General features: G+C 42.8%; 2 protein-coding genes across 2 annotated transcripts; one reads left to right on the top strand and one right to left on the bottom strand.

Moving 5' to 3' along the window:
• The first annotated feature begins 72,276 nt into the window (after positions 1-72,276).
• On the top strand, positions 72,277-272,300 carry LHCGR (luteinizing hormone/choriogonadotropin receptor). The gene is made up of 11 exons (XM_069767895.1): positions 72,277-72,584; positions 126,067-126,141; positions 186,169-186,243; positions 187,206-187,280; positions 208,658-208,732; positions 212,702-212,779; positions 214,717-214,785; positions 217,143-217,217; positions 220,096-220,281; positions 264,960-265,040; positions 270,980-272,300. The coding sequence occupies exons 1-11, from the start codon at positions 72,427-72,429 to the stop codon at positions 272,109-272,111; spliced, it is 2,079 nt and encodes a 692-aa protein (XP_069623996.1). The 5' UTR covers positions 72,277-72,426; the 3' UTR covers positions 272,112-272,300.
• LOC138681284 (uncharacterized) lies at positions 142,007-143,373 on the bottom strand. Its single transcript, XM_069768656.1, has 2 exons — positions 143,338-143,373; positions 142,007-143,222 (listed from the first exon to the last, which is right to left on the bottom strand). Exons 1-2 carry the CDS (start codon positions 143,349-143,351, stop codon positions 142,034-142,036), a joined length of 1,203 nt encoding a protein of 400 aa, XP_069624757.1. The 5' UTR covers positions 143,352-143,373; the 3' UTR covers positions 142,007-142,033.
• Positions 272,301-288,358: the final 16,058 nt, after the last annotated feature.

Raw genomic sequence — 288,358 nt, 5'->3', positions numbered from 1 at the left:
GACTCGAACACCGCTCATCTCTAATTGTGAGCCTCAATGGGGACATTGCTTATAATGCATGTATAGCACTGCGTATTTAATGGCATTATATAAGTGGGTGAAATAAAAATAGATAGATAGATAGATAGATAGATAGATAGATAGATAGATAGATAGATAGATAGATAGATAGATAGATAGATAGATGATAGGTAATAGACAGGTCTGAATTCTTTTCTACCATCGTTATTGCTACTTTTTCATATACTATGTTCTTTGGTGCACAGTGGCCCCTGTGTGATATTTTTAACTTTTTTTATTTGATTTTTATATGTCATTAACAGTAGAGTTGATCTATAGACAGCTTGACTGTCACTGTATTTAGTTTAGCCATGGACCCCAAGAGTCCACCATCAAGATATGATAACGTAGTTCAATCAAGAGGAAAGAGAAATAAGGCAATAATGGCTAAAGCTCCAATGCGGTATTATATCTGCTGCCTGTCCGCTAGAAGCTTCTTCCGTTGACAGCTAGAAGCGCTAACAATCAGATCACTGACATACAGTAGCTGTAACAGGGTTCAGACTCTGTACAGAGTGTAACGCCATAAAACTCTAAAACAAATAGGAAAAATGTTTGTAGATCTTGTTATTTTTCTTGGGATATAAGGGTAAAAACAAAATTGTATAGTGTGCGCCTTCTTTACGATGTAAAGTCTCTGTGACAGGAGGAACAATAACTTTGATCCCTCTTGCAGGTGCATTCCTCTGATGCCCAAAATGGGAAAAATAGATACTGAATAAAAATAAAAGAATGTCACAACATAACCTATGAAATATCCAAAGCTGCACCAGAATCTTCCACCTGGATTCACGCAGAACATGTCTAAGGGAAGGTCACCGTCGGCCCTTGATAAATCACACAGATGTCTCCACTTGAGGGGTTATAAAATACCTGTCATCCTTAAGGTTTAAAATGAAGTGCTAAACTTTCTCGAAGAACGTTGGGCTGTTTATTTTCATGTAATTGCTTATCAAGAAATCACAGAAGGCCTGGCATTTTATTCGCAATGTATGCCTTTCATCATTATGTACAGTATGCACTGATGGAATTTGGCACTTCATGAAATATAGGCAGAAAGATTTGCCGAGCGCAATAGGAAATATTAAAGGAAAGAACACTTATAACAGCTGCAGTTCGTTTTGCTTGGGAACACGTTGTCATATGTTTTGTTCAAAACCCTTCTACAATGTGTCTGACAAATTGTTTGAAGGGGTTACTGGTACATGGTCTATTACTGTCTTCCAGAAATTCTCTCTGCACTTCAGATGTCAATCATACAGAATTTCCATATGTATATTCTAAATTATGATTAACTAAACTAATGATCTCATAATGATAAACATGTCTATAAACCATGTGGTTTTCATAGAGGGGGACCTCTGATCAGCAGCCCTTCTATTAAACATGAGCCGATCAAACAAAATTCGAATTGGACTGTTTGAGTGGATTTTCCATGCACACTTGATTTGAGAAGTTATTCTCCATGAATTGAATGTCTCATATAGTTCTCTGGAGACCTAGAGCATAATAATTGTAAGTTGTAAAAAAAAAATGTATTAAAAAAATTATACTCACATCATCGTTCACCTCTACGTCCCCTCAGTTCCTCAAATTCACCTGTCCGGTCCTCGTCGTTCACCACTGCTCGTAGAGAAACCCTGGATCTCCTCACAATAGGCCAGGCCTTCTGGACCTGACAAGGCCGAGGATGGTTCTGTGCAAGTGCATGTAAGGCAACAAAATCTTGATGTCGCAAAGTTCTCTGAGACCTTGCGCACACATGCCTGGAAACATCCTGGGACTTTTCAGATATTTGGGCGCGAACAGCACCTATAAGAAGACAATAAAGAGCAAATATGGTGGGGAAGTGAGCAGTAAGATGAGTATAAGGATTTTTTTTATTTCTTAAACTTTTGATGGCCCTTTACAGTTAATCAATTGGTGGCTAGCGGCCTTGATTTTGCTAAATTTGTCCAAAAGTAACCTGAAAAAAAACTTCAAATGCAGATTTTTGTAATATTCAATTAGAATTAAATTCCACTTTAACATATTCGCTCATCTTTATAACTGGATAATAGGTTTGTAAGAGCGCCTTCTCTCTTTGGTCAACCCGGCTCCGTTAATTATATGTCGGACATTAATTTCACTATTCACAATTTAACGTTGTATTTCCCCTGTACTGGATGCATTTCATGAAATGTCAAATCAGAATCTGTATCCGTGGCATAAACACTTGACCCAGTCAATTTATATAATTTAAGAGACTCAGTATTGCAGCACGTACTTGAGGGCTGCCGCACTTCCCTCTGACTCCTGCATCATGAACACTACTTGTAAAGCACAAAAAGCATCACGATGACCCAATTACTTGCAAAAAAAATTGTCTTCATGCAATACAAAATCACTTGTTATTCCAAACTATTGCCCGAGTAGCATGATGTACAGAAATCCGTAGGAGGTAGCTCTAGTGTCCACACATTCCAAGTTACATTTTGGGTATGAATTATAAAACAACCCAAATATTTCATTTATGTGAAAGTACAATAGCAGAAGTTAACATGTGTAAATATATATTATTATTATTTATTATTATAGCGCATTTATTCCATGGCGCTTTACATGTGAGGAGGGGTATACATAATAAAAACAAGTACAATAATCTTAAACAATACATGTCACAACTGGTACAGGAGGAGCGAGGACCCTGCCCGCGAGGGTTCACAATCTACAAGGGATGGGTGAGGATACAGTAGGCGAGGGTAGAGCTGGTCGTGCAGCGGTTTGTTTAATCGGTGGTTACTGCAGGTTGTAGGCTTGCCGGAAGAGGTAGGTCTTCAGGTTCTTTTTGAAGGTTTCGATGGTAGGCGAGAGTCTGATATGTTGCGGTAGAGAGTTCCAGAGTAGGGGGGATGCGCGAGAGAAATCTTGTATACGATTGTGGGAAGAGGAGATAAGAGGGGAGTAGAGAAGGAGATCTTGTGAGGATCAGAGGTTGCGTGTAGGTAAGTACCAGGAGATGAGGTCACAGATGTATGGAGGAGACAGGTTGTGGATGGCTTTGTACGTCATGGTTAGGGTTTTGTACTGGAGTCTCTGGGTAATGGGGAGCCAGTGAAGGGATTGACAGAGGGGAGAGGCCGGGGAATAGCGGGGGGACAGGTGGATTAGTCAGGCAGCAGAGTTTAGAATAGATTGGAGGGGTGTGAGTGTGTTCGAAGGGAGACCACAGATTAGGAGGTTACACGTAAAATACTGCCAGTATAACTGGTAATGGTCCCAGTAGGCAATATATTAGATAACAGACATACTGAGGTAACCTGTATGTAGAAAATAACCACATAAAGGAAATAACTCATAGCCCAATGGCAGTTAAAAATATGTATCAGACAAGCCCACAATAAAGCTAAAGTCTGTCCTATCTGCAAACCTAATGAACAGGACATCAATGGTAAACACAGCAAACTTAATATACAGTATGTGCTTCAACAGTAATAAAAAGTTGGATCTAGGTAGATGTGCATGTAAGGAGATGGATAAGAGAGACTGAGTAACTGATATCACACCGACCTTTTTAGAAAACACCAGTGATTGTCTTACCGCTGTCTCTAACATCATGTCCTCCCTCTATCTGAAACTAAACCTGTCAAAAACTGAACTCCTCGTGTTCTCTCCCTCTACTAACCCACCTTTGCCTGACATTGCCATCTCCGTGTGCGGTTCCACCATTACTCCAAAGCAACATGCCCGCTGCCTTGGGGTCATCCTTGATTCTGACCTTTCATTCACCCCCTACATCCGATCACTGGCTCGCTCTTCTTACCTGCATCTCAAAAACATTTCTAGAATTCGCCCTTTTCTTACTTTCGACTCTGCAAAAACTCTTACTGTTTCACTTATTCATTCTCGTTTGGACTATTGTAACTCTCTACTAATCGGCCTCCGTCTTGCAAAACTCTCCCCGCTCCAATCTGTCCTGAATGCTGCAGCCAGGATCATATTCCTCACCAACCGTTACACCGATGCCTCTACCCTGTGCCAGTCATTACACTGGCTACCCATCCACTCCAGAATCCAGTACAAAACTACTACCCTCATCCACAAAGCACTCCATGGCTCAGCACCACCCTACATCTCCTCCCTGGTCTCAGTCTACCACCCTACCTGTGCCCTCCGCTCCGCTAATGACCTCAGGCTAGCATCCTCAATAATCAGAACCTCCCACTCCCGTCTCCAAGACTTTACACGTGCTGCGCCGATTTTTTGGAATGCACTACCTAGGTTAATACGATTAATCCCCAATCCCCACAGTTTTAAGCGTACCCTAAAAACTCATTTGTTCAGACTGGCCTACCGCCTCAATGCATTAACCTAACGATCCCTGTGTGGCCTATTTATAATAAATAAAAAAAAAAAAAAAAAAAGGTTCCTCGCATCATGTTCTCATACACTTTATGCAGTATTAGCCCTCTGTGTCTGTACTGCTACATACTGGTTCATGCAGCTTTACATGAACACCTGAGCCTTACACTATAGCTGGTCCGAATAACTAAAGCAATTGTTACCATCCACCTCTCGTGTCTCCCCTTTTCCCCATAGTTTGTAAGCTTGCGAGCAGGGCCCTCACTCCTCCTGGTATCTGTTTTGAACTGTATTTCTGTTATGCTGTAATGTCTATTGTCTGTACAAGTCCCCTCTATAACTTGTAAAGCGCTGCGGAATATGTTGGCGCTATATAAATAAAAATTATTATTATTATTATTATTATAACTGTAAGTTACCACCGCCATCTGCTGACCCAAACTGAAAATGAAAGTAAAAAATAAATAATTGTGTCAGCAGAAACTAAATTGTGCTGGGAGATTTGCAGGGAGAGTGAATTCACCTGCTGAACCTGATCAGGTGACACACAAGAAGGACTTTCTGAATATAAAAGGCCTGGCCAGGCGGAGAAGGGCAGTTGGTGCCAGAACCTGCACCAGGGCAGGTTGTATGTCTGGAAGGTGAGCTTGCAGCCAGCATCGCCACAGAGTCCGACAGAGGTCAGATGCTGGAGAAGGCCAGAGTTGTTAGAAAGATCCTTGGCCACTCAATTGAAGACTGTGACCAGAGCCAAGCCAGGCCCAAGGAATGCCACAGCCGAATTACTGGGACATGCTTGGAGAGTCAGGTAGGACGTTGTGAGCCAATGAGTGAGATTCGGATGACTCCACTTGAGACCTGGGATCCAGACTATGCTGGTCAAGTACCAAAGACAATAGCAATGCCGCTCAAGACCCGGAACCCAGACAACGCCCATCAAGAGTCGAGGACCAGCTCCCCACTTTACCAGATCGAGAAGACTCCCGTTGGCGGTCAAGCACTGATGATACCTGAAGAATACATGACAAGAGACGCAAATCTCAGCTCGTGATCAGAGGATGCGAATGACCAGGACCAATACTGTCAGCATAGACTCACGGTACTGCGTGTGGGCAGGGGGAGGCTTCAGATTAAACAGAGCCTGGCTGATGCTAAAGCGTCACCAAAAAAGTGTTATTAGTCTTTGTTAGGGCCTGGAAAGCTTCAAGGGTGCCCTAGAGACTGTTCCTGTTAAATACAGTGTTTGCCCCTTCCCAGTTTGACCAAGGTTGGATGTTGCAGCTGATCCCAAGGATATATTGCTCATGTTGTACTAATCAATATATCTATATGCATATAATTGCCTGTTGCTAGGAAATGGTACTGTGAATATTGTTCTTGTGTGATTTATACGTGAAAATAATCTTTCCTGCATTTAACTCTGCTAAGTGAGTAAAGTAGATTGTTGCTCCTGCCTGCTGTCTCCGCTGTTGCATTCAGATTACCTGCATACACACAAGAAGAGAAACAAAATCGCTATTATAGAGATCACATTAACTGAACATGTGATCATTGCACATAAAATACTGCTGGTACAGCCAATTAATAGTAAAATTTGCCAATAGGTTAGATAAAAGACATGCTAAAGTTACAAATTTGTTAGAAAACAATCAGATAGAACCCCTCGTGTATCGCCACAAGGGATTTGGCTATCTCAGAGGCAAATATTTAATTTGACTTGCCTATCCCTGCCCCAGTGGCCGCTGTCTTTGTAGTTGGGTGCCTCTTCTCCAGTTCAGTGGACAGCGACACCTGTAACAACCAAAATAGAGGTGGAATGTACCCCCTCACTATACCCTTGTTCAGCGTGAATACCATTCAGCCATCAATATTATTGTTTAAACACAAGTAAACGTCCTTCTACTGGCCGATCAAGTCCAGTCAGAAGTTCAATGACAGGGTGAGTTAATTGGACAAAAAGGCCCGTATTTAAATTTGCTTTTGATATCCAATTATGTAATTGCTAACAACCATTTCTTCCCTCAATGAACTCCACCAGCCAGTCACTATTCCACAGATATAATTCTGGGACCCCCAAGGCCAGAGTGAGAGAGTAAATACCAAGGGGGCCCTTGAGACTTGCTAAGTTTCTGCATGACAGCCTATTTGAGTTGATGGATTCCCTAGCCTATTTTTCCACGAGACAGATTGGACAATGCAATGATTTTGAATTCCAATTTTTCTAACTATTTTTATTTACTCAATATAAAGTAAGACCGCATAATCTCTGACCATTGTACTACAGAACATGCTATCAGGACAAGTATTAACTTACATGGTATTATTTTGTACCACCTGCCATTTTAGATTTCATAGTTTTAGAAATTACTAATTTATAGCAGATGTGCTGGTTGTACAAATACAATTTTTCAATTTTCAAACTTTTAATTTTTGTGCTCTTAAATCAGAGCATCACGTCACACAAAATAGTTAATAAGTAACATTTCCCACATGTCATCTTTACATCAGCACAATTTTGGAAATATAATTTTTTGTTAGGACATTAGAAGGGTTAAAAGTTGACCAGCGATTTCTCGTATTTACAATAAAATTTACAAAACCATTTTTTAGGGACCACTTCACATTTGAAGTGAGTTTGGGGAGTCAATATGACACAAAATACCCAAAAGTGACAACATTCTAAAAACTGCACCTCTCAAGGTGCTCAAAACCGCATTCAAGAAGTTTATTAACCCTTTAGGTGTTTCATGAGAACTAAAGCAATGCGGAAGGAAAAAATTAACATTTTACTTTTTTCACAAAAAATTTACTTTAGACAGAAACTTTTTTATTTTCACAAGGGTATCAGGAGAAAATGGACCGCAAAATTTGTTGTGCAATTTCTCCTGAGTATGTGGGAGAAAGCCACTGTTTGGGTGCATGCTAGGGCTCAGAAGGGAGGGAGCACCGTTTGACATTTTGAACGCAAATTTGGCTGGAATCAATGGCTAGCACCTTGTCGATTTTGGAGACCCCCTGATGTACCTAAACAGTAGAAACCCCCCAATTCTAACTTCAACCCTAACACAGCCCTAACCCCAACCCTAACTCCAACACACCCCTAACCCTCATGCCAACCCTAACAACAACCGTAACCTCAACACAAGAAACAGAAAAAAGTATTTCAGCTCACCAAAGATTCATACAATTGTAGTCACTCCGGAGTTAATAGAATGCGGTGCACAGACATGGAGATCCTGAGCCGACTCCCAGGTGAATGAAACACATGCACAAAAAGGAGGCTGTCCAGTCACCAGCAAAATGTTGTATTAGGTAGAGGAAAAAAGGCTATGATTTACAAAAAAGAAAAAAAACTTTGTCCTTTATTGTAATTTCATAAAAATATCTTGAATAAGGACCCTGTGTGGTCTGAAATGGCGTAAGCAAGATGTTTTTATGAAATTACAATAAAGGACAAAGGTTTTTTTTTTTAAATCAGAGCTTATTTTCCCTCTAAATAATATGTCATTTTGCTGGTGACTGGACTTCCTCCTTTTTGTGTATATACAGTTCAGACCAAAAGTTTGGACACACCATCTCATATAAAGATTTTTCTGTATTTTCATGACTATGAAAATTGTACATTCCCACTAAAGGCATCAAAACTATGAATTAACACATGTGGAATTGTATACTTAACAAAAAAGTGTGAAAAAACTGAAATTATGTCTTATATTCTAGGTTCTTCAAAGTAGCCACCTTTTGCTTTGATGACTGCTTTGCACACTCTTGGCATTCTCTTGATGAGCTTCAAGATGTAGTCAAGAATGGTTTTCCAACCATCCTGAAGGAGTTCCCAGAGATGCTTTAAACAAGAAGGTGTGTCCAAACTTTAGGTCTGTACGGTATAACCCCAACACAACCCTAACCCTAACCACCACCCTAAGTCCAACACCACCTTAACCCCAACACCACAACTGTATCTCCAACACAACCATAACCCCAACACAACCGTAACCTCAACACAACCCTAACCCTAGCCCCAACCGAAACCCTAGCCCCAGCCCCAACTCTAACCCTAGCTCTAACCCCAACTCTAACTGCAAAAAAAGTTTAAAAAAATCATTTTTTTATTATTTTCATTTAACTAAGAATGTAACAAAGTGGGGTTTGATTTACTATTTTTTTATTTTGATCACTGTGATAAGGTCTATTACAGTCATCAAAATGAACTAATAGGAAAAATTGGTACCAGCCGGAAGATATCGGCGGGGGCACTGCACATGCACCCGCCATTTTCTTCTTGAAACAAAATGCGGAGGGCCTGGGGATGGAACCAGAGGGTCCAGGAATTGAAGAGGTACTGGGAGGGGCTCATTGGACATCATTTCTCTCACCTCTGGTATGCTAGATCATATCAGATTAGAGAGATGAATGGAAAGCAGACTCTTTTTTTTTGCAATCGCAGTTATTCAGTGAATAAAGGCGATCATGAGACTGGGGACAGTAAAAACCGACCCGAATCATGTTCTCCGGAGTCTCAGCTACCCCCATAGCAAAGACCCTGTAGATTTTATGATGCTGGGGGGTGCTATACAGTTATTTTGCAACGCTGTTAAAAAGTGGCGCTGAGGAAAAGGTATTCTTTACTGTCGCCATTAAAAGACATATCGGCAGTGTTTTAGGGGTTAATCAATTTATACAATGAGGATCCAATAAGATCACACATTACCTGAATAGTAAGCAAGTGGTCCTCAAGGTGAAAAACTGGAATCAATTTGGTCATTGTGGTACAGAGTAAGTCGCATTACCATAGCAAAACGACACAGTAAAAGGAGGTGACCCAAAAAACTCCGGTGATGCGGTGCAAAGTGATGTGCATTGTCATAACAATTTATGTAGGTGTCACAAGGGGGAGAGTAGGTCATGTGGCGTAGTCAGGTCACATGGACCTGTTTAAAAAATCAGGCCACATGGACAGTAACACGCCCGTACAAATATGTACATTGCGATAGCAACTCGATAAGCGTCCCATAAGGGGAGGTTAACTCAGTAGTTTAGTACAGTTAAATGGCATAGTAGGGTCACATGGCCAAAGGCACACATATTGAAAACCACATGATCGCAAGGACAGTAAAAGAAAAAGTACAATCATCTCATAGAGCCGCACTGTAATCAAATATATAAAAGTCAAACAAACAAAGAGTGAGAAGACACATATATATATATTTATATATATATATATTTTTTTTTTTTTAATGCATTTTTATGACTTACTGCAAAGTCAAAAGTTTTTCATATATTTCATTAGTATTTGACACCTTTGCCCTTAAACTGAATGACTTGGGTCAAATCTTTGGGATATCCTTCCACAAACTTCTCAAAATAGTTGGTCGGAATTTGGGCCCATTCCTCCTGACAAAACTGGTGTAACTGATCCAAGTTTGGAGGTCACCTTGCCCGCTCCTGCCTTTTCAGCTTTGGCTATAAATTTTCAATAGGATTGAGGTCAGGGCTTTGTGATGGCCACTCCAAAACATTGACTTTGTTATGTTTAAGCTACTTTGTTACCATTTTGGCAGTATGCTTTGGGTCAATGATCATTGTCCATTTGGAAGACACTTTTCCACCCAAGCTTTAACTTCCTGGCTGATGTCTTAAGATGTTGCTTCAGTATTGCCACATAATCTTCTTTTCTCATGATGACATCTATTTTCTGAAGTGCACCAGTCCTTCTTGCAGCAAAACAAACCCACAACATGATGCTGCCATCCCCGTGTTTCACAGTTGGGATGGTGTTCTTAGGCTTACAAGCTTCACCCTTTATAGTACGTCAGCTGGCAGAACCCCCGCTTTGAGGTGGGCTCCGGTGGTGAGCCCACCTCAAAGCCGCGACATGTCAGCTGTTTTGTACAGCTGACATGTGCGCGCAATGAGCGCGAGCGGAATCGCGATCTGCCTGCGCCCATTAACTAGTTAAATGCTGCTGTCAAATGCTGACAGCAGCATTTAACTAGCGCTCCCAGCCGCGCGGCCGGATGTACTCGCGCCGCTGACTCCCATCACATGATCGGGGGTCATCGGTGCATTGCCATAACAACGAGAGGTCTCCTTGAGACCTCTATGGTTGTTGATGGCCTATTGCTTTGAGCGCCACCCTGTGGTCGGCGTTCAAAGCAACCCTGCATTTCTGCTACATAGAGGTGATCTGTGCTTCACCTCTAGGTAGCAGAGCCGATCGAGTTGTGCATGCTTCTAGGCTATTGAAGCATGCCAAAATTAAAAAAAAAAGTGTTTAAAAATATAAAAAAATAAAAAATATATAAAAGTTCAAATCACCCCCCTTTCGCCGCGTTCAGAATCACCCTTTCTATCAATAAAAACAAAGGATTAACCTGATCGCTAAATGGCGTAGCGAAAAAAAATCGAAACGCCAAAATTATGTTTTTTTGGTCGCCGCAAAATTGCATTAAAATGCAATAACGGGCAATCAAAAGAACGTATCTGCACCAAAATGGTATCATTAAAAACATAAGCTCGGCACGCAAAAAATAAGCCCTCACCCGACCTCAGATCACAAAAAATGGAGACGCTACTGTAATCGGAAAATTGCACAATATTTTTTTTAGCAAACTTTGGAATTTTGTTTCACCACTTAGATAAAAGGGAACCTAGACATGTTTGATGTCTATGAACTCATAATGACCTGGAGAATCATAATAGCAGTTTAGTTTTAGCATTTAGTGAACCTAGCAAAAAAGCCAAACAAAAAACAAGTGTGAGATTGCACTTTTTTTGCAATTTCATCGCACTTGGAATTTTTTTCCCGTTTTCTGTTACATAACATGGTAAAACCAATGGTATCGTTCAAAAGTACAACTCTTCCCGCAAAAATTAAGCTCTCACATGGCCATATTGATGGAAAAATAAAAAAGTTATGGCTCTGGTAATAAGGGAAGCGAAAAACGAAAACAAAAAAACAAAAAAAATCAGGGGGTGAAGGGGTTAAGCACGAAGTTACTTTTCTCCTCCTCCAGTTACCGCTAGATAGTGTTTTTATTTCTTGGAGGGCAGAGGTTTGAATACATTTTTAAGGTCTGAAGACTGAGATTTCAATTCATTTTTGGCATTTTAAGTTTGAGGTCTTCATTATTTTTTGGATCTTATGATGGTGTCTAGAAGACATATAGAGTTGTCACTTGCAGTATTTATGATTCAGGTTAAATGGATCCTCCAAGATTCAAGAATATAATAAAATGTCTCCATCATGTAATTCAAATGGCAACATGACTTAGTTATGTATAAGATGGGGCTGCAATCTGAAGAACCAGTGCTTTCCAAGACTTGTGTCTCAACTGACAGAGGAGCTAAATTGTAGTGAACTTAATGGAACTGCTGGACAGGTGCTGTGATAAGAAAGGAAATAAATTTTCTTCTATGCCGACTGACCATGGAGTCATTAGACAGGTAGTCTTCCGTATCCGTGGCTCGCTCCACTGTAGTTTATGGGAGTTCTGAATCATTAGGCAATAAACAAAAAACGCATGATGTATTGAACAAAGCCATCTGCATGCATGACCTCTTTCTCTTCAGTGCCAATTTACATAGTTTTTATGAGGATTAAGAAGCACATTTTACTGTAAATCCACACAAAAATGCTTCAAATACTCTTTGAATAAACTTCCTATTTGTTTTACTGTGAAATGGTCAAAAATAACATGAAAAAAAAACAATACTGTGGTCAGCAAAGGAGCTTTTACCATTAAAATTAGGCATAAAATTAGTCAAAGTAGTTGACAGATTTAGAAGGATCCATTTTTAAATCCTCGTAAAAAAAAAAACTGAGTGTGAAAGTACTATTAGAGCACTGATTTTTGGAGGCAGAGTCCTATAAATACAATTTGTGCCTATCAGACATTTATGGTATATACTTTCGATATGCCACAAATGTCTCAAAAGATAATACCCCTTCAATTTTTAGTGCAACCCCAGTATGGTGCAGTATGAAAATGTGGACCTTGCACCAAAAAAAGATAGACTATAGAAATTATATACAACTCTTGTGGTTTAGTTATGAACGATACTTTCCATATAGAAAAGGGGTCAGAGATTTGAAGTTTTTCTTTTCCTAGTTAGGGGAGCCCTGGTCCGAGGAAGCTCTAACCTCCTATAGAACACTGTAGAACAGGGGTGTCAAACTGCATTCTCCGAGGGCTGCAAACAGGTCATGTTTTCAAGATTTCCTTGTACTGCACAGGTGATAATTTAATCACCTACACAAATGAGTTGGTGATTAAATTATCACCTGTGCAGTACAAGGAAATCCTGAAAACATGACCTGTTCGCAGCCCTTGAGGAATGCAGTTTGACACCCCTGCTGTAGAATGTATCTATTACACTATATAAATAACTGACTATAAACCAAGACAGCGGCAAAAAAAAAAGAAAAAGAAAGAAATGAAGATTTAGAAATACAATTATTGGTGATAAAAGTATAATCACAGAATTGAATTTTTGCTTAAGGTGAAACAGTGAAGATTCTAATGCCATTAATCTTACACGAAAGAGACAGTACGAAACTCAGCCTGTAATGCTGAACCGCACAACGAAGTCATGAAATGTCTAAAATGTGGTTGAGACATACAAGGACAGAGACATTCCAGGGAGATAAATGCTGGGGTGTTTACAATATCATCCTTTTTCCCTAGACTTGATGTTATTTCACTAGATTCAATGTCATTTTGATTTTATGCCGTCTTCAAGGCTACTTATTTCAAAAGTGAGAGATTGTCGACAGCGTCCAGGATTTGTTCTGACAAATTTCAGCCTCTCGGAGGAGGGTCACTTAGTGAATCTATATTATCTGGGAAATAACATTGCATCAATCATATTGTCGTGACCCCTTCTCACCTTTACTGTTGATTACATTATATTCTTTCCTGACAAACTGCTCTTGGAGTTGTATTTATGGCTCCTTTGTTTTCCATAACCGAGATATATTAGAACAAAAAAGTGATTAAACAATGGGAAAAGTAAATGTGCTGCATAAGTATTATACAAGTGATAGTTGGCTTCTTGCTTATGGCTTGATTAGATTTTGATAAATACACCCCGGTGCTCCTTGGTGACAGCTGAGATGATAGTATTAAGGATGATGCATATTTTGTTCCCTGTATACTGTATTCCAATTTGCAGCATTAACATAGTTTATGACAATCGCTAAGACGAGATCCCACTAATGAATGAAAAGCTCTGTTAGTTGATGGGAATCTAACTAAGGTTCTCAAACTCTATGGGTCAGATTTATTACTCCATGAAAACAGATTGCAGATATCCTTAAAGGGAAGCTGTCACCAGGTTTTTGCTACCTCATCTGAGAGCATCAGAGACCATGATTCCAGCAATGTGTCACTTATTTTGCTTGTTTCTGCAGTTTTGATTAAATCCCTGTTTTATCTCCGGCAGATCTACTAGTGTATCATGGTCCGGGGTGGTAGCTGTGGTAGAGGCACTTGTCTTTTCCTGTGATGTCCCAACACGCTACATGAAACAGTGGGTCCTGGCTGGGCTTTCGCGGTGGTGCTGTGAGGGCAATGGTATTGGCTGGCCGTGACTATAGGTTTTAAAGTTCAATAAAGGAGACCCCGTTCTAAGGCCGGGTTCATATTAGCAATCGGGGGCTCTGCGGAGGGCTGTGTACGTCCTCCGTTAAGCCCCGCTTACTTCCGCATACTTCTGCATGCATCCTACGCAGGAGATGCAGATGTATGCAGATGCATCATTTTGACGTGCCCGCCATCCGCACAAAACGCAACTTGTTGCGTTCCAGTGCGGTCGGTGGGGCGTGTCAAAACAACGCATTCACATACATCTGCTTACATCCACATGTCCTGCGTACCCAATGTTAAAGATAGGTACGCAGGACGCATGCAGAAGTATGCGGAAGTAGACGGAGCCTAACGGAGGACGCACGCAGCCTCTGGAAAGCCCCCGAACGCTAACGTGAACTTAGCCTAAAACACAGCCATTACTGAAAAGTAAATTGGAAAGGGTTGTGTACAATGGGTAGTGGGTACAAAGTCTTCTAGACAATTTCTTCGCAATGTAAAGCATTTTCACAAACATAGCTTCCTTCCACTGTTGTCTACTCCATGGCCAGTGAAGCATACTGCTTTGCCCTACTCCTTCACAGCTTTGCCCTACAGCCAAGCTCATCACCTCACTAAACAGTAAGTCTCTCTACTTGCTCAGCAGTTTCGCATCTTTTCTCTTCCTCTACTGGCATCCTGGATCTACCGCTCGGGATTCCCGTTAGTCCCATGAACTCAGTTTTGGTATCTTCAGAAGTAACCAAGTTCAGGGATTCTCGTGACACATCATCCTACTCAAGGACCTTTTGAGGTGGAAGGTCACTCTGCCTCTTCGGTCACTTGAAGGTTGCTCAACCCTCTTGTCCTCCAGTCTCCTTTGCTATTGTTCATCCACAATGACAGCTCTGCTCACAGAGACTTCCTACTACTACTGGAATCTGTCCCTATCTGCCTTACTACAGGAAGTGGTCTCTTTCCCTAACACTAAGCCCCTCCCACTATGGGCTAATCCCAAGCATTAACACTATCTTACCCTAACATCACTAGCTATCTACAGTCACTAACTTATCCTACCTATCTTACGTCCTAAGCTATGTCTTACCTCTACGTTACTACGTCACACAGGAACATATCACGTGACACAATATATCAAAGACAGAAGACATAATACACATTATACAATGCACATGATGCGATTGGTGTCTTCAGGGGTAGGGACTCGACAGTCCAGAAAAAAACCCCTTACCTCTGAATTCTGAGCTCGTTTTCTATGTACAGTGTGTATTGGCAAAAAACTGCCAATTAGTGGTGGAGGCGTCGGTTATAAAGAGCTCATGAATATGGAGTCCTCCAGTGATAATCACGTGCTATTAAAAAAGTTATTTTATTAAAATTACAGCAAGCAGTCCTGTTAGTGACACATACCTGAAATCACGGTCACTATCTCTACACCATTCTGCTCTCCATCAGATGGCAAAAACCTGGTAATAAATTCCATTTAACCCCTTCATGACATACACATATATAAATTTACGTCATATGTCATGTCTCTGTTTTTGATGCAGCTTCACAAATCAAGCTCGCATCTTTCCCAGCAGATGATGGCTGATTTAATCAGCCATCATGTGCCTTTAACAGTCGCAAGTGAACCCGAGTGCCACCCGCTGCTATTAACCTGTCAATCTATGACACCAGCATTGAACATGCGCAGGCAGGGGGCGCGTCGTCCATGGCCCCATCAGGATGCCCATTACGTGATCGTGGGATGCTAATGTGTTATCTTGTCAGCTGGAGGTCTGCTGGAAACCTTTGTGCTTGTCACGATTCTCCTGGGAAAGCCAGCTGATGTTTATAGGAGACGTTTATTGGAGCTATCGTACATAGCAGTGCAAAAAAATACACGTTTGATATCGCTGCATTCATGAAAGTCAGATCTCTCAAAATATAAAGTAAATTAATCCAATTGTTAAACGGCATCATGAGAAATAAAATCAAAACACTACACTTACATTTTTCTGGCCACCACATCATTGCAATAAAATGCAATAAGGCTATGTTCACACGTTAAATTTTTTATGCGTTTTTGTTCCGCAGGCAAAGCCTGCTCTCTTGGCAGTAAGAAACTTGACTAAAAAAAGCAGATTTTGCTTAGTTTTTGTTGCATATTTTGCTGCATTTTTGTCAGGGTACATTTGTCTATTGTGCATGCTGATACAATTTAGTGAATAGAAAAAATTTGATTCTACTTCATCAGGTTTTATACACCAAGAACACTGCAAAAACTGATACTTACATGTTTGCTGCGTCTTTTCAGCTTTTTTCACCACCCATTGAAAACAATGGGTGAAAAACATTGAAAAAAACATAGGAAAAATGGTAAAAGAAGTGATATGCTCCATTCTGCAAAACCCAAGGATTTGCACAAAATACTGAAGACAAAAAACCAAGCTGTGTGCATGAGATTTCTGAAAATCTCATAGACTTTGCTGGTGCTTTAAAATGCAGCTAAAAATGTTCATTGAAAAAAGCATAAAAGAAGGCTGAAAAAAAACACAAAGTGGGAGCATAGCCTAAGAGGCTATTAAACATCATATCTACTCCAACATAGCATTATTAAAAACGTCAGCTCAGGGTACAAAAAACAAGCCATTACACAGCACTTTATCCCTAAAATTGAAAACGTTGCAAGACCTGGAAAATAGCAACACAAAGTTATTTATTTTTTACAAATTTGCTATTTTTTCCCACCACTTAAATAAAAAAAATAAAGCTATATTGTCACGGATCCCCTTCTCCGTGGTGTTACTTATTCGTCACGTGCCTGCTCTCACACGTGACTTGGGGTTGTGCCTGCAAGGGTTAATCTATCTCCCCACTCTCAGTCCCAGCATTCAACCTCTATCCTATGCTGTAATGGGAGCATAAATCACACACCGACCCAGGCCACACACCCGCTCATACACGATGCCACCACTCATCGAATACACGGGCGATGAATCCCGGAACTAACAATACTAATAAATATATGTCTATCACTCATAAGGCTCACACACCTTAGGCTATGGATTCTTTTAGAACATTCAAGGTTCAACTTGTTAAAGTTTTATACTTTAATAGCAAAAGGTTCAGTGCTTACAATAAGAAAAAGGTATAAAAATATGATAATAAAAAGACATACAACTTATGCAAAACAGTGTAAAATAAAGAGGAGAACTTACAGAAATTATCTAACTGGTAGTTGCTTCTGCTCCCTGAGGGTAGGACAAATGTAGATTGGATCACACCAGCTTCTCAGGCTGCCCCTATCATGTGAATACAATTCTCTGTCTGCAGCCTAAATTTATAACTTTGGTCTGAGGTCAGGTTTCTATACCGGCCCCCCAGGTTAATATCATAATTGCGGTCTGTTTGATTGGGCACGGCCGCTTTACTAATGAATATATATTATTTTCCTCTGGAGACACTTGTGAGATGGTTCCCAGTAATAGCTAGCCTCAGGCCGCAATTAGCATCTCCCCTCCAAGCACTAGGGGGTGTCAAGTGTTAATTCCTTCTTGGCCTTAACTAGACCTCCTGGTGAGATATGGAGACACAATTTCTACTAGTCCAAAGGAAGTACCTATTAACACCTAGGTGCGACTTGCCTTCAGGACAGATGTTACATTATAACTAGTCACACATATAACCCTAGACATATGTCACTACACACATATAGATATATATACACATATTTCACCACATATATATGTTGGGAATCTGTGTAACTGTACTGACCTGGAGAATCATATTGCCAGGTCAGCTTTACCGTATAGTGAACATGATAAATAAAAAAATAGAGAATTAAAGTAAAGTTGTGAAATTGTACTTTTTTTGCAATTCCAACACACTTCGAATTTTTTTTCCCGCTTTCCAGTGTATTGCATGGTGAGGAATGATGTCATTGAAAAGTGCAACTCGTGCCACAAATATGGCTATGTGGCCAGAAAAATAAAAAAGTTATGGCTCTTGGAAGAAAGGGAGGAAAAAACAAAAATGGAAAAGGGGAAAATCGCCCGTGAAGGGGTCAAATACTTAGGCATCTTCAGCAGCTACTGTATAACTATACCTATTTTTTTTTCATTGCAAATTTGCAGTCCGTGATGTGTCACTAATTGATGCAGAATCCACAAAGATTTTGTTTGAAATATATAGCAAGTAATCACACCAGATTAGCCCCCACAGCATTCATAGCATGCCAAAATGTTAATCCACGGCAGATAAGGCAGGATAAGCCTTGGGATTTTGATGCTGATTCTCTTCCAAATTGGTGGCAGATTTTTCCTTGATCATCAGCCAAGACACTTTTCTTCTTTATACTAAATAATAACAATTTACAATGCAAAGAATCAAATTTTTTGAATCAATGTCTCATTATCTAAAAATATCATGCTACAATATATACTAAAAAATAACAATTTACAATGCAAAGAATCAAATTGTTTAAATAAAATTTAATGTTTCATTATCTAAACATATCATGCACAATATATCATGATTAAGACATTTCAGCCGTCACCACATTTAGCTTTATGCCACAGTGAGACACATACATTGACTTTGACCTGGTTGTCTTTTTGGAGTTTTATTACAGGAAGATGCCAGTATTGGGAATATTATTACAAAAAGTGTCCAGGATGGGAATGTTATTACAAGATTGAGCTAGGATGGTAGAAATTATTACAGGAAGGGGCCTGGACAGAAAACATTATTACAAGAAGGAGGCATGACAGACAACGTTATAACAAGAAATGGGTAGGTAGTGATCATTATTACAGGATGGGGGTAGGTGGTGAGTAGATAGTGATCATTATTACAGGCAGGATTCCAGGATGAGGACATTATTACAGGCAAGAGCCAGGACGGGGAACATGATTACAGGAAAGGGCCAGGATAAGTGTATTATTGCATTTAGTGGCAAAAACGTATGTCTTTATAGGATCTAGAACACTACAAGGATCCATACAAATGACCAACATGCAGGTTGTAACGCCACTGGTTACCAGTTACTACTTTGCCACCAAAGAGGCCCATCTTCAAGAAGGACCTATAGGATGATATATTGGTAGTGAATTCACTGAATAGCAGTTTTGCATCCTAAGGCTGTCCCCATTTATATGTGATCTTGGTGACGTCCTATATTTGAATATTTAAGATTTTCAGTGTGTTTTCCCAGCTGTTAATGAGCGCAGTATCCTTTAGGGTTGCCTTTTCTGAAACTGCCAATCTTGCATCATAAATGAAGTTGGCAATTTTTCTGGAAGGAACAAAAACAGAAGCAACTTTCCTTTTCTTAGACCCTTTTCCACTCCCTTCACTACATTAATCCAGCTATATACCTGCTCCTCTCTACACACTTTTCCATGATCCGTGTTTATTCCACTAATTGCTTGTTCGATGAGAAGCAAGCTTCTCATCGAACAAGCAATTAGTGGAATAACAGTGGCAAGATTTGAATTTTGGAAAGCGATAGAAAACTTATGAATAGTAGTCACTAATCGGCCACAGTTTATTCAAATCTAGACTATAATACAATCATATTACGTTTCCTTTTGTTTGATGTAAATTTCTACTGTTGGTTAATTGATGTCTCTTTTCTTGGTGTCTGTCCCTAAGTTTAGCTGTTTTTGATGCTTTTCTTCACCCCTTAAAGTGAAGCACATCCTGGACCTTCTGGAGATGACTTCTCCAATCCGGGTTGAATATCACAATGTCGTTGAGGTAAGCTACAACTTATTTTTTGTGAAGCTTGTTCAGCCCACATGGAGTTTCAACGCTGTCCCTCTGTTGCCCTGCCTTGATGGGTATCGGCATGAGAGGATTTTGGAAGTGAGAGGTGGTAGCGGTTGATTGACAGTTGGGACAGGACTTGCAATACCTTAGGATTTCCCCGTGACATCTGGGCCATTAGAACCTCCACGTGACCTGTTCTTGAGGTTTGTCCACTACGAGATGATCAAACTAAGACATGTGAATGGGCACTGTCTAACACCCTTTATCTGTAGGGTCCTGGTACCAACAATTGCTTCAATATCTCCTCCCTCACCTTAGTAACCCGGTACAATAACAATAAACAGACCCCAACTTCTGTGCTATGCCGTTTATGATGGTTACCTTATTGGGTGCCTCTTTTACAGATAGGTCCCTACGTTGGGTGAATTCAAAATTTTCTCTGGTCACCTCTATATCAGGAGTGTCTGCCTCAGGGGATACTACTTTCTCCTCTTCTCCCATTACACAAAAGGGAAACCCATCAGAGGTTGGTGAAACATTTTTAGGGCCAACACGTTTCGTACCCTAGCAATCGACGTCTCCATCCCTCCCCGACATATCCTAAAGCATCACAAAGTCCGGGCCTATGAAACTTGGGTGCAATAAACCCTTGACCACGCCGACCTCATGGGACTCAGTACCATAGGCCATCTCACTGACCACTCTTGCCACTGTATAGTCTGTAGTATCCCCGTGAATTCAGCGGACACCCACCTTCTTCCCAGGCATCAATTGATGAGGGAGTGTAGCCCTCACAAGGGACATCAAACTCTCTGAACCTATTAGTCCCTTCACTTTTACAGGACAATCCTGGAGCTCTTTACCGGGTGGACAGTCCACAATGCAAGCTGGATATGCGTAGAATGAACACTGGTGTCCCATGCTACAGTCCATTTGCTTAGTGGTCAGGGGACAATGGGCAGCTATATGATCTGGGCCGTGACATCTCAAGCAAATTATATCCCCAGATGAGGCCCTTGGCATGACCTCCGCCACCCCCTTGGACTTTGGAGGCCCCTACCCCCTTTTAACCTCTACTCCCCAGTATGGAGTGGGTTGCCTCTCCAAGGAACTGTCGACACCCTGATACCTTTCAGCCAGAAAGAGCAAGTCATTGACGTTCCGGGAATCACCCTGGGCAACCTAAGTCTGCATCGGGCTCGGAAGGAGGTCCATTACAACTTGCTCTACCATCTGTGCTGGGGTAGAGTACTCAGGCTGCAACCACTTTGGACAATATGCAGATTACACATTTGGTTTGTCAGGGTGATATGCCCAGCAGTGGACCTTTTGTGCCCTGACAGACATTGTCACCCTCAAACGCGCCCAATTTCCTGTTTTAAATTTTTCATAATCTTTGGCTTCCTGTAAAGCCAAGTCACAGTAGGCCTTTTGTGGCTCCCCTGTTAATACTTTCACCCACTACTCTGGCGGGGGTTTCTCCATATCAGCGACCTTTTCAAAAATTGTTAAAAAGACCTTTATGTCGTCACCTGGGGTCATTTTCTGCAAAGCTCTCCTCAAGACTTTCTGAACAGAGAAATGATCAGATAACCTTGGAGACGGACTTGCTGCCACGAACTGCCTATATGAGTAAATCAATCTGCTGCTGCTGGAGCTTTTGCTGATGTAGCTGCTGCTCCTGATGCTGCTGCACCTGTTGCTGGTGCTGTTGGTGCTGGCTTTGGACCAGATGCTCGATCAGCTCCTCCATATTGTCTGACCACTGTTCCATTCTTACAGCGGCCTTCACCCATTACATACAGTTTGTCCACAGCCATCACCCTTGCTTCATTGGGATCTTGCCCACACTTCTAACACCAACTCTGTTAGGTTGACTTAATCAGCTTCTTAAAGACAGACACAGAAACCGTTTCTATTTAAAGTTCGCCTGGTTTATTGCAATCCTCATAAACTGCGTCACCATAAAATGTAAACACAGCCTTGTCTGGCAGAAGGTAAAACATAAAGTAACAAGTCCATATAACCATATAATAGTACTGGTTAACCCACCTGACTTAGATTCCAGCTTCCATGTCCTTTAGCAAAGGACAGTCAATCCAGGAGACCTGCAATCTCCATTTGTCCGGATTTCCTTAAAACAAAAACACATCTCCAGAGCTTGCACCTCCAGACCCACCCACTCACAAATGCTATAGAAAGCTTGGTATTTATCCTCTGGACTCCTCCCACTATACAGCTGTTTAATCATCCTAGCACTAAACATGGCTGATTAACCCCTCTCATCACTTAGTGTGCTGATATTTCCTAGGTTTGTATTACTGAAGCTAACAACCTCAGTGCTACATATCTCATCTCTAGCACTGTGCCAGTGATTTTGTCACACTGGATTAAAAGGCAAAATGAGCACTTGTAAGTGCAAAGTGCTAAATAATATGATGAATACAATATATTAAGAGGATAAAAACTTTGATATGAGTCCTTCTTTAAATATCGTACTGATGATATTTCAGTTGAATATCCTTTTAATTTTGATCTTCCTCACTTTCACAAAAGAATAAGAGATAATACAAAGCATTTGAGATCACATAATCATTCACTGAAACAGAATAAATAGAGGAAGAGGGGGAAAAAAAATCAAGAAATTGACAATCGTTCAGGAGTAATTCATTGTAAGCCTTTATATATCTCCCACAGGGCACCACTGGGGTTCTTTGAATCTTTGCACAATAATAAAGAAGAGGCATAATTGGATAGTTAGTACACAAAGAGTCATATGTTTATTCTGTCAATAGCATTAGTCTTCAGGGACTTATTAAAACAGAGTTAATATCCTTTGAAAAGAGGCTGTTGGACGAAGTCCAGTAGATTACAACAGGTAATATCACTCAATTGTCAGACCGGCTCCATTGAACAATCCATCTTCTTCTTTACTATCAATCTGCCAGAAAAGTATCTCTAGATTCCTCTGAAGATTCAATCTTGTTGGAAATATGACACATTGTAGCTCTTAAAAGCTTTATCGTGGGGACTTCAAATATATCATTTTGGAACACTTTATATCCTTAGGGGGCAATCGGTGTGACAGTTCGAACATGTGTAAGTAGTGATTTCTATATTAAGGCAACATTAAAACTATTGATGATGTATGTTATGTAATACATGGTCACAATATTGTTTGAAAGTAATTTTTTCTTAGAAATATAGGACAATAATTAGGTACATTTGCCAAAATACTGTAATTTTGTTGATATCTGGCTGAATAAAAATCTTCACCTATAATGGGGCTACTACAGGGAATTTCTTCTTTGTCCAGTTGCCTATTTTGTTGGTAACAAACTGTAAGTCAATATCTATTTCTGACTATAATCTTAGTGGGATACAGGCTTTCCTAAAAATGCCTATTTCGGCTGAATTTTCACATAACACAGTTCCCTTATATTTAGTCTTACAAACAATATTGTATGTTCCATAGAACACAGTATTAAAGTGTTGTCTCCTGTTGATAAATAACTCATTTTATCGAAACAGCAAAATGCAGCTTAGTAAAAGAGATGAGTGAGCATTAAAATGATCGGATGCTCGTTACTCGAACTGAGCAATTCCTAGTGCTCGAATGCTAATTTCAAATAACGAGTATAATGGGAGTCAATGGGAAATCTGAGCATTTTTCCAGCATTCCCTACAAAGAGGACTGGGGGCAGTGAAAATGTTGAAATGGATGGGAAAAGTGCTGAATGGAAGGAGAACAGCATGGCGAAGATCCCTAGAAGCACCTCTGACACCCAGATCGTTGCTGAGAACAATGGTGTCACACTTTAATTCCTCTTCTTTAAGGAGTGACAATAAAACATTCAAAATCGACGAGAAATTGCATTTTACAGAAAAAAAATGTCAAGAAACATGTTTTCCTGTTTAATGACTTATTTATAAGGCAACATTTTAAAAAGATATTTAAATAATATATAATTTAAGTAAACCAAAATTTCAATTCTGATAAAAAAAAGTAGGAAATTTTGGTGTAATTTGTGAAGGAAGCAAGAACTGCCAAAAACTAGGGATTCAGAGGGACTCAGATAAACTCTGTATAAGACATAAAGGAGGGTCTCATACACATTCTGTTCAAATTGTCATGTATTGGTACTCCTAGACTCATAAAGGCTATGCACTAAAGGCAAATCCTGCCCAAAATTACAAGTTCACTACTCCAGCCCTTCCATGGAAGTGATCCAATGGACCCCATTATGAGATCAGATCCCTGTTCAGGGGTAAAAGGTTGAAGGCCAGGATTCCTTTGGAATCTTAAGACAGAGTGCATTGCTCCAAGTCTGTCCAATGTATCCTTGTTGAGCCTATGGCCTCTGACAGGTGTTTATTCTGGTAGTTCTAGTGCTTTGTCCTGTTTCAGACTGTGGCCTTTTTACTGACTGTTTTTCTGACTTATGAATGTGTCACTTTTCTGTAGAACCTGGCTCTCAGTTGGGTATCTATATTTCCTGCCAGCCTTCTAAATTGGCCTGCAGCCACTATGAGGATGCAAACCAGTTTCCTTGTGTAAGTCCACATTCCCGTACATGAGTTAAAGGGTGCAGAAAGCACTATCTAGAGCTGCCAGGTGATCATGGACAGAATAATTTTATATCTAGTTTCCAACAGCACTGTCTCTTAGATGTTGTCTCCCAGTTCTATTCTCCAGTCGATCTTCCCCCCATGTTATTCAGACCACATTCCAGGTCGTCAACACACAAACACACAAACTGACATACTGACATGTATGTGTTTCTTTCTGGTTGGTTAAGAAAATACAGACTTTTGTTCGCATAAGCCTGTAATATTGACTTGTAAGTTGACATTTGATGTAACATATTGTGATGTTATCCTGGATGACTAAATGCACAGGTAATAGAACAATGATGTTTGCTGATATATTGATTACACATTGTCCAGGACAGCTAGCTTGTTGACTTGCAAAACAGAGGGGGAAAACTGTTCAAATAGATTAAATAATTAAATAATGAGAGATAATCTTGTCATCATTCTTCCCCTTTACCTCTGGATGCTGACTTGAAGGACAGTTGCAAACTATTAAAAGAGATAACAGATGCCTCCTTATACAGAAATACATCCAGACATCCAAAGAGCGAGAGACTTTCTACAGGACAGCAGCCGAGACATCATGGCTCCATAATGAGGGATACAGATTTGAGAGTCTACAGGATATCAGCTGGGTATTTTTGCTGTGACTGTTCAAAGTGCTATTTACCTGTTTTGTGGTTCAATAAAGTACTTCCACACTATTTTACCCTCCCCCTGAGTTGTCTGAGTAGTATTATGCCCACGGTAAAAGGAAAGTGGGCATTCAGTGGGATGATCCCTGGTCCATGTGGTTTCAGCTAACGGACCAGGGGATCCACCGTCCCCTGCGTCTTCATGGGCCATGATTCTGAAGGGCTCTCACCATCCCTCCCATAGTCTACTACACTAAGTTCAATATAGTTCAAGACTGAAGAGACTCCAGCTCCACGATCTGTGATCATTTATTCACATAAAAAATTCGGAGGAGATACACAGTCAGCGATACAAATTCAAATGCAAATTGTTTCTTCAGAGGAAGACTAGAACTCTAGTGCCACCTATTGGAAGTAGCAATCCTAAAAGTCAATGTCGACCCTTTAATGAGCCTTGTCACAAGACTTAGGATAATAGCCAAACCAGAATCTCAATTTGCAGACACTGTGTTTCGGGGTACTGCCCCTCGTTAGTGCAAAAGTGGAGATCTGGTTTGGCTGAGTGAGAGGCGTCTGACCGATATCCAAGAAGTATTGTTTCTCCTTGCGAAGATTGACATGCTAAGCATGCCGAGATGCATGTCAAATGACATGCATCAACATGTTTCAGGTGTCTGCGCACCCTTAAACATCCCACTAAGAACACAACTATGAGTTAGTTTCTAGCTCATTGTCTGCTGTTTGACTTACTCATGTCTACTGACTACAGTCTAGTGTTTCAGTATTACCCTCCCTAAATGATGACCTCACATGTTAGACCACACACTCCCAGAATAGCACTAATATAGGGTTTACTCGTTCTCATGTGGTAGCATTACAAATGCAAAGCATCAGCTCAATTGTTCTCGTGCCCACAGATCGCGTCAGGCCTATTATGTACCATACCTACCTGGTGACCATCACTATTGTTTTATTTGCAAAAACGGTACATGTGAGTTTTTGCTTTGTAATAGAATATTTAGTAAAACCTTTGTATCAACTTTTTTGGAAACTTTTCAATTGTTTAAAAATAGTATTATCCTCTATTTTTATGCTCATAGTGAATAAATTCATGTTTTTAGAACTGGATAATTTTGACTGTGCTACAAAACATCTTTTGTAAGTTATAAAGTAAAAAGCAGTCACTGCCATTACAAAGTCTTTATGAAGTAACAAGGAGAGGAAAACAGGACACATTAAAAAGTTATAAGTAGAATTCAGTAGTCAAAGAAATAAATGAGAACTTGTATACATCTTTAAGGTCACGATGCCCTGTAAAAACCTTCAGTGTTTTTACTCTTTTAATTAGGTCATAGTATAGAGAACAAAGCAAATCTGTCTATAAAAAGGTACAGTACAGACCAAAAGTTTGGACACACCTTCTCATTTAAAGATTTTTCTGTATTTTCATGACTATGAAAATTGTACATTCACACTGAAGGCATCAAAACTATGAATTAACACATGTGGAATTGTATGCTCAACAAAAAAGTGTGAAGCAACTGAAAATATGTCTTATATTCTAGGTTTTTCAAAGTAGCCACCTTTTGCTTTGATGACTGTATATGTTCTGGCATTTGATCAAAATCTAAAAAAAATAGCTAGATTTAAAGTAAAAATTAATTATATAGCTGAATATCACTCTTCACATTTTATTTGTGTTAATGTACGGTATATGGTTGATGTTTTGCTAAAATGCCAATACAATAAATCTTACACTGCATACTTTATTAAAGAACTGCTAATATTAATAAAAATGAAATGGATTTATCAGAATATGGAGGCACCTAGTGACCCTACAGTTCTGCATCCATGTGCCTCTCTATATGATGCCTCTTTATTGCACAATCTCTCTTAAAAACAATGCTTGGAAAGACAGTACCTTTATAACATGGTATGCAAAATTGGAGGCATATAGAGGCACAGTAAGGGGCCTAGATTAAAACATCTACTTTTTATTATTCTGCATATCATGTGTCCATAACACAGACAAGTAGGGAGACAGATGGATATAGTACACACACATGCACGCTCGGCTGTGCTTAGCATGCATGTGTTTTCAATATGGAGAGTAATTTGCTGTCGGACTCTTCTGGTGGCTTATTTCTTAAAAGAAATTCAACTTTCCTAGTCCTTCTGTCCCCTGACATCATCAATTGGGAGCCCTCATATTCTTTAGATGGCCAGCCGGTCAAACCAAAATCAGTGACTGCAGTCAAGTGATATCTAATGTGTATCAAAACCATTATACTACTAGTAGCAAATTACAGAGATAATGTCTAGAGGATTGCTTGAAATATTTCCAGTAATAAACAAATTAATCTTCAAGGTTTTAAGGAATTTCTTAAGGTGCCCAGAGACTGTGCATTAGGTTAATGTCGGACAATTCCACTAAATTCGGTGAGATTGTCAACTGTTTTGATCCATCCCCAGCAGTGTTTGTTAAGGAAAAGAAGAATCAGGCTTAGATTTCAAAATGTCTAATCCTTTCTGAATTTTCTCCATACTAGTCTTTATAATCCAGCCTAGATTTACTATTTTAGTTAAGTTTTATAGCTTGCATACAGCTAGAAGCATGAAGAGCAAGAGTCATTGTTCTAGACCAGAATTCAACCTGGCCACACGTGATTGACTGAACGAGCTGCATGAGATTCGAACCATTGAACAGAATCTTTGCTGGTCCGTAATTCCTTCTAAAATCTTTGATATTGAGGTTGCAGTCACTTTAGAATGATGACGCTCCTATTCATTTTATAATTCTGCTCCCACAACGCAAATCAACGCTCATTGTTCTTAATAATCAAGTTACAAAAATTAAATTATTCTCAAAAAGAAAAAGAAACTATTGTAATTGGATTTATTGCACATTGTCTCATTTCTGAAACTGCTCTTACCTTTGTCAGGACCACATGGATTTTAGTATTATTTGTTATTGTTCAGTACGTCCATATACAATACCTTTTTGTTCCCTGAGATACAGCAGCTCAAGACAAGGCCTTTTATCCCTGTTCCTGACCAGGCACTTTTTTTTCATACAGAGCTTTAATATTTTTACTTATGATTTCCCCTGTAACTGGAGCTGGTATATTAGCCCCAGTCACAGGAGAAATTCAGCTTCCCGGCTGCATAGCAGAGCTGAAGAGGTCTCCTAGCTCCTGCTTCCTCCATATATCCAGCGATCACAAAACCACTGGTTCCATCAGAGTTTTCTATTACTGTTGTGATGGAAATATATATATATATATATATATATATATACATATATATATATATCATGTAGATCTCACTTGCATGTATACTCCTCTATAACCATATATACTCATATATCCACAGCTAATATATACTCAGCTAGTTTATAATCCATTGCTCGATTTGACCACATGAACTAGGCCAGATGGTTCCTCGGTACTTTCCAGGCAAAAGCAGAACAACTCCAGATGTATTAAGTGCTGATGAGATGTCTCAACTTTGTCCTAGATGCAGAGAACTACATTTTAGTTGCTTGATCAGCACTCATATGTGCATTAATCACAATATTCCATATATATTTAGATAACCAATAACAGAGGAGCTGGACAATATGGTAATTAACTAACCACCCCTAACCACCCCTTTCTATATGCGATTATAAGACTATGTATGTACAATAAATCATCAGTATTGATGGAATGTTATTGTCACAATGTTGTGCAGTCTCATTCTTGAGCGCTCAAAATACTCAGTCTTATTGGGAACGGCCGCAGCACACACAGGGATAGATTTATCCAAACCAAATTTCTATAACACTGTGTACACATTGCTTGTTCAGCACATCTATACAGGGATCAGAGAGGTAGAGACAGTAACAAACCACCTCTGCCTTCTCTATAGGGCTCCTGTTTCCTGCAGAACAATATCATGCAGTTATTCTACTATGCAGCGACATATTACAACATTGCTGCAGAGTAAAATATGGACTGCCCCAGTCATTTATTGTTTTGGATAGTCCAGAAGTAGATTAAGATTTATTCCCTATATTGAAATCTATCACCTCTCCGCAGTATAGGGATTAACTATGGGCACAGTGGTTAGCACTGTATGGTGGCTCAGTGGTTAGAACTGCAGTCCTGCATGATTGAGCTGCTGAGTTCAAATCCTACCAAGGACAAGATCTGCAATTAGCTTCTATGTTCTCCCCATGATTGCGCGGTTGTCATCTGGGTATCTCCTTTCCTCGCACACACGAAAGACATACTGATAGGAAAGTTTAATTTTCGATTTCATCGGACTTTGATGATGATGTCTGTAAAGCGCTGTGGAAATTAATGGTGCAATATAAGCAATTAAGACAAATAAATAAACTTTCTGATTGATGGGGCTCTGACTCCTGGAACTGCACTCATTTTATAGAGAATGAATGGGATGGGTCCATTCTAACTTAGCATTCTGATTTCGAGAGCTTTTTCAGGATCAAAAATGTATCATCTATCCTGTGAGTAAGTGACACTTTTTTAATGTCGGGCATAAACTTTTAAAGAAGCTCTGTCGCCATGTTTTAGAGTATAAAGTGCATATATTATTGAACAGATCTCTTGGACCTATTGAGGTTGGGGTACTTACTTTTAAAAGACCATGTTAGACCGACTTTATAATACTCTTTTGTGAAAGTTTCCCTGTCTAAAATTAAAATGACAAGCCAGAGATGGTATGTCACTCTCCATAAGGAGAAATATTACCCCTTAGACCCCAGTCCAGAGCCTCTCACCTAGCCAAACTAGTTCTCATGCTTCGCACTGATGAGGGCCAACAGCCCGAAACACCGTATCTGCGAATTGAGATACTAATTTGGCTTTTATCCTAAGTCATATTACACGACTCGTTTAAAGGGTAGATTGTGACTTGTAGGATCGCTACTTCCAACAGGTGGCGCTATAGAGTTTAAGTCCTCTTTTTCTCAGAAGAGGCAATTTGCATAAAATTAAAATGAGCATTTTATGAGGTCAGCTCACAGTTGTAAAATACTCATTTTTGTTTCAAAACGATACAGCCATTTTGTCATTGCTTTTCAAAGTAAGTACAACAGCATCTTTGGGTCCAAGATATCTCTTTAATAATGTATGCTGTTGGATCAGCATCAAATCGGGATGCATATCTAGGTCGGTAAATCTCTTTTAGATTGAAAACATAAAGTACACCAGACTAAAACTCCTCTGCTCTTATTTGAGTCATAATAACCCAAACAGTTTTCAACCATTTGGCTAAACTTTGAAATCCAGGTAATAAAGATAGTGAGTAATTATTTTCCGGAAACTTGCTGCATCATTTGGAAACTACATAGGACTGTCTGGATGAGGAGCAACCACTACATACTGTAAGAATGCACGATTAGCAAAGTTCTTTGCAAAAATACATCCTGGAATCACATTATCAGGAGTAAAAAAATAAATTGGTGCCATGAGACACTTTGGAAATCTAACTGCATTCAAGAAATGTTTGGAATTCTTCCTAGCCAAGCTGCAAAATCATGAATATAAATTATGCAATTACATATTAATCACCAATCATGTGTATGTTCATGAAAGGAGATTTAAAGTGGTTATCACTTTTCATAAGACTTTATGCCGTATGCTGTGTTAGTTTGAATAATAAATTGCTTACTACTGACGCTCCCTGGGTCTACACTGTAGCCCAAGCTCTCTGCTGCTGCCCTGGTCTGTGTTGTTTGGCTGCAGCAGTGAGATCATGTCCATAGCGCTGCAGCCAATATCTGAGCTAAGTGGCTCATGCATTCACATGTGAACTCAAACAATACTTTCCAGAGTGGTGTAGTCCTGCGGCTTGTCCAAGGACGGTAAATAAAACTCAGTCTGCTTTCTGTATAACTAAGCATATGGCATAATGTTCACTGAAAGTTGACAACCTCTTTAAAGATATATCAACCTTTCTAATATATATATATATTAGATTATATATATACTGTATATATATATATTCAAAGTTCTTGTAGTCATCTTAGGAAACAGTCAGCAAAACTGTCAGCAGACAGGAAGTTGAGCTCTTAAAGAGAAGCTGTCACCAGAAAAATGCTATAATTCGGATTCACCCCATATCTGCAGATTAATAGCATTATGAACCTCTCTGGTGCCAGCACTTAGCTGAACGCTGTTGGGAGAAAACTTTATTCCCCCCCAGCAGTGTTTCGGTATCAGTCACGGGGCTGGTGTCGGCACAGGTTCAATCACCGTTCACAGTATACAGAGCGGTGGCTGTAAAAGCGCCCCTGGTCTGTATACTCAAAGTGGTGACTGTACCCGCTCCGGTACAGATTAATAGTGTTTTTTTCTGGTGACAGGTTCCCTTTAATGCTCGGATTAGTACATACAATAATACTATCTTTCGAGTTTGACCAAGTCATTCTAGGGCAACCACTGTGTCACCCCTTTCTGTGTACTCCACATAGTCCACAAACCCCACTCTAGTCCGGGACTGTACTTTGAGTCCACACAGTCCACATTTCAGGACTGGAGAGCAAACAAAATGCACTGTAGCTAATTTTCTTGCTCACAAGCCCAGAAATCTACCTTAGGCTGGGTTCACACTTGTGTGTGGCTGGTCTGCGGATGGCTGCGTACGTCCTCCCTTAAGCTCCGCCTATGCTCTGCCTACTTCCGCATGCGTCCTGCGTCATCCTGTGTATCTATCTTTAACATTGGGTAATCAGTGACATGCGTTGTATGCGGGGGGACGTACGCAGCCATCTGTAGACCAGCCACATGCAAGTGTGAACCCTGCCCTAGATCATAACAGGACTCAACCACAGCTTCTCTCAGATTTGGGCGCACCACTACTCACCCTACCACTATTTAATGGGGCTGACTAATCCAATAGTGACACATCACATGTTCTGAGGCTAACAATGCACTTGGCCATTAACAGTTCAGTGGTGGGAAACAGAGAACACTGGTAGTCATAGACCGTCTCCTCAATAGACAGACTGTATCAGCCTCCAGACAACTAGCCCAAGGCACCAAATGATAAAGCAGTTGTACTAGCTTCCTTCCATGGACTTCTTCTTCCTTGGCGGACAACCCTTCTCTTCAGCACAGCACAGGACTGTATCACAACTTCCAACCTCATCTTTACCATCTATTCTTTACAACTGCAGCTTCCTTTCTTCCCTGACTCATGGCAGAAGGAGAAGATCACTCATGTCCAGCACCCTGACAAGGGTTATTCTCACTTTCTGGATTGGTTCATTTAAGAAACAGATAATGTAATAGATACTGAGGCAGTTTATAGGCTGCAAATGTGAGTTAAATAGTTCATCCTCCTTGCAAGCTGCACTCCCACCAGTGTCTTTTTTTAACAAGGTCCAACTTTCACTCCTAAGATGCCATAACTCCCACTAATTTATTTAGAGAAATAGACAGAGGTAGTGGAGGAATTGTACTGCATTCAGCTCCGATAGGTGGTCCCAGAGCACTGCTGCACCTTCCACCTGCCCAAGATGCCAAGCCCAGGAGCTGTGACATGGAAAGAGATGAGGAAAGTAAAAGTGCAGATGCTGTAAGGGCGCTGTACTGCAATTTATTTGGAAAAAAGACCACTGATGAGTGTATGAATGGATTAAAGGTGTATATGAAAAAAGCAGGTGCCCTTGGGACCTTATCACTTATGATTACAACCAATTTAATCAATTGAGTTCAAGAGGTTGACAATGCTATAGATGCTCGATATGTTGATTGTAGGTGTTGTGTAAAAGATGCCAAATATATCCAACCAGCATTTCTGTATAGCAATGCACAGTAGAGTAAGGAGGTCGCAGAAAATGGTTTAATGCCCTTTACATTACCCGTTTAGTAGCTTACTTTGATATGTATTGTATACTATATGCTGCTAAATGTGTATATATTTATTGTGTTCTATTACATGTTATAGAAAAGTGTAGCACCTTAGTTAGACCAATAGAGGGGGGCATTTTAGCATGTTTAGATTAGAATAGTAAATAGTTAATCTAGGAGGGGCCTGCTGTGGGTAAGAAAAGGAATTTCCTGCTTCCTAGGGAGTCGTTCCAGTGAGCCCAGGGAAGTCAGATGGGCCAGGGAGCCCTGGCAGGTCAGATGGGTCTTGGAGCCACCAGCTATGCAGTGGGCCACGCAATGTTTTAAGTGTAAGCCCAGTCGTCCAGGAACAGGAGTGACAGCAGAAGTGAGAGCAGAGGTGATAACAGAAGTCACCGCAGAACAGAAACGCAGGTCGCTCCAAGATGTGGCAGCTTACTAAGTGGACAGATGCCCTTAGGTCTGTTGCAAAATGGACAGGGGAACACCTAGAGGTAGTGAAGCTGGGAGGACGCTACAGTACCAGAGAAGATGGTGCATCCCGGGAGCATACCGGAAGATGACAGGAAAAGCACAGGGAATGCGAAGGATGTATACTGTGTGGAATCTCATGTTAATGCTGTAACTAATCTGGACGTGCTGCGATTGAATTCAAGTAAATATGTTTGTTTGAAGTTTGAACTGAACTCTGACTCTCTTTGCGTGCAATCTGCCAGAGAGGATCTCCAGCAAACCAGAGGGGACCCTAAGAGTGCTGAAAGCGGAGAGACAGGTACACAGACTAAGGGACATTGTATGCAGGTGGCGGGAGGCCAGGGTGCGGATAAGCAGATATTCTCAGCCACAACTAATGCCCTGGCACTCCTGCAAAGTTGAACAAAAGAGCACCATGTGAACTATCTATGGTGTAGAGTCAGGAAAGGATATATAGGAGTCAGCAGACTGTAGTACAAATATACTATTCTGTGCTCAGCTGGCAATGTTTTGAGTAATGCACTTGTGCAGAGGGTTGGTTATGATGGGAAATAAGTAATATGTGACTACATAATGCTAGCAAGTAATAGACAGGATCAAGGGTAGCGGGCAATCAACTATTAAAGGGGTTGTCCAAAACTTTTATATTGATAGCCTATCCTTAGGAAAGGTTATCTCATTTGTGGGGGTGCGACATCTGCCACTCTCACCGATCAGCTGTTAATGGTGCTCGAGGCGGCTGTATGTCCTGAGCTGCTGAGCAGCACAGCGCTTCTCTGTCAACTGCACAGTGGTTGTGGCCAGGTACTGCCCACCCACCCAATGTATTTATTGTTATGTAAATTATTTCAATGGTCTCATCGAAGGCTATGATAGAGCAATGGAGGCTGGAATATAGGATGACTGAGTGCCTGGATATAAAAGCTCAAGAGTGGGATAAGCAGAAGCAGACCAGGGATGGAGCTAAGGCAAGTGTGACAGGTCCCAAGGGAAAGTCTGCACCACCAGGATTCCGGTCACCATCTGACAAGGTTCAGACTACATCAGGGAAGACCCGGAGTTCCGACTGCGCCGGTCAAGACCAGATCTTGCGTCCTATGCCAGTCAAGACATAAAAAACAGACGTCGCCTGTCAAGAGCCGAACTCCAGTCCTCTCCGCTCCAGGCCCAGCAGACGTTCACCCATGGTCAAGCACCAAAGATCTGTGAGGAGACAATGACTAGAGAGTCAGGCCTGCCACTGCAGAGGGACAGTGAGAGTGACCAGGGCCTTCACTACCAATTTTGACATATGGTACCGCCTGTGCTGAAATCCTCCCAAGCCTCTTCAAAGCTGGAAGACCTGGCCCAATATGAGAGACCTCAGGATTTCAGTGAGAGGAGCAGGAGGGCTACACAGGCGAGCCTTAAGGTGAGTATATGAATTTTTTGCATCTCTTTGATCATCCTCTTGTTATATTATGGGGTCTAGAGGGACCCCAGAGCAAAGAAAGATACATTCAATTACTTCAATTGCAAGTTATTCTCTGTGAATTGAATTTACCTGGAAAATCAATGTGAAAAGTTAAATTTTAATTTAGCTCATCAGCTCATCTCTAGTGACCACCCCTGGCCTTCAAAACAGCATCAAAGGATCAATTCTTCCAGATACTTGCAAACAGTTTTTGGAGGCACTAGCAGTGTGGTTGGTCCAATCATCTCGGAGAATTAACTAACCACCTATTGTGGATTATAACATATATACTTGTGTGATCCTTCTTTTACTTGATGTAATACCAGACTTGTTGAGATTAAGGCTCTGTGGGGGCCGTATAATCCCTTCCAGAACTCAATGTTCTTCTTTACTCTGAAGACAGTTCTCTTGCAGAATGGATTTGGAGACAATCGGATGATATTTCATGATTAATAAATATCTGCCAGGATTTTTTTTCATTGAGTACACCACCAATCTTGCCCAAATCCCCAACTCTAGTAGCTTAAATGCATCTCCCACCTTTCCCGATATAACCACCATGCTTCACTGCTTCTTGCAGACACTCATTATTGTGTCACTCTCCAGCCCTTCAGTGAACGAACTTCCTTATGTTACAGCCAAATATTTCACATTTTACCTTATCAGTCCAGAGTGCCTGCTGCCATTTTTCTGCACTCCAGTTGTTATATTTTCATGCAAAGTTAAGTCACGTGGGTTTGTTTCCGAAAGTCTGGTTTCTGGCCCCAATTCTTCCATGAAGATCATTTATAGCCAGACTTCTCATAAGAGTAGATGGATGTAGCTATATCCCACTGGTTGCTGTCAGTTCTGAGCTGCTGACACTGCTGTATATCTTACAATTTCAATGGGAGGTAAGCATGATGTGTCATTCATTTGCTGCACTAAGTTTAGTGGGCTGATCACTGCATCTACAGTCTTCAACATTCCCCATTTCTTGATGTCCTCAATGCTTAGAAGTACAGGCAGATATTTATCAGGGGCAGATTATAATAGGGTCAATCTGGGTGGTAGCCCACAGTGATGTGGGGGGGCCCTGGGCTACCACTCAGATTACCCGCCACCATCAGGGCATTACTGCCCTGACTGGCGTATTGGCCCGGTGGGCAGAGGGGGCCCGCATCGGGCCCTGTCTCATCTGCTCACCAGGCCCCTACCGGCGCTGCGGCGCCCGCACGTCAATAGTTAACAACAGCCGCCAGCCAATTGGAGGCTGGCAGCTGAAGTCAGCCGCAGGCGCAGCGCACACGTCGCCAGCGAATCATTGGCTGTCGCCGGTGAGTCCACACTGCTGGAGGGAGCTCGCCACTGGAGCGCCGGTCAGGTGAGGAGAACTCTTTTCTTTGTTTTTTTGCGAACGGCAATCCGGGGGGCCCGGGGCAATATGCTAGACACACTGCAGCAGATTGCTGGACACACTGGGGCAGATTGCTGGACACACTGGGGCAGATTGCTGGACACACTGGGGGCAATGCTGGAGACACTGGGGCAGATTGCTGGACACACTGGGGCAATATTGGAGACTAGGGTTGAGCGACTTTTCATTTTTTGAGATCGAGTCGGGTTTCACGAAACCCGACTTTCTCAAAAGTCGGGTCGAGTGAAATCGGCCGATCTTATTGAAAAGCAGGGGGCGCATCACCGCGAATGAAGGTAACTATAGGTCATTGACCTACATTACGTTCATTCGCTGGGGTTTACAGCCACGAGCACAGCTGCATTAGCAGAGCTCCTGGCTGTAAAATATTTTAACCCCTTCAGATGGATTTACAACGTGGGACGTGACAGATCATCGGAAGGTATGTATATTGTTGGTTTATTATTTTTAATTTCTTACAGAACGAGAGTCTTCAGGTAGATTGAGAGAGCAATAAAATATTAAAACAACCTCTGTGTTTATTTCATTAAAATACTTTTTAATAATGTGTGTGTGTTTTTTTAACCATTTAATGCAATTGGATTAATAATGGATAGGTGTCAGAATTGATGCCTCTCCATTATTAATCTCGCTTAATGTCACCTTACAATAGCAAGGTGACATTAACCCTTCATTACCCCATATCCCACCGCTACACGGGAATGGGAAGAGAGTGGCCAAGTGCCAGGATAGGCGCATCTTCCAGATGTGCCTTTTCTGGGGTGGCTGGGGGCAAATGTTTATAGCCAGGGGGGCCAAAAACCGTGGACCCTCTCTAGGCTATTAATATCTGCCCTCAGTCGATGGCTTTACTAATCTGGCGGAGAAAATTGCACGGGAGCCCACGCCAATTTTTTCAGCGATTTAACCCTTAAATTGCCTTTAACCCTTAAATTGAATAGCTCTCAGCAATTTAAGGGTTAAATCGGTGAAAAAATTGGCGTGGGCTCCCGCGCAATTTTCTCCCCAAGAGTGGTAAAGCTAAAGCTGGTAAATACTACTCTGGCTGAGAAAATTGCGCGGGAGCCCACGCCAATTTTTTCCGCAATTTAACCCTTAAATTTAATAGCTAGAGCGCCGAAATTTTGCACATACACACTACTAACATTAGTAGTGTGTAATATGCAAAAAAGGGGGATATGAGATGGTTTACTGTATGTAAACCATGTCTCATATCATGTCGGGTTTAGGCAGGAGAAATGAAAAGCCGGCAATTGAATTACCGGCTTTTCAACATTATCGCGCTGAAGTAAATATAAATATAAATATATATATATGTGTCTCTATGACATATATATATATATATATATATATATATATATATATAAACGAAACCCGACTTTGGAGAACAGATCGCCGACTGCAGACCCAATCCCAGAGTGGGATCGGGTCGGGTTTCACGAAGCCCGACTTTGCTAAAAGTCGGCGACTTTTGAAAAGTGCCGATCTGTTTCGCTCAACCCTATTGGAGACACTTGGGCAGATTGCTAGACACACTGGGGGCAATATGCTGGAGTCAGACACTGGGGCAGATTGCTGGACACACTGGGGCAATATGCTGGACACACTGGGGCAGATTGCTGGACACACTGGGCCAGATTGCTGGACACACTGGGGGCAATATGCTGGACACACTGGGACAGAATGCTGGACACACTGGGGGAAATAAGCTGGAGACACTGGGGCAATATGCTGGAGACACTGGGGGCAACATGCTGGACATTTTGGGGGAAAAATGCTGGACACACTGGGTGCAGGATGCTGGACACACTGGGGGCAGGATGCTGGACACATTGGGGGCAGGATGCTGGACACATTGGGGGCAGGATGCTGGACACATTGGGGGCAGAATGCTGGACACATTGGGGGCAGAATGCTGGACACATTGGGGGCAGAGATGCTGGACACTGGGGCAGAGATGTTGGACACTGGGGGCAGAGATGCTGGAGACATGGGTAGAAGGTAGATACGGGGCATGATTGGAGACATGGGGCAGAATGAAAGACATGGGGCAGGATTGGAGACAGATCGTGCAGGATCATGGGGCAGGATGGATACGATGGAGACTGATGGGGCAGGATGGGGAGATCATATGGGGCAGGATGGATACTCATGAGGGCAGGATGGGAGAGCATATGGCTGGAGCCAGGAATGAGATACATGGGGCAAGGATAGGGGATATTATTATTACCGTAGGGGCTAATTAAGGGATATTATTACTGCAGTGATGTATTTATTTTATTTTTTGAGGACACTGTTTTAAATGGGGGGGCGGTCCTGTTACTGTGTAGAGTGACACTATGTCGCCTCTTTTTCTTCATGTGGTGTAATGTAGAAGTTGGGAAAAATTAAGTAATGTGTTCTACAAATGGAGCTCGAGATAACTGTGTTATTTCCTGCAGAGACGAGTCCTGGCTGGATGAAGTGATGGCGGTCTGTGCTGGATGAAAGATGAAGGACTTCACCTAGAGACGTCACTGGTGAGTCAGTGTTACCTATACACTGACACTATACACTGTATACTATACACTGAACTGAAGGGTAAATTGACTAGATCAATGGATGTTTGACAGGTTATAGTGTCACACAGCAACTATTTTTCTGGAACAATCTGGTTCTGGTATATGATGACTCCGTTGCATGACCCCATCACGACCCCATCACATGACCCTGTCACATGACCCCATCACATGACCCCGTCACATGACTGGGGGGGCCCACAGTGTCTGAACAGCCCGGGGCCCTGGCTACCCTTAATCCACCCCTGATACTTATCCCTCATACAATACCATCAGGGAGGTTTCTGATTGGATCCAAATTTATTCTGCAGCAGCACAATAACCTCAAACATACAGTCAATGTCATTAAGAAATATATTCAGTATAAGAACAAGAAGTTCTGGATGTGATGATATAGCTCCTACAGAGCCCTGATCTCAACATCATCAAGTCTGTCTGGGATTACATGAAGAGGCTGAAGGATTTGTCCAATTCCACATCCACAGGAGATCTTTGGTTCTCTAAGATGATTGGAACAATCTCTCTGCTTTCTTTCAAAAACTGTGCGCGATTGTAATATAATCACAGCTTTCTAATTATGTTCTATTTACTGTTATGTAATAATATTCAAATGTATGAAGCTATTTTAATAGGAAGCCAATTAACCTGTCAGTAATTTTGGGAGTGTGGGGGGTAACCTGAGTACCATTTCGTTGTAACATACTTCTTTTTCAAGTTTTCAGCACATACAAAGGAATAACAACTGCGTTTCTTTCAAAATTCAAGAGTTGAATCTGTCATTACTTCAGCCTTAGGAACAGAAAGAAAAGGCAGAAGTCAAGAAAGCACAATGATAAATGAAATCTTTTTTTTTCTTCAGAATCTCACTTCTATGACAAAAACGAGTGTACAATTTATGCCTTTTTCTTTGCATTTTGTCATTTTAAGGATCAAGTACTATACATAGCATGTCATCTTCTATCTGCTGAGCACTTGACAGCCAGGTCAAAAAGATCTAATGTTTTGTGCTTTTCTAAAATTACATAAGATTACAATTATATTGTAGATTTTTCCAGCATTAGGAATTACAGTCTCTTAGACTTTTTGCTATAAAGTATATTGCATTGCTGGTACATAGACAGAAACGTAATATATTTTTTTCTATGCTTTGTGGAGTTATTTTTGCACATTGCATATACTCATGAATGGAAAGATTAAGCAAGAAAAATGTAGATTTAAGTACTGAAACTTTTGAAGATTGATATAATTTGTCAACTACACACAACTCACTTCTCTCTATAGGCGGCCCTTTTACAGTAGTTTAAGGGACTGCCTGACTTAAAGTGAATCTGTCATCACCAGATTTGACAATACAAACTGTGTATATTATCGTAGATAAAGCTGGTGCACTTATGGGTTCCCACCATACTTGATCCAGCAAGTCTGTCACGAAATTTGGGAGCTTTCCCATTGTCCTAGGAAGACAGGGATACTGTATGTCCCAAATAGGGTTGAGCGAAACAGATCGGCACTTTTCGTGAAACCCGACCCGATCCCACTCTGGGATCGGATCGGCGGTCGGCGGTCTCTACTTAAAAGTCGGGTTTCGTTTTATATATACAGTATATATATATATATATATATATGTCATTCAGACACATATATATATATATTTATATTAACTTCAGGGCGATATAGCAGAAAAGCCGGTAATTCAATTACCAACTTTTCATTTCTCCTGCCAAAACCCGACATGATTTGAGACATGGTTTACATACAGTAAACCATGTCATATCCCCCTTTTTTTGCATATTCCACACTATTAATGTTAGTAGTGTGTATGTGCAAAATTTCAGTGCTCTAGCACTTAAATTTAAGGGTTAAATCGCGGAAAAAATTGGCGTGGGCTCCCGTGCAATTTTCTCCGCCAGAGTAGTAAAGCCAGTGACTGAGGGCAGATATTAATAGCCTGGAGAGGGTCCACGGTTATTGCCCCCCCCTGGCTAAAAACACCTGCCCCCAGCCACCCCAGAAAAGGCACATCTGTAAGATGCGCCTATTCTGGCACTTGGCCACTCTCTTCCCATTCCTGTGTAGCAGTGGGATATGGGGTAATGAAGGGTTAATGCCACATTGCTATTGTAAGGTGACATTAAGCCAGATTAATAATGGAGAGGCGTCAATTATGACACCTATCCATTATTAATCCAATTGTATGAAAGAGTTAAAAAAACACACACACAATATTAAAAAGTATTTTAATGAAATAAACACACCGTTTGTTGTAATATTTTATTGTACGCTCAATCCACTGGCTGAAGACCCTCGCTCTGTAACAAATAATAAATAATAAACCAACAATATACATACCTTCCGAGGATCTGTAACGTCCCACGTTGTAAATCCATCTGAAGGGGTTAAAATATTTTACAGCCAGGAGCTCTGCTAATGCAGCGCTGCTCGTGGCTGTAAACACCAGCGAATGAAGGTAATGTAGGTCAATGACCTGTAGTTACCTTCATTCGCGGTGATGCGTATGGATATTATTGTTTTTTTTTGTTTTTTTTGTTACAGAGCGAGGGTCTTCAGCGAGTGGATTGAGCGTACAATACAGGTACAAGAAGCAGAGCGCCAGGGACAGACAGCGGTAGGTAAGTATGTAGTGGTTGTTTTTTTTTACTTTAACGATGGTAACCAGGGTAAACATCGGGTTACTAAGCGCGGCCCTGCGCTTAGTAACCCGATGTTTACCCTGGTTACCAGCGAAGACATCGCTGAATCGGCGTCACACACGCCGATTCAGCGATGTCAGCGGGAGAGCCAGCGACCAAATAAAGTTCTGGACTTTCTTCCCCGACCAGCGATATCACAGCAGGATCCTGATCGCTGCTGCCTGTCACACTGGACGATATCGCTAGCCAGGACGCTGCAACGTCACAGACCGCTAGCGATATCGTCTAGTGTGACGGTACCTTTACACTAGGGAAGACAGAGAAAGAATTCAAAAGGATCTAGATGAGCTTGAACAATTTGCAGCAACTAATAGAATGGAATTTACCAGGAAGAAATGCAAGATTCTATATCTGGGCAAGAATAAACGAAAACTACATCTACAGAACAGGAGGAATAGAACTAAGCAACAGCACATGTAAAAACAGACTTGGGAATACTAATAGATCATAGACTGAATCTACAGTGTGATCCACAGAAAAAAAGGCAAACACAGTTCTAGGATGTATTAAGAGAAGCACAAAATCTAGATAATGCAAAAGAATTATTCCCCTCTACTCCTCCTTGGTCCAGCCGCATCTAAAATACTGTGTCAAGTTCTGGGCACCACATTTTAAAAAAGACATTGAAAAACTGGAGTAATTTCAGAGAAGATCTACCAGGATGGTGAGCGGACTGCAAAGTATGTCCTACGGGAAACGATGAAAGGATCTGGGAATGTTTATCTTGCAAAAAAGAGGAGACTTAATAGCTGTCTACAAATATCTGAAGGGATGCCACTGTGTAGAGGGATCATCATTATTCTCATTTGCACACGGAAACAAGAGAAGCAATGGAATGAAACTGAAAGGGAGAAGATACAGATGAGATATTAGAAAAGGACTTTTTGACAGTGAGGGCGATCAATGAGTGGAACAGGCTGCCACAAGAGGTTGTGAGTTCTCCTTCATTGGAATCTTCAGAGGCTGGACAGACATCTGTCTGATATGGTTTAGTGAATCCCGCGCTGCAGTGAGCAGGTCCCTTTCAACTCTAGCATTCTATGATTCCTGACCCAGACATCACCATGGGGTGACGAAGGAACTTGATTCCGAAACGCACGTCAGAGTGTGCGGTATCAAGACCGGGTGACTCTTAAAGGTACATCCCCACTCTTTATTATTTTATTTTTATATGTTTTTGCACCTGAGCACCGTGCACTTTTTTGAGGTATTTACTATTTGACATTTATGCAATCTCTTCTAGTAGTTTTCTTGTGTTTACACTTGTGGAATAATTATCCCTTTTTTAGGATTATTTATTATGCCACTTATATTATGACACTTTGTGCACTTTAGGTTGCCTCTCTTAAGCTCCCCCTCTCACACACTTGCAAGGATAATTAGATTCTCCTCTCCCCCCCTTTTTTGGTGTCTTCACACAATTGTTATACAATATTTTTGGGGATGTTATACCTTTTATCCGACAATTGTAATATTGGGTTTTTTTATATATGAATTTTTTACATGTATTATTTTTATGGTATATATTTTTTGAGTATGTTTATGCATCTTGATACGCGCACAATCTTATAGTGCCACTTTCTGTCATATTATTATTTTTTATTATATTATCTGAATAAAAAATATAATTTTATCATGCAATTCTTGTCTTGATATTTCTCGGCTGTCCATGCTTCGGCTCTTCTGCTTGGTTACTCATGACACCTAGAATTGTCCAAAAAATTGATAAACGTAAAGATCCGTAATGCTAAAAAGCAACCTCTTGCCTGTACATGAACATATATTAGTGTCCAATTAATGTGTGTAAAATATGCTGCCCATGTGATTATAACGAGACTGAACAGATTATGATAGAGATGATTATTGAACTCTATAGAAAACATGTCAAGAACACTTGATGACCAGGTCAATACTCCTTGGACACTTGCATATTTCTATCCACCGTTCAGCTGTTCATGATTTTCATGATCTAATTTTCACACAATTTTCTTATATTAGATGATAATTGGATCTGAGAAAGAAAGAGGAACTTGTGAATGTTTGAGAAGTAATTGACTGCTACATAATGAGCTAGGGACACTGTTTCCAATGCTTCTCCAAGAGAGCGGCTTGTCCTCTGACCTTAGAAGTGAAAAAGGCACATGAATACCAGATTATGAAACGTTTCTCAGAGACAGTTAAAATGATGTTGATACAGCAGAAAAACTCTGAATGTTTTCTTTATTTCATGATCCCAATCATTAGCCGCTCTTGACTAGTTGAACTGTCTTTGGCTACTAATGAGTGAGTGTTTATCTCACATTTTTTACTTCACTGCCCATTTCAATTAGGCTGGAACGAAAGTAATTATGTGCATTTTATTTTCCAAGCTGAGGTAAGATTATAGCCGCAGTAAACTAGAAGTTTTTGTTTTTTTTCTGCACTCAGTGCATTCTACATGGCTCACAGTATAGTCTTTAAGGTAATAGCATGAAATAAAAAAGACTGCGGGAACGTGTAATTGCTGCTATTCGATTCTAGTGGAAAACCATATTGTGCAATGTTACTGTCATCTTCAAATTGTAAGCGAGAGGAGCGCATTTATAAAACTAGTAGAAAACGTGTCTATAGATGGTGTCTCTACTGATTGGGTGGATTTGTCGGCAAGATTTCAGCCCCAAAAACTATTTATAAGGGGATGTAGCTCTTTCCAAGACAAGTCCAGCAATATTTTTACATGGCCAGTCCGTTCCTTTGTTACTAAGAAATCAGAGTTTGACTTGATATCCAAATGTTGGGAAGGGTTGTGGTGGATCTGAAGCCTCTGTCACTCCAGCTCATCCCCCTCTCACACCACCACCACAGCGCTGCCACTTCCTGCTTGGCTGACAGCCTCGATGTTGCGTGACTTCAGGCAAAGTAGCCCTCAGTCATGCAGGAGAAGCCAGCACCAAATCTGAAGCCTCTGTCACTCCAGCTCATCCCCCTCTCAAACTACCACCACAGTACTTCCGCCTCCTGCTTGGCTGACAGCCTCGATGTTGCGTGACTTCAGGCAAAGAAGCCGTCAGTCAAGCAGGAATAGAGCTGGAATGACAGAGGCTTCAGCTCAGATCTACTATAGTTTTATCGCTATATTTGCATATGAATTCACATGGTGATTTCTCAATAATGTAGGAATAGACTTGCCATGAAAAGCACGAAAGCGCTACATGTGCATATAAATAGTTTAGAGGGTGAAATCTTGATGACAGATTTCATTTAAAGCTTCTAGACCCCCGATGTAAATTCTGTAACTGGACAGCGCACCTATCATGTGCGATATATATATAGTGGTATCTTGTTAAGCTGTACAAAACCTTTTGAGCCCCTTCAGATTACAAGATGCACAAGGCTGCCTCTGTACCCCCAATAACCTAACACTAGAGAACACCTCTATTACACTTAAAGGCTTCCCCAGACTGGTGTTCACAGGTTGGAACCTGGTCCGTTTCTCTGCCCTTATTTACACACTGAGGTTAACTTTGACACATGGTAAGGTTTTTAATATTAGACAGCATAGGACCATCCTGATCAGGGTCACCTTATCGAGGTGGTATGACTTTTACGCTATTTTTGATCAAAAACAATATTACTAAGTACTGTGTTTTTTAAATGCACTTTTGCATTTTACTTATTTAGTCACAGCAGGGTTTTTGCTCATTTTGTTTCTTGTAGGTCTTGTACATTTTATGGCCAATGTGAGCTCAACTTTTGCGTTTTTTCATTGTATTTTTGCACTATGTGCAAACCGAGGTGTGACCTCCCTTTTCTGGAAATTACACTTAGGGTACCGTCACACATAACGATATCGTTAACGAAATCGTTATGTGTGACAGCGACCAACGATCAGGCCCCTGCTGGGAGATCGTTGGTCGCTGGGGAAAGTCCAGAACTTAATTTTGTCGCTGGATCTCCTGCTGACATCGCTGAATCGGCGTGTGTGACGCCGATTCAGCGATGTCGTCACTGGTCACCAGGGTAAACATCGGGTTACTAAGCGCAGGGCCGCGCTTAGTAACCCGATGTTTACCCTGGTTACCGTTGTAAATGTAAAAAAACAAACACTACATACTTACATTCCCGGTGTCTGGTCATGTCCCTCGCCTTCAACTTCCCGCACTGACTGGTGAGCGCCGGTCAGCCGTAAAGCACAGCACAGCGGTGACGTTGTGATAGAAATATGTATATCATGTAGATCTCACTTGCATGTATACGCCTTTAAATCATATATATATATATTCCTTTAAATCACATATACTTACACAAAAGCAAATATATCTATCTACTCAGCTACTTTATAATCAATTGCTTAAAATGGCTGACATAAACTAATATAAGCCAGACAGACTGTTCGGTGTTTTCCACCCAAAAAGCAGAAGAACTCCAGATGTATTAAGTGCTGATGAGTTGTCTCAACTTTGTCCCAGATGCAGAGAACTTCATTTTAGTTGCATAATCAGCAGTTATATGCGCATTAATCACAGTATTCCATATATATCAGATAACCAATAACTGAATTGTATGTTAATGAACTAACCGCCCCAACCACACCTTTCTATATGCTATTATAAAAACTATGTATCAGGAAATAAATGGCCAGTCTTTGATTGAATGTCAAGCTGTCATCACGTGTCAGACTCATTCTTTCTTGAGGACTCAAAATAATAATTGGGAGCGGCCGCAGCACACACGGGTAGATTTATCCAACCCAAATTTTCATATCAAGTGGCGCCCAACGGCTCGGACGAAGATATCACAGGAGGGGATCCGGCTGACCGCACAGACGAGGGTGCGGGCCACGGCCTTGGCCCACGGGACGGAGACTGCAGCTCCATCAGAGTAAGGTAAGAAAATTCTATCATCTTACCTGAATGTCCCCTGTGCCCAGTCCGGGTCTGTACCTTTAGCCGGTCAGGTGTGGTCACCACCGCATTCCCAGGTAGTGTAAAAAGTCCGAGCCTGAACCTAAACCCTGGGATATAAGTCGAGGTGTCTGCTGTGTGCCGTGTATATGTTCTGTGTTTGTGTAACATCCGGTAGAAGAAAGGAACAGTGACTGTTTGTGGTTGCTGGGTAACAGACCGCAGGAGGTCAAATCGCTCGATAAGTTATTGCAGGATTCCCGTGCATAGGAGGGATAGTTAATCCCGGGGCAGTTGACCCCAGGCTCCACGCACGGGTAGTGATAACTTAAAGGGCTACTGCAGATTCCCGTAGTGCCGACTATCTAGTTAGATAGCTTGGACCGGGGTGGTAGAAATCCCACCTGTTGTGTTTCTCACTCAGGTGGCCCGGGCATAGGTGTGCTCAGTGCGATTGGCAGTAGTCTGTTTCCCAAAGCTTCCTACACGTGTCACAAAATAATAATAAAGAGGGTGTCGAATCTCCTGGATGTCAATGTTCTTTGTCTGTTAATGTCACGTACTGTCGCTTAACTGCGTAGAATCGAAAAAGAAGTTTTTTATTTTTTTTATTTTTCTCTTCTCTCTCCCAGTCTGTTCTCTATTTAGAACTTCCCCTCCTCCATGCAGTTAGGAGAAATATATGCATTGTAAATCACACGGTCACAACCGTTTTTTTTTTTTTGTCTTTTTTCATATTCTTTTTCTTGCTAAGTTTCCTGTTTTTGCATATGTATGACATTTATTTGAAGAGGTGAAACTAAATGATATCTATCATTTTTGATGTGACATACATGATTTTTGGTATAACAGCAGCTGCTGATAAAAAGGGGAAGTGTGTCTCTGACTGCATTTGAGCGCAGCGTACACAAAAAAAAAAAAAAAAATGGAGGGGGGAGAGGAGAAGCCGTTTTAATTTTATTTTATTTTCTGTTTTTTTGTTGCTTTTTTGAAGTCTTTAGACCTTTTTTTAAGTTTTTCAAAGTTTCTTTATTTTTCTGCCTCCTCACTTTTTTGTTGTTTAAAAGGGGTCTTTATTTATTTATTTTTTCTTCCTTTTCTATGAAGATCCTGAGTTTTGGATCGTGTACCCAGTTTTTTTATGGTTCTTTTATGTTTTGATTTCAACATCTTGCATCAATTTTTTGAAAGCTCCTTTTTTCTTCTACTTTTCGTGTTTTTATATACTTACCTACTTGAGATTTTTATTGTTGTTTTTTATTTCTCTTTTTGCAATGGGGAATAATTTGGCCAAGCAACAGGAGAGCCTTTTGCTTCCTGATGAGAAAACGGCTCCTCAAATAGTAGCAGAGCATGAAGGTGTCAGATATGTGAAGAATTACAGGCAGCTCATGAAAGTATGTGAAATTCATCAGGGAGGCAGGCTTAGAGCTGCAGAGTGGCATGATGTCTTAAAAAGAAAGAAAGGAAAGCTAGTTGATACTAACTTGCTGCCCACTGCAACAGCATGGTATAAGGTGGCTACAGACTTACAACGTCTAGGGAGCACTGAAAGATATGTGAAGGAGTCAGGAAGTGATTTTTATGTGTACAAAGTAGGGAAAGGTGTTAAACCATCAGCACCTCCCCCATATGGGGATGAAAAATATTGGGTGTGTGCAGTCTGCGCCCAGCAGAATCCATTGTACAGGGAGACTTGCTCAGCATGTGGTGCGCCCCGCCCAAACTTGGTACAGGGAGATGGCACTGTTACTCTGACAATGCCGGCACGGGCTGCATCAAAGAAGAAGGAATTCTCTTCTTGTCTTTCTCCTCCATCTTTTTCCTCTCCGTCTTCTGCACTGCCCTCTCCTCCTCCTCCTTCATCTCCACCTCTTTCTCCTCCTCTTTCTCTTCCTCACCCTTCTCATTATTCCGCACCTCCTCCCCCTACACCACACCCACCTCCTTCTTCTTCTTCACCTCCCCCTACACCACACCCACCTCCTTCACACTTTTCATCTCCTCCTCTCTCTCTCTCTCTCTGAAGCACTCTCCCCCTCCTCTGAATCACCCATCTTTTCCTCACTCAGTTGCTCCCTCCCACCTTTCATCTCCGCTTTCTATGTCACACTCTCCTTCTCCTGATCTGCTGCCTGTCGGGCAGGTGCCGAGTCCAGGCAGTGTGGTGTCTCTGTATCCAGTGCTCACAGCACAAGGCACATTCTATGTTCCCAATACAGCCCAGCCTCTGACAGTCATGGTATCGGGGGAGGAGGGTGGAGATCCCCCAGTAGAAGGCACCCCCCAAGCCGCAGCAGGCTTCCCCCAGGCAAACCCAGCAGCAGGCAGCTCAGGTCCGGGGACAGAGGGGGGGAGACAGGTTTCATCATCAGATGGTGATCAATATCCCCGGTCAGAGCAGCCAACATTCACACCACAATGGAACTATAATCCTCCACAGCCTCAGCAGGGTGGGGACACATCCTCTCACAAAAAGACAATATCCAAGACCGCTTATCAGCCACTGCAGGACCCCAGTGCACTCTATCACAACTATTCCTCTGATGAGGATGAAGAGGGGATTTCATACATGCTACCCAGTACTAGAAAGAAAAACCCACGGGCACCTAGGAGACAGGGGCAGATAGAAGCACCACCATTACACTATGTGCACTTCACCCCAAGTCAGGTGAGCAGTATCCTCAACAATCTTCCAGACCCAGAGATGCACCCCATGCCATTCTACAGAAGAATGCAGCAGAACCAGCGCACATATGCAGCCACCTGGAATGATCTGTGGGCAGTGATGGAGATAAAGGCAGGTGATGCCTTCTGGCCAATCATGAAAGAACACTTCAAGCTTTCAGCAGACTTAGACGTACATGCCTGGGAGTCAGGGTCGAAGCTGATTGAACAACTCAGAGAGTGGGCCAAAGGCAGGCTGGCCGGACAGGCCCTCAGCTTACATGACATGAGTCAGGAGAAGACAGAGACTGTGGAGAAGTTTCATGGCAGAGTAATGCAGGTTTTCCAGGACCTGGGCTTCACCATTCATGATCAGATACACAGGCAGATGTTGGCACAGGCCTTTGTGCATGGACTCAGAGAACCAATCAAGAAGCCACTGATAGTGGCTAGACCCGAGTACAGGTCAATAGCAATGGACACCCTGCTCACCGTAGCCAAAGGGATCGAGTCCCAACCAGGAGTGCGGAAGACAACACCCCTTATGGCGGCCATAGACTCTGAAGAGCCACCGCAATACCGAGACAGAAGGAACTTCAGATGTTTCAACTGCGGCAAATTGGGTCATTATCAGAGCCGGTGCAGAGCTCCACCACAACCCAAGACCCTGCCCAGAGGAGCAGACAAGGTGGACAGTGAAGCGCCCCATCCATAGGACAGGGGCAAGCCAGGTCCGCAAGACACCACGCTCCTGACATGCAAAACCCCTTCAGCAGGACCAACCCCTCAAATTACCCTGAAAGTGGATGGCGTTGTCAGGTCTTTTCTTGTGGACACTGGTGCAGCCAGAAGTGTGATGAGACATGTGGAACTCCCTGACCCTACCTGCCTATCAGAATCCTCTGTGTCTTGCGTAGGCATCGACGGTCAAGTCAGAAATTCTCAGCTTACAAAGCCTCTGAGCGTGTGCACTCAGCCAGGACACTCTATCCTATCCCAGTTTGTGGTGTCAAGAACCTGCCCACTCAACCTACTGGGGGCAGACCTTCTACAGAAACTAAAAGCAACCATAGTGTTCCAGGAAGATGGGACCGTGACCCTTTCTTCACCTCTGACCCAGGAAGAGTCAGTCATGCTGGCAGCCTTACAGGAACCTCAAACAACCCATGAAGGCCTACCCAAGGAGGTACTGGACGTAGTGCCAGAAAGTCTATGGTCTAAGGGACCCCAAGATGTGGGATAACTTCAAGTTGCCCCGGTGCGGGTATCGCTCAAGCCAGGTACTCCATATCCTCGTAAGGCCCAGTATCCCTTGTCCATCGCACAGAGTCAAGCCGTCTCAGACCAATTGAAGGTGTTCCTGGAAATAGGGGTCGTTGTCCCCTGCACCTCTCCTTGCAATACCCCACTTTTTCCTGTCAAGAAAAAGACTGTAAAAGGAGAGCCAGCCAAGTTCAGAATGGTACATGACCTAAGAGCGGTGAATGACGCTACAGTATTTGAAACTCCAATTGTGCCAAATCCACACACCCTGCTCTCAAATGTGCCTTCCACAGCAACAGTGTTCACGGTGATCGACCTGGCAAATGCTTTCTTCAGTGTTCCCCTCCATCCAGATGACCAGTTCCTGTTTGCCTTCACGCATCAGGGGGCACAGTACACATGGGCGGTGATGCCCCAGGGGGCCCAGAACAGCCCCTCGCAATTCACCAAAGCAATGTCCACAGTTCTCGCCAACTGGATAACAGAACATGCAGAAGTGACCCTGCTACAATACGTGGACGATCTACTCCTTTGTGCAGTTGACTTTGACACGTGTAAAGCACATTCCGTGTCTCTCCTACTCTACCTGGCGAAACAACACTGCAAGGTCTCGAAGAACAAAGTCCAGTGGTGTCTGAAGCGAGTTACATTCCTTGGCACTGCATTGCTCACCAGACTAAACACCTGACAGATGACCGGAAGACCACAGTGGAGAGGATGGCTCCCCCAACATCTCCAAAGGCACTACAAGCTTTTCTTGGTCTAGTATCGTACTGCAGAACCTGGATCCCTGATGCCTCAGTCCTAATGCAACCTCTGTATGACTGCGTTAACGTAACCCCGTTCCTGCTAACAGATGTGGCCTTCAGTTCGTTCAAGAAGCTAAAAGACTCAGTAGTCTCAGCGCCAGCGCTAGGCCTACCTGACTACGAGAAGCCATTCCGTCTCTACCTGATGGAGAAAGAAGGCCATGCTACTGGAGTCCTGACACAGACTCACGGGGGAAGACAGAGACCTCTAGGCTATTTTTCAGCTCGCCTGGATCCAGTTGCAAGGGGAGCCCCCTCCTGCATGAGAGCAGTATTTGCAGCACACGCCCTCCTGGACAAAACAGCTGACATCATTCTTGGACATCCACTGGAAATCCTGGCTCCACATGACATCTCAGCAATTCTCAACCAAACCCAGCCAAAACATCTCTCCACAGCAAGACATCTTCGTCTACAGTGCTCGCTACTACTGCCTGACAACGTCACCATCTCCAGATGTACAGTCCTCAATCCAGCCACTCTACTCCCACTCCCAAGGGGGATACAGATATGGACCCTCCAGATCAAAATCTCCATGATACCTTCCACAAGGATCTGGATTTGCTCCGACCAGATGATCATGATTGTTTCAGCATCATGCAACAGGAAACAGCAGGACTACCCAATGTGGCAGAAGAGCCACTGGCCAACCCAGAGTTGATCCTCTATGTAGATGGCTCCAGATTTGCAGATGATGAAGGAAGATTTCACACGGGATGTGCAGTGACCAGCAATCAAGAAATCCTGTGGTCCAGGAGTCTGCCACCTAGCCTGTCAGCCCAGGAAGCAGAACTGATAGCGCTGACGAAGGCTTGCCAGATTGCAGAAGGCAAAACTGCGAACATTTACACCGATTCAAGGTATTCGCATGGCATAGCACACGACTTCGGACCCATCTGGGCTGCAAGAGACTTCATCACAGCAAGCGGAACAACCGTAAAGCATCATGGAGCTATTAAAGATCTACTGAGTGCACTCCAACTCCCAAAAATGGTGGCAGTACTGAAGGTCAAAGCACATGGAAAACTGAACACAGTAGAGGCACGGGGCAACAACATGGCAGATATGGCTGCCAAAGAAGCCGCCAAAGGAAGACAGTATGGAGAAATGGGAGAGATCGTAGAGCCGGACGGCTACTACGTGGCAACTGAGGACAAGACACCAGATGAGATGACGTCTTGGGATCTATTCAAGAAGTTGCAAGAACAAGCCCCAAAGGAGGAGAAGGAGAATTGGATGCGGAAGGGTGCAACACATCAAGAAGGAAGGGTATACTCAATGGACTACAAACCCTGTTTACCCCGAAGCATGTACCCTATGGTGGTCCAGTGGGCACATGGGCCCACGCACAGATCAAAGACACAGATGAATGATCTGATTGGTGCTTACTGGTTCGCTCCAGGGATCTCCACCCTAACAGCCAAGTTCACTAGCAGCTGTCTGACCTGCGGAAAATGCAACCCTGGAAGAATGGAGAAAGTTCCCACACATCATCTCGCCAGACCGCTGTACCCCTTCCAGAGGATCCAGATAGACCACATCCAGATGCCGCCAAGTGGAGGATTCGAATATGCCCTTGTGGTCGTGGACGCGTTTTCAGGATGGCCAGAAGCTTTCCCAGTGAGGAATCAGTCAGCAAAGACTACTGCAAAGAAGCTACTCTCAGAGATCGTGTGCAGATACGGGGTCCCAGAAGTGATAGAGAGTGATCAGGGGCCCGCATTCACAGCAAACCTCACAAGGGAGATCTGGTCAGCAGTAGGGTCAGACTTAGGCCTACACACTCCCTACCACCCCCAGAGTAGCGGGAAAGTGGAAAGACTGAATGGGACACTCAAAAACAGGATGTTAAAAGTTGCCCAAGAAACACACAAACCATGGCATGAAACACTCCCCATCGCACTGTTTAGTGTCAGGCACACTCCCCGGGGCCCAGAAAAGTTGTCACCTCATGAGATTCTGTTTGGGTCCAGCCCTCGGTTAGGGGTATTCTTCCCCCAGCAGTTGACAATGCAATATGATACTTTGTCTGCTTATGCAATTGAACTCACCAAGAAACTTGCTAATGTCCATTCTCGAGTTTTCTCTTCATTACCAGATCCAGGATCGGTACCCGGTTCACACTCCCTGAAACCAGGAGACTGGGTGTTGGTGAAGAAGTTTGTGAGGAGATCGCTCGACCCCAGATTTGACGGTCCCTTCCAAGTGCTGCTGACGACACCAACCTCTGTGAAACTAGAGGGAAGGCCCACTTGGATCCACGCATCGCACTGCAAGAAGGCTCCCGTACCAGAAGATACGCCTAAGCCAGAATGATCCTGATGATGGAAAAGACAGTCAAGGAAACAACAAACCTGATGCCGCATCTCCTCCTGGACGAACCTATCCGAATTCAGATTCACCCACCTGATGGCTCCTCCAATCCTGATGACGACGAATATGTGGAACTGATCGCACAGAGTCGCCAATATGAGACCATGCATGTTTCTACCCCCGTTTAGGGACAGATCTCCTGATCGCTCATTGCGAAAGACTGTACGGTGTAGGGCGTAGACACTAGGTTTGCGTCGGATCGCCGGCAGCACAAAAGAGTTGCAGCGCTTTGGGACAGGAGGCTAGGCTTAGGGCAAGTGATATCTAAGGGGGGCTTGTGATAGAAATATGTATATCATGTAGATCTCACTTGCATGTATACGCCTTTAAATCATATATATATATATTCCTTTAAATCACATATACTTACACAAAAGCAAATATATCTATCTACTCAGCTACTTTATAATCAATTGCTTAAAATGGCTGACATAAACTAATATAAGCCAGACAGACTGTTCGGTGTTTTCCACCCAAAAAGCAGAAGAACTCCAGATGTATTAAGTGCTGATGAGTTGTCTCAACTTTGTCCCAGATGCAGAGAACTTCATTTTAGTTGCATAATCAGCAGTTATATGCGCATTAATCACAGTATTCCATATATATCAGATAACCAATAACTGAATTGTATGTTAATGAACTAACCGCCCCAACCACACCTTTCTATATGCTATTATAAATACTATGTATCAGGAAATAAATGGCCAGTCTTTGATTGAATGTCAAGCTGTCATCACGTGTCAGACTCATTCTTTCTTGAGGACTCAAAAATAATAATTGGGAGCGGCCGCAGCACACACGGGTAGATTTATCCAACCCAAATTTCCATATCAACGTCACTGCTGTACTTTACGGCCGGCGCTCAGTCAGTGCTGGAAGCTGAAGGCGAGGGACATGACCAGACACCGGGAAGGTAAGTATGTAGTGTTTGTTTTTTTACATTTACAACGGTAACCAGGGTAAACATCGGGCTACTAAGCGCGGCCCTGTGCTTAATAACCCGATGTTTACCCTGGTTACCCGGGGACTTCAGGATCGTTGGTCGGTGGAGAGTTGTCTGTGTGACAGCTCTCCAGCGACCAAACAGCGACGCTGCAGCTATCGACATCGTTGTCGGTATCGCTGCAGCGTCGTTTAGTGTGACGGTACCTTAAAAGGCTTCCCCAGAGTGGTGTTCACTGGTTGGGACCCGGTCCGTTTCTCTTCCCTTATTCACACACTGAGGTTAACTTTGACACATGGTAAGGTTTTTAATATTAGACAGCGTAGGATCGTCCCAATCAGAGTTACCTTATTTTTTTTTATCAAAAACAGTATTACTAAGTATTACTGTGTTATTTGAATGCACTTTTGCGTTTTACTTATTTAATTACAGCAGGGTTTTTGCTCATCTTGTTTCTTGCATGTTTTGCATGTCAATTATTTGTGCCTTTCTGTGGCGTTTTTCACCCATTGACTTCAATTAAGTCAATCAAATCTGCAGCAAAAACGCAGGTATAAAAATGTTTGTGTAGTATAAAAAAAAGCTATGCGGCACTCACCATTGCGATAATTCTTCTAGTTCTTTATTCATTTTATGATATCTGGACAAAGAAAGTGATATGCAGCTTACAGAGGCATGTGGGGAGAGAAAAAGAGGATGATGGCCATTTTGCGTACCAACGCTTTAACGGGCGCAGGTCTCGGTTTTTGTTTGTGTTTTTATGTACTTCCTATGGTGTTTCCCACGCTGTCACCTGTGTGACAGCGAGGGAAACACTGGCGCGGTTGTTCTTATTGGCAGTAATGCTACCGCCAGTAAGACCGTCGGTCAGAGCGCTGCGATGTCATGCTGTTAGATGTCAGCGTGACTCTGCAGCTGTGCCCTGTGGTAAAACCCTTAACTCAGGTCAGCAAGCATAAGTTGATGAGACTACTACTCCTCCAATCAGCGTATGTCTACTGTAACTGATAACAGTGATGGCAGGAGCCTGTGCTTACACTTAAAACAAAAACACAACTCGTAAAATAATTACATAAATATTCAAATAATAAATAACACATTATATTCACCTAAAACTAAATCCCCGATGCCCTTGTCTCCTAGAAAAAAATGTAAAATAAAAAACAACACATACTCACCTTAATGCCTAATACCTGGTGCCCATGTCTCCTAGAAAAAATCAAAAATAATAAACCACCATATACTCACCAGTCCTCCATAGTTCACATAATCCTGAGTGTTCCACTGTGATCTCGCGTGTAGAGCAGTCACATCAGGAGATGTGACTGCTCTACCCGGCCGCCGGCAATACAGAACTTTCTCATGCAGCAGTGATGCCGTAAGGGAGATCACCAAAGCTGATCAGCTGATGGACTCCAGTGAACTCTCTCATGGCAGCTCAGTGATATACTGCAGGAGCGATTACATCCTGTCAGTGTATCGCTGGCTGTCTCTGAGAGCACTCACATAAGTGACTGATCTCAAAGTCATCAGGATTGCTGTGTGGCATTATGGATTATCTTCTCTGTGGACAGTTGAGAAATATTTTGGTTTATTATTTTTGTTGCATGAGGCGTTGGCATCAGTGGATTAGGCGTTCGGTGAGTATTTTTTAATTTAGATGCAATAAAGGTGTCTGTGTCATTATTTCACATAAAAGACTTTAATCTGATCGTGTGTTTTTGTAATATTACTTTGGAGTTAGTAATGAGGTTGTCTTATAGATGCCTCTCTATTACTAACCTCTGGGCTTGATGTCACCTGACAGTACAAAAGTGACATCAACCCCTCCAACTATCATCCCACTTGCCACCGCTATAGAACAAGTGGGAAGAGAGAGGCTATGCACAAGATTTGGCGCATCTTATAGATGCGCCTTTTATGGGGTGGCTGAGAGCTGATTTTTTAGTATGGGAGGGGGCCAACATCCATGGTCCCTTCCAAGGCTATTAATATCAGCCCGCAGCTGTCTGCCTATCCTTTGCTGGTTAGATTTTATAGGGGGGATCCTATGTCATTTGTTTTCTGGGGTCCCCTTATAAACTAGTCACTAAAGGCTAAGCTGTCAGCTGATATTGATAGCCTGGGAATCTTTATGGCTTTTGGCTCCTACCCAGAAAATTAATATTAGCCCTCAGCCATTGGCTTTCCCTCTGCTGGTTATGGAAATTACGTGTGAGCCCACGTAATTTTTTTTCCTTTAAATTAAAGGTTGTGTGGCTACAATGTAGGATCATTTTGTTAACGCTCCTACATAGGCTGACCTACATAGGCTGGTGACAATGTGTGTGTGTGTGTTTGTTTGTTTGTTTTTGTGTTTACTTACTGGCTTAGTAATGAGGGTGTTGGGCTGACACCTTTTCATTACTTAGGGTACCGTCACACTATACGATTTACCTACGATCACGACCAGCGATATGACCTGGCCGTGATCGTAGGTAAATCGTATTGTGGTCGCTGTGGAGCTGTCACACAGACAGCTCTCCAGCGACCAACGATGCCGAGGTCCCTGGGTAACCAGGGTAAACATCGGGTAACTAAGCGCAGGACCGCGCTTAGTTACCCGATGTTTACCCTGGTTACAAGCGTTAAACTAAAAAAAAACAAACAGCACATACTTACATTCTGGTGTCCGTCAGGTCCCTTGCAGTCTGCTTCCCGCACTCAGTGACTGCCGGCCGTAAAGTGAAAGTGAAAGCACAGCCGCTGTGCTCTGCTTTCACTTTACGGCCGGCAGTCACAATGCGGGAAGCAGAGACGGCAAGGGACCTGACGGACACCAGAATGTAAGTATGTGCTGTTTGTTTTTTTTTAGTTTAACGCTTGTAACCAGGGTAAACATCGGGTAACTAAGCGCGGTCCTGCACTTAGTTACCCGATGTTTACCCTGGTTACAAGCGAACGCATCGCTGGATCGCATCGCTAGATCGGTGTCACACACACCGATCTAGCGATGACAGCGGGAGATCCAGCGATGAAAGAAAGTTCCATACGATCTGCTACGACGTACGATTCTCAGCAGGATCCCTGATCGCTGCTGCGTGTCAGACACAGCGATATCGTAACGATATCGCTGGAACGTCACGAATCGTACCGTCGTAGCGATCGAAATGTTATAGTGTGACGGTACCCTAAGCCTAGGGCTTGGTGTCATTGACCACTGCTGACACCAAGCCCTAATTCCATTACTCTGATGCTACATCAGAATGAATAAGGTGATGTTGAACTAAGAAATTGCATCACAAAACTTTTTTTTTAAATATCTTTAGCTAAAAAAAGCCTTCATTGTACAAAAACTCATGAAAAAAACGCATACAAAATAGCACCAGAAATCATGGCAAAACACATGTTTTTGTCACAGCATTTTTGCTGCCAAGAGATAAACTTTGCAGAAATTTCTGCAAGCAAATACTCAACGTGCTCACATAGCTTAACAGAAATTCTTGACAAGTGACGAATTTACGAGATGAGCATGTCCTATTGCTTTCCCCTTTTTTTACCCCTTCTTTTTAAAAAACTTGAACAACTCCATTAAACATAATATGACTTCTATTTGTTCTGAAAATTCAGTAATTAGGCTACGTTCACACTAGCGTTGTGCGCCGCAGCGTCGGCGACGCAACGCACAACGCACGCAAAAACGCAGCAAAACGCACGCAAAAACGCTGCGTTTTGCGACGCATGCGTCGTTTTTTGCCGAAAATCGGACGCAAGAAAAATGCAACTTGTTGCGTTCTCTTGGTCCGACGCTTGCGGCAAAAAAGATGCATGCGTCGCACAACGCAACAAACAAACGCATGCGTCCCCCATGTTAAGTATAGGGGCGCATGACGCGTGCGTCGCCGCTGCGTCGCCCGACGCTAACCCGACGCACACTAGCATAACGCTAGTGTGAACGTTACCTTAATGGCATTACGAAATAACACTCAGCCAGATATATTGTACTTTGTAAGTATCTAGTAGTCAAGCTGATCTGTGCCTAACTCATAGAAATGAAGGCATTTTCCAGCTTTAGAAGTTGTCCTGCTTCATTACCAAAAAAACTTGCAAGTGCTAATTATGCAACATTCCTGAAAATCATGTATTAAAATGTCCCACATTTAGGTACAGCAGGTCCTTGTGCTGTGTCACCATGACCACTAAATGCTTCCCTTCTTTGGCCTTTACAAGTAACATGTTGTTCCTTGTTGAAGGCTATATTTTTCTTTTATAATTTTATATGTTACTATTTTGCCTGACTATCAATAAATTCCATAATCAGGGACTGTTCACCTCTGGGGATCATTTTCTTTCCTGTATGTTAATAAATGTATTTGATGGTAAAATCATTTGTGCGATTGAGTTTCATTAAAAATGTTGCACTGTTTGACTTTTACAGGCTCTGTGTTTCCTGCATACTCAACTTTACTGTGATCTGACGTCACAAATCAGCTGAGAGCAGCTCAGAAAAAGACAGATAAAAGAGTCATAAACTTCCTTTCAGACTTTCATAGCTGGCTGACTGATTATCAGTTAACTCATTCTGCAGACAGCTATAGAGAGTGCAACACAAAGGCTATAAAAGGCGAGATCATCGTTCTTGGCAGCACATCATCATCCTGTGTAAACAGGTCTCACTTTGCCAAGAATTATTATACTTTTGCCCTGGTCTGAGTACGTCGACCCCCCGTGTGCCTGTGTCTTTGTGCCTAAGTCCTCTTTTGTATGTTTGGTTTTGACATGGTTTGTTCCCTGTTGTGATTTTGCCTACTGATTCTCTACCTCAACCTCATCTGCTTCTCTGGTTTCTGACTTCGGCTGTGTTCAAGGGTTTTGCTACTTGTCTTTTGATTCAGTACTTCCTCGTCTGACCCGGCTTTTCTGACCCAGGCTAGCCCTGACTACTCTTTCCCTGTGCCCTTCCCTCCCTGGTGTCCTGTAGTTACCATTCTGCCCCGAACCATCTGCTGCGCACTCCGCTGTCTCCTCCGACACCTTTGTGCTAAGCCCCGCCCCTTTCCTCGTGACCTATAGTCACATGATCGCAGGTTCTGTTCCTGCACTCTACTCACCCTCCCAACTGCTCTGCCTGCACCGCTGCACCGCTGTTGCTGCCCTCAGTTCCTGGACAGCGTGGGATCCGCCGTCCATCCTGGGGCATCTGTGACTCTGATCTCCCGCAGCTCGGACCGCTCAGGCTCCTGGTGAGTGGTCACCTGGCAGGTCCTGATACCAGTAAATCTGATAAAAAATAATGTCATGTCCTTTATTACTCCTCCACCTTCAATTTATTAAATTGACATGTCCTCTCTCACTCCCCCACCCCTAATTCATTATAATGACATGCCTTCTCCCACCCCACACCCTCAATTCATTATAGTGTTACGTCCTTTCTCAGACTCGCCATCAATTCATTATGACATGACCTCTCACCCCCAAACTTCAAATCATTATAATGTCATGTCCTCTCTCCTACCCCCACCCCCCAATTTATTATAGTGCCATGACCTCTCCCTCCCCCTCCTGCAATTGATTATAATGTAATGACCTCGCTCCCACCCCCAATTAATTATAATGTCATGTCCTCTAATATCCTCACCTATAAATTAATATAATGTCATGTCCTCTCTGGATGAGTAATAGAGATAGACCTGGTAGCTAAGCTGTGGCTGCAGAGATACAGAAATGCTACCTGTCTGGCAATGTACGTCGCCAAAAAATATAATGGGGTCAATCTGGTCATGCCCCACCCCGCAGCATTGGCCTCGGGTGGTAGCCCAGATTGCCCTCTTTATTTAACCAACCCCTGCTGACAACCATGCAGCAAAAATATATATTGTGTCCAGATGTGTATTTCTACAGTAGGCCTAAATAAAACACCGAGGTTGGGGGTCATCTTACAGGTTTTGGATTGGGGTCCAAGAACTTGAAATTACCATTTTTTGGTTACTGCACCTCCGTCAATAAAAAGCTATTGATATGTATAAGGTGCTACAAAATGGTATAAATAAAAAAAAAATGATTTCACCAATCAATAAACAAAACCTAATACGGGTCCATCAACTGAAAAATAACAAAGATAAGGATGTCAGAAAATTGTGACACTTTCAAAGTAAGTACATTAGCCTCCTCAGGTCAAAGAGATCTATTTAATAAAATATTCAGTTTATATTGTAAAATTTGTAGTCAGATCCCCTTTGATTATACATTTCCATTGCTGTTTTGCTTTTTTGCTTATTATAAGAGCAGTTTTTTGACCGCTCTGTAGTTCTAGTATTCATGAAATGGCAGTATCAGGATGCACAGGTGTTACAGCTGCCTAAAGACCGAAAAGTGGAACACTGTATGATATTTTGAAATTTGAAAATGAATTGTTTTAATTAAAAATATACATTGTAAATAATAATGAAACATTATTACATTGGAGACAACTGTTTTTCATTGAATTACTGAATGGCCGATTATGTCATCTGTAGCAACAATAAAACTTGTCTGCAAATTTGAAATTTATTTTTTTCTGGAATAAAACTGATGTCTAATGTGAGAAATGTGATGAATATGGAATGGAAACACCAAGATAACATTAATAGATTTCTATCTGGGTCATTTCGTTCTAGCCTCTTCAGAAAAAATATATCCGAGCAATGATAAGTGCCTGTAATCCATGAGTCATGGCTGTGATAAAAAAAACTTTGAAGTTATGAAACAGAACATTGGAAGAGACCTCTTGGTTGCAGTAAGGTGGTTTAAAATGGATTCAGGATTATGATAAATATAACTGGACATGATGAAATATCATTTCACCACCGGAACCGTATATGTTACATACATTGTTCATAAACCGAGAAACCAGCAAAAGAATAGCTACATATATGTCTATATGTCTTTTATTTGAGCAACAGATACATTTATTTATGTATCCCTAAGACATCCCACAGCTCTGTACAAAGATTGTGGTTACATATAGTTATTGCCTATAATTTTGTGTTTGACACAAATTTGGGTTTTCATAAAGTTTGCTGCTTCAGTTTTCCTAGTGGCAATTTGCATTAACTGTAGATTGTTATGAAGAGGGATCAAATGAACTGCAAATGTAAATCAGCCATATATTGGGTCATCAAGAACTTCAAATACGGGTTCAATTGCTGTGAAGAAGGCTTCATGATGGCCACCAAGTGCAAGAACCGTCTCCTAAAGAGGATTCAACTGTGGGATCATTTCAACACTAGTGCAGAGCTTGCTCCAGAATGGCAGCAGGCAAGCATCAGTGCATCCGCAAGCACAGTGAAGCAAAGGCTTTGGGAGTCTCATCTGAGGTCAAGAAGGGTAAGAAAGAAGCAAATTCTCTCCAAGACAAAACATCAAGTACTAACTGACATTTTGAGGAAAGTACAAGGACTGCAGAAGACTAAGGTAAAGTAATTTGCTGTGATTACACCCACTTCAAATTGTTTGGAATGTCTGGAAAAATGATTGTTTGGAGAAGGAAAGGCAAGCACTACCATGAGTCCTATGTCATGCCAAATAATAAAGCATCCTGAGATTATTCATGTGTGGTCAGCTTTGTATCCAAGGCAGTGGGCTCACTCACAAATTTGCTAATAACTCGTCCATGAATGTCGAATGAGATCTAAACCTCCATAAAGACCAACTTCTCCCAACCATCCAAGAGCAGTTCAGTGATGAACAATGCTTTCCTCGGCTTGATCCATACTTTGTCACAAAAGTGATAACTAAGTAGCTCTGTGAACAAATTTTAGGCACATACCAAGAAAATTCCCTAGAACTCAGTCACATTGAGAACCTGTGATCAATCCTCAAAAAGCGGGTGGACAAACATTACACAGCAATTGTAATAATCTGCAAGCACTGATTAGGCAAGAATGGGTGGTCATCAGTCAGGCTCTGGACAAGAAGCTGATACCCAGCTGCCAGGGCAGAGGCCAAAAATCTGGATGGATCAACACTGCAAATATTGAATCTTTTCATAAACTTGATATATTTGTCAATAAAAGTTTACAAACGTATCACATTCTGGTAATTGTACTTCAGTGACCATAGAAACATCCAACTAAAGATCTAAAAACACTGAAGCAGTAAACTATCGGAAAACCAAAACTTGGGTCATGTCATGTCTTTATGTGGGACAATAGTTTAGTGGTTTTTGATGGTCCACTAAAGCAATATTTGTATCTGATTTACAGTAAGCAGATGTGTCCTTCCTTACGATTGCTCTGAAATGAGTGGCTCTAGATAGACAACTTTAATCCTTTCCTGACAGCCGCCTACATGACGGCAGTATGGGGCGGACTCAGGAGCTAAAACTGTACCATACATAACATTTGCCTCTAATAGCAGTTGGGCTCTGATTGCTGCTGCTAACTCCTTAAATGGTCCATGAGTTCACTGTTCTGTGCACTCTTATCCCCCCTATAAAAATGTGCTGATGGGTTGACATTAGTGATGAGCGAGTTTACTCGTCACTCGAGATTTTCCGAGCATTCTCAGGAGGTCTCCGAGTATTTCAGAGTGCCCGGAGATTTAGTTTTTGTTGACACAGCTGATGATTTGTGGCTGCTAGACAGCTTGAATACATGTGGGGATTGCCTGTTAGGGAATTCCCACATGCATTCAAGCTGTCTAGCAGCAGCAAATCATGCAAAAACTAAATCTCCAAGCACGCCAAAATACTCGGAGACCACCCGAGCATGCTCGGGAAATCTCGAGTAATGAGTATACTTGCTCATCACTAGTTGACATGGCAGACAGGGCCTGCCATCTCGGTACTTCTGTGAAGATCAACCATAGGCCGGGAGACCATTATCCATTATACCATCATTTTCTCTCGAGAAAACAGCACTGCTCTATTGTATTGATTTCAGGTCATTCAGGTTCAAGTTCCCTAAAGATAGAAACTATAAACTATAAACTATCCCCCACGTATACTGTACCAGTGCCATAAGACCCCTATTTACCAAACAGAATTTAAAAGTTTGTTCTTTTGGCCTTCGTCTGGACGGTAATGCAACTGCATACCATTTGTCTAAGGCCTCCTTCAAAGGACTATGTTTAAGCACCCACATGATAAACTGGTAGTGGTGCCATCACTGTTTTCCATCAGGGTGTAATCGACGTGTCTGTTTTTACCACCAGTGTGGTCATCTGTATTTTTCTGGTACGGATAAAGAAACAATTAAATTACAAAGCTTCTACACAAACTTAGTGTGTACGTAGCCTAACATGGAAATAGATGGTGTGAAGAAGTTCTTCTAATTTGTTATATTTCATGGTTGGAGATTCTACCGTCACAAAACCCCTAGTAGTGTGCCAGGAAAATATGAGGGTATGTTCAGAATGATTATTTGATGCATTTTATTATGCAACTTAAAAGCTGCTTTTTAGAGAACTAGTAAAAACTATGAGATTTCATAAATCTCTTGCACACAATTGTCATTTTTTTCCTGACTGAATTGGAAAACTGCTGCTTTTTTAAAACTGCAGCGTTTCAATTCTTTCAGCGTTTTTGCAGCGTTCTTTAACCAAAGAAAGCAATGAGAAGAAAAAAACACTGCAAAAACTCATTCATTTTTGCTGTGTTTTTACTGCGTATTTGATCAATTAAACTAGCTTTATCAATCATGTACCATAGAGAAATGACATTAATATGTAAATATAATTAAAAAAAAAAATCTTATATGTCATAGAAAAATGTCAGAAGTTTTGATTGATAGGGTCCACGGGTGCTAAGAGTTGTCATTTTAGTTGATTTTTCAGAGCTGTTATGTGTGTAACTCAAGTGTGTAACACAGAAATAGCACAGTTTTTAGCCATTATATGTTTTCTTTCAAGAATTTTCACCATTTGTCCCCTCTGCATGATGTAGCAATAATTTTCAGTTATCTTTGAGCTAGTGGGTGATGTCTCACTAGCACTGCACACACAGACATGACTGATTGCTCTTGTCCTTTCTCTATAGTGATTTAATAGGGTAATATATTTGTGAGGCCAGCACTGGGGTCAGTTAAAACATTTGCTAAAAAGCAGCAAGGGTATGTTAGGTCTCGAGTTCCCGCTTCTGCACAGGGGGAATCCCGAGCCGTCTCCGCTGTGGTCTCCCATTCTTGTCCAGCCGCAGTGGAGTCTGCTCAGCAGGGACGTCGGTCCCAGCGTCTTGCTCAGTCTCACTCTGTTCTGAGAGTTACCGCTGCTTCTCCAGTCTCTGCCATTAAAGCCAGTACTGGTCAGCAGCGAGCGGACATCTCTGGGACTAAGTCCTTGTCTGCACACACTGAGCATGCCCAGGGCAAGATCTCTCGTTGGAGATCGATGGTCATGTGCTCAGGCTCTGCAGCACATTCCATTGGTCCTCTTGGCAGGTCTTGGAAGGGCAAAGTTTCTGTAGCCACTTCCTGTGCTGCAACTATATAAACTGCGCATGACCGCACGGCCATGCGCTAGTGTACAATTATATTGTGTGTGTGTAGATGGATGTATGTCGAAGGATGAAAGCTCCTAAATATCCCTCCCTAGTGTTGTTGTCTGCTCGCGGATGATGGTAGCTCTCTAGCGCCCGACTAGCCATCTGCACGTTACACACTTCTCAGCGTCCTGTGGCTGTGTCCGCCAGTATGGCGCCGTGCACTTGCCTTGCGCTTTCCATATCCAAGCCTGGGTGGATAGTGGCGTCCATCAGTGCGGCTTCGCATACACTCTTGAGCTCATAGAACATTAATAAGGTTCTTTACACACCTAGTTTTGGTGTGTGCCAGCAAGGGTCTAATCGGACTTCAATCCCAGTTGGGGTTAAGTTCGCTGACCACTTGCTCGCGCTCTATGTGCGGTACCGCGGTCCTGTGACGCAACAGGATCGCTTTCTTCACACTGGGTGAGGTTAACCCACGTGTGTATACTTTTGAGTACCGTCATATAGTCTGCCATTTACTAGCAGCAGGTTTTTCCTGCACGGTGGATCCCGGACTGCGAACGCATCCATATCATCTTTCTTGGTGCGTTCCGCCAGTCCTAACAGGGTATAAGTGTGTTTATGCTTCTCTCTTAACTCTTCTCTTCACTCAGGGGCTGTCGCTGGGCAACATTGAGTTGCAGCTCAGTCCAAAGATTTTATATTGGGTTCACCTTCCAACAAGACAATGACCCTAAGCACACAGCTAAAATAACAAAGGAGAGCCTTCAGAACAACTCTGTGACCATTCTTGACCGGTCCAGCCAGAGCCCTGACCTAAACCCAATTGAGCATCTCTGGAGAGACCTGAAAATGGCTGTCCACCAACGTTCACCATCCAACCTGACGGAACTGGAGAGGATCTGCAAGGAAGAATGGCAGAGGATCCCCAAATCCAGGTGTGAAAAACTTGTTTCATCATTCCCAAGAAGACTCATGGCTGTACTAGCTCAAAAGGTGCTTCTACTCAATACTGAGCAAAGGGTCTGAATACCTATGACCATGTGATATTTCGGTTTTTCTTTTTTATTACATTTGCAAACATTACTACGTTTCTGTTTTTTTTCAGTCAAGATGGGGTGCAGGGTGTACATTAATGAGAAAAAAATGAACTTTTTTGAATTTATCAAATGGCTGTAATGAAACAAAGAGTCAAAAATTTAAAGGAGTCTGAATTTTTTCCGTATCCACTGTACCTCTTCCGACAAGCCTACAACCTGCAGTAACCACCGATCGACCAAAAACCAGCTCTGCCCTCACCTACTGTATCCTAACCCATCCCTTGTAGATTGTGAGCCCTCGTGGGCAGTGTCCTCTCTCCTCCTGTACCAGTTGTGACTTGTATTGTGTAAGATTATTGTACTTGTTTTTTATTACGTACACCCCCCCTCACATGTAAAGTGCCACAGAATAAATGGCGCTATAATAAATAATAATAATAATTCCACCAAACTGCTGCATGACCAGCTCTACTCTCATCTACTGTATCCTCACCCATCCCTTGTAGATTGTGAGCCCTCGCAGGCTGAGTCATTTCTCTTCCTATACCAGTCACTGACTTTTGTTGTTAAAGATTGTTGTACTTGTTTTTATTATGTATACCCCTTTCACATACAAAGCACCATGGAATAAATGACTCTATAATAATAAATAATAATAATAATGTACTGTATATTGTTTACTACTATTGTTTACAACTACTATCTAAGCTGTTGCAATGCTGTTTGATATATTGCTATGAGAACAACATAAGGAAGAGCCATGTGTCCTTGTGATGTGTAAAAGAGCTGGGTATGGAATAACAATAAGTGGAGGACAAAGTCCAGTAAATTGTCTGCTAAGAGTGAGTTGTTCATTGTAAAATATTCCGGACTCCTAAAGTGTCCTGTGGATAATTAAAAATGTGTTGTTTACATAGTAACATAGTAACATAGTAACATAGTTAGTAAGGCCGAAAAAAGACATTTGTCCATCCAGTTCAGCCTATATTCCATCATAATAAATCCCCAGATCTACGTCCTTCTACAGAACCTAATAATTGTATGATACAATATTGTTCTGCTCCAGGAAGACATCCAGGCCTCTCTTGAACCCCTCTACTGAGTTCGCCATCACCACCTCCTCAGGCAAGCAATTCCAGATTCTCACTGCCCTAACAGTAAAGAATCCTCTTCTATGTTGGTGGAAAAACCTTCTCTCCTCCAGACGCAAAGAATGCCCCCTTGTGCCCGTCACCTTCCTTGGTATAAACAGATCCTCAGCGAGATATTTGTATTGTCCCCTTATATACTTATACATGGTTATTACATCGCCCCTCAGTCGTCTTTTTTCTAGACTAAATGATCCTAATTTCGCTAATCTATCTGGGTATTGTAGTTCTCCCATCCCCTTTATTAATTTTGTTGCCCTCCTTTGTACTCTCTCTAGTTCCATTATATCCTTCCTGAGCACCGGTGCCCAAAACTGGACACAGTACTCCATGTGCGGTCTAACTAGGGATTTGTACAGAGGCAGTATAATGCTCTCATCATGTGTATCCAGACCTCTTTTAATGCACCCCATGATCCTGTTTGCCTTGGCAGCTGCTGCCTGGCACTGGCTGCTCCAGGTAAGTTTATCATTAACTAGGATCCCCAAGTCCTTCTCCCTGTCAGATTTACCCAGTGGTTTCCCGTTCAGTGAGTAGTGGTGACATTGATTCCTTCTTCCCATGTGTATAACCTTACATTTATCATTGTTAAACCTCATCTGCCACCTTTCAGCCCAAGTTTCCAACTTATCCAGATCCATCTGTAGCAGAATACTATCTTCTCTTGTATTAACTGCTTTACATAGTTTTGTATCATCTGCAAATATCGATATTTTACTGTGTAAACCTTCTACCAGATCATTAATGAATATGTTGAAGAGAACAGGTCCCAATACTGACCCCTGCGGTACCCCACTGGTCACAGCGACCCAGTTAGAGACTATACCATTTATAACCACCCTCTGCTTTCTATCACTAAGCCAGTTACTAACCCATTTACACACATTTTCCCCCAGACCAAGCATTCTCATTTTGTGTACCAACCTCTTGTGCGGCACGGTATCAAACGCTTTGGAAAAATCGAGATATACCACGTCCAATGACTCACCGTGGTCCAGCCTATAGCTTACCTCTTCATAAAAACTGATTAGATTGGTTTGACAGGAGCGATTTCTCATAAACCCATGCTGATATGGAGTTAAACAGTTATTCTCATTGAGATAATCCAGAATAACATCCCTCAGAAACCCTTCAAATATTTTACCAACAATAGAGGTTAGACTTACTGGCCTATAATTTCCAGGTTCACTTTTAGAGCCCTTTTTGAATATTGGCACCACATTTGCTATGCGCCAGTCCTGCGGAACAGACCCCGTCACTATAGAGTCCCTAAAAATAAGAAATAATGGTTTATCTATTACATTACTTAGTTCTCTTAGTACTCGTGGGTGTATGCCATCCGGACCCAGAGATTTATTTATTTTGATCTTATTTAGCCGGTTTCGCACATCTACTTGGGTTAGATTGGTGACCCTTAATATAGGGTTTTCAGTGTTTCTTGGGATTTCACCTAGCATTTCATTTTCCACCGTGAATACCGTGGAGAAGAAGGTGTTTAATATGTTAGCTTTTTCCTCGTCATCTACAACCATTCTTTCCTCACTATTTTTTAAGGGGCCTACATTTTCAGTTGTTATTCTTTTACTATTGATATAGTTGAAGAACAGTTTGGGATTAGTTTTACTCTCCTTAGCAATGTGCTTCTCTGTTTCCTTTTTGGCAGCTTTAATTAGTTTTTTAGATAAAGTATTTTTCTCCCTATAGTTTTTTAGAGCTTCAATGGTGCCATCCTGCTTTAGTAGTGCAAATGCTTTCTTTTTACTGTTAATTGCCTGTCTTACTTCTTTGTTTAGCCACATTGGGTTTTTCCTATTTCTAGTCCTTTTATTCCCACAAGGTATAAACCGCTTACAGTGCCTATTTAGGATGTTCTTAAACATTTCCCATTTATTATCTGTATTCTTATTTCTGAGGATATTGTCCCAGTCTACCAGATTAAGGGCATCTCTAAGCTGGTCAAACTTTGCCTTCCTAAAGTTCAGTGTTTTTGTGACTCCCTGACAAGTCCCCCTAGTGAAAGACAGGTGAAACTGCACAATATTGTGGTCGCTATTTCCTAGATGCCCAACCACCTGCAGATTTGTTATTCTGTCAGGTCTATTAGATAGTATTAGGTCTAAAAGTGCTGCTCCTCTGGTTGGATTCTGCACCAATTGTGAAAGATAATTTTTCTTGGTTATTAGCAGAAACCTGTTGCCTTTATGGGTTTCACAGGTTTCTGTTTCCCAGTTAATATCCGGGTAGTTAAAGTCCCCCATAACCAGGACCTCATTATGGGTTGCAGCTTCATCTATCTGCTTTAGAAGTAGACTTTCCATGGTTTCTGTTATATTTGGGGGTTTGTAACAGACCCCAATGAGAATTTTGTTACCATTTTTCCCTCCATGAATTTCGACCCATATGGACTCGACATCCTCATTTCCTTCGCTAATAGCCTCCCTTAAAGTGGACTTTAGACAAGACTTTACATAGAGACAAACCCCTCCTCCTCTCCGATTTTTACGATCCTTTCTAAACAGACTGTAACCCTGTAAGTTAACTGCCCAGTCATAGCTTTCATCTAACCATGTCTCGGTTATTCCCACTATGTCAAAGTTACCTGTAGATATTTCTGCTTCTAGTTCTTCCATCTTGTTTGTCAGGCTTCTGGCGTTTGCGAGCATGCAGTTTAGAGGTTTAGAGTTTGTAGAGAGCATGGTGAGCTATAAACACAGGAGGGGAACTAATCACTGTGGAACTGTAGTCAGCTATACCTTTTGCTGTGTGAAGTTTATTCTTACTGGTTGCTGCCAATTCTAATAACCTAATGACGCTGCTGGACATCTTCTAAATTCAAGAGGAAGTAATAATGATATATTTTTCATCTATTGCACTAAGTTTCCTTGGCTTACCTCTGTGTCTACAGTCATCAATGTTGCCATTTTTGGGGTTCTCATTTCTAAGAAATACAGACAGATACTTATCCATCATGCAATATTAATAGGGAGGCATCTGATTGGTTCCAAATTTATTCTGTAGCAGGTTAACGACCCCACACAGCCAATGTTATCACGTACTATCTTAAGTGTAAAGTAAAACAAGGAATCCTGGAAGTCATGATATGCCCCCATAAAGCCCTGATTTCAAGATCGATTGTGTCTGGGATTGCACAAAAAGACAGTAAGAAGTTGCACAAGCCAACATCCACAGAAGATCTGTGGTTGATTCTCCAAAGTGTTTGGAACGACCTCCCTACACTTCTAAAAGTGTTTTAAGTTTTTTAAGTGTACCTAGAAGAGTTTATGGTTAAATGCTATTCTGAACGCTAAGGGTAGTCACATCAAATATTGAAATAGATGCCTCTTTTGCTTATTCATTTTGCATTTTGTTAATTGATAAAAAATAAACTACTAATATTTCCATTGGTTCTGGCACTGTTTTATGTGCTGATGGTGGTTCTATCACTGTATTCATGTACTGATAATGATTCTGGGGCTCTATTCATGTAGAGATGGTGGTTCTCGTGATATGTTCATGTTGGTTCTTGTGCTGTATTCATACATTAACATATGTTCTATATTCATGTACTGGTGTTATGGTGCTGTTTTATTTATGTACTGATGTTGGGTATGAAATTGTAGTCCGTAGTATTGTTATTTCTCATGCTCGCCTTATGTACAGATGTTGATTGTAGCATTTTATTCATATACAGATGATGGTTTTCACCCTGTATTTATGTACTGTATGAATTATGATTTTGACGCTTAATTTATGAACTGAAGATGGTTTAATGCTGCATTCATATACTGATAACGGATATTATGTTATATTCTTGTACTTATGATAGTTTTGGTGTCTTATTCATGTACTTATTTTTTTATACTGCTGTATTCATGCACTGATGATGGCTTTGGTGCTTTATTCATGTACTGATGTTATTATAGTGTTGCATATATGTACTGATGTTTGTTTTGGTGCTGTGTTCATGTATTGTTGTTAGTTCTGGTGGTATATTCATGTGCTGCTGTTGGTTGTTGATTCTGTAGTCATGTAAATGAATAGAGCATCTGAACCATCATCAGCGCATAAATACAGTACAAGAACCAACCATGATTCATACATGAATACAGTATCAGAACAATCATTAGATTAATACAACACCAGAACTATCATCAGTACATGATGACAACACTAAAACCAACATCATTACATAAAAACATCACCAGAAGTAACAAAGTTACTTCTGGTGATGTTTTTATGTAATGATGTTGGTTTTAGTGTTGTCATCATGTACTGATGATAGTTCTGGTGTTGTATTAATCTAATGATTGTTCTGATACTGTATTCATGTATGAATCATGGTTGGTTCTTGTACTGTATTTATGCGCTGATGATGGTTCAGATGCTCTATTCATTTACTGAATATCGTTCTGGTGCTGTATTAATTTATTATTATGGTTTTTTGATGCTGTATTCATATGCTAATCAATATTCTGGTGTTAGATTTTTCTACTAATGTAGGCTTTAATGTTCATTTACTGTAGTTATATCGAACAGTAGAGAGTTATCACTGTGTGATAACTATTTTTTTGCATAGAACTGCATGTGACTGCAAGTAAAATCTACTACATTTGTAGTAAGGGTAGTGTGACTTTAATTTTGATTACCGATACTTTTATTTTATAGATGAAGAAGGGGTGTGTTAATGGGCATGGTCTGCAAAGGGCACAGACAGCCAAAGGGATGGAGTTTCTCACACATAAATCTTTTGTTAAAAAATTGAAGTCCATCTCTGTGTTCAACTCTATAGAAAGAACTGATGAGTTATATACACGCGAGTCCTAAATGTTAACAAATAAAAAGCGTCGAGGGCAAAATCTGAGAACCACCCAATAGTCTGTATTCAGCAGCATTTATAAAATATCTTTTCTTTTACAAACAGGAATATAAACACAAAACATCCTATAGACTTTGTATAATCCAACTAAAAAGTACCAAGCGCTACACCGTTAAAATTAATCTGTCTCACAATCAGTTGTCCTTTCCGTTCTTGGAAGTTTTCTTGAACCCTAAAAAAGAGGAAAAAACAGCTATAAAACTAGCAATGCATAGTAATAATAAATGTGTGGGTTCATATGCGCTCACTCAAGATTTCAAGGGATAGCACTTGTTCGTAGCGGGTGCTTTTTTTATACCAAACCTTTTTTGATTTGGGAGTGAAATTAGAAATTTTCCAAAGTTAAAGACAGGAGGAGCCCTGACAACGACTCACGGTTAGTCACTGTAAAGGCAGACTAAAAATAGGAACACGTTGCCTGCATGGAATACAAACTCTTCCATCTCCCGGCTGTAATTCCCTTCAAACAAAAAAAGTTATGGACATGACAAAAAACAAAATGGAATTAAAATAACATTGCTAATCTCCTAACGGCAACCTCACCATGGAGACCCTGAATTTCTATTACCTCGTGCTGTATTTGACTTACCTGAACCCAGTCTGCTCATTATTAACTGATGCTTGCAAGCTTTGTGACTGCAGTAAGGAGAGCCTTTCCTGCCCGGCTCAGTCCGCAGTGAACAGACAACCTGGTTTAGAACTGTAAGTATAATCTCATCTGTCTTGTTTTTTTTTAGAGAAGTTATGTGTAATTGCAAAGTGTAACGACTAACGAGATTTCATATCTCTGTACGGAAGTCTCCTAGTAATGCTTTTCTCACGGATAAAGTTTCCTTTTTCGTTACAATATATAGTTTTACGCAGTATCAGGATTTTTGATTGTTTGCAAATATATTGTCTAAACTGTAAATGATAGCTGCACTACATGACGGAACCGCAGAAGAGTTTGTGCGCTAGTAGATACAGCTATAAGCTGCACACTGTAGTACAGGATATACAATATATCATGTTGTTATAGTGTTATAAGGTATAGTAACATCATGAAATAACTATATATCTAAGTAAAACATATATGTGTGCCCCAGGGGGTGACATCATGTTTCTAAGGAGAACTTGCACTCTCTTCATGTTGTGCAAGCATAGTCTAAGATCCCAGAATTGAGAGTCATTTTTTTCAGGGGGTACTTAGTTTGGAAACATTGAAAAATACTCATCCTAGATAATATTGAAGAGTTAGAGTAGTAAATATTCTCATTATTCAGCGATTGAACTTCTGGTTAAAGCATTATGTATACGATTAGAATATTATCATTATATTAATATTGATTTTTTTTTTTTAGAGGTTTTTAGTTATTGTTTTTGTTATTAGCCTAAATACTCAGCACTAAACCTGTCATAATCTGAAACTACACACAGTAAGGATCAAGTTAAAATAGTTTCCTTGCCTAGCCTAAATTTCATGTTTCACTGTTAGTTGTCTATTTGTTGGAGATAATATTTTGCATCTAATGTGTTTTATGTTTTTGGCAATGAAAAAAAAGGATGTCCCAACTTTTATACTTTATATCATTTTTCCTAATTTTTCTAACCTTATGTTTATACCTGTCCTCATATCATTTTATATATCAGTTTCCAGATGGGTGAAGTACACAATGTTATTTGCCCAGTGCAGTAATCTTTAATATGATATTATATTGTGCTGTCCATTGTGGTATATTGTATGTGGGATGTATATGTATATATTATTAGTAGTATCATTCCATTCGTTGACGTCTCTACACGTGACATCTCAAGATTTAAACTTTCAGCGTGCATTCGTGAATGCATGAATATCTTTAGGTTCCACTTTTACATTTTGTCAATGGGCATTCATAATCGTTTGGAGCTGAAGGATATACTTCTTAATTTAACATCTCCGTAAATGTTACAGAGTAACTAAACTTATAACATTTTTTAAATATTTTTTCAGCTCTTCAATTGCCTGCAGATTGTTGGGGGTCTAGAGCTGGAGACCCCCCACCGATTGCTCAAAATACCACTGAGACGCGTGCAGCTCGGGAGGCGGGAGCATGCAGCGCTTTCCCGATCATGCACACAAGTTAAGGACTCAATAGAGTCAATCAGTGCCAGACATGCGGCTACAGCTGCCATTCTCTATACACTGAGCGGTGACTAAACCCGCGCCAGTGTCGCCCCCATGACTGACACCCCCAATACTGCCAGGAGGAATTAAGCTCTGAGTGCCAGAACCAGGCAGGTTGAGAACGGTATGAACCTGAATAATAACCCCATATCTGCATGTCAATACCATTTTTTTTACCTGACCAGTTCCCTTTAAGTGAAGAATACTTAGTAATTATGATTTAGTGCAATAAATGTACGTCCATCTTTAATCCAACAGAAAGTAGCTGGAGTCCAATCTTCAGGAGACAGACAGCGAATTCACTGGTCTGTAACTATAACTTCAACATAAAGATGTTGTTTTTTAGTGATTTGCTATGTCAGTGTGCTGGGGATTTATAAAAACTAAGCTTGGCAAACAGGTTAGAAAGAAGAATTGAATAAAACAGATGTTGCAGAATTTGCTATAGTTCTACTTTATGCAAAAATCTAGAACAAGAAAAAAAATGATAAGGTTGATTTGATTTTCTTCATGTCCCAATAGATTTGTCATTTTTTTCCTCCCAGTATCTATGGCATTCTCCTGAGATTTTCAGTTTTGATGGAAAACATGTAGGTATTATAAGATCTATAAAGCTAGATGTGTGGAAGAAAAAATATTTTCTTCTCTCACTTTTTCAACAGTGATCAGGGTATGACACTGTCCAGTTAACGAGCTAACATTGAGGAAGAGGGGGCCTATAGCAAAGATACGGACCCTGCCACTTAAAGGTGCTGCTTGACACCACCATCTTCCTAACCACCCGAGACAGGAAGTACATGTGCTTCCATCCCTTAGTTTCCACTTCTGCTTCCTTGTTTATGTCTATTGTAGAACTTCTGTAGACAAATACCTGATCATGCTCTCACCACCCTAGTAAATAAGGAGGAGGCCAATGAGGAAGGGGGCGTACTGGCTAACTGCATGATACAGTGGCCTTAAAAAAAAGTTCCTTTCTGAAGAGTAAATATTTAAAATATTAAGGTTGTTGCAAGATTGCCTTGCGCATGCGTGTACAACGGAGGACAGAGAATGAACTTCAATCCAATATTGCGGCCAGCATGCAGCCAGCGGGTAAGGAAAGGGTGAATCAAACACCCGAAAACTCTGCGCATATGACCGAAAACCGATCCCGCCAAATGCAGGTGACAGGTTCCCTTTAATACTGCATCCAACCATTTTTAAGCTCTTTAATGCAAGGCATAGTAATGTCAAAATGTCACCAAATAAACGAATGGCAGCTGGTGGTAACCAGAATCCTGTTCCTAATACACTAATCTTCTCCATTTCTGTACTCTCGCGCAGTATCTATATTTACTTCATTGTTTGTTTTCTCTCTCTATTTCTGTCTAAGCTGTGAGCTGTGACATCCTCTCACTTTCCAGATTCACAACAAAATAATTTCTAACCTTAAGTTCTGCTGCTTTTATACAGACTATGATAGACCGCCCTAATTTACTATGTTGTACCATATGATGTGATCAGTGTCAGACTGGGGTGCCAAGGGCCCACCAGTAACATTGACTCTTGGGGCCAACTGTTCAGCGACATGGAAATATTACATTACCCTCAGTCACAAACTCAGCTATAATAAGAATAATAATCTTTATTTTTATATAGCGCTAACATGTTCCGCAGCGCTTTACAGTTTGCACACATTATCATCGCTTTCCCCATTGGGGCTCACAATCTAAATTCCCTATCAGTATGTTTTTTTGGAGGGTAGGAGGAAGCCCACGCAAACACGGGGAGAACATACAAACTCCTTGCATATGTTGTCCAAGGTGGGATTTGAACCCAGGACTCCAGCGCTGCAAAGCTGCAGTGCTAACCAGTGAGCCATGCTGCCCATGGTCCTATATAATAAAATGGGTAGTTTTATAGATGAATAATGAGATGCTGATTTTGTCTGCATATAGTGAATCAAGATAATTAGGCCAACTACTGCCAATATACTTGATGGGGCCATTCTCCCGCACAGGGGCCAACTGGGGGATTTGCCTGTTTCCCTGTAGGCCAGTCCAATCTTGGATGTGGTGGCTTCAAAGAATTATGGGAAACCCAACCCAGCCATGTCTAAGGTCATCTGATTCTTCTCTGACTCTTCTGCAACATATGAAGCGACAATGGCCATTGTAGACAATTTGTGCGAAGTAAATGCAAATTTGATTCATTGAATTCCTAAATATTTTACACAAATTCAATTTACATCAAATAATTAGCTCATCTCTGGTTGTCAGCTTCTCTAAAAATTGGTTGTGCTAAGAGATATATTTAGGAGAACATGTTTAGCCTTGGCTTTGTTATCAGAAGAAGACGGTACAATTCAGTTATCACAAATCCCATTATTGTGCAAAAGGCCATATCAGTTCTGGATGCTATTCCATCTTGGCAGACATGATTGTCTTTACACATTTACTTCCATGCCATTAGTTCTTCTAATGTACCTTTTAACTTCAAATTGTATCCACATATCACTGCCAGTCAAGGTGTACTGTCTTCTTTTGTACAACTGGAGCAATACAGAATTTCATTTCATAGCACATCAACCTATAAGATCCACAGCAAAGCAATGGGACCTGATAGAAAAGTTAAGGACAAGTTAAGGAGCATTGATAGTATTGCAATATATAGATTAAAGGACAAAAATAATGGCATTTCATACCTGAAAAAATATTAAATATTGTAATATTTCTGATCATTTGTTTAAGTTTACTAAAATATGATTTCCATTAGTAAGAACAGCAGAGGCACAGAGCAAAGTGCGGCATTCAAAGAATTGCTAATACCTTAGAGGTGAAGTTGAGGAAATCTTTAAAAAATATATATATTTTAATTTGATTTAACGCATGATGAATCACTCTGAATTACTGAAAATGTTAAACATGGTGAGTCGATTTACCAGATTCTTCTCGTTGGTATAGTTGTCTTTAGGGCCCCTCATACACATTAAAGTTGGCCAAACTTTCTGACTTTGACAGGATCAAACAAAAATCCGAATGTGTATCAGGACATCCTAACACTCTCCCAACAGGTGATATTGAAAGAGAAAAGGATCTGGTGTGTTAAAGGTCAACTGCTGATTCTTTTATTTAGTGCCGAGATAAAGACACTAACAGATGATATGTCAGTGGTTGTCTCACAGGCGACACAAGAATATTCGACCTGAACTTTAGTCTGGGGAAAGTGTGGTTGTATTTAGAGATGAGCGAATCTTTCAAGGATCGGCTCGGATTGGCAAATGTCCTGATGTTCACCGAACAGTTGAAATAATTGCCACGCAGTATCAATTTTTCCAGAGTAGAAATAGTATAATGGGGCTCTGACACCCCTTACACTACAAGCAACCCACCAGATGGAGACCCAACTTTGAGTCTCCACATTTCAAAAAATTGTTTGTAATGTCAGCAGCAGTAGCCACAGCAGGCACAGAAGCCACGACAAAAGTGTCACAGACTGCAATAACGCAAGATTAATGCAGCACACTGAACACAACCATCGCCTAGTCTGCCCAGTCTGTGACTAGGGTATAAAAGTCATTGGAGATCCATGACTTGCTCATCTTGATGAAAGTTAGGCAATCTACACTTTCAGGGGACAGATGGATGTGCTTATCCGTCAGGACACCACCAGCAGCGCTGAAGTCACATATTGAGAGGACGCTGTGGTGAAGTGGAGAGCTCAGGCCACTGTTCCATTTTTGAAGATTAAAATGCAAAAGGGTCCAAGCACCCCTGATGGCATTGGTATTGAGCTTGAGATACTCCTGCTCCATCCTCTCCAGGCGTTCACAACGTGTCAGACTTGTACTCTGTTCTGCTTGGTGCACGGGCTGGTCTAAAAAATGTGTGAAACTACTCACAAAATTGTTTCTGCCACTTACACTGCTACTGCTACTTACACTGCTACTGCTAATGTTTATGTGTTGACACCCAGGGTTGGAAGTCTAGAACTGTGATGCACACTGAGTGCCTCACTGCTGTCTTATGTAAAACCACTCTTAAGATTCTCTACAAGCAATACTCCAGCATGGAAGGGGGAAGCATCTGTCAAAATTGAATCTTGTGCCATGGCAACAGAGTGGCAACCTAGTAGTCAGCACCATTTCTAACCCTAAGAATACTGGCATCATGTTGAAGACAGTGTAGCAAGAAGGCAATCATGTGTCAGGCGCATCCATGAGGTCCAAGTCCATGGTGTGTTGGTGACAAGGTAACACTCAAGCTTGCTTCCCCATCCCCTCCCATTAACCACAGATATAAAGGGGATCATTATTCTCTTCATCTCCCGACTTTTGAATGCCCATCACCTCCTTCTCGTGCTACTCCAATTGTTCCTCAGCTTCTGCACCTTCACTAACAGTTGTCTGGTTCCATGAGCCCTCTCGATTGCTGTAACACACCCTCCCATGGCACCTGCCTGTGCGATGACAGTCTGGAACTTAGAGATATTACTATTCCTTCCGCATCCTCCTCTGCTTCCAACTCTTCCTTAGGAACCACCACCTCCTAAGGAAGCAGAGGTCAGACAGAATCTAGAGTAACTCTGCAACCTCAATATAGTGAATGGATCCGTCAGGGATTTCATCTGAATCATGTCATTCAGAGATTCAGATGGAAACCCTGATAAAAGTGCTCAGCATAGAGCACAGGATAAATGTGATCCAAAATTGTATAAAAAATGTTCACATTAAAAGCTTCAACTCAATGCATAAAAAAGGAAAGTCCCAACTCAGGTCCATCATCTGTTAACAGAAATATAGGGGGCTTCCATGTTACTGGTAGTACAAAGACTCTGGATACGCAAAATGATCCTCACATCCAAAAGAAATTAAGCAAGTTTTGCACTCCCAAATCCTAATTGCCCCCTCCCTTCTGAGCCCAACAGTGTGCCTAATCTGCAGTTAACATCCACACTTGGCAATTCTGTAATGATAAGAGCCTGCTTAATCTATGGGGGTCATGTTTCCAGGAGCACAATCTGTGTGAGACAATGTACAGCCACTACAATGGCAGATTTTCAATCAGCAACATCCATTACTTCTTGTTTCTGGAAAACACCCATGGAGTCAAAATTGTTACTACACCTGCAGATAAATTCCCAGAGTTATGTAATTTTTAAAATGTAGTTACTTGAGGGGGAGATTCTGCTCCTCTTGCACTTAGGGGCTCTGTATATGGAGTGCACAAACTATTTTTCAAATATTTGTTCTCCAAGAGTCAAATAGCGCTCCTTCCCTTCTGAGTATCACCATGTGGCTAAGCAATACTGTACAGCCACATATGGAGTATTGCCACTTTTAGCAGACATTTTGCGATAAATTTTGGTGCCATTTTTCCCCATTTCCCTGCATGAAAATATAAAATCTGGAGATAGAACTATATTTTTGTGGTAAACATGTAATTATTTTTTCTTCAACTCCCAATGGTATAGCATTCTTTGTCACACATATGATCACTGCACCCTTAGATGAGTTCATTGAGAGGTGTAGTTTAAAAAATAGGGTCACTTATGGGGGGGGTCTGCTGTTCTGGCACCTCAGGGGCTCTACCAATGTGACATGGGATCAGCAATCTTTTCCAGCCAAAACGGAGCTCCAAAATTTAAATGGAGCAGCTTCTCTTCTGAGCCCTTCCATTCACCCAAACAGTAGTTTTCCACCACATATGGGGTATCGGTGTACTCAGGAGAAATTACACAACAAATTGCCTGGTCCACTTTCTTCTGTTACCTTTGTGAAAATGAAAAATGTGGGACAAAAACAACATTTTTGTGGAAAAATGTATTGTTTCATTTTCGCGGCTCAATGTTATAACATTTTTGTGAAGCACCTGTGGGTTTAAGGTGCTTACCAGACCTTTATATAAATTTCTTGAGGGATGTAGTTTCCAAAATGGGGTCATCTGGAGGGTTTCCACTGTCTAGGCACATCAGGGTCTCTGAAAATGCTGCATGACATAAATGTTGCAAAAATCTCCAATTTTGCATTTTAAACGTAAAGCAACAGTGTGCTAAATAGCCCCAATCTTGCCTTGCACAGGCGTGTACTACGGAGGACATAGAATGAACTTCAATCCAATATTGCGGCCAGCATGCAGCGAGCGGGTAAGGAAAGGGTGAATCAAACACCCGAAACCTCCGCCCATATGACCGAAAACCGGTCCCGCCAAATTCAGGTGACAGGTTCGCTTTAAAAGCTGCTGATTATTACCAACTATTAAAAGTGCACAAATAAAATGAGATTTATAAAAAAAAACTTTTGTAGTAATACTGTGATTGGTATGAGACCCACTGGTAAGAGGAGGATTACTTCTTCATGGGGTCTGGAAAGTATTTAAAAAAAGAATGGGCGTAACTATCTGGAGGTGTAGACCACTCCTCTCTCTTGCAAGTGGTAGGAAAAATTAACAAAAACGAGATTATAGCTACTAAAAACTGGGGTTGTGAGGGCCCCAACTCTTGATACTGACAATATGTTGAATAGTGCTGATATAACTTTTGCTTATACCTGACACCAAAAAAGACAAAAATTAACTAAAGCAGCTAAATTGTATTAATAAGTGAAATCTTTGGAATGCAGGTTGCAAGAAATAAGTATTTCCATCCATAAAGGGGTGAGCAGTGTGCTTCCTAAGCAAACACCATTAAAATATTCATGCAAGACTGCTCACATATTCACAACTAAATAAAATAAATGAATGCTTAGTAGGATTCTTGTACCAGACAATAGTATGGCTGCAAGTAACAGAATCCTTAGATGTGCTAGATATAATCATTTTTCACTTTTAGCTCCCTGTGTGTTGTTTTCTGCAGCTTTTAAGGTTCAAAAGTAAAGAGGTGATGTTAGAAAAAAAAAAGCAATACTGAAAAAAGTTTAGTGAGCCATAAGCTTCCTTACAATTTTATGGGGCATTTGAAAGAAAAGATTTCTTATTTTAAGAAAAAAAGAACCATTTCACACAATTATGGTTTCGGACACAATTTCATTCCGACATTCCCGGTTTCATGCTTGCTGAATTTATTGGCTATAGTATCTACTGTAGTGAATCGGTTTGGTACCAATGCTGATAATACTCTATGAGCTGTACTAAGAGGGATGTGAAGCTACAAGAATAGAATAATTTGTCTAGACTATGCATTTCTAAACTAAGCATTGAGCTGCTAACAAATGGAGTTGTTACCAATGGATCTGAAGTTTTGTTGTCTCTAATGAATGGGAAAAATAGCAATGATTAGTTTGGAAAACCAGCACTCTGAGACTGGACCCTCAAGACGGCACCGGGAGGTATAGTGTTTGGGGCTAGCAAAATGAGGAGGAACTCACAGGGGCTCTGCTAGGGTTCTTTTGAAATGTATTTTGGAGCAGAGCTCAAGTTCTGCAATAAAACATACTGAATACACTGTTTTGGATTCTTGGGACCAAGAAAAGACTGAAAAACAAAATTTTAATTATTTTGTTTGGCTTTGTATGATGATTATCAAATAATCTATATATTTTTCTTTCATAGGAAGAATTACAGTATATTATAAAATCCCTTTAAAGTGAACTTGTAGGGAGGTTTATCAATGGCTTCAAAAGTTGAAAATGTTGTACTAAAGTTTTTAACTTTTTTGGGTTGGAGACAATGACATAGGTTGAGGTTCACAGTTGGTCCAACAGATTTACAGTAATTCAAGTCACAAACTTGCCTAAATTATAGTAGATTAATAGCATGTCTAGATTTCAATTTCTGGCACACAGAACAAGATGCACACACACCGCACCAGCACGCCTGTGCTCCCGCAGGACTACTGCGCCACCAATTCATCCCAGTTCTTACAGCCAGGATAGCGCTCCCCTGGCTTGCTGCAAACCCCTTCTGGATCATCCATTAGACTGGATATATGTCAGCTATTTGAAAAATTCCAAAAACGGTGCCAATGTTCTCTCGGTGACCGCAAAGGCGACTATATGATAAAGGCCGGGGTCCGGCCGAAACGTCAACTGTCGCTTCATCCATCACCGTAAATAAAATTTAATCACTTGAAAGCATACCTCTCTACTGAGTGCAGTGATTCTATATTTGATTTGGACTTTACGGAACATTGGGTTCCTTTTCACTGGCACCTTTTCTCTACGTGGTCGAGTGCTAACCATCTATTTTAGAATTGAAGATGCACAAATATTTTATGGATCGCGAACCACTTAATACATTTGATGAACCTGAGGGACCCATACACAACAGACAGCTGTTTGCCAGAATATGTTTCGACCAATCGTTCGGTCAGCAACTATCACTCCGGCCTCCTCCATGCACATGAGCGCTCGCTTGAAATATTGGTATTTAAGTTTTTTCTTGAAGCAGCCATTTTGAACTACAGACATATTGACTGTCACTTTTAAATTAGCGCCATATAAACAGATGGTGAAACCGGCAATATGGCTTTACTTCTCAATGTAATTTTAATGGATGGCTGCTTAATTGCAATACAAAAATAACAAAATTTCTGAATGTATGTAGATAAATAAAATCAGATTAGTAAGTGTCCGAGACCCGCACACTACAGATCACCTGTTAATGCAGTGAGAATGCCTCACGTTTACCCTGACACTTGGCCACCATGTACTCAGTTTATGCCAAAAGAACATATTTACGGGGTATACGCTTGCCTGATATGAACTCAGTATACTGTATACAGAATGTCTTCACTGTTCTCAGCATACTTTACTGTTGGCATGACATAGGACTCATGGTAATGCTCATCATTTCTTTGTCAAGCAATCATTCTTCCAGATGTCTCAGTCTGAAGGAGACTTGGTCAGAGAAAATAACTTGACTCCAGTCCTCTCCAGGCCAATCACTATACTTCCTGCAAAATTATTTTCTGTTGAAATTGTGGGATTTCTTTTTGTTTCCAGATGTCTTTGGCTGATTTATTAAGTGCGACTTTTTAAAAAGTCACAAATTGTGGCGCAAATGTACTCCAATCCCCCCGCAGGGCTTTTAAATTTGCCAGGCATTTTGGTGGAAATTTTGGGACACATAACTTACTGATCAGTTGGAGTCCAACTCATGGGACCCCCAGCAAACGTAAGATCGGGGCACTAGAACCCCCAAAAACAAGGTTCTGCAATGTCAACATGAATGTAATGAATGTACACATGCTTGGCCTTCACTTCATTCATTGTCTACGGGAATGACAGAAATAGTTGAGACTTGTGGTCAGCAGCACCATATACAAAGTATGGAGCAGAGATAAAACATGCATACAAAGTTACAGAGCCATCCATGTTCTCCAAGCTCTAAAACCCTAATATCAGGATCAATAAAAATGTCCACAAAGCCATCCTCTTGAGCTAGCAGACTTGTAATGAGAGGATTCTCCTGATTATTGTCTGCCTGTTTCTAGAGTTGTATTCGCATTTTCACAATAAAGTAAATAAAGATGATAATGCAAGGAAAGAATATGGCAGTCATCACTGCACATTAAAATAAGCAACAGAGACAGTGCAGACAATGTGGCTGACAGCTGTTTCGCATGTAAGTCATGCTTCCTCTGGGCCATAACACTGCACTTTACTTTCTCCTTATATACAAAACATTATACATGCAAACAATTAAAAGCCTCAGTTATACACAGTGTGAATGGAAGCAGTGCCATATCCCTGTTTTCTAAAACTAGCAAATGTAGATTATATACATATGGCAGCTGATTTTCCCTTTTTTTTTTTTGTTTTCCCTTCGCTGAGGACTGTCAGCCGCATCATTTCAGCCCTGCTTACTATTCCCATGGGAAAGGTTTTGTTACTCCTCAGTCTCAGTGGTGCAGTAAAATTGAGTGTGAAATATAGGTCAACTAGTAAAGAGTAGCAAAAGCCAGAAAAAACATTCGGGGAGCAGAAACATACTCTGGGTGAAATAAAGACCCATGACAAATGCAGGATGATCTCAGATTCTCCACACTTGTTTCTTCTTACAGGAACCTATCAGCAGAATTTACTTATAGTAACTATATCCACCACCTTTCATTTGTCTTTACCGGCTTTCCCGCCACCCCTTCAAATGATCAGAGCTACCCTGCATACCTAAGAAAATAGCTTTTATTCCTAGTATGCATTCTCGAGGGTTAAACAGACTGTGTGGATTCTATAAGAGACATTAGCCATGTCAATCAAGGTAGGAAGACAACGATGATTTCCCCCCCAAAAAATCCAGTTGTTATTCCCGAATAGCCAACTGAACACGAGTTCCAAAAAAAATGAAACTGTTGTATCCACAAGTTGTCATTTTCTTTCTTTTTTTTGGAGCAAACTCTATATCAGAACGTATTTTCACTTCATCATGTCTACATCATCTTCCTGTAGAAAAGCCGCGGAGACACCATCACGTGTTTCTCAATACCCCGAAACAGCTGTCTGTGGATGGATATCATGTTTTGGCATAGGTGGTTTTCCTTTTTGGATGCTGCCCTTTCCATGGTTGTTCCTTCCCGGTGAAAGACCTGGCTATTTATTGCTTGCGTTGAGAAACACGTGATGGTGTCTCCGCGGCTCTTCTACATGCATTTGCATATTTCCCATAAGGGATGGGAGCAGTGTTCTGGATCACTGCGTTGAGAAACACGTGATGGTGTCTCCGCGGTGTTGGATGTTTTGATCTCCCCGAGGTCATTCATCCTTATGTTTACATCATCTTCCTGTCGGAAAGGAGCTTGGAGGCATCAATGAGTATGAGCTTCAGCTCTCTGTGCAGTTAGGAGCTGTATGCTGCTGACCTCTTGATAGGTTCAGGACCAGGTCCTGTGTTTTGTCTCTGATGCTGCTCACTGGGAATTACAGGTGCTTCTCACTAAATTAGAATATCATCAAAAAGTTAATTTATTTCAGTTCTTCATTACAAAAAGTTGATCTATTTCAAGTGTTTATTTCTGTTATGTTGATGATTATGGCATACAGCCAATGAAAACCCAAAAATCATTATCTCAGTAAATTAGGAGTCTGAACTTTTAGGTTCACTCTGTCAGTGCCAGGTTATGGGCTCCAGCATCAACAGATCTGCAGGAAAGTTCAATCTGCTGCAACAATTCATTCTATACTTCAGAGTGTCCACAGACACAATACAGAATCCAGCACTGGACCGATCAGCCCTGAGCCTGGTGACAGGGCGTCACATGCTATATATATATATACATATATATGCCTTCAGGCCCTGGGATCCATATTTATGTGTAAAATAAAGAATAAAAATAAAAAATAGGGATATACTCACCCTCGGACGCGCCCTGGTTCTAACCGCTGCAACCGGCAGCCCCCGTTCCTAAGAATGAGTGGGTGGAGGCCCTTCGATGAGGTCGCGGCTTGTGATTGGTCGCGTGACTGCTCATGTGATCACAAGCCGCGATGTCATCGCAGGTCCTTTACCCGCTCATTCTTAGGAACGGGGGCTGCCGGTTACACCGCTAAGGTCCAGGGTCCGCCGGAGGGGTGAGTATACCCATATTTTTTATTTTTATTCTTTATTTTACACATGAATATTCATCGGCCGAGACCCGATACTTGCGGTATCGGAATGCTCAACACTACTCAATGGAGTCAAAGTCGTTACTAGCCCTGAACATAAATTCCCAAAAGGGCATAATTTTAAAAATAGGGTCATTTGAAGGGGAATACTGCTCTTCTAGCACTTAGGGGCTCTGTATATGAAGTTCACAAACTATTGCAGGAAAATGTGCACTCCAGGAGGCAAATACAGCTCTGACTCTCCCGAGTCTTGTCATATGGTTAAGCAGTACTGCACAACCACATATGAGGTATTTCTAAGTTCAGCAGAAACTGTGGGACAAATTTTTGTGCCAGTTTTACCAATTTCCCAGTGTGAAAACGTAAAATTTTGGTGGTAAAAATGTAATTATTTTTTCTTCACTGCTCCAATGGTATAACAACCACATATGAGGTATCGGCGTACTCAGGAGAAATTTCACAACGCATTTACATTTATTAACTATTTTGTGCAACATAACTCTCTGATTTAAGGGCATAAAAAATAAACTTCGAAAGTTACTAACTTTTCTAAACTTCTGCCAAATTTCTGTTTTTTTTTTCCACATAAAAAAACACAAGAAATGTTACCGCTAGGGTTGAGCGAAACGGATCGTTCATTTTCAAAAGTCGCCGACTTTTGGCAAAGTCGGGTTTCATGAAACCCGACCCGATCCCTGTGTGGGGTCAGCCATGCGGTACGCGACTTTCACGCCAAAGTCGCGTTTCGTATGACGCGCTTGGTGCCATTTTTTCAGCCAATGAAGGAGCATGGGCAGAGTGATGACATAGGTCTTAGGGGCGTGGACGCCTATCGTCATCTTGTCGCTTGTGCACTGTAGCGATTTGAAATGTGTAACACCAGCTTTTCTGTTCAGGGACGGAGGGGAGAGAGAGAGAGAGAGAGAGAGAGAAGAAAAAAAAAATCCCATTGACTTTGCATTGGGTTTCGTGTTTCGGTCGATCCCCGACTTTTCGCCATAATCGGCCGATTTCACTCGACTCGACTTTAGAGATAGTCGGGTTTCGCGAAACCTGACTCGACCCTAAAAAAGTAAAAGTCACTCAACCCTAGTTACCGCTATCATGAAGTACGATATGTAACAAAAAAAAATTATCTCAAGATCAATGGGATCCATTGAAGCATTCCAGAATTAATCAGAATTGTAAAATTTAGCCAAGCTAAGAAGGTGAAAACAGGCTTGGGGGCTGAAGGGGTTAAAAACAATTATAAATTCCAAAATATGCTGAACATTGTGGTGACACAACCTGAGATATAAATATTACAGAAATGGTCATATATTTCTATTATTGTGGTCACAGATTTAGATATTTTCTGAAAAATACAGTGTTATATTATACAGTAAGGGATATTCTATAGAGGTAATCAGTACATTTAGGGTATGTGCACACGTCAGGATTTTTAGCATTTTTTTTGCGGAATTTCGCTATAAAAACGCTATAAATCCGCTAAAAAAACGCTAACATTATGCATCCTATCATTTAGAATGCATTCCGCATTTTTTGTGCAGATGTTAGCGTTTTTTTCCGCAAAAAAAACGCATCCCGCAAAAAATCCGGACATGCTCTATCTTTTTCCGGATTTTTTGCGGATTTCCTATCAAAAAGGACATTCCAGAAAAAAAAAAAAAACGCAAGAAATCCGCAAAAAATCCGTGCAAAAAACGCGCAAAAAAACGCGCAAATTCCGCGAGAAATCCGCGCAAAAAAAGCACGCGGATTTCTGGCAGAATTCTCAGGATTATGTCAGGAAAAAATCCTGACGTGTGCACATACCCTTAGAAATTACCCAGGCATCTTTTTAAAAAAAAACAAAAAAAAAACCTTCTAACTGTAATTTGTAAAGGAATCTGTAGTAACATGGTAATTATTTCCAATTAATGAGATCCATTCATTCCATGTATCCATGTATATCAATTTGTAAACATATTGATCAAAGCATCAAAATATATATATTTATAAAGCGCAATACAGCTCTGGCAAAAATTATGAGACCACCACATGAAATCCCTGTCATGGGCAGCCCAATCTCCAGACCTGAACCCCACTGAAAACCTCTGGAATGTAATCAAGAGGAAGATGGATAGTCACAAGCCATCAAACAAAGGACTGCATAAAGCTTTGCGCCAGGAGCAGTGTGAAAGACTGGTGGAAAGCATGCCAAGAATACGCATGAAAGCTGTGATTAAAAATCATGGTTATTCCACAAAATATTGATTTTTGAATTCCACCAGAGTTAAAATATTAGTATTGTTGTTTCTAAATGATTACGAACTTGTTTTCTTTGCATTATTTGAGGTCTGAAAGCACTGGTTATTTTTTATTTTATTTTTTTTACCATTTTTTTGTTTGAATTTCCAAGCAATACATTTTGCATTTTTTTTCTGAGACATGTTATCAGAAGTTTATAGAATAAAAGAACAATTTGCATTTTACTCAAAAATATACCTATAAAGAGAAAAATCAGACAAACTGAACATTTTACCGTGGTCTCTTAATTTTGGCCAGAGCTGTATGTGCAGTGATACCATCAACGATTTAGATATCAGATTTAGAATTGAATATTAACTTGGCTTGCATATACATAAAGTGAATATGTGCAAAGTCCATGGCATGCAATAGAGCATGAAATTTTATGCTGCTAGTCAAATATTCACTTGGCATGAATATATTACCTATTGGCATAGTAATTCAGTGCAGACTGCATAATGCATGTGAATGATATTAGCATTTCATGCTGCACATTTTTAGAGTCAAGGAATGGGTATATACCTGGCATTTGTACCGCTGATGTAGAGAGTTAAATAGGAGTTGCATCCTTCCCCCTCGACGCGCATTTCGCCCAGCTGGATTGAATAACACAGCATGCACTGGGGATTGTCAAATGAAACATAATCAAAGAAAATGTGAAAAAAATGAGCACTGTGATGATTTGTCTGTTTCTGAGCCAGAACCGGCAGGCATGTATACATTGTACTCCTGGCCAAAGCCCAACTAGTGGGAGCGACCTCGCTGCATGCACTTGTATTGAGCGAGGCCACGCCCCATCTAGTGACTCAGTTGTCCAGTGGGCATGTACCTTCAGTCGGCGCTGCTTTCCTGAATACAAGTATATGGCGCGAGACCGCGCCCACTAATCAGGCTTTGGCCAGGAATATGTATAATTCATGCATCACCTGCTTTCCCATCTGTGCATGCACTGATGGGATTCATAAGTCTACAGTCACACAGAGTGACTACAAACATATCAATTTAAACTGAACAACCCCTTTAATGAATCAGAGCCAATAAGTATAGGCTGCTAATCGTAGGCCATTGCTTTGTGCTTGCCCCCTAGGCCAAAATTTGCCAGCCATACTCGAGATAGATAGATAGATAGATAGATAGATAGATAGATGAAAATTAATTAGCACGACATGCAAAAAAAATTATGTGAGGCAGTGACCCCTGTTGAGGCTAGGGGGTGCTGTATGTTCTCCTCAGAATACCCACGTAGGTGTATTGAGGCCATGAGTGTGCATGGCAGTCGCTTGAGTAATGGTGATAGTGAGACAATGACCGACGTCTTTGTGAATGGCCGGTATGTGTCGTAGAGGAGATCGTTTGCTCTGTAAGCCAGTAATGTTTAATGGAGAAAATCATGCCTGTGTGACTGAATCCCATTGCTAAGCGAGTGTCCCCCAACACATACAGTAAGAGCTATCTTATAATTAGCACAACATGAAAAAAATTGCTTAATTTTTTAAAAAACTCACGGTGCAAGCCTCCTGGACCAACAATCCCATAACCCGTCAAATATATAAAGATAAAAAGAGGCAGCACTCCATTAATAAGAAAAAAAGGTGGACTTTATTACCCACATGGGCTAATAAAGTCCACACTTTTTGCTTATTAATGTCTTAATCCCATATGACGTACTATCCCGTCAAGGTGACCTCTGACTTAATTCCCAGTGACGGGATAGTACGTTATATGCGATCGGCCAATCGCGGCCAGGTGTCAGCTGACTATCGTACCTGACATCCGGCACTATGAGCCAGGAGCGGTCACGGGACGCTCCCGGCACATTAACCCCCGGCACACTTCGATCAAACATGATCGCAGTGTTCCGGTGGTACAGGGAAGCATCGCGCAAGGAGGGGGCTTCCTGCATGTTTCCCTGAGACAATCGGTACAAGGCGATGTGCTCACCTTGTACCGAGTTCGGGTCCTGCAGGGAGGTGGCTTACCAAGTGCCTGCTCAGAGCAGGCGCTGGTAAGCCAGGAGCAGTGCACGTCAGATCGCTGATCTGACACAGTCCTGTGCAAAGTGTCAGATCAGCGATCTGTCACTATACAGTGATGTCCCCCCTATAAAAGTACACATATTTAGTATCACCACGTCCGTAACGACCCGACCTATAAAACTGGCCCACTAGTTAACCCCTTCAGTGAACACCGTAAAAAAAAATTGAGGCAAAAAATAACGCTTTATTATCATACCGCCGAACAAAAAGTGGAATAACACGCGATCAAAAAGACGAATATAAATAACCATGGTACCATTGAAAACATCATCTTGTCCCGCAAAAAACGAGCCGCCATAAAGCATCATCAGCAAAAAAATAAAAAAGTTATACTTTTCAGAATAAAGCGATGTAAAAATAATTATTTTTTCTATAAAATAGTTTTTATCGTGTAAAAGCGCCAAAACATAAAAAAGACAATCTAAATGAGGTATCACTGTAATCGTACTGACCCGAAGAATAAAACTGCTTCATCAATTTTACCAAACGTGGAACGGTATAAATTCCCACCCCCCAAAAAAAAGAAATTAATGAATAGCTGGTTTTTGGTCATTCTGCCTCACAAAAATCAGAATAAAAAGCGATCAAAAAATGTCACATGCCCAAAAATGGTACCAATAAAAACGTCAACTCGTCCCACAAAAAACAAGACCTCACATGACTATGTGGACCAAAATATGGAAAAATTATAGGTTTCAAAATGTGGTAACGCAAAAAATATTTTTTGCAATAAAAAGCGTCTTGGTATGTGACGGCTGCCAATCATAAAAATCCGCTAAAAAACCCACTATAAAAGTAAATCAAACCCCCCTCCATCACCCCCTTACTTAGGGAAATATAAAAAAAAATTTAAAAAATGTATTTATTTCTATATTCCCGTTAGGGCTAGGATTAAGGTTAGGGCTAGGGTTAGGGCTAGGGTTAGGGTTAGGGGTGGGGCTAGGGTTAGGGCTAGGGTTAGGGTTAGCGCTAAGGTTGGGATAGGGTTGGGGTTAGGAGTGGGACTAGGGTTAGGGCTACAGTTAAGGTTAGGGCTACAGTTAGGGTTGGGGCTAAAGTTAGGGCTGGAGCTAAAGTTAGGATTAGGGTTGGGGCTAAAGTTAAGGTTAGGGCTACAGTTAGGGTTGGGGCTAAAGTTAGGGTTAGGGTTGGGGCTAAAGTTAGAGTTAGGGTTGGGGCTAAAGTTAGGGTTAGGGTTGGGGCTAAAATTAGGGTTAGGGTTTGGATTACATTTACGGTTGAGATTAGGGTTAGGGGTGTGTCAGGGTTAGGGGTGTGGTTAGGGTTATGGTTGGGATTAGGGTTAAGGGCATTTTTGGGATAGGGTTTCAGTTAGAATTCGGGGTTTCCACTATTTAGGCACATCAGGGCTCTCCAAACGCGACATGGCGATCGATCTCAATTCCAGCCAATTCTGTGTTGAAAAAGTAAAACAGTGCTCCTTCCCTTCTGAGCTCTCCTGTGCGCCAAGACAGGGGTTTATCCCAACATATGGGGTATCAGCGTACTCAGGACAAATTAGACAACAACTATTGGGGTCCAATTTCTCTTATTACCTTTGGGAAAATAAAAATTTGGTGGGCTACAAAAACATTTTTGTGGGAATTCTTTTTTTTTATTTTCACAACTGCGTTATAAACTGTAGTGAAACACTTGGGGGTTCAAAGTTTTCATATCACGCTAGATAAGTTCCTTCGGGGTCTAGTTTCCAATATGGGGTCACTTGTGGGGGATTTCTACTGTTTAGGTGCATCAGGGGTTCTGCAAATGCAACGTGACGCCTGCAGACCAATCTATCTAAGTCTGCATGCCAAATGGCGCTCCTTCCCTTCAGAGCTCTGCCATGCACCCAAACGGTGGTTCCCCCCACATATGGGGTATCAGCGTACTCAGGACAAATTAAGCAACAACTTTTGGGGTCCGATTTCTCCTGTTACCCTTGGGAAAATACAAAACTGGGGGCTAAAAATAATTTTTGTGGAAAAAAAATAATTTTTATTTTCACGGCTCTGTGTTATAAACTGTAGTGAAACACTTGGGGGTTCAAAGCTGTAGAAACACATCTAGGTAAGTTCCTTATGGTGTCTACTTTCCAAATTGGTGTCACTTGTGGGGGGTTTCAATGTTTAGGTACATCAGGGCTCTCCAAACGCAACATGGGGTCCCATCTCAATTCCAGCCAATTCTGCGTTGAAATAGTAAAACAGTGCTCCTTCCCTTCCGAGCTCTGCCATGCGCCCAGACAGTGGTTGACCCCCACATATGGGGTATCGGCGTACTCAGAACAAATGGTACAACAAATTTTGGGGTCCATTATCTCCTGTTTCCCTTGGTAAAATAAAACAAATTGAAGCTGAAATAATTTTTTTGTGAAAAAAAGTTAAATGTTCATTTTTTTTTTAAATATTACAAAAATTCCTGTAAAACACCTGAAGGGTTAATAAACTTCTTGAATGTGCTTTTGAGCACCTTGAGGGGTGCAGTTTTTAGAATGGTGTCACACTTGGTTATTTTCTATCATATAGACCTCTCAAAATAACTTCAAATGTGATGTGCTCGCTAAAAAATATTGGTGTTGTAAAAATGAGAAATTGCTGGTCAACTTTTAACCCTTATAACTCCCTAAAAACAGACATGTGGGAAATTATTTTGTGTGACATATCTCTGTGATTTAAGGGCATAAAAATTCAAAGTTGGAAAATTGCAAAAATGTTCAAAGTTTTCGCCAAATTTCCGTTTTTTACACAAATAAACGCGTTATATTTAAGAAATTTTACCACTGTCATGAAGTACAATATGCCATGACAAAACAAGTCAGAATCGCCAAGATCCGTTGAAGTGTTCCAGAGTTATAACCTCATAAAGGGACAGTGGTCAGAATTGTAAAAATTGGCCCGGTCATTAACGTGCAAACCACCCTTGGGGCTTAAGGGGTTAATGGAGTGCTGCCTTTTTTAATGTTAGATAGACAGATAGATATGAGATTCCTAAGAATGAATTTGTTAAGTAGCTGTGACAAATTGTATTTCCCGTTTGCATTGTTTAGCTCATTTTTCACATCAGAAAATACTTTGTTCATGTGCCAAATTTTTTTCTTGCTCCTGTTACAAAGTTATTTTGTCTCTTTTGGTTTGATCGGTGACCTGTGTCATTCTGTGGGATTTCCATCATCACTACACCACCCAGTGTTGTATTAAAATGTTCCTTCTAACAACGCACATGACCTTTCATACAAAGATACTAATAGCTCCAGAGTTTAACAGAAAAGTACAGTGCACCATGTAATTTTGGCTGTAACTTTATATACCTAATACCAGCATTAAGTTTAACCCCTTCATGACATTCACCATACATGTGCCAAGCTGCGGGGTATGTGTTACCACAAACCGCTATACATACACGGCGTGACAATCAGGCAAGCTCAGGCTTGGACTGACCCACAGGAGAATCCTCCTGTGGGCCCCTGTACAAGCGTGGGCCATCACTCTCTTATGAGCAGTACTTGGCACTACATAAATGAATCATTATGTACAGACAAAGGTGACATCTTATTCATTTAACAATCTACTTAGATCATTGTTTTATAAATTTTTGATTGAGGATAATGTCACCTTTGCATGTAGCTGACAACTGGGGCCCTGGAGTTGGTTATTGGTGAACCCTTGGCCCTCTGACACTGTTCAAGCTCACTATGAGCGCAACACGATCAAAAGCATGTGTTAGAGCTATATAAGAGCTGACACCCTGCCGCAATGCCCATGCCCATAATCGGTGCTAGACCGATTGAGAGTGTTTAACCCCTCTGATGCAGCTGTCAATAGTGACATTGATCGACATAGCAGAGGAAGGGTATTGTACTGATGGGCTCCATGTTGACCCTGGGCCAAAAGATGGCCTTGGGGTCAACCAGGTACGGTGACCTGTAAGTCCCTGCTCAGAACTTGGCAGAGCCTCCTGCTTGTGTTCAATGCACATATCTAATGCCCTGGAATGGAAAACTATTGGAGCAGAGGCGTAGCTAGAGTTTTGATTTGGGGGGGCGAAACTTCTGAGTGGGCCCCTAACCAGGTAACCTTGGTTACAACTCAGTGACGCACCCTAATAGTGAAGGAGAACCTCAGCAGATGACCGCGCTGTTACTGAAGATAATCTCTATATTAAGATGAACATGGATATTACCGCCATATGGTCAGTGGTAGATACCAGCCCTACAGAACATATAAGAGATCACAGCACAGTTACAGATAATGACTTACCACCTTCGTCCTTTCGGATGGAATCGTTCACTTTTTCCGTCTTTTCCATCTGACCCAGACCAACATGACATCTTCTTCCAGCAACGACTCACCTACAGAGAATACAACAAAGACACATTTCACTTCTTATATTCCAGCCCCATCACCATCTATCCCCAACCTGCACAAACTCCTTATCCTGCTGATTCCCCAAATACTGAGCCGCTGCTGCCTTACATGTCCCTATTACTGCACCTATTGTGTGGTTCTCTGTGCCTTCTAAATTCTAAAGCACCCCTCTATAATATAGTAATGCTGGGTGCAATTGCCCTTGAAAACAGTGCCCATATTTGTCCACTAGAAAGTAATATTGCCCTGTGTGCCCCTTTCATAGTTACAGTAACCTGAGTTCCCCAATAATAATAAGTGCCCACTGTACATTTAATAATGTCCCTAGTCTCCCCCCTGTACAGCTCCTCTATTCACAGTATGATGCTCTCTTATACACAGTATAATGCCCCCTCACTGTTTAGTACCACCCACACACTGTACTGAGTCCTTATTAGCCCCCAAACTGTTTGATGGCTCCAATAATGTATAATGATCCCCACACTGTAATCTCCATGCTGTATGATGGCCCCTAGATAGCCTCCATATAGCAAAATGCACCAATTAGTCCTCCCTCTGCCCCCCGGTAGCTACGCTATTGCATTGGAGAGTATGCAAATCTCTGAAATATGTGATTAAAACTTAACTCAAGAAGAAAGATGACCTGTTAGTGAGGTAGATGGGGACACTGTGGATGCCATCTTGCCTATGATTCAGAAGTAGTGCCATGACTTTGTTGTTGGGTGACCCGGTACCATGGGCTCCTTCCCTGTTCCTAATGCTAGGGGCACTCTAGCTCGCTCTGTTTCCCAGATTAATTCTGATGGTGATGACGTTGGGGCCATGTACCTTGCCTTAGCTAGGGTTAATAAAATTCTTGAATGTGGTTTTGAGTACTTTGAGTGGTGCAGTTTTTAAAATTGTGTGACAGATAGGTATTTTCTATAGCAGTATATGTAAGTGGTGCACCCCTGCACTAATCAGAAAAGGAAAGGGTGCAAAACCTGGCCAGTAAATGAACAATAGAAACAAGAAAGAAAACAGACTAGGCCAATAACGGTATGCACAGCCATAAATTATATAAACATATCAAACAATTTTAATTTTAATTACACCTCAAAACAGGACATGTACAAAATAAAACCAATTAAAAAGGTCTGGATACAGGACCATATACCGTCACCCCTAAACATATGTGGCTTAGATAGGTCTAACATATAGAAGGAATGTTACTACATAAATACAAAATATAAATATATATACCGTATATACTCGAGTATAAGCCGACCCGAGTATAAGCCGACCCCCCTAATTTTGCCACAAAAAACTGGGAAAACTTATTGACTCGAGTATAAGCCTAGGGTGGAAATGCAGCATTTACCGGTGAATTTCAAAAATAAAAATAGATCATTATTTCCCCATAGCTGTGCCATATAGTGCTCTGCACCGTTCATATTTCCCCATAGGTGTGAACCATATAGTGCTCTGCACCGTTCATTGTGCCCCCTAGCTGTGCCATATACGGTGCTCTGCACCGTTCACTGTGCCCCATAGCTGTGCCATATACGGTGCTCTGCACCGTTCACTGTGCCCCATAGCTGTGCTGTGCCATATACGGTGCTCTGCACCGTTCACTGTGCCCCATAGCTGTGCTGTGCCATATACGGTGCTCTGCACCGTTCACTGTGCCCCATAGCTGTGCCATATACGGTGCTCTGCACCGTTCACTGCCATATACGGTGCTCTGCACCGTTCACTGTGCCCCATAGCTGTGCTGTGCCATATACGGTGCTCTGCACCGTTCACTGTGCCCCATAGCTGTGCCATATACGGTGCTCTGCACCGTTCACTGCCATATACGGTGCTCTGCACCATTCACTGTGCCCCATAGCTGTGCTGTGCCATATACGGTGCTCTGCACCGTTCACTGTGCCCCATAGCTGTGCTGTGCCATATACGGTGATCTGCACCGTTCACTGTGCCCCATAGCTGTGCTGTGCCATATACGGTGCTCTGCACCGTTCACTGTACCCCATAGCTGTGCTGTGCCATATACGGTGCTCTGCACCGTTCACTGTGCCCCATAGCTGTGCTGTGCCATATACGGTGCTCTGCACCGTTCACTGTGCCCCATAGCTGTGCTGTGCCATATACGGTGCTCTGCACCGTTCACTGTGCCCCATAGCTGTGCTGTGCCATATACGGTGCTCTGCACCGTTCACTGTGCCCCATAGCTGTGCCATATACGGTGCTCTGCACCGTTCACTGTGCCCCATAGCTGTGCTGTGCCATATACGGTGCTCTGCACCGTTCACTGTGCCCCATAGCTGTGCTGTGCCATATACGGTGCTCTGCACCGTTCACTGTGCCCCATAGCTGTGCTGTGCCATATACGGTGCTCTGCACCGTTCACTGTGCCCCATAGATGTGCCATATACGGTGCTCTGCACCGTTCACTGTGCCCCATAGATGTGCCATATACGGTGCTCTGCACCGTTCACTGTGCCCCATAGCTGTGCTGTGCCATATACGGTGCTCTGCACCGTTCACTGTGCCCCATAGATGTTCCACATAAATTTGTGCCGCCGCTGCCGCAATAAAGAAAAAAAAACACATACTCACCTCCCTTGATTGCAGCTCACGGCGTCTCGTTCCGGCGCCTCCATCTTCCCGGCGTCTCTGCTCTGACTGATCAGGCAGAGGACGCTGCGCACACTGTATGCGTCATCGCGCCCTCTGCCTGAACAGTCAGAGAGCAGAGACGCCGGGAAGATGGAGGCGCCGGCCGGGAAGATGGATCGGCGCCCGGCGGCTGGAACGAGGACAGGTGAATATGCTATACTCACCTAGTCCTGGCGATCCTCGCGCTGTCCCCTCCTGTCTTCGGTGCCGCAGCTTCTTTCTCTATCAGCGGTCACCGGCACCGCTGATTAGAGAAATGAATAAGCGGCTCCGCCCCTATGGGAGGTGGAGCCGCTTATTCATTTCTGTAATGAGCGGTCCCACGTGACCGCTGAAGAGAGGAAGAAGCTGCAGCGCCGAAGCCCGTGGGACGGCAGGGACAGCGCGAGGATCGCTGGGACTAGGTAAGTATACCTCAGCGCCCTCACCCCCTCACCCGCCGACCCCACCGCTACCGTGACTCGAGTATAAGCCGAGGGGGGCACTTTCAGCCCAAAAATTTGGGCTGAAAATCTCGGCTTATACTCGAGTATATACGGTACATACACAATGTCTCTTGTCCACAGGATATTCTATCAGATCACAGAAAAAATACAGGAACATAATATAACATATACTCAGAAAATAAAGTGAGCCAAACCCAGCATACCAAATGGCAAATAATTATAGTAATTTTCTCCTATGTAATAATGTGGTCATATGTCAGGATAAGTATGCTCATATATGGCGGTGATAATGCCATAAACAAATATGTCCCTCATGACCCTGATAGGACTCAGAATACTCCAAGCCACAACCAGGTGTGTGGCAAATATCCCACAAAAGTGCAAGAAAACAGGCAAAATACCGTATGCTATCCCCAGATTTTCAATATGGGCACACAGTGAGACCATAGTATAACGTCCCAGCGGTATACCTGTGGCACCAATAGTCAGCAAAAGTGTGGCATGAATAGCGATGCCTGAAGAGGACAAGAGACAAATGAAGGGGTGAGGCAGCAAGCCCCACGCGTATCGCTGCAAGCGCAGCTTCGTCAGGGGAAGTGGCAGATAGGTATTTTCTGTCACATAAATTCCTCAAAATCACTTCAAAAGGGATGTGATCCCTAAAAAAATGGTTTTGTAAATTTTGCCGGAAAATGAGAAATTACTTATAAACTTTTAAACCTTATAATTTCCTAACAAAAAATAGGTTTAAAAAATGATGCTGATGTAAAGTAGACATATGGAAAATGTTATTTATATATTATTTTGACAGCATGACTAATTGGCTTAAGGATATAAACCGACAACTAGAAGCCAAAAATTTTAACCTAAATTTACCACTAACATAATGTTTAATGTGTCACGAAAAAAAACAGTCTAAGAATCACTGAGATTCATTGAAGCTTTCCAGCTTTAATACCACAGAAAGTGATACTGGTCAGAATTGCAAAATTTGGCCTTGTTCAAAAGGTCAAAATAGGCTTCAAGGTGAAGGGGTTAACACGTAAACAGCTCTTCCACATGAATATGTTTTCACAATGACTAGAAAAAGTATGAAACCCCTGAAGACATGTGACACAGTCTAATTTAACCTCAGAGGACTAGGTTTCAAGGACATACAGTACATTATTACTTATTATTTAACGGACTTTGGCTTGATCCCAAGCCATGGCGACTTGATGGATGAACGATCTTGTGTGAAGATCGATCTTGTGCAAACCTAGACAGGTCCAACAGGGTCTTCTCTGCAATTATTTTGAATGTATCAAGCCGTCGGGTTGCTGGTCTGCCTCTTCATCTTGGGCCTTCTTTTCTTCCAGCCATGATGTACTTCTCCAGTGATTGCTCTCTTTGTATGATGTGTCCAAAGTAGGCAAGTCGTAGCTTGGTGATCCTTGCCTCCAGTTACATGTCTGGCTTGCTTTGTTCCAAAATTAATTTGTTTGTTCTTCTTTCCATTCATGGTATTGATAATATCCTTCTCCAGCACCACATTTTGATGGTGTTAATTTTTCTTCTGTCTTGTTTCTTTATCTTCCAGGTTTCGCGTCTATATGTTACTACAGAAAAGACCTATGAAATAGATACATGTGAATAGAAACAAGTCTCCCTAAAGAACACAGTCTTTTTCAATGAACACATACTAGTTAGAGATGGGCGAATAACTAATCAAGATGAATCGAATTCGTCTTGAATTTCACCAAACAAAAAAAAAAAACTTTTTTCATTCAATTTTTTTTAATTTAGCAAAATGGTGAAAAAACATTTTTTTATTCAAAAGAGCTAGGAAATGGTTAAGAAAATGTAACAAATTAATACTCATATCTCCTATATCCTCCCCATGTCTGCCTAGCTCCCCACTTGGTCATTGTAACAACTCTGCTGGCATCACTGCATGGCCTCCCATTCCCCACCTGCATTATAACCAAACTCACTTATTTCTCTGGGCCTTGTTGTGACTTCTCTCTGCTGCCAGCTCCATGCTGTGTGCCTCATGCCTGCTGTTTGCTCTGTGCATGCTCTGTCTGTGTGCATAGGGGGGCGACGCCGGCAACTCCTGTTTCTTATAGAGACTGTGTGCACCATGCTAAGGTGTCCCTGGCCAATCGCCATGAGGCTTCCTGTATTTAGGACATCCCCACCCATTGGTGGGGGCCTTTACAACTTACTGCCTCAGTCAGTTCTTAGTGGCTGAGGTGCCAGGCCATGTCTCTGTGACTCTTGTGTTCCGCCACCCAGGGGGGCATTGTACCCCAGTCTGTTTCCTGTGTAGGCACCCAGTGGGGCTTAGTACCCTGGCCTATGTCCTTGTGTAGCCACCCAGTGGGGCTTCATACCCTGGCCTATGTCCGCCACCCAGAGGGGCGTCGTACCCTGGCTTGTGTCCATGTCTCTGTGCCTTGTCTCGTTCCTGACTCTGTCTTAGTCTAGTCCTGTTCCTGTGTCCGTTTATATCCCTGTCTTGGTTTGCTTTTTCTGCTGTGCGTACTCTGTGTCTTGCTTTGCTCTGCTTTGCACTCTGTATCTAGCTTTGCTCTGCTCTGCCCTCTGTGTCTTGCTTTGCTCTGCTTTTGGCTCCGATCTCTCTGACCTTGCTTTGCTCCTTGCTCTGCATTCTGTAACCTTGCTCTGCACTCTGTGGTTTTGCTCTCGGCTCTGCACTCTGTGTCTTGCTCTGCACTCTGACTTTGCTCTGCTCTCAGCTCTGCACTCTGTGGCTTTGCTCCCAGCTCTGCTCTCTGTGGCTTTGCTCTGCACTTTGCTCTGTACTCTGACTTTGCTCTTCACTCTGTGGCCCTGCTGTGTGGCTCCGCTTAGCTCTCGCTCTGCGGCTCCGCTTCTTATGGTTCTACTTTGCTCCGCTCCTTGTGGTTCTACCTGGCTCCGCTCCTTGCGGTTCTACTTCTCCCGCTCTTGGCTCCGCCTCCTGCATTTCTGTTCTTGGCTCTAGCTCCTGTGCTTTCGCTCTGCATCCGCTCTTGCGGTCTTTCTCTACCTATTCTTAAGTCCTCCTGTCTGAACAGGTTCTTACCTGTTTTACATACCTGCCTGCAGACTGGTCCCTACTGGTTCTTCCAGTGTACCAGTCTTGTCCGCCTATCCTGCCAGAGAGCCTGCCGTACCTGCCTGCCTACCAGAGAGCCAGCCGTGCCCGCCTGCCTGCCAGTGTCTCTGTTGTACCCATCTGCCTGCCTGTGTCCCAGCCGTGCCCGCCTGTCTGCCAGAGTACCAGCCATGCCCGCTTGCCTGTCTATGTTCCGTTCCCTGGTGGGATCAGCAGCCACAGCCAGACACCACCCTGGAGTGGTACCTGGTAGCTTCCTGCCACACAAGTCTGACCTCACCATCAGAGGCTCCAGCGAACACCTAGGAAGCTACTTAGTTACGCAGCTTCCAGGGTAGTTTGGTCTGTGGTCCAGTGGGTCCACAGCCCCGCACGAGTACTTCCTCTCCATCAAAGTTAATGACTGTTTCTCTGCCTTCTGGGAGCTTTGGTGTGTTTAAGCCGCCAGTCAGTGTATGGTCTCCGTTCTACAGCTCCAGAACGCGGTGTGGGCGTTGCCTGATAATGGCCGAGCCCTGCTAAAGAGCAATCAAGTCCTGCAAGGACAGCTATAGCTCCAAGTTGGGGCCTTATTCACAACGAAGTTTGTTTTCCGTATACTGCCTGTTATGCCCATGGGTCATTCTGAGCCAAGGACTCTACCACCCGCTCTGGTCAAAAGTTCCAGTAAAGTGCTTCATTTGAACTTACCTAGTCTTGAGAAGTGTCTGGTTCCCATGCGTAAAAGACACTCAGCAGTGTCATCTTCTTCAGCTGGTCTGCTAGTCGTTGAGTCATGGTGTGCTGACGTCACCGAAGATAGGGAAACGGTGACTATGTCTCCACACATCTCCAGCGACTATACCAGTAAACAGTTAGTCGTCAAGTCAAGGTGTGCTAACTTCACCGAAGATGGGGAAGCGGTGACGATCTCTCCACACATCTCCAACGACTATACCTGTAATCCGTTCCAAGGAACATCCCCGCCGTTTGGACGATTTCTTCTGGGTAACGGGCAGAAGATGGTTCCTATGTGGATACCTTCAGCGTCCTTGTGTCCAGCTGGTGAAGATTTCAAAACAGAAGTTTGTTCATCTCAATTTTTCTCTGACCCAGTGGAGCTGTTGTTCTCCACACTCATCTCTAATGACTTTTCCTGTGTTCAGTATCCAGGAACTTCTCTGCTACCTGTTGGGCAAAAGTTGAACCCCGTGGGAGGGATTCCAGTTTCCAAGTGTCTGTCTGGTGAAGATGTTAAGACAGCAGCATTCAAGTCCCTGTTACCTGTCTACCTGGAGGAGGTGGTCCAGTTTATTGTGGAAGCTAACCCTGTTGAGCACCAAGAGCCTTTGTTTTCTGAGATTCCTGGTAACCCGCCTGCCTTATTCTACACTGAAGATGTCATGTTGGCCTGGACTGTGTGTGAACCTATTCTTCTTCTGCAAATCATCCTGGCGAGCTTGAAGAAGAGGGGCAGTAAAGGGGGGTACTGTAACAACTCTGCTGGCATCACTGCATGGCCTCCCATCCCCCACCTGCATTATAACCAAACTCACTTATTTCTCTGGGCCTTGTTGTGACTTCTCTCTGCTGCCAGCTCCATGCTGTGTGCCTCATGCCTGCTGTTTGCTCTGTGCATGCTCTGTCTGTGTATAGGGGGGCAGCGCCGGCAACTCCTGTTTCTTATAGAGACTGTGTGCACCTTGCTATGGTGTCTCTGGCCAATCGCCATGAGGCTTCCTGTATTTAAGATATCCCCACCCATTGGTGGGGGCCTGTGTAACTTACTCCCTCAGTCAGTTCTTAGTGGCTGAGGTGCCAGGCCATGTCTCTGTGACTCTTGTGTTCCGCCACCCAGTGGGGCTTAGTACCCTGGCCTATGTCCTTGTGTAGCCACCCAGTGGGGCTTAGTACCCTGGCCTATGTCCTTGTGTAGCCACCCAGCGGGGCTTCATACCCTGGCCTATGTCCGCCACCCAGAGGGGCGTCATACCCTGGCTTGTGTCCATGTCTCTGTGCCTTGTCTCATTCCTGACTCTGTCTTAGTCTAGTCCTGTTCCTGTGTCCATTTATATCCCTGTCTTGGTTTGCTTTTTCTGCTGTGCATACTCTGTGTCTTGCTTTGCTCTGCTTTGCACTCCGTATCTAGATTTGCTCTGCTCTGCCCTCTGTGTCTTACTTTGCTCTGCTTTCAGCTCCGCTTTCTGTGACTTTGCTTTGCTCCTGGCTCTGCATTCTGTGACCTTGCTCTGCACTCTGTGGTTTTGCTCTCGGCTCTGCACTCTGTGTCTTGCTCTGCACTCTGATTTTGCTCTGCTCTCAGCTCTGCACTCTGTGGCTTTGCTCCCAGCTCTGCTCTCTGTGGCTTTGCTCTGCACTTTGCTCTGTACTCTGACTTTGCTCTTCACTCTGTGGCCCTGCTGTGTGGCTCCGCTTAGCTCTCGCTCTGCGGCTCCGCTTCTTATGGTTCTACTTTGCTCCGCTCCTTGTGGTTCTACCTGGCTCCGCTCCTTGCGGTTCTACTTCTCCCGCTCTTGGCTCCGCCTCCTGCATTTCTGTTCTTGGCTCTAGCTCCTGTGCTTTCGCTCTGCATCCGCTCTTGCGGTCTTTCTCTACCTATTCTTAAGTCCTCCTGTCTGAACAGGTTCTTACCTGTTTTACATACCTGCCTGCAGACTGGTCCCTACTGGTTCTTCCAGTGTACCAGTCTTGTCCGCATATCCTGCCAGAGAGCCAGCCGTACCTGCCTGCCTACCAGAGAGCCAGCCGTGCCCGCCTGCCTGCCAGTGTCTGTGTTGTTGGGAACCAGACACTTCTCAAGACTAGGTAAGTTCAAATGAAGCACTTTACTGGAACTTTGCTCCGCTCCTTGCGGTTCTACATGGCTCCACTCCTTGCGGTTCTACTTCTCCCGCTCTTGGCTCCGCCTACTGTGTTTCTGTTCTTGGCTCTAGCTCCTGTGCTTTCGCTCTGCATCCGCTGTTGCAGTCTTTCTCTACCTATTCTTAAGTCCTCCTGTCTGAACAGGTTCTTACCTGTTTTACATACCTGCCTGCAGATCGGTCCCTACCGGTTCTTCCAGTGTACCAGTCTTGTCCGCCTGTCCTGCCAGAGAGCCAGTCGTACCTGCCTGCCTACCAGAGAGCCAGCCTTGCCCGCCTGCCTGCCAGTGTCTCCGTTGTACCCATCTGCCTGTGTCCCAGCCGTGCCCGCCTGTCTGCCAGAGTACCAGCCGTGCCCGCTTGCCTGTCTATGTTCCGTTCCCCGGTGGGATCAGCAGCCACAGCCAGACACCACCCTCGAGTGGTACCTGGTAGCTTTCTGCCGCACAAGTCTGACCTCACCATCAGAGGCTCCAGCGAACACCTAGGAAGTTACTTAGTTACGCACCTTCCAGGGTAGTTTGGTCTGTGGTCCAGAGGGGCCACAGCCCCACACGCCCACGCCAACCAGTCTTGGCGCATGTGTGACAGTCATTCTGACCCAATGGTTCCTCACGAGCGGTCTTTATGCCACGGATCCCATTGGATCTTCAGCACCTTCAGTGCCACCTGTGTTGTTGCCAGACACATGTTATGACACTGCAAGGCTTAGTTTGTGCCAGAGACATGTTTCTATCTTCAGGAGCGCATTACTCCCATGCCTCCCTGCTTTTATTTGCTGGAGGGCGGTGTGCTAATGAAGAGTGACAGTTTAAAGAGGAGCTGTCAGTTCTTCAAAAATTAAGTAAAATCCCTGATCTCTTTATTAATCATACCTAAACTGTCGAAAAAAGCATCGACAGACGACTGGGGACACAGGGTAAAAATAGCCTACATGTCTACTTGAATACCCTAAACTTGTGTTTCTCTCCTGAAAATTTATTAGGGAGGGCCATTACTGGTTTGGGAGAGACTAACTGTTCATCAGAGGGTTCTGATGTCGCAGCTACTGCTGGCAGTGGAGGGCTATTGGAGGTCTTCCTCAAATTAATGACTTCACCCTGCAACTGACATTGTAATGTCTCTAGACTCTGGCATTCTTTAGGCAGATCCTGAATCTTCTGTGCCAAATTTTCCACCTGGTCACAGATCACAAGAATGTAGCTTACATTGAATCAGCTGAAAGGTTAACTCGTAGACAGACTAGATAATCCTTGTTTTTATCTAGGTTTAATTTTTCAATTACATTCAGACAGGGGTCTAAGAATGTGAAAGCTAACGCATTATCTCGTAGTCTCGATTCAGTTTTCCCTCCAGGACCTCCTTCTTCCATTATTCCTCAGGGTATTGTGGTTTCTATGATAACCTTGGAATTGGAAGAGGGGATCTTTAAAGTCCAGTTGTTGGCTCATTCCACTACTTCAGGGTCCAAATTATTTGTCCCATGTACCTAAGATTGAGGGTGTAAAAGGAATTTCATGATTCCATCTTGAGTGGTCATCTTGGGGTTACTGCTACATGGAAAGCCATTTGTTGTATGTCCGTCACTCAGTATATGAAGGCAGGACAAAGATACATGAGTTTTTTGGAATCATGAGGGAATTTAATCTGGGCGACCATTAACCAGAATCTTTCACAGTGTTAGTGAAGTAACAGTTTCCAGGCAAAGGTTTTAATCAAGCTTCTTTCCATTTCACAGAATCACTTCTCTTTATACAATATTTCCCGCAAACATACGGCTCTGGCAAAAATTAAGAGACCACTGCAAAATGTTCAGTTTGTCTGATTTTTCTCTTTATAGGTATATTTTTGAGTAAAATGTAAATTGTTCTTTTATTCTATAAACTTCTGACAACATGTCTCCGAATTTCCAAGCAATACATTTTGTATTTTTTTCTGACAAAGAAAAATTATCAAAATTAAAAAAACAGTGCTTTCAGACCTCAAATAATGCAAAGAAAACAAGTTCATGACCATTTAGAAGCAACAATACTAATGTACTAATGTTTTAACTCAGGAAGAGTTCAGAAATCAATATTTTGTGGAATAACCATGATTTTTAATCATAGCTTTCATGCGTCTTTGGATACTTTCCACCAGTCTTTCACACTGCTTCTGGCGCAAAAATATAAGCAGTTCTTCTTTGTTTGATGGCTTGTGACTATCCATCATCCTCTTGATTACATTCCAGAGGTTTTCAATGGGGTTCAGGTCTGGAGATTGGGCTGCCATGACAGAGTTTTCATGTGGTGGTCTCTTAATATTTGCCAGAGCTGTATATGAAAGTCTCTTCACAGACAATTTTTCTCCACACACAGAGTGTCTTTACACGGAGTACCACTGTACTTTCATCAATGCTGTGAGGTGTTCCAGCAGTCACTTCCATGAAAGAACTGGTCTTGGCAGCTTATATTAGTTCAGTCTGACAGTAGACTCTCCCTGACACTGGTTCTTACAGCAGGTCCCAGACACAACAACAGCAACATTACCAGAATCCACCGGGGCTGTGCTAACCACTCTCTGTCTCCTGTAACCACTTTAAACCCTCTAGTTGCCAGAAGATTCTAAATCATTAGTGTAGCTTCTAATTGTCATACTCTTCTTTACTAATTTAATGTCATACCCGACATTTGTCTTAGTTCTGGTTTGTCTAATTAAACCTTAGAAGTTATTCTCCCTTAGTCATCCAATGTCAATACTTCCAATGTTTCCTCATTGTGGGATCTCTACCACATCCAAGGTTCCAGTACCACTGGCAAACTGAGAACTGTTTTCCCCTGTTGCTACCCTTTTGGGAAAGGTGGTGAAAGTTGTGTAACCCTGTGCATGTTAGACATTGTTCATTTAGCATTCAATTTAAAACATTAACAACAACAACCTTATTCTAACTTTTGCTTGAATGTCTGCTGTTTTCCTGATCATGGTGTAATATCGTTGTGAACCCAAACTTCAGAGCTATGTTATTGAAGATCTTCTCTGCCGCTGTCTTACCAGACTTATTTGTGATAGCATATGCTTCAAAATATCGAGTAAAATGGTAAATCACCACTAAAATGAATTCATATCAACCTTTGCACATCTCGAGATGCATAACGTCTATTGAAACCATCTAAAATGGGTAGGTAGTTAGGATACTGCCCTTAGGTGCTCAGGTTGGTGTATTAGGGCGCTTGTCTTTCAAACAACCACACTCTTTGGTCACATACCTCTTGATACCGCTTTGCATATACAGAAACGCTCCCTAAGAAACGTTCGCAGACCAGGTTCATAGTCCTTTCTACTCCTAGATGTCCCATGTCTTCATGGAGTTCTTTGAAGACCAATCTATGGTATATTTCTGGTAGTACTAATTTTTGTTTCTGTCCTCTTTTGCGATACAGGATATCGTCGGCACTGAGGTAGAGCTTCGCCCATTCTTTAAATAAGACAGCTACTGCTGGTGACTTGGTAATTCGCTGTGGCTTCATCGGAAACCGATTTTGGTCCACAAAAGGTAGAATTCTGCCAATAATTTGGTCATCCTGTTGTGCTTTCCAGATTGTTTCTTTTGAAAGAACATGGGTTGATCTTGTACCTTCATTTTAACGATAGTTGCCACCGTCCACAGACATCACATTCCTCATGCTGGACTTGTACTGCTTGGTTGGTGCTCACAATAGTTTCTAGATTGACTTCAGAGCACTCTTGCATAAACTCCTCTTTAAGCCGTTGACATGTCTACACCTCTGGTTTGAATTGTGCCTTCCTCAGTGATGCATTGTGCATTGTCTCTGCATCAAAAAGGAAACGCAGGGAGACATGCCTGAAGCAATTTGGACAGCTTAAGAGCATTGGTATATGGTTTGCAATTGCACACTTTTTCCTAAGAAGACAGGCCACCCTGGGGTGCCTGCTAACCTTGACAACAAGCAATACATTACACAATTAAAAATTCCTCTGTATTTCAGAATGTACAGGGGTTTTAATAAGAGGGAAATTGCAAATTTGCATGATTTTACAAGCACTTTGTAATTATACCTAATTAATAAGATGAGGCAATCTTTTTAACCCCTTTCTGACCTCGGGCGGGATAGTACGTCTGAGGTCAGATCCCCTGCTTTGATGTGGGATCCCGCGGTGAGCCCACATCAAAGCCATGACATGTCAGCTGTTTTGAACAGCTGACATGTGCGCGCAATAGCGGCAAGTTAAATAGTTAACTTGTTAAATGCCGCTGTCAAACGTTGACAGCGGCATTTAACTACCGCTTCCGGCTGCGCAGTCGGAAATGCGCTCATCGCCGACCTCATCACATGATTGGGGGTCAGCGATGAGTCAGGATAGTAACCATAGAGGTCCTTGAGACCTCTATGATTGCTGATGCCGGCTTGCTGTGAGCGCCACCCTGTGGTTGGCGCTCATAGCAAGCCTGTAATTCAGCTACATCTGATGTATTGAAGCATGGCAAAAGTTAAATAAAAATGTTTAAAAAAAATATGAAATCAATAAAAAAATATAAAAGTTTAAATCACCCCCCTTTCGCCCCATTCAAAATAAAACAATACAAATAAAATCAAACACATATTTGGTATAGCTGCGTTCAGAATCGCCCGATCTATCAAAAAAGAAAGGATTAACTTGATCACTAAATGGCATAGTGAGAAAAAAATTTGAAATGCCAAAATTACGTTATTTTGGTCGCCACGACATTGCATTAAAATACAATAGTGGGAGATCAAAAGAACATATCAGCACCAAAATGGTATCATTAAAAACGTCAGCTTGGCACACAAAAAATAAGCCCTGACCCAACCCCAGATCACGAAAAATGGAGACGCTACGAGTATCGGAAAATGGCGCAATTCTTTTTTTTTAGCAAAGTTTGGAATTTTTTTCACCACTTAGATAAAAAATAACCTAGACATGTTTGATGTCTATGAACTTGTAATGACCTGGAGAATCATAATGGCAGGTCAGTTTTAGCATTTAGTGAACCTAGCAAAAAAGCCAAACAAAAAACACGCATGGGTTTGCACTTTTTTTGCAATTTCACCGCACTTGGAATTTCTTTCCCATTTTCTAGTACATTTCATGGTAAAACCAATGATGTCATTCAAAAGTACAGCTCGTCCCGCAAAAAATAAGCCCTCACATGGCCATATTGATGGAAAAATAAAAAAAGTTATGGCTCTGGGAAGGAGGGGAGTGAAAAACGAACATGGAAAAATGGAAAGTCCCACGGTCATGAAGGGGTTAAGGAAGCAGCCAAAATTGACCTTTGGGAGCCTAATCTTTTTCTTTTTCTAACCTCCGCCTACCAAGATCCATCTTTTTTTTTGGTTGATGTAGTTGTATGAGGGTTTGCTTTCATTTGTGTATGAGCAGTATTTTGATAATTGCATCATTTTGTTACATTTATTAAAATCTCATATTATTCTTTGCACTGCTTCGCTCCCAATCTTCCCAGAATCAGCGTGACTGTCTGCCTTATAAATACTCACCCTCTCTCTCCAACGTTTTCATAGCTCTGTAGTTCCTCCTCTGGGGAGGGGCCACTTCTCTCTGCATAAATTAAATATTCACTGTTTCTTCTCCCGTGATCAGGTCTACCCAGGAATCAAACTCACATCTCAATGTTCATAGGCAGCAGCTTTGTGCGTTTGATCTGTATTGCAGGCTCTGACTCTTCAGGCAGATTACATACAGGTACAGCTGTACATAGCAGGTTATTTTTTTTTTATCCTATAAATTTGCTAAAAAATAATCAAAAAACACTTAAATTATTGTCATTTTTAATTTGCTTTTTAAAAAAAATAATGAACATCACAAATCTAGAAATAATATGAACATATTTTGTATCTTTGTAATAACATCGACCTGCACATCACAGTGATCAAATTATTTACGGGGATTGGTAAATTGCATTAAAAAAATGACATGATTGGTACTTTTTTTGTGGGTTTAATAGAGAAAAAATAACACAAATGTAACGCAGAGACTGTGTTCACATGTAGCGTAAATGCAGAATTTTTTTCTACTGCTTTTTATTCTGCAAATTTCCTCACCACACAACACAATAACAATCTTCTCTGATTATTGTTTGCTACCTTTCTTTTATGCGTGTTCCCTCATATTTGAAGTACAGAAAAGCTTTGATTCTGTACTTAAAAATGCAACAGCGATTTTTTTTCATGCCTTTTTTCAGAAGAAGCCTATAGAAAAAAAAATGCACTATAACGCCAGAGTTCATCAGCGTCTTTGGACCGAGGGCGGAGATTTCATGAAATCACACCCACTTTGCTTAGAGACTTAGACCGTGTTCACAAAACTGTGAACTGTTTTTTTGCTGCTTTTGTTTTGCACAGAAATTCGCCGCGTCTAAAGGGAACCTGTCACCTGAATTTGGCGGGATCGGTTTTCGGTCATATGGGCGGAGTTTTCGAGTGTTTGATTCACCCTTTCCTTTCCCGCTGGCTGCATGCTGGCCGCAATATTGGATTGAAGTTCATTCTATTTCCTCCGTAGTACACGCCTGCGCAAGGCAAGATTGCCTTGCGCAGGCGTGTACTACGGAGGACAGAAAGAAAAGTGGTCGAAAATTACAATTGAGAGATGTAAGCAGCTTGTTGACGGTTATAGGAAGCAATTGATTGCAGTTATGTATTCCAAAGAGTGTGGAACCAAATACTAATTTGAGTGAGCCAACATTTTTTTTCCATGCCATTTTTGTGGTTTTGTGTGAAATTATGTCCAATTTGCCTTTTTTTCCCTCAGTTGCTTGTGTTTTTACAATTCACACAAAGGAAATATACAGTATATAACAAAACGTGTAATTGCAATAATTTTCTGGGATAAATACTTCATTTTCTGGAACAATTTCAAGGGTGTCAACACTTTCAGCCATGGCTGTACGACAATTCTACCCATTGGTTTAAGTATTATTTTAGTCATTATTCATTTTGGACTTTTGAACCATCCAACCTATTCTCTCAAGAAATATTTGTAACAGCACAAAGAAATCAAGGAAAAATTGTTGATGAGCTTGTCTCCAAAACATCCAAGGCTTCCACTTTAACCATGGTAGAAAAAGGCTTAATGTAGACAAATGCTGCATGCTTTGGAGTAAAGACAAGATCAGCTAAGCTATTGCCTGGAATCCTCTGTGTGCGTTGCCAAATTATTTTGGAGTTTGCACAATTATGTCCATGAGAGGGACCAAGCTCAAGAAGTGACGAGCACCAAATGGATTTCGCAAGCATGCTGCTTAGATGCCAAATTTCTTCCAATATATTCTCTCATTGCATCGGTAGAGCATCTGGATGTGAAGTATTGCAGGACCCTACTAATCTGATCTTGGGTTATGTGTATCAAGTGTGCTTCAGCATGAGGAATGTGAGCCTACAGACTTCTGCTTCATTTCCTGTACCTTTCCATTGCTTGTTCCTTAAAACTAGGGATGAGCGAACCCGATCTGTAAAGTGTGTCTGGTGCTGAACTCTGAACACGGACTTCTCCCGAAAGTCTGTGTTACTGTTTGTAGTTTGGATGCTTTACAAAGCTCGTTGAAAGGCTGCAGTGCAGCCAATCAGCAAGTTTTAGCTGTGGGCACTTTCACAGCCATGACAGTCATGTGAAGTATTGGCATGGTTGTGCTTGGCCCGCACCACTCATGACCCAGCCTGCATAACCACCTGATCTCGGGTGGGGACACTGTTTGAGTGAGGGACAGTGTAAAATAATTAAATAATTTAAAGCGACGTGAGGTCCCCCCTATTTTTATTAACCAGCCAAGGGAATGCAGACAGCTATGAACTGGTGTTATTATGCTGCGAAGGACCAATATCCATGGACCTTCCCAGCCTATTAATATCAGATCCCAGCAGTCTGCTTAGCCTTTGCTGGTTACTACAAATGGAGGGACTCCCAAGAAAAATTCTGCTCTATTTTCAATAATCAGCTGCTTTACCATGCAATGGCACCATACAAACAAATCGTGTCTCAGTCCCAGTGTGCTATCTTGTGTAAGGTGCATCACACTCACTTGGAGGCCAGAAGTCTTTGCTATTTCCATGTCCACGGTTCCAGGAACAGCTGCACACGCATCAGAGGACACTTGGTTCATTTTCACAAGTTCAAATTTATTGGACAATTCAAGTACATCAGTTTTTAACATGCAGTATCGGGCACATCATCCTCCAGTTCTTGTTCCTTTAACACAGTACATTTCAAGCATTTGCTTACTGTCAAGTCGGACTATCCCTACTCTTGATCCTCCTGTCAAACCCAGTGATTTCTTATTTGACACCACAGCATAATAATAATAATAATAATAATCTTTATTTATATAGCGCCAACATATTCCGCAGCGCTTTACAGTTTAACAGTTTCAAACACAAAAGTCATAAGTAACAACGTTAACAATACAATAATTAAAGCAAAATAAGATGACCCTGCTCGTGAGAGCTTACAATCAACAATGAGGTGGGGGAGATGCAAAGTACAGGTGTGTATTTACAATGATGTATTTACAATGATGGTCCGGCCATCTTCAGGGGGTGGGGAATAGATGGAGATAGTGAATGGGCCACACACACACAAACATAAAATGACTTTGATTAGTGAACGTGATAGGCCGCTCTGAACAAATGTGTTTTGAGCGAGCGCCTAAAACTATGCAAATTATGGATGGTCCTAATATCTTGGGGTAGAGCATTCCAGAGGATTGGCGCAGCACGGGAGAAGTCTTGGAGTCGGGAGTGGGAGGTACGGATTAGTGCAGAGGTTAATCGAAAGTCATTTGCAGAGCGCAGTGGTCTGTTAGGCTGATAGACAGAAATGAGGGAGGAGATGTAAGGGGGTGCCGCACTGTGGAGAGCTTTGTGGGTGAGAACAAGTACTTTGAATTGTATCCTGTAATGAATGGGTAGCCAGTGTAACGACTGGCGAAGAGCGGACGCGTCCGAGTAACGATTAGCCAGATGGACGACCCTGGCTGCTGCATTAAGGAAGGACTGGAGAGGGGAAAGTCGAGTGAGGGGGAGGCCAATTAATAGAGCGTTACAGTAGTCCAGGCGGGAGTGGATCAGGGCGACAGTGAGGGTTTTAGCTGTCTCCATGGTGAGAAAAGGGCGGATTCTAGAGATGTTCTCTAGAATCTCTAGAATCTACAGCATTCCCAAGATCTGTTACATTTCCCTCATGCAGTTCCCCATCCTGCTTCCTTTGTATGAAAGGGATAAAGGCACACTCCTCAGTGTCTGGTTTGGGCTGTAGGCTTCAAACATTACAGGAATGTCCACAGGAAAATTAGTACAATCTCATTCTGCTAGAATGAAATGTACTCCATGTGCCTCCTGTCCACTGCAGATTTAATTGGATCTTGACACTATGCTAACACTTGCTCTAACTCTCTAAACTAAGAAATAAATCACCTAGTCTAGATTTTCCCTTCTGCTGATCTGAGTGTACCAGAATTACCTTAAGCGTTATTTTGCAGTACCCACACAGCAGCATAAGTACTATGACAATGTACATTAATTTCATCATACTCCACACATTTTACATTTCAAAATGAAATGCAATACAAACGCATGTCAATATTCACAAAACACAATTTGTTGTCTTAAGGGGCAGGTATAAGACAGTCTCTGTCACACCCTTATATACCCCCCTTGCTTAAATATGGTTGTCCTCGATCATAACGAAACCTACAAGACAACAATGCACACCTGAAATGAATAAAATACACTTTCACATTAAAGTCACATAAAATTTGATGCTTGCTTAAAAAGTGACTTTCTGCCAGTCAACCTTGATCTCGGTCCTACTCAGTTGGGATCCTGGAACACAGAGTCCCAGTTCTTTTTCTAATACTATCCTTTTGGTCCATAAAAAAAACAACTGCCCAACAGTTCATGTGCACAGTCCAGTTTTCATCAACCAGGCAGCCACATTGGGTCATCCATTTTTCACACGGGTCCGTATTACGCTGGTCTCACTGCTTTTGGGACCCGACACAAGTACTTTTCAACTTACAAGCCCGTTGGCCAACATAACAGCAATATCTCTAAGTTATGGTCTGTCTTCTCACACGTGGTTGCCATTGGATGAAAAAATGATAAAGGTCGAAGAGAAAGATGAGGAGGAAGAGGTGATGGATAGTTAGGAGATAGAGAGGATAAGATTCTCTCTCTGTTGTCCGTGGTTGCCAGGAGGGGATGGAGGAAGAAATCTTTAGTGTTATCCCGCCTCCAACACACTATAGACTTAGACCTCATTACAGAGACCGAACCATGAGCGACTTTTTGCAGCACTATCTGCAACATGATTGTTCCCTGTATTGATAGGATTCTAAATAGTGCTGACTCCTGGGTTCCAGTCTGTTCGATCCACGATACAAAAGTAAATTTTGGCAGTTCCACCTCTGGAAAGGGACACGCCCATGCAGCAGTTTCAAAACATTCTTGAAGACAATCTTGACAGTGCTTTTCCCTAAGTCAGCAGTGACGCACACAGTTTGCATCACAGTGATATAATACCAACCCCGGGAACAATGAGTTGTCAACCCAAAAACATTAGCCGTCTTGCAGCGCTGGAGTCATTCTGGGTTCCAAACCCACCAAGGACAGCATCTGCAAGGAGTTTGTATGTTCTTCCCATGTTTGTGAGGGTTTCCTTCAAGTACTTATTTTTCTTCCCACACTCCAAAGACATACTGATAGGAAATTTACATTGTGAGACGAGTGTTGAGCGATACCTTCCGATATTCATAAGTATAGTATCGGATTGAATCAGCCGATATCCAAAAAATATCAGATGTCACCGATACCCGATACCAATGCAAGTCAATGGGACAAAAATATCGGAATGTAAATAAGCCCTTTCTGTCCTTCTACATCCTGTTCCGGAGGGGGGGAGAGTGTAGGCGGTGCGTGGGCAGACACTGTGCATGTCTGTGTGTGCGGGCACAGTCTGTGCGGGCCTGCCGGGGATCTGTATGGGCCTCTCGGGGCTCTGTGCGGGCTGCCAGGGCTCTGTGCGTGCCTGCCGGGGTGTTCTGTGCGTGCCTGCCGGGGATCTGTGCGTGCCTGCCGGGGATCTGTGCGGGCTACCGGGGCTCTGTGCGGGCCTGCTGTGGCTCTGTGCAGGCTGCTGGGGGTCTGTGCGTGCCTGCCGGGGCTCTGTGTGGGCTGCCGGGGCTCTGTGTGTGCCTGCCGGGGCTCTGTGTGGGCTGCCGGAGCTCTGTGCGGGCTGCCGGGGCTCTGTGCGGGCTGCTTGGGGTCTGTGTGTGCCTGCCGGAGCTCTGTGCGGGCTGCCGGGGCTCTGTGCGTGCCTGCCGGGGCTCTGTGCGGGCTGCCGGGGCTCTGTGCGGGCCTGCCGGGGCTCTGTGCGGGCCTGCCGGGGGTCTGTGCGTGCCTGCCAGGGCTCTGTGCGGGCTGCCGGGGGTCTGTGTGTGCCTGCCGGGGCTCTGCGTGGGCTGCCGGGGCTCTGTGTGTGCCTGCCGGGGCTCTGTGCGGGCTGCCGGGGCTCTGTGCGTGCCTGCCGGGGCTCTGTGCAGGCTGCCGGGACTCTGTGCGTGCCTGCCAGGGCTCTGTGCGGGCTGCCGTGGCTCTGTGCGGGCTGCCGGGGGTCTGTGCGTGCCTGCCGGGGCACTGTGCGGGCTGCTGGGCTGTCTGTGCGTGCCTGCCAGGGCTCTGTGTGGGCTGCCAGGGCTCTGTGCGTGCCTGCCGGGGCTCTGTGCGGGCTGCCAGGGCTCTGTGCGGGCCTGCCTGGGCTCTGTGTGGGCTTCCGGGGCTCTGTACGGGCTGCCGAGGGTCTGTGCGTGCCTGCCAGGGTTCTGTGCAGGCTGCCGGGGGTCTGTGCGTGTCTGCCGGGGCTCTGTGCGGGCTGCCGGGGGTCTGTGCATGCCTGCCGGGGTTCTGTGCGGGCTGCCGGGGCTCTGTGCATGTCTGATGGGGCTCTGTGCGGGCTGCTGGGGCTCTGTGTGGGCTGTCGGGGGTCTGTGCGTGTCTGATGGGGCTCTGTGCGGGCTGCCGGAGCTCTGTGCGGGCCTGCCGGGGCTCTGTGCGTGTCTGATGGGGCTCTGTGTGGGCTGCCAGAGCTCTGTGCGGGCCTGCTGGGGCTCTGTGCGGGCTGCTGGGGCTCTGTGTGGCCTGCCGGGGGTCTGTGCGTGCCTGCCGGGGGTCTGTGCGGGCTGCCGGGGGTCTGTGCGTGCCTGCCAGGGCTCTGTGCGGGCTACCGGGGGTCTGTGCATAACAACCATAATCCTCTATGAGGTATACCAAGCAGAGGATAAGAAGTGAAGAGAACAAGAATAAACGTAAAATAACTATTTATTGATACAAAAATTAAAAGCAAGGGGGACACAAAAATACATATAAAAAAGAAAACAAATGGGACCTCCAAGTGGTACCGGGAGAGAAGAGCCGATCAAAATTATAAAATGTTATATATGCCGCATGAAAAATGTCTCCCTCTCAAATGCGGGTTAATTAATGTTCTGTCAAATACACGTGTTACTGTACAAATATGGCTAACTGACGTAACAGGAAAAACATAAACAGCCTTATAGAGCCATCATATACATAGTGTATACAGTGACACAACCCGAGAGCTGAGTGATAGTAAGGGGTATTTTCAAAGTACAAAGAACCGCTGGTGCTTGACAAGCTACTCAAGAGGCTAATACAAAAATCCCTATATAATAACAGCATCGGTGGTTGTAAACGGTAGATGGCAATGAATAAAGTGGATATTGCTACCTGTGCAGAGCCGCAGAGAAAATAGGGGCAAGTGCCCTGTGCAGAGCCGTGGGGGAGATAGGGAACAGTGTCCTGGAATCAAGCGGGCATATAGCAGTATGTGGCTGCGCTCTCCCGACGCCCGACGAGCGCCGTTTCGCAAAGATGCTTCTTCCGGCTGCCGGGGGTCTGTGCATGCCTGCCGGGGCTCTGTGCGGGCTGCCGGGGCTCTGTGCGTGTCTGATGGGGCTCTGTGCGGGCTGCTGGGGCTCTGTGTGGGCTGTCGGGGGTCTGTGCGTGTCTGATGGGGCTCTGTGCGGGCTGCCGGAGCTCTGTGCGGGCCTGCCGGGGCTCTGTGCGTGTCTGATGGGGCTCTGTGTGGGCTGCCAGAGCTCTGTGCGGGCCTGCTGGGGCTCTGTGCGGGCTGCTGGGGCTCTGTGTGGCCTGCCGGGGGTCTGTGCGTGCCTGCCGGGGGTCTGTGCGGGCTGCCGGGGGTCTGTGCGTGCCTGCCAGGGCTCTGTGCGGGCTACCGGGGGTCTGTGCATGCCTGCTGGGGCTCTGTGCGGGCTGCTGGGGGTCTGTGCGTGCCTGCCGGGGCTCTGTGCGGGCTGCCGGGGGTCTGTGCGTGCCTGCTGGGGCTCTGTGCGGGCTGCTGGGGGTCTGTGCATGCCTGCCAGGGCTCTGTGCGGTCTGCCGGGGGTCTGTGCGTGCCTGCTAGGGCTCGATGCGGGCTGCCGGGGCTCTGTGCGGGCTATACATACAGATATACAAAACACACTGGCTTCAGGGATCAAAATGATAAGTGATGGTGAGTATGTAATCTATGCTATATGTACTGTATGTCTATATGTATGTAATGTATGAATGTATTGTATGTAGTATGTATGTATGTAGTATGTTGTATGTATGTATGTTGTATATATGTAGTATGTATGAATGTATTGTATGTAGTATGTATGCAGTATATATGTAGTATGTATGTAGTATGTATGTATGCAGTATGTAGTATGTATGTATGTATGTATGTATGTAGTATGTATGTATGCAGTATGTAGTATGTATGTATGTATGTATGTATGTAGTATGTATGTAGGTAGTATGTATGTAGTATGTAGTATGTTGTATGTATGTATGTATGTAGTATGTATGTATGTATGTAGTATTTTGTTTTTTTTTACATTCAACACATTAGCCGGATGATGGGACTACTACTGTCCCATCATTGGCTAATGTGTCAATCACTGCCATTGTAGTATCAGGCATAGCCCGATGGGACTTGTAGTCCCAACGGACGATGCCTGCACACAAACACAAAGACCCCCGGCAGGCGGCACAGACCCCCGATAGGCCGCACAGACCCTGGCAGACCCGCACAGAGCCCCGGCAGGCCCACACAGACCCTCGGCAGGCCACACAGACCCCCGGCAGGCCCGCAAAGACCCCGGCAGGCCGCACAGCCCCCCGGCAGGCCCATAGAGACCCCGGCAGGCCCGCACAGACCCCCACGGTCACGCTCAGACCCCGTCGGCACATACAGACACGCAGTCTCTGCCCACGCACCGCCCACACTCCATTATAATGCATCATTGCACTATAGGAACTTCTGATTCCGGTATCCGATATCTTAAAAGTATCGGAACTCAGTATCGGAAATCCGATACAGTGAATATCGGCCGATACACGATATTTGCAGTATAGGAATGCTCAACACTAGTCATTAGACAACACACCTGATTTACTTAATTGGTAGTTGGCTCTCAAGCCTGAACAGTTTGGAGTAGGACAACATGTATAAAAAGTATCATGTGATCAAAATACAACTTGCCTAATACTTCTGCACAGAGTGTAGAAGACCTCCTCACCTCAGTAAGAAGAGATGTAAAGTTCTCCTTGTAGCATGGGTCTAGCAGGGTAAACAACCAGTACTCTTTCTTGGTTAGGATGAATGTAACACGAAGGTCATGGGAATGGCAGCAGTACATAAAGTCAGCCATATATGCCAAATTCCAAACAGCCAACACTTCCCTGTTTCCATCATGATGACGACTCTCTGTCTCCTCCACCGTCTCTTCTTCCTCATTTCCATCCTCAGCCCATCCACATAGGAGAGACAGGACAAATGTTGTGTGGCTACTAGCCTCTGTTGTGGCTAGCCATCAGCTCCTGTTCCTCCTCTTCCTCCTCAACAGCATCCACCTCCTCATTACCCAATCCGCACTGAGCAGATGAGATGACTGCAAGCTCTGCATTATGTCTTCCTCCATCCCCACCTGCTCCCCATGCAAATCTTCATGTTTAATTGTGAGCAGCGACTGTTTAAGGAAGCAAAGAAGCAGGATACTTGCACTGGCTATGGCGTCATCACCGCTCACCATCTTTGTGAAGTCCTCAAAAGTCTTGGAGAACCAAAGAAATGTCAGACATCCATAACCACTCTTCAGTTGTTATTTGCGGAGGCTAACCTGAATATCAACAGGTGTGTTGCAACTGGTACTCAACTACTGGCCTCTTCTGCTCACAAAGCCTTGCCAGCATGTGCAGTGTGGAGTTTCAGCTTGTGGTGGAATCGCACACTAGTCAGTAAGTTGTCATTTGCATACACAGCTGCAGCACAGCCAGAGTGATGGCAGCTGTAGCCAACTTCTGGATGTGGGCGCTGACAAGGCATACTAAGCTCTGGCAAATCTGGATGTTTTCAGAAACCGCTGAGCTGCCAAGTTGAGCACATATTCCAAACATGGAACGTGTGTGAGCTTGCCAAACTTCACAGCCATGACCAGATTATGCCTATTATCACATACGACCATGCCTGGTTGGAGGTGAAGCAGCAAAAGCCACAGATCTGTCTGGTCTGTCTGGTCACACCTCAAACTGTGTGCAGTTTGTCTCTTAGACAAATAAGTTTCAGCAGAGCCTGTTGCCACTTTGTTGAGGCAGTGCTGCAGGGCATCCAGCTTTCGGCTGATGTGGATGACGTGCTCTGAGATACCATATCGAAGATGAAGGATGATGAGGAGCAGGAGGGGGTGACTAGGCCCCAGCCTCCAGAATGTTCACCCAGTGTGCTGTCAGGGAAATGTAGCATCCCTGGCCAGAAGCGCTTGACCATGTGTCGGTCGTTAAGTGGACAATGTCAGTAAATGCATTGGTAAGGGCACAAATGATGTTCCTGGATATTTGCTGGTACAAGGCGGGGTCCAGGAGAAAAAGTGGTGGCAGGGTACCGAGTACCGAGGAACGGCTGCCACCATGAGTCAGTGAAAATCCTCCGTATCTACTAGCTTAAATGGCAACATTTCCATGACAAGAAACTGGAAATGTGCCCGTTTAGCATTTAGGCCTGTGGGTGGATGGGAACTTTCATTCTCATTCCAAAGCCTGGGGTAGAAACAGCTGAATGCTGGGCTGGGACAAGGATTTGGAAGTCCCTGATGATGGCAAGTCAGAATGTGGAAGCATAGGTGCAGGGCAGGAGGCATCGGTGCTAGTGTTTTGGATAGAGGATTGGGAAGCACCTAGCACAGGGGAAGAGACAATGGTGTCACCCAATGGCACCAATCATGAACCTAGGCGTTCGGCCCACCGTGTTGGGTGCTTAGATGACATGTGCCTGATCCTGCTGGAGGTGGTTAGATTCTTAGGGGTCAGGCCCCTGCTGATCTTGGTATGGTACAGGTCGCAAATGGCCATTTTATTTATCTGAGAACTCTCTTTAAAAATGTCCCAGACTGGGGAATACTTAACTTTTTAACAGAGAAATTCAGGACTGTCGGTGCTCTGCTAAACAGTTGCCCGCCTTCTCACTTTGATCATTCCACTTCCTGTCTGTTTTGGTGCTGCCGATCTCTCCCCTTCAACAATGCTGGCCTTGTTCTGCATGCCAGCTTTCCAGGTTGGGTCAATGACTTCGTCATCCACCACCTCATCTTCCACCACCGTTCCCTGGTCCTCCTGACTTTGTGACTTAACAACAACAAGACTTAGTGGAAACTGTGTCTCATCATCAATTTTCTCCCTCTCATCCCAAACTTGCTGTTCCCCAGCATCATGTTCTTGTAGCTGTGGCTACTCTAAATTTTGTGCATCACTAAACAACATGTCATCCTGCCTTCTTGGAGCATGCAGGTTGAAAGTCTACAATCAAGAAATGTTGTGGTAAAGAGCTCCTCGGAGTGTCCTAGTGTGGGACTCAACATGGTTGGAAGAAGGAGTATCAGGGTGAGGATTAAGTGATCCAGACTTTAGGCTGGTGAGACTGGACCATGTGGAAGACTGGGTGGTGCTGCTAAGCCTGCTGGAAGCATTTTATGTGATCCAATCGACCACTTGTTTTCACTGCTCCAGTTTCATAAGTGGTGTACCATGCCTCCCTTCAAAGTGGGACAGGCCCACTTCTTGTAACTTCTGTAATCTTGCTCTCTAAATAGTCTAAGTACAGGTCAGCAGCATACAACAGAGATGACGCCCGACCAGCCTCACTTTAAATACAGCGGGAGAGCGAATAAAATGTTTTGTATGGGGGTAAACAGGGGGTCAGGAGTCAATATACATGTCAGTGAAATGCAGCACAGAGGTAATAAAGGTGTCAGAATTTGTTGAAAGACTCAAACACTGGTGGTGATAAGTTCCCTTTAAAAATAGACTTGTTTCCACAAAACTGCAACATGGGACAGTAAAATGCAAGTTACAGCAATAAAGGGTGGGCAACCTGGGGGGGGGGTCGTGATTCTGCAGCATTACAGTACATACACACATATATAGTGCATGTGTATATACTGTATATATACTGTATGTACACACACTCACATGCAGTACATATACAGACACATAAGGTGCATATATATACATATATAGATATATACACACAGTATATATATATATATATATATATATGTATATATATATACACATACACAAACTACAGACACATGACTTGCACATATACACACTTTACACATTGAGCATACACATATACACTCACTCCTTTCTGCAGACAGCTGGATTTCGTCATGTGACATTACTTTCTAGGAGCAGGGGATTTCAACTCCATTGCTAGTGGTTGTACACACAGGCCTGAGCCCTCCTCTCACCCTCAGCCCTGCATCCTCCAGCACTGATCCTCTCACCCTCAGCCCTGTATCCTCCAGCACTGATCCTCTGGCCCTCAGGCCTGCCTCCTCCAGAACTGATCCTCTCACCCTCAGCTCTGCATCCCCCAGCACTGATCCTCTCACCCTCAGCCCTGCATCCTCCAGCACTGATCCTCTCACCCTCAGCCCTGCCTCCTCCAGCACTGATCCTCCCACTCTCAGCCCTGCCTCCTCCAGCACTGATCCTCTCACTCTCAGCCCTGCATCCTCCAGCACTGATCTTCACACCCTCAGCCCTGCATCCTCCAGCACTGATCCGCTCTCCCTCAGCCCTGCATCCTCCAGCACTGATCCTCTCACCCTCAGCCCTGCCTCCTCCAGCACTGATCCTCCCACTCTCAGCCCTGCCTCCTCCAGCACTGATCCTCTCACTCTCAGCCCTGCATCCTCCAGCACTGATCTTCACACCCTCAGCCCTGCATCCTCCAGCACTGATCTTCACACCCTCAGCCCTGCATCCTCCAGCACTGATCCGCTCTCCCTCAGCCCTGCATCCTCCAGCACTGATCCTCTCACCCTCAGCCCTGCATCCTCCAGCACTGATCCTCTCATCCTCAGCCCTGCCTCCTACAGCACTGATCCTCTCACTCTCAGCCCTGCATCCTCCAGCACTGATACTCTCACTCTCAGCCCTGCATCCTCCAGCACTGATCCTCTCACCCTCAGCCCTGCATCCTCCAGCACTGATCCTCTCACCCTCAGCCATGCCTCCCCCAGCACTGATACAGCAGAGGAGGGAACACTGCAGCTGCTATTGGAGGAGCTCAGCACTGTAGTCTTCCATCATCTTGTTCTCCTCACAGCACTGGCCCCGCCCACCTCCTCCCATTGGTTTCTGTACTTCCCCTGCTTGATTTCATTGGCTGGGTGCTACAGACAGCAGCTGTGTCTGGTGCGGCCTCTAGGAGAGGTATGTAAATTATCCTCGGCCATGAGCAGGAGCAGGGAGATAGCCCGGGAATAAATGCCTCCCTGCCCCCAGCCCAGCTTACCTCCACTCTTCCTCCTGACTGCCGAATCCTGTCCCACTGCTGATGTTTGCATGAAAAGAGCAGTTGAGGCCGCGCCTCCTTCTCCTGCTCCTGTCACCACATCAAAGGGGCTCCTACAGAGGGAGCGGCCCACGGCAGGTAGCGACCCCTCTGGCAAATGTCAGAACTGCCCGATGGCCGGTCTGGCCCTGGTCGTGGATCGGCGTGTTTCTTGTGATCCAGCAATAGATGTAATCACACCTCGTACTCGGCATCTGCATGCACTATCATCAGCACTTCCTCTTCCCCATCTTTTAATGCACTCTTCACTCATTTTGCAATTGCAAGGTTTCTTGAAACAAAGTATATTTTTAATAAAAGAAAAAATTGGTCCCCTGCAGCAATCAAAGAGGTTTTTTGTGAGTTTACTCCACCATAATGTAACAGAAAGAACGCAAAAGTGTATGGATGACAAATTTAATCCAGAAAATCCAGAAAAATGTTTCAATGCTTTTTCTGAGTTTTAGAGATCAAAGACCATATAACACTGTATGGTTGAGAAATGGAAGCCAAAACATTTTTTAAAAAGCTTTTTATCATTTTTAGAGATTACAGAATTGTTCACAGACCAAATAACACTGTATGGCTGAGAAAGGGAAGCCTACAAAATTTTAAGAGCTTTTGTTCACTTACATGCTATGTGCACACGTTCAGGATTTCTTGCAGAAATTTCCTGAGCAAAACGGGACATTTTCTGCAAGAAATCCGCATGCGTTTTTACCGTGTTTTTGGTGCGTTTTTTGGCAGATTTTTCCGGAGGTTCCCAATGCAATAATATAGTGGGAAATTCGCAAAAATTCTGCAAAATTAATGAACATGCTGCGTTTTTTACCGCGATGCGTTTTTTTCGCGGACAAAAATCATGTGCACAAAAATTGCAGAATGCATTCTAAATGATGGGATGCATAATGTATACATTTTTTTCCGCGTTTTTATAGCGAAAAAACGCGGAAAAAAATGCGAAAAAATCTGCAACGTGTGCACACAGCCTTAGAGATCACAGAAATTGACTCCACACTATGGAATAGTCTACCATTGTGAAATGTAGCCCAGGAAAATATTTAAACAATTTTTGAGTGTGCTATATAACACAAAAAGTACCTCAAAGCACGTAATACTAGATGGATCAAAATATATTAAATTTTCCCAGTACTCACAAAAATTTGCCAACGGACGGCACAGGCTTAATCCCTGTCTATAGACTGTATTCTGTCACTCTTCCCGCTCCTGCGAATCTCTCTCCCTCCCTAGGTTAAATGCAGATTGTATGTGCTGCAAATGATTGGCCCTTAGAAGGACTGCTAGTATGATGGCTCAGCTTCAGCACTAATATCAAAACTACAGGCCTCTGATTCTTTATACTGAAGAACACATGCCTAGACAGACAAGCACTCTTTCTCCAATACGAAGTGTCAAAGAGCTGTGCAATGGCATCAGTGTGCCTGTCCTTTTATAATCAAAGCCAATCACATTAATGCCACAACCAAGATGGCTACGGTACTGCAGTGACTCACAGGCATGCTTTTTGGCTGCGTAACAGGTGCCAAAAGATGCGGGGCGAGGATTTGAGTTTTACATCAAGCACCGCCCATTACTTGCCGCATTACGAGCACATCCGAGCACTGTGATAATCTAGTGATAACAGAGTATCACTGAGTACTTTCGCTCATCCCTAGTCCTGATGTTTAGCTCTCATTGAAGTTAATAGGATCTTAGCTTCAGTACCTGAGATTGGCCACTACCCTGTGTACAGAGCTGTAGTGTTTCAGCTCTGTACATTGTGTGCATCAGACCTCCATGGAAGCAACTGATCAGTGGAAGTTCTCAAGTGTTAGACCTCAGTGATCTGATACTGATTACCTATTCTAATGATAGATCGTCAATATCTAAGACCTGGACCATCTCTATTCTGATTTCAGAGAAAAGCAATCCTATTGAAGGTAGTAAATGACTAGTACAGCTAGTGAGGCAGTTGTGAACATTGAAAATTTCTTTGCCGCTTTAAGTTTCTAGTTTAAGGGAATCTGTCAGCAGGCTCATCTGAGAACAGCAGAAAGTAGGAAAATGAACCCTGATTCCAATGATTTATCATTTAATTTACTGGGTGCAGTGGTTGTGATACAATCAAACTTCTTAGATGCAGCATGTAGCAGAGCTCCAAAAATTGCTCTTGCCCACACCAGAAGCTCTATGTACATTGTCTCTTGACTGTGAGCTGTTTATTAGGAGGGGTGTGGATGGACTAGCTGCACTGTAGTCCTGACAATGATAATCCCCTGGTGATAAAACTTTCATTGTAAGAAAACAACAACACAACCTAATGAATTCAAAACCCTAAAATTCTTTGTCTCAGCTGCTACCTCACGCTGTCCTCAGAGCTGAACGATTCATTTCATGGTCTTCTGTTTTTGGTGCACATTCATCACATATCACAAAATTAATACATCTGCCAAAAAAATGCTTTTTGTGACTTTCTTGAAATATTGGGTCTTTCATTTTTAATTGGACGTACAGTTAGTTACAGAGTTTCGCAAATTTTAAAATGTAAAGTTGTTTTCTGGTGCACAAAATGGCCCAATGTGTACCGGTCCCAGCTTGATTTTAACTGGGAACATTAAGTAAGGTGGAATTCTGGTGCAGTGTGACACAGGCACCATTGTGCAACATTTATCTAGTGCTATGCGCGACGTTAACAAACTGAATTTAAACCAATATAACAAAAATTCAGCTAAGCCAAAGAACAACAATAATAGTACAGTGCTTACTATGTGCAAGAATGCCGAATAAAGAAAGTAGAAGTTTTCTAGCATATTTGACAATGACACAGACTTATAATTGGGTCAAAATGTTGCTGTTTCTGTTTTTGTGATGCCTTAATAAAACAAGTTGATCATTATTAGATGCTAAGGTTACCTTTATGTTTGACTCACCGGGTGAGGTGGATCCTCCAAGCCCAAAATCCGGGTGGGTTTACGGGCAATGGACATTGTTGCAACATATAGCAAAGGCAAACAGGACACGGACAGCTGAGGGACCGGAGACCGCATGCAGGAACATGGGATGTAGGAAGCTGCAAGCAGGCAGAAGATGCACAGGAAACCGCAGGCAGGCAGGTGGGATGTGGAAATCTGCTGGCAGGTGGAGTGCAGGATACCGCAGGCAGTCAGAAAATTTCTAGGAGACTGCAGGACAGGACAGTGCAGACATAAGCTGAGTAGGTCAAGGTTTATAGAGTAAGCCGGAGTCTAGCAACACCGAATGCTTAATACCAAGACACAGGTGTGACTCTTCATGAGCTTTTTATAGGCCTGGACGGATGCTCACATGGGATCTTGCTGGGCCTTCTGTAAATCTAGAGTACAACGGAGTCTAATGGACCAGGGTAAGGGAAGCAAGGCACGGATTCGGGGCTGGTGTGCAAAACTTCATTTACTTAGATTTTGCTTGGGAAAAGGGATCATTCTATGATTGCCATTCGTACATCAACATGGTATTTCAGCTTAACATTGTCTCAACGCTATTACGTTTCCAACAACCAACCCTTTTAGTCCAGCAAAGTCTGGCTTGTCCTTCTGAGACAATGTGTTTATTTGGTTATTTACAACTACGCTAAATATATTTTTATTGGACAGTGAACAGTTCACCCAGGGTTGTAAGCAAAGAAAAAAATGTACAATTTTTATCTCCAAATGTACTTCACCAAGGACAATAGGACATGAATAAGCACAAGCTGAGATAGCAAATAAACATATCCAGTACTTTACATTTTTATGTTTGTAAATTCTTGAATACACTTATTGAAAATGCCATCTACTTTCTTCTAGGTCATTGTCCCAATTCTCCTTTAAAGTCATTCCACCTGAAGTATTTGAGAATTTTCACCAAGACATCTTTAAAATGTAAGTGTTTTTACTGGAAAAGCGTATAATTATTCTGTTAAAGTATTGACTTATATTGAATCCGGCTCACGTGTTGAGGAAAGGATTAGGTGAAGAAGCTGTAACTGTAATGAAACTACAACTATTGATCATTCGCTAAGAACATGTAAATTTGTAAGTCATCTTCTCCAATGGTTCATGGGATTGAGTGTCGTTATCATGTATCGGGTCTACAGTAAATCACCAGTCAAAAATGGAAAATTGCTAATATTGTATAATATCTCACTTATTTGTGGCTTTGTGCTCCTTATATTGATTGTTAGTTTTATTTATTTTATTCCCTTATATAGTGCCATTAATTTCCCCAGCACTTTATAGAGATCACTGTCCCTATTGGTGCTCATAATCTAAAATTCCCTATCAGTATGTGTGTGGAGTGTGGGAGGAAACTGGAAAACCCGGAGGAAACACATGTAAACACCGGGAGATCTTATAGACTCCTTGCAGATGTGGTCCCTGGTGGGATTTGAACCCTGGATGCAGCACTGCATGTATGGCTAGGAAAGTGCTAGCCACCATGCTGCTCCATTACAGTATGGATTCTACCATGCAGCAGTTAGTGGCGGTGATCTTCATGATTTACCTTTTTCAAACTATGAAATCAGACTATTTATCTTTTTTTATAAGGGAAAAAGTTTACAACCCTATCCTAAAGGAGATCTAATTTTACTTTTCGGTTAATAAAGTTATTAGCTCATAACTTTGTAGCTTTGTTGTAACATATCGCATGGGCTGCAAAACATTCACGCATTACATGATTATATAGCTTTCCAAGCCATACTTAGATAATTGTAAGCCAAAAACTAGTTCCGCCAACAGCTTTCCCCTATGACCTCCCTAAAAACATGCACTGTAGCCTAGGATTAATCACCTGTGCCCTTGTATTTCAGCGTAATGAAGGAGAGAACTTCTGCCAGACTCATCTAAAGTTATAAAACAAATCTGCCGTTGACTATGTTTAGGGATAAAAAAAATACTTAAAAATACAATAATAATAATAATACCATACCATATGTTTAAATGAGATTTTTATAAATCTAAATTTTATTCCATGCAACCTCTGGACATTTCTTACATAACTCTTACATATTTATTAGTGATGATGAGCGAGTGCTCAATACTCGAACGAGCAACAGGATGCTCGGGCACTCTCGGTACTCGATCAAGAATGCCTGGTGCTCGAGCACCATGCTCGAGTCCCCGTCCTCATGTTTTTCCGCTGTTTTTCAAAAACTAAACATGAGGGAAATGCCTGCCAATCATAATAATGCTGTAGCCATGTTGACTACTGGCATTACTGTGATTAGCCAGCCACAACACTTCACTGCATCTATATAAAACCCAGTGGCACAATGCTTGCACACTGTACCCCAAAAACAGAGTAGGTATAGCTGCGGTAGAACGGAAAGTTTGCATTATACAGGGTTTATATTGCCTTACAGTTCATCCTGCAGAAACGTATAACCAAATAGTCCTTTTCAGGACTCCATCTATTCTATTCAATATATGCTTCCACTATGTTTCCCAGCACCACCCTGCTCTTCCACATGGTCCAGTCTCACTAGCCAAGAGTCTGGAGCACATAGTCCTCACCCTGATCCTCCTTTCTCACACCATGATGAGTCCTAGGAGACAAGCGATCCCAAACTTGGACACTCCAAGATGCTCTTCACATTTTGATTTATTGATTGTGGCTTCTCGCCCTGCACGTTACCAGTGCGACACGAGGAGATGTTGTGTAGTGATGCCCAAATATTTGAGCAGCCTTGGTTAGTACAAGATCACGGTAGGGAACAGCAATTAGCACCTCAAGAGGTATATGATAATGAGACACACTTGCCAACAAGGCATGTTATTAAGTCAACAAGTCAGGAGGAGGACCAGAGTGTGGAAGTGGAAGACAAGATGGTGGACTATAAAATCACCGACTTGGGAAGGTGCCATGCAGAGCAAGCACACCAGTGTAGAGGAGGAGGGATCTGCAGCACCGCCACAGACAGGGAAAATCAGTGAGGTGTCCAGAGGGAGAAGGAGGGTAACTCTTCCTGAAAGAACACACACGGTAAGATCCTAGACCAAGGGTTAGGTGTTCCTCAGTCTGGCGATTTTTTTACAGAAAGTGAGGATTACAAGAAAACAGTCATTTTCAACCTATGCTCTACCAATATCAGCAGGGGCCTGACCACTACAAGCCTGAACACCACCAGCATGCTCAGGCACATGTCATCCAAGCACCCAAGTAGGTGGGCCGAATGCCTGGGTCCACAATCAGTGTCTTCCCAATCTCCTACACAGAACGCAGGCATGGATGCCTCCTGCCCTGAACCTGTCATTGCACATTTGCAACCACAATCAGTAACCATGCCTACTTCCTTGCTTGAGCACAACGTTCAGCTGTCCCTACCCCCAGGCCTTGGAATGAAAGCGGAAATACGCAGCGACCCACCCACAGGCCAAAACACTAAATGGGCACATTTTCAGACTGTTTGCCCTGGAAATGTTGCTGTTTAGGCTTGTGGACACTGAGGTTTTCTGCCACCTCATAGTGGTGGCTATCCCTCAGTACTCGGTCTCCAGCCACCACTATTTCTCCTGTTGTGCCATCCCGTATTACACCAGCACGTGTCTGATAAGATTGCCCATGCCCTGACTGACACAGTTACTGGGAAGGTCCTCTTAACCACCGACATGTGGACAGGTGCTTGTGGCCAGGGATGCTACATTTTCCTGACGCCACACTGAGTGAAACCTTGTGGAGGCCGGACCAAGTCGGATCCTTGGACGTCACATATGCTACTAACGCCTAGAATTGCGGGCACTAGTTCCGTCAGGGTTTCCCCCACTTCCTACACAAGTCTTTGCACCCCCTCATCTTCCTAATCTTCCTTCTACAAATTATCGTCCATATCGATCACAAGCTGGAAGCACTGCAGCTCTTCCTCAGTGAAGCGGCAACAGGCTCTGCTGAAACTAATTTGTCTAGGTGACAAACAGCACACCGCCGCAGAGCTTTTGAAAAGTCTACAGACCAGACAGATCTGTGGCCCTCGCCGCTGAACCTAAAACCAGGCATGCCTGTGTGTGATACTGGCCATAACCTGGTGGCAGCTCTGAAGCTTGACAAGCTGGCACACGTACCATTCCTGGCCCACATGCTCAATTTAATGGTTCAGCACTTTCTGAAAACCTATCCAGATTTGCCTAGGCTAATTGTGAAGATATGCTGTGTGTGCACCCATTTCCACAAATGAGTTACAGCTGCTACTGGTCTGCCAGTGTTACAGCAGCACTTGCAAGTGCCACTTCATCCAATGGTTTGTGACCTGACCACACACTGGAACTCAACATTACATATGTTGACAAGGCTTTGTGAGCAGCAGAGGCCAGTAGTTTAATACCAGTTACAACATGTCCATGGGTATTCCGGTTAGCCTCTGCACATAAGAATCGATGAGTGAGAATGGATGTCTTACATCTGTGCAGTTCTCCAAAACTTTATGGAATCAACCAAGATGGTGAGTGACAATGATGCCATAATCAGTGTAACCATCCAGCTCCTTTGTCAACTCAAATGCTCACTGCTCACAATTAAAGAGAAAGCTTTGCAGTCGGACCAGATGGAGATGGTAGAAGAAAATACACCGGGTGATACTCCCCAGCCCAGCCTCATCTCATCTTCTCAACTTAGATAGGGTGATAATGAAGAGAAGGAGACTGAGTAGGAGGAGAACAGGAGATGGTTGCCTGCGCTACAGAGGGTACTACTAACACCAGCTACTCATCTATTTGATGTGGATGTCCTGAAGAGGAGGAGATGCAGAGTCATCCTCCTGGTGGGGACAGGGAAGTCTTGTCTGGTGGGAGTCTGGCAGACTTTCCTGTGACCCTCACGTAATACGCATTTTGGACAATGCTGATTACTGGTTGCTCACACTTCTCGACCCACACTACAGGGAGAACTTTCCATCTCCTTTCTGCAGCGGAGAGTGCTATAAAAATGGTGCAATACCAGAAGGCTGAACAATTTGTCAAAAAATTCCCATCTCACAATGCTTGCAGCAGAGGTCAGAGTTCTTTGGAAAACCAAGGAGTAGAGACAAGGGAGACAAACAGAAGTTCTAAAAGAGACAGGTGAACACTATCAAAGGTCTGGGACAGTTTCATTAGACCTTCCCAGCGCACAGGCCTTGATGCGCTGGGCAGTCTGACAAGGAGGGAAAATTTTTGGAAGATGGTGAAGGAGTACCTAGCTGGCCCCCTAGCTGGCCCTACCAGCATCTACCATCATTCCTTTGTGCCATACAATTATTGAGTATCCAAGCTGGACACGTGGCATGAATTGGCCCTCTACTCTTTGGAGGTGCTGGCCTGCCCTGCCCTAGCATTTTGTGTGAGTGGGTTTTTAGTGCCACCAGGGAATAATAACTGATAGGCGCATCTGCTTGCCAACTGAAAATGATGACAGGCTGACTTTTCAACAAAATGAACAAGGCCTGGATTTCCCCAGACTTCTCAACCCCACTGGATGACAACAGCAGAACATAAAGTCAACTAAAATATTCCTTTTTTATGGTGTATATACATAAACCCCTTTCTACCCAAACAAGGTATACAGTTCTTGTTTTCTAATTTTTTGCATCCTCCTCTTCCACCATATCTTCAGGGCCATGATTCGACCCTTGCTCTTAATTTTTCCAGGGTGTATATGATGCCCTACAATATAATTATTACAGTTGCTATTATCTAGTTGCTGGAGAAGAGATAATTTAGCATTCGAGGCATATAGGCAGGGTTTATTGCCTTACAGTCCATGCTGCTGCAAGCTAAATCCAAAAGTCCTTATTAGGTCTATATCTATTCTTTTCCCTAGTAATATAGTAACACAACTGTTACCTGCATTAATTGCAGGTAGAGTTTCTTGAGGAGGTATAGTACAGTACTAGAGGCATATATGCAGGATTTATTGACTTAATTCAATATGTTTCCTGCTGCCTCAAGCTTAAAGGGAACCTGTCAGCAGCTTTGGCCAATATAAGATACAGCCACTACCTTTCAGGGCTTATACAGTATACAGCATTCTATAATGCTGGAAGAACTGAAAAATAAGTTTTATTATACTCACCTGCGGGGCGGTCCAGTCCGATGGGTGTCGGTGGCCTTGATCTGGTGCCTCCCATCTTCTTATGATCACCGCCCTCCTCCTTGCTTCTTGTGGATGATATGACCCTACATCATACACACAGGCTCCCTGACATTGCTCTCCTGCGCAGGTGTACTTCTCTGCCCTGTTGATGGCAGAGCACAGTACTGCTGTGCGCAGGTGCTGGAAAAGGTCAAAGAGCCCCGGCACCTACGCACTGCTATACTTTGTTCTACCGTCAACAGGGTAGAGAAGTACATGTGCGCAGGAGTTCGATGCCGGGGAGCCTGTGTGGATGATGAAGGGTCTCGTTATCCACAAGAAACAAGCAGGAGGATGGCATCACAAAAAGATGGGAGGCGCCGGACCAAGACCAGCGACACCCATCGGACTGGATCGTCCCATAGGTGAGTATATAAAAAGTTATTTTTCTTCTCATGCAGGTCGGGTTGGGGGCAGATATACAGCATTTTAGAATGCTCTATATCAGCCCTGTAAGTTGATAGCCATAACTTATATCGGCTAAAACTGCTGACAGGTTCCCTTTAAAACAAAAGTCCTTTTCAGGGCTACATATTTTATTTTCCCAAATAATACCATAAAGTTTTGCAGGCATTTATTATCTAGCTAATTTAAAATGTGCAATGCGTGTGGTAAGGGAAGGGGAAGTGGACATCCTGCTGATGGTGGTGCCCGCAGAGACAATGGCCGTGGGCCAGAGCAAATTGTGCCAGCTGCGAGAGTGGGTCTAGGTGTCCAACTCTTTTAAAAATTGTCAAAAAAATTTTCTGAGGCCCTCTTCTATATGTCTTTCGGGGTGTATTACAATTCCTCCTTCAAATTGTTGCTAGACTTTGCACTAAGTGCTTAGGCTTTAGCAGTGTAGGCGTCCCACTGTGCATGTAGGTCCTCCTCTTCTGGGGCCGATCCGCTGACGCCCTGCCAGTCACTTTCTTCAACTGAACTCCCGTGACCCTCTCCTCTTCAGTTGTTACAGTGAATGCGGTCTTCTCCATCCCATCGTTGTTTTGGGGTGTTCATTAAATTTTTACTACAGCAGTGTTGGTAGGAGCTTCACCTTCCACGTAATCTTCACTCAGAACGTCAACAGCTTTAGTTTCATTCAAGTGAAGTGCTTGTTTTTTCCCATCTTGTTTTATTTCTCGTTGTCTCATGTCAGTGTCATTTGATGGAAATGAGTGTTCTTTCTTGTCACATAAATATCTTCCACAGTCAACAACATGATATTTTCTTTCCATGAATTCATTGACAAATCCTGTATCTTGTACAATCATTTGAAAATGAAATAAAAATGTATTCTGATGCCCTCCTTTGTGTGTCTTCTTGGGTGTACTGCAATCCCTTCTTTAAATTTTTACTAGGCCTTAGACTGCCGTCACACTAGCAGTATTTGGTCAGTATTTTACATCAGTATTTGTAAGCCAAAACCAGGAGTGGGTGATAAATGCAGAAGTGGTGCATATGTTTCTATTATACTTTTCCTTTAATTGTTCCTCTCCTGGTTTTGGCTTACAAATACTGATGTAAAATACTGAGCAAATACTGATAGTGTGACGGCAGCCTTAAATTCTAAAAATATTTATTCTGAAACCATCCTCTATGTGTTCCAATTAGTTTATTAAAACTGTACTGCATAATCAAGACCAAAATTAGGTAAAACAAACATGGCCCTTCTGGCAGTATTGGAAAACAGAACAGCTTACATTACAGTCTGTGTGAATGCTGGGTTGCCCGCTCAGGAATAAAAAAACAAGGTTTATTTCTCTTGAACATGAGCACACCTCAAAAGATAAATATTCCAAGTGCCTATCGACATACCCTGCTCTGCTGATCTACTGCATCATTCTGAAACATTCAGTCTCTGAGAAATCCTGCAAATCATAACAGGGCTGAATGGGTTTTCCACTAAACTGATATTAATGACCTTTACTTAGGTTAAGTCATCATTATCAGATCTGTCACTATCAGATCCCATCAGCTGCCGCCTGCTCTTGCTGTTAATAGTTGAATACAGTTCTCAACATTGTCTCCTTCTAGTTCTGATCGCAGTGCCAGCAGGGGAACGTGACATGAGTTGTCTTCACTTCAGCACCCGGGAAAAGGTAACAGTGTGAACAGTACCTCTGATTCCCAGGCACAGGTACGTGTCACACTGATGACACAAGGATGTCAACAGTGTGCATGTGTGTGGGACGATTTGCGGCCAGTGCTGCTACTGGAAACACTGATGTTTGAAAGACCCCTTAGTGAACTCGGTCATTTACCAAAATTTGACAACTTTAGGAAAAATGCTCGGGAACCTGAACACAAATCCAAATGAGCTACGTTCATGCCGAATTTGAGAATAGCGAACGTTTGCTGAATAAGTTTGCTCATCTCTAATCATGACAAAGGGTTTTTTTTCTTTTTTTCTTTTCTGTATATTCAGTCTGCTAACACTAAGTACATCTAAAAACTTTCCAGCTGATTGTAGGCTTTGCATCACTTTTTCTTCACCCTTGTATTAACAGAGAAATGTACAGAAGATTAGAAGCTGATAATCCAGAGAGGAAAAATATTGTTTTCACATGTTAATTCTCTCCACCCATAAAGCTCTCCATCATTGACAGTTTGTAAAATGATCCTTTTTATTCCCATACTGATGGTATCTGGCTGAAAATTATTTAATGGGATTATTTTACTTATATTATTTCTGTTAACTTTAACCCCTTAATCCCATATGACGTACTATCCCGTCCAGGTGACCTGGGACTTAATTCCCATGGACGGGATAGTACGTCATATGCGATCGGCCGCGCTCACGGGGGGAGCGCGGCCGATCGCGGCCGGGTGTCAGCTGCCTATCGCAGCTGACATCCGGCACTATGTGCCAGGAGCGGTCACGGACCGCTCCCGGCACATTAACCCCCGGCACACCGCGATCAAAGATGATCGCGGTGTGCCGGCGGTGCAGGGAAGCATCGCGCAGGGAGGGGGCTCCCTGCGGGCTTCCCTGAGACGATCGGTACACGGTGATGTGCTCACCGTGTACCGAGCGTCTTCTCCCTGCAGTCCCCGGATCCAAAATGGCCGCCGGGCTGCATCCGGGTCCTGCAGGGAGCACTTCCGGGTCAGGATCAGGCTGCAGCTGCAGCTCTAATCCTGCCCGGCTGTATGTCAGATCACCGATCTGACAGAGTGCTGTAAACACTGTCAGATCGGTGATCTGTGATGTCCCCCCCTGGGACAAAGTGAAAAAGTAAAAAAAAAAATTTCCACACTTGTAAAAAAAAAAATAAAAAAAAAATTCCTAAATAAAGCAGAAAAAAAAAATATTATTCCCATAAATACATTTCTTTACATAAAAAAAAACAATAAAAGTACACATATTTAGTATCGCCGCGTCCGTAACGACCCGACCTATAAAACTGGCCCACTAGTTAACCCCTTCAGTGAACACCGTAAGAAAAAAAAAAAAAAAACGAGCCAAAAAACAACGCTTTATTATCATAACGCTGAACAAAGAGTGGAATAACACGCGATCAAAAAGACGGATATAAATAACCATGTTACCTCTGAAAACGTCATCTTGTCCCGCAAAAAACGAGCCGCCATATAGCATCATAACCAAAAAAATAAAAAAGTTATAGTCCTCTGAATAAAGCGATGCCAAAATAATTATTTTTTCTATAAAATAGCTTTTATCGTATAAAAGCGCCAAAACATAAAAAAAATGATATAAATGAGGTGTCGCTGTAATCGTACTGACCCGAAGAATAAAACTGCTTCATCAATTTTACCAAACGCGGAACGGTATAAACGCCTCCCCCAAAAGAAATTCATGAATAGCTGGTTTTTGGTCATTCTGCCTCACAAAAAAATCGGAATAAAAAGCGATCAAAAACTGTCACGTGTCCGAAAATGTAACCGATAAAAACGTCAACTCGTCCCGCAAAAAACAAGACCTCACATGACTCTGTGGACCAAAATATGGAAAAATTATAGGTCTCAAAATGTGGAGACGCAAAAACTTTTTTGCTATAAAAAGCGTCTTTTAGTGTGTGACGGCTGCCAATCATAAAAATCCGCTAAAAAACTCGCTATAAAAGTAAATCAAACCCCCCTTCATCACCCCCTTAGTTAGGCTAGGTTCACATTGCGTTAATGGGTTAACGCTAACGGACAGCGTTGCACGGCGAAAATGTCACAATTAACGCCGTGCAACGGGTCCGTTAGCACAACCATTGACAGCAATGTGATTTTCAGGTGTAGCGCATCGCTAGAGCGTGCCATTTTCGGCTCGCGCTAGCAAGGTGCCATTCTTTTGTGGCGCGCCTCAGACGCTGCTTGCAGCGTCCGCGGCGCGCCCGAGGTCCGATCCCCGATCTTCCAGAGCGGGGACGTTAACGCGACCACTAAACACGACACCTAAAAAGACATTGCGTTAGCGCAATCCGCTAGTGCTAAACGGATTTCCCTAACGCAATGTGAACCTAGCCTTAGGGAAAAATAATAAAATTAAAAAAAATGTATTTATTTCCATTTTCCGGTTAGGGTTAGGGCTAGGGTTGGGGCTAGGGTTAGGGTTTGGATTACATTTACGGTTGGGATTAGGGTTGGGATTAGAATTAGGGGTGTGTCTGGGTTAGGTGTGTGGTTAGGGTTACAGTTGGGATTAGGGTTAGTGGTGCGTTTGGATTAGGGTTTCATTTATAATTGGGGGGTTTCCACTGTTTAGACACATCAGGGGCTCTCCAAACGCGACATGGCGTCCGATCTCAATTCCAGCCAATTCTGCATTGAAAAAGTAAAACAGTGCTCCTTCACTTCCGAGCTCTCCCGTGCGCCCAAACAGGGGTTTACCCCAACATATGGGGTATCAGCGTACTCGAGACAAATTGGACAACAACTTTTTGGGTCCAAGTTCTCTTGTTATCCTTGGGAAAATAAAAATTTGGGGGGCTAAAAATCATTTTTGTGGGAAAAAAAAGGATTTTTATTTTCACGGCTCTGCGTTGTAAACTGTAGTGAAACACTTGGGGGTTCAAAGTTTTCACAACACATCTAGATAAGTTCCATGGGAGGTCTAGTTTCCAATATGGGGTCACTTGTGGGTGGTTTCTACTGTTTGGGTACATCAGGGGCTCTGCAAATGCAACGTGACGCCTGCAGACCAATCCATCTAAGTCTGCATTCCAAATGGCGCTCCTTCCCTTCCGAGCTCTGCCATGAGCCCAAACAGTGGTTCCCCCCCACATATGGGGTATCAGCGTACTCAGGACAAATTGAACAACAACTTTTGGGGTCCAATTTATTCTGTTACCCTTGTAAAAATACAAAGCTGGGGGCTAAAAAATCATTTTTGTGAAAAAAAAAAGAATTTTTATTTTCACGGGTCTGCGTTATAAACTGTAGTGAAACACTTAGGGGTTCAAAGTTCTCACAACACATCTAGATAAGTTCCATGGGAGGTCTAGTTTCTAATATGGGGTCACTTGTGGGGGGTTTGTACTGTTTGGGTACATCAGGGGCTCTGCAAATGCAACGTGACTCCTGCAGACCAATCCATCTAAGTCTGCATTCCAAATGGCGCTCCTTCCCTTCCGAGCTCTGCCATGCGCCCAAACAGTGGTTCCCCCCCACATATGGGGTATCAGCGTACTCAGGACAAATTGGACAACAACTTTTGGGGTCCAATTTATTATGTTACCCTTGTGAAAATACAAAACTGGGGGCTAAAAAATTTTTGCGAAAAAAAAATAAATTTATTTTAACGGCTCTGCGTTATAAACTGTAGTGAAACACTTGGGGGTTCAAAGCTCTCAAAACACATCTAGATAAGTTCCTTAGAGGGTCTAGTTTCCAAAATGGTGTCACTTGTGGGGGTTTTTAATGTTTAGGCACATCAGGGGCTCTCCAAACCAACATGGCGTCCCATCTTAATTCCAGTCAATTTTGCATTGAAAAGTCAAATGGCGCTCCTTCCCTTCCGAGCTCTGCTATGCACCCAAAAAGTGGTTTACCCCCACATATGGGGTATCGTCGCACTCAGGACAAATTGCACAACAACTTTTGTGGTCTAATTTCTTCTCTTACCCTTGGGAAAATAAAAAATTGGGGGCGAAAAGATCATTTTTGTGAAAAAATAAGATTATTTATTTTTACGGCTCTGCATTATAAACTTCTGTGAAGCACTTGTTGGGTCAAAGTGCTCACCACACATCTAGATAAGTTCCTTAAGGGGTCTACTTTTCAAAATGGTGTCACTTGTGAGGGGTTCCAATGTTTAGGCACATCAGGGGCTCTCCAAACGCAACATGGCGTCCCATCTCAATTCCAGTCAATTTTGCATTGAAAAGTCAAATGGCGCTCCTTTCCTTCCGAGCTCTGCCATGCGCCCAAACAGTGGTTTACCCCCACATATGGGGTATCGTCGCACTCAGGACAAATTGCACAACAACTTTTGTGGTCTAATTTCTTCTCTTACCCTTGGGAAAATAAAAAATTGGTGGCGAAAAGATTATTTTTGTGAAAAAATATGATTTTTTATTTTTACGGCTCTGCATTATAAACTTCTGTGAAGCACTTGTTGGGTCAAAGTGCTCACCACACCTCTAGATAAGTTCCTTAAGGGGTCTACTTTCCAAAATGGTGTCACTTGTGGGGATTTCAATGTTTAGGCACATCAGGGGCTCTCCAAACGCAACATGGCATCCCATCTCAATTCCAGTCAATTTTGCATTGAAAAGTAAAATGGCGCTCCTTCCCTTCCGAGCTCTGCCATACGCCCAAACAATGGTTTACACCCATATACGGGGTATCAGCGTACTCAGGACAAATTGGCCAACAATTTTTGAGGTTCAATTTCTTCTCTTACTCTTGGGAAAATAAAAAATTGGGGGCGAAAAGATCATTTTTGTGAAAAAATATGATTTTTTATTTTTACTGCTCTGCATTATAAACTTCTGTGAAGCAATTGGTGGGTCAAAGTGGTCACCACACATCTAGATAAGTTCCTTAGGGTGTCTACTTTCCAAAATGGTGTCACTTGTGGGGGGTTTCAATGTTTAGGCACATCAGTGGCTCTCCAAACGCAACATGGTGTCCCATCTCAATTCCTGTCAATTTTGCATTTAAAAGTCAAATGGCGCTCCTTCCCTTCCGAGCTCTGCCATGCGCCCAAACAGTGGTTTACCCCCACATATGGGGTATCAGCGTACTCAGTACAGATTGTACAACAATGTTTGGCATCCATTTTATCCTGTTACCCTTGGTAAAATAAAACAAATTGGAGCTGAAATAAATTTTGTGTGAAAAAAAGTTAAATATTCATTTTTATTTAAACATTCCAAAAATTCCTGTGAAACCCCTGAAGGGTTAATAAACTTCTTGAATGTGGTTTTGAGCACCTTGAGGGGTGCAGTTTTTAGAATGGTGTCACACTTGGGTATTTTCTATCATATAGACCCCTCAAAATGACATCAAATGAGATGTGGTCCCTAAAAAAAAATGGTGTTGTAAAAATGAGAAATTGCTGGTCAACTTTGAACCCTTATAACTCCCTAACAAAAAAAAATTTTGGTTCCAAAATTGTGCTGATGTAAAGGAGACATGTGGGAAATGTTACTTATTAAGTATTTTGCGTGACATATCTCTGTGATTTAAGGGCATAAAAATTTAAAGTTGGAAAATTGCGAAATTTTCAAAATTTTCGCCAAATTTCCGTTTTTTTCACAAATAAACGCAAGTTATATCGAATAAATGTTACTACTAAAATGAAGTACAATATGTCACGAGAAAACAATGTCAGAATCGCCAAGATCCGTTGAAGCGTTCCAGAGTTATAACCTCATAAAGGGACAGTGGTCAGAATTGTAAAAATTGGCCCGGTCATTAACGTGCAAACCACCCTCGGGGCTTAAGGGGTTAAATGTCTGGCCTTGCTGAGTATGAGGAACAGCTGTTCCCAAAGAATGGAGACATATTAGTGAATTCCCTGAACTTACTCTGACCACGACACATAAATCCGTATGAAAAAAGTAGAAACTAGAAAATAGTCTAAATTCTTAAAATAATATTCAAACTTTAGCCGGAGAGAAGAACAGTACTATACCAACAAACAAGTGCTATACCACGTAAAAATGTCCCATACTATGAAGGATCATGGTTTAAAATGCAAAATTAGCAACCATTGAACATAATTTATGTTTTATATCTATCGATTGTTCCAAACAGGGCTTTTGCAAAGATACCACCAAAGAAATACATAGGGTTACATAGCATGGTTAAAAGACATTAAATTCATTAAAGAATCACACCCATCAAAGTTTTTATCCTCTTATTGCAGTCATCATATTATAAAGCACAGTGTGCTTGCAATTACTCATTTGTCTTTCTACCCAGTTAATTCCTCTCTTTTTTCTTTTCTGACCTATGTAAACGAAAGAATTCTCTCTTCCTTATATAAGTCATTCCTCTCTTCAATTTCTCCCCCAGGTGCGCCGCTCTTCCCCTCTACCACAAACATTGTAGTTAGCAGAATTGTAGTTCTAATGATGACTCCTGCCAGGAAAAGAGACTTACTTTTTCTGCATAGAGCTTAGAAGGATTTAGCTAGTAAGTTTTTAATCATGTGATCTCATAGACCTAATGGAAAAGAGAAGTATTAACTTTGTAGAAAGGCAAAATGAGCAATTGTAAGAACACCATGCTATTTAATATGATGACTGCAATATAGGATCAAAAGTTTTATGGGAGTGCTTTTCTAAAAGAGCCTGTCTTAGGCTGCTTTCACACATCAGGTTTTTTGCCGGATGCCGGATGCGGCGTCGCGCCACATCACCGGATCCGTTTTTTTTTAAAGAAACCGGATGCAACCGGACGAGCCGGATCCGGCAAAAAACCTGATCCGGCTCGTCCGGTCGCATCCGTTTCGTCCGTTTTTCTTTCCGGTTTTTTACGGATCCGGCTTTAAAAAACGCCCCCTGAAAGGCTAAAAAGGTGATTGGCCGGCTGAAAACTATATATACAGTGTTCTTAACATCTGTGACGGGTTGGAGAGGAGCAAGCTACAGAGCAAGATGGAGGGCATTATTGCAAAGATTCTGCAGAACAACGTGGATTTCATCACAGAGGCGAATCGATTAAAAGCTATTGTGATTGAGAAAGAGGAAGAGAGACAGCGTGTCATGCGTCTGCGACGACGCCGTTTGTGGATCCACCCCATCACGGCACAGAGAATGACCCGGGGACTCTTTTCAACGTTGTATATGGAGCTTCGAGGTGACCCTGAAAAGTTTTTCTGCTATGTTCGGATGAAAGCGGAGAACTTTGATATATTGGTGGAGCGGGTTCAACATCTGATAAGAAGGAGTGATACCTATTGCCGATTCTCCATTACCCCAGCTGAGCGTCTGATGGTGACTCTTCGGTAAGCATTCTTTTTGCATCAACTTTTGTTGTGGACTCTTTATTTGATATTTTGAATTTGTAGTAATTTCTTCCTTCCTTTTCTTCACAGATTCCTAGCAACCGGTGAATCCCTGTCTTCCCTACATTTTCAATTCAGACTGGGCATTTCCACAATATCAGGAATAGTGAGGCACACTTGCCGTGCACTGTGGGACTGTTTGCATGAAGAATACATTCCACATCCCACAATGCAGACATGGTTGGAAGTAGCTGACAGATTCCTGGAAGTGTGCCAGTTTCCCAATTGCTTGGGTGCGGTGGACGGGAAACACATCCGTATCGTGAAACCGGCTGGTTCTGGATCTCAGTATTTCAACTACAAGAAGTACTTTTCCATCGTGCTGATGGCCATCGCCGATGCGGATTACAAATTTGTAGCGGTGGACATTGGGGCGTATGGTCGTTCTAATGATTCGCAAGTTTTCAAACTGTCTTCTATGGGGCGGCATTAATATGGAAAAACCTTTCAATTTCCCCCCCCCAAGACCACTGCCTCAAACTTCCGATCCACCAATGCCATTTGTATGTGTTGGGGATGAAGCTTTTCAGCTTTCAGAGCATCTTTTGAAACCCTACTCCAGCCGTGGTTTAACCAATACCAAAAAAATTTTCAACTACAGACTCACACGTGCAAGGAGAATGGTGGAGTGTGCGTTTGGGATCCTAACCGCCAAATGGAGAGTTCTCTTGACATCCATAAACTTAAACACAAACACTGTGGATGAGGTGGTGAAAGCGTGTGTTGTCCTCCACAATTATGTTATATCCAAGGAACAGCTTTCCATTGAGGACCATTCTGCTGAAACCACCTTGATGGATTACAGCATCCATACATACAGAAGTTCTGCCACAGTGTCCAGAATACGGGATCACTTTGCAGAATATTTTATTTCACCCCAAGGAAGAATACACTGGCAGGATGATATAGTTTAAACACTTTGTGTATACCTAGTAATAACTTTAACCTTTACCCATGTTGCGTACCTGTTGTTTTTACCTTACCCATGTTGTATACCAGTTTGGTTTTTACCCTCATGTTGCGTACCTGTTTGGGTTTACCTTTTAACCATGTTGGGTACCTGTTTGAGTTTATTTTTAAATCAAGATGTGCATACCCAAAGTTCTACTGTTACCAATAAACCTTTTTTTTACAAAAGTGTTATTTGTTCCTAATGAATAAATACAAGAGATTTTTCAATCAAAAACTTTTATTAACAATGTAACACACAAAAAAATGGGGTACTAAATGTTTTCATACGTCGGGGTGGAGATACTATCGGAGGCACTGTCTGATAGGGACACTTCGACAGTGGGAGTGTGGAGAGAGGAATGTGATGGTGGTGGAGAATGTTCACCGGTTAAGGGTGAAGGAGTGGAGAAAGCTATTGAGCGGGTGGACAAGAAAGTGGGATTGGGGTTAGAAATTTGGTAGGGTGGAGGGGTGTACGAAATGTTTTGGGAGGACTGGGTGGCAGAATGAGTGATGTGTGTAGAAGATGTTTGGGAAGAGGGTGATACAGTCTGTTGGAAGTGGGCAGGGAGAGGAGGTGAGGATGAAGTAGATGGGAAGTTGTATGGGTCTGGATCATCATATGGGTGTGAAGTGGCACGGGAGGGATGCTGATAGTGTGGATGGTGGGAAGGGGCACGGGGCTGGTGGTGTGGCTGGTGGGACGGGGCACGATGTGGATGATGGCGAGTTGGGCGTGATGGGGCAATGTCTGTTTGGCGATACGGGTCAGGAGGATGGTACTGGCTGTAGTGGTGGACAGTGGAGGAAGGGGGGCAAGTTGGAGGATGGTTGGAAGAACTATCTGCTCTAGAGGCAATTAGCGCTAGAGTAGACTGGCAGGATTCCATTACTTGCATCTGCTGAGAAGTAGATAGCGTCTCCATTTGCTCAAGCACCGACTGAAAAAAAGTGTTGTTCGGGGACTGTTTTGCCTCTGAACGCATCGTTACCAGAAGTGTATGCATCTCGAGCATACTTTTATTTATGAAATTGAATCCTGCAGCCATTTGCTCGGACAAAACTTTCAGACAGTTCTGGAACGATGCGTTCAGGTGCAAGAACTCGGGAGCATAACTATGTATCTGACCCCTCTGGCGAAACCGCCCCGATGCTACAGGTGTACTAGAGGTGGCTGCAGCAGAAGGGTGGGGTACAGGAAACGCTATGTTCTCACCAGCAGCTACATGCAATGGAACCGGCCAGGATGCTCCAGTGCTCGTGGATGGGAAAGAGGGATCGGTAGAGTGGGAAGGTGCAGAGTGGAAAGGTGCAGAGTGGGAAGGTGCAGAGTGGGAAGGTGCAGAGTGGGAAGGTGCAGAGGGTTCCTCACTGTCAAAGTGTCCCTCGGTGGCGGCCTCTTGAGGGATCGCCCCAGAAGTGTTCAATTGTGCTGCAGGCTCCAGAGTGCTCCCAACGGTTCTGTGGAAAAAGAGAGAAACAAACAATTAATATACTGTCATTGCATGGCCCTGGCTGAAAGAGCAAAAGAGGTTAGACATGTAAAACATTAGTGCATGTGGTGGGTAATATTTACCTTCGGGTGACCATCGTTGACCTGAGGAACGACAGGGCCCTTGCTATTTGTACGTGCTCCTGCGTCCTCCAGATCCACTCCGGGCCTGCATCTCTTTATTGAACTCCTTCTTAAAGCGATCCCTGATCGACCGCCACCTTTTCACAATCCGCTCACCTGTTAAAATAGGAGAAAGACAACTTGGTTAGAAACAGCATTTTAGAATGCATCACCAAAACTGAACTGAGGATACTTACGTTCTTGAATCTGGGCCTGAACATCTAGGTCCTCCCACCTCGGAATCAGTTCACAGCAGATTTGCTCCCAGAGTCGACGGGTCACTGAGAGATCAGCATGGCGGCGGTCACCCATATTCCACAACGGCTCCCTGTCTCTGACAAGATCGATGAGGAGGTCAATATCAAGGCCGACCTCCTCACCGTCCGAATCTGGAGCACGCTGTGAAACCTGTTTGAAAAGGGGGAAAAAATTAACACCAAATTTGAAACATTGCTAACCTGCACCCAAAAAATAACAAAAAACCTACATGACGACGGCCGCCACGTGAATGTCGCCGACGACCCCGGGAGCCACTGGAAGGACCTATTGCTTGGGCACCAGATTCAGAACTCTAGAATACAAAAATAAAAAATTATGGGGTTGTTGGTAGCCATTCTATGTGTTGTGTGCCATGTGATATATATGTTTTGTATTTGTTGTGTGTGGTTTGAAAGTATCAGTTTCTATGTATTTTGTTGTAAGCATCTAGTGTTATGTTTTGTGTGTAGTGTAGGGTGTGTTTCCGCAATACATCACAGATACATACCAATTGTGAGCCCTCTCCGTGGGTTTCTCCACCCCTTCCCTCATCTTCGGGGACCATCTCTTCTCCGGGCAACTCAGCCTCATCAGCTTCCTACGATGAAACATAAAAGAATAGATGATACACACACACACACACACACACACCTTTGGTTCATACTAACCTCTGTGCGTGGACGGCGAGGAGGAGGAGGCCTTCCCGGAGACATGGCTCTCAGCTCTGTGGAAGTCTCTCGGCTCTCAGCTCTGTGGCAGGCTCTCAGCTCTGTGGCAGGCTCTCAGCTCTGTGGCAGGCTCTCAGCTCTGTGGCAGGCTCTCGGCTCCCGGCTCTGTGGCAGGCTCTCAGCTCTGTGGCAGGCTCTCGGCTCTGTGGCAGGCTCTCGGCTCTGTGGCAGGCTCTCGGCTCTGTGGCAGGCTCTCAGCTCTGTGGCAGGCTCTCGGCTCCCGGCTCTGTGGCATGCTCTCAGCTCTGTGGAAGTCTCTCGGCTCCTGGCTCTGTGGAAGGCTCCCGGCTCTGTGGCCGGCTCCCGGCTCTGTGGCAGGCTCTCAGCTCTGTGGAAGTCTCTCGGCTCCCGGCTCTGTGGAAGGCTCCCGGCTCTGTGGCAGGCTCTCAGCTCTGTGGCAGGCTCTAGCTCTGTGGCAGGCTCTCAGCTCTGTGGCAGGCTCTCTGGCTCCTTCCGTCTTGGCAGGGTGTTGGCTCTTCTGCTTTTGGGCTGGAAATGGCTGAAGGCCTCATGGCCCTGCTTTATATATAGTCCAGGGGGCTGATCAAAGTTTTTTGAGCATGCTCAGTGTAAAAAGCCGGATACGGCCGCCGGATCCGATTTTTTCCGGATCCGGCGCTTTCCGGCATCCATAGACATGCATTGTTGTAAAAAGCCGGAAAGGCCGGATTCCGCTTTTTCGCCGGAGACAAAAAACGTTACAGTACACGTTTTTTCCAGACGCCGGAATCGACTTGACGCCGGATCCGGCATCAAACCGGAAGGAACGCTGGGCTATCAGGTGCCATCCGGCACCAATAATATTCAATGGGGGAAATGCCGGATCCGGCTTCTCCGGTTTTCTATTCCGTTTTCTGTCGGAAGAGCCGGAATTCGCCTGAAACAAAAAACCTGATGTGTGAAAGCAGCCTAAGTATCCTGTTATGATGTGGTGGTCTAGGAGCAACATGGAACGAGCTCTGAGGGAAGTGGTAACTGTACTGACCGCAGACCCTAAGCTCAACACAACACTAGAAGTAGCCGTGAAATGCTCCTAACTCTCCCTAGGCATCTCGTCACAGCCTAAGACCTAACTATCCCTGAAGACAGTAGCAGGAAAATTATCTTGCCTCAGAGAAAATCCCCAAAGGATAGATTAGCCCCCCACAAATAATGACTGTGAGTGGAGAGGAAAAAGACATACACAGAATGAAACCAGGATGAGCACAGGAGGCCAGTCTAGCTTGATAGATAGGACAGGATGGAATACTGTGCGGTCAGTATAAAACACTACAAATATCCACGCAGAGTTTACAAAAAATCTCCACACCTGACTAAAGGTGTGGAGGGTAACTCTGCTTCCCAGAGCTTCCAGCAAGACAGAAAATACTTCAAACTGATAATGCTGGACAAACAAAGAAAGCACAGAATGGATAAGACCACAAACTATGGACAGAAAAAGTAAGCAAAAACTTAGCTTTGCAGAACTGGTCAGGATAACAGGGAACTCCAAAGAGATGTGAATCCAACCAGGAACCATTTACAAGCTGAAGGAACAGCCAGGCTTAAATAGGCAAGAGAGGAGATGATAAGTGGAGGCAGCTGACCACAGCTAACTCCAAGGAGCAGCCATACCACTTGAAACCACAAGAGGGAGCCCAAGAGCAGAACTCACAAAAGTGCCACTTACAACCACCGGAGGGAGCCCAGGAGCAGAATTCACAACAGTACCCCCCCCCTTGAGGAGGGGTCACCGAACCCTCACCAGAGCCCCCAGGCTGATCAGGACGAGCCAAATGAAAAGCACTAACCAAATCGGCGGCATGGACATCGGAGGCAACAACCCAAGAATTATCCTCCTGGCCATACCCCTTCCACTTGACAAGATACTGAAGCCTCCGCCTCGAAAAACGAGAATCCAAAATCTTCTCAACCTCATATTCCAACTCCCCCTCAACCAACACCGGGGCAGGAGGGTCAACCGAGGGAACAACGGGCACCACATATCTCCGTAACAAAGATCTATGGAAAACATTATGAATGGCAAAAGAGGCTGGAAGAGCCAAACGAAAAGACACCGGATTAATAATTTCAGAAATTTTATAAAGACCAATTAACCGAGGCTTAAACTTAGGGGAGGAAACCTTCATAGGAACATGATGAGAAGACAACCAAACCATATCCCCCACACGAAGCCGGGGACCAACACACTGACGGCGGTTAGCAAAACGTTGAGCCCTTTCCTGAGACAACGTCAAATTGTCCACCACATGAGTCCAAATCTGCTGCAGCCTGTCCACCACAGAATCAACACCAGGACAATCAGAAGGCTCAACCTGCCCAGAAGAAAAACGAGGGTGAAAACCAAAATTACAAAAGAAAGGTGAAACCAAAGTAGCCGAACTAGCCCGATTATTAAGGGCAAACTTGGCCAACGGCAAGAAAGCCACCCAGTCATCCTGATCAGCAGACACAAAGCATCTCAAATAGGTCTCCAAGGTCTGATTAGTTCGCTCAGTTTGGCCATTAGTCTGAGGATGAAACGCCAAAGAAAAAGACAAATCAATGCCCATCCTAGCACAAAAGGCCCGCCAAAATCTAGAGACAAACTGAGAACCTCTGTCAGAGACAATATTCTCCGGAATGCCATGCAAACGAACCACATGCTGAAAAAATAATGGAACCAGATCCGAGGAGGAAGGCAACTTAGGCAAAGGTACCAGATGGACCATTTTAGAGAACCGGTCACAAACAACCCAGATAACAGACATCTTCTGGGAAACAGGAAGATCCGAAATAAAATCCATGGAAATATGCGTCCAGGGCCTCTCAGGGACCGGCAAAGGCAAAAGCAACCCACTAGCGCGGGAACAGCAAGGCTTGGCCCGGGCGCAAGTCTCACAGGACTGCACAAAAGCACGCACATCGCGCGACAAGGAAGGCCACCAAAAGGACCTAGCAACCAAATCTCTGGTACAAAAAATCCCAGGATGACCAGCCAACACAGAACAATGAACCTCAGAAATTACCTTACTTGTGCATCTATCAGGAACAAACAGCTTCCCCACTGGACAGCGGTCAGGCCTGTCAGCCTGAAATTCCTGAAGCACCCGCCGCAAATGAGGGGAGATAGCAGAAAGAATCACCCCCTCCTTAAGAATGCCAACCGGCTCAAGGACTCCAGGGGAATCAGGCGAAAAACTCCTAGAGAGGGCATCAGCCTTAACATTCTTAGATCCCGGAAGATACGAGACCACAAAATCAAAATGAGAGAAAAACAGGGACCATCGAGCCTGTCTAGGATTCAGCCGCTTGGCCAACTCAAGGTAAATCAGATTCTTATGATCGGTCAGGACCACAACGCGGTGTTTAGCACCCTCAAGCCAATGTCGCCACTCCTCAAACGCCCACTTCATAGCCAACAACTCCCGATTGCCGACATCATAATTGCGTTCCGCAGGCGAAAACTTTCTGGAAAAAAAAGCACACGGTTTCATCAAAGAACCATCAGATTCCCTCTGAGACAAAACAGCCCCTGCCCCAATCTCAGAAGCGTCGACCTCAACCTGAAAAGGAAGAGAAACATCCGGCTGACGCATCACAGGGGCAGAAGTAAATCGGCGTTTAAGCTCCTGAAAGGCCTCAACAGCCTCTGAGGACCAATTCCTTACATCAGCGCCTTTCTTCATCAAATCAGTAAGGGGCTTAACCACACTGGAAAAATTGGCAATGAAACGGCGATAGAAATTAGCAGAGCCCAAAAATTTTTGAAGGCCCTTCACAGATGTGGGTTTGATCCAGTCATGAATAGCTTGGACCTTAACAGGATCCATTTCTATAGACGAGGGAGAAAAAATGAAACCCAAAAAAGAGACCTTCTGAACTCCGAATAGGCACTTAGACCCCTTCACAAATAAAGCATTATCACGAAGGATCTGGAACACCATTCTGACCTGCTTCACATGAGACTCCCAATCATCGGAAAAAATCAAAATATCACCCAAATATACGACCATGAATTTATCAAGATAATTGCGGAAAATATCATGCATGAAAGACTGGAACACAGATGGAGCATTAGAAAGCCCAAATGGCATCACAAGATATTCAAAATGGCCTTCGGGCGTATTAAATGCAGTTTTCCATTCGTCACCCTGTTTAATACGAACAAGATTATATGCCCCTCGGAGGTCAATCTTAGTAAACCACCTAGCCCCCTTAATCTGAGCAAACAAATCCGTAAGCAAGGGCAAGGGATATTGGAATTTGACCGTGATTTTATTAAGAAGTCGATAATCAATACAGGGTCTCAAGGAGCCATCCTTCTTACCAACAAAAAAGAAACCCGCTCCCAAAGGTGACGAAGAGGGCCGAATATGCCCCTTTTCCAAAGACTCCTTAACATAACTCCACATGGCGGCATGCTCCAGCACAGACAGATTGAAAAGTCGACCCTTAGGGAACTTGCAACCAGGAATCAAGTTAATAGCACAATCACAGTCCCTGTGTGGAGGAAGGGAACTGGACTTGGGCTCATCAAATACATCCAGGAAATCTGACAAAAACTCAGGAACCCCAGGAGATGGGGAAGAGGAAATTGACATCAAAGGAACGTCACTATGTACCCCTTGACAACCCCAACTAGTCACCGACATAGTTTTCCAATCCAGCACCGGATTATGTTCCTGTAACCATGGGAAACCTAGTACAACAACATCATGCAGGTTATGCAACACCAGAAAACGACAATCTTCCTGATGTGCTGGAGCCATGTACATAGTCATCTGTGTCCAGTACTGAGGTTTATTCTTGGCCAGGGGTGTAGCATCAATACCCCTCAAAGGAAAAGGGCTTTGCAAAGGCTGTAAGGAAAAACCACAGCGCCTGGCGAATTCTAAGTCCATTAAGTTCAGGGCAGTACCTGAATCCACAAATGCCATGACAGAAAAGGACGACAACGAGCAAATCAGGGTTACAGATAAGAGAAATTTAGGCTGTATGGTACTAATGGTAACAGACCTAGCGACTCTCTTAGTACGCTTAGGGCAATCAGAGATAATATGAGTAGAATAACCACAGTAGAAACACAGCCTATTCTGACGTCTGAATTCCTGCCGTTCTATTCTAGTCAAAATCCTATCACATTGCATAGGTTCAGGACTCTGCTCAGAGGACACTGCCATATGGTGCACAGCTTTGCGCTCACGCAGACGCCGATCGATCTGAATGGCTAGAGACATAGATTCGCTCAAACCGGCAGGCGTAGGAAAGCCCACCATAACATCTTTGAGTGCTTCAGAAAGACCCTTTCTGAAAATAGCAGCCAGAGCCTCTTCATTCCATTTAGTGAGCACAGACCATTTTCTAAATTTCTGGCAGTATAACTCTGCCTCTTCCTGACCTTGACACAGGGCTAACAGGGTTTATTCTGCATGATCCACAGAATTTGGTTCGTCGTACAATAATCCGAGCGCTTGAAAAAATGCATCAACATTCAATAATGCCTGATCCCCTGCTTCAAGAGAGAAAGCCCAGTCTTGAGCAAGGATATGATGATTTTTACCTGTTGAATGGGATCACCAGAAGAACGGGGTTTCAAAGCAAAAAACAATCTGCAGTTATTTTTAAAGTTCAAAAACTTGGATCTGTCCCCAAAAAACAAATCAGGAGTAGGAATTCTAGGCTCTAAAGCCGGAGTCTGGACAACATAGTCCTGGATGCTCTGTACTCTTGCAGCAAGTTGATCCACACGAGAAAACAAACCTTGAACATCCATGCCAAAGCATATATCCTGAACCACCTAGATATCAAGAGGAAAAAAAAAAGACAAACTAGAACACAGAAAAAAAAATGGTTCAGAACTTTCTTTTCCTTCTTTTGAGATGCAATTAATTCATTTTTGGCCACTTGTACTGTTATGATGCGGTGGTCTAGGAGCAACATGGAACGAGCTCTGAGGGAAGTGGTAACTGTACTGACCGCAGACCCTAAGCTCAACACAACACTAGAAGCAGCCGTGGAATGCTCCTAACTCTCCCTAGGCATCTCGTCACAGCCTAAGAGCTAACTACCCCTGAAGACAGTAGCCCCCGACAAATAATGACTGTGAGTGGAGAGGAAAAAGACATACACAGAATGAAACCAGGATGAGCACAGGAGGCCAGTCTAGCTTGATAGATAGGACAGGATGGAATACTGTGCGGCCAGTATAAAACACTACAAAAATCCACACAGAGTTTACAAAAAAATCTCCACACCTGACTAAAGGTGTGGAGGGTAACTCTGCTTCCCAGAGCTTCCAGCAAGACAGAAAATACTTCAAACTGATAATGCTGGACAAACAAAGAAAGCACAGAATGGATAAGACCACAAACTATGGACAGAAAAAGTAAAAACTTAGCTTTGCAGAACTGGTCAGGATAACAGGGAACTCCAAAGAGATGTGAATCCAACCAGGAACCATTTACAAGTGGCACTAGCTGAAGGAACAGCCAGGCTTAAATAGGCGAGAGAGGAGATGATAAGTGGAGGCAGCTGACCACTTGAAACCACAAGAGGGAGCCCAAGAGCAGAACTCACAAAAGTGCCACTTACAACCACCATAGGGAGCCCAGGAGCAGAATTCTCAACAGTATCCTATGTTCAGGAGCTCTCCATTTCTCCGCTTCCTAATTTCCTGCTTGCCAGGGGTGGTACAATCCTGATGATTGGCAGTTCAGGCTGGCACAAAGCTGAGCTGCTGGAACTGTGCACTCCCCTTGCTTGGAAGCACATGCTTTTATTCTGGGAAATTCTCTTCTAGAAGTGGCCGTGAAGCTTGGCATTACGCTGTAAAATATAGAGAAATAGATCCCACCATTCTAGGTATGGTGCCGGTTTTTACATGCACTTTTCAATTTTACCTTTTTATTAACATGAGATAATCCACTTAACTCACAAACACAATTCCCTCAAAAGGTTATGCATATCAATGAGCATGAACTAGAAACAGAGCATGAATAAACCAAGAAGTCACTAACATCACATATAAAGACAAATATGAGCATATCCTATGTATAAAATATCAATTGTAATGACTCTCTATGAGCAATACATAAAGTTATGTGTATGACTGAGCATACCCTATAAAACACAACTTGATGTGACCAGTGAATATTTAAAACCATACAAAAGGTCATATAAAATTATGAGAAAAACTAAGGGCACCCACTTTGAATTATATGGGTCAAAAGCCCTGATTATAGCAATGTATCACTTACTGAGCTGATCATTTTTATGAAATCAGTGTTTTATCTGCTGCATATCTACCAGTTTTCCGAATGCTGAGCTGTGCATAACCTCGCCCATACCACTGATTGGCAGCTTTCCATGTACAATGTGCATAGGCAGAAAACTGCCAATAAGTCTTGGGGGCGGGGTTATACCAAACTCATGGATGTGCTTGATTACCTGGCAGCAGGTTACTATTCCTCTTATGATACTCTCCTACTGATTAAAACATTGAGTTTACCAAAATAATACAAAGGAATCCAGTAAGTGACACATTGCTGGAATCGAAATCTCTGATTCTATATTTTGCTACTCTCAGATTAGGAGGCAAAAACCTGGTGACAGATTCACTTTAAGTACACATTACTGTTTCCATAAATAAGTGGTAGCAGCAAGGACCTGACAAACAAATACCCTTGATTAATTGTTCAAGAGAAAGTGTAATCACCACTATAAAAGCAGAAGTTTTGTCAGTTTGTTGGTCTGAAGTTTTCAGGTGTCTATTATCCCAATGCCAAGGAGGAAAGTCATCAACAATGAAGCCGTTGTTAATGCACATCAATGAGGGATCGATTATAAAGTCAATATAAAAAAAAATACAGGACAATTGACTATCTTCCCAGGAATGGTGGCACCAGTAAATTTACTGAAATACAGCTCAGATTCTAAAGGCTTTTGCATGTTAAATGTTCAAGTTTATGAGAGAACACTTAGAAAAAAGACTGAACAAGCATGGCTTATTTGGATGGGATGCCAAGAGAAAGCCTCAGCATTTTAAAAATAGCATGAAAGTAGACCTAAAATTTGCAAAGCTGAATCTGAACAAACCATATTTCTGGAACAAAGTCCTTTGCACAGAATATACCAACGCTGACATGTTTGGTCTTAATGCCCTACATAAGTTTTGGCAAAAACCAAGAACAGCATATCAGTATAAGTACCTCATAGCAACTGTCAAGCACAGTGGTGGAGGGGTGATCATTCGGGTTGGTGTTTCAGAACCTCAGCAACTTGCTGTCATTGAGTCGACCATGAACTCCTCTGAATATTAAAATATTCTAGATGCAAATGTGAGGATATATATCCAAAAGTAAAAGCTAGGCTGAAACTGGGTCATGCAACAAAACAATGATCTGAGGCATACCAGCAAGTTTCCATCTTAATGCTGAAAACAGAAGCAGGTTTTACAATTGACAAGTCAAAGGCCTGACTGTTATGTTTGCTAATGACAGGTGTTATGAAGGCAATCCAGAAACACAGTGTGCTTAGCGATCAGAGCGCACACAGTGATCTGACAAATACCCAAAAATACAAGAACGAGCTCTGAGACGTGGAAACTCTGTAGACTGCACACCTGATCCTATCCTAAACACAACTAAAAGCGGCTGTGGATTGCGCCTAACAACTACCTAGGCAACTCGGCACAGCCTAAGAAACTAGCTAGCCTGAAGATAGAAAAATAGACCTGACTTGCCCCAGAGAAATTCCCCAAAGGAAAAGGCAGCCCCCCACATATAATGACTGTGAGTAAGATGAAAAGACAAAACGTAGGGATGAAATAGATTCAGCAAAGTGGGGCCCGATATTCTAGGACAGAGCGAGGACAGTAAAGCGAACTTTGCAGTCTACAAAAAACCCTAAAGCAAAACCACGCAAAGGGGGCAAAAAAAAACCCACCGTGCCGAACTAACGGCACGGCGGTACACCCTTTGCGTCTCAGAGCTTCCAGCAAAACAAAAGACAAGCTGGACAGAAAAAAAGCAACAAAAAAGCAAAAAGCACTTAGCTATACAGAGCAGCAGGTCACAGGAACAATCAGGAGAAGCTCAGATCCAACACTGAAACATTGACAAGGAGCAAGGATAGCAGCATCAGGCGGAGTTAAGTAATGAAGCAGTTAACGAGCTCACCAGAACACCTGAGGGAGGAAGCTCAGAAGCTGCAGTACCACTTGTGACCACAGGAGTGAATTCAGCCACAGAATTCACAACAGTACCCCCCCCCTTGAGGAGGGGTCACCGAACCCTCACCAGAGCCCCCAGGCCGACCAGGATGAGCCACATGAAAGGCACGAACAAGATCGGAAGCATGAACATCAGAGGCAAAAACCCAGGAATTATCTTCCTGAGCATAACCCTTCCATTTAACCAGATACTGGAGTTTCCGTCTAGAAACACGAGAATCCAAAATCTTCTCCACAATATACTCCAATTCCCCCTCCACCAAAACCGGGGCAGGAGGCTCAACAGATGGAACCATAGGTGCCACGTATCTCCGCAACAACGACCTATGGAATACACTATGTATGGAAAAGGAGTCTGGGAAGGTCAAACGAAAAGACACAGGATTGAGAACCTCAGAAATCCTATACGGACCAATAAAACGAGGTTTAAATTTAGGAGAGGAAACCTTCATAGGAATATGACGAGAAGATAACCAAACCAGATCCCCAACACGAAGTCGGGGACCCACACGGCGTCTGCGATTAGCGAAAAGTTGAGCTTTCTCCTGGGACAAGATCAAATTGTCCACTACCTGAGTCCAGATCTGCTGCAACCTATCCACCACAGAATCCACACCAGGACAGTCCGAAGACTCAACCTGTCCTGAAGAGAAACGAGGATGGAACCCAGAATTGCAAAAAAATGGAGAAACCAAGGTAGCCGAGCTGGCCCGATTATTAAGGGCGAACTCAGCCAACGGCAAAAAGGACACCCAATCATCCTGGTCTGCAGAAACAAAACATCTCAGATATGTTTCCAAGGTCTGATTGGTTCGTTCGGTCTGGCCATTAGTCTGAGGATGGAAAGCCGAGGAAAAGGATAGGTCAATGCCCATCCTACCACAAAAGGCTCGCCAAAACCTTGAAACAAACTGGGAACCTCTGTCAGAAACAATATTCTCAGGAATGCCATGCAACCGAACCACATGCTGAAAGAACAAAGGTACCAAATCAGAGGAGGAAGGCAATTTAGCCAAGGGCACCAGATGGACCATTTTAGAAAAGCGATCACAGACCACCCAAATGACTGACATCTTTTGAGAAACGGGAAGGTCAGAAATGAAATCCATCGAAATATGTGTCCAAGGCCTCTTTGGGACCGGCAAGGGCAAAAGCAACCCACTGGCACGAGAACAGCAGGGCTTAGCCCTAGCACAAATCCCACAGGACTGCACAAAAGTACGTACATCCCGTGACAGAGATGGCCACCAGAAGGATCTAGCCACTAACTCTCTGGTACCAAAGATTCCAGGATGACCAGCCAACACCGAACAATGAAGTTCAGAGATAAGTTTATTAGTCCACCTATCAGGGACGAACAGTTTCTCTGCTGGACAACGATCAGGTTTATTCGCCTGAAATTTTTGCAGCACCCGCCGCAAATCAGGGGAGATGGCAGACACAATGACTCCTTCCTTGAGGATACCCGCTGGCTCAGATAAACCCGGAGAGTCGGGCACAAAACTCCTAGACAGAGCATCCGCCTTCACATTTTTAGAGCCCGGAAGGTACGAAATCACAAAGTCGAAGCGGGCAAAAAATAACGACCAACGGGCCTGTCTAGGATTCAAGCGCTTGGCAGACTCGAGATAAGTCAAGTTCTTATGATCAGTCAATACCACCACGCGATGCTTAGCTCCTTCAAGCCAATGACGCCACTCCTCGAATGCCCACTTCATGGCCAGCAACTCTCGATTGCCCACATCATAATTACGCTCAGCGGGCGAAAACTTCCTGGAAAAGAAAGCACATGGTTTCATCACTGAGCAATCAGAACCTCTCTGTGACAAAACCGCCCCTGCTCCAATCTCAGAAGCATCAACCTCGACCTGGAACGGAAGAGAAACATCTGGCTGACACAACACAGGGGCAGAACAAAAACGACGCTTCAACTCCTGAAAAGATTCCACAGCAGCAGAAGACCAATTAACCAAATCAGCACCCTTCTTGGTCAAATCGGTCAATGGTTTGGCAATGCTAGAAAAATTACAGATGAAGCGACGATAAAAATTAGCAAAGCCCAGGAACTTTTGCAGACTTTTCAGAGATGTCGGCTGAATCCAATCCTGGATGGCTTGGACCTTAACTGGATCCATCTCGATAGTAGAAGGGGTAAAGATGAACCCCAAAAATGAAACTTTCTGCACACCGAAGAGACACTTTGATCCCTTCACAAACAAAGAGTTAGCACGCAGGACCTGAAAAACCATTCTGACCTGCTTCACATGAGACTCCCAATCATCTGAGAAGATCAAAATGTCATCCAAGTAAACAATCAGGAATTTATCCAGATACTCACGGAAGATGTCATGCATAAAAGACTGAAACACAGTTGGAGCATTGGCAAGTCCGAACGGCATCACTAGATACTCAAAATGACCCTCGGGCGTATTGAATGCAGTTTTCCATTCATCTCCTTGCCTGATTCTCACCAGATTATACGCACCACGAAGATCTATCTTAGTGAACCAACTAGCCCCCTTAATCCGAGCAAACAAGTCAGATAACAATGGCAAGGGATACTGAAATTTAACAGTGATCTTATTAAGAAGGCGGTAATCAATACACGGTCTCAGCGAACCATCCTTCTTGGCTACAAAGAAGAACCCTGCTCCCAGTGGTGATGACGATGGGCGAATATGTCCCTTCTCCAGGGATTCCTTCACATAACTGCGCATAGCGGCGTGTTCGGGCACGGATAAATTAAATAATCGACCTTTAGGGAATTTACTACCAGGAATCAAATTGATAGCACAATCACAATCCCTATGCGGAGGTAGAGCATCGGACTTGGGCTCTTCAAATACATCCTGATAATCAGACAAGAACTCTGGGACCTCAGAAGGGGTGGATGACGAAATCGACAAAAATGGAACATCACCATGTACCCCCTGACAACCCCAGCTGGATACAGACATGGAATTCCAATCCAATACTGGATTATGGGTTTGTAGCCATGGCAACCCCAACACGACCACATCATGCAGATTATGCAACACCAGAAAGCGAATAACTTCCTGATGTGCAGGAGCCATGCACATGGTCAGCTGGGCCCAGTATTGAGGTTTATTCTTGGCCAAAGGTGTAGCATCAATTCCTCTCAATGGAATAGGACACCGCAAAGGCTCCAAGAAAAACCCACAACGTTTAGCATAATCCAAATCCATCAGATTCAGGGCAGCGCCCGAATCCACAAACGCCATGACAGAAAACGACGACAAAGAGCATATCAAGGTAATGGACAGAAGGAATTTGGACTGTACAGTACCAATGACGGCAGACCTAGCGGACCGCTTAGTGCGCTTAGGACAATCAGAAATAGCATGAGTGGAATCACCACAGTAGAAACACAGACCATTCAGACGTCTGTATTCCTGCCGTTCAACTCTAGTCATAGTCCTATCGCACTGCATAGGCTCAGATTTAACCTCAGGCAGTACCGCCAAATGGTGCACAGATTTACGCTCGCGCAAGCGTCGACCGATCTGAATGGCCAAAGACAAAGACTCATTCAAACCAGCAGGCATTGGAAATCCCACCATGACATCCTTAAGAGCCTCAGAGAGACCCTTTCTGAACAAAGCTGCCAGCGCAGATTCATTCCACTGAGTGAGTACTGACCATTTCCTAAATTTCTGACAATATACTTCTATATCATCCTGACCCGGGCACAAAGCCAGCAAATTTTTCTCAGCCTGATCCACTGAATTAGGCTCATCGTACAGCAATCCGAGCGCCAGGAAAAACGCATCGACACTACTCAATGCAGGGTCTCCTGGCGCAAGAGAAAATGCCCAGTCTTGAGGGTCGCCGCTCAAAAAAGAAATAATAATCAAAACCTGTTGAATAGGATTACCAGAAGAATGAGGTTTCAAGGCCAGAAATAGCTTACAATTATTTTTGAAACTTAGAAACTTAGTTCTATCTCCAAAAAACAAATCAGGAATAGGAATTCTTGGTTCTAACATAGATTTCTGATCAATAGTATCTTGAATTTTTTGTACATTTATAACGAGATTATCCATTGAAGAGCACAGACCCTGAATATCCATGTCCACACCTGTGTCCAGAATCACCCAAATGTCTAGGGGAAAAAAAAAAAAGTGAACACAGAGCAGAAAAAAAAAAAAAAATGATGTCAGAACTTTTTCTTTCCCTCTATTGAGAATCATTAGTTTTGGCTCCTTGTACTGTTATGTTTGCTAATGACAGGTGTTATGAAGGCAATCCAGAAACACAGTGTGCTTAGCGATCAGAGCGCACACAGTGATCTGACAAATACCCAAAAATACAAGAACGAGCTCTGAGACGTGGAAACTCTGTAGACTGCACACCTGATCCTATCCTAAACACAACTAAAAGCGGCTGTGGATTGCGCCTAACAACTACCTAGGCAACTCGGCACAGCCTAAGAAACTAGCTAGCCTGAAGATAGAAAAATAGGCCTGACTTGCCCCAGAGAAATTCCCCAAAGGAAAAGGCAGCCCCCCACATATAATGACTGTGAGTAAGATGAAAAGACAAAACGTAGGGATGAAATAGATTCAGCAAAGTGGGGCCCGATATTCTAGGACAGAGCGAGGACAGTAAAGCGAACTTTGCAGTCTACAAAAAACCCTAAAGCAAAACCACGCAAAGGGGGCAAAAAAAAACCCACCGTGCCGAACTAACGGCACGGCGGTACACCCTTTGCGTCTCAGAGCTTCCAGCAAAACAAAAGACAAGCTGGACAGAAAAAAAGCAACAAAAAAGCAAAAAGCACTTAGCTATACAGAGCAGCAGGTCACAGGAACAATCAGGAGAAGCTCAGATCCAACACTGAAACATTGACAAGGAGCAAGGATAGCAGCATCAGGCGGAGTTAAGTAATGAAGCAGTTAACGAGCTCACCAGAACACCTGAGGGAGGAAGCTCAGAAGCTGCAGTACCACTTGTGACCACAGGAGTGAATTCAGCCACAGAATTCACAACACCTGACCTCATGCCAAATGAAATTTTGTGGTGGGACTTTATGAATGCACAAAAAACCTGAGTGATCTTAAGCAACCTTGAAAAGAAGAGTGGGCAAAAATTCCTCCAGAATGATGTGAGTGACTGCTAAAGTTGTACAGAAGACTATTATGTATTGCTGCTAATGGTGGTTCTACAAGAGGTTTATTTATGGGACGTAGTTAATTTGTCAAACACTGTTTCCGCATTTTGGCCTAGTTTTTGTTAAAGGGAACCTGTCACCTGAATTTGGCGGGACTGGTTTTGGGTCATATGGGCGGAGTTTTCGGGTGTTTGATTCACCCTTTCCTTACCTGCTGGCTGCATGCTGGCTGCAATATTGGATTGAAGTTCATTCTCTGTCCTCCATAGTACACGCCTGCGCAAAGCAATCTTGCCTTGCGCAGGCGTGTACTACGGAGGACAGAGAATGAACTTCAATCCAATATTGCAGCCAGCATGCAGCCAGCAGGTAAGGAAAGGGTGAATCAAACACCCGAAAACTCCGCCCATATGACCCAAAACCAGTCCCGCCAAATTCAGGTGACAGAGTCCCTTTAAATAAATAATGGCACAGTGCAATCTGTCATGTGGCTTTTTTATCTGAAATTGTATCTGCCTAATTTTAAAACCTTCTAAGGATCAGATTTTTTATTAGAATTCAAAGAGGGTGTACTTAATTTTTTCTTATGACTGTGTACACTAATCAGTCCTAAAACTACCTGTGCAGGGCCTGCTTGTGTCAAAAACAGGCCTGGCTCGTCAAGACACAGGCTAAAGAGGCCACTGCCATTAGGCAATATAGTTTATATGAAAGGGTGTACTTGGTTTGTGTAATGGCCATGACTTCAGTATCTGTCGAAGTAACTTTCACATGATGAGACGACCCAAGCTTTCCCAGCAGAACATTGCCCAGAGCATCACAATGCCTCCTTTGTCTTCTTCCCATAGTGCATTTTTATGCCATCTCTTCTTCAGGAAATGGACACCTGGCCGTCAACAAGATGTAAAACAAAAATGTGATTCATCAGACCAGGACACCTATTTCTAGTTCTCCATGGTCCAGTACTGAGCCTTATGTGCCCATCATGTGTGCATTTGTTGGTGGACAGGGGCCAGTAGGGGACACTCTGACTGTTCTGTACTTAGGCATTCATAACCCTGCATTCAGTTGACTGGTTTAACTACCATGGACCATTTTGGTAAGCTCTAACCACTGCATATAGGTCACACCCCACACCCATTGCTCTTTTGGAGATGCTTTGACCCAGTCACTTTGCCATCACAATTTAGCCCCAGATCCTATTCACATTTTACTATTTTTCTTGCTTCAAACACATCTTCAAGAACTGACTGTTCAAGACTGTAAAATGGAGTGGGCTAGAATTCCTCCAGTGATTGCTAAACTTATACAGAAAACTATTACTTATTGCTGCTAATGGTGGTTCTACAAGTGGTAAAGATTTATGGGGTGCACTTAATTTTTCACACAATGTTTCTCCATTTTGTACTAGTTTTTGTTAAAAAAAATAATGGCACAGTGTAATCTGTCATGTGGTTTTTTATCTTGTATCTGCCTTACGTATCTCACCATTTGGCAAGTAACTATTGCAAAGTGATAATTCTTGTTATTTACACTGGTGTATTGGTGTGTGTATGAATGGGCATACCATTTTAACAAAAGAGGAATCCTCATTCCAACATAAATGGAACCATAAAATTTCATTTTTATTTAATTCTACTAAAAGAGGGTATCCAAAATAGTGAATTAAAAGAGTGTCCCTAATATGCCTAAGTATTCTATTAGTCCTATATCTGCATTACTACATATAGAGCACTTGTCCCCCTAACATGTTTAATCGCATGTGCCGCGTCATAAGGGGATGGGACAATGGCGTGAATTGTTCCATCCCCTGATGACGCTGCACATGCTGTGAAACATGGGGGGATAAGTGCTGTAAAACTTTTGCCCTATTCAGCCAATCAGTATTGACATCCCTGGATGTCATCTGATCTAAACGTCCTAATGCAGATAAAGGACTAATATAATCCTTAGGTAAATTAGGGCACTCTTTTAATTCACTATTTTGATGACCCTCTTTTAGTAGAATTAAATAAAAGTTACATTTTATGGTTTAATAGAGAGGGATTTCTTTTGGGGTTCTCCCCAATTTGGGATTAATATTTAACTATCCTTCCGAAAACATTTTGATACTCATCTCTTGGCTTAACATAAGTGGAAAGCAAAAAATGATAAATTATTTTAGAACATGTTATTTGTGAATATAAAGTAAGTTACACAATTAATTAGAGAGAAACCTGTAGCTACTAGACCTAAAAGATGGAGTAAAGTCATGTTAGCAATTAGATAAAAAATATAGAGGTGACTTCTGTGTGAAACATTAGATACCCAATGTGATGTACAACCTGCTGTGCAAATTAACTGGGACAAAGCAAAAAAAACACACATTTTTGAATATATAGTAATAATAAAATGTTATAATGCACTGTTACATACTAATTTTAGTAAGAAATATGTCCTCCTTTAGCAGATATGAGATTTTCAATGCGTTCTGGCATTGATTTTACCAAGTTTTTGCATAAATTCTTCAATTCTTCATCATGGAACCACACTTGTATGGCACTGTTTATCATGCGTTCTTTGGTTGTATAGTCCATTTTGCCAAGACGTCTCATCACAATGCTCCACAAATTTTCTAAAGGATTTAAGTCGGGTGAATTGCCAGGCCAGTCCAGCACTTTTGCACTTTTAATTTATTTTCTTCCAGGAATTTCTTCACACATTTGGAATTGTGGCATGGAGCCAAATCTTGTTGGAATGTCCCTTCAAATTTACGCATGAATGGCTACAATAAAACGTTTTAAAACGTCTATGTATTTGGATGAATTCATCATACCATCAACAGGAAATAAGCTCCCTGTACCATCAGCTGTAAAAAAAGCCCCAAAACATCTGTTTTTGAGGGTGTTTTACAGTTTGTTGAATATGATCAGCTCGCAATGGTTCATTTTTGCTTCCTCTAACAACACTTGCTCTGTACCCTTGAACAAAAAGATGGGTTTCATCACTGAAAATTACCTTTTTCTACTGGCTAGTTGACCAAGATTTATTTATTATATATTAAAACTGGTCTGAATCACTAACTGGTAACCAACATATAATTTTACTTAAAAATGCTTTGGCCCAATTAATTTGCACTGTACTACTGCTATTAAGCTACCTAACAACTTTTCTGCATTTCTTCTAATTCATTAACTGCCTTAGTATCATTTGGATTTATAACAATTATTACATGGGTCCTTGCTCTACTGGCTCAGTAGTAAAGCAGAGCACAACAGTGAGTTCACGGCTGTGCTCTGCTTTACGGCCGGCCGGCGCTGATACAGTGCAGGGAAGCTGAGGCCGGGGGACAGACACCGGAATGTAAATATGTACTGTTTGTTTTTTTAACTTCTATATCGTTGCTACGTCACAAAAAGCAACGATATCGTTAACGAAATCGTTATGTGTGAAGGTACCTTAAAACTGTAGTATCACCTATTGGAGATACCAATCCTAAAAGTCAATATTGACCCTTGAATGACCTTGCCACTTAGGATAAAAAGCCAAACCAGACACTCCATTTGTATATACATGTTTTGGGGTTTCTGCCCTTCATTAGTTCTAGTCCTCTATTCTAAATGTAAAATGTACATTTTAAAATTCTTAGAGGAGCATTGCATAGTCTATAAGTCTTCTTATACTCTCCACATAGAGAAACATCCACCCTTACTCCCTCCATCAGAGACCTCTCACTCCTATTTTAGACTGATGAGAGGAAAATACCTTGAAGCACATGTCTGAAAGTGGAGTGTCGGGTTTGAGTTTTTATCCTAAGTCATGTGGCAATGTTCGTTAAAGGGTCAATAATGACTTTTTGGAATTCTGACCCCAATAGTTGGCGCTAGAGTTCTAGTTCTCTTCCTCCCTGAAGAGGATATTTGCACATTTTTAAGAAAGTAACAACAAGAAGTGCAACTAAATTTTGAAAGTATGCCAAATAAAGAGGAAAATTCTTTGCTTTTGTAATTATCTCTTTAGGTGTTGTTGCCATGTTCAAAATGTGTTGTCATGCCTAGACTACATTCACACAAAGTTTTTTGTGGAGTATTTTGGAGCAGATCCACTTTAAAATTCTCCTAAAAAAATCTTCAAAAATTCTTGAAATTTTGTTCTATTTATTTCAACAAGTAAACTCACTTTGCTGTTCAGGGTGTTTTCTTTTGAGTATTTTTGGAAAACTCCTGGTGGCAAGAAAAAAATTGCATTGTGACATGGAATGTGCTCCAACCTAGACACTGTCAAATAAAAAACTTTCGTGGCGGGGGGGTATCTTCCAAAGCTGTTCAAACAACTTATCATTTTTGAAAGCCTCAAAAAATTCAGTGTAAATATATCCTAAATCAGAAATTGCAAATCTGCCTAGTTACACAGGAATGTGCCCACCACTTGCGCATTAATGAATAACGAGTCAGACCGGATTCTCTTCCTTCTGTAAATTGACCCCTGTTATTGAATCATCAAGAGATACATGAATTGTCTAATACATTTAAAATTTACAGATTTGGAGCACTAATTATTTCTTTTGGCAGCGAATCTTAGAGAATTATTTTTCAGTTGTTGGCTGGACATGGCTGCAAACTGAAGGGTAGTTTGATCGGTCCAGTATTTATCATTTTATTATGGTAATTTTCTCCTTTTCACCACATTCCTCAGTGCTCAGAGCCAGCAACGATGATGTCAGAGATCAGTGAAGTTTTTCTCAGACAGAAATATTTACGCTTCCACCAGTATATAGAATCAACATGTCAAGGCTACTCGGCTTCTCAGCTGGTTGTAAAAATTAGCATAAAATACTTGTTCGAGATAGCACTGCAGTATAAAGTATCCTGTATTTTATATTTAGTTATCGTGTCCCTTTTAACTAGTTCTAAGCAATCATTTAAAAAAAAAAAAATGCAGAAAATGGTGAGGGTTTAGGAGCTAGAAACCCCATTAATTTCCTGACTGATGGGCTCTAAGCTGTATGTATACTGTTTGGAATAAATCTGAATTAAAGAATCAACAACCAATAGCAGATGATAGTAAATGGCCTCTTTAGAGCATTTAAAAGAGTACTCCCATTTGTGACATTTATGGCAAAGCTGAAGGAGGAAATATTTGACTTTTTCTGTAATACTCATAAATCTTCAATGGAGAGGGCCTTGCACGGCCACCGTTCCTTGGTTGCATATGGAGAATGCAGTAGCTGTATGCTTATGCTGGAGGGTTTGGGGGTTATCGGGAGTTGACAGCAGATAGTACAGTGTAAACTATGTTGGCATTTTTTAGTCTACACTCTATTCCTTCTCAATAGTTTTATTTCCGTTCTCAGATGATGCAGATGACAGTTGTTGTATGTCCTAAGTAAAATAATTCAGTGTCGATAATTCTTTAGATGGATGAGGATCCCAAAGGTGGATAAACTGGATATGTCTTCTCATCATGTTAAAAATGTCCAAGATGGTAATATACCACACAGTATTTTCCTGCAAGGAGGTTTTCTGATGCACAGTTTTTGTGGTAGTCTTTCATGCTGTTTTTTTGGTGAAAGCCAAAGTGTATTCAAGATGAAATGGAAAACATAAAGGGAGAAGGTAAACGTTTCACTTCCCGCTAAATCTCTGGATCCATATTTGACTTTGACTGATTTTAATGCTTTAAAAACTAAATTGGCTTTTTGCCAAAGAAACCCTGTATGATGTCTAACCATCACGTTTCCCAACATGAACTTCTGCGGACAGATACAGTCCTCCCATCCATCCCAAGACCGCTATCAATGGCCTCTTACCTGGCCAACAGGTTTGCCTGCCAACTTGACTTTTTATTTTTTCTGGATAGCTTATGAAAAAAACAATGTTATTTATGTACACATTGAAAAGCCATAATGAATTATTATCTACAGTCCATATGTCATGAGTTTACCACGAAAGACAGGAGCCAGAAAACCACAGCGTCTGATTTTTTCCTATTCCTGCACTGTTTAGAAGCACTTCACCTTCATATTAAATGGTGCAGGTTTCTTTTAGCAGTGCAGGGGTTAATCTGCTCAGTTGAGAGCTCTTGGAAGCTTTCCTGCATTAAGGCTCTCAGCTGTTCACTGTTGGCCATTCCCCTCTCCTATATATTCTGGGTCCTGGCAAATACTCATTGCCAGAGCAAGCTTCATGCTGCATGGTTAGGAGATGTTGCAGCATGGTGCTGGTGTTAGCTCTTACTTATCTCTGTCTAGTTGGAAGTACTGAGAAAAGAATGGTGTGCACTCAAGTCATAAGAAGCGAGGTGCTGTTGAAACGGACTGTAAAGCCCATGGTATTTTTCTTTATCCCTGTTTGTATTACCTTGTTAGTCTGATTGGTCTATTACTGAACAGTACTTCTCCCAGGGAAGAATGCTAGGGTGCAACAGGGAAGGAGCCTCTAATCCCGAGACACCCGACATCAGAATCGTGACATTAGCTCTGGCCGAAACCGTTTTTTTATCCATTATGGATCCTATCACAGAGCAACTGCAGCAACTCAGCCTGGAGGTGGCAGATCTATGCACTGTCAATTTGCAGCACCCTAACACATCAGGTTTAGGGACCATGACTTCCAGCTGCCAGGCAACCCTTAGTGAAGCCCAAGATTGCTTTGCCTAAGAGGTTCTCTGGGGGGCGTGAGAAGTTTGTTGTTTTCAGGGAGGCCTTTAAGATATACTTCAAGTTGCATCCTTGTTCCTCAGGAATCGAACAGTGGATGGGGATAATAATCTCTGTCCTTCATGGTGACTCCCAAGCATGGGCATTCTCTCTCCCATCTGACTCCCAGTAGCTCTGGACAGTAAAGAAATTTTTTCTGGCTCTGGGTCATACATACGACGATCCCGACCGTGTCTTCCTGGCTGAGTTCAATCTACCTCAGCTTCAGCAGGAAAACCTGAGAATTGCTCCAAGTTTCGGAGGTGGTCCACTGATATTAAGTGGAATGACCCTGTGCTCTGTTACCAGTTTTGTAAAGGGCTAGGCTATCGCTAAAGGTGAACTTAGTCTTGTATGAGACTCCAATTTCTCTTGAGGTGGCCATGGCTCTGACCCTTTGTCAGAAGGGTGTCATGTCCTCCTGGAAGACCTGAAGTTAGACGGTCAGGTCAAGTAATGAATCACAGGTCTTCCTTAGAGATAGTGTGATTTATGTCCTACTTTAAATGGATTTGGTTTCCTTTGGTGCTGAGAGGGCAAAATATTCATTGCATGCTGGCTGAGACCATACAAGCCTGGTTGTTCTCAGTTGCAACTACTTATCATTTACTCCCGCTATATATACTGGCTCAGAGCGGTTAGTCCATGCCGGTGAAACATTTGCCTTCCTGTGCTGAATGCTAAAGTTAAGTGGTTAGAGTGCACAGTTGTTGTCGTAATGATCTGTAGTTTACTGCAATATGTTTATCTCACTTTTCTGTCCAATGCCTCATGGGGTGGGGTAGAACACAGATTAGGGTTTAACAGGAGCATAGCATGGTCGGAGACCCGAGCCTCTCTACCTTAAAAAGTACCCCCATGCAGGGATAGTTAGGGTCCCAGTTCCAGGGACAGTTTGACGGCCCTCTCTCTTACCGAAGAGACCATCACAGCATAACAGAAAACCTTCTAATCGATATTGAATACTTTATCAATAATGAAAAGGTCAGACTCACAAAACAAAAATATCAAACACCAACAAATATAAACAGATATAAACACCGGAATGTAAATAATTCACCCTACTTCGGTGCCTATAATTAGCCTCTACCTAACAGCGGAGGTTGGCACCTTATTGGAAGCAAAATGGTGCACCCGCTCATTGGTGGCTGTATCTAGAATTCCCTGGTGTGCTTTAATTAATCAACAACAATGTATTTACATCAGATTGACAATAAATACTAAAAGTGTAAATGGGGTCAATAAACACCTCTGTCAACATACAACATTATCTTACAGCAACTAAAGGGTGAGCTATGTACCCATTACAATCCAGAGAAAATATTTTAATATCTTGATAAAAGATACTTATGACAAAAGTACTCCCTTACCCTAACAAGTTCAACTCTACCTAATCGCAGAGGTTGGCATCCTAGATAAATGACAGTGGTGCCACCGCTCCTCGGCGGCAGTCCATGGAATGCCCTACCGTAAACCGTCACAGTGTGACATTTTCACCGGCCCCACATTTTTGGGATCTAGTTATGGATCCTGTCGCAGTTATTACAAAACAATTGCAGGGTCTGTCCCTTGAACAGTTAGATTTGCAATCTAGGGCTTCACAGACCGTTGGTCTGGTGGACAGTCAGGCTGAAGCGGCACCTAAAGTAGCCCTCCCAGATAGGTTCTCTGGAGGATGGGATACATTTATTGTGTTCCTTGAAGCCTGCAAGCTTTATTTTAGGCTTCATCCTCATTTATCTGGGAGTGAGGAACAATGAGTTGGCATTGTTATTTCTCTCCTTTAACGAGATCCTTAATTCAGGGCCTTTTCACTTCTTCCAGATTCACTGTCTCTCTGGTCGATTGATGGGATTTTTGAGGCTCTAGGCCTTATGTATGTTGATCCGGACCATGTCTCCCTTGCTGAGCCTAAGCTATGTTATCTCCAGCAGGGAGACCTGCCGGCAAAGGAATTCTGCTCAGAGCTACGTAGATGGGCTACTGGCACCCGGTGGAACAATCCTGTTCTTAGGAGTCAGTTTTGTCAGGACCTGTCTGAAAGATTAAAAGATGCGCTAGCACTTTACAAAACTCCTAAGTCATTTGAGGCCTCCATGGCAGAGATAGACGCCTTAGGGATAGACCTGTTGTGACTCTGACCCCCATAGTACTCCCTAAAATGGAGGATCTCCCATTATGTTCTGAAGTACTGATGCAATTAGGAGGGCTTCCCCCTCGATATCAGTCTCCCGCAGTTCACAGTAAAATGGGATTGTGTTTTTTTCTGTGGTCAAAAGGGGCACTTCATTGGGGTCTGTCCTTCTTTACCAAAGCACAAAAAGCCAACGGAAAACTTTTAACCCCAGGTTGTGTAGAGGATAAAAACCTGTGTGTATATATGTTCTCCGAATGTGTATCTCAGTTTTTCTTACCTGCAGAAATGGTTATTAGTATGAAAAATGTGAATGTGTATTATCTTGCATAGTGGGGTGGGAGCCAATATGGTGTGTGCTCAGTTCGCACGGGACTTTGGTCTTCCCTGTACTACTCTGGCAAAGCCCATCCCCATATTTGCAATTAACTCTGCACCTCTTGGTCTGGGAAATTTTACCCAAGTAGTGCATAATGTGAACCTGAGCATGGGGCTCTTCACATGGAGCTTGTTTCTTGCTATATCTTGGAAGGTGTCTCTACTCCTATTGTGTTAGGCTTTCCCTCGCTAACTGTGCATAATCCGGTTATTGACTGGCAGTCCAGTGAAATAGTCAAATGGAGTGATTTCTGTAAAAATAATTGCCTAGGTAACATAATTTCTACAGTTTCCACTAAAACCATACTCTCTTTTCTGTCTGATGTTGTGGATGTGTTCTCAGAAAAGGGGTGAAAGGAATTCCCTCCCCACTGCAAAACCGCTAAAACAGCTGTCAAGAGATGCAGGTCCTTTCATTTTGGAAAAGACCAGCTAGCCCTAATATTAGAGATGAGCGAATTAGGCAAAATTGAAATTCTCCTGTTCTTTGAGATTTTCTGGGAGATTAGCAGAGAAGTTATTATCTGAAAATTGAATGTCCCTTATATATAAAAATAATGATATAATTACTATGTTTAATTAACATATCTAATATATGGGTGAACAGTTATTAAACACATCACCAATTTTCTAAGTAAATATTATTTCTAAAGGTGCTATTTGCATGAAATTCTCACCAGATATTCAGTAACAATTCATCCAATCCTCACAGGCAAAGAAATCAACCCATAGAAGTCAATAAATTAAGTTATGTGCAATAATGACAAATTAAATAGGCAAAAACTATTGAGAACACTTAATGAAGTATATTTAATAGTGTGGTATTGGTATATTTAATTGTGGTATATTTAATACTGTGTCGTACAAAAGCCTTGGTTGATGATGACAGCATCAAGACACCTCATGTATGAAGAAACTAATAGCATACATTGCTCACATGTGAATTTGGCCCATTCTTCAATAAAATCACTCTTCAAATCCTACCGGTTTCGTGGGCTCCATCTGTAAACTCTGCGCTTTAGTTCCTTCCTTAAATTTTCTCTTGGATTCAAGTCAGGTAATTGGCTCAGTCATTCTAGCAGCTTGATTTTCTTTCTCTGAAACCAATTTAGAGTTTCCTTGGCTGTGTGTTTGGGATCATTATCTTGCTGAAATGTCCACCTTCGTTTCATCTTCATGATCCTGGTAGATGGAAGCAGGTTTCAGTACATTTGTCCATTCATCTTTCCTTCAATTATATGAACTTCACTGTTGGTATGGTGTTTTGGGGGTGATTTGTAGTGCCGTTTGACCTCGAAATATCGTATGTGTTATGGCATCCAAAGAGTTCAATTTTGGTCTCATCTGACCAAACTTGTCTAAATGTTATTAGGCAAACTTGCTTTAACATGCTTTTTGTTCAGCAATACAGTAGAGCCTTGTGTGGTTAGCCAAGGTGTACATTACTTACAGTTTTCTTTGAAACAATTATTCTTGCTTAGTCCAGGTTTTTCTGTAGCTCTCCACAGCCACAGATGTTCCTTGGCTCTTGGACAAATCTTCTGATAACTCTTTTCACTCCTCTGTCTAAAATTTTGTGGGGAGCACTTGGTCAGGGACAGTTTATTGTGAAATGATGTTCTTTCCACTTCTAGACTATGGCTCCAACAGTGCTCATTGGAAACTTCAGTAGTTTAGAAATTCTTCGGTAACCAATGCCATCAGTATATTTTGCTACAATAAGGTTGTGAAGGACTTGAGACTGCTAAGTGATTTTACCCTTCATGAGATGTTTCTTGTGTGTCACCTTGGTAATGATACACCTTTTTATAGGACTACAGTTGGACCACCTGATATTTCCACTAAGTGGCAGGATTGAGTTTTAATTACTGATAGATTTTATCTGGTGTCATGACTTTCAGTACCTCTCTTTCTTCATGTGTTCAATACTTTTTCCCTGTGTCCTTTCTTATTATTACACATAACCTAATTTATGGACACCTATGATTTGATTTCTTTGCCTGTGTGGAATGGATGGGTTGCTAATTGGTGACATGTTCAATACTTATTTCACCCTTGTACTTACTGCTCAGTTCACCGGCTGCTCCAGTCCTGACCTATCTGGTCCTCGGCGCATCTTTTTATTACTGCCACTTGATCTGAAATCCCTGGGTCTCTCACGCTAGGCCAAGACTTCTGGCTCTGATGAAAGCCCTGGGAGGTTTCTGCACACAAAAGATCAGAATGTCACAATGTAAGGATGTGTGCCATGACCTTATGCGCGCATACGAAGAAACTTCCCAGGCTTTGATCAGAGCCAGAATTCCTAGCTTAGTGTGAGAGACCCATGGATTTCAGCAAGAGCATTTGTGATAAGAAAATTTTGTGAGCAGTGAAGTGAGTATAACTTTTTTTAACCTTTCAATGGTCTTTAGAGTTCAGAAAAATGGCAGCTTATGATCTTCATTTAGCTGAATCTGCATGGAAGTGAATGAAAAAAATGCAATTCCACTAAAATATATTCACACATCTCTATTAAATATCCTTAGTCATGTTACAAGCAGTAGAGTAGCTACCTGGTTGGCAGAGAGGGCCGTCGCCCTGGGCCCCATGTTCTGAGGCTACTGTAACTATCAGCGTGCGCACAGCACGCCGATACAGTTACATTCTGCTTCAGAGCAGAGAGAATCGATCTCCCTGCTCTGCTGCCTGGCTGCTATGGGGCCCCTGAGCAGGCGGTGGGCCTGATGCCAACAATTGACCCCCGCCTGCCATTGCAGGATCAGCTGTCTTATACTACGGATGCCTTATACTATGGAGTCTGCCTATGGGGGGTCTGCCTTATACTACGTAGTCTGCCTATGGGGGTCTGCCTTGTACTACAGAGACTGCCTATGGGGGGGTCTTCCTTATACTACAGAGTCTGCCTATGGGGGCTGCCTTATTACAGAGTCTGCCTATGGGGGGCTGCCTTATTACAGAGTCTGCCTAAGGCAATATGCCTTATTCTACAGTCTGCCTATGGGGTCTGCCTTATACTACAGTGTCTGCCTATGGGGGTCTGCCTTATACTACGTAGTCTGCCTATGGGGGTCTGCCTTATACCACAGAGTCTGCCTATGGGGGTCTGCCTTATAATACAGAGTCTGTCTATGGGGGCTGTCTTATACTACAGAGTCTGCCTATGGGAGGCTACATTATACAACAAAGTCTGCCTAAGGGAGGCTTCCTTACACTACAGAGTCTGCCTATGGGTGCTGCCTTGTGCTATAGAGTCTGTCTGTGGGGACTGCCTTATGCTATAGAGTCTGCCTATGGGGTGCATTATACAATATAGAGAAGGCCTATGGGGAGTGTATTATACTATATGAAAGCCTATGGGGAGTGCATTATACTATATAGAGGCCTATGGGGAATGCATTATACTATATTGAGGACTGTTATGATAGGCAATTCAGGAACACAATGTACATAGCGATCAGAGCACACACAGTGATCTGACAACAACCCAAAATAACAGAACGAGCTCTGAGACGTGGGAACTCTGTAGACCGCAATTCCTGATCCTCTCCAAACACAACTAGAGGCAGCTGTGGATTGCGCCTAACGCTCCCTATGCAACTCGACACAGCCTGAGAAACTAACTAGCCTGAAGATAGAAAAATAAGCCTACCTTGCCTCAGAGAAATACCCCAGTGGAAAAGGCAGCCCCCCACATATAATGACTGTGAGTAAGATGAAAAGACAAATGTAGGGATGAAATAGATTCAGCAAAGTGAGGCCCGATATTCTAGACAGAACGAGGATAGGAAAGATAACTTTGCGGTCTACACAAAACCCTAAAGAAAACCACACAAAGGGGGCAAAAAGACCCTCCGTACCGAACTAACGGCACGGAGGTACACCCCTTGCGTCCCAGAGCTTCCAGCAAAACAAATAGACAAGCTGGACAGAAAAAATAGCAACAAATAGCAAAGAAGCACTTAGCTATGCAGAGCAGCAGGCCACAGGAATGATCCAGAGAAACACAAGTCCAACACTGGAACATTGACAGGAAGCATGGATCAAAGCATTAGGTGGAGTTAAGTAGAGAAGCAGCTAACGACCTCACCAGATCACCTGAGGGAGGAAACTCAGAAGCTGCAGTACCACTTTCCTCCACAAACGGAAGCTCCCAGAGAGAATCAGCCGAAGTACCACTTGTGACCACAGGAGTGAACTCTGCCACAGAATTTACAACAGAGGACTATCTGGTGCATTATACTGTGTGGAGGCCTATGGGGAGTGCATTATACTATATTGAGGACTATCTGGTGCATTATACTATATGGAGGCTATCTAGGGGCCATCATACAGTGTGGCAATTACAGTGAGGGGGTCATTTTACAGTGTTGGAGCCATCAAAAAGTTTTCGGCTACTAAGGGGTCAGTATACTGTGTGGGTGGTACTATACAGTAAGGGGGCATTATACTGTGTATAAGAGAAGCATCATACTGTGTATAGGGGAGCTGTACAGGGGGGAGACTCGGGACATTATTAAATGTAAAGTGGGCACTTATTGTTATAAGGGAACTCAGGTTACTGTGACTACAAAGGGGCACACAAGGCATTATTACTTTCTAGGGGGCAAAATATGGGCACTGTTTTCTAGGGCACTTGCACCCGGCATTACTATATTAAAGAGGGGTGCTTTAGAATTTAGAAGGCACAGAGAACCACACAATAGGTGCAGTAGTAGGGTCACATATGGCAGCAGTGGCTCAGTATTGGGGTATCGGCAGGATGAGGAGTTTGTGCAGGTTGGGGATAGAAGGTGATGGGGCTGGAATATGAGAAGTGAAATGTGTCTTTGTTGTATTCTCTGCAGCCAAGTCCTGGCTGGAAAAAGTTGTCATGTCGGTCTGAGCCAGATGGAAAAGACGGGAAAAATTAACTATTCCATCAGAAAGAATGTCAGCAGTAAGTCATTATCTGTAACTGTGCAGTGATCTGTTATATGCTCTGTAGGACTGGTATCTACCACTGACCATATGGCGGTAATATCCATGTTGGTCGTTATATAGAGATTATCTTCAGTAACAGCGTGGTCATCTGCTGAGGTTCTCCTCCACTATCAGGGTGCGTCACCAAGTTGTAATCAAGGTTACCTGGTTAGGGGCCCACTCAGAAGCTTCGCCCCCCTGAAGCAAAACCCTAGCTACGCCTCTAGTTACAAGAGTCGGACATTGAAAAATAGAATAACTACCTCTAATAGGTGACACTAGAGAGACAGATTTATTTGCCTTGGTAGAGCGTTAACTTGCATACTTTTTCCCAGAAAGTATTGTATGACTTACACATCTCCTTGTGCTAGTTGGCAGTTTCCGCCAGAGGGAAAAGTGCAGTCTTCCTCCAGAGGCCTCTCACCCAGTAAAATAGTCAATAATAATGGACAAGCAGACTAAACTAGCTATCTGTGACAGGGTTTATTTTTCTTCTGGAGAAGACTCCATTTGGTTAAATATCCATAGCCACGTTGTAGGGTCAGACATTGAGTTATAGGGTAGCTATTTCCCATAGGTTTCATGTAGAGACGACGATCTTCCCTCTGGAGAAGATCTAACATGTATCACAGGTCTTATGTACCGTTCTGTTTGGCAAGCCCTCTATAGTTTTCACTGTGAATTGAACATGGCACATTATTCCGTAACTGATAACTAATGAGATAAATGAAAGTACAGCCAGTTTATGTTGGATGGGGAATTACAAAGGTCAAGCTCATTGTTCACCAGTGTTTTCAATGAAATATTATCATGAAGTAAATGCTTTCTTACAGAGAAAGGCTGCATTATCAACACATCTTGTACTTTAATGTAATAACAAGGTTACAAAGTGGGTACATGCAGCAAGAATATCTAAAAAGGTCAAAATGCATTCAGTCTGCAACATGTATTGTTTTCTCTTAACAATGAAATACATAAAGCTATATTCGGTGCATAACCATAAAGAAATCATTAATGAGTCTTTCCATACATTCATGGCCGAAAGTGTTGGCACCCTTGAAATTATTCCAGAAAATGAAGTTGAGAGATGTAAGAAGCTTGTTGATTGTTATAGCAATTATTGCAGTTATTTATTCTAAAGGCTGTGCAACCAAATATTAAGTTGAGGGAGCCAACAATTTTGTTCAGACCATGAATAGAGTTTTGTGTGAAATTATGCCTAATTTGCCTTTTTTTCTCTGTTTTTTGTTTAGTTCCAATACACACAAAGGAAATAAACATGTGTATAACTAAACGTGAAATTGCAATCATTTTCTGTGAGAAATACTTCATTCTCTGGATGAATTTCAAGGGTGAAATAATTTCGGCCATGAACTGTAAATAAGGCTCCACAAACTAATAGAAAATAATTTTTTTTAAATGTATAAGCATTAGAAAAATATAGCATCCTGACAACCATTATTTGAGATCAAATCCTTCAGCTAAGAGTAGTCATGTTTTCCATCCTATACATAAGAACAATGTAGTTGTCACGATGGTGTTGAGACTATGGCCGCTAACCAGGTCCCTAAAACTAGGGGCGCCCTAGTCTATCCCTGTGCCCTGCATTACTCCTGAAAGTGGTGACGCCGGGTTCAGATGCCTTGCTATGCTCCTATATCAACCCTTATCTGTCCCCTCTCCCACGCAGTGTAGTGGGAAGCTAAAGTGTATATAAACACACTAACCAGACGAACAAGGGAAAACGAACAAGGATGAATAAAAATACCAACCTTACAAAATTTACACACCAAACAACAGAGTGGGACACAGGGGAGTTTAAAGAAGGAGAAACCTAATAGGAGAGGATGACGATGTGCACAGAGACAAAAGTCCAAGCCACAATCTACTGAAGACTCTCCAAATGCCAACTCCAGAACCAGGAAGTAAGAACTAAGACTGTTAATACCGAAGTGCCAGAGGGGAGCATATATAGCAGAGTGGATTGTCCAACCCTGAACAGCTGAGACAATCCAGGTAGGAAAGCTGCAGGAGTTTCAACTGAACCGATTAACCCTTGCACTGCTAGCAGTGAAATAAACCTGCACTGTTTAATATGATGGTGAAGTACTTCTAAACAGTGCAGGAGTACATGAAACCAGACACCGTGGTCTTCTAGCCCCTCTCTGTTGCCATGTTTACAAAAAGTAGTTTTATCTGCAGCACTGTTGTGAATTCTGTGGCTGAATTCACTTCTGTGGTCACAAGTGGTATTGCAGTCTCTGGGCTTCCTCCCTCAGGTGTTTTGGTGAGCTCGTTGGCTGCCTTGCTATTTAGTTCCACCTGAGTCTGTCTTCCTTGCTCCTTGTCAATGTTCCAGTGTTGGATCTGAGCTACTGCATCTTTCCTTGGGCCTGCTGCTCTGCTAGATAAGTGCTTCTAGTTTGTTTTCTGTTTTTTCTGTCCAGCTTGCTATTAACTTTTGCTGGAAGCTCTGAGAAGCAAAGGGGTGCACCGCCGTGCTGTTAGTTCGGCACGGTGGGTCTTTTTGCCCCTTTGCGTGGTTTTCGTTTTAGGGTTTTTTGTAGACTGCATAGTTCTCTTTGCTATCCTCGCTCTGTCTAGAATATCGGGCCTCACTTTGCTGAATCTATTTCATTCCTACGTTTGTCTTTTCATCTTGCTAACAGTCATTATATGTGGGGGGCTGCCTATTCCTTTGGGGTATTTCTCTGAGGTAAGTCAGGCTTGTATTTCTATCTTCAGGCTAGTCAGCTCCTCAGGCAGTGCCGAGTTGCATAGGTAGTGATAGGCGCAATCCACTGCTGCTTATAGTTGTGTGAGGATAGATCAGGTACTGCAGTCTACAGAGATTCCACGTCTCAGAGCTCGTCCTATTGTTTTTGGTTATTGCCAGATCTCTGTATGTGCGCTGATTACTGCACGCTGTGTTGCCTGATTGCCAGCCATAACACAGCACGCCCAGAGGTCATAGTGAGGCACAGTCCAAATGCATTAGAGAATTCTTTTTGGTGCTAATCCAAATTCAATTTCTGAAGACAGCTCTCACCAGGAAGAATGTAGAAAAAATCTTTCATTGCTCCATAAATGTAACAAAATGCAGCAATATTTTAACGCCAACCTTGAAAAAGACCATTTTTAATTGCCATTGTCTTGAGGAACCATGAGTTGACTCTCTTGCAGTTTTTAGAAATCTTTGAAAAAAAAAATAAAACATTGCAGCCAAATGTTAGCTGTTAGTCAATATGAGTTGAAAAATGTCCCCCTATTTTGTTTTTTTTTAGTGCATTATGGTCTTGGGTTTGTTTTTAAACCATTATCTTTTAGACGTCTTTATTAGTGATGAGCAAGTGTGCTCGTTACTCGAGATTTCCGAGCATGCTCGGGTGTTCTCCGAGTATCTTGGGAGTGCTTGTAGATTATGTTTGAGTCTCCGCAGCTGCATGATTTGTGGCTGCTAGACAGCCTGAACACATGTGGGGATTCCCTAACAAACAGGGAACTCTTACGATGCTCAGAATGTATCTAACTATGGAGCTGTTTTACTACATGCACTATTTGCCATGTTATTTTTATGAGCATTAAGTGTCTGACATTATTATTTTTAGGGGCACTAATATTTTAAAGACACTAGCGCAACCACAACCACAAGTTTATGCCAGAAATTGTGCAAATTTTAGCATTTAAATTCAGGATTTAAGCAGCTCCTCTGAAATGGCCAGAGTTGGGGAGTAGCCTAGGCAGGATGGGACGCCAAATTCAGCAAAAGTGCCGTTGTTCCTTATGCAATAAATGTTACTCCAGTCTCCACTGATAAAATGTGCAGAATTCGATAAGTGGTGTGCAACCCTTAATGACTTTGGTGCATCTTATTACTGCCTGCCCATCATAAAGACTGGAGTAATAATAAAAACCCATCTTAATGAATCTGTGCCTAAGTGTATGAAACTATTACTCTGAAAGCTTGTGCATATGACCGTAAAAGTCGGACAAGAGCTATCCATCATTTTGACGGCTAGAACTTGGGCCCATGTTATTCTTTGAGGTCATGCACATATCCTAATTTTTCTTCGGACTGAATCAGAAAAATTACAGCATTCTTGAGTTGCCTTTGATCGGTTGATACTTGGTCATTCATGTCCAAGGAAAACATCAGACCGCACTCAATTGTCATCCGAGTGTGGTCCAATTTTATCAGACTGACAGAATGGAGAAGATGGAGACATTTTTTTTTCTTCTCCATATCTGAGAAAATTGGATCACACTCTGATCAAAGTTTGATCAGAGTGCGATTAGCATAACCGGACTGATTTTCTCGAATGAGAGAAAAACTGTTGTGTGACATAATCTGCGTACCAGTATTTTTGTAGGGGCCACTATCCACGTGACACTATTCTTTTTAGGGCCACTGTTGGTGCCCCATTATTATACTTTGGGACAATGAAGGAAACTATTATTTTATCTGTGTGTCACATACATTTGAGGACACAATATGCATGGCACTATAATTTCACGGATTCTATCTGTATGCCACTGTTATTGAAAGTGTCTATTTCTATATGCCACTATTATTTTTTAGGGACACTATCTTTGGGTTGGGGCATTCAAAAGTTTGCCATAGGACAAAGGTTATTTTTAGTTATGGCCATCACAACATTACTATATAATATATTGTTATCTTTTATACCTTGACCCAAAACTCTACCCGATCCTGGTCACATCATTATTATGTAAGTTTTGGAAATTTGAATTTAGCAATTATATTGAATTGCTTTGTGCGAATGTAATGTTAGAGAAAACATTTTTAGTACCAGTTAGGACGCCCTGGTGATTCAGTGGCATGACTCCACATTGAAGCTGGTAAGATTTATGGCCTATTTTTGTGACCTTCCCGTCCGGCGATCTGCATTCATGTGTCGCTCGGCTCCGGTTGAACTAACGCCAACGTCATTCTTCTCTGGTGATAAATGGGTGTAATAAGCCAGGTTAGTGGTGTAGGGCTGTAGGCCTTTCTGTAATAACAAAGCTTTGCAGTTACATTTATACGTCTCATAAAAAATACTAATTTTTTAAAACTGGAAATGGATCCAAGTCCAAATATTTATAACACAGTTCTAACAAAAAAAAAAAAACAAATTAACAAATTTATCTGTCAAGGGTTTTTTTTAATGAATTTAGGGTACTTTGAGGGTGCTGAATTAAAAAATTACTTTTGCCGAATTGGTTCTAGTTTTTGAAATAACTCGTTCATGAAAATAATGCATTTCCCTAATGCGACTTGTGTGTGATAACAAATACAATAGATTTTGGTCTTTTGACTCTTTAACAATGTCTTAGGTAATGAAATATCTCATATCATTATTTTGTATTTCAATTTCTAAGATTACAATGCAATAAAAGCAGCTTTTTGAAACCAGAATCCTACTGTAATTAATTTATGAACTAGTAAATATCTCTGATACTAGAGCCAATTTGGCAAATCCCGAAGTCATATTCTTAATCAGTACCATAAACGTCACATAAAACTGTTCAGACGTCGTTGGCACCAAAATCACTGTATACCAGTGTAATCATTTATGTTCAGCTTTTCTGTAGAGGTGGAGGTGCCTCCATTCAGGTGTACTGTCTAGTTTTTCCAAAAAGTTTCTGCCATTTTTGACAGCATAATTACGGTAGCTCAAAAGTCAAAACTACTAAAATACTAACAGACCCCTTTAAAGTCAATGAATCCATCAAGAAATTGGCAGATTCTTTACGAGGTCAGGGCTCTTCAATAAAGATGGGTCCTTACTAATCTTTTCTCTTCGCTTAACATATCCAGAGATACGTGGTATAAGCTATACCTGTAAAACAAAAACTGTGATAGTCTGTCACAAGATTTCTATGCTATATGTATTTGTGTAGTCACTTAATGACTGTGACGTGCATTGTGAGCTCTCAAGGACTTTGCTGACGTCACAATGTGGATGATAATATTTAATAATTATTGAAAAAAGCTATCTCTCATCTGGTTTTAGCTCCGTCACCTGAGAGACCTGATTCTGCGATATGTTATTTACTGGGCTGCTTGCTGCAGTTTTGATAAAATCACCATTTTATCTGCTGTAGATCCACCAGTTCTATACATAACCCCACCCACACCACTGGTTGGCAGCTTTCTGTGTACACTGGGCATAGGAAGAAAGCTGCCAATCAGTGGTGTGGATGGGGTTATACAGAGCTCATGAGTATGGAGGACTACATGGCATCAGGTTTACTAGTCCTCTAGTGATAATCAGTGATTTTATCAAAATTACAGCAAACAGGCCAGTGAGTGACCAATCCCTGGAATTGGGATCTCTATCTCTACGTTATGCTGCTCACAAATTGGTTAGCAAAAACTTGGTGTCAGGTTGACAGTACAATGAGCAGTGCCGTGAGTGGTGACTGTGCACCCCCCTAAAACTGAAAGCCAACTGCTCCCAGGAGGAAATAAGTCAATTTTCTCCCAGTAACTGCAATGTCCGTAAGGCGAGCAGACAGCATTGTAACTCTATTTACCTGTAAATTAACCCTATATCTGCAGGTAAATAGCATTTCCAAGGTGACGGAATCCCTTTAAGGAGTTTGCTTCATACACTAAATGCATTAAACTAAATAGTAAACTGTGTGCAGTAAGCTCCCCCTAGTGGTGACTGCAGGCAACTAGAATGTTATCTTACCTGTCTATGTCTATGCAGGGACTCTGAACCATAGGGTCAATTAAAATGGAGCTTTGACCATTATTCAGATATATCAGAAATAAATTACCACATGATTTCTTCTTATCGCAGCTCTCTCTGATGATGAGTTTAAAGGGAACCTGTCAGCAGGATTGTGCTCAGTAAACTACAGACAGTGTCAGGTCGGTGCCGTTATACTGATTAAAGTGATACCTGGGTTGATGAAATCCGTCTTGTGGTTTTTGTTAAATCTTTAGTTTCAGTTTTCAGTTAATGAGATTCTCGTGCTCTGGGGCGGCCTGTGGGTGGGACTGTGGGTGGGGCAGCCTGTGGTGCTCTGCATACAAATTCATCTGTCCTTCAGTGACCTGCCATCTGTTTTACATACTGCATAGATTATTGTTTTCTTTTTAAAAAAGTATTAGTCAGGGGGGCTTTGGCGGTGGTGCCTGCGCTGTAACATGCTACGATGGATAATAAGCATGTATTAATTTCTTTTAGTCATATAATTTTGCTGGGCAAAAAAAATATCTTAATCAAAATGGTGATGGCGGCCCTGCCTATGCAGTAGCATCTATCGCGCTCTGATAAATGCTACTGTACAGACACAATTTTGATAGAGAAAAAAAATTGGGCTCAATTTTCAAACCAATTTTTCTTTCTCTCTACCATCTATCGGAACGCGATAGATGCTACTGCGCAGGCACTGCAGCCGCTGCCATTTTGATTAAGATAATTTTTTTTCCAACAAAACAATTTGTCTAAATCAAATGAATACATGCATATTATACATTTCTTATGGCATTGTCTCTAATACATTTCTGCCATCACCAAGAGACATCAGTCAGGTCACACGAGTTCACTGCAAGACAATGAGCAGAGGAAGCACACGATGCCCAATGATTCTGCTGGATGGCAGGATGCATCGTCGCATCATGCAACAATGCAGGCTGCCATCCAGATGTAGCAGAGCTAGACCCATCACGGGACAACTGGATTATTATCTTCTTGGCGGACAGGTGAGGAATATTGTTGTTTTTCATTTTAATTCTATTATAGGGGACAATGGCATCACTGGAATGGACAATGAAGTGAGTGTGGTTTAATTAAGATTGATTAAAGGAGTTTGTGTCATTATTTCAATTAAAGGACCTTATTCTGGGTGTGTGCATTTTTATACAAAATGACCATAGGGTTAGTAATGGGGGCGTCTTATAGGTGCCTCTCCATTACTAACCTCTGGGCTTGATGTCACCTAACAATACAAAGGTGACATCAACCCCCTCAACTATTACCCCACTTGGAACCGCTACAGGGCAAGTGGGAAGAGCAAGGCTAAGTGCCAGATTTGCTGTATCTTATAGAAGCGCCATTTCTGGGGCGGCTGAGAGCTAATGTTTTAAGTCTCAGAGGGGGCCAATATCCATGGCCCCTTGCTTGGCTATTATTATCAGCCCACAGCTTTCTGTCTACCCTTTGCTGGTTATTAAATATAGGGGACCCTACATCATTTTTTGGGGGGTCCTCCATGTTAATAACCAGTAAAGGCTAAGTATACAGCTGTGAGCTGATATTAATAGCCTGGGAAGTTCCATGGATATTACCCCCTTCGCATGCTATAAACATAAACATATAAACAAGTTCCTCATCATAGAGACAGACTGTTTGTTCTTCGGGGCGGTCTATGGGCAGGTCTTTCCATGGTTTCTCTGGCTTAGAGCAGCAAGATAATACTCCGCTTACAGCTCCGCACCGGAGCACGAGCATCTCAGTAACTGAAAACCTCTAACATAGATTACACAAAAACCGCAAAAGGGATTTCTTCATCTGAAGTATCATTTTAATCAGTGTAACACTGCCAACCTGACAGTGCTTGTAGTTTAGTTAGCAAACTCCCCTTGAGAGATTCGCTCTAAGGCAGAGAGGGGCTAACCTCTGTAGATAGGGAATACCCTCAAAGTGTCATTTGTTTTACGATGTCTTATTTTCACTTAGCCCTCCTGTTCCTTTTCTATCACCCTGGATAAGGAAAAGTTTTATTAATAACACAACTTACGGTAGTTAAGGCTACATTTGGCACCAGGACTAAATCTTGAACACATAGGACCTAATTTGCAAATTTTTGAAAGTCATTTTTCTTTTGTTGCCTTGTGGTATTTCCTGAAGTTTTTTGTAGCAAATTCATCAAAATGGTGCATGTGGGTTACAAACTTTGGGCAAAGTAAAAAAAAGTCTTTGTGTTTTGCCACTTTTTAGCGCAAAAATTCTCAAGTTCAGCCAAAAATCCAGGTATACATAAAAACAGTCTCTGGGGGGAAGGACTGGAGTACATTTATGACAAATTTTGCGACTTCTTGAAAAGTCACAAATGATGCATCAGGCGAAAAACATCTGGAAAGCCAAAATTCCGCCCATAGTGGTGTGCTTTAAAAAAAAGAAAGAAAGAAAGAAAACAGACAGACACATAAAAAGCTGACTTTAAAAAAGGCGCAGATGGAAAAATAAATATGACACAAACAAAAAAAGCTGCAAAAAAAAAAAGGTGTAAATATAATTTTTTACAAGCATCCCTTATGTTTATAGAACAGATAGGTTATTTATCTAGATAAGTCAGGGAACATTTCTTCTTCTTCCTCTTCTTGAAAGCAATTTAAAGATTATTTTTAAATAAAAAATAATATGTCTCAAAATTCATGCTCATAAGTTGTGGATTTCACTTCCTATATACTATAAGAGATAGGAGCTGTGTTTTTATCAACCATTTCTAAGGAACATTGTGTTCCCGCTCTCGTCCTTACCATTTCTCATTGAGGTTAGGATTGTGAATATCCAACGTTCTTATATATTTTATTTTGTATCATTTAATATTACGATGCTGTTCCTCGGTGCGGGCACCATTGAGAGCCGCCGGTACACTTTACAGATATTAGACCTGTGCCTGAGAGTCGTGTAACAGACACTGCTTTCGTGATTGATTGATGGAGCCTACATGACTATACTCTTTTATACCTACTCCTCAAGTCACTTTCCTATTTTCACCTTAGTTTTCTTAGTTTGTTTTTTGGATGAAGAAAAAAAAAATACAATATACACATCTTTACTGGTTCTTCAATGCTGCAATGTTTAAAACATGGTCTCTAGAAGAAATGCATTAAATAATGAAAAATGTGAATTGTGCCGTGTGTAGTCATAAAGACATTAAACACTTCCTACTGCAGATTGTTTTCATTTTTTTACTTTAATTTTTTCATCCCCTCCTGTTTTATGTGCAATGACTTGTAATTTTTTTTCCTATATTTTTTAATGCCACCATTTATTTTACCATATAATGTAAGGGAAACTATAAAAACAATTTTTCCAGGGATGGAACGGAAAAAAAAAATCAGTAAATACTATATAGGAAAAATGACAAATCTACTTGATTCTGTGAGTTAGTACAATTATCATGACACTAAATTCATAATAGTTTCTTTATGGCTTATTTAAATATACAAAGTAAAAAAAAAAAAAAAGTAAAAAGTTGACTTATGTTACCATTTTCTGACACTTTATATTATTTTTTAAAACACCACTTCAGCGGGATTTTTTTTTATTTTACCGTTGGAGTGGTGCTTCAATTCTAAGTTCCCCGACCTTAGTATTATTCTTATTCCAGCTGCCATTTTGGCCTAATACCGCACTTTAAATCACTTTTTTTTCCATTTCTCAGGGATTTTTTTTTTTTTTCTATACTGTGTTTACCATACGGGATAAATGTGACATTTTATTACTTTCAGACGAGGATATACCAAATATAATTATTCTTATATTTTTTATGAGAATAATGGAAAAGTGAGTACCTTAATCTTGTACATTTTTATACTTTTTTTTACTGTTTTTATTTTTAAAATCCAAATAAGGGACTTGAACATGAGATGGCTTTTGCATCGCACTGTATTTTCCCGTCTGCTCTACTAACCTCTACTTGTTAGCAATGCATAGTAGATACAGAGGTCTTCGAAGGGCCCCTGACTGCTATAAAAACCCATTGTTACACAGTCACTATTGACTGTTGGATCCAAGGGGTTAATTATTTCAGATCTCAGCAGTAGAAGGCAGATGCCAGCTGTATAACACAGCTGACACCTGCCCCAAATGAAAAGTAAGCTGAACTTAAGGGTCTGCTGCTGTGAAACTCGGCAATCAGGTGTAGTCTGTTGTATATACTTGTTCTCAGATATCGGCAGCGTTGTCTAATGTTTATCTGGGGCCTTCCGGATTGACTTCTTCAACAGATGATGTTGGGGGAGAGAATAATCAGGTCTTTTGGAATCCGGCTGATCCTTTTGTTATCAATGAAAAAAAGTAATTTTCAGAGGAATCCAGCAGAGAAAACAGGAGCATTTGGCCAAGAGTTGCACTTCCTACATAATGGGGAGCAAGGTCTGGAAATCAATTGTTGCTTGCATCCAATACTGACAAATTTCCCACTTTCCTTCTTCCTGCAAAACTATGTTCATGCGTTGCTTTTTTTGCTGCGTTTTCTTCTGCAGCCAAAACCTGGTCATTTGGCAGTAAAAAAGCTACAGCTAAAACTAAGATTTTGCTGTCTTTTTTGATACTTTTCCTGCTGCTTTTTGCTGCATTTTCTAAGATCACAAACTTCAGCTTTGTTTTCACCTAGCAAACATTAAAAGTACAAGGTATTAGGCCACCAATGCAAAACGTATGTGAAACCATAAAACATTTTAGTAAAAAAAGGCAATTTGATCAAATAATTTAAGGGAACAAGTTTTTTAGATCTGAAAAAATAGTGTCAATTCTGAACGAAACAGCTGGATTCATGTATGAAGCACAGCCATGAATTAAGTTTATATGAGTTCATTAAAAAAATACACAATTGCAAACGTAAAAACAGCGGTCAATGTTTGCTTAATACATTGGTATGGCTTTGAGTTAGTAGGGTATTGTTTACTCTAAGGTTGTGATCACACATTGCACTTTTTGCTGCATTGTTTTCTGCAAATTAAAGTCTTCTTTTTATAGTTCAGAAGAAGCCATGAGATTATAAAAATCTCATGCACACATTTGTTTTAATTGGTGAGGCATTGTTTCCTTAACACATTGGTCGGGCATTGAGTTGGTGAGGCATTGTTTACTTAACACATTGGTCGGACATTGAGTTGGTGAGGCACTGTTTATTTAACACATTGGTCGGACATTGAGTTGGTGAGGCACTGTTTATTTAACACATTGGTCGGACATTGAGTTGGTGAGGCATTGTTTACTTAACATATTGGTCGGACATTGAGTTGGTGAGGCATTGTTTACTTAACACATTGGTCGGACATTGAGTTGGTGAGGCATTATTTACTTAACACATTGGTCGGCATTGAGTTGGTGAGGCATTGTTTATTTAACACATTGGTCGGGCATTGAGTTGGTGAGGCATTGTTTACTTAACACATTGGTCAGGCATTGAGTTGGTGAGGCATTGTTTATTTAACACATTGGTCGGGCATTGAGTTGGTGAGGCATTGTTTATTTAACACATTGGTCGGGCATTGAGTTGGTGAGGCATTGTTTACTTAACACATTGGTCAGGCATTGAGTTGGTGAGGCATTGTTTACTTAACACATTGGTCAGGCATTGAGTTGGTGAGGCATTGTTTATTTAACACATTGGTCGGGCATTGAGTTGGTGAGGCATTGTTTACTTAACACATATCGCTAGATTAATTAAAGTATACTTGGAATCAGGAGACATAAAATCACAAAAAAAATGGTTTTCACATCCTGCTGTACCTGCAAAAACTGATAGCAGCGCTTTTGCTATGTTTTTGCTACGTTTTTGCACTTACTCATTGCATTCTGTGGGTGAAAAAATGCTGTGAAAATACCTGAGATTTCTAAAATCTCATAGTTTTTGCTGGTACTGTAAAAACAGCTTTTAATTTGCATAAAGAATGCAGCAAAAACACAATGTGTGAACATAGCTTTCAGGGATTCATCAAGGTTAATAATTCAACCACAGTGATGACTGCAGCTCCATTTGAACCCATCAGTGTCATGGTACTAGGGTATAAGAAGCTCAGGACCCTAAACCATAGAAGGCGGTCCCCACCAAATGTTTTGATCAAGGACCTCCCAAACACTTAAAGGAAACCTGTCATAAAAAAAGGTTTTACTTGCTGCCATACTGCTAATTTGACTGTGCGTAGTGAGCGCTGACTGCTCACAGCTGCAGTGCTGCCCCGATGACTGGAAGCGAGTAGCTGCAGGGGGAGTATAAAATCACTTTCTCCTGCATTTATACTTCCAGTGAGGCTTTTACACATATTCAAAACATTATTTAGCTGCAGAATACCTCTATGGCTGCAGGTAAAATAAAAACAAAACTTTTTTTTATGACGGTTCCCATTATTGTGGTCTTGGAGATAATGCAGAGGCGCGGTATGATGGGTATCACTCTTCATAAATTTGGTTGGTGTACGTAGTCAGTACAACCTGACTGACTGTAACATAGCAAAAAATAAATCATATAAGTTTCCCAAGTGAGATGAAAGAATATGATTTTATAACTTTATAAACTATATTTTTTCATCTTTATTTTTTTTTCTATTTTTTGTTACAGAGCAATATTCCAAAGCGATTCACTGGAAAGTATTCATAATCACGCATTTGCGAAACTTCTCAACCTGACAGAATTGTAAGTGCAATTGCTTTTTTATTTCCACTACATATCTGTAGTTTACACACTTAGCTGAAAGAATAAATACAATTGGGGACACATTAGAACAAAATGATACTGTGGTATAAAAGGTATCTTCCCCTTCCATCCAGGACTAGAATAACAATAATAATGGCTGTTGGCTAAATAATTCACGTTTTCTTATTGAGGATCGCTGAGTTTAGTGAAATATTCATTTTCATTATAAGTTGTAATGCTACTCTTCTCCTGTGGGAGTGCTGTGGTGGAATAAAACACTTGATATTAGGTTGCTCCACAGAATATAGTTGACTGGTGGCGACACCATGGGACTGGTTTATCATCAAGGGACAGTTCTAACAAAAATGGATTGTCCAAAGGTGATAAACCCTTTAAAGCTAATTATTGGGCGCATTGGTTATTATTTAATCCACTCAATGGATTCAATCAATGTGGGTCTTTCCACCAGGACCCCTACCAATTGCTAGCACAGGTGACTTATGTTGTTATGTTGTTCCCACCATAAGGTACAGGTCATCATGTATTCAGTAGATGAATGATAATTTTATACACTGGAATACCCCTTATATTTCTCAAGCAAACCTTGGACTTAAAGTCCACAGGCCGCATGAATCAAAGATTGGCTTCTGCATTCCAAACATCTATATTTTACATTTTACCACTGCAAAGTTTTATAGAAAACATACAGTGGGGAGCATAAGTATTTGATACACTGACAATTTTGCAAGTTTTCTCACCTACAAAGAATGTAGAGATCTGTCATTTTTATCGTAGGTACACTTTAACTGGGTGAGACAGAATCTAAAAATAAAAAACAGAAAATCACATTGCACGATTTTTGCATAATTAATTTGCATTTTATTGCATAAAATAAGTATTTGTTGTTTGAGGTCAAACCTAAAATATAATATTATATTTTCTTTTTCTTCTTCTAATTTTAGAACAATCAGAAACACAAAAAATCTGGTCCATATTGGGCGTGGAGCCTTTGGAAACCTACCAAAATTAAAATACTTGTAAGATATTTACTTTTCCATCATATAGACTTTTCTGCAAACACAATGTATAAATTTCTAATGGACAGAAGAAATATACGTTAACCCGTTTCGTCATCTCATTGACTTTTCACATACTAATGGACGTGCATCTTTCCATTGGGGTGCTCGGGCAGAGGAAATTCTATCAGTCAAAAGGTAATGAGAGGGAATTAAGGGACATTCATTGGGACAATACTATACTTGGGGACTGTCCTTGTCAGGCTGGTAGACTCACACAGGGCATGACAAGGTAACTCACTAGTGCTTTATACCAATCCTTTTTCCTGTGATTATGGACGGCTTACTTTGGACAACGAACCAATTTTTTTATTCATGTGCACTTGTGATTTTTGAGCACTTTATATTTATTACATTTGTTGTGGGATTGTTTGTCCAAATATATGTTTCTCCTGTTTTTAGTTATTTATATTAACCCCTTCATGACCTTGGGATTTTTCGTTTTTCCGTGTTCGTTTTTCACTCCCCTCCTTCCCAGAGCGATAACTTTTTTATTTTTCCGTCAATTTGGCCATGTGAGGGCTTATTTTTTGCGGGACGAGTTGTACTTTTGAACGACATCATTGGTTTTAGCATGTCGTGTACTAGAAAACGGGAAAAAAATTCCAAGTGCGGTGAAATTGCAAAAAAAGTGCAATCCCACTCTTGTTTTTTGTTTGGCTTTTTTGATAGGTTCACTAAATGCTAAAACTGACTTGACATTATGATTCTCCAGGTCAGTATGAGTTCATAGCCACATAACATGACTAGGTTATTTTTTATCTAAGTGGTGAAAAAAAATTCCAAACTTTGATAAAAAAAAAAAATTGCGCCATTTTCCGATACCCGTAGCGTCTCCATTTTTCGTGATCTGGGGTCGGTTGAGGGCTTATTTTTTGCGGGCCGAGATGACGTTTTTAATGATAGCATTTCGGTGCAGATACATTCTTTTGATCGCCCGATATTGCATTTTAATGCAATGTCGCGGCGACCAAAAAAACGTAATTCTGGCGTTTTTAATTTTTTTCCCGCTACGCTGTTTAGCGATCAGGTTAATGCTTTTTTTTGGTTGATAGATCGGGCGATTCTGAGCGCGGCGATACCAAATATGCGTAGATTTTATATTTTTTTATTGATTTATTTTGATTGGGGCGAAAGGGGGGTGATTTAAACTTTTATATTTTTTTTATTTTTTTAACATTTTTTTCAACTTTTTTTTTTTACTTTTGCCATGCTTCAATAGCCTCCATGGGAGGCTAGAAGCAGGCACAACGCGATCGGCTCTGCTACATAGCAGCGATCTGCTGATCGCTGCTATGTAGCAGAAATGCAGGTGTGCTGTGAGCGCCGACCACAGGGTGGCGCTCACAGCCACCGGCGTTCAGTAACCATAGAGGTCTCAAGGACCTCTATGGTTAATGGAGACGCATCGCCGACCCCCGATCATGTGACGGGGGTCGGCGATGATGTCATTTCCGGCCGCCCGGCCGGATGTGGTAGTTAAATGCCGCTGTCTGCGTTTGACAGCAGCATTTAACTAGTTAATAGGTGCGGGCAGATCGCGATTCTGCCCGCGCCTATTACGGGCACATGTCAGCTGTTTAAAACAGCTGACATGTCCCGGCTTTGGTGCGGGCTCACCGCGGAGCCCTGCATCAAAGCAGGGGATCTGACCTCGGACGTACTATCCCGTCCGAGGTCAGATAGGGGTTAAAAGTTAGGTCTTAACCTCCTACTATAATCTATCCTTGCTGTATACTTACCACTTTCCAATGGGACACAAAAAGGCAGTACCTTTCAACTTGGGATCATGATACCCGACCTACCACTACCTAACAGTGTTCAGCTCCAAGAGCTAACAGAGATATAGCAGTGTTTGCCTACTTAATTCTTTACATGCCTGTAAAAGGGACAGGGTTATCCCCCCCCCCCATACTAAATTTATAGTTACCAAAAGGAGGAACCCTCCTTACACCTCTAATGAGGTCCGATATCATCTATTAACGACAAAATTGACTACTAATAATTAATATCCACTTAATACCACAACGTTATCTTTACTTTATACTATACACTAACTGTTATCTATTCCTTATACTATATACTAACTGAGACAAAACTGTGTATCAATAAAGGGTATTTATTACACACACACACAAGTCTGCAGTCTATAACATACATATATATTTATACCCAAGCTGGAGACTATAAATATATATATATACACAATATACGGATATTGGGCTATGTGCACACGTTCAGGTTTTTTTGCATTTTTTTGTGTTTTTTCGTGCTAAAAACGCTATAAAAACTCATTACAAACGCATACATTATGCATTCTATCATTTAGAATGCATTCTGCATGTTTTGTGCACATGGATGCGTTTTTTTCTGCGAAAAAAACGCATCGCGGTAAAAAAAAAATGAGCATGTTCATTATTGTTGCAGATTTTCTGAGTATTTCCCGCAATTCTATGCATTTAGGAAAAACAAACAAAAACGCATCAAAAACGCGGTAAAATCGCGGTAAAAACGCATGTGGATTTCTGGCAGAAATGTCCGGTTTTTGTCAGGAAAATTTCTGCAAGAAATCCTGACGTGTGCACATACCCTTACAACTCTAATACAGTAATACCATTACAGTATACAGTGATATCTCAACAGTATCACACAGTAATAACCAACAATATCCAGTAATATCACAACAATATCACCACAATATGAAAACCCACAATTAACTGCCCAATTACCCAAATCACACATGCAATATCAGCCCTCCCATCTATAGCTCACTAACCCTAAGGCCTAAGAGGTTGCAAGGCCTAGTAAGAAAAGGGGATACAGATATACTCAACCACCATGTGGATCCATGATCATACCAGCATGCAGGCACTGCAAAAGAGAGTGAGCACATGTGTCTTGTGCCTTTTATGTCCAGCTAGAAGAGGTGTGTCCAGCCCCAGGTGTGTGGGGATGAGGTCACAAGTCTATTGTCCACTGTCCTAAGTCCTAAATGAAACCTGATATACCAGCTTGAGGAGGGGGCTACTGAGCACATGTTGGGGAATTATATATAACTAAACACATCTCTATGTAAAGATATACATTTTGGAGCACTTCCCTTCTACATTGCCCCTGTTGTCGAGAACACGACAATGAAATTTGCGGGACATTTTGTGCTGGGATTTATTTGCCTACTCAACCCCATTTATAACCAGTGACAGTTCAGGATGGAATTAAGCATAATTCTGCACTTAGGTACCTAGACATCATCCACACTGCCATCAGCTCTTCCCTGCTGTTCACCGTAACCCACATCTCTATCCACAGAGTACACCTTCTTCTTTCTTGGATCTTAATCAAAGTCTTTTAGTTGTCAAAATCAAAGACTTTTGTTATCTACGTATAATCTCTGTGGTCATGTCGTTACCGGTCTTCAGGTGTCGGCCTATCCCAAAGTCGTCTTACTGGTCAGACTCTGGAATGGCTTCACCCTTACAGTCCATAGGTCAGCAAGCGTCATGCTGTGCATACCCTTCACCCTGCCAGACCTCACGTTACTCTATTTTGAGTATATCTGGCTTCATGAGACTACTGGGTGTCACAGTCTGTAGATGGGCCTCATGGCATTTTTGTAGCGGAGGCATGACTTCCATCAGGCACGACTTCCATCAGGCACGACTTTACTTTCATCAGACATGCATCAGACATGACATCCATCAGGCACTTCTCCTTTATTCTTGATTGAAGATAGTTGATGAGGTTCCTCCATAGATAGATACACAGATCTTTACTAGGCAGGCCAGAATTTCTGGAGTAGAGAGTGATGTCACAATACCTAAGTAGACAGCGGGAAGAACATCATCTAATTCTAACCGACATTCAATCCATCCCTTACAAACTTCACCATTACTAGGGTTAAAGTGGCAAATAACTTAGAAGCTGTGGGGACCTGTCCCTAGAGAACCTCACTCTTTTTCCCCATTCACACAAAACACATATATTACAATTATTTGTGCAGCAAATAAAAAGCATAAAATTTTAGCTTGGACAATTTTTTATAGGCTCTTCTGCAGGCGTCCTTAGTCCAAGATGCTTTGTCTTCAGACAGAGCCCTGGAGTCTTGAGAAGTTGAAGAAGCGTTCTTTGTAGAATGAGGCTGTGTTTACAAAAACGGGCCTTAAAAATTTTGGTATCCAGTAATGATTAGTGGTTTGATCTGCAAAGGTCAGTACCTCAGTTATCACAGATTAGCAGTTGCTAGAGGAGCACATTTTGTAAGGCAGACTCGTTTTCCATCTCCAGAGTTACTGGTTAAGTCTCTCTCTTCTGTAAGGCAGGCTTCATACTCGCATTCGGCAGAGCTGCGGACGGCAGCCTGCTTCCTCTGTGAAGCCCTGCCCACTGCTGCGCCTCTTCCTTCAGCTCCGCCTATGTCTGCATGCGTTCTGTGTACCCTATCTTTAACGTTGGGTACACAGGCCATGCGGATGTATGCGGATGCCTCCGCATGCATCTTCACGCTGCGCTGACCTGCACCAACGCAACATGTTAGGATTTTGTTGAAAATGAAACATGCGGAGGTATCCGCATACATCTGCATGGCCTCCGTACCCAATGTTAAAGATAGGGTAAGCAGAACGCATGCAGACGTAGGTGGGGCTGAAGGAAGAGGCGCGGCAGTGGGCGGGGCTTCACGGAGGAAGCAGGCTGCCGTCTGCAGCTCTGCCAAATGCTAGTGTGAAGCTAGCCTAAAGTATAAGCTCTTATGATCAGCAGGTTCCTCTCACTTCTGTAAAGTGTAACCTCTTATGGTCAGCGAGTTCCTTTCACTCTCACTTGTAAAGTATAAGTTCTTATGGCTAGTGGGGTCCTCTATCTCTCCTGTAGGGTGATGTTGTTTCTAACCTGTAGAGTGTAAGCTCTTATGGTCAGCAGGGCCCTCTGTCGTCTGTATATTGTAAGTTCTTATGGTCAGTGGGGTCTTCTCTGTCTTGCCTGGAAAGTGTAAGCTCTTATGGTCAGTGGAGTCCTTCCTCTATTGCCTGGAAAGTGTACTCTCTTGTGGTCAGTGGGGTCTTCTCTCACCTGTAGAGTTTAAGCTTTTATAGTCAGCGGGGTCCTTTCTCTGTCCTGGTAAGTGCAAGCTCTTATGGTTAGTGGGGTTCTGTCTCTCCTGCCGAGTGGAAGCTGTTATGCTCAGTATGGTCCTCTACCTCTCCTTTCCCCCATGTGCATTTTCTGAGCAATCAGAAGCTTTCCAGTATTGCGAATCATGCAAATTTATTCACTGCAAAATGATTTTTAGGGGAAAATATGGCGGATGTCAATTTCAAAATATCTGCTCATCTCTATTATCCAGCACGAACTGACCTTGCTTTTCAGAATTCATAGAGGAACTCTTTACTCATCTTCATTCATCAAGTCTGTGCCTATGTGACTTTTGTTCTACTGTAGCTACCTGTGCCAGTGAGTAAAATACACAAAATCGAACATACCTTGCTAATTTTAACATCTTATCATCCACCTCTGCTCCCTTACTAATCTCACTAACTCACCCCTCCCCCTGTCTGACAACAACCTACTGACATTCTCTTCCTTCTCCTCTCCCAGTGTGCAACCCCCACTCCACAAACTCACTCACCCTTGCAGAAATCTCAAACACCTCAATTTACAATCACTCTCTGAGTTCCTTCTCCCTCTTACAGACTTAAGGTACCGTCACATTAAGCGACGCTGCAGCGATCTAGACAACGATGCCGATCGCTGCAGCGTCGCTGTTTGGTCGCTGGAGAGCTGTCACACAGACAGCTCTCCAGCGACCAACGATCCCGAAGTCCCCGGGTAACCAGGGTAAACATCGGGATACTAAGCGCAGGGCCGCGCTTAGTAACCCGATGTTTACCCTGGTTACCATTGTAAAAGTAAAAAAAAAAACACTACATACTTACATTCCTGTCGCGTCCCCCAGCATCAGCTTCCCTGCACTGTGTAAGCGCGCTGGCTGAAAGCAGAGCGGTGACGTCACCGCTGTGCTTTGCTTTACGGCCGGCCGGCGCTGACAATGGGGGACACAGGGAAGCTGACGCTAAGGAACGTGACAGGAATGTAAGTATGTAGTATTTTTTTTTTTACTTTTACAATGTTATCCAGGGTAAACATCGGGTTACTAAGCGCTGCCCTGCGCTTAGTAACCCGATGTTTACCCTGGTTACCAGTGAAGACATCGCTTAATCGGCATCACACACGCTGATTCAGCGATGTCAGCGGGTGATCCAGCGACAAAATTAAGTCCTGGACTTTCCCCAGCGACCAACGATCTCCCAGCAGGGGCCTGATCGTTGGTCGCTGTCACGCATAATGATTTAGTTAACGATATCGTTGCTACGTCACAAAAAGCAACAATATCATTAACGATATCGTTATGTGTGACGGTACCTATAGCCTCCCTTCATGATACAGATGCTGCTGCCACTTTCTATAACACCACAATAACAGCTACACTCGATTCGGCCGCCCTGCTCATGCATAGCAAAACTCATACACTCAACAGGCAGCCCTGGCTGATGAACTCAACCAAAGAACTCAGACGGGCCTCCAGGATCGCTGAGCAGAGATGGAAGCGATCCCGCTCTACTTGCCGACTACTTCACTGCATACAAGCAGTCCCCCACCAGCTTCACTGCCGCAAATCAAACTTACTTCTCATCTCTCATATCCTCCCTGTCTCACAACCCTAAACAGCTTTTCAACACTTTCAATTCTCTACTCCGTAACCCCCCCCCCCCCCCCCCCCCGCAGCCCCTCCCTCCCCTCTCATTTCTGCTGAAGACTTTGCCTCCTTCATTAAACAGAAGATCGATACGATCAGAGAAAGCTTTGGCCCACAGCACCCAATGCCCCTCTTAGCTGCTCAACCCTGTTCCTCCAAAACCAGCTTCTCCACCATGGCAGAAGATCAGCTCTCCTCACTCCTGTCAAGATCACACCTCACCACTTGCATGCTTGACCGGCTCCTGTCCCATCTCATCTCTAACCTCACCACAGTCTTCATCCAAACCCTAACACATCTATTCAATCTATCACTCACAACAGGTGCCTTCCCCTCATCCTTCAAACATGCTAAGATCACATCCATCCTCAAAAAGCCCTCCCTCAACCCATCCTCTGTGTCTTTACTGGAACAACATGTCCATCTTGAACTGTCTCCCACCTCTCCTCCTGCTCCCTCTTTGACCGGTTACAATCTGGCTACCGACCGCACCACTCAACTGAAACTGCCCTAACTAAAGTGACCAACAATCTACTAACTGCCAAGAACAAGCTACACTGCTCTGTCCTCCTTCTCCTGGACCTGTCTTCTGCCTTTGACACTGGAGACCACTCCCTTCTGCTGCAGATCCTCTCATCTCTCGGCTTCACAGACTTGGCCCTATCCTGGATCTCATCATATCTGACAAACCAAACATTCAGTGTCTCCCTCCCCTACACCACCTCCTCACTCTGCCCCTTGTCTGTCAGTGTTCCTCAAGGCTCAGTTCTGGGACCCCTACTCTCCTCCATCTACACCTTCGGCCTGGGACAGCTCATAGAATCCCACGGTATGCAGTATCATCTCTATGCCGATCACACGCAGATCTACCTATCCTTGACCTGACCTCACCTCCTTACTTACCAAAATCCCACACTGTCTGTCTGCTATTTCGGTCATCTTCCCCCCATCTCACTCTACCCCTCCACCAGACCTATCTATCAATGTCAATGGCTGCTCACTTTCCCCAGTCAACTAAATAGCAAAGCCACTAGAGACTCAGCCATGCCCATAGAGCAAGATGTTAGCAACACAGGTGCAAAATACCAGATCAACAGCCACTCTCCACATACCCACTCCTGGAGGGGTTGACTGCCCAGTATACAATTGCACAATAAAGGCCCACATAGGCGTTGTTGACACAATGGTACTGCATAGTGTCTGGTTCACAGCCCATTAGTCACGCCCCTACTTTTCAATTAGGCGGGCTGGCCAGTACACTCTCAATGCATCCCAGTGCGAACACCCCTCATGTGAGACCGAACGTGTTTGGGCTTGGCTGCACCCCGAAAAATATAGTGCAAAAAATATTCAAAAATAGTGAGGTATTGGTTGATATTTTGGCCAAAATACGCAAGCTCGTAACCCACGCCAAGGGTCCCCACGCTTACGAGTCCTACACTGAACTAAATAGCAAAGCCACTAAAGACTCAAGGTCTACAAAAATTCAATTTTCAACAGCAGAAAAAAAAGGCAGCAACACTTACCTGCCTGTTGTGAATTCTGTTGTCGAACTCCCTCCTGTGGTCATGAATGGTACTTCGGCGAGTTCTGTCCATGGAATCCCTCTGGTGGCTGTGAGTGGAGCTGCTGCTTCTGAGGTTCCTTCCACAGGTGACATGATTTATCCTTTGGTTGGCTGCTCTATTTAACTCCACTCAGATCGTTACTCCATGCCAGCTGTCAATGTTCCTGCATTTGTTCAGTTCGCTCTTGGATCTTTCTGGTGACCTGTCTACTCCAGCAGAAGCTAAATTCCTGCCAGTTATTATTTGTTCATTGTTGCCATGTCCAGCTGGATATCATGATTTTGCCTTACTAGCTGGAAGCTCTGGGACGCAGAGTGGCATCTCCGCACCGTTAGTCGGTGAGGAGGTCTTTTTGCACACTCTGCATGGTCTTTTGTAGTTTTTTGTGCTGACCGCAAAGATACCTTTCCTATCCTCTGTTTGTTTAGTAAGTCTGGCCTCCCTTTGCTGAAACCTGTTTCATTTCTGCGTTTGTGACTTTCATCTTCACTCACAGTCAATATATGTGGGGGGCTGCCTTTTCCTTTGGGGAATTTCTCTGAGGCAAGGTAGGCTTTATTTTCTATCTCTAGGGCTAGCTAGCTCTTAGGCTGTGAGGAGGCGTCTAGGGAGAGTCAGGAACGCTCCATGGCTATTTCTAGTTGTTGTGATAGGATTAGGGGTTGCGGTCAGCAGAGCTCCCACATCCCAGAGCTTGTCCTGTGTCAGTTTAACTATCAGGTCGTGCCGGGTGCTCCTAACCACCAGGTCCATAAAATCTGCACAGATCTTAGAACAAATGCACTGCAAGGTGCAGCCTGCCCATAAAGCAATATGTTAGCAACACAGGTGCAAAATACCAGATCAACAGCCACTCTCCACATACCCACTCCTGGAGGGGGTGACTGCTCAGTATACAATTGCACAATAAAGGCCCACATAGGGCGTTGTTCACACAATGGTACTGCATAGTGTCTGGTTCACCACCTATTAGTCACGCCCCTACTTTTCGATTAGGCGGGCTGGCCAGTACACTCTCAATGCATCCCAGTGCAAACACCCCTAATGCGAGACCGAACGTGTTTGGGCTTGGCTGCACCCCGAAAAATATAGTGCAAAAATTATTCAAAAATAGTAAAGTATTGGTTGATATTTTGGCCAAAATACGCAAGCTCATAACCGACGCCAAGGGTCCCCACGCTTACGAGTCCTACACTAAACTAAATAGCAAAGCCACTAGAGACTCAAGGTCTACAAAAATTCTATTTTCAACAGCAGAAAAAAAAGGCAGCAACACTTACCTGCCCAGATCTTAGAACAAATGCACTGCAGGGTGCAGCCAGCCCATAAAGCAAGATGTTAGCAACACATACTAGATCAACAGCCACTCTCCACATACCCACTCCTGGAGGGGGTTACTGCCCAGTATACAATTGCACAACAAAGGCCCACTTTCCCCAGTCCCACACGCCCGGTGCCTCGGGTGATCCTCGACTCTGCCCTCTCTTTCAAGCCACATATCCAAGCCCTTGCCTCCTCCTGCCATCTCAAACTCAAAAATATCTCCCGGATCCGCGCATTTCTGGACCGCGACACCACATAAAACACTAGTGCATGCCCTTATCATCTCCCACCTCCACTACTGCAACCTCCTACTCTCTGGCCTCCCCTCTAGCACCCTGGCACCACTCCAATCAATCCTGCACTCTGCTGCCCAACTAATCTACCTTTCTCCCCGCTATTCCCCAGCCTCTCCCCTATGCCAAGTCCTTCACTGGCTTCCTATCGCCAAGAGACTCCAGTTCAAAACCCTCACAATGACAAACAAAGCCATCCACAACCTGTCTCCTCCATACATCTGTGACATGGTCTCCCGGTACTTGCCTACACGCAACCAATGATCCTCTCAAGATCTCCTCCTCTACTGCCCTCTCATCTCTTCTTCCCACAACCGCATCCAAGACTTCTCCCGTGCTTCCCCCCAACTCTGGATCTCTCTACCACAACACATCAGACTCTCGCCTACCATAGAAACCTTCAAAAAGAACCTGAAGACTCACCTCTTCCGACAAGCCTACAGCCTGCATTGATCCTCAACCTACTGAACAGCCGCACAACCAGCTCTACCCTCTCCTAGTGTATCCTCACCCATCCCCTGCAGACTGTGAGCCTTCGCGGGCAAGGTCTTCCCTCCTTATGTACCTGCATGCCTTGTTTTTTGCTCATGTTTAATTGTATTTGTCTATATTTGCCCACTTTTTATCATGTAAAGCGCCATGGAATAAATGTCGCTATAAAAATTTATAATAATAATAATCATCATCTTGTATCAGTCTCTTTTATTGGAAATAATTAATAGGATTACGTTGATTCAGTATTGCAGCATGTGCGCTGGTTTGTGTTGCCCGTCTCGCCAATGTTGCCTTTCATGTGATTATGACAACCAACTCACTGTCCGGTTACTGATTAGCCCTGGTCGCTGACACTTATTACTTAATGACGGCTACAACAGGAGCTGGTCTGACGACTGTATGAAACTTCAAAGGGTTATAAGGGATGATAGATTCTAATGGCAAAGAATGAGCATCTGTCAGTGTTAACGCCGCACGTATTCCATGTCAAGACAGGCTGCTGGCAATTTTATATAAAAATAAATACCTACAAGTGAATGAGCATAGAACACTATTCTACCCCGGAGCAACACGGAGAGAAAGTCAATGTATGCATTCACTGTAGTCAGTGTTAAGCTATTAATCTGGAGACATCAAGCTTGAATGGCCTGAAATGTAATTAGCAGAACCATTCTGTCTGTTTGTTGCTTGGTTTGATAAATGGCTCAGTGATTCACTGAATTTATGAAAGCGCAGAGAACAAAAAACAAAATATAGTCATAAAATAGAGTTTATTGAATTTAAAGGGATTGTCCCATGAATGAAAATGATTTTTCGAAGGGCTCACACTGGATAACAAAAAACAAAGAAGGGATTCAAACCCTCATCAATTTCCCTGAGCTTCCTCTCCAATGCTTGCGTGATCCCCACTGATCTATGCATAGTGGTTCTGTCACAACAGAAATGACATAAAATGCCCACTCAGCCAATCAGTGATTGAGACTGGTCACCGCTGCAGGCAGTGATTGGCTAAGTCATTTCAAGACATGACCAGATACTAGAGATCAAGGGGTAAGAATCGAAGTAGGCGTTGTGATGGATCAATCATTCAATAATGAATTAAGGATAAAATCCATCATGGCAAACCTCTCCCATTATGCTGATTTGTTCCTTCAGAAATATGTAATTCAATTCAATTATATCCCCACATATGGGATTCTTCCCATTTAATTATGGAACTTAGAAAGCTTCTGCCTATTCCTCAATGTGTTTTCTTCATCATCGATGCTAGTTCCTTGTATTCCAACATTGACCATCTGCTGGGATTGGCTGCTTTGGCTTTGTTGTACGTCAAAACACTTTCATCCCCACTTATCAGAGGGATTTTCTTTTGCTCACTATTGAGTACATACTCATAATGTCTTCTCCTTTGAGTATGTGACCTATTGGCAGGTTAAAGGTTGTGCAATGAGGACGAGATTCACGCCCAGCTATGACAACCTGTTCATGGGGCGTTCGAGACCCTCCACATTTGGCGGTCCCCCTTGCCGAGGGGTCACATCCTCTTCTCTAGGAGATTTATGGATGCTTTGTTCTTCATTTGGACAGGGACTCAGGAGGAACTTGATTCATTTGTGTAATCATCTCAACTTCATGGGGGTTGTATTCACGTCCACATTTTTGGACCACCTCCCAGGGATGGTTTGAAAAATCCTGTATCAACCATACGGATTCCTGTTCAACTGTAATAGGAGGGTTCATTTTCCATGAGGCATCCCCATCGTTTGGTGAGATTGTTCCAATTATTCATGTACCCCCTATCTTTTCTTTGTCAACATGATCTATATGATTATCAGTGGTACTGATTTTCTTAATGTGTAAAAATTTGGTAATGTTGACAATTATTGCTGGCAGTGGTACTATTATTCTTTTGGATCTATGTACCTTGTTTCTTTCCTCTGCCTGATTATAAAGGTCTATCAGTTTAATGACTGTTTCAAGTTAAGGGAGCAGGGAAGTCTGCCTATATTAGCTAGTGGTCTCTAGACTTATAATCCGCTTCCTATCTGGTTAGCTTTTGCTAAATATATGTTTGATTTTTGGTATCGTGTCATGTCATTTTAATAGTTTTATTAAATGTTGTTTTTGGTTCCCATTTTTTGCCATTTTCTACTATACCTTGGGTACTTTTTTCAATTGATTTGGGTTTGTAAACCTGTGCTGAGTAGCATTTTGAAGGATGCTTATTAATGATGAGCGAGTGTGCTCGTTACTCAAGTTTTCCGAGCATGCTCGGGTGTTCTCCAAGTATCTTGGAAATTATGCAGCTGCGGGGACTCAAACATAATCTACGAGTACGCCCAAGATACTTGGACAACACCCAAGCATGCTCGGAAAACTCGAGTAACGAGCACACTCGCTCATGACTACAGTAATGCTTATGATAGAACCAAAGTCTTTGACCAGTCAGATTGTTTGGCCAAAATTATGGACAAAGAGATTTTGAAAGTAGTAGAGAAGCTCATCACTAAGAATAATGACAATTAATTTGGATATACCCACATTACCACTTTTCACAAGTCCCTTAATGTTTTGAGAAGTTTGTTAAATAAATATTGGTTCATTTTGGGAAATGATCCTGATTTCACTATGCATTTGCCCAAGGCCCCTAACATTGTTTTTAGAAGAAATAAGAAATTGAATCTAAAAAACCTTGTTGGCCCAAGCCATTTTTATTGCTGTATAATTGAAGCAGCTCATTCTAACCTATATAAGATCTCGGAAAAATGTTTTATGTTGCATTCATCTTTGGATGGTGATGGTCCATCCCTGAAATGCGTATTGTCCATTTAACAGTTGATCTTCATTAATCTGGTCGGTTTCCTCAATTCAAATCTCCCTGTTTGTATCTGTCTTTCATCTCCTTCACTTCCCTGTAAATAATGAATTAGGACATCTTAGGTGTTTTCTGGAACGTAGTTACAACGACTTTTGGAAAGACCATCAATATCAGATCAGTGGGGATCAAACTTTCAGTTACCTCATTAGGGACTTCTGCGCTCCCCATTCATTCCATTGCTTTCATTGTTTGCAAGGCACACTCTTAGATTTTCTAGTGCCTATGCCTTCACTTGAATGTCTACTTATTGCAAAAACAATGGGGAGACAAAGAGCTCAATAGGGTCTTATCCACGTTACACAGAGGAGAATATACACCAAATTTGCTCACCTGGTTAGGATGAGATTAGAGCATATAGATAGCGGGTGCTGCAGATCCACAGGTCTTCACCGACCAGAGAAAATAATGTCTTCAAAGGGAGTTAAAATTCTGTGCTGCCGCTGAGATGAATTTCAGGAGAGTATAGTTAATTCACAGTGGTTTTATTCAACGGGTTTCAGGAGTCTCATGCCCCTTCATCAGGGTGTGGTATTTCCTGATAAAGGGGGCATGAGACCCCTGAAACGCGTTGAATAAAACCACTGTGAATCAACTATACTCTCCTGAAATTCATCTCAGCGGCAGCGCAGAATTTTAACTACGAATCTCCCTTTGAAGACATTATTTTCACTTGAATGGCACAGTGCTGTGTAGTAACAGGCACAGTCACTGCAAAATGTATGGAGTTGTAGCAGTGGTGTTCACTGATTAACAGTCAGAAGGGGTATCCATAGTCAAACCCCGACTGATTTGAGAAGATCTTTAATATTGGTAATGGGGGAGGTCTTTTGTCTGGGACCCTCATTACTATCTGAAGATCTGAAGTAGAGAGTAGCTATGAAAAGTTTTTCTCCCTCTCTAGAGGACCTAATGCGTCTGTATCAGAAAAGCTAATGGCTTAAATCAGTGTCATGTAATGATTCATTTTCCCCTATGATGACACTGCAGGAAAATTAGACATTGTTGCCAGGTTTCCACACAGATTACAGCTGATTACTAAGGGTTCTAGAAGATTGACATCCTCCTTGGAATATGCGAAATCTCTCTTCCGGAAGTAAGAGAACGTAGACCCTAGCACCTCCTATTCTATGTAGCAATGCTAAAAGTCAATATGTACCCTGTAACGAGCCTTGCCACATGACTTAGGATAAAAGCCAAACCAAACACTCTATTAACTGATATGTGCTTCAGGGTGTTTGCTCCTCAGTGCGAAGCAAGATGTCTGATTTGGCAAAGTTAGAGGCTTCTTGGCAGGGGTTTAATGGGTAACGTCTCTCATTGTTGAGAGCACCAAGACGGCATATTATTATATTTATAGGTCATACAATGCTCCTCTGGGAAATGAAAATTGCAAATTGTCTCTTCATAGAGGAAGAGGACTTGAGCTCTATTGCTATCGATTGGAAGTAGAAATCCTAAAAGTTAATATCGACCCTTTAACTATACTTGATACTTGATTACAAGGTCGATATTGACTTTTATGATTGCTACTTCCAATAGGTGACACTAGAGTTCTCGTCCTCTTCCTCTCTGAAGTGGCAATTTGCATGGTCTATGAGTCTGCTTATCCTCGCATGTCAAGCATGTCATGCTCCACAAGGAGAAACATTACCTTTTAAACCCCTACACAGTTTGACACTGACTAATCCATGACTGTGTATTGACACACCCTTTTGACAAATGGAATAATAAAAAACAGTCCTGTGTTTCCAAGAGGCGTAACAGAGGGACCCCACAATGTAGAATATTACAATTACATTTTTAATTTAATGGAAAATATAAATATTTATGAAAAATTACATGTTAGAAATGCTGGCTGGTTCCCACATATTCTGATGTTTTCACTAATATATACCATCAAGAGCCCATATATTCTGATGTCATCACTAATATATATACGACCAGGAGCCCATACATTCTGATGTCATCACTAATATATATACGACCAGGAGCCCATACATTCTGATGTCATCACTAATATATATACGACCAGGAGCCCATACATTGTCATCACTGACTGCTGACGTGACAGATGTCCAGAAGGCAGTCATTGACACACTCCACAAGGAGGGTAAGCCACAAAAGCTCATTGCTAAAGAAGCTGGATGTTCACAGAGTGCTGTATCCAAGCATATTAATGGAAAGTTGAGTGGAAGGAAAAAGTGTGGTAGAAAAAGGTGAACATTTGGAGAACCCAGGTTGAGACAATCAAGTAACCTGGCCTCATAAATCAATGTCCCGTGTAAGCTTCCTAAGCTTACCGCTTCCTCCTTTCGGTGGGTGCCCATCAAAAGAGGGGTGCCACTGGTTCGGGTAGTTGGTCCTGGATGCCCTGAAGACGCAGATGTTCTAATTCCCAGTGAGCCAGCAGAAGGGTGAGACTCCGTCATTTGCATCATCCTGTGTATTTGCTTGGACTGTTCTATATGTTATTGACTGTTGTTGATCAAATAAAGTATCACCCCGTTTGTGTTACACTCATCCTGTGTTGTCTGAGTAGTTTTATGAACATGGGAAAGGAGTGCGAGCATTCAGTGGGATAAGCCCAGGTCCATGCGGTCTTTCTAAGGACAGCCAGGACAGCGGAAGAGAGCACCCACTGACCCTCGTGTCTCCACATTTATTTTTTTTTAATTTTTCTATGCTGTTCCCTGGCAAACGCCAGGAATGGGTGGATCAATGTGTTTTGATAATTTTTATATTTTGATGATGTGGTTAACGATAATATCTAAGGTGTTAAATTGATCAAGATCAGAGTTATCTTTCAGTTCAAGATTGATGCCAAAGGATTACTGTTGGACACTGTTGTGGTGTTAATAATATTCAGTTTGCTGCTGGCACAATGAGGAGGGAATTCAGCTGTCACTATTTATAAGGGGCACGCTACCTGCTATGTAATAATGAGCTTTGTCCTCCAGTGCATCGCAATGAAAGAAATAGCTTATTACTCAATAAGCGCTGCCATCACGCAGAGCACAGGCAATGTCTTTATGACAGGACTGGTACATGCTATTAGTGCTGGCGCTGTCCGCAACAACGTACCAGAATTCAGTTACTCCAGCTAAGAAAATACATCATCTCATGTCCCCCATTAGATGGGTGACATTATATCGCTGAGGGTCATTCCCTACTAGCACATACACAGTGTTCATGTCAGTAAATTAATTATGTCAAGTCAGTGTTTGTGTCAGTAAATGCAGCGTGTCAGTAAGTGCAATAAAATCAGTCTATCAGTAAGTGCAGTATGTCATCCAGTGTTTGCTTCAGTAATTACTAGGCATGAGCGAACATGCTTGGTGACACTCAGTTATCACTCGAGTATCACGGTGCTCGAATGTACTCATTACTCGGTGAATAATGGGCGGTGCTCTATGTAATACTCAAATCCCCACCCCACCTTTTAGGCACTTGTTACACAGCCAATAAGCATGCATGGATTACCTGTGCGTCACTGTAATGCGTAGCCATATTGGTTGCAGCATTACTGTGATTGGCTGGCCATGTGACATCATCAGGGGAAAGAACAGGCACCACCTATCTCGGCACACTGATGTCATTTCACAGCTCTGTGACTGTCACGGGGCTACCACGACAGAGAGGTTCCAGAGAACTGCAGCGCTCTGGGCCTCGTTCACACACAGTGAACAGAAGCTCTTCTCCTGTATTCTGACCTGGCTGCTTTGTGCCAGCAGTGCAGGAGTTAACCTTGTTGCTGAGTTGCTGTGAGCTGGGTCTCTCAGCTGAAGTGGATTTTGTAATCTCCTCCTCTATATAGACCCAGCCTTGAATACAGCTATTGTCAGTGATCAGTTCTGCTGCCTGGCTTGGAGGTTGCAGGAGTGTAGTATTTGGAGCTTGGAGGTTTATGTACAGAGATTGGTGTCTGCTGTTTTGGTTGCATGTTAAACCTGTTTTCCTTCCTAGTTTTTTCCCTCTCTTCCCTTCTATGTGTTAACTCTGTGGTTGTGTGAGCATTTGGTGAGTTTGTGACTTTTAGTTACCTTGTCTGTATACCCTGTTTATTGTTGTATTTATACACTGGTGCAGTCCTCCTCCCTGGGGGGAGGGGGACCACTGATAGGGCCTGCACATGAGACAGGGATACGCTGGCGGCTCAGGCCTCCTAACCATCATAGGTACCCCTGAGATAAGGGAAAGTCAGGGCCCCATTATAGTGGCAGGGACAGGTGCGGGTCCCAGTACGCCGTCCTGCCCCTTTATTGCCGTTAACGGCGTGACAGTGACACTTCACATTAGAGGGAGAGAGTGCTTGTTTAGGCCTGTGTGTGCACAGTATAACGAATCAGAGGCCTGTAGTGTTGATACTGGTGCTGAAGCTGAGCCATCATACTAACAGGCCTTCTAAGGGCTAAGATCATTTGCTTTGCTGTTTGTATCACATGCAATCTGCATTTAGACTTGGAAGGGAGAGTCACAAGAGTAGGGAGATGGACTGAATGCAATCAATAGACAGGGATTAGGGCTGTGCAGTCCAAATAAATAGCTGCATTTTGTGAAGGAGGGGTGAAAAAATGCAATATATATTTGCTCCATCGAGTATTATGTGAGTTGTGTTACTTTTTTGTGTTATATAACACTCAAAAAATCATTAAAAAATACCCTAAATTACCGTAATTTTCTTATCCTTTCACTACTCTATGTTCTGGATTAATTTTTATATATATATATATATATATATATGTATATATATATATATATATATATATATATCAAACAAAAAAGCGTGTAAACATTTTGCAGGGCTTAACTTTTCAATCATACAGTTTCACGTGGCCAGGGGTAAATCTCTGTGATCTATAAAACTGAAAAAAGCATTAAAGATTTTTGCAAGCTTACATTTCTCAGCCATACATTTTCACATGTGCTGTGGTACATTTCTATGATATCTAACACTTCAAAAAAAGCATTAAAAAATTAGCTGGATTTAATTTCTCACCCATACATTATTCCGTGATTTCGGGTAAATTTCTGTGACATTATCTAACACTACAAATAAGCAAATTGACTGGATTACAGTTCTCATCCGTACACTATTCTGTGGTCTGGGGTACATTTCCTGTAATCTATAAAAAAAAGTGAAAAAACTGTTGAAAAATGTTGCAGTCTTAAATTTCTCAGCCATACAGTGTTACGTGGTCTGGGGTACATTTCTGTGGTATATAACACTCCAAAAAAGTGTTGAAACATTTTTCTGGATTTAATTTGATTGTCATCCATACACTTTTGCATACTTTCTGTTACATTACGGTAATATTAAACTCCCAAAAAACACTTTAACTGCTGCAGGTGACCAATTTTTTTTCTTTTATTAAAAATAATCTTGGTTCCAAGAGACCTAGCAATTACAAAATGCATAAGGCATGCGGTAAGGTACAAGGAAGTGGAAGTGCAGATGATGGTGCACGCAGATGCTGAGGACAAGGGGCTGGAGCGACTACGCCTGTTGCTTGAGCACAAGAAACACATCCATTCACAACTAGTGTTGAGCGATACCTTCCGATATTTGAAAGTATTGGTATCGGATTGTATCGGCCGATATCCGAAAAATATCGGATATCGCTGATACCGATATTCGATACCAATACAAGTCAATGGGACACAAATATCGGAATGTATCCTGGAATGGTTCCCAGGGTCTGAAGGAGAGGAAACTCTCCTTCAGGCCCTGGGATCCATATTCATGTAAAAAATAAAGAATAAAAATAAAAAATATGGACCCTGGACCTTAGAGGTGTAACCGGCAGCCTCCGTTCCTAAGAATGAGCGGGTGAAGTACCTTCGATGATGTCGCGGCTTGTGATTGGTCGCGTGACCGCTCATGTGACCGCTCACGCGACCAATCACAAGCCACGACGTCATCGCAGGTCCTTCATTCGCTCATTCTTAGGAACGGAGACTGCCGGTTGCAGCGGTTACAACCAGGGCGCGTCCGATGGTGAGTGTATTCATATTTTTTATTTTTATTCTTTATTTTACACATAAACATTCATCCCGATCCCGATATCGCAAAAAATATCGGAACTCGGGATCGGAATTCCGATACCGCAAATATCGGCCGATACCCGATACTTGCGGTATCGGAATGCTCAACACTATTCACAACACATAGGTTCCTGTCCCACTTTTCAGGGAGGCATGGTACACCAATTCTGAAGCCAGAGCAGTGCAAACAGGTGGTTGGTTGGATAGCAGATAATGCTTCCAGAAGGCTTGGCAGCACTACCCAGACTTCGACATGGTCTAGTCTCACCAGCCTACAGTCTGAATCAATCCTTACCCTGATCCTCCTTCCTCCCACCATGGTGAGTCCCAGGGGACTAGTGAATAGTGATTCCACATTCCACAGTAGGACATTCCGAGGAGCTCTTTAGAACAATATTTCTTGATAGTGGGCTCTCAAATGCATGCTCCAAGAGGGACAGGGGGATATGTTGTTTAGCGATGCACAAAACTTAGAGCTGCCTCAACCACAAGAAAATGATAGTGAAGAATGGCAAATTTTGGCTAATTAGGAAGATGATGATGAGGCACAGTTGCAGGTGTGTGCGGTGGAGTGTGTCTGTGGTGAATGTGTGTAGTGATTGTGTGTATAGTGTGTGTATAGTGTGTGGAGTGTGTATATGCAGTGTGAGTAAAATATGTGTGGAATGTGTATAGTGCATGCCCGCGTGTAGTCCATGTAATGAGTGTGTGTATACTGTGTGTGTATGAGAATTGTGTGCATATGTAGTGTGTGTAGTATGTGTGTAGTATATGTAGTGTGTGTAGCCGTGTGTCTTTTTGTTATGTATAGCCTGTATGTAGTTAGTGTTTAGTGTGTGTAGTGTGTGTATAATGTGTGTAGTGTGTGTAAAGTGTGTGTGTATGTGAACTGTGTGTGTATGTAGTGTGTGTAGTATATTTAGTGTCTGTGCAGTCGTGTGTGAAGCGTGTCTGTTTATATTATGTATAGTCTGAATTTAGTTTGTGTGCAGCGTATGTAGTATGTGTATAATTAGTGTGTGAAGTTATGGTTTAGTGAATGCGTGTTTAGTGTCTGTAAATTATATGCAAAGTTAAATAGAAAATTAGATATATAGATATAGACAAATATTCGTAGAAGGAACTAATCTAAAAAAAAAACTGTTGTAAAAAATGTATGTGAAATCTCTGTGTGAATATTTGTAGTAAACCTGATTGTACATCTCTAATTTTCCCACCAGCGTCCTGAGATACTAATTATACCTTGTGTGCTGAGCTGAGCAGTCAGTTGCTGCCGGTCATAATCTTACAAGAAAATAGTGTTACAAAAAAAAAAAAAAAATGATGACAGCATCATAGAAGAACCATCAAGTTGTCAGCGGTTTCATTAGATATTAATACTGTAATCTCATAAAAGTACAAGGTCTGGAGTGACCTTCGCTGTTTGATTAACAACACACATTCCCCCTTTAGACATCCACAAATTGCCTGGAAACTCAACCTCCAGACCTTATTTTATTTAATTAGTATCCTCACTTCAACATTTGCCTGGCCGCTTCCATATTGCACAATGACCCGTTAGGCTGCAGGTTCATTTAATCATGAATTGTGTTCTTTACGTGACATCTTCGGGTTACTGTGATAGAACTGAATAGCAACCTGGAAATTAATCACCTAAATTGCGAGGCATGTATTCAGAAGCGTCCCACCAGATTTAGGGCCCTCATCATTACCTACAATTTCATGTTACTCCGCATTAATAGGCAATTATTTTTTTTAAATCTATAGACCGCGGTTAATAAAAGAACCGCCATAACATGATACGAGCCCACTTTACATATTTATTGCCATCATTTCCAACATAAATAGCTACTTGTGGAAATATGTTTGCTTTCACTCTCGTGTAGATGAGATTTTCAATTGCCGTGGAACTTAATAATAATATTGGTTACACTTTTATATCGCTTTGCTTTGCCGCTTTACTTACAGGGGTTTTCATATCTTTGTAGGAGTATTTGTAACACAGGAATTCACAAGTTTCCGGATGTCACAAAAATCTTCTCGATAGAAGTAAATTTCATTTTGTAAGTATATTATTATATATATTTTTATTTTATTTTATGAAAAGGCTGTTCGTGTATGTCCGTACTCTAAAAAATGGTTACAATTAACTATTATTGCTAATTATTGCAATTTGGGGAAGGTCAAAGAAAGAAATTGGTTGTTGTTAAGAATACATGGCACTAAGTCGTCCGAAAACACTTACGATTTGTGAAAACTTGTTAGAAATGTCTACAAAGAAAAGAAAGAAACAAAAAAAGAGACAGAGTTGTTCACATTTAAATAAATAGCTTTTGTTTGTTTCAATTAACAATTTATTAATTTTTTTAGTTTTATATATATTTTACTTTTGTATTTTTATGTATTTATTTTTATTTTCCTCTCTCATGGGATATGACATGAGCAGGTCGGGTTATATTTGTAAACTATATTTTTCTTTTCTGATTCTATTATATATTTTGATATTGAATAAAGGATAAAGAAAAATCCGCAATATATGGATTTTTTTTTTTTTTTTACCACTGTTCACTCCACTCCACACGTTAGGGCATGTTAGGTTAGGCTATGGGTTGAACTAGATGGACTTAACCCTGCTGTTGTCTTCGGTCAAAAACGACCGACCTTGAATTTCAATATTCTTTAAAATATTCAAGATGCGGCTCTGAAACCCGTGGCCGACCGACCCATCCTTATTTAAGTCAATCAACCACAAGTTTCAGAACCGCATCTTGAACACTCCAAAAAATACCAAAGATCAAAATGGGTCTCCCCAGACCGAAGACAACAGCAGGGTTAACGTCTTCATTCAACCTTAATAATAACTAACTAGTGTGGTGAAATCGGCTGTGAATTCTGGCTCAGGCTTAAATAGAAAAGCAAATCCATATGTCACAAATTCAGATTTTGCTGCTTATTCATAACGGATTTGTAGTAAGACCTCAAAGTGGATTTGCAGCGTATTTTCCCATCCAATGTGTACGGAGGCCATGATTTATTCTGATCTAACTATGGCTAAGTTGAATCACGCTCCATTAAGGTTTTGCTGTTGTAATACAGTTAAAAATGGAGATTTTTTTTCCATGCTCCAAGGGCAGTGAAAACAAAACCCGGGATGGGGTATTGGTTTCAGGCTACTGAGATATTCCACTCTAAATCATTTATTAACTATCCACACAATAAGTAATAAATGTTAGGCCTCATTCAGACTTCCATTTTAATTTATGGGTCTGTTCACATTTCCGTTGATTTTTTTTGCAGACCGTATGACAACACAAAAAAAAAAACGTGTCCATTTTTGTTCCAAGTCACGGATCCATCTCGCTTATTGAAATCAATGAGTTCATGAAAAAATGGACAGCACACGTATGTTATCCATGTGTTATCGATCTGTGTGCTGTCTGTTTTTTAGTGTTTGATGAGTAGGAAAAGCTTGAATTTTTTTTTTACTTGAATACCAGGAAAATGGATGCCACAATATTGATGGGGATCCAAGCACCGGGGTCTATATGGTGCCTGATTTAAGCTTCTTTTATATGGGCTTCTAAGAGGTAAAACGAGTATTTGTAAGGCTAATTGAAAGCAGAAGGCAAGAACCCCGTTGCGTAACTCTCACTAACTGGCCATAAAACATAACTTTTATTAAAGAACAAAATAAATGAGGGAATTACTGATAGATTATTGTTAAAAAGACTCTTCCCATAATCTGCCAATATTTCACATGTTATATAAGGTATTGCTTTTAATTATCATGCAATGGCACCCCAGGGTGCCACTACTAATATGAAATGTAAAGTGTTTCAGCACATTGACGGCATCATCAGAGGATAGGACAATGGCAATTATTCTTCTTCTTATTATTATTATTATTATTGCCATTGTCCCATCCCCTGATGATGCCACAAACATGGTGAAACATGTTAGGGGGACTTGTTGTTTTAATTTAAATGTCCTATCCTGAAAATTAGTAGTGGCACCCAGGGGTGCCTTTGTGTGATAATTAGAAGCAATAGGTTAAATAACATGTTAAATATTTGCAGATTAGGGGCAGTTTCTTTTTAACAATTCACTACAAGTAATACCCTCATTTAATTTGATGTTTAATAAAAATTAAGTTTTACGACCTCCCAGGTCATTTGTACCCCATTGGTTTTCCATTTGTAAGGCTAAGAGCAGATGACTGTGCATTCTCTCATGCGAGTGTGATCCGATTCTCTCCGATGAGGAGAAGATGGAGAAAAAAAAAATATCCATCTTCTACATTCTATCAGTCTATGAAAGTCAGAGTGCTCTCAGATGTCATCCAAGTGTGTCCTGATGATTTCCACGCACTCACTGACTTCCATGGCCGAGTGCGATCCGAATCACCGAATGTTAGGGTTGTCGTCATGAAACATGAATCACACTCGGGCATTCAGTGATTTCTTTTCTTGGTCCGGCTCAGTCCAAGGTAAAAATCGAGCATGTGCATCGCCAATTAGAATATCATTGATCCGAGTGCAATCCGATGTTTTGTTGGATCGGACTCGGAGTGAAAATACGGTGATGTGCATAATCCCTAAGGGTACCGTCACACTGAAACGACGCTGCAGCGATACGACAACGATGCCGATCGCTGCAGCGTCGCTGTTTGGTCGCTGGAGAGCAACGATCCCGAGGTCCCCTGGTAACCAGGGTAAACATCGGGTTACTAAGCGCAGGGCCGCGCTTAGTAACCCGATGTTTACCCTGGTTACCAGCGTAAACGTAAAAAAACCAAACATTACATATTTACATTCCGTGTCTGTCCTCCGGCGCTCTGCTTTCCTCTGCACTGTCAGCGCCGGTCAGCCGGAAAGCAGAGCAGTGATGTCACCGCTGTGCTTTCTGGCTGGCCGGCGCTGACACAGGATGCAGGAGGAGTGCAGAGAAGCAGAGCGCCGGGGACAGACAGCGGTAGGTAAGTATGTAGTGTTTGTTTTTTTAACGTTTACGCTGGTAACCAGGGTAAACATCGGGTTACTAAGTGCGGCCCTGCGCTTAGTAACCCGATGTTTACCCTGGTTACCAGTGAAGACATAGCTGAATCGGCGTCACACACGCCGATTCAGCGATGTCAGCGGGAGATCCAGCAGACGATCTGCTACGACATACAATTCTCAGCGGGGTCCCTGATCGCAGTAGCGTGTCAGACACAGCGAGATCGTAACGATATCGCTGGAACGTCACGGATCGTGCCGTCCTAGCGATCAAAGTTCCACTGTGTGACAGTACCCTAAGAAAGTCCATGCCCGATCATTCACCCTTGTAAACATGGCCAAAGATCACATCTTTCATGCTGCCCAAAAATCGTCAGCAGCACATCTCCAGGTGTAAACAAGATGTGCTGCCGAGGAACAAGAAAACTGTATGGGGGCCAAATAATCCCATTGTCCTTTAATTTCCATACAGTTTGCATTGCCCTCTGTAAAGGAGTGCCCGTTGTCTTCTTCATTTGTCGATCAATGCTCGCTGCGGCAGGAAATCAGATCTGACTCAGCCCAGAGACCATCACTCCATTAAAACTTCCTCTAGCCATCGATGCTTCCATGTCAGCATAAATCTTAGCAGTATATCACAATAATATTATATCAGTGTGTTGGAGGGGGGTCCATAATTGTCATCCTACCCCTGCTAATTGCTATAATGAAGTAACTACAGAAATGCAAAAGACTGGTGGCACGGTATCCCATGCTGGACCTACTCAGTCTATATGGCCAATCATACATATTTATGGGATTTGGAGGCAGAAAAATTAGTTTTCCTATAAACAGTAGCGCTCTTGGGTTGTGTCTGGTCCCATTCACAAAAATATTGGATCTCGTGCAATACCAAGCACAGCCTTTGGATAACAAGAACGATATTTTTTTTAGGGAACAAAACTAGGATGACTTTTATAATCCCCCTTTTTGCCACTTTCCATTATTTACTGCATTTACTGAAGTCACCTCTCCACTTTCACGTTTCTCTTCTCCCAGGGAAATCTATGACAATCTGCATATTACTGCAATACCAGCAAATGCTTTCCAAGAATTGAACAATGAGTCCTTGACTCTGTAAGTAATACAAATCTTTATGTTTTATATGGTTTGGTAACTGGATGGAAATATTGGGGAATTGCCTCTAATTATACAGTCATTGGCCAAACCATAAACATGAGCGGCGTGAACAAAGAGCATCCTGGGAGGGGGATTCCTATTCCCAGTTACTTTCCTGCACTCTGCTCATATATACATATTCGAGAAGCATAAGAGTTCATAGAAGAGTGATCCCCCACCTCAAAACTTGGGGCCAACCTTGATAAACCAAAATACTAGAGAGAGCCCCTAAATGCAAGCTACAGGGGTATGCTAAGTGGATGCCCCAAGGGACTCGCAGCCTACCGGCGTAGCATTATAGTCCTCCGTTAGAGTCTGTATTACAACTCGTATCGCCTGGAGAGTGACAGAGAGGCATTAATGGGCCCGATAGTGACGGACCACAGGTTAAGGTATTAGGACCAAGATATCATTGATCACAATATTTAGTTTATTTGTAATAATAGAACAATAGCGTGTGATTAGAATTGTGTTGAGAAATATTTGTTGGTATAGACATGTTTGGTATCTGTGTAGTCGAAACGGTCTGGAGAATCATAATGCCAGGTCAGTTTTATTGTTAAGTAAAGATGGTAAATAAAAAAAAATAAAAAATTTTGTGAAATTGCACTATTTTTTGCAATTTCAACGCCCTTGAAATATTTTTCCCACTTTTCAGTGCATTACATGATAAAAATGAATGACTTAATTTAAAAGTACAACTATTCCCGGAAAAACAAGCCTATTTGGACATAAAAGTAAAAAAAAAAAGTGATGGCTCTTGAAAGAAGAGGAGCAAAAAAAAACGGAAAAAAAAATGGAAAAGCTAAAGGGTGAAGGAGTTAACATAAGAAACTGAATTTGGTCTTTTAAATTAGTCTTTTTAACGGGGTTGTCCACTAATAGGACAATACCTTCTTAAACTAAATGTTCGGCCCCGATAAAATAATAAAGCCTATACTCACCTCCTGTGCCGGCTCGTTCCAGCAGTGTCAGCGCTCGCGGTCTCGGGGCAGTGGAATGACACAGGATGCCTGGCACCCAATCAGCGCTGGCATCACTGACTCCACCTTCGGAGAAACTGAACATGAAGAGGAAGTCTGGCCTGAGGCTGATCACTGGCTATCTCTTCATGTTCAGTTTGTCCGAAGAAGGAGACGGTGACGCCGGCTCTGCTGATTGACTGCCGGCATCACGTGTCACAACACCGCATCACAGCCTCGGGGAGAGCGAGTGCAGACACCAAGGGAACGGCACCAGCACGGGAGGGGAGTATAGGCTTTATTATTTTATCCTAACATTTATTCTTAACATTTAGTTTAAGAAGGGGTTGTCCTAGTAGTGGACAATCCCTTTAAATTTGGTCTCATTAAATTTGTAACAACTGCCGATGAATAAACACGGATTGCCCACGGACGAAAAATGAGAAAACGAAATGTCAAAGTTTTCTGTATGACTATTTTAACAAAAAATTTAAAATCATAACCCAAAAATAAAGGTGAAATAGCTGAGGGGAGGGTTTCGCCATTTCACCTCACTTAGAATCTTTTTCCTGTTTTTCATTACCTTTATACTGTAAATGTATAGTGGCATTAAAAGTGACAATTCGTACCGTTAAAAAAAAGCAAGGCCTCATATGGCGACGAAGATGGGAAAATAAAAAAAAGTATAACTTTTGGAAGAGGGGGAGGAAAAAAATCTGTTAAACGGAAAATCACCCAGATTTGAAGAGGTTAAATAGTGACACAGTATAGGGAAAATAGCCAAAGGTATTTTTTTTCCACCAAACTGAATTTCTGCACTGCAAGTATTAGAAACTGGGGTAAAAAAGAAAAAGAAAAAGTGTTTACAAAGCCATTTACTGCTTAGCGAGTCCTGTCAGTGTTAATGTGACCCTTGCATTTTTCACGCTTTAGGAAACTTTTCAGAAATGGATTTGAAGAAATACAAAACTGCGCGTTCAACGGCACAAAGCTGGATCAATTGTAGGTATAATTATTCTACTCTGTAGAGACCGTGCATGGAGGGTTAACCCTGTGTGAGCTACTCACTGATCTCATTTACTAATGTTGTTATTTACTAGACCATTGAGACCAAGGATATGTGCACACAACGTCTTTTTCATTCAAGCAATCCTGACGAGTTTTTCGAAAGGAAGATCTTTCAGAAAACACTGCCTTTTTTCCCTGAGGTGTCTGCTTTAGCACCTTTATGGTTGTTACCTGAACATCTTGTTGACCACCAGTGTTTTGTTTTTATTCTTTTCTTTGTGTTTTTCCAGTGTTTTCCAGATGTTTTTTTTTATTTCAACAAAGAAGAAACTGCTAGTGTTTTTTTCAGTCAAAAAAGATGGCTAAATTCTTAAAAAGATGCCCGGGTATCTTTTGGGCCTTCACATTGACTTATTAAGTACAGAGTGGCTTCAGAGCAGAAGATACCTGAAAAATGACCCCCCACTCACTTCTTTTATCCGCTTGACATTTTGGGAAATCTGAAATGGTTAAAAGACACTCCAAGGACTGAACATATGAATAGCGATTTTACATAAAAAAGCAAATGATGATTTTTTTGTACTTTCTGGGCGATTTATCAGGCGGGCTTGATGAGGAGATGGGTTGGAGTCAGACACTCCTGATTGATGAAGTGGCATACCCCATTTGATAAATCAGGAGGATCGGACGAGTGGTGTACACCGCCGTGTGCGCCTCAACACAAACCCTACTCAAGACCCTGTTGGAGTCAGATTTGTGGTGTAGAAAAGGCCACCGCTTGTCATAAATTTGACAAGCGGTGGTCGCCACTCCTCCGTTCAGCCCCAATTCTCCCACTTTGTCGAAGCTGGGTGTAAATCGCGTGAACATTCATTTTACTGAAGCTGCCAGTTGTGCCGAAATTATGCAACTGAATACTGGCGTGAAGCTTTCATGAATCGAGTCCACTGTGGGCACATGCCCAAGGCTCATGTGTATTTAACTCTATAACATATATCTTTGAAAGACAAAACGAGGAGTGAAACATAAAGAAAACAAATAATTCAGAGATTTGCCCGACTTCGTTGTATTGGACTCATCCTGGCTTTGACTTACAGGGAACCCGTCAGCCGGTTTTTAGACCCCAAAGTAACATCCTCACAGTAAAGTACCTGTAATGCTGATTACGTCCATACGTTTATGTTATAAGTCTGTGTCTCCGTTGTCCATCTGCACATTTTTGTGCCGGTGGGTGAAGGGCTTGGCCAACACTTACAGCTCTCTGGTTCCTCTCCCTCTTTCACCTCTCAGCTCCGGCCTCCTGTCAGTGATTGACAGGTCACTCTTCTGTTATCTGCGCCCTTGGCTGACATCTTTCACAGGTGCTGTCATTCCCAAGGACGGCACAATGACATTACATATGGCACTGCCATAATCAAAGTCATTTGTAGAATCAAGGTCATTTTTACCAAACATTGAACACCATAAATATGATACTCACAAAACAACGGCACCAGTATAGGGCTTTTTTTCACCATTTCACACCCTTTGATTTTTTTTTCCCTGCTTTATAGTATATTGTATGGTAAACTGAATGGCCGGATCAGGGACCACCGAGTGCAGAGGCGCCACAACTTAATTTATTGTCCTCAAATCCAGGACCATTCAAAACTACTACTTATCCTGCAAAAAATAAACTCTTAAGCAGCAAAAAAAACGGGAGTTAGAATATGGGAAGGAAAAAAATAAAAGCACAAAAATGAAAAATGGTTATTTCAGCTACCCATTTTAGAGCATCATGAAGTAGGGTCAGAGATCCTGATTCCAGCGATGTTTCACACCACAGGGTTCTTGTTTAAGTTTTGATAAAATCACAGTTTTATCTGCTGCAGATCTGAATGCTGAGCTCTGTATAACCCGCCCACATCTCTGATTGGCAGCTATCTGTGTACACTGTACATAGGCAGTAAGCTGCCAATCAGTGCTGGGGGTGTGGTTGGACTACCTAGCAGAAGGTTTACTAGTCCTCTAGTGATAATCTCCTGCTGATAAAACATGTTACTTTCTCAATACTACAGCAAGCAGCCCAGTAAGTGACATATCGCTGCAATCAGCGTCTCTGTCTCTGCATTATGATGCTCTCTACAGTGGAAAAAAAGTACTGACGGATTCCCTTTCAGATTTTAAAGTGACCCTTTATTAGCCATATGTCCAATTTTAAGAATGCCATGTGCAGTAGATTTGGATAAATCATCAAACAACAGAGGTGAAGTCACTTCACTCTAGGCACAATATTAGTATGCAGGATCTCATGACTATTAAATTGAATTTCTATGGAGAAATGTAGTGTAATTAATATCTGTTGCACGCAGGTTCCTTAATGACAACAAAAATCTACAACGTTTCCATAATGATGCCTTAAAGGGAGCCACTGGACCAAATCTTTTGTAAGTACAATAGTCATTTAGTTTCTTCATTTCAGACATTTATTAATAATTCTAAAAGAAGTCATTTCTTCAATTAATACACTCTAAGAAAACGAAATCAATTCAGCTGAGCACAGTACAGTTTATTAGTTTCTAGTCAGTAATTTACTAATGTATGAGCATAATGAGCATCAATTAATAGGAGATGTTCTATTCATTTTATACTGTAAAGGTAGCAATAACAATTGTAATCCGAAAAACTTTATTGAAAATTATTTCCTTTAGAAGGAAATTTCTGGTTATATTTTCTTAACTCATGCCTTTCCTTTAACACAAAACCTGTAAAGAACAGTATGGTCCTGTTGCTCTTCATCATCATTCTGCCAGCACTATAGTTATTGGAGCTAAACCTCACTCTCACTTCCTGTAATCTGTCTTGGTGTCTCTGTTGCTAGAGATGGATTGTACTTGACAATAGGCAGAGGATAGCATTTTAGATGAGCACATTGGATTGGTTTTTCAGCGCAGACGCTAGGAGATAAATCCACCCTCACTTCCTATAGAGAGACAAAGCCCTGCTATTACTTCCTGTAATCCATCTCTATCTCTCTGCTGCAAGTGGCGGATTACACTTGACAACAGGCAGTGGCACATAGTTACAGAGAATAAAAGGTACCTAGTGGCTGGCACTTTGGAGTGATTGCCTATAAAATTACAGTGACAAACTATTATTTCGGGAGAGGGAGTGAATGTAAGCACACATCCCAAGTGGCCCTTTTGCTATTGAGCTTTGACAAACTTGTCAGATTAAGTACTGAACTACTGGTGATTTCAGATACCCTCTGCTCACTAGGAGTATCCAGATTCTTCAGTTAACTGGGTTGTCCAATGGCCTCATACTGATGAGCTGACCTATCTATTATTCATTTATTTTACTCAATTATATAGCATCATTAATTCTATAGACATCACCTTCACTGTCCCTACGAGCTAATCTCGCTGTCAATATGACTTTGGAGTGTGTGTAACGCGGCATGGAGTGGTAACCGTAGGTGAGGTACTCATCTCTTATGCCCCGGCACGTTACATGAAGGTGGGGGTCCCGGCTGGGTGTGTGGACTTGTGCTGTGAGGTGGCACTTCGCCCGTGCAGGCACCATGTAACCGATGATGCTGGTTTGCCAGGATCAGGTGTGGGATAGTTCAATGAGAGAGACCACCATTCCAAAATAAACTTTTTACTGAATGGGAACTTGGTAGGGAGTATATACAGGAGATAGGGGGAACACAACTTCACAAACGTTTTCTTCACAACAAGGAGCATGTTCCACACAGTTCTGACTCCTTCCTCTTTACCCTCTTTATTTGTCCTTTGTATTCACTGTTTTTCACTACTTCACCACAATCCATCTCAACTCTACAGTTCAGCTTTACAAGAATTCTTTATTCAACCTGCAGTTTTGCATCTTTTCCCACTTAGCTATGATGCCAGGATGGCAGATAATTATCTTCTCTAATGCTGTCGATCCGGAACTCCTGCCCGGAGCACTTTGTTTGTTTCGCTTACTAAGTCCTGTATAGGCCTTTTAACTTCTGGAGTTATAAACTCTAGGCCTTACTGCTAGGCATCCTCTCACAGGATCCTTCTCCAGAGAATCACTCTGTATCTCAGTCACCTTTCCTCCTTTTTGCTCCGGATCACGCTATCTCTTTCTCTCAGTCTCCTCTCACTTTAGAGACACCCAAGAATACAGCCCTGCTCTGCTCACATTGGACCTTAGGTCCTTTCCCTATGCACTCTGGACCCCATCTCCTGTTATAACAAGAGACTGTCACTTTTCCTTCAGTTTCACCCTTCCCACACTGGGCTAGTCCCAGCCATTAACTCCTGCTATCTCTGCTGTCAGCAATTCACAATATCAACATCATTAACACAATTCGCCATATACATCACAATTCACATTACAATAACACTTGTTTCTTCAAATGGGATCATGGACAATATGTTCATCTCCTTACATTTGGGATGAAACTGGAAAACCTGGAGGAAACCCACACAAATATGGGGAGAACCCACAAACTCCTTGCAGATGTTATCTTTGATGGGATTTGAAGCCAAGACCCCCAGCGCTGCAAAGCAACAGTGCTAACCAACGAGCCACCATGCTGTCCATATCCTTTGAATAGGTCATCAATGTCAGATTGGTGGGGGTCTTACACTGGAAACCCCCACCAATAATCTATTAACAGATGCTGGTTGGAAACAGTGTACAGAGAAGCTTAGCTCCTTCACACCATTTAGTGGCCATTACTTAGAACTATAACTTAGCTCCTATTAAAATTGAAAAGGCTGATGGGTAGGGGTGTCAAATGTTGGTCCCCCACCCATCTAATATTGGTGACCTATCAAATGGATGGGTCACCAATAACAGAACAAATGGACAACCCCTTTAACAAGATAATACAATTATATTCTATAGTAATGTAATTGCAAAGCTATAGAGAACAGGCCAGCTGTTCTAACATGTCATTTTTAAGAAATATTTCTATTTTCCATGATATAAAGCAAAAAAAAATGAATTGAATCATTAACCTCTGCTTTGTCTTGTTCCTCTGTTATGCCTCCTGGAAATGTAGAATTGGGTGTTACTAAACCCTTTGTGACAAAAGCTAGGATTGTCACTATACAGTTATGGATCGATTAGTGTGAGATATTGCAGAGATACTCCGATATAACTAAGGGAAATAGTACAATCAGCTTGTAAATGCATTTGTACATTTCCAAGAGGAATAATATAAGGGATTTGGTCATCAAACCAAAATTATAAATCCTGTGCAGAAATGATATAGAAATGGCTTATATGGAGGTAATGAGATGTAGACATGTTTTTGTTTTCTAGAGACATAACGGCTACAGCATTAGAGCATCTCCCTGTCCATGGACTGGAATACATCCAAGTCCTAGTGGCAGAAAAATCCTATTACCTGAAGAAATTACCAGCTCTGGAGAAACTCACCAAGTTGGTGAAAGCCCAGCTGACGTATCCCAGTCACTGCTGTGCTTTTGCAAATATGAGACAAAAAGAGTAAGTGAAACAATATGTATCCTAAAATATAATCTTTTGCATGAAAGTTTCTTTTCCATAATCCTCACTTATATAGGGCCATCATATTCAGCAGCACTTTACAGACATCACTGTCTCACAATCTAAATTCTCTATCAGTATGTGTTTGGAAGGTGGGAGGAAACAGCTGAACCAGGAGGAAACCCACGAAAACACGGGGAGGACATGCAAATTCCTTGCAGATGTTGCTCTTGGTGGATTTAAGCTCAGGACAAGGGTTGGGTAGACCCATTGATGTTCGGGTCCATCGGGGTTTGGCTAAACTTTATAAAAAGATTTGGTTTGGTTACCAGTACGGTACCGCTGCGTATCACGGGACCGATTCGGGATCCCACGCTGTCACACAGAGGACAGAGTGTGAGCCAGTGGATGTGACCAATAGTGAAAAAGTTACCGCTGGTCAGGTGTCGGCTCATGACTACTACTGATAACAGCAAGAGCAGGTGACGCTGATGAGAGTATTCACCAGCCGGCGTCTGTGCATAGTAAGGAATATGTCAGTGAGATATATAATTATAAGGAAGACGAAGATATTGACGACTGTCAGGTATGACCGGGACACATCTGAGATGAATGGCGATGAACTAGAAGTTGTAAAGGACTTTAACCTAGTTGGATCAATCATCACTTGAGATGCATCAACATACCGGAAGTCAATAGGAGAATAGCTATAGACAGGTCAGCAATGAAGTTACAGGACAAGGTCTTCAAATTGAGGAACATTTCACTGGCGACAAAGACACGGCTCATGCATAGTTTGGTCTTTTCTGTGGTAACATATGAATGCAAAAACTGGACGATAAAGAAACAAGACAGAAGGAGAATCAACCCCTACAAAATGTGGGGCTGGAGAAGGATGTTATCAATACTATGGAGGGAAATAAAAACAAACAAATCAATTTTTGAACAAATCAAGTAAGACATGTCATTCGAAGCCAAGGTGTGAGCTCAGTGGCTGGAGCTGCCACGTTTAGCGCTTACATTATTCTTCCACAGAGTTATGCCTCGAACAACCCATACAGGTGAGCGACAAACCCTTCGACTGATGTCAGCGGTGTTGTCCAATCTCAGAAGAAAAGTCTACAGTCACTCTACAGGACTGTAGGTTGCCAAGTTGGTGCCGTGCACAATCTACCTTCCATGTGGTTGAGCATTCACATGAGCTCTTGCATGCAATGTACATATTCAATCATGCAAGTCACACACACATGCCCACCCACACAGAAATATTGAGTAACGGCAGACTTTTCTGATGAGACTGGTCAACCCCTTTAGTTGACTTGGCATTATACGGTGATGCGCCAGTGTTCACTTGCTATTTTCCAGCAATGTGGATTGTGATGCTATACAGTGCCAATGGCAGCCTCACCTCTCGACCGTATTCTAGCAGAACACTTTATCAAGGTACCGAACGCAATTCATCAATTTGGCTAAATTAGAAGCTCTCCATTATCAAGCACGAAAGAAAGGAGCTGTAGAAAATCTACATTAATGGCTTTATTATCCACTCGAAAGGTGCCGTATAATCCCGGCTCACACCATTACTACGTTTCAGAGTTCAGAGTTTTGCCATCTTTCCAAAGATAACGTCGCCTGTGAGGTTGTGATAACTTTTCATGGCCCAACCTATAAAATCATCATCTTCACCGAAGCATAAGCTTGTAAAGCAACAATAGTCTTCCAAGCCAAGGAGATCTCTGCTACTTAATAGCTGCGAATGTCTCAGCTTTTATAATGCACCGGTCTGACATGTCTTCATTCTGGAAACATTTGTTGAACAGCCATAAAATCTCTTATTACCGTATTTCACATCACCTTCCAACTTCAAATAAACGTATTAATTGTTTATTAAAAAGTTGTTCAATTTTCCAGTATACCTTATGTGTCTCTGTCACTGAGGCCATTCAGTTTTCACCCAATGCTCTGCTGTAGCTCTACTGTCCCAGTAGCACAGAAAACAAGGGTGTTATCATAACAAATTGGAATTATGCAGGTTCAAAGAAAACAAAGATATTATCACATTTATTTGGAGACTAAATGAAAAGTAAATTTACCTTAGTGAACCGTATAAACCGGCACTGTTCATACACTACTTATATTTATTATGGAATTCATGAAAATGGGCTATATACCTATAGTGCAAAAACGGGATGTGATAGAGAAATTATAAGATCAGATTTGAATTCAGCACCCACAAATTAGTCTAAAACTGTTCTTAAAGTCCATGCCAGAAATTTTTTTTTTGTAGACCAGTGTAATCAGCCTTTTTATTTTGATGACTCAGGGCCCCATTCCAACTTTTTCTATGAAGATCTTAAGGCTCATTTTGACAAGACGATAATCGACAATGAAAATTTTGTTAGAGCGCTCATTCACTATTTATCGATTTGGATAAACCTGCTGGCAATCTTTCAATAAATGAGCAATTGCTCTTTTGTCGAGTGGCTGGCTCAATCATCATTCTTGGAAGCACGTTATCCGATGTAGACAGGAGCTGTGCTGACAATAGCGATAATATTCTAGCCGCTCATTAATGATTGTTTTGTACCCATTGTGGGGGTTTCCAGCTCTTTAGAAGTTGCCAGATCCACACAATCATGAAGTTTATTGGTGCAAACAGATAGATTTATTAAAATCCCTAAATCTCCAGCACAAAGGAAGGCAAACAATCTTTGCTCTGGCATAAAGGTAAGCAAAAATAAACAAACAACCCATATGTTAATACGGGATCACAGAGCGGGCTCACCCATTTAAAATTAACTCAGGTCTTAGTTAGCTTCTGACAGAAACTGACCAGCATATACTAGGTCTTTCCACCTCCATACACAAACCCAACTGAGACAGAACAGCTGCCTTAAATAAGCCCCTCAATTCCCTAAGTGTAGATATGGGAGCAACCAGTCCCACTCAACTCTTCTAGCCGTTCCCAAACCCAAAAATCCGAGCCCATTAAAAAATCCTCTCAGGAACTTATCTTTGCTGGAGCCTTCTTTTCCGGGACTCACATCAGCAAGGCTAGCCACCTTGGTGACACATACCACCTTATGCAGGACTATGCCAGCTGCTTTCCTACACCATAGAGACGTCCACCAATCGACTTGCGTATAGGCAATCAGCTGTTTAATGGTCATGATTGGCCTGTTTAAATAGGCGCATATGGTTAGAACATATTTCCATTGCACCATTGCCATGAATGAGCGATCCTTAGAATGCTAGGCTGCTAATCCGCCAACATATGAGCAAAACGCTCATTCAATAAGTGAAATGTTTTTTTTGTATCTCGGCAGCACATCATTCTGTGCTTTGTAAACAGGAGCTGTGCTACCGAGACTATAGCAGCCTATGCCCACTGATCTATCTATTACAGATTGCTCTGTGTGCATGTGCAGCTAAGGCCTTATTGGCCTGTATTAAACGACCGCCGATCATTAAAGAAGTAGCTAATTGTATGAACCTACCACCAGAAAGTAAATTAAAAAATGCCCAAAAAATAAATATAAATTCGAAATAAAAATTGACTCTTTATTCTCCTAACTATCCAAAAATCATTTTATAATTGTGCTCCTTTAGCAAATAAGTCATCCAATTACTAAGCACTGTACAAAGTGAGAACTTCTATTACTCATTCATTAACCATGTTAATGGTTAAACCAAGGTTTTTTGATGGTCAGATCTCACTGATGCCAGGTCTTCCCAGCAGGTGTGAACAAATTCCTTACATAACTCAATAGTAATGATGTTAGCATTCCTTATGATTTTAATCAGAACATCATATTCCATATTCATTTTCCAACTTCTTACAAAGGACACAGGCCGGATAGGTCCAAAGAACGAGAAGAGTGTTCTGCGGCCAAAGGAAATAAACATTAGATTCCAATAGAAGAACCCAATACAGTAGGCCAAACCGTCTCTTGCCAAGAGGATTGATAACCTCACTCTATTACTCACTAACCACACATGCCTATAGATCTTCTTCCACTACCCCTTAGAGCTCATGTCCTAATTGTGTAACATAGTAACATAGTTAGTAAGGCCGAAAAAAGACATTTGTCCATCCAGTTCAGCCTATATTCCATCATAATAAATCCCCAGATCTACGTCCTTCTACAGAACCTAATAATTGTATGATACAATATTGTTCTGCTCCAGGAAGACATCCAGGCCTCTCTTGAACCCCTCGACTGAGTTCATAGTAACATAGTTAGTAAGGCCGAAAAAAGACATTTGTCCATCCAGTTCAGAACATTTGTCCATCCAGTTCAGTACAGTTACTTGGAGCCATGCTGTGTCACTCAAATAAGTCTAAGGGGTTTTGCTGTCCCTCCACATGCCTAAAGGTACCGTCACACTCAACAACTTTGCAAAGAGAATGACAACAATCCGTGACGTTGCAGCCTCCTGGATAGCGATCTCGTTGTGTTTGACACGCAGCAGCGATCTGGATCCCGCTGGTCGGAGCTAGAAGTCCAGAACTTTATTTCGTCGCCAGGTCAGCGTGTATCGTCATGTTTGACATCAAAAGCAACGATGCCAGCAACGTTTTACATGGAGCTAACAACCAGCGAGAACGAAAAGTGAGTCGCCGTTATGTCACTGGATCGCTCCTGCATCGTTCTGGAGTTGCTGTGTTTGACGTCTCTACAGCGACCTAAACAGCGACGCTCCAGCGATCTAGTTTAGGTCGGCTCGTTGTCTATATCACTGCAGCGTCGCTGAGTGTGACGGTACCTTTTGAAGAAGAATTTAAAAGTTAGAAAAAAAATTCCATACTGCTCTCAACTCCCCATCCTTTGTGCCCTTGCTACTCATGTTACATCAGTCATTCGTAACGCGGGTCCTTGTCCGACACCTGCACATCCTGTACTCTGCTTCCCACTGGCAGAGCTATTTAGAGATATAATAAATACAGAGCTAAAAGGGAGAGTAGTCGGACAGATGGGTCGTCAGCGGTATCTCCCTGCCCGCTGCCAGTTATTGACATGTCTTTCCACATACACACACGCAGGGAGGGACCTGTCACTAAAGAGGAACGGGTGCGGAGAAGCCACAGGGGACCCACCTGTCCGACTAGTCACCCTTGTGGCTCTGTCCCCGGTTGCTTCTGAAGTATGCTTTTCTCTGAAACACCGCAGTGTTTCAGAGTCAAACATACCGGGCTAAAATCATACAGCCAGTGCCTGATACATGCTGCCGGTAGATTAAGCAGCATGAATTAGCAGTCAGGTTCCCTTTAAATCTAAATTTTATATTAAATAGATATGTTTAAGTATTTTTTTAGTTTTCATATCATAATCCTTGTAAAAAATATCCTGAAATCTTTCACTCCTGCTGCTAAGATCGGTATTCAACTGATTCTTCCTGTTCTGTAGAAATCGCTTTTCGACAGTCAACTTCTTATCATCAAAATCTGGATTATAATGAAACGCCTATATATTAATTGTATATATATATATCTCAACATCACCGAACAGCAGAGATGGTGATAGATTAGTGATGAGCGAGTATACTTGTTACTCGAGATTTCCAGAGCACGCTCGGGTGGTCTCCGAGTATTTGTTAGTGCTTGGAGATTTAGTTTTCCTTGCCCCAGCTGGATGATTTACAGCTACTAGCCAGCTTGATTACATGTGGGGATTCCCTAGCAACCAAGCAACGCCCACATGTACTCAGGCCGGGTAGCAGCTGTAAATCATTCAGCTGGGGCAAGGAAAACTAAATCTCTCAGCACTCACAAATACTCAGGAGACCACCCAAGCGTGCTCAGGAAAACCTGGGCAACGAGTATACTCACTCATCACTATTATAGATCACCTCCTCCACCTCCCTGCACAATGGTCTCTGCGCAGATCAAGAGCATGCCTAGAAAACGATCCTATAAAAGTCATTGAGTCTTGGAGATAGCTCTCCATCTTTGGCGCATCTATCTATCTATTATCTATCTATCTATGTATCTATCACCTATCTATTATCTATCTATTTTTCTATCGGAACAGATCGCCAACATGTGAGTTCGAATCCAACACCAATTTTTATTGACAAATGTATTGATATATATACACAAATACTTTTTAATTTTATTTATCTTTTCTCTTTATATAATTTGTAATCATATATGGAATATATTCCAGCAGAAAAATAATGATAGCAAATTGATTTTATTTCATATAATAAAAAAAATGTGTATTAAGTGAATGTAAAAAAGTTTCGTACATCACTCCTTCCCCCTCACTTTTATTTTGCCGCCTTTATTTGAATTTAGTATGTATTTAACTGCACGCAATTTCACTGGTCACTTTGCATGTGATCGTGCTGAAGATGGAGTCCAGGGCCGGGTCCAGGTTTTTGTGGGCCCCTTTAACACATACCACAATTCATGATGCAGAGAAATATAGGTATAGTACAATGCCAAAGACTTCACTTACATTACATGATCTCTATTGTAAATTCTACAACACCAGACAGCAGAGGGGATTTAGGTGATCGAGGGTCCACAGGTTTCAGGGTTTCAGTGCCTGTAGTGTTAGAGGTAAGTGGGATATTGATAAATGTACCCTACCAGCAGAAACTGTCCTCAGCAGTGTACCGTTTACAAAAGTCAGGTTCCTACTATATAGTCCTTCATACAGTATAGCAGGTCCCATATGTTGCTCCAAAAATGTTAATGGGCCCCATATAATGGGCCATACAGTATAATAGGCCCCATGCCCCATATAACACTCTATACAGAATGGGCCCCATATAATGCTCCATACAGAATGAGCCCCATATAATGCTCCATACAGAATGGGACACATATAATGCTCCATACAGAATGGGCCCTGTTATGACCTGGTGGTCAGGACAATAATGGACCTGGTGGTTAAGAGCACACGGAATGACCTGATAGATACTGATAATATAGGACGAGCTCTGGGACGTGGGAACTCTGCTGACCGCAATCCCTAATCCTATCAACCACACTAGAAATAGCCGTGGATTGCTCCTAACGCTCCCTATGCAACTCGGCACAGCCTAAGGAACTAGCTAGCCCTGAAGATAGAAAAATAAAGCCTACCTTGCCTCAGAGAAATTCCCCAAAGGAAAAGGCAGCCCCCCACATATAATGACTGTGAGTAAAGATGAAAATACAAACACAGAGATTAAATAGATTTAGCAAAGTGAGGCCCGACTTACTGAACAGACCGAGGATTGGAAAGGTAGCTTTGCGGTCAGCACAAAAACCTACAAAAGACCACGCAGAGGGCGCAAAAAGACCCTCCGCACCGACTCACGGTGTGGAGGCGCTCCCTCTGCGTCCCAGAGCTTCCAGCAAGCAAGACCACAAACAAAATAGCAAGCTGGACAGAAAAATAGCAAACCAGAGAAAAACAAGCAGGCAACTTAGCTTCTGCTGGGAAGACAGGTCACAAGAATGATCCAGGAGAGAACAAGACCAATACTGGAACATTGACAGGTGGCATGGAGCAATGATCTAAGTGGAATTAAATAGAGCAGCAGCTAAAGAATTAACCTCGTCACCTGTGGAAGGAAACTCAGAAACACCCACAGCCATCAGAGGAATTCCATGGACAGAACCAGCCGAAGTACCATTCATGACCACAGGAGGGAGCTTGACAACAGAATTCACAACAGTACCCCCACCCCTTGAGGAGGGGTCACCGAACCCTCACCAGAGCCCCCAGGCCGACCAGGGTGAGCCAAATGAAAGGCACGAACCAGATCGGCAGCAGGAACATCAGAGGCAAAAACCCAGGAATTATCTTCCTGACCATAACCCTTCCACTTGACCAGATACTGGAGTTTCCGTCTCGAAATACGAGAATCCAAAATCTTCTCCACCACATACTCCAACTCCCCCTCAACCAACACCGGGGCAGGAGGATCAACGGATGGAACCACAGGCGCCACGTATCTCCGCAATAACGACCTATGGAACACATTATGGATGGCAAAAGAAGCAGGAAGGGCCAAACGAAATGACACAGGATTGATAACCTCAGAAATCTTATATGGACCAATGAAACGAGGCTTAAACTTAGGAGAGGAAACCTTCATAGGAACATAACGAGACGACAACCAAACCAAATCCCCAACACGAAGTTGGGGACCCACACAGCGCTGGCGGTTAGCGAAACGTTGAGCCTTCTCCTGGGACAATGTCAAATTGTCCACCACATGAGTCCAAATCTGCTGCAACCTATCCACCACAGTATCTACACCAGGACAGTCCGAAGACTCAACCTGCCCTGAAGAGAAACGTGGATGGAAACCAGAATTGCAGGAAAACGGCGAAACCAAAGTAGCCGAGCTGGCCCGATTATTAAGGGCGAACTCAGCCAACGGCAAAAAGGACACCCAATCATCCTGATCAGCAGAAACAAAGCATCTCAGATATGTTTCCAAAGTCTGATTAGTTCGTTCGGTTTGGCCATTTGTCTGAGGATGGAAAGCCGAGGAAAAAGACAAATCAATGCCCATCCTAGCACAAAAGGATCGCCAAAACCTCGAAACAAACTGGGAACCTCTGTCAGAAACGATGTTCTCCGGGATACCATGTAAACGAACCACATGCTGGAAAAATAATGGCACCAAATCAGAGGAGGAAAGCAATTTAGACAAAGGTACCAAATGGACCATCTTGGAAAACCAATCACAACCACCCAAATGACCGACATCTTTTGAGAGACGGGGAGATCCGAAATAAAATCCATAGAAATATGCGTCCAGGGCCTCTTCGGGACCGGCAAGGGCAAAAGCAACCCACTGGCACGAGAACAGCAGGGCTTAGCCCGAGCACAAGTCCCACAGGACTGCACAAAAGAACGCACATCCCGTGTCAAAGACGGCCACCAAAAGGATGTAGCCACCAAATCTCTGGTACCAAAGATTCCAGGATGCCCAGCCAACACTGAACAATGAATCTCAGAGATAACTCTACTAGTCCATCTATCAGGGACAAATAGTTTCTCCGCTGGGCAACGGTCAGGTCTATCAGCCTGAAATTTTTGCAGCACCCGCCGCAAATCAGGGGAGATGGCAGACAAAATTACCCCCTCTTTGAGAATACTCGCCGGCTCAGGAACACCCGGAGAGTCAGGCACAAAACTCCTTGACAGGGCATCAGCCTTCACATTCTTAGAGCCCGGAAGGTGCGAAACCACAAAATCAAAACGGGAGAAAAATAACGACCATCGAGCCTGTCTCGGATTCAACCATTTGGCAGACTCAAGATAAGTCAAATTCTTGTGATCTGTCAAGTCCACCACGCGATGCTTGGCTCCTTCAAGCCAATGACGCCACTCCTCGAATGCCCACTTCATGGCCAACAACTCTCGATTACCAACATCATAATTGCGCTCAGCAGGCGAAAACTTTCTAGAAAAGAAAGCACATGGCTTCATCACCGAGCCATCAGAACTTCTTTGCGACAAAACAGCCCCAGCTCCAATCTCAGAAGCATCAACCTCAACCTGAAACGGGAGCGAAACATCTGGCTGGCACAAGACAGGGGCAGAAGAAAAACGACGCTTCAACTCCTGAAAAGCCTCTACAGCCGCAGAAGACCAATTGACCACATCAGCACCCTTCTTGGTCAAATCAGTCAACGGTTTAGCAACACTAGAAAAATTAGCGATGAAGCGCAGATAAAAATTAGCAAAGCCCAGGAACTTTTGCAGGCTCTTCACAGATGTCGGCTGAGTCCAATCGTAAATGGCATGGACTTTAACAGGGTCCATCTCGATAGTAGAAGGGGAAAAAATGAACCCCAAAAATGAAACCTTCTGAACTCCAAAGAGACACTTTGACCCCTTCACAAACAAGGAATTTGCACGAAGGACATGGAACACCATTCTGACCTGCTTCACATGAGACTCCCAATCATCCGAAAAGACCAAAATATCATCCAAATACACAATCAGGAATTTATTCAGGTACTCTCGGAAGATGTCATGCATAAAGGACTGAAATACTGATGGAGCATTGGAAAGCCCGAATGGCATAACCAGGTACTCAAAATGGCCCTCGGGCATATTAAATGCTGTTTTCCATTCATCGCCTTGTTTAATACGCACAAGATTATACGCCCCTCGAAGATCTATCTTGGTGAACCAACTAGCCCCTTTAATACGAGCAAACAAATCAGACAGCAATGGCAAAGGATACTGAAATTTGACTGTAATTTTATTGAGAAGGCGGTAATCAATACAAGGTCTCAAAGAACCATCCTTCTTGGCCACAAAAAAGAACCCTGCTCCTAACGGTGATGACGTCGGGCGAATATGGCCTTTCTCCAAGGATTCCTTTATATAACTCCGCATAGCGGCGTGTTCTGGCACAGATAAATTGAACAGTCGGCCCTTAGGAAACTTACTACCAGGAATCAAATTAATTGCACAATCGCAATCCCTATGAGGAGATAGGGCACTGGCTTTGGGCTCATCAAATACATCCCGATAATCCGACAAAAACTCTGGAACTTCAGAATGAGTGGAAGACGAAATAGACAAAAATGGAACATCACCATGTACCCCCTGGCAACCCCAGCTGGACACAGACATAGATTTCCAGTCCAATACTGGATTATGGACCTGTAGCCATGGCAACCCCAAAACGACCACATCATGCAGATTATGCAACACCAGAAAGTGGATATCCTCCTGATGTGCAGGAGCCATGCACATGGTCAATTGGGTCCAGTACTGGGTCTTATTCTTGGCCAAAGGCGTAGCATCAATTCCTCTCAATGGAATAGGATACTGCAAGGGCTCCAAGAAAAACCCACAGCGCCTAGCATACTCCAAGTCCATCAAATTCAGGGCAGCGCCTGAATCCACAAATGCCATAACAGAATAGGATGACAAAGAGCAAATCAGAGTAACGGACAATAGAAATTTCGACTGTACCGTACCAATGGTGGCAGACCTAGCGAAACGCTTAGTGCGCTTAGGACAATCGGAGATAGCATGAGTGGAATCACCACAGTAAAAACATAGCCCATTCCGACATCTGTGTTCTTGCCGTTTAGCTCTGGTCAAAGTCCTATCACATTGCATAGGCTCAGGCCCATGCTCAGATAGTACCGCCAAATGGTGCACAGCTTTACGCTCACGCAAGCGTCGATCGATCTGAATGGCCAAAGACATAGACTCATTCAGACCAGCAGGCGTGGGAAATCCCACCATGACATCCTTAAGGGCTTCAGAGAGACCCTTTCTGATAATTGCTGCCAGGGCACATTCATTCCACTGAGTGAGTACAGACCACTTTCTAAACTTCTGACAATATATCTCCACTTCATCCTGACCCTGACACAGAGCCAGCAAGATTTTCTCTGCCTGATCCACTGAATTAGGTTCGTCATAAAGCAATCCAAGCGCCAGGAAAAACGCATCAACATCACGCAATGCCGGATCTCCTGGCGCAATGGAAAATGCCCAGTCTTGAGGGTCACCACGTAACAAAGAAATAATGATTTTTACTTGTTGAACAGGGTCACCTGAGGAGCGAGGTTTCAAGGCAAGAAACAATTTACAATTATTTTTGAAATTCAAGAACTTAGATCTATCACCAAAAAACAAATCAGGAATTGGAATCCTAGGCTCTGACATCGGATTCTGAACCACAAAATCTTGAATGTTTTGTACACTTATAGTGAGATTATCCATCAAAGAGGACATACCTTGAATGTCCATATCTACACCTGTATCCTGAACCACCCAGAGGTAAAGGGGAAAAGAGAGACAAACACAGTGCAAAGAAAAAAAAATGGTCTCAGAACTTCTCTTATCCCTCTATTGAGATGCATTAGTACTTTGGGCCACCTGTACTGTTATGACCTGGTGGTCAGGACAATAATGGACCTGGTGGTTAAGAGCACACGGAATGACCTGATAGATACTGATAATATAGGACGAGCTCTGGGACGTGGGAACTCTGCTGACCGCAATCCCTAATCCTATCAACCACACTAGAAATAGCCGTGGATTGCTCCTAACGCTCCCTATGCAACTCGGCACAGCCTAAGGAACTAGCTAGCCCTGAAGATAGAAAAATAAAGCCTACCTTGCCTCAGAGAAATTCCCCAAAGGAAAAGGCAGCCCCCCACATATAATGACTGTGAGTAAAGATGAAAATACAAACACAGAGATGAAATAGATTTAGCAAAGTGAGGCCCGACTTACTGAACAGACCAAGGATAGGAAAGGTAGCTTTGCGGTCAGCACAAAAACCTACAAAAGACCACGCAGAGGGCACAAAAAGACCCTCCGCACCGACTCACGGTGCGGAGGCGCTCCCTCTGCGTCCCAGAGCTTCCAGCAAGCAAGACCACAAACAAAATAGCAAGCTGGACAGAAAAATAGCAAACCAGAGAAAAACAAGCAGGCAACTTAGCTTCTGCTGGGAAGACAGGTCACAAGAACGATCCAGGAGAGAACAAGACCAATACTGGAACATTGACAGGTGGCATGGAGCAATGATCTAAGTGGAGTTAAATAGAGCAGCAGCTAACGAATTAACCTCGTCACCTGTGGAAGGAAACTCAGAAACACCCACAGCCATCAGAGGAATTCCATGGACAGAACCAGCCGAAGTACCATTCATGACCACAGGAGGGAGCTTGACAACAGAATTCACAACAGGGCCCCATATAATACTCTATACAGGATGAGCCCAATATAATGCTCCATGTAGAATGGGCCCCATATAATACTCCATACAGAATGGGACCCATATAATGCTCCATACAGAATGGGCTCCATATAATGCTCCATACAGAATGGGCCCCATATAATGCTCCATACAGAATGGGACCCATATAATGCTCCATACAGAATGTGCCCCATATAATGCTCCATACAGAATGGGCCCCATATTATAATCTATACAGGATGAGCCCAATATAATGCTCCATGTAGAATGGGCCCCATATAATACTCCATACAGAATGGGACCCATATAATGCTCCATACAGAATGGGCTCCATATAATAATCTATACAGAATGGGCCCCATATAATGCTCCATGTAGAATGGGCCCCATATAATGCTCCATGTAGAATGAGCCCCATATAATACTCCATACAGAATGGGCCCCATATAATACTCTATACAGAATGGGCCCCATATAATGCTCCATACAGAATGGGCTCCATATAATGCTCCATACAGAATGGGCTCCATATAATACTCCATACAGAATGGGCCCCATATAATACTCTATACAGAATGGAAGACCTACCAACAATCTGCAAGGACTTTGAAGAGTTGGGGAAGAAAGTAAAGGAACTGGATGCACAGGTAGTTTTTTCTTCTATCCTTCCAGTAGACGGGCATGGCACCAGGAGATGGAACAGGATCCTTGATGCAAACAACTGGCTAAGACGATGGTGCAGACAACAAGGATTCGGATTCCTGGACCACGGTGTGAATTACTTGTACGATGGACTCCTCGCCAGAGATGGACTACACCTCAACAAACCTGGGAAACACACATTCGCCAGAAGACTCGCTACACTCATCAGGAGGGCGTTAAACTAGAAGAAGAGGGGACGGGAAGAAAAACATTAGACTTGAACAAAGAAGACCCAGGAAAACATACTCAGAAGGGAGGTAAGAACATTTCTAAAACAATCCACAGCGAGGAGATTGGAACAAAACAAAATCCTCTAAACTGCATGCTCGCAAACGCCAGAAGCCTGACAAACAAGATGGAAGAACTAGAAGCAGAAATATCTACAGGTAACTTTGACATAGTGGGAATAACCGAGACATGGTTAGATGAAAGCTATGACTGGGCAGTTAACTTACAGGGTTACAGTCTGTTTAGAAAGGATCGTAAAAATCGGAGAGGAGGAGGGGTTTGTCTCTATGTAAAGTCTTGTCTAAAATCCACTTTAAGGGAGGATATTAGCGAAGGAAATGAGGATGTCGAGTCCATATGGGTCGAAATTCATGGAGGGAAAAATGGTAACAAAATTCTCATTGGGGTCTGTTACAAACCCCCAAATATAACAGAAACCATGGAAAGTCTACTTCTAAAGCAGATAGATGAAGCTGCAACCCATAATGAGGTCCTGGTTATGGGGGACTTTAACTACCCGGATATTAACTGGGAAACAGAAACCTGTGAAACCCATAAAGGCAACAGGTTTCTGCTAATAACCAAGAAAAATTATCTTTCACAATTGGTGCAGAATCCAACCAGAGGAGCAGCACTTTTAGACCTAATACTATCTAATAGACCTGACAGAATAACAAATCTGCAGGTGGTCGGGCATCTAGGAAATAGCGACCACAATATTGTACAGTTTCACCTATCTTTCACTAGGGGGACTTGTCAGGGAGTCACAAAAACACTGAACTTTAGGAAGGCAAAGTTTGACCAGCTTAGAGATGCCCTTAATCTGGTAGACTGGGACAATATCCTCAGAAATAAGAATACAGATAATAAATGGGAAATGTTTAAGAACATCCTAAATAGGCAGTGTAAGCGGTTTATACCTTGTGGGAATAAAAGGACTAGAATTTGGAAAAACCCAATGTGGCTAAACAAAGAAGTAAGACAGGCAATTAACAGTAAAAAGAAAGCATTTGCACTACTAAAGCAGGATGGCACCATTGAAGCTCTAAAAAACTATAGGGAGAAAAATACTTTATTTAAAAAACTAATTAAAGCTGCCAAAAAGGAAACAGAGAAGCACATTGCTAAGGAGAGTAAAACTAATCCCAAACTGTTCTTCAACTATATCAATAGTAAAAGAATAAAAACTGAAAATGTAGGCCCCTTAAAAAATAGTGAGGAAAGAATGGTTGTAGATGACGAGGAAAAAGCTAACATATTAAACACCTTCTTCTCCACGGTATTCACGGTGGAAAATGAAATGCTAGGTGAAATCCCAAGAAACAATGAAAACCCTATATTAAGGGTCACCAATCTAACCCAAGAAGAGGTGCGAAACCGGCTAAATAAGATTAAAATAGATAAATCTCCGGGTCCGGATGGCATACACCCACGAGTACTAAGAGAACTAAGTAATGTAATAGATAAACCATTATTTCTTATTTTTAGGGACTCTATAGCGACAGGGTCTGTTCCGCAGGACTGGCGCATAGCAAATGTGGTGCCAATATTCAAAAAGGGCTCTAAAAGTGAACCTGGAAATTATAGGCCAGTAAGTCTAACCTCTATTGTTGGTAAAATATTTGAAGGGTTTCTGAGGGATGTTATTCTGGATTATCTCAATGAGAATAACTGTTTAACTCCATATCAGCATGGGTTTATGAGAAATCGCTCCTGTCAAACCAATCTAATCAGTTTTTATGAAGAGGTAAGCTATAGGCTGGACCACGGTGAGTCATTGGACGTGGTATATCTCGATTTTTCCAAAGCGTTTGATACCGTGCCGCACAAGAGGTTGGTACACAAAGTGAGAATGCTTGGTCTGGGGGAAATTGTGTGTAAATGGGTTAATAACTGGCTTAGTGATAGAAAGCAGAGGGTGGTTATAAATGGTATAGTCTCTAACTGGGTCACTGTGACCAGTGGGGTACCGCAGGGGTCGGTATTGGGACCTGTTCTCTTCAACATATTCATTAATGATCTGGTAGAAGGTTTACACAGTAAAATATCGATATTTGCAGATGATACAAAACTATGTAAAGCAGTTAATACAAGAGAAGATAGTATTCTGCTACAGATGGATCTGGATAAGTTGGAAACTTGGGCTGAAAGGTGGCAGATGAGGTTTAACAATGATAAATGTAAGGTTATACACATGGGAAGAAGGAATCAATATCACTATTACACACTGAATGGGAAACCACTGGGTAAATCTGACAGGGAGAAGGACTTGGGGATCCTAGTTAATGATAAACTTACCTGGAGCAGCCAGTGCCAGGCAGCAGCTGCCAAGGCAAACAGGATCATGGGGTGCATTAAAAGAGGTCTGGATACACATGATGAGAGCATTATACTGCCTCTGTACAAATCCCTAGTTAGACCGCACATGGAGTACTGTGTCCAGTTTTGGGCACCGGTGCTCAGGAAGGATATAATGGAACTAGAGAGAGTACAAAGGAGGGCAACAAAATTAATAAAGGGGATGGGAGAACTACAATACCCAGATAGATTAGCGAAATTAGGATTATTTAGTCTAGAAAAAAGACGACTGAGGGGCGATCTAATAACCATGTATAAGTATATAAGGGGACAATACAAATATCTCGCTGAGGATCTGTTTATACCAAGGAAGGTGACGGGCACAAGGGGGCATTCTTTGCGTCTGGAGGAGAGAAGGTTTTTCCACCAACATAGAAGAGGATTCTTTACTGTTAGGGCAGTGAGAATCTGGAATTGCTTGCCTGAGGAGGTGGTGATGGCGAACTCAGTCGAGGGGTTCAAGAGAGGCCTGGATGTCTTCCTGGAGCAGAACAATATTGTATCATACAATTATTAGGTTCTGTAGAAGGACGTAGATCTGGGTATTTATTATGATGGAATATAGGCTGAACTGGATGGACAAATGTCTTTTTTCGGCCTTACTAACTATGTTACTATGTTACTATGTTAGAATGGGCCCCATATAATGCTCCATACAGAATGAGCCCCATATAATGCTTCATACAGAATGGGCCCCATATAATGCTTCATACAGAATGAGCCCCATATAATGCTTCATACAGAATGGGCCCCATATAATACTCTATACAGAATGGGCCCCATATAATGCTCCATGTAGAATGGGCCCCATATAATGCCCCATACTAAAAAAAAAAAATGAAATACTTTCCCCGCTGGCCACAGGTCTGGACTCCTCAGCGTCGCCGTCTTCCAGCTTTCTGCACTGTGACTGCTCAGAGCAGAGGGCGCACACTAGTGATGTCACATCGTGCCCTCTGCCCTGAGACTTCACAGAGCCAGAACATGCGGAAGACTCCGTGGCTGAGCAATAACAGGGTAGGTAAGTATTGCAAGTGCCGGGGCCCTGAGCAAATGGGGGGGCCTGAGCAAACAAGGGGTGCCATTCACAGCCCCTGGCACCAGGCTCCCCCGTCCCATGACGTGCCTCTGTCCCTGAGTTTCTCAGGTGACGTCGGTCCTGAAGAACTCAGTTTGACTTTGAAACGCGTTGACAATAAACCACTTTTATCCATCCTTGATCCTCGGATCCTGTCTGACATTCCAGCAGCGCAGAACAAATCCACTGGTCCTGTATATTATATAAATCTATCCTATAGAAGGCAATGAATCGGCTATTTCTATATTCTGTGTGGCTGCTCCGGGAAAGCATATGTCTGAATACTGTTAATAGAAGTTCTGACAAAATGAACACTTCTGTAATGATGTATAGGAAAGAAAATCAGATGAGAAAAGATAATATTTTAATATCTGGTTTTAAGTATATAGAAAATATGGGTGATACATCATCACCGCTAGTCTTCGGAGGCTACAATATATGTAAAGACTGATCTAATGCATCTTTGTTACATCCTACAAATGCTGAACTTACCAATACATGGTAAAAATATCTGTTCAGTGTAGGATGTACATAAGCCCCAATGGTAAAAGATGAAGGCAGCGCAGGTATAAAACACTGATGAACAATCACTCACATCATCATCCATGGGGGGATGCTTAGTATTTTAAAAGGGATGTCTGGAATTAATCTGTATTCTCCCAAAGGCTTGGAGACATAGAATAGGAAACTCAGCTATACTCACCTGACCCAGGTCCAACGCTGCCTCTTCGTAGACTTGGTCTTTGTTGACAGGTTGCAGTGGTGACTACAGCTCAATTGACCGCTGCCGCGAATCACTAGGCATAATATCTCTGCTCATACGAAATAAATCAGCATCAAACATCAATCATCATTTTAATGAATTTAGGAAAATGTCCACCAGGGAACACAGAAGGTTAATGGTAAAGAATAATGTAAAAAATGTAACTAACGCATTCTCCCCACAAAACATAAGTTATCCTTTATCCAAATTTGTTTCTGGGGTCTCAACAACTGGGGTCACTGAGATTAGAATGAAGCTCTGGATCCTAGACAGACCCCGGAGCATAGTAAGACACATTATCTTCGCCAAATTCGAATTTCTGCAGGAAACTTGTTCCTGTTTCACACTGGAAGAATCATCCGACAAGTTCCCTATAATTCCCACCATATTCCATTTGGAGATATTACAAGACACACGTACATACTGTATATACTTTTTAGTTTTGTTTTTAATGGATCAAGTTGTATTGAAGAACCTATACGGATCCGTACCAACAATATAGACGTTGCCATAATGTAAAATATTAATTTCATGGAACTACCAGGCGTCATTTTACTACATCCATACCAATTCTTCGCAGCAGCTTTTACTGTTTTAATGATGCATAATTGCAATCCATAATTACATAAATACAAGATTAAACCTGGCACACAATTAAGTCATATAATGCGGCTATGGTTGAGCTGCCCAAATGCATCAAAACAAGGCTTGATTACCACATTGATAATTACTATGATAAAACAAATAGCGTTTTCACTTGTTGGCAGGAAACTAATAACATATTAAATTTGATTTCTTTTACACATTTATTTAACTCCTGTGTGACATGACAGCAGTGAGGCTGCGGGAAAAGAATCATTACATTGAGTTCCTTGAAATCAATGGACATTACTGTATATACTCGAGTATAAGCCGAGCAGAGTATAAGCCGACCCCCTAATTTTGCCACAAAAAAACTGGGAAAACTTAATGACTCGAGTATAAGCCTAGGGTGGGAAATGCAGCAGCTACCGGTAAATGTCAAAAGTAAAAATAGATACCAATAAAAGTCAAATTAATTGAGACATCAGTAGGTTAAGTGTTTTTGAATATCCATATTCAATCAGGAGCCCCATATAATGCTCCATAAAGTTTATGATGGGCCCCATAAGATGCTCCATATTAAAATTTACCCCATATAATCCTGCATAAAGGTTAATAATGGCCCCATAAGATGCTCCATAGACACATTTGCCCAATATAATGCTGCACAAACCTTGATTATGGCCCTATAAGATGCTCCATACAGACACTTGCCCCATATACCGTAATGCTCCACAAATGTTAATTATGGCCCCATACAGACACTTGCCCCATATAGTGCTGCACAAACGTTATGGCCCCATATAGTGCTGCACAAACGTTATGGCCCCATAGATGCTCTATACAAACACTTGCCCCATATAGTGCTGCACAAACGTTATGGCCCCATATAGTGCTGCACAAACATTATGGCCCCATATAGTGCTGCACAAACGTTATGGCCCCATATTGTGCTGCACAAACGTTATGGCCCCATAGATGCTCCATACAGACACTTGCCCCATTTGCTGTTGCTGCGTTAAAAAAAAAAAAATCACATACTCACCTCTCCGTCGCTCAGGCCCCCAGCACTTTCAATATTCACCTGACTTCGTTCCGGCGCCACTCCATCTTCAGCATCTTCTGCACTGACGTTCAGGCAGAGGGCACACACCAACCACGTCACCGCGCCCTCTGACCTGAGCGTCGCTGCAGAAGACTTAGTGGCACCGGAACGGGAAGCAGGTGAATATCGCGCAGCACAGTGCTCCCCCTCCCCACTATACTCACCTGCTCCTGGTGCTAGGCGCTGTGCAGTCCGTGCTTCCCCGACGCCGCAGCTTCATCCTGTACTGAGCGGTCACTGTTACCGCTCATTACAGTAATGAATATGCGGTTCCACCTCTATGGGAGGTGGAGCCGCATATTCATTACTGTAATGAGCGGTACCATGTGACCGCTCAGTACAGGAAGAAGCTGCCTTCGCCGGGGAAGCCAGGGATGTGCAGGGACCGCGCCAGGGGTAGGTGAGTATAATTAGATGGCCCCCGCTCCCCCTCCCCTGCCGACCCCTGGGTATGACTCGAGTATAAGCTGAGAGGGGGACTTTCAGCCCAAAAAAGTGGGCTGAAAATCTCGGCTTATACTCGAGTATATACGGTAATTCATTTTCATAGCTCTGTGGCTACAAAAGAGAGAAATATAAAAGTCAGGGCAGCCAACAGGAAATTCTGGGATCTAAACACCTAAAGGTATTTGTTGCCCAAATTAGACACATCTAGCACACACACCGCTCACATATTAGACACACACAGGGCAAACCACTCACATATTAGACACATCCAGCACACACCACTCACATATTAAATACATACAGCCCACACACTGCTCACATATTAGACACACACAGGACAAAGTGCTGGTGGGGAGATTCTTTTCACTGAGACTATTAGATTTAGTGATTTGAAATCCAGAAGTTTGCTCCAGCACACTATGTGTTGAGAGGTTTAATAGGCCATTTTAAGGGCTGAGTTTTTGTGAACAACCATAGAGTGGGTGGGAGGTTGTCCACCTTATCTCCACCTCAGGGCGTGGTCTTGGTTTTGAATAGTCGACCTCCTGAGGCATTCAGTGCTCAGTGTTCAGTGGGTCTGGAGAGGCTAACTCCAAAGAAGTGTTCGTGTTTATGATAACCTGAATCTTATGTTTTGCTAACCCTGAACGGGTGGATCTGCACTACCATGAGGACTGTGCTTTGTATCTCCACTTTGTTTTCCTGTTTTGCCCAAAGGGCCTTGTTTACTTTTACTTCACCATGGTTTATGCCGCATATATAATAAACCAGTGAAGGGCTTAAAGAGACAGTGTTCCCGTGTCTACCTCCATGTACATCTGAGTGAGCTGATTTACCACAAAACATACAGCACAGACACCACTCACATGTTAGACAGATACAGCACATCACTCACATATTAGATACATACAGAGCACACACTTCTTACATATTAGATATATACAGCACACACCATTCAGATATTAGACGCATGAAGACACAAAAGAGAATAGTAAAACCAAAAACACTCAGTTTGGAAAAATGTTGCAGTAATCCGCAAGTGCTAGTAAAAGATGTAAAAAACAGGGTATTTGGTTGATACGTTTTTTGCAAAAAATGTATACTAAGCTGCTCTACCAATCTTCACGGTATACCCTTATCAGAGCAGTCCTAACTAATGTATGCAATCCCTATCTGATGTATTTGAAAACCTGATCATCTGTATATAACCTGTGTGAACAGGGTTCAGAGAGGAAAAATCCATGTGTGCATACAGGGTAGAACAGCTTTTGTGCAGATAGCCCAAGAGGAGTGGTGGAACGCCCCAGTCTTGTAGACACAAGAGAACAATTATGGAAACAGGAACACATGGGCTACTTGCACAGTGAACAAGTCTGTATGATCATGTTCACACACCACCAAGAAACCTGAAGACACAAAAGAGAATAGTAAAACCAAAAACACTCAGTTTGGAAAAATGTTGCAGTAATCCGCAAGTGCTAGTAAAAGATGTAAAAAACAGGGTATTTGGTTGATACGTTTTTTGCAAAAAATGTATACTAAGCTGCTCTACCAATCTTCACGGTATACCCTTATCAGAGCAGTCCTAACTAATGTATGCAATCCCTATCTGATGTATTTAAAAACCTGATCATCTGTATATAACCTGTGTGAACAGGGTTCAGAGAGGAAAAATCCATGTGTGCATACAGGGTAGAACAGCTTTTGTGCAGATAGCCCAAGAGGAGTGGTGGAACTCCCCAGTCTTGTAGACACAAGAGAACAATTATGGAAACAGGAACACATGGGCTACTTGCACAGTGAACAAGTCTGTATGATCATGTTCACACACCACCAAGAAACCTGAAGACACAAAAGAGAATAGTAAAACCAAAAACACTCAGTTTGGAAAAATGTTGCAGTAATCCGCAAGTGCTAGTAAAAGATGTAAAAAACAGGGTATTTGGTTGATACGTTTTTTGCAAAAAATGTATACTAAGCTGCTCTACCAATCTTCACGGTATACCCTTATCAGAGCAGTCCTAACTAATGTATGCAATCCCTATCTGATGTATTTAAAAACCTGATCATCTGTATATAACCTGTGTGAACAGGGTTCAGAGAGGAAAAATCCATGTGTGCATACAGGGTAGAACAGCTTTTGTGCAGATAGCCCAAGAGGAGTGGTGGAACTCCCCAGTCTTGTAGACACAAGAGAACAATTATGGAAACAGGAACACATGGGCTACTTGCACAGTGAACAAGTCTGTATGATCATGTTCACACACCACCAAGAAACCTGAAGACACAAAAGAGAATAGTAAAACCAAAAACACTCAGTTTGGAAAAATGTTGCAGTAATCCGCAAGTGCTAGTAAAAGATGTAAAAAACAGGGTATTTGGTTGATACGTTTTTTGCAAAAAATGTATACAGATATTAGACGCATGCAGCACACACACCACCCACAAATTAGATACATACAGCACTTACAATTCTTACATATTAGATATATACTGCACAAATCACTCTGACATTAGACACATACAGCCCACACACCACTCACATAATAGACTCATACAACACACATCACTCACATATTAGACACATACAGCGCACACCACTCACAAATTAGATATATACAGCACACACTTCTTACATATTAGACACATACAGCACACATCGCTCACATGTTTGAAACATACAGCACACACACCACTCACATAATAAACACACAAAGCACACACCACTCACATGTTAGATACATACAGCACATACACCTATCACATATTAGACACATACAGCACACATACTGCTCACATAGTAGACACACAGCACACTGCTCACATATTAGACACATACAGCGCAAACCACTCACAAATTAGACACATACAGCACACATTGCTCACATATTAGACACATACAGCACACATACTACTCACATATATATACATACAGCACACACACCGCTCACACATTAGACACATACAGCACACACCGTACACATATTAGACACATACAGTGCAGGCTACTCACATATTAGAAACATACAGCACACACCGTATCCATATTAGACACATACAGTGCAGACTACTCACATATTTGATAGAAAAAACCGTGAGCACTACTGGTAAGATGGTGCTAAGGTACGTTCCCACACCTTAGTGCAAATATTGAAAAAAACCTAGCACTCAACTTTGATGCTTATGTGCAGTTTTTATTGTAGTACCCAATAAACGTTTCGGTCCTTCACACGGACCTTCGTCAGTAACTACATGTGACAACAAATAACCAAAATTACCAAAACAAACAAAAAACATAAACAAAGTATGTACATGGCATGGAGGGAAAAAAACAACGGCATCAGTAACAACGCTGGTCATAGATGCTGAAGAGAACCAAAACGAGTAAAGAGGCACAAGACTGTTCCACGGGATAAAATAGGAGAGGAAGAGGAAAGAACAAGGTGGTGTAAGGCACGTACCGTACTATACTGTGGTGAGGGCACAGAGACTGATATGTCTCGGGGCACTATAGAATGCAGCGCCTAGAAATCATGGGAGAGTGAGATGTGAAGCCTACCTACAGAGTAGTGATAAGAGAGAGTGTTATTATGTGCGTACCTAATGCGAGCGCTGGACCGGATACCAGGCTGGGGGAAAAAAACCGGATGAAATGTGGTGAGGATACATACCAGAATGCTATATTAGAGCTGTCATGCTGCGCTTGAGGGTGGTTACCTGAAAGGGGTTAACGAGTTGTGCCAATATCAGACGCGGAGTCCACCGCTGGTCTGATAGGTGGGAGGGAGAACCGCCAATAAATACACAGAGGGAGGGGCCACAACAGCTGAATAGCCAGTAGGCTGTGTGGGTTGTGGACCGGAAGTGACATTTCCCAGTCCGAGTGGCGCTGTGAAGGAAGCGTGCGGCTATGTTATGTTGCCGAGCTAGCGGAAGTCACGTGTGTGCGTCTCAGTTCCCAGAAGAATAGGCTACGGAAAACAGGTTCCACCTAACATGATGCACATATAGAAGATCACAGACAGCGAGGCGGGGTGGTGCTTAGCGGAGATCCACAGTGATTGGTGGAGGATCTCCGTGGTGTAAGTGCTCATTCTGCACAGCGGTCAGCCGGACAATTACTAGACGGAGTGATGAAAACAGACTTAGTCCAGTGTGCTCTATAAGTGGCAGTAACGCGGTCTCAATACATACGGCTCTAATAATAGAAGAGAGAAACACAGTTACTTATGTTATACATACACACATTTGTCAAGTTAGAAATAAGTAATTATCTGAGAGGAAGTGGCACCTAATAAACGATTACTTATATTATACATATACGTAAAGTCATATTATAATAAGGTTGCCATTATAGAAAAAGTTGCGCTGAATATACTGTAAGACCGGTAATTAGTAGTGACCCGGTATGGAGAAAATAAAATGAAATAAAATAAGATAAAATAGAATAAACGTAGACGACCTCATGTAGAGACCTACAGACGAGAGATGTGGATGTACTAACGGAAGAAGCTACCCAAGCAAATATTTAGAGAAATGACGCCAAATCGTAATCTCTGTTGAGACCCAATGGGTGAAGGGTCTCCAACGTGTGGATCCAAAATGCCTCCCTCCGTTTTAGGCGGGCCACCCTGTCTCCAGCACGTCTGATAGGGGGGACGTGTTCAATGACCTGAAACTGTAATTGTGAGACATTGTGACCTTGAGTATGGAAGTGTGACGGTATGGGTAGTAGAAGGTTTTTACAACGAATCGTGGACTTGTGCTTAGAGATACGATTGCGTATTGCTTGCGTGGTTTCCCCCACGTATAGAAGTCCACACGGACATTTGATCAGATATATAACCCAAGATGAGGCGCAGGTGAAGTAATCTGGAATACGGAACACTTTGCCCGAGCGAGGATGGTGAAATGAGGAGCCCTTGAGGACATTATGGCACTGAGAGCAATTGAGGCACGGAAAAAGTCCCTGTGCGGGGATTCTGTAAACAACTTTGGCGAGGGGACGATTTACCGGATCCCACGTCTGCCCTTACCAATGAATCTTTCAGATTGGGTGGGCGCTTAAAACAGGGGAGAAATGGGTTTTGAAATTCTGGAACGTGAGGGTGGGCTTTGGACAGTAAATGCCAGTTTTGGCGTATGGACCTGTGTAGTATATAAGCAAATGGGTGATAAGAATGAACAAAGGGGACCCGATTACTAGCTTTATTGGGTCGTGGGAGTGGCGGTGAAGTGGCTTGTTGTAGAATAGATGATGGATAGCCTCGTTGGGTAAATTTGGTGGCCATTTCTTGTAAACGGAGTGGCCGTAAATCCGTGTCCGACACGATTTTAGAGACCCGATAGAATTGGGACTTGGGTACCGATTTCTTAGTGGCAGGGGGGTGAAAACTGGTAAAGTGTAATAAACTATTACGGTCGGTACTTTTTGTGTACAGGTCGGTTGAAATGGAGCCGTCCGGCTGGAGGATGACCATAGTGTCAAGGAAGTTAATCCGGGTGGAATCATGGGACATGGTAAAAGAGATGCCCGGCCAGGCTATGTTAAGCCAGTCGAAGAAGGACGTGAGGGCTTCCAACGAGCCCCCCCATATGCAGAAGACGTCGTCAATGTAATGTTTCCAAAGGAGCACGTTACTACGGAATGAGGAGTGAGGATATATGCAGCTCTCCTCAAAGTCGGCCATGCAGCAATTAGCATATGGGGGTGCTACGTTGGAGCCCATCGCGGTGCCACGAATCTGTAAATAGAAGTCATCCTGGAACATAAAAAAATTGCGGGTGAGAATAATGGTTAACAGTTCTGTGCATAAGTTAATTTGATCAGGTGAAAGGCCGGACTGAGTGAGAAGTTTATGAACGGAATTGATGCCCTCTACGTGAGGGATAGACGTGTACAAATCTTTTACATCCATGGTAACCAGTATAGAGTGTGGGGGAATAGGTCCCAATTCTTTAAGGATATCTAGAAAGGAACTTGTGTCTAGAATGAAGGACTTAGATGACCGTATCATGGGAGTCAGGATTTTCTCAAGGTACACTGCCAGAGGGGAGAGAATGGAGTCTGTGGAGGCAACTATTGGCCTCCCCGGTGGTTTCTCCAAGTTTTTGTGAATCTTGGGAATAGTATAGAACACAGGGATAACAGGATGTAAATTAGTAAGGAATTCGCATGTTTTGGGATCGAGGACCCCTAATTCAGTGTATCTGAGAAGGGTGTCTGAAATGATTTGCCGAGTGGCGGCCGTGGGGTCTCGTTGTAACTTAGTGTAGATGGTAGAATTATCCAATTGACGTCTAATTTCAGAGAGGTAGTCCGTTTTATTCATTACCACCAGGGCTCCCCCTTTATCAGCCGGTTTGATGACCAGGCTTTTGTCGTTTTGTAGGCCTTGTAGGGCCTGACGTTCTGTGGTGGAAAGATTAGGGGGATACGCCAATCTACCCCTTCTGATATCCTCACAAAGGGATTTGAATGAGTCCTGTACGAAACCTATAAAGGTTTCCATGGCGTGTGAGCCATGTGGGGGCCTGAAATGGCTTTTAGTATGGAGGCCCAAATTACGTGAGGAAAGGGTATGGTCTAATGGTACTGTGTGGGCTGGGGTCGGAGCTGGCTCTGGGGAGTTAGTGAAAAAGGCCTTGAGTCTAAGGGTACGAAAAAATCGTTGAAGGTCCATTTCGAGATCAAATGTATGACACTGATATGAAGGACAGAATGATAGTCCCTTCTGTAGTACCCTGTACTCTGCCACCCCAAGTAGTCTATCCAAAATATTTATTACCAGCGGGTTAGTACCTGAGATCTCGTAATTCTCACATGGTCCAAGTCTCTTCCTGTGTCCATGGCCGTGCCTCGTGGTCTTCTTCACGGGTAGCGTTGTCGTTGGCCTAAAAAACGAGGCGGGATGGCTGCAGAGGTTCCTTGTTCTTGTTCCGAGCCTGATGTTGAGTAGTCGTAGGAGGTTCGAGGAGCCTGGCGTGATGTGTTTCGGCGAGCAGAAAAGTTGTCCTGCCATCTGTATACCTGTTGACGTTCGTAGTCCTCCGTATCCCTGTTGAATTTGATGCGCTTCCTCTCTTCCGTCTCCCGTCTGTGTTTCTCAATATTCTTAGATATTTGATCTCTGAGAGTTGTAAGTTCTTCAGGGGTACCAGACGTGGATAGTTGTGCCTCGATGGACTTGATAGCCTCTGAGTTCGTGGAAATCGCCCTCTGCAGGTGCTCGATGGTCAGGGTAATAATGTCAAAAGAACATTTGTTAAGTATTTGTTCATACTTAATACAATAATCAGAGGAGTCCCGAAACAGTGTGGGACGTAGTGGAACCCGCAGACCCCTAGGGATCCGTTGTGCTCGAAGGTATTCGGTAAGTGTAGCACAGTGTAATTCAATGTTTGTGAAGTGCCGAGCTCCCGTTCTAAATCTCTCCCCCTAGTTTCTCTTGGAGGGATTTTAAGAAAATCACTGTTAAAAGTGGAACGTGCCAGGATACTCGAGGTCTCTTCTGCATTATAAGAAAACGTGGTCATGACCCGTCAGTGTGCTCCACGTAGGGGAAACAATATTTCGTAGAAAAAACCGTGAGCACTACTGGTAACATGGTGCTAAGGTAGGTTCCTTAACATGGCCTGGCCGGGCATCTCTTTTACCATGTCCCATGATTCCACCCGGATTAACTTCCTTGACACTATGGTCATCCTCCAGCCGGACGGCTCCATTTCAACCGACCTGTACACAAAAAGTACCGACCGTAATAGTTTATTACACTTTACCAGTTTTCACCCCCCTGCCACTAAGAAATCGGTACCCAAGTCCCAATTCTATCGGGTCTCTAAAATCGTGTCGGACACGGATTTACGGCCACTCCATTTACAAGAAATGGCCACCAAATTTACCCAACGAGGCTATCCATCATCTGTTCTACAACAAGCCATTTCACCGCCACTCCCACGACCCAATAAAGCTACTAATCGGGTCCCCTTTGTTCATTCTTATCACCCATTTGCTTATATACTACACAGGTCCATACGCCAAAACTGGCATTTACTGTCCAAAGCCCACCCTCACGTTCCAGAATTTCAAAACCCATTTCTCCCCTGTTTTAAGCGCCCACCCAAGCTGAAAGATTCATTGGTAAGGGCAGACGTGGGATCCGGTAAATCGTCCCCTCGCCAAAGTTGTTTACAGAATCCCCGCACAGGGACTTTTCCGTGCCTCAATTGCTCTCAGTGCCATAATGTCCTCAAGGGCTCCTCATTTCACCATCCTCGCTCGGGCAAAGTGTTCCGTATTCCAGATTACTTCACCTGCGCCTCATCTTGGGTTATATATCTGATCAAATGTCCGTGTGGACTTCTATACGTGGGGGAAACCACGCAAGCAATACGCAATCGTATCTCTAAGCACAAGTCCACGATTCGTTGTAAAAACCTTCTACTACCCATACCGTCACACTTCCATACTCAAGGTCACAATGTCTCACAATTATAGTTTCAGGTCATTGAACACGTCCCCCCTATCAGACGTGGTGGAGACAGGGTGGCCCGCCTAAAACGGAGGGAGGCATTTTGGATCCACACGTTGGAGACCCTTCACCCATTGGGTCTCAACAGAGATTACGATTTGGCGTCATTTCTCTAAATATTTGCTTGGGTAGCTTCTTCCGTTAGTACATCCACATCTCTCGTCTGTAGGTCTCTACATGAGGTCGTCTACGTTTATTCTATTTTATCTTATTTTATTTCATTTTATTTTATTTTCTCCATACCGGGTCACTACTAATTACCGGTCTTACAGTATATTCAGCGCAACTTTTTCTATAATGGCAACCTTATTATAATATGACTTTACGTATATGTATAATATAAGTAATCGTTTATTAGGTGCCACTTCCTCTCAGATAATTACTTATTTCTAACTTGACAAATGTGTGTATGTATAACATAAGTAACTGTGTTTCTCTCTTCTATTATTAGAGCCGTATGTATTGAGACCGCGTTACTGCCACTTATAGAGCACACTGGACTAAGTCTGTTTTCATCACTCCGTCTAGTAATTGTCCGGCTGACCGCTGTGCAGAATGAGCACTTACACCACGGAGATCCTCCACCAATCACTGTGGATCTCCGCTAAGCACCACCCCGCCTCGCTGTCTGTGATCTTCTAGATGTGCATCATGTTAGGTGGAACCTGTTTTCCGTAGCCTATTCTTCTGGGAACTGAGACGCACACACGTGACTTCCGCTAGCTCGGCAACATAACATAGCCGCACGCTTCCTTCACAGCGCCACTCGGACTGGGAAATGTCACTTCCGGTCCACCACCCACACAGCCTACTGGCTATTCAGCTGTTGTGGCCCCTCCCTCTGTGTATTTATTGGCGGTTCTCCCTCCCCCCTATCAGACCAGCGGTGGACTCCGCGTCTGATATTGGCACAACTCGTTAACCCCTTTCAGGTAACCACCCTCAAGCGCAGCATGACAGCTCTAATATAGCATTCTGGTATGTATCCTCACCACATTTCATCCGTTTTTTTTCCCCCAGCCTGGTATCCGGTCCAGCGCTCGCATTAGGTACGCACATAATAACACTCTCTCTTATCACTACTCTGTAGGTAGGCTTCACATCTCACTCTCCCATGATTTCTAGGCGCTGCATTCTATAGTGCCCCGAGACATATCAGTCTCTGTGCCCTCACCACAGTATAGTATGGTACGTGCCTTACACCACCTTGTTCTTTCCTCTTCCTCTCCTATTTTATCCCGTGGAACAGTCTTGTGCCTCTTTACTCGTTTTGGTTCTCTTCAGCATCTATGACCAGCGTTGTTACTGATGCCGTTGTTTTTTTCCCTCCATGCCATGTACATACTTTGTTTATGTTTTTTGTTTGTTTTGGTAATTTTGGTTATTTGTTGTCACATGTAGTTACTGACGAAGGTCCGTGTGAAGGACCGAAACGTTTATTGGGTACTACAATAAAAACTGCACATAAGCATCAAAGTTGAGTGCTAGGTTTTTTTCAATAATATACTCACATATTTGACACATACAGCACACACCGTACACATATTAGACACATACAGTGCAAACTACTCACATATTAGACACATACAGGGCAGACTACTCACATATTAGACACATACAGCACACACCGTACACATATTAGACACATACAGTGCAGACTACTCACATATTAGACACATACAGCACATACTGCTCACATATTAGACACATGCAGCGCACACATCACTCCAGGGCCGGCGTCAGCACCCGGTGCACCCGAGCAAGTGCCGGGGCCCTGGCAAGACAGAGGGGCCCTTAACGGTACAACACTGATGGTCACTGATGCACATCAGGCGTTCCTGGGGGGCCCTGAAGCCGGACTACATTCCTGTGCTAGTGTGCAGTGTGACTACACAGTCAACTCCCAGCCAGGACTCGGAGGCAGAGCTGGAGATGACATCCCCAGCAGCAGGAGGCGACACACAGAGCTCTCCGGGGACTGACGCTGCGCAGCTGCAGGAATACTCACCATGGGGAGTCACTTCCGGGCCAGCGGTCATCGCTTCCGGGTGAGAGTGAAGAGTGAAGAGCTCACAGATCGTCGTAACACGGTCCACCGTCCAGGTCCAGCGTGGCAGCGCCAAGCAGCAGAAAGACGAGCAGCAGTCAGTGCACCCTGTGTCCACAACAGTCGGGCGATGGCATGAGTTGTGACTGAGAAAGTGAAGCAGTGAGTCTTCCTTCCTGGTCCCAAAGCATTGCGGGGGATGCAGCCTGCTTAGGCCTTGTTGTCCTACACTACACAGACCTACAGTATGGCATCTGAGTGATGCTGGGACTTGTAGACTATATACTACATGGTTGGCTGTGCTATATACTATGTGGGCTGCCTGTGCTATATACTACGTGGGGAGTGTTATATACTACATCATGGGGTTGTGTTATATACTACGTAATGGGGCTGTGTTATATACTACGTGGCTGTGCATATACTACGTGGGCTGTGTTATACTACGTCACAGGGCTGTGTTATATACTACGTGGCTGTGTTATATACTATGTGGCTGTGCTATATACTATGTGGGCTGTGTTATACTACGTCACAGGGCTGTGTTATATACTACGTGGCTGTGTGCTATATACTACGTAGGCTGCCTGTGTCATATATTACGTGGGCTGTTATACTATGTCACGGGGCTGTGTTATATACTACGTGGCTGTGTTATATACTATGTGGCTGTTTTATATACTACGTGGCTGTGCTATATACTATGTGGCTGTGTTAAATACTACGTGGCTGTGCTATATACTACGTGGGTTGCATGTGTTATGTACTATGTGGCTGTGTTATATACTACGTAGCTGTGTTATATACTACGTGGCTGTGTTATATACTACGTGGCTGTGCTATATACTACGTGGGCTGCCTGTGTTATGTACTACATGGGCTGTGTGATATACTACGTGGGGTGCCTGTGTTATATACTACGTGGCTGTGTTATATACTACGTGGCTGTGTTATATACTACGTGGCTGTGTTATATACTATGCGGGCTGCCTGTGTTATGTACTACGTGGCTGTGCTATATACTACGTGTGGTGCCTGTGTTATATACTATGTGGGCTGTGTTATATACTACGTGCATCATGAATCATGGTTTGTGTTAAAGGGGGGGCCCACTGAGACTCTTTTGCCCGGGGCCCTCAAAAACCTGGAGCCGGCCCTGCATCACTCACATATTAGACACATACAGTGCAGACTACTCACATATTAGACACATACAGAACACACTGCTCACATATTAGACACATACAGCACACACTGCTCACATATTAGACACATACAGCGCATACATCACTTACATATTAGACACATACAGCACACACCTCATACATATGAGATACATACAGCACAAAAGCCATTCACATATTAGATACATACAGCACACATACTGCCCACATAGTAGACACACAGCACACACCGCTCACATGTTAGACACATACAGCGCAAACCACTCATATATTAGACACATAAGGCACACACTGCTCACACATTAGACACATACAGCACACACCGTACACATATTAAGCGCATAGAGTGCAGACTACTCACATATTAGACACATACAGCACACACCGTACACATCTTAGACACATACAGTGCAGACTACTCACATATTAGACACATACAGCACACACCACTCACATATCAGACCTGTAAAGCACACACTGCTCCCATATTATGCATATAGCACACATTGCTCACATATCAGACGCATTCAGTGCACACTTGCAGATTTTGCTGCTGCAGAAATGTGGTGTGGATGTAACCTTAAGGGAAGACTGATATTTCTTCATGCTTATATCCACACTGTGTAGGACTGAAACAAAAAGCATAAAAACTGCTTAGGTGAAGTCAGCTTTATCTCATGCTCAATTGGAGTATCTCATGCTGCTGTTTTGTAAAGAGCCGTATTTGGCTACTGCAGTGGTGTACAAGACCCCCAATTGTAATCATTTGTGCCTCCATTCCTTTACTCCATGTTCCATGTCTACAGAGGTATATAGCCCCACAAACATTGCTTCTGGAGTAAAGTATCTCCAAACAGGGCCAGCTCCAGATTTATGTGGGCTTTTGGGTGACAGAACTCCCATGTTCACTTTCAGTTTTTCTCCTCACCTTCCAAGAGCCATACCTTTTATATTTTAAAGTTGATAGAGTTATATGAGGGCTTGTTTTGTAGTATGAGCTGTAGGTTATATCATCAGTATTGTAGGGTCCATACTACTTTTTGCTATTCAGGGTTTTTTAGAGGCGAAGTGATCACAAATCGGCAACTCTGTTGTATGTTTTTTTAATTTTGGCTTTCACCATATAAAATAGTGGTATGTAAAAGTTTAGGCACCCCTAATTAAAATTAGTCATTGTGAACATTAAAGCAAGTTGAAGATTAAATGATCTGGAAAAGGGCTAAAGTTAAAGATGACACATTTCCTTTGTATTTTAGGCAACAAAAATATATATGCTGTTTTTACATTTAAGAAATTGCAAAAAGGAATATAGGCATATGCAAAAGTTTGGGTACCCTGCATGGTTAGTACTTAGTAGTGCCCCCATTTGTAAGTATAACATTTTGTAAATACTTTTTGTGGACAGACCAGAGTCTTTCATTTCTTGCTTTAGGGATTTTCATCTATTCTTCCTTGGAAAATTCTTCCAGCTCTCCTACATTCCAGGTTTGGATTGCATGTTCTGCTATTTAGAGGTCTAGCCGCAGATTTTCAATGATGTTCAGATCAGTGGACTGTGAGGGCCATTGTAAAACCTTCAGCTTGTGTCTTTTGAGGTTGTCAATTTTGGATTTTGACGTGTTTAGGATTATTATCCATTTATAGAAGCCATCCTCTTTTCAACTTCAGCTTTTTTACAGATATTGTTATGTTTGCATCAATAATTTATTGAAATTTCATTGAATCCATACTTTCCTCTACCTGTGAAATGTTCCCCATGCCATTAGCTGCAACACAATCACAATGCATGATTGATCTACCCCAATGCTTAATGGTTCAATTTTAACCTCATCAGTCCACAGGACTTGTTTGCAGTATGCGTAAGGGTTATTTAGATGTTCATTTGCATACTTGTGACATTAATTTTATGGTGAGCACACAGGAGAGACTTTCTTCTGCTAAATCTTTCTAAAGGTCTTTTGCAGTCAAGCGGGGGTTCTGATTTGCCTCTTTAGCAATCCTACGAGCAGCTCTCACTGATATTTTGCTAGATCTTCCAGACGTTATCTTGACCTCCACTGTTCGTGTTAACTGCTATTTCTTAATTACATTTTGAACTGAGGAAAGGGCAACTTGAAAACTCTTTGCTATCTTCTTATAGCCTTCTCCTACTTTGTGAGCCTCCACCTTTTCTTTTTCAAAGTGCTAGGCAGCCATGGCTGCTGTTTTCTGGCACAAGGTAAGAGGAGGCTGGCTTTTTATAAAGTTGGGAAATTTGCATCACCTGGCCTTTCCAAATGGTGATAGTGAGCAAGCTATAACTCTAACAGGCTAATTAAGGTCTTAAAATTAAACCTTGGTCAAAGTTATCCTAGCAAACAAATCTCCAAAGGTGCCCAAATTTTTGCATCGTTCCATTTTCCTTTTTGTAATTTTTAAAATGTAAAAAATGACAATATATGTATATTTTATTTTTGCCTAAAGTACAAAGGAAATGTGTCATCTTTAACTTTAGGCCTTTTAGAGATCATTTCATCTTCAACTTGCTTAACTGTTCACAATAACAGTAATTTTGACCATGGGTGCCAAAACGTTTATGTGCCACTGTATAATATATTATTGGTTCACACAGTTACAAATCCAACAAAGCTAAATACGTAAATTATTTTTTTGTTTTAGATTTTATCTATATTTTAGGAAATGGGGAGGGATTTGAACATATATATTTTTTGCAATTGTGGCCTACATTGCCTAATCATGCTACCATGGCCTGCAGTGTCTCCAGAATTGTCTCCCGTCGAGCACATATGTGAGTTCTTTGGTCAGTTATTGCAAAGGAAACTGCCAGCAGTGGATCTTGATAATTTGCCCAAGGGCATTCAGAGCAATAAAACTTTCCTCAGACAACCATTAATAACGTCTTTGATAGTAGCCAAGGCAGTAAGTGTGGGGATTTCTGCACATGTTGCTCATACTCAACAATAAATAAAGAGAAGATTTGAAAATTTTCTTTACATTTTTTTCTTATTTGCATATAACTAACATGTCTATCCATCCTGTAATTTCCATAATTCCATGACTTTATCTTCTTGGTGTTGCAATTTCAGTTTTGAGGAGTGTATATTATTTTTGCTATAATCCACTTTCATTTAATCAGGAGGGCACAAAGGAACAACACAATACCATATAGAGGTCGTCCATACTGTGGAAGTTATTTGTGTGAATATTATACATAAACTGTAGTTATATTGTCTTCGAGATTAACTCTTTCATATCTACAACATGTTACAGGACCTCTGTAGGGAAATATGTATATATATATATATATATAAATATGTGTGTGTGTGTGTGTCTGTGTGTGTGTGTGTGGTGACCCATGTATAGGTATTGTGTGACTAGTAACATCTGTCCTGAAGGCTGCATGTCTCACTTAGGTGTTAATATGTATTTTCCTGAGACAAGCAGACTTCTGTCTCCAAATCTCACCAGGGGGTCTAGCTAGGACCAAGAAGGAAGGGTAACACTTGACACCTCCTAGCTCTTGGAAGAGAGATGTCAATTACGGCCTGATAGTATACTGAGAACATTTACACAAAGCATCTCAAGAGAAAATAATATATGACCTCCAGACCGAAGCTATAAAGTAGACCTGTATACCTAGAATCGTGTTCACATGTAAGGGCAGCCTGAGAAGCTGATGTGTTCCACCAACTCCATATTCACCCCCCTCAGGGAGCAGAAAGCAGACTACCAAGTTAGATGATTTCTGTAAGTTTTCTCCTGTTTATGTTATACTGTTTTGCATAAGTTGTATGTCTTTTTATTATCATATTTTTATACCTTTTTCTTACTGTAAACACTGAACCTTTTTGTATTAAAGCATAAACTTTAACAAGCTGAACCTTGAATGTTCTAACGAATCCATAGCCTTAGGTGTGTGAGCCTTAGAAGTGGTAGACAATATTATTATTAATATTTCCGGGACTCATCGCCCATGTGTTCGATGAGTGGTGGCAGCGTGTAAGAGCGGGTGTGTGGCCTGGGTCGGTGTGTGATTTATGCTCCCATTATAGCATAGGACAGAGGTTGAATGCTGGACTGAAAGTGGGGAGATAGATTAACCCTTGCAGGCACAACCCCAGGTCACGTGCTGAGAGCGGATACGTGACGAATAAGTGACACCATGGAGTGGGGATCCATGACAACTGGTGGCAGAGCGGTGGGAAAGAATTATTTCTTTTAGAGCATTAGTGCATGGTTTAAGCAATTATTTTGGTATCCTTGCGAGGAGTGCACCAGTTCTACAAGGTTCAACACAGTGCTTACGTAGACATACTTGCAGACAGTTTCCCTTCCCCGTTTTTCTTTTCGATCTTTTATTTGGCAAAGGCTGTTCATCGATATGGCAGCCCAGTACAAGAAGCAGAGCAAAGAGGCTCTGACCGACCTCTGTGAGCAGAGAGGAATAGAGACGGCCGACAGATCCAGGGAGCTGCTGATATGCGCCTTGGTCGAGCAGGACATAGAGCAAAGTGCTGGAGAGTAAAGTCCATAGGCTCCTCAGCACTGGCATTTCCATCAGGTATCTCCGGTGCAAGAGCTGGCATTGCTGGGTCTCTCTGAGGTGAACTCTCTCCTTGCCCAGATGTGGGCAAGGAGAGAGTTCACCTCAGAGAGACCCAGTAATGCCAGCTCTTGCACCGGAGATACCTGATGGAAATGCCAGTGCTGAGGAGCCTATGGACTTTACTTTACAAATGGACTTACAACAGCTGGGAACAAGTGATCCCAATCTGCGCATGCAGATTATTCTACAGTACCAACAGGCTGCAGAACGCCAGGCTGAGAGAGAGGCTGCAGAACGCCGGGAGGAAAGAGCTTTCCAGCTTCAGATGGCTCAAATAGAGAGGGGCATCAGTCATCAGCTAACCCCCTCCCAGGACATAAATCCGAGGAGAACACGTCTGGAAAACTTCCCTGTGATGGAGAAGGTTACGGACTTAGATACTTTCCTTTTGGGGGTTTGAAAAATCCTGCAGGCAATACCATCTACCCCGTGAGCAGTGGGCGCAGTATCTAACCCCAGGGTTGAGAGGCAAAGCCCTGGAAGTTTTTGTTGGCCTCCCACCAGAGCTAGATGGGAGCTATGAGGCCATAAAAGAGGCCCTGATCAGGAAATACAACCTAACACCAGAAGTGTATCGGAGAAAGTTCCGGAACCTACAACGTGGATCAACTGACAGCTATGCGGATGTTGTGAGCACCTTGAGGACCACGCTCCACCAATGGATCAGGGGACTTTCTGTTAACAGCTTTGAGGACTTAATGGATCTTATGGTCAAGGATCAATTTCTTCACATGTGCCCCATGGATGTACGACAATTTGTGTGTGATCGGGGCCACAAATTGCAGATCAGGCTGCAAAGATTGCGGACTGCTATGTGACTGACAGGATGCCTGAGGTGCGGAAGCCATCGGGATTCAGCTGGAGGGGAGGTAAGCCAAACGGGGACCCTTCTCCCTCTGCCGGCTGATCACCAGTGCTGTCCAAGCCCACCTTCTATGGGGTCTCAGGGAATAAACATTCTCTAGGTGATGCACGCCGGTGCTTCTCCTGCAACAAAGTGGGACATGTTAGCACTGTCTGCCCTGATAGGGAGAAATGCCCAACTACAACCACATAGCCGTCTGTGTCCCCACCGTCTGTCCTCTTTGTGGCCAGCTCTGATGCAAGGGCTAATGAGAACTGTCAATCTGTCACTGTTGGCAATAAAGTCACCATTGGTCTCAGGGACACTGGGGCAGAGGTGACTCTGGTGCATCCAGCCATGATAACCCCTGCCGATATCATACAAAGAAAGACTATGTCTATAACCGGGATTGGAGGGGTCAGCCCTGCCGTGCCCATGGCCCGTGTGTACCTCGACTGGGGAGCAGGGAAAGGACTGAGAGAAGTGGGAGTATCAGAGGCTATTCCTCCAATGTGTTGCTAGGCACGGACGTGGGGAGGATGGTGTCCCACTATGTTCCTCCCTTGCAAGTAAATGCTACAGAGAAGGTGGAAGCAAGTGACCCACTTGAGATCCCGTGCGAGGAGGGAAAATGTCCCAATGCACAGGACTGTAAATATGTGGAAGCTGTGACCCGGAGCCAGGCTGCGGCTCAGACTCAGGCCCAGAGATTAGAGGGGGAGTCTCAGACAGGACTGCCAGAACAGGAGGCCCATACTGTGGCCCCGGAGCCTAATTACATGGCAGTCCCAACAAGGTCCCTGATAACAGACACTGAAGACTCAGCTTCAGACCAGGGCCTAGCAGTAACACTAGGCCAGGGCCTACAGGCTGACTGTCAGAGCTTCCAGGAGGCCCTGCGGACAGATGTCAGTCTGGAAGAGTTCAGATATCTTGCAGAACAACCCCCTGCTGCTTCTGCCAAAGAGAGAGTATACTGGGACCAGGGCAGACTGTATAAAGAGACTATCCCCATGGATTCTACAGAATTTTGGGACTATGAAAGGCGGCTTATTGTCCCTTATCCATTTAGGGAACAATTACTGAGAATTGCCCATGAAATTCCTCTGGCCAAACACCTTGGAATACAAAAGACTAAAGCTTGCCTGACACATAACTTCTATTGGCTCAAGATGGGGACAGATATTGCCAATTATTGTCGATCATGTGTAGTTTGTCAGAGAGTTGGAAAGTCCGGGAATATACAGAATGCTCCATTGATACCACTGCCTGTGATCGATGAGCCTTTCTAGTGAGTGGCTTTGGATATCATAGGGCCACTTGCAATCCCTAGCAGCTCTGGCAAAAAGTACATCCTCACAGTGGTGGACTATGCTACACGATACCCGGAAGCTGTTGCACTGTCCTCCATCCGAGCAGACAAAGTGGCAGATGCTTTACTGACTGTTTTCTCTCATGTGGGTTTCCCCAGGGAAATGTTAACCGATCAGGGAACCCAGTTCATGTCCGATCTGATGGAAAGTCTCTGCAAAAAAAAAAAGTACAGCATTTTGGGGCCAGCGCCTATCAACCCCAAACCAACGGACTTTGCGAGCGTTTTAACGGAACAATAAAGCAAATGCTCAAAATGCTGGTGGAGACTGAAGGGAGAGACAGGATGCTCTCCCTTTGAACTGGTTTATGGGAGGAGGGTCAGGGGGCCACTTGATTTGATTAAGGACTGTTGGGATGACGACTCCAGAACTACTGGAGTCTCAGTGGTTGAATATGTACTGCGGCTCAGAGAGAATGCAAAAACTGAGCAACCTGGCCCATGAGAACGTGACCCAGGCCCAAATCAACCAGGTCTGGTACGACCGTAATACCAGACTGTGGGCATATGAGGAGGGGCAGAAGGTTTGGGTGTTGGTCCCTATGTTACAGAATAAATTGCAGGCCGCATGGGAGGGACCATACACTGTACATAAGCGGCTAAATGATGTTAATTATGTGGTGACACTAGATGAGGATGCAAAGCGTCATAAAGTATTTAATGTGAATATGCTGAAGGTTCATCATGACAGGGAGACCTGTGTCTTACCTGTCTGTAGACTGCCTGAAGAGGGGCAGGCCGATCTGTTACTAGATGTGGAGGCTGGGACTCAGTACATGGAGTCCCTGGAGTCAGCAGAGTTTAACCCAGAGCTATCCCACAGTCAGGAGTCTGAGCTGATGGGGGCGCTCAGCGAGTTCACCGAAGTCTTCACAGGGGAGCCTGGGAAGACACACTTAGAGGCTCACCATGTGGACACTGGTGATAATCCCCCAGTATGGCAGTCTGCATACCGTGTGTCAGCAGAGGTGAAGTTGGAGTGCCCCCAGACGCAGAACCGCGGGTAACTCAGTACCGGTCGTCTCTGGCTCAGTTCTGGGGTTGTCACGGTGGCTGGACCCGGTCCGTGACCCTGCTAAGGGGCGTCCAATGAAAGGTGATGGTGCGTGGTGCAAGGTGCGAGGAATAACGAGGACACAGGGTTGCAGTCTCTTTACCTTTTACTGAAGGTTTCAGGATCTTCAATCCAGAGCACTGTCAACAGGGCTGTCTGAGACCGGCCGGTCCGAAGGCACATCCAGAGTTCTCTTTGCAGGTGGAAATCAGTGCCTACCACTAGTGCCTGTGTGTTGTAGTTCTTCCCTGCTGGGCATTCGGGATAGTCCTCACAACTTCTGTTCTCGTTCTTTCTAGATCTTTCTCTGTCCATCCCCCAGGTTTGTTATGGCTAGGACGCACCTTTATGACAGGTAGGCCTGGAGTTATTCTGGGACCCTAGAGACGCCCCTCTCCCACGATTGCCTCCTATGTCCTTCTTAGGTGATGTAAGGTAGACAGCCAACCTGTAATTGACTGTCCTGCCGCTGTTTGAAGTAATGCGTGGAGACTGTTACTTCCTCGGTGCTCCGGCTACCGGCTACCGGCTACGCGCCTCAGTAGGATGTTGCCGATCTCGGGGCACGACGCCTACTGGCTCTCCTTTGTACTTGATCTCTTTTCTCACTGTCCACAATATCCTTCGCTTCGTGTCCTTTCTTTAGATACCGCCGCAAGGTAGTGCAGGCGCGGTTCCATAACAATCTGTCCTTTCGGCTAGGTACCTGCCAGATTCCCAGTTCTGACAGGTCCTCCCTGGAGCTCTCCCAGGCTGTGTTCTGTCTAACTTCTTGTCCAACTGCTAGTTTTACCAGTGTGAGGAGTGACCTAATAAATAGTGCCTTTTGCTCCCCCTAGTGGCCGGAGTGTGAAGTGTAATGTGTGCTGTGATACCTGGTCAGATGAGCTCCTTTAGTGCAATCAGACATAACATCACCCTCCTTAGCGGCAGAGCGACATTACTGCAACGACCAGGTCTTTGGGGTGCTGCACTGACACACAAGAGAGAACAGGTAGATGAGATGCTGAACCTGAAGGTGATACAAAAATCCCAGAGTGCCTGGGCCTCGCCTGTGGCTCTTGTCCCAAAAAAGGACCGTACTACCCGGTTCTGTGTAGACTGCAGGATATTAAATGTATTGACTACATGTGAGGTCTACCCCATGCCGAGGATAGATGAGCTGTTAGAGCAGTTAGCTAAAGCATCATACCTTACCATCACGGACCTAAGTAGGGGATACTGGCAGATACCCTTGACCAGAGAAGCTCAGGAGAGGTCTGCTTTTATAACGCCATTCTGGCTGTTTAAGTTTCTGGTGATGCCATTTGGTATGAAGAATGTCGCTTCCACCTTCCAGAGGTTGGTCAATCACTTATTGGAAGGATGTGATGGTTTTGCCATCGCTTATCTTGATGATATAGCCATTTTTAGTGATTCTTGGGAGGAACACCTCGTACATCTTTCTCAGGTGTTGCAAAGGCTTAAAACTGCAGGTCTTACTGATGAGCCAGGGAAGTGTCAGGTAGCCATGCGGGAAGTACAATACCTAGGACACCGGGTGGGGGGAGGACTTCTAAAACCTGAGCCAGGAAAGGTAGAAGCCATTACAGCCTGGGCCACCCCACGAACCAAGAAGCAGGTACTGTCCTTCTTGGGTACGGCTGGCTACTATAGGAGGTTTGTACCAAACTACAATGCTCTGGCCAAACCGTTAACTGATCTTACCAGGAGGAAACTTCCCCAAATTGTCTCCTGGAGTCCTCATTTTCTGCCCTAAAGTCGGCATTGGTTAATTCACCCGTCCTGCAGGCCCCAGATTTCAATTGCCGGTTTGTAGTGCAGCCAGATGCCAGCACTTATGGGCTAGGTGCGGTTCTCAGCCAGGTGAACCAACAAGGAGAGGAGCACTTAATTCTTTACCTAAGCAGGAGACTCCTGCCAAGAGAAGTGGATTATGCCCCCATTGAAAAGAAATGTTTGGCAATTGTGTGGGCTCTGCAGAAGCTGCAACCATACCTCTATGGGCCCAACTTCACCATGATAACAGATCATAACCCATTGAGTTGGCTCAACAGAGTAGTTGGGGACAACGGGAAATTGCTTACATGGAGTCTGATATTACAGCAATACATTTTCACAATTCAGCATAAGAAGGGAGTCGATCATGGCAATGCTGATGGCCTATCTCACCAAGGTGGGGCAGAACCAGATACGTGCTCGGGAGCTTACCTGTAAGTCAACCCCCATGCACGTTCATAAGGAGGGAGGTGTGGTGAAATATGTGTATGTATATACAGTACAAACCAAAAGTTTGGACACACCTTCTCATTTAAAGATTTTTCTGTATTTTCATGACTATGAAAATTGTACATTCACACTGAAGGCATCAAAACTATGAATTAACACATGTGGAATTATATACTTAACAAAAAAGTGTGAAACAACTGAAATTATGTATTATATTCTAGGTTCTTCGAGGTAGCCACCTTTTGCTTTGATGACTGCTTTGCACACTCTTGGCATTCTCTTGATGAGCTTCAAGAGGTAGTCACTGGAAATGGTCTTCCAACAATCTTGAAGGAGTTCCCAGAGATGCTTAGTGCGGGGACAGACAGCGGTAGGTAAGTATGTACTGTTTGTTTTTTTTTACTTTTACGCTGGTAACCAGGGTAAACATCGGGTTACTAAGCGCGGCCCTGCGCTTAGTTACCCAATATTTGCCCTGGTTACCAGTGAAGACATCGCTGGATCGGTGTCACACACGCCGATCCAGCGATGTCCACGGGAGATCCAGCGACGAAATAAAGTTCTGGACTTTGTTCAGCGACCAACGATCTCCCAGCAGGGGCCTGATCGTTGGTCGCTGTCACACATAACGATTTCCTTAACCATATCGTTGCTACGTCACAAAAAGCAACGATATCGTTAACGATATCGTTATGTGTGAAGGTACCTTTAATATGTATTTTCCTGAGACAAGCAGACTTCTGTCTCCAAATCTCACCAGGGGGTCTAACTAGGACCAAGAAAAAAGGATAACACTTGACACCTCCTAGCTCTTGGAAGAGAGATGTCAATTACGGCCTGATAGTATTTCTGTGAGAACATTTACACAAAGGATCTCAAGAGAAAATAATATATTCATTGGTAGCGCCGCCGTGGTCCAATCATAAACAGGCAATTATGATATTAACCTGAGGGGCTGGTCTAGAAATCTGACCTCCAGACCAAAGCTATAAATTAGACCTGTATACTTAGAATCGTGTTCACATATGAGGGCAGCCTGAGAAGCTGATGTGTTCCACCAACTTCATATTCACCCCCATCAGGGAGCAGAAAGCAGACTACCAAGTTAGATGATTTCTGTACGTTTTCTCCTGTTTATGTTATACTGTTTTTCATAAGTTGTATGTCTTTTTATTATCATATTTTTATACCTTTTTTCTTACTGTAAGCACTGAACCTTTTTGTATTAAAGTATAAACTTTAACAAGTTGAACCTTGAATGTTCTAACGAATCCATAGCCTTAGGTTTGTGAGCCTTATAAGTGGTAGACAATATTATTATTAATATTTCCGGGACTCATCACCCGTGTGTTCGATGAGTGGTGGCAGCGTGTATGAGCGGGTGTGTGGCCTGGGTCGGTGTGTGATTTATGCTCCCATTATAGCATAGGACAGAGGTTGAATGCTGGACTGAGAGTGGGGAGATAGATTAACCCTTGCAGGCACAACCCAGTCACGTGCTGAGAGCAGATATGTGACGAATTAGTGACACCACAGAGTGAGGATCCGTGACAACCACATAGAAAAATTCAGAATGGGGCAAACTTTTATCTCCTTTAATAAATAAATAATTTATATTTGAGATGAGATTTCTCGTTAAAATTAATGACGGTAAGTGGGATGTTCATGATTTTTACAAAAAATGGTTCAACAGAAGGAAAGTCGATAAAATAACAAAAAACAACTGTTCAATCCCTCAAAGTTCCAGAAGCAATGGGCTCCACAACTTCTGTATTTCTTCGCAGTGATGACGTGCCCATGCCATACATTCACGGGACCACAGCAGTCAATCACTAGGCTCAGTACAACACTAGACCAAAGTGGCCAGAGACTGCGGCAGTCACGTGGATGAACATGACATCTGAATCTTCCCTGTTCCCTTCCCCAACGTTTTCATGTTCACTCACCCAATCGTTTTTTTTCTTCTGTTTTCTGTTGTATGTAATTTTCTTATACACCTCCTGCTGTTGTATGGATATTCTATTCAATCTTTTTTTTTTACCTTAGCATTGTTCTTTGTAAGAAATATTGTAATGTTCTGTCTTTATAAGTCAATGATTTTTACATTATATACTATTATTACATGTTATATATTATACTATTGCATGTTATATATTATATTATTATTGCATGTTATATATTATATATACATATTTATACATATTAAATGTTATATATTATTACATCTTCTATATTCTTAATTATTACAAGTAATATATTATTACATGTAATACATTATATTATTACATGTTACATATATTATTACATGTTATATATATATTATTACATGTTATATATTATATTACATGTTATACATATTATTACATTACTAAACTACATAAATTACATAACTAATGCAATTGTTACCATCCACCTCTTGTGTCTCCCCTTTTTCCTCATAGATTGTAAGCAGGGCCCTCATTCCTCTTGGTATCTGTTTTGAACTGTGATTATTGTTATGCTGTAATGTCTATTGTCTGTACAAGTCCCCTCTATAATTTGTAAAGCCCTGCGGAATATGTTGGCGCTATATAAATAAAATTATTAATTATTATTACATGTTATATTATTGTTATATATTACTACATGTTATATTACATGTTATATATTATTTCATTATTAAATGTTATATATATTATTGCATATTATATATTATTACATGTTATATATTATATGTTATGTAGTATGTTATCCCTCTCGTTAGTTTATACCATTAAATCAATGAATACCAAAGCTTAAAAATGTTAAATTGGTCCCTTGTAAGATAGAAATGCAGCATATTGTGTGTTCGCTTATATAATGCTTCTCTACCCCCACAGGCTTGACTCCCCGCTTGCATACTTAGGAAACTTGACAAACCAAGGTAACATTTTGCCAAGGAAGCAAACAAATGAAACAAAGTAAGCAGCAGTGATTTCCTTTTTATTTAATCTAGAAAAATTGTGCATTACTAACGTGCACGTACATTTTTGGAGACATGTCAAAAGTTTTGATCAGTGGTTCTCTGGGTGCGGAGACTCCCACCAATCCTTCAAATGGAGGGAAAAAAGTCTTTTGTTGCTTTCCTCCGACAATGAAGATGAACTCAGCAGGAAATCTATGGAGCCCCTCTTTAGTGTGGGAAGAGGAGAGTCCTGAACACTTTTGATCCTTCAGTTCAGCGACCACTGGGGGTTATAAGATGTGCAGTTTTCGATTATTTCTTTCGTATCAATTCCTCACTTTTTTTTTTTTTTTCAAAATCTCCGCTTGTAGTCATTGAATCTTAATGGTTACAACCACAGAATAACTCAGACAAGTGCAATCCTGTAGAAGAGGGGCTTGCACTTGGACTGGTGTGAAGTTGTATTCACTCCAAAATCAGACGGGTGCAAGAAAGAAAAAAAAAATCAGATGCCATGCGGACCATCAGAGTGGCAGTCGATTGTTACGGATACATTGCAATTCTGTGACATAGGAAACTTTAAATTATAATTAATAGCACATGAGTAAAAAGATTAATTGTATACAGACTGCACATGATAACAATCGAGAACAAAATCATCTTACTTTTCTGGTATATTCATGTGACCCCATCCTTACAATGGAATTTGTCACCAGGTTTTTCCATGTTATCTGAGAGCAGCAAAATGTAGGGGCAGAGGCCCTGATTCCAGCGACATGTAAAAACTGGGCTGCTTGCTGCAGTTTTGATAAAATCCCTGTTTTTTCTCCTTCAGATCAAGCACTTCCCTGAATGCAGAGCTCTGTATATCTCCACCCACACCACTGATTGGCTGCTTTCTGTGCACACTGAACACTGGCAGAAATTTTCCAATCAGAGGTTTGGGCGTGGTTACACAGAGCAGGAAGACTACCTGACACAAGACAACTAGTCCTCTAGTGATAATCTCCTGCTGATAAAACACTGATTTTATTGAAATGACAACAAGCAGCCCAGTAAGTTACATCCCTGGAATCGGGGTCTCAGGCCCTACATGCTTTCAGATTAACATGATAAAAACCTGCTGACAGATTCCTTTAAAAATCACTGAGGTGCATGGCTCGTTATAGATTACTAGAATGTGCTATACACTTATATGGAAAAAGACATGTATGGCAAGCACTACCAATATCAGAGAGTTCTGTGCTATACACCAAAACACATGTATAAAGAGGAAAAAAGAATGGTGTATTTAAAGCACCAGTAAAATAATAGCACCCTAAAAATAGAAGAAAATAAAATAATGATAATAATAATATGAAATGGGAGACAGCCTGCATTGTATAAAATATACATGGTGAACAAATCAACATTAAAAACGTTAAAACGTTAAAAAGGCAAAGAAACCAAAACAACAAGTTTTTTGCACATGACCAGATCCCCAAAATGGAGTATATAAAGGGATCAATACAATCTCCCTGAAAGCCTCAATAAACAAATACATCAGAACGAATAGAATGGTGTAAAGTGACTGAAAAATAGAAGAATAAAGTGAGTAGAATAATTAAATACCAGATCAGAAATGAGTATGTGACCTAAATGGCATAAACCCTAAAAAATGAATGTGGGTAGAGAGTAAAAGAAGCCCTACGTGGTACACCATGCACTATGGCTTCCTTAGGGTTTATGGCACCTGATCACAACACAAATATAGCAGGTTTTCATTCAGTGGAAGCAAAAAAATATATATATATATAATGGCCACTAGGAGAGATCTTAGAAACTGTAAGGCCATGTTCATACAGTGCGTTTTTTTCTGCGGAACCGCAGCGTTTTTGCAGTACAATGTACCCTATGGAAAACAGGAACCACTGTGCACATGATGCGGGAATCGGGAAAAAAAGCCGCGCTGAATAGCCGTGGTAAAAAAGAAGTACCATGTCACCTCTTTTTTCGGAGTCGCAGCGGTTCTGCACCCATAGACCTCCATTGTGAGGTCAAACCCGCAGTAAAACCCGCAGATCAAAAATATATCTGCGGGTTTTATTGCGGTTTGTGGTGCCGAACCGCTGCAGCAGGAAGTGCGGGGAAGCGGGCGGAAGTGCGTGGGCAGAGTGTGGCTGCCCCGATCCCACCCACCCATGCTCCGATGCCCCCCCCCCCCCCGTGCTCCGATGCCCCCCCGTGCCCTAATCTCCCCCCCTTATACTTACCCGGCCTCCCGGTGTCCGTCCGGCCGTCTTCTCCCTGGGTGCCGCCATCTTGCAAAATGGCGGGCGCATGCGTAGTGCGCCCGCCGAATCTGCCGGCCGGCAGATTCGTTCCAAAGTGCGTTTTGATCACTGAGATATAACCTATCTCAGTGATCAAAATAAAAAAAATAGTAAATGACACCCCCCCCCCCTTTGTCACCCCCATAGGTAGGGACAATAAAAAAATTAAGAATTTGTTTTTTCCACTAAGGTTAGAATAGGGTTAGAGTTAGGGGTAGGGTTAGGGGTAGGGTTAGGGGTAGGGTTAGGGGTAGGGTTAGGGTTAGGGGTAGGGTTAGGGTTAGGGGCAGGGTTAGGGGTAGGGTTAGGGTATTTTCAGCCATTTTAACCCTAAAAAACTTCCTAGAAAACACACAGACTCTGCATAGAAAACTGCATAAAAAAACGCATTAAAAAACGCATCAAAAAACGCACCAAAAAACGCACCAAAAAAGCACCAAAAAAAGGACCTGCGTTTTCTGCAAAGAGCTGCGGTTTCAGTCCTGAAAAAAAAGGAGGGAAATCAGGAACGTGTGAACATACCCTAAGACAGGGGTCCCCAACTCCAGGCCTCGAGGGCCGCCAACAGTGCAGGTTTTCAGGATTTCCTTAGTATTGCACAGGGGTTGGAATCATCACCTGTGCAGATGATCACATAACCACCGATGCAATACTAAAGAAATCCTGAAAACCTGCACTGTTGGCGGCCCTCGAGGCCTGGAGTTGGGGACCCCTGGCATAGAGGCTCCAAGTCCAGCAGGATAATGCGGCGCTGGGCAGGGAATAGAGCTGGAGTGACAGAGGCTTCAGATCTACCATTGCTTTAACTGTATAGCAATACAAGTGCTGATTTGGAATGGAGGAACGGATTTTCTAGGTAGGGGTATTGCTGGACTTGTCTTTCAAAGAGTTACATGAACATATAAATAATTAGGCGGTGAAATCCTGCTGCCAGGTTCCCTTTAAATTGTTCTTGTTTTAAAAATTTTTTTAATTGCAAACAGCAAAAAGTGTTACAATTTAACTAAGGCCGGCGTCACACTAGGCGTATGAAAATACGGTCCGTTTTTTATGGCCGTAATACACAGAAATGTTCCCAAAATAGTGATCCGTATGTCATCCGTAGTCAGGGTGTGGCAGCATATTTTGCGCATGTCATCCTCCGTATGTAATCCGTATGGCATCCGTACAGCGAGATTTTCTCGCCGGCTTGCAAAACGGACATACAATGGATCCATGGGCTCAAATATTTGTGAAAACGTATATACAGTCTATATACATACATACATACATATATATATATGTCAGTGAGACACGTATATATATATATTTCATACAGCGCTAGATAGCAGAAAAGCCAGTAATTCAATTGCCGGCTTTTGCTATCTCCTTCCCAAACCCGACAGGATATGAGACATGGTCTACATACAGTAAACCTTTTCATATCCCTTTTTTTGCATAATCCTCACTACTAATGTTCCGAGTGTGTGTGTGCAAAATTTGGGGGCTCTAGCTGTTAAAATAAAGGGTTAAATCGCGGAAAAAACTGGCGTGGGCTCCCGTGCAATTTTCTCCGCCATAGTGTGAAAGCCAGTGACTGAGGGCAGATATTTTATAGCCTAGAGAGGGAGCATAGTTATAGGACCCCCCCCCCCCCCCCGGCTAAAAACATCTGCCCCCAGCCACCCCAGAAATGCCACATCTGTAAGATGTGCCTATTCTGGCACTTAGCCTCTCTCTTCCAACTCCCGTGTAGCGGTGGGATATGGGGTAATAAAGGGTTAATGTCACCTTGCTATTGTAAGGTGACATTAAGCCAGGTTAATAATGGAGAGGCGTCAATAAGATACCTATCCATTATTAATCCAATAGTAGTAAATGGTTACTAAAACACACACATTATGAAAAAAGTATTTTATTGAAATAAAGACACATCGTGTTTTAATAGTTTATCATACTCTCAATCCAATTGAAGACCCTTGTCACCTGAAACAAAGTTAAAATAAAAAAACAACAATATCCCATACCTTCCATCGTTCAGTCTTGTCCCACGCTGTAAATCCATCTGAAGGGGTCAAATCATTTTACACCCAGGAGCTCTGCTAATGCAGCTGTGCTCCTGACTGTAAAATCTGGGGAATGAATGGAAAGCAGGGAAACGTAGCTATCTAGACTTGCGGTGCTACGCCCCCTGCTGGCATAACCTCAGATGAACTCGAGCGTGTGAATTTTTCTGAATATTTTCTCACGCTCGAGTTCATATGAGTTTATACCAGCAGGGGGCGCAGCACCGCAAGTCTACAGTAGGTAGCTACATTACCCTGCTTTCCATTCATTCCCCAGATTTTACAGTCAGGAGCACAGATGCATTAGCAGAGCCCCTGGGTGTAAAATGATTTAACCCCTTCAGATGGATTTACAGCGTGGGACAAGACTGAACGACGGAAGGTATGGAATATTGTTTGTTTTTTTAACTTTATTTCAGGTGACAAGGGTCTTCAGGTGGATTAAGAGTATAATAAAATATTAAAACACCATGTGTCTGTATTTCATTCAAATACTTTTTAATAATGTGTGTGTGTTTTATTAACCATTTCGTACTATTGGATTAATAATGGATAGGTGTCATAATTGACGCCTCTCCATTATTAACCGGGCTTAATGTCACCTTACAATAGCAAGGTGACATTAACCCTTTATTACCCCATATCCCACTGCTACACGGGAATGGGAAGAGAGAGGCTAAGTGCCAGAATAGGCGCATCTTACAGATGTGCCTTTTCTGGGGTGGCTAGGGGCAGATGTTTTTGGCCAGGGGGGGGGCAATAACCATGGTCCCTCTCTAGGCTAATAATATCTGCCCTCAGTCACTGGCTTTCCCACTCTGGCGGAGAAAATTGCACGGGAGACCACGCCAATTTTTTCCGGGATTTAACCCTTTAATTTAATAGCTAGAGACCCCAAATTTGACACAAAGACACTTCTTACATTACTAAAGAGGAATATGTAACAAAAGAAGAGATATGAGACGGTTTACTGTATGTAAGCCATGTCTCATATCATGTCGGGTTTGTGAAGGAGATAGGAAAAGCCGGCAATTGAATTACCGGCTTTTCTGCTATCTAGCACTGAATTAAATATAAATATATATATATGTGTCTCACTGACATTATATATATATATATATATATAACTGTATATATGTTTTTAAGAATATTTGAGCCGATGGATCCATGATATGTCCATTTTGCAAGCCTGCGTGAAAAAAAATCGCCGTCCGGAAGCCATACGGATTACATACGGATAAATTTGTGCGTAAAAATCGCATCCTCGCATTGAATACGGAACAGTATTTTAGGACAATTACTTCGTATTACGGCCGTAAAAAACAGACCGTATTTACTTACGCCTAGTGTGACGCCGGCCCAAGACTGTATAATACGGTTGCGTAAAATACGCAAGGTAGGAGCTGGGCCATAGAGAATCAATGTACCGTGTGCAATGCATATTTTCTGCGCCGCTCATATGTCCGTAAAACACGCTAGTGTGATGCCGGCCTTATAATCCTAATTTGCAATGGAGAATGAATAATTTTTTGCAACTGAATATACAAAATTTTGTTATATCGATTGTAATTGACAACATATTGTTTTGTTTTTTTCAGTATGGAACTGACGATGGACTATGAAGAATTTTTTAAGCCGAGAACCCTGAAATGTAACCCAGAGCCAGATGCCTTTAACCCTTGCGAGGACATCGTGGGCTACAATTTCCTTCGAGTCCTGATCTGGTTTATTAGCATACTTGCTATTGCAGGAAATGCCGTGGTTCTTTTAGTCCTGCTGACAAGTCATTACAAGTTCACCGTTCCTCGCTTTCTGATGTGCAACCTGTCGTTCGCAGACTTTTGCATGGGGATTTATCTACTGCTGATCGCATCGGTTGACTCCAAGACTAAAAGTCAGTACTATAACCATGCTATTGACTGGCAGACCGGGAGCGGCTGCAGCGCGGCTGGATTCTTCACGGTATTTGCCAGTGAGCTGTCGGTGTACACTCTCACTGTGATAACCCTTGAGAGATGGCATACGATCACCTATGCAATGCAACTTGACCGTAAGCTCCGGTTAAGACACGCAATTTTGATAATGCTCGGAGGCTGGATTTTTTCGCTACTCATTGCTCTTCTGCCTCTTGTTGGCGTAAGCAATTACATTAAAGTCAGTATATGCCTGCCCATGGACATAGAAACGCCTCTTTCACAGGCATACATAATCATCATATTGGTGCTCAATGTCATAGCCTTCATTATCATATGCGCCTGTTACATCAAAATCTACATCGCCGTCCAAAATCCAGAGTTCACGCCGACCAACAAAGACACCACAATAGCTAAAAAAATGGCGGTGCTCATCTTCACCGATTTTACATGCATGGCGCCAATTTCATTCTTCGCCATTTCCGCAGCCTTTAAAGTTCCACTTATTACCGTGACCAATTCCAAAATATTGCTGGTCTTGTTCTACCCCGTGAATTCCTGCGCTAACCCATTCCTATATGCAATCTTTACCAAAGCGTTCCGGAGAGATTTCTTCCTGCTCATGAGCAAGTTCGGTTGCTGCAAGGCTCAAGCGGAACTTTACAGAGTCAGTAATTTCACAGCCTATACCTCCAACTGCAAGACCGACAGCGTATACACCGGACCAAAAAAGGCATCCAGGGCTGATCTGCACCTTACCACCTTTGATCCCCAATACTTGAGCATAAAAGACAAACCGGCATGTACGGACACTTGAGTCTTCACCTCGATCCGTAGTACTTAATTAAACTGCACAAATCATTACTGAAAGGAAAATCATTCTGTAAATATGTACATCTATTTATGTATATACGAGGCACCACCTGGCGCTTGATATTTTAATTGTTGTAAACAAGGAACAGTGCTGTGACAAAGAAAGAGTTAATAAAATGAAGAGGTTTTATGGAAACTGGTGACAACACAATTTTTCTTTACCTAAAAATTTTGAGTTGAAAAAAAAAGTTAAAAATCTGTGTCTATGAAGGAAAACCCAATGGAAGGTATTTATATATATATATATATATATATTTTTTTTTTTTTTTTTTTTCAGGCATCGGATACTTAACATTAAACGTGTGTCAGATTCATAACCGAATATAAATGACAAAAAGTCAAAGGTGACATTATCGAGACTGATGTTGAATCCAGATTGACATCTCAGTGTCCCTCCTCCCTGCTGCGATATCACACTGCTCAGTACAAGCTGCAGCTGACAGAAGGGCTGGATAGGCAGAGACTGAATACACTTGGACTCATGAGCTCTCATTGTTACATTGGACTCTATATAGCCAATCTGATTTTTGTTGCTTTTGTTAGTAAGGGCTAACAGATCTGTTTAATAATGGATGCAGTTTATACCGTGAAATCTGGCGATACCTGTGATGCAATGCTTTATCATTAGTAAACTGTGTACTCCATTGCACATGTTGTGTCCTTATTCTGATAAGATAATAATGGAGTGACAGCTGCAGATGGTACTGAGCAGTGTGAGGAGGGACACACAGAAGCTTCACAATCAAGACATGCGGCCCTGGAAAATGCTAATCAGCCCCATCATCACATCTCAGAGATCTAGTTAGTAATGAATGCAGTTTTTATTGTGAAATCTGGTGACAGATCTGCTTTAATCTTCTGAGAATAAGGATGCGCACAAGTAGGAAAAAAAATCATATCTGACTGTAGGTGGTTTTTAAATTGGTGCAAGACTATGTGCACAAGACGTCTTACAGTCATCGGCATATTTGCATCGTTATGGAAGCAGAAGACACTTCAGTGTCCTTTTTCAGCATTTTTATGCCGCCTCTACTGCTGTCATTATGTGTCTAATATATTATATATGTGTGTATATAATATACTAGACTGTGGCCCGATTCTAACGCATCGGGTATTCTAGAATATGCATGTCCCCGTAGTATATGGACAATGATGATTCCAGAATTCACGGCAGACTGTGCCCGTCGCTGATTGGTCGAGGCAACCTTTATGACATTATCGTCGCCATGGCAACCATTATGACATTATCGTCGCTGTGCCCGTCGCTGATTGGTTGAGGCCTGGCGGCCTCGACCAATCAGAGGCGCGGGATTTCTACGTCGATGCTGTGCCTGGCGGCCTCGACCAATTAGAGACGCGGGATGTCTACGTCCTTTATGACATTATCGGCGCTGTGCCCGTCGCTGATTGGTCGAGGCCTGGCGGCCTCGAGCAATCAGAGACGCGGGATGTCTACGTCCTTTATGACATCATCGTCGCTGTGCCCGTCGCTGATTGGTCGAGGCCTGGCAGCCTCGACCAATCAGAGACGCGGGATTTCCAGGACAGACAGACAGACGGAAAAACCCTTAGACAATTATATATATAGATATATAATAGTCTGGGCTTTCATGTGGAAGGTGCCTAAAGAATCGCCATAGCCCTTCTTTGAGCTACCTCACGGCTTTTGAAGCCTGAGGCCGTTAAAAGAAGTTACAAGATACAACATGCTGCTGTTGACATGTTCATTAACCACCTGAAAGGGACCTCATATGCACTACGGGGCATTCTGTCTTGGGACATAGATGGCAGCGCTTCCCAATAGATACAAAAGGCTTAACCCCAAAAAAGTTGTGAGAAGTAAAATTATGCCCAGTCCCAAGTTAAAATCATCGCATGTAAACTTCTCAATTCCTTCGCGCCCATGTCACATATGGTTGGTGCCAACAGTAACGGATGCAAAGAACCAATGGGTTATCATGCCAGACAGGCCCACTATCCTCCTGTGAAGCCCAGGCACAGGATGGCCTTCATAGGAGAAATGCAATTCCGCTATACACTGCAACACCCTGTACAGTAGGGGTGCACAACCTGCAGCACGCAACACCATTATCTGCAGGCCCCCAACCATATGGACAGAAAAATCCAGCCTAGGGGTCAGGGACTGACAAGTCCAATGGTGGATTGCGTAGACATCTCTTGATGCATAAGGATAATGGCGTCTAGTCAACCACCGAGATCTCCAGGAAGCAGTATGTGAATTGGACAGGTGGCTTTCCAAACCTGTGACTCCACTGTAGATTATGGGAGTTGTGCGCAAACCCTTGATCTAGTGTAGAGAGCCATCTGGATACATGACCTCTTCCTCTTTAGGGCCTATTCAGTTCAACGAGGATTAAGAAGCGGATTTTACTAAAAATCCACATTAAAAAAAACGCTTCAAATACTCTTTGAATATGCTTCCTACTAGTTTTACTGGGAAATTTCAAAAATTATGTGAAAAATAGCACTTCCTGCACTATAGGAGCTTTTCCCATTAAAATCAGTTGAAAATGTATTCAAAAGAGTATTTGACACTTTTTTTATGAGGATTTAGAAGCAGAAGCGATTTATAAACTCTTATGAAAAACCTGTGAACGTATCATTGAAGTGCAGATTGGTGGCAATAACAGTCCTGTAAGCAGAATTTATATCGATCATACAATTATTGAATATACTTTCATTCTATATATACATATAATTGTCTAAGAGGTACTTCCGTCTTTCTGTCCTCAACTTCCGTAACAGAAATCCCGCGTCACTGATTGGTCTCGGCAGCTGCCTGTCATGGCTGCCGCGACCAATCAGCGACAGGCACAGTCCGATTACTCCTTCCCCTACAGTCACAGTGCCCGCCGCCCGCTCCATACTCCCCGCAGTCAGTGTCCCTGGCGCTCCACTCCATACTCCCCGCAGTCAGTGTCCCCGGTGCTCTGCTCCATGCTCCCCACAGTCAGTGTCCCTGGCGCTCCGCTCCATACTCCCCGCAGTCAGTGTCCCCAGTGCTCTGCTCCATACTCCCCGCAGTCAGTGTCCCTGGCGCTCCACTCCATACTCCCTGCAGTCAGTGTGCCCGGTGCTCTGCTCCATGCTCCCCACAGTCAGTGTCCCTGGCGCTCCGCTCCATACTCCCCGCAGTCAGTGTCCCCGGTGCTCTGCTCCATACTCCCCGCAGTCAGTGTCCCTGGCGCTCCACTCCATACTCCCTGCAGTCAGTGTGCCCGGTGCTCTGCTCCATGCTCCCCACAGTCAGTGTCCCCAGTGCTCTGCTCCATACTCCCCGCAGTCAGTGTCCCTGGCGCTCCACTCCATACTCCCTGCAGTCAGTGTGCCCGGTGCTCTGCTCCATACTCCCCGCAGTCAGTGTCCCCGGCGCCCGCTCCATACTCCCCGCAGTGTCCCCGGCGCTCCACTCCATACTCCCCGCAGTCAGTGTCCCCGGCACGAGCTCCGTACTCCCCACTTCCCGCAGTGTCCCCGGTGCTCTGCTCCATACTCCCCGCAGTCAGTGTCCCTGGCGCTCCGCTCCATGCTCCCCACAGTCAGTGTCCCTGGCCCTCCGCTCCATACTCCCCGCAGTCAGTGTCCCCGGTGCTCTGCTCCATACTCCCCGCAGTCAGTGTCCCCGGCACGAGCTCCGTACTCCCCACTTCCCGCAGTCAGTGTCCCCGGTGCCCGCTCCATACTCCCCGCAGTCAGTGTCCCCGGCGCCCGCTCCATACTCCCCGCAGTGTCCCCGGCGCTCCACTCCATACTCCCCGCAGTGTCCCCGGCACGAGCTCCGTACTCCCCACTCCCCGCAGTGTCCCCGGTGCCCGCTCCATCATCCCCTCCAGTCACCACTCACACAGGGTTAATGCCAGCGGTAACGCACTCGGTATCCGCTGCTATTAACCCTGTGTGACCAAGTTTTTACTATTGATGCCGCCTATGCAGCATCAATAGTAAAAAGATGTAATGTTAAAAATAAAAAAACAATTCTACTATTCTCACCTTCTGTCGTCGGACGATGCACTCGCACCGGCCGCCATCTTCCGTTCCCAGAGATGCATTGCAAACTTACCCAGAAGACTTAGCGGTCTCCCGAGACCGCCAAGTCATCTGGGTAATTTTGCAATGCATCTTGGGAACGGAAGATGGCGGCCGCATCACACAGCTTCGCTAGATCCCAGGGGTGAGTATATAACTATTTTTTATTTTAATTTTTTTTTTTTTTAACAGGGATATGGTGCACATACTGCTAAATACTGCGTGGGCAGTGTTATATACCTACGTGACTGGCCAATATACTACGTGACTGGGCAATATACTACGTGGCTCTGTGCTGAATACTACGTGGCTGGGCAAAATACTACGTGGCTGGGCAATATACTACTTGACTGGGCAACATACTACATCGCTGGGCAATATACGTGACTGGGCAATATACTACATGACTGGGCAATATACTACATGGCTCTGTGCTGTATACTATGTGACTGCGCAATATACTACGTAACTGGGCAATATACTACATAGCTGGGCAATATACTACGTGGCTGGGCAATATACTACGTAGCTGGGCAATATACTACGTGGCTGGGCTATATACTATGTGACTGGGCAATATACTACGTGGCTGGGCAATATACTGCTTGACTGGGCAACAAACTACGTGGCTCTGTGCTGAATACGTCGCTGGGCAATATACTACATGGCTCTGTGCTGTATACGTGACTGCGCAATATACCACGTAACTGGGCAATATACGTGGCTGGGCAATATACTACGTGGCTGGGCAATATACTACGTGACTGGGAAATATACTATGTGGACATGCATATTCTAGAATACCCGATGCGTTAGAATCGGGCCACCATCTAGTATCCTATAAATGTCAAGTAAGTCAATATCCCTATAATTTTTAGTACAGCGTCCTGATTGTTAAACTTAACTAAGGAAGGTGACGGGCACAAGGGGGCATTCTTTGCGTCTGGAGGAGAGAAGGTTTTTCCACCAACATAGAAGAGGATTCTTTACTGTTAGGGCAGTGAGAATCTGGAATTGCTTGCCTGAGGAGGTGGTGATGGCGAACTCAGTCGAGGGGTTCAAGAGAGGCCTGGATGTCTTCCTGGAGCAGAACAATATTGTATCATACAATTATTAGGTTCTGTAGAAGGACGTAGATCTGGGGATTTATTATGATGGAATATAGGCTGAACTGGATGGACAAATGTCTTTTTTCGGCCTTACTAACTATGTTACTATGTAATGTAAACCATGGACCACAAAAAGGTAGTGCATCCCAGCTGTACAGTATATAGTAGATGCTCTCAGCCGATCACAGGTTCAAGTCCCTAAGAGGTCTAAAAAGTAAAGCTAAGGGACCTCTTTAAATGCTTAGGAAGCCTTTCCAGGTGTTTTTTTCTTATTTTACTGAGATAAAGAATTTTGTGTTTTCATTGGCTGTAAGCCATAATCATCAACATTAACAGAAATAAACACTGGAAATAGATCACAGTTTGTAATGACTCATTATATAGAGTTTTACTTTTTGCATTGAAGAACTACAATAAATTAAGTTTTTGATGTTATTCTAATTTTGTGAGAAGCACGTGTGTATGTATATGTGTGTGTATATATATATATACATATACACACAGACAATCATGGCTGAAAGCGTTGGTAACGTTGTTGAAATTGTTCCAGCAAATACAATATTTCTCCCAGAAAATTCCTGCAATTACACGTTTTCTTATACACATTTCCTTAGGCTGCATTGAAACACAAGAACAAAGGCAAATTGAACATAATTTCACACAAAAAGATAAAAAAAATGGTCTGGACAAAATTGTTGTCACCTTTCCAAAATTGTGGGCAACCAACTTTGTTTCAAGTATGTGATGCTCGTTCAAACTCACCTGTGGCAAATAACAGGTGTGAACAATATGAAAAATCACACCTGAAACCAGATGGAAAGGGGAGATGACTCCGTCTTTACATTGTGTGTGCCACACTAAGCATGGAGAACAGAAAAAGATAACTGTCTGAGGACTTGAGAATTAAAATTGTTAAAAAATATCAACACTCAAGGTTACAAGTCCATCTCCTGAGATCGTAATGCTCCTTTGTCAAGTCTGCGTAACATAATCAAGAAGTTTATAATCCATGTCACTGTAGCTAATCTCCCTGGATGGTAGAGAAACCTTGATGAAAGGTTGCAACGCAGGATAGTCCGGATGGTGGATAAGCAGTCCCAATCAAGTTCCAAAGAAATTCAATTCAAGCTGTCCTGCAGGGTTAAAGTGCATCAGTGTCAGCAAGAACTATCGGTCAACATTTGAATGAAATGAAACACTATGGCAGGAGACCCAGGAGGACACACTGCTGACACAGAGGTATAAAAAAGCTAGGTTGCAGTTTGCCAAAATGGTCGTGAACAAGCCAAAATCCTTTTGGGAAAGCATCTTGTGGACAGATGAGACCAAGATAGAGTAATTTGGTAAAACACATCATTCTACTGTTTACCGAAAACTGAATGAGGTCTACAAAGAAAAGAACACAGTACCTAAAATAAAATATTGTTGAAGTTCAAAGAGATTTTGGGGTTGTTTTGCTTCTTTTGGCACAGGGTGCAAGGCATCATGGAATCTGAAGATCAGCAAAGGCTTTTGGGTTGCAATGTAGTGCCCAGTGTGAGAAAGCTGGGTTTGGGTCCATGGTCATGGATTATCCAACAGGACAATGACCCAAGCCATACTTCAAAAAGAAACAATAAATGGATGGAAACCGAGCACTAGAGAGTTCTGAGAAGAGACCAGCAATGAGTACGGACCTAAATGACATTGACCACCTGTGGAGAGATTTTGATGGATAGAGATTGCTGTTGGGAAAAGGCACCTTCAAATATGAGAGCTCTGGAGCAGTTTGCAGAATAAAAGCGGTCCAAAATTCCAGTGGAGAGGTGCAAGAAGCTTGTTGATGGTTAGAGGAAGCGATTGATTGCAATTATTTAATCTAAAGAGTGTACAAACAAATTTTAAGTTGAGGGTGACAATTTTGTCTGGCTCCTTTTTGTGGTTTTGTGCTAAGTTAAGCCCATTTATTTGTTCTGTGTGTTCTTCTAATACACACAAAGGAAATATAAACATGTGTAACTGCAATAATTGTATTGGAGAAATACCTTCAGCCATAACGGTGTATGTAAACACACACACTGTCATGGCTGAAAGTGTTGGCACCCTTGAAATTTTTCAGGAAAATGAAGTACTTCTCTCATGAGGGCGGACATATGATTGGTGAAATCTGTGCTGTCACACAGGGGCCCATTTCTACCTTCAAAGCAGTTGGAATTGTGCATTACGATGAGCTCTAGGCCAGCAAAGGGCCCATATACTGTATATATATCGTTTTAAAGACACATAAGAAAAAAAAAATTTGCAATTTGATCTTAAATACATTTAACATATAATCTATTTTAAACATGTAAATTTCTGATGATAATTTCCTTTAACGAATAGAAGTACAAAATCAAACATGCTGCCTAACTAGAAGCGATATGTCTGACGCCCTGAATTTTTAGTTTTGCAAAAAAGCTGATTCTAGCATCCAAGCTTTATATTCATCTTCTAGGAAACCTGATACATGATTAATGCTGTCGAATCGATGAGCACCACGAGTCAGATCCTGGTTGCTCGTTTACAGCCAGGTATATTTTTCTCTTCGTCTTAGAGGAAAGAGGATTTAAAAGATCCGGCTGACCATAGCTGAATACGAGGCTAGTCGTGGCGGTCTTTTTCCAGCACTACTACAGGCGATTAACCAGGTCTCTCACTATGGCAAATACCTATCAATCATTTGCAGAGAATCAGGAACAGGTTCCCTGTAAAGGGGGTCTTTCAACACAGAATGACTGTTGAAACAAGCAAGCGCTCTCGGTGCACCCTTGGTGTAGCAAAACAGTTCAGTGCACTTCACACCTACTTGTTATCCCCTCTCTCTCCCCCAATCCCCTCTATTGTGATTGACAGCTCTGGTCTTATAGAGCCACAGAAAAGCAGAAAGGCGGAAAACAAGCAGGTGCACGTAAATGTTTGGTCACACCAAGGGTGCACCGAGAGCCTATATTTGGCTTGAGCGATCATTCTATGCTGACAGACTCCTTTTAACACAAGATCTTGGACAGACAAAATACAATGCCAATACATTTTAGGCCCCATCAAGAGTATTATAAAATGCATTGCAGGCTGTCAATGTCAAAAAATGTAATCTACACCCATTACGGAACATTTTTGTGCCATTTTCTGGTTTTAAATTATAAAGCATGGCCCATCCTGCTTACTTTGCGTGAGAAAAAAAGTAAAATTGCATTAATAAATTCTCTGTATGTAGAATAGAAAGCTATAGTATTTTTAAGTACATGAGTAAGGTTTTTTTCCCTACATTAACCCCTTTATCCCATACCCCAGTCACTGGATAGTACGTCATAGGCGATCGACGTCGGGTGTCAGCTGATTATTACAGCTGACATCCGGCACTATGTGCCAGGAAGGGTCACGAACCACTCCCGGCACATTAACCGCGGCACACTGCGATCAAAGATGATCGCAGCGTTCCGGCGGCATAGGGAAGCATCGCGCAGGGAGGGGGCTCCCTGCGTACTTCCCCGAGACCCTCGGAGCAACGTCTCCTACCTCCTCCTCCCTGCAGGCCTGGATCCAAAATGGCCACGGGGGCCTTCTGGGTCCTGCAGGGAGGTGGCTTTCAAGCGCCTGAGCAGGCGCCGGGAAGCCTCCCTGCACTGCCTGTCAGATCGCTGATCTGACACAGTGCATTGCAAAATGTCAAATCAGCAATCTGTCACTTTACTGTGACAATTTCTTCTGTTACCCTTGGGAAAATAAAAAATTGAGGGCGAAAAGATAAATTTTTGCGAAAAAATATGATTTTTTTATTTTTACGGCTCTACATCATAAACTTCTGTGAAGCAATTGGTGGGTCAAAGTGGTCACCACACATCTAGATAAGTTCCTTAGGGGGTCTACTTTCCAAAACGGTGTTACTTGTGGGGGGTTTCAATGTTTAGGCACATCAGGGGCTCTCCAAATGAGACATGGCGTCCCATCTCAATTCCAGTCAATTTTGCATTGAAAAGTCAAATGGCGCTCCTTCGCTTCCGAGCTCTGCCATGCGCCCAGTGGTTTACCCCCACATATGGGGTATCAGTGTACTCAGGACAAATTTTACAACAACTTTTGGGGTCCAATTTCTCCTGTTACCCTTGGCAAAATAAAACAAATTGGAGCTGAAGTAAATTTTTTGTGAAAAAAAAGTTAAGCGTTCATTTTTTTTAAAAAAACATTTCAAAAATTCCAATGGTTAACCCCTTCATGACCCAGCCTATTTTGACCTTAAAGACCTTGCCGTTTTTTGCAATTCTGACCAGTGTCCCTTTATGAGGTAATAACTCAGGAACGCTTCAACGGATCCTAGCGGTTCTGAGATTGTTTTTTCGTGACATATTGGGCTTCATGTTAGTGGTAAATTTAGGTCAATAAATTCTGCGTTTATTTGTGATAAAAACGGAAATTTGGCGAAAATTTTGAAACTTTCGCAATTTTCACATTTTGAATTTTTATTCTGTTAAACCAGAGAGATATGTGACACAAAATAGTTAATAAATAACATTTCCCACATGTTTACTTTACATCAGCACAATTTTGGAAACAAAATTTTTTTTTGTTAGGAAGTTATAAGGGTTAAAATTTGACCAGCGATTTGTCATTTTTACAACGAAATTTACAAAACCATTTTTTTTAGGGACCACCTCACATTTGAAGTCAGTTTGAGGGGTCTATATGGCTGAAAATACCCAAAAGTGACACCATTCTAAAAACTGCACCCCTCAAGGTACTCAAAACCACATTCAAGAAGTTTATTAACCCTTCAGGTGCTTCACAGCAGCAGAAGCAACATGGAAGGAAAAAATGAACATTTAACTTTTTAGTCACAAAAATTATCTTTTAGCAACAATTTTTTGATTTTCCCAATGGTAAAAGGAGAAACTGAACCACGAAAGTTGTTGTCCAATTTGTCCTGAGTACGCTGATACCTCATATGTGGGGGTAAACCACTGTTTGGGCGCACGGCAGGGCTTGGAAGGGAAGGAGCGCCATTTGACTTTTTGAATCAAAAATTGGCTCCACTCTTTAGCGGACACCATGTCACGTTTGGAGAGCCCCCGTGTGCCTAAAAATTGGAGCTCCCCCACAAGTGACCCCATTTTGGAAACTAGACGCCCCAAGGAACTTATCTAGATGCATAGTGAGCACTTTGAACCCCCAGGTGCTTCACAAATTGATCCGTAAAAATGAAAAAGTACTTTTTTTCACAAAAAAATTCTTTTAGCCTCAATTTTTTCATTTTCACATGGGCAACAGGATAAAATGGATCCTAAAATGTGTTGGGCAATTTCTCCTGAGTACACCAATACCTCACATGTGGGGGTAAACCACTGTTTGGGCACATGGTAAGGCTCGGAAGGGAAGGAGCGCCATTTGACTTTTTGAATGAAAAATTATTTCCATCGTTAGCGGACACCATGTCGCGTTTGGAGAGCTCCTGTGTGCCTAAACATTGGCGCTCCCCCACAAGTGACCCCATTTTGGAAACTAGACCCCCCAAGGAACTTATTTAGATGCCTAGTGAGCACTTTAAACCCTCAGGTGCTTCACAAATTGATCTGTAAAAATGAAAAAGTACTTTTTTTCCACAAAAAAATTCTTTTCGCCTCAATTTTTTCATTTTCACATGGGCAGTAGGGTAAAATGGATCATAAAATTTGTTGGGCAATTTCTCCCGAGTACGTCGATACCTCATATGTGGGGGTAAACCACTGTTTGGGCACTCGGCAGGGCTCGGAAGGGAAGGCGCGCCATTTGACTTTTTGAATGGAAAATTAGCTCCAATTGTTAGCGGACACCATGTCGCGTTTGGAGAGCCCCTGTGTGCCTAAACATTGGAGCTCCCCCACAAGTGACCCCATTTTGGAAACTAGACCCCCCAAGGAACTTATCTAGATGCATATTGAGCACTTTAAACCCCCAGGTGCTTCACAGAAGTTTATAACGCAGAGCCATGAAAATAAAAAATAATTTTTCTTTCCTCAAAAATGATTTTTTAGCCTGGAATTTCCTATTTTGCCAAGGATAATAGGAGAAATTGGACCCCAAATATTGTTGTCCTGTTTGTCCTGAGTATGCAGATACCCCATATGTGGGGGTAAACCACTGTTTGGGCGCACGGCAGGGCTCGGAAGGGATGGCACGTCATTTGGCTTTTTAAATGGAAAATTAGCTCCAATCATTAGCGGACACCATGTCACGTTTGGAGAGCCCCTGTGTGCCTAAACATTGGAGATCCCCCAGAAATGACACCATTTTGGAAACTAGACCCCCAAAGGAACTAATCTAGATGTGTGGTGAGGACTTTGAACCCCCAAGTGCTTCACAGAAGTTTATAACGCAGAGCCATGAAAAAAAAAAAAAATTATTTTCTCAAAAATGATCTTTTAGCCTGCAATTTTTTATTTTCCCAAGGGTAACAGGAGAAATTGGACCCCAAAAGTTGTTGTCCAGTTTCTCCTGAGTACGATGATACCCCATATGTGGGGGTAAATCACTGTTTGGGCACATGCCGGGGCTCGGAAGTGAAGTAGTGACGTTTTGAAATGCAGACTTTGATGGAATGCTCTGTGGGCGTCACGTTGCGTTTGCAGAGCCCCTGATGTGGCTTAACAGTAGAAACCCCCCACAAGTGACCGCATTTTGGAAACTAGACCCCGAAAGGAACTTATCTAGATGTGTGGTGAGCACTTTGAACCCCCAAGCGCTTCATAGAAGTTTATAATGCAGAGCCGTGAAAATAATAAATACGTTTTCTTTCCTCAAAAATAATTATTTAGCCCAGAATTTTTTAATTTTCCCAAGGGTAACAGGAGAAATTTGACCCCAAGGTTTGTTGTCGTTTCTCCTGAGTACGGTGATACCCCATATGTGGGGGTAAACTACTGTTTGGGCACATGCCGGGGCTTGGAATTGAAGTAGTGACGTTTTGAAATGCAGACTTTGATGGAATGCTCTGCGGGCGTCACGTTGCGTTTGCAGAGCCCCTGATGTGCCTAAACAGTAGAAACCCCCCATAAGTGACCCCATTTTGGAAACTAGACCCCGAAAGGAACTTATCTAGATGTGTGGTGAGCACTTTGAACCCCCAAGTGCTTCATAGAAGTTTATAATGCAGAGCCGTGAAAATAATAAATACGTTTTCTTTCCTCAAAAATAATTATTTAGCCCAGAATTTTTTATTTTCCCAAGGGTTACAGGAGAAATTGGACCCCAAAAGTTGTTGTCCAGTTTCTCCTGAGTACGCTGATACCCCATGAGTGGGGGTAAACCACTGTTTGGGCACACGTCGGGGCTCAGAAGGGAAGTAGTGACTTTTGAAATGCAGACTTTGATGGAATGGTCTGCGGGTGTCACGTTGCGTTTGCAGAGCCCCTGGTGTGCCTAAACAGTAGAAACCCCCACAAGTGACCCCATTTTAGACATTAGACCCCCCAAGGAACTTATCTAGATATGTGGTGAGCACTTTGAACCCCCAAGTGCTTCACAGACATTTACAACGCAGAGCCGTGAAAATAAAAAATCATTTTTCTTTCCTCAAAAATTATGTTTTAGCAAGCATTTTTTTTGATTCACAAGGGTAACAGGAGAAATTGGACCCCAGTAATTGTTGCGCAGTTTGTCCTGAGTATGCTGGTACCCCATATGTGGGGGTAAACCACTGTTTGGGCACACGTCAGGGCTCGGAAGTGAGGGAGCACCATTTGACTTTTTGAATACGAGATTGGCTGGAATCAATGGTGGCGCCATGTTGCGTTTGGAGACCCCTGATGTGCCTAAACAGTGGTAACCCCTCAATTCTACCTCCAACACTAACCCCAACACACCCCTAACCCTAATCCCAACTGTAGCCATAACCCTAAACACAACCCTAACCGCAACACACCCCTAACCACAACCCTAACCCCAACACACCCCTAACCATAACCACAACCCTAATTCCAACCCTAACCCTAAGGCTATGTGCCCACGTTGCGGATTCGTGTGAGATATTTTCGCACCATTTTTGAAAAATCCGCGGGTAAAAGGCACTGCGTTTTACCTGCGGATTTTCCGCAGATTTCCAGTGTTTTTTGTGCGGATTTCACCTGCGGATTCCTATTGAGGAACAGGTGTAATTCGCTGCGGAATCCGCACAAAGAATTGACATGCTGCGGAAAATACAACGCAGCGTTTCCGCGCGGTATTTTCCGCACCATGGGCACAGCGGATTTGGTTTTTCATATGTTTACATGGTACTGTAAACCTGATTGAACACTGCTGCGGATCCGCAGCCAAATCCGCACCGTGTGCACATAGCCTAATTCTAAAGGTATGTGCACACGCTGCGGAAAACGCTGCGGATCCGCAGCAGTTTCCCATGAGTTTACAGTTCAATGTAAACCTACGGGAAACAAAAATCGCTGTGCCCATGCTGCGGAAAAACTGCACGGAAACGCAGCGGTTTACATTCCGCAGCATGTCACTTCTTTGTGTGGATTCCGCAGCGGTTTTACAACTGCTCAAATAGAAAATCGCAGTTGTAAAACCGCAGTGAAATGCGCAGAAAAACCGTGGTAAATCCGCCATAAATCCGCAGCGGTTTAGCACTGCGGATTTATCAAATCCGCAGCGGAAAAATCCGCAGAGGACCAGAATACGTCTGCACATACCGAAACCCTAACCCTAGCCCTACCCCTAACCCTACCCCTAACCCTATTCTAACATTAGTGGGAAAAAAAAATGTCTTTATTTTTTTATTGTCCCTACCTATGGGGGTGACAAAGGGGGGGGGGGTCATTTATTATTTTTTTTATTTTGATCACTGAGATATAATCTATCTCAGTGATCAAAATGCACTTTGGAACGAATCTGCCGGCTGGCAGATTCGGCGGGCGCACTGCGTATGCGCCCGCCATTTTGGAAGATGGCGGCGCCCGGGGAGAAGACGGACGGGACCCCGGCTGGATCAGTAAGTATGATGGGGTGGGGGGGGAACACGGGGGGGGGGGGGGGGGATCGGAGCACGGGGGGCGTGGAACGGAGCACGGGGGGCGTGGAACGGAGCACGGGGGGGCTGGAATGGAGCACGGGGGGGCTGGAACGGAGCACCGGGGGGGTGGATCGGAGTGCAGGGGGGTGATTGGAGCACGGGGGGAGCGGACAAGAGCACGGGGGGGAGCGGAGCACTGGACGGAGGGGAGCCGGAGCAGTGTATCGGCCAGATCGGAGGGCTGGGGGGGCGATCGGTGGGGTGGGGGCACACTAGTATTTCCAGCCATGGCCGATGATATTTCAGCATCGGCCATGGCTGGATTGTAATATTTCACCCGTTATAATAGGTGAAATATTACAAATCGCTCTGATTGGCAGTTTCACTTTCAACAGCCAATCAGAGCGATCGTAGCCACGAGGGGGTGAAGCCACCCCCCCTGGGCTAAACTACCACTCCCCCTGTCCCTGCAGATCGGGTGAAATGGGAGTTAACCCTTTCACCCGATCTGCAGGGACGCGATCTTTCCATGACGCCGCATAGGCGTCATGGGTCGGAATGGCACCGACTTTCATGACGCCTACGTGGCGTCATGGGTCGGGAAGGGGTTAATAAACTTCTTGAATGTGGTTTTGAGCACCTTGAGATGTGCAGTTTTTAGAATGGTGTCACACTTGGTTATTTTCTGTCATATAGACCCCTCAAAGTGACTTCAAATGTGATGTAGTCCCTAAAAAAAAATGGTGTTGTAAAAATGAGAAATTGCTGGTCAACTTTTAACACTTATAAATACCTAACAAAAAAAAAAACCTTTGGTTCAAAAATTGTGCTGATGTAAAGTAGACATGTGGTAAATGTTACTTATTAAGTATTTTGTGTGACATATCTCTGTGATTTATGGGCATAAAAATTCAAAGTTGGAAAATTGTGAAATTTTCCGAATTTTCGCCAAATTAGTTTTTTTCACAAATAAACACAGGTAATATCAAAGAAATTTTACCACTATCATGAAGTACAATATGTCACGAAAAAAAAATGTCAGAATCACCAGGATCCGTTGAAGCGTTCCAGAGTTATAACCTCATAAAGGGACAGTGGTCAGAATTGTAAAAATTGGCTCGTCATTAACGTGCAAACCACCCTTGGGGGTAAAGGTTTTAAAGGTGATTTATGGGCCCAGGAAATATATAAATATATCTACATCACCATCGCTCCGCACTGGCCACTCTGGCTTGGCTCATGCCCTCATCCTAGCATAGACAATGTCATGGGAGCACTGCAAATGTCACAGAGACCGCTGATTGGCTGCAGCCATCACATGACATTGTTTATTCCAGGAGAATGGCGCTAAAAGCGGCGCAAGTGTGTCGGACTAGGAGGTGCATGCAGTTCGTGTTTTTTCCCCCCCATTCACCACACTGGACCCATGAATAACTGAAAAACCTTATTTAAACCAACATTCCCTCAAGCTTTTTTTTTTTTTTAGTAAAGAGAAATGGACTCCACAATTTCATTTTTTATTGCTCATAGGTATACATTAGAAACTATTAATAATAGATATACATTTAGATTTCAACATAACCAATGTGGAACATTTAAATATATATATTTAAGGCCTTTTGCCTTGGAAACTAAAAAATTCATGACTGTCACAATACATTCTGACCTAGAAAGAAAATCAATAACTTATAACAAATTGACTTACAGAGAAAAAAAACCCAAAACTTCAGATGCACAGCCTCATGCACACCACCAAGCAGGGCATCTAGGGGTGACTTGCAGCGATGAGCAAACGTGCTGGGATAAGGTGTTATTCTGAGCATGCTCGGGTGCTCATCAAGTGACTTCGGCATGCTTGAAAAATATGTTCGAGTCCCTGCAAGCATTTATTGAAAACAGGCCCATCACACACTGCATACATTCGCTAACACACGTTTTAGACCTGATAAGGCTAGTGAATTTACTATAAAAACCCACTATAGTCCTATTTGAAAGTTTGAGCCTAGTAATAGAGTCAGAGGACATGTATCCAAATGTATT

The sequence above is a fragment of the Ranitomeya imitator genome, chromosome 5, assembly GCF_032444005.1.
Source record: "Ranitomeya imitator isolate aRanImi1 chromosome 5, aRanImi1.pri, whole genome shotgun sequence".
In the NCBI taxonomy this organism is placed as follows: domain Eukaryota; kingdom Metazoa; phylum Chordata; class Amphibia; order Anura; family Dendrobatidae; genus Ranitomeya; species Ranitomeya imitator.
This window is presented reverse-complemented; position numbering and strand designations above follow the sequence as displayed.

Coding starts and splice junctions, on each gene's coding strand:
- LHCGR (XM_069767895.1), top strand. CDS start 72,427: ATGGAGACCCTGAATTTCTATTACCTCGTGCTGTATTTGACTTACCTG. Junction 72,585..126,066: donor AGACAACCTGGTTTAGAACT/GTAAGTATAATC, acceptor ACTTTCTTCTAG/GTCATTGTCCCAATTCTCCT. Junction 187,281..208,657: donor CTACCAAAATTAAAATACTT/GTAAGATATTTA, acceptor ATATCTTTGTAG/GAGTATTTGTAACACAGGAA.